The sequence below is a fragment of the Apteryx mantelli genome, chromosome 31 (assembly GCF_036417845.1).
Source record: "Apteryx mantelli isolate bAptMan1 chromosome 31, bAptMan1.hap1, whole genome shotgun sequence".
In the NCBI taxonomy this organism is placed as follows: domain Eukaryota; kingdom Metazoa; phylum Chordata; class Aves; order Apterygiformes; family Apterygidae; genus Apteryx; species Apteryx mantelli.
The window spans coordinates 2429743-2671779 of NC_090008.1; the positions used below are offsets into that span (position 1 = coordinate 2429743).

The following is a 242037-nucleotide window of genomic DNA, read 5'->3' on the forward strand; positions in this document are numbered from 1 at the left end:
AGCAGCTCGGTTCCATTTCTTCCCCTTCCTCCCCCGGTTACGGCGCAAATCGCAGCCGGGGCGGCGGCGGCGCCGAGCTCCGTCCCCGGGGGCAGCGCGACGGCTCCCGCTGCGGGGAGGCGCTTCCCACCGCCGGGGATATGTGGGGTGCGGGGGGTAACTGGGGACACTGGGGGTCCTCGGGGGTATTTGGGGCACGGGGGGACTGGGGGCCACTGGTGATATTTGGGGTGTTGGGGGTATTGGGGGGTATCAGGTTTTGAGGGCATTTGGGAGTATTTGGGGTATTTGGATTATTTGGAGGTATTGAGGACATTGATGGCGTTGGGGGTATTTGGGGGTTTGGGGGTATTTTGAGGTACGTGAGGGGTATTTGGGATATGGGGGGTATTGGGGGCGGCGGCGGGCAGAGGGGCAGCGCGCAGCGCCGGCTACTTTCTGCCGCTGGAAAAAGTTACTTTTTATTTCTTCCTTTTGGGGGAAGCGGCAGAAAAAGCCGCCGCCGGCGCCAGGCTGCGGGTTTGCAGCCCCGGGGGCGGCGGCGCTGCAAAAACTCCCCCCCACCCCCCCCCCCACCGCCACCACCGCCGCCGCCGCCGCCGCCGCCGCCGCCGGGGCTGCAAACCCGTAACGCGCCCCGGGGCGCCGGGACCGCGGCGCGGGAAAACGCCCGGCCGAAAACACCCGGCTGAAAACGACCCGTCCAAAAACACCCCGTCTGCAAATGCCCATCCGAAAACGCCCAGCTGAAAATGCCCGTCCGAAAACGCCCGTCCAGAAACGCCCCGTCCAAAAATGCCCCATCCGAAAACGCCCCGTTCAGAAAAGCCCCGTCCAAAACCGCCCGGTCCCCAATGCCCCCAGTCCCCGCAATGCCCCCAGTCCCCGCAATGCCCCCAGTCCCCCCGCTCCCCCCCAGCCCCCCCGATGCCCCCGCTCCCTCCGCCCCGCTCCTGCCGCGCAGCCTCCCGCCGGCAGGGGGCGCCGCCGCGCCGCGCCGCACGTGGCCGCGGACTACAGCTCCCGGCATGCACCGCGCGGCGGCGGGGGCGCGTGGCCCCGCTCGGCCGCCGTCCCCCCCCCTCCCCCCTCCCCCTCCCCCCCCCCCGCCGCCATGGGGGCCGCCGTGTTCTTCGGGTGCGCGGGCATCGCCTTCGGGCCGGCGTTGGCGCTCGTGCTGCTGACGGTGGCGGCGGAGCCGCTGCGCGTCATCATCCTCGTGGCGGGGTGAGCGGCGGGGGGGGGGGGTTAGGCAGCACCGGGGGGGCTGGGGGGGCAGTTGCGGGGCAGCTGAGGGGGGGTAGGCAGCACCGGGGGGGCCAAGGGGCCAGTTGGGGGCCTGAGGGGGCAGTTGTGGGGCAGCTTGAGGGGCCCGAGGGGAGCAGGCAGCACCAGAGGGGCTGGGGGGGCACTTGGGGGGCCTGAGGGGGCAGTTGTGGGGCAGCTGGGGGGGGCTTAGGCAGCACCAGGGGGGCCAAGGGGCCAATTGGAGGCCTGAGGGGGCAGTTCGGGGGCAGCTTGGGGGGCCCTAGGGGAGCAGGCAGCACCAGAGGGCCTGGGGGGGGCAGTTGTGGGCCTGATGGGGGCAGTTGTGGGGCAGCTGAGAGGGGCTTAGGCAGCACCAGGGGGGCTGGGGGGCCGGTTGGGGGCCTGAGGGGGTGGCTTTGGGGCAGCTTGGGGGGCCTGAGGGGTGGCAGGCAGCACCAGAGGGGCTGGGGGGCACTTGGGGGCCTGAGGGGGGCAGTTCAGGAGGGTTGGGACAGGGGGGCAGCCCTGGGAGGGTCTTGGGGGGGTGCTGAGTTGAGGGGAGCCCTGGGAGGCTGAGGGGGCCGTTCTGGGGCAGTTGAGGGGGTCTGGGGGGGAGGCGGCGCGGGGGATCCTGAAGAGGGTTTTGGGGCAGGTGCAGTGAGGCCCTGAACTTGTACGAGCTTGCAAAGCGTGACCGTATCCTTCCATCTCCTGGCTGCTTTCCTTCTGCTGCGTTTCTGGTTTAACTTCAAGCCCCCCCTGCTCCCCAGAGAAGGCGAACGCCCCACTTCTGGGTCTCCCAACCCGCGGGTCCGCAGAGTCAAACCCTGTGGCCCAGCAGATGTAAAATAACTCAGAGACCGTGGCTTTCTCTCTGCCTTAGCTCGGTAAATCCGCAAGGGATGCAGGAGCCAGCCCTGCCTGGTGCCGACGGGCAGCTCCTTAGCTGCTTAACGAACTTCAGGGGCTTAAACCCCCTTTGCGCGGTGCTGCGGTGTGGGCCTTGCTCAGAGCTGTGCCGGGGGCAGATCCCGCGGTGCAGCCCCTCACGCGTTTCCAAGGCGAGAGTCTGCGGGGATTTTGTGCCGCTCGCGAACTGTCCCGCTGCCCGTCCGGCTGGGTCAGCAAAAGCAGGATTGAGAGCGAGTCTCCCGTTCAAGCCGAAGGCCTCTGCCGTGCCGAGAGCGTTGTGTCGAGTGCCGTAGCCGACCCTTGCGGGGGCGGGAGCAGCAGGGGGCTGGCGAGGAGCGGGCGACGTGCCCTGCGCGATGCCCCATCTGCTGCGAGTCCTCTTGGTGCTTCCCTCCGCTCTCGGTTGGCCCTCAGGGTCCCGATTCCTGCCTGGCCTGTACTGCTGACACACAGGCGTTGCCAGACGTTAACGTGAGGCATTAGCTAATTAAAGAGGAGAGGCAGGAACAGCCCTGACCCGCGTCTTGTCTCACCACGCTTATCTTTTCAAGGGCAGGTCCGTGTTTAACCCTCTCTCTTTGAGGATGGTAGTACGGAGCGTCTTACCTTGCTTTGCAGGGAAGTAACTTTCCTCAGAGCACGTTGACGTGGCCCTGAGAAGACAAATGAGGATTTCTGCCTCCAAATCTGTTTGGTTTTCAGTTGCACACTTCCTCCACGTACCCTGCGGCGGATTAGTGTGTCTCACATGACAACAACCAAGCGATGAATGCTGCAATTGAAAACTTCCTTTGTTGAACGTGTGACCTGGAGCCAGGTCAAGCCAAACAAACAGCTGATTTAGCAGCACATGTTTGCTGTGTGATTCCAAGCTCCGGATCATGAGCAGAAACGCTGGGGGGAGTCCCTGTCTCAGCTTGTCCTTTCCTTTCCGCACAGGGCTTTTTTCTGGCTGGTGTCTCTGCTCCTGGCCTCTTTGATCTGGTTCATCTCAGTCCATCTCAGCGACCAGGAGGACTCCAAGCTTCAGTACGGCCTCCTCGTCTTCGGGGCCGCCGTCTCCGTCCTGCTGCAGGAGGTGTTCAGATTCGCCTACTTCAAGCTGCTGAAGTAAGGGCCCGTCTGAGGGCAGCCTGCGTGTGGTGGAGACGCTCCCCGTGGGGCTGTGTGGTGGCTTCATCCCAACGTTCCTTGCTGCCTCCTCCCTAGGGACCTCTCAGACAAGCAGGCTGCGGGCCAGGTGCCTTCTGCTGGTGGCCGCGGGTGGTGCCCGGCCACTGCTTTTCCCCAAGGTGTTGCAGGCTCTTTCTCATCACCAGATTGTAATGTTGGCCATCCTGCTTTGCGGCGAGCGCGCATCCGGTCTTGGGACCGGAAGGGCGGTAGGGTAGTCAGACTGTTGCTTACAGCCCTCGCTTGCCGCTAGATGCTGTATGACGAGCGCTGCAGGTGTAATTGTTACCCTGGCCTCGATCTGCCGGGAGCTTTTAGCTGGGAGAAGAGCTCAGCATGGCTGCTAGGCCCAGCGATATCCAGGGAACCCGGCAAAATATCTTCCTCGTTAGACCCTGGGAGACAGCTCAAACTCCTTAATAAGTAACCCACCTTCCCTGACCTGTTGGACAAACCTCCCTTTGCTGGGCAGAGTCCTGCGCAGACCCGGTTCCAAACTAATGACCTGTTTGCGCCTTTCTGTGCCCCCTCGTGCAGGAAAGCTGATGAAGGCTTGGCTATGATCAGCGAGGACGGCCGGTCCCCCATCTCCCTCAAGCAGATGGCCTACGGTGAGCGCGAAGCTGGCCAGGGGCTAGGCTGGTCGCTGACCCTCCACGCGCTCTTCTGCTGGCGCCTGGCCGCAGGGCGTTCAGGCGTCGGAGACTGGCGACAGCGCCGATGAGATGATCAAGCCTTCCCGTTTCTCTTTTTTTGTCCTGCTGTCTTTTCCCTGGGGTCTCTGTTAGTTTGGGGAGCGGGAAATCTCCGTAGACGCTGTTGGTGGCTTATGTACCCGTCTGATTGATGCTTCGTGGAAACGTCTCTGCCGTCCCTGCGGCAGAACCTGTTAGACTCAGCCCAGCTCTGATCCCCATGTGCCAGGCGACTCCAAACGGTTGTGGGAGGGCAAGAGGAACAGGCGGGGAGAGGCTGGGGGATCCGGGCCCGCGCTCGTTGGCCGAGCCTGGCGCTCGCTGCAGCGTGCAGCACGGCCGCTGTCCGCCTGGGGCGTCTTGGCTGATGTCCTCCTCCCTCCGCAGTGTCGGGCCTGTCCTTCGGGATCATCAGCGGCGTGTTTTCAGTCATTAACATCCTGGCGGACTCCATCGGACCGGGCATTGTCGGGATCCACGGGGATTCGCCGTACTACTTCATTACGTCAGGTGAGGCCGGGGGCCGGCACGTGTCCCGGGGGGGGGGGGACAGGCTGATGTGGTGGGGATGGGTGGGAAGAGCGCTCGTGCACGGCGTGCTGCACCGCGCGGGAAGCGATTTTTGGTGTAGCATCCCCTAGGAGCCGATGCTCCGGGGCGGTTAAGCCCTGGCGCCTAGCTACGCGCCGCGGTTGCGGGAAGCAGCAGCGCGGCGATGCCGCTTCGCCGTGGCGAGGTGTGAAGCGGGCGGTCTGCGTCGCCCTCTTCCCCCCCGCAGCGTTCCTCACCATGGCGCTCGTCTTCCTCCACACGTTCTGGGGAGTGATCTTCTTCGACGCCTGCGAGAAGCGCCGCTACTGGTGCCTGGGGCTGGTCGTGGCCAGTCACCTCGTCACGTCGGGGCTGGTGAGTCTGATGAGCCGGGACGGGCTGGCGCCGCGGGATCTGCGCTGAAAGCCGTCGCCAAAGCAAGCCGGGCTTTGTCGTCGGGCGCCCTTCTGGGGACGGGAGGGGAGGCACGCGGGCACGGCGCGTTTCAGACTCTGTTTCAGAGATGTGGGGTAAGTCGTGTCCCTCTTCCGCACCTCCTGCCCGGAGCAGCTTGCCCCGGTGTGCTCGGGGGGAGCGGGATTTAAGTGGGGTTAGCGGAGGCCTGGGGGTCAGCCAGAGGATTAGCTGCTAAGCTCCTGGTGGGAAAGCGCTGGGCCGAAATTGTAGCCGGGCTTATTGGTGCTCTGCTCTGCTTGGAGGATGCAAAAGGAGGGCCCTGGTTCCTCTTCCCTCTACGCTGCCGTACCTGGTGGCGGTCTCGGAAGGCCTGTGGGGGTGCCGGGGGGGGCTTCTGGCAGATGGTGACATTTCTAATACGGTTCTCTGTCCCCCCCAGACGTTCCTGAACCCCTGGTACGAGGCCAGCCTGGTCCCTATTTACATCATCACGGTCTGCATGGGCGTCTGGGCCTTCTTCACAGCCGGGGGCTCCTTCCGCAACGTCCTCAAGTGCCTCTCCTGTAAGGGTCTGGCTGGGGGCAGGGAGGGGTGCGTGCCACGGGGCGTCCCCGTCGGCAGCGTGGCGTCTCTTTGGGCGTCTCTCGGTCTCCCGTGGGTGTTTGGGTGGGACGGATGCAGCCGCTGGGGGTCCCAGCGGTCCCGGGATGGGGGGGATGACGGGTCTGGCCCATAATTGTCTCCTTTTGGTTGAATGGTGGCTGCGTCTCCTGGCTTTTGGGGGCTTCTCTGAACCCACGAGCCCGTTTCCCACCCCAAAGCAGCCCCGCTGGCCCTTCGCTCCCTTCCTGCCCGTGCGCCTCTCTCCCCCCAGGTAAGCAGGAGGAAGACAACAGAGTGATGATGTACTCAGCGCTGCAGGTGCCTTTCGAGGACTGAGCGTCTCTGCGGCAGGCCGCAGCCCGGGCCGCCCGCGGCGCTTCCGTACCCAAGTGCCCTGTTCTCGGCAGCTGGAACGTCTCACGCCGCCGCCTGCGCCAGGCCGAGGGCTCCGGGCGCCTCCAGGCCTCTCTCGAGCGCCCTTCCCAACCAGAGGGGTGCTGGGGCAGCCTCTGCACCAGGAATTTGGAGAGATCTGGGCCCTCCGGTGTTCCTGGTTGACTCTGCTGGGAGAGCTGAGCCGTGACCCAGCCTCCCTCCGCTTAACGAACCTCTCGTTTGTCCTGGGCCTTGCAGCGCAGACCCTGCTCTGTGCCCGGCCCCTTCCCTGCACCCCGCTCCGGAGGGGTTTTCTCGGGTCGTGTCTGTCCGACCGGTGCTGCTTTCCAGCCTCATGGAGCTTCCCGCCCTCAGCGCTCCCGTTAGCTTCCTTAGCAGCTCTTTTTGGTTATATTTTTCTTACAGGGTATCCCTGCGGGTGGGGGACGGGAGCGGCTCGGAGCGCCGGGTGGGGAGCTGCAGACCCCGGCGCGTCCGTTCCTCGGAGCGGGTTTGCGGGGGATCCGGGGCTGTTCCCGGCTGGCACCCCCGGCCCCCGGCTCTAGGATGCGAATGACGGACCATCCCAGGCAAAGGCGCTGCCGGGGCCCGGCCTGAGCGCTGCGTGGTGTCGTTTCCCCCATGGCCCGTACGGAAACGGTTCGAATCGCTGCTGTTTCGGGGGAGCGGCGGGCTGCTCGCTGCCCCTCTCCCGAGCTTTCTCATCTCCACCTTTGGATCTTTTCTAAGTCTGTGGGAGCAGACGGGCCGGGGGGTTAAATTATTTTTTTGATTCAGAGTAAAATCCTTTTAATAGACTGGTACTACGGCAGTGAGGAGACTCGTGGGATGGGGAAGGGGGGCGAGATGGCTTGGGGCAGGAGGGACGGAAGGTCTCTCCGGGGCGTCCGGCTGAGCACAGGACGAGGATGCGGGTCCGTCTCCGTGACCTGGCGCGGAGGGGTCCGGCGGGTCCCGGCTCCGTCCCCCAAATGGGGCCGAGACCCACCAAACTCGCCTCGCGCGGGCTCCCGGGCGCCGGAGGAGGCAGGTCAGAGGCGGCGGCCGTCGTCCGGGGTCGCGCGCCTGGCGGAGGGCTTGGACGCCGCGTCCTGCGCCTGCGTCCTCCTCGCTCTGCCGCGCCGGGAGAGGAGGGAGGGCTGAGGCGAGGGACCCTCCGAGGGGGGGGAGACCCGGCCCCCCGGGATGCCCCGGCCGCGGGGCAATGGCTTCCCGGTGAGAAGCGGGTCTCTCCGCAGGTGGGAAGCTGGGAACCGCCGGGATGCGCCGCCACCGCTCTCACCGCATCCTCTTCGCCGTGAGGTAGATGGCGAGGAAGAGGCTGAGGCAGCCGAAGACGATCCCGACGGCGATGGCGACGACCTTGCCTGCGGGAGCCCGGAGCGCGGTCGGGGGGGGCCCCGGTTCGGCCGCGGGGACGCCCCCGGCCGCTGCGCCGCGCTTCCCCCGGCTCCGGCACTGCCCTACCTGCCGTGTATCCGCGGGACCCTGCGAGGGAAGAGCCGGCGCTGAGCTCTGCTCCGGGGGTCGGGGGGGGATTTGGGGGGTGGCAGAGCCCCTCTCCTCCCCCCCGGCGCCCCCGGGCCTCACCCCCGGGCACGGACGACAGCACCAGCCGCTGGTTCAGGCTCTGCGGGGCCCGAAAATTGTCCACCAGGAGCTCGGGCGAGGGCTGCTCGGCCGCCGTGGCGTAAAGGGCTCCCTGCAGCTGCTCCAGCTGCAAGGCGGCGAGGCTGCGGGTCCCCTATAGGGGCACCTATAGGGGCACCTATAGGGGGCACGGGGCGGCCTGCCAGCCCCTCCCTCCCGCGCGGAGGTCCCCCCCGGCGCTACCTGGGCGCCGCTGATGCGCACGCGCTGGCGGAAGACGGTCCAGAGGACGCTCTGGAAGCAGGGTGGGGTGGTGAGCGAGCCGTTGTAGCGGTAGTAGTGGTCCAGGCGCTCGGGCAGCAGGTCCCGCACGCTGAAGGAGGGGATGGAGGTTTTCTGCCCTGGGGAGGGCGGCGGGGTGAGCGCTGGACGACCCGCCGCTCACGCAGTGTCCCCTGCTGCCTAACGGGCTGGGGCTACTTGCTGCTGTCTCCCGGGCACTACCCACTCGCTCGCGCGGCTGCTGTCTCCCAGGCACTACCCACTCGCTCGTGCGGCTGCTGTCTCACTGGCACTACCCACTCACTTGCACAGCTGCTCTCCCCCAGGTGCTACACACTTGCTTGTGCAGCTGCTGTCTCCCAGGCACTACCTGCTCACTCATGCAGCTGCTGTCTCCCTGGCACTACCCGCATGCTTGCATGGCTGCTGTCTCCCAGGCACTACCCACTCGCTCGTGCACCTGCTCTCTCCCTGGCGCTACCCGCTTGCTCGCACGGCTGCTGCCTCCTGGGCACTACCTGCTCGCATGGCTGCTGTCTCCCTGGCACTACCCACTCGCTCGTGCAGCTGCTGCCTCCTGGGCACTACCCACTCGCATGGCTGCTGTCTCCCTGGCACTACCCACTCACTCGTGCAGCTGCTGTCTCTTGGGCACTACCTGCTCGCTCGCGCGGCGCCTCACCTGCGTAGCGGACACTGCCGAGGTGCCGCAGGATGTTGTCGTAGGCAGCGTTGGGCTCAGCGCCAACCTGCCGGGGTGGGGGGGGGGGCGACGCACCGGGTGTCAGGGCTGCGCCCCCCCCGGTGGGACACCGCCGCCCCCGAGCCGCGCTCACCTCCAGCAGGACGGCGAGCACGGCCAGGCCTCCCGCGTGCCGCTGGGCCTCGCCGGCGTCGGCGAAGCGCTCGGCGTCGTAGTGCACCACGTGCATCTGCGGGGACACAGCCGCCGCCTTGGTGCCCCCCGCGGCCCCCCGACGGCACCGGGGAGGGGACACCCCGCGGCGGCACTCACCTCGGCGGCGGCACGCCGCCCGTCCACGAGGTGCTCGGAGCCGCCGCCGCCGCCGCTTCCGTGGCCCCAGTGGAAGTGCAGCTGGACGGCGGCGAAGGCGCGGGGCAGCCCGCGCAGCGTCAGCGCCGGCGGCAGCGCCAGCACCACTGCGGGCGCAGGCCGGTGGGCCGGGGGGGGCCGGGTGCCGCTGCCCCCCCCCCCGAACCCGAACCCGAACCCGAACGCGGCCCCGCTCACCTGTGTGGCCGTCGTTGGCCAGGCCCCAGGCGCCGGCGGCGGAGCCCTGCGGCAGCAGCGGCGGCAGCGAGGGGTCGGCCTGCGCCCGCCGCGTCTCGATGTCGATGGGCGACTGGGCTCGGCCCCCGCACGCCGGGTAGCCCTCGGCCCAGCGCTCCTGCCCGTGCGGGCCTGGGGGGGGGGGGGGGGCGCGGGAGGTGAACATCCCCCCCCATCAACCCCCCCCCCCCGAATCTGGCAGCCCGGTGCCGGCGTTTGCACCCTGTTCAGCCCCGGGAACCGTCCCGCCGTCCCGCTGCTGCGCCCTCGGCTTCCCCGGCGTTGCGTTTCCGCAGAATTGCATTGCCCCAGCACTGCATCCCCCCCCACCGCATTTACCCCCCCACCATTGCATCCCCCCACTGCATTTACCCCCCACTGCATCCCCCCCATTGCATTGCCCCAGCACTGCATCCCCCCACCACTGAATTTACCCCACCATTGCATCCCCCCCACCACTGCATTTACCCCCCCACTGCACCCCCCCACTGCATTTACCCCACCATTGCATCCCCCCCCACCACTGCATTTACCCCCCCACCGTTGCATTTCCCCCAGAATTGCATTTCCCCACCACCACTGTATTTTTTCGGGATGCTCCCATGGGCTCCCCCATTTCCCCCCCCCCCGGCAGCCCCCGATGCCCCGGGCTCTCTGCTTGCGGGGGGGGGCGGCGGGGCGCAGCGGGGCCGGGGGCCGCCCTGGCTTACGTAAGGGCAGCACAAAGGGCCCATTGGCGCCTGCCAGGAGCCGGCCAGGGGGCCCAGGCGTCCGGGAGCCCCCCCCCCCACCTGTCGGGCAGGCGGCGGGTGTGGGGGGGTCATAGCCGGACGCCTGGGCCCCCTCCTCCCGCGGGGGGGGGGGGGGGGTCGGGCCCCGCTCACCGTCGTACGTCCAGTGCCACCCTGCGGAGGGGCAGAGCCGTCGGGGACGGGAGCCCCGTGTCGCCCCGCGGCTTTGGGGCTAATTCAGCGGGTTTGGGGCAAGCGCGGCGGCGGCGGCGGCGGCACTTACCGGCGGCGGCGGCCAGCGCCGGGACCAGGCCCCGCAGCAGCACCGCGGCCAGCAGCATCCTCCCGTCCCGTCCCGTCCCGTCCCGTCCCGTCCCGTCCCGTCCCGTCCCCGCCGCCGCCGCCGCCCGCCCTTATAAGCCGCCGCCGATCGCCCGGCCCGGGGCGCCCCGCGCTCCCCCCCCCCGCGCCGGGGCCTCGCGGGGGAGCTGGGGCTCGGGCGGCGGCGCCGTGGGGCCCGGGGGCGGCTGCAATGGGGTCGTGGGTGCTGCGGGGTCTTGGGTGCACGGGGCTGTGGGTGCAATGGGGTCGTGGGTGCTGCAGGGTTGTAGGTGCTGCAGGGTCTTGGGTGCACGGGGCTGCAGGTGCTGCAGGGCTGTGGGTGCAGTAGGGCTGTGGGTGCTGCAAGGCCATGGGCGCTGTGGGGTTGTGGGTGCTGTGGGTTGTGGCTGCTGCAGGTTCGTAGGTGCTGCAGGGTTGTGAGCGCAGCAGGGCTGTGGGTGTAGTGGGGCCGTGGGTGTAGTGGGGACTGTGGGTGCAATGGGGCTGTGGGTGCAATAGGGCTGTGGGTGCAATGGGGATTTTGGGTGCAGCAGGGAATGTGGGTGCAATGGGGCTGTAGATGCAGCGGGGACTGTGGGTGCAATGGGGGTGTGGGTGTAGCAGGGACTGTGGGTGCAATGGGGCTGTGGGTGCAATAGGGCTGTGGGTGCAATGGGGCTGTGGGTGCAATGGGGATTTTGGGTGCAGCAGGGAATGTGGGTGCAATGGGGCTGTAGATGCAGCGGGGACTGTGGGTGCAATGGGGGTGTGGGTGTAGCAGGGACTGTGGGTGCAATGGGGCTGTGGGTGCAGTGGGGATTTTGGGTGCAGCAGGGACTGTGGGTGCAATGGGGCTGTGGGTGCAGCGGGGATTGTGGGTGCAGCAGGGACTGTGGGTGCAATGGGGCTGTGGGTGCAATGGGGCTGTGGGTGCAGCAGGGATTGTGGGTGCAGCGGGGACTGTGGGTGCAATGGGGCTGTAGATGCAGCGGGGACTGTGGGTGCAATGGGGGTGTGGGTGTAGCAGGGACTGTGGGTGCAATGGGGCTGTGGGTGCAGCGGGGATTGTGGGTGCAGCAGGGACTGTGGGTGCAATGGGGCTGTGGGTGCAATGGGGCTGTGGGTGCAGCAGGGATTGTGGGTGCAGCGGGGACTGTGGGTGCAATGGGGCTGTGGGTGCAATGGGGCTGTGGGTGCAGCAGGGATTGTGGGTGCAGCGGGGACTGTGGGTGCAATGGGGCTGTGGGTGCAATGGGGCTGTGGGTGCAGCGGGGATTTTGGGTGCAGCAGGGATTTTGGGTGCAGCGGGGACTGTGAGTGCAATGGGGCTGTGGGTGCAGTGGGGATTGTAGGTGCAGTGGGGATTGCGGATGCAATGGGGCCGTGGGCGCAATGGGGCTGTGGGTGCAGCGGGGACTGTGGGTGCAATGGGGCTGTGGGTGCAGTGGGGATTGTAGGTGCGGTGGGGATTGTGGGTGCAATGGGGCTGTGGGCGCAATGGGGCTGTGGGTGCAGCGGGGACTGTGGGTGCAGCGGGAACTGTGGGTGCAGCAGGGCCGTGGGTTCAGTGGGGCCACGGGTGCAATGGGGCCGTGGGCGCGGGGCCGTGGGTGCCCCGTGGTCCCCTTCGCCCCCTTTGCCGCAGCTGCAGCCCGGGGCGGGGGAGGGCCGGGCTGTGCACGGGCCTGCACACGCACACGGGCCGGGCGCCCGCCGGCGGGAGTGCACACGCACACGCGCGCACATGCACGGACATGTGCGCACACGCACAAGCGCGTGCACGCGCGCGCCCCCGCGCCTGCACGCGCACACACGCGGGGGGGGAAGCGCTGAGCGCTGCGCATGCGCACACGCGCCTGCACGTACACACGTGCGCTCACACGCGCGCGCTCCCCGGCCCCATTATGTAACTGTCCCGGCCGGGAGAAGGGAGCGAGCCCGGGGCGCCCCATTGGTCCCTCCGGAGGTGACGCAGCACCGCGGCCGCGCGCCATTGGGCCCCGGCGGCGGGGGCGGGCCCGCAGCCCCATTCATGCCCGCGTGTGGGCCCGGAGGCGGCGCCGGCTCCTGCCCCCGCCCGCCGCGGTGTCACGAGAGCGCCAGGTCTCAGCCGGGCCCGGCGGCGGCGCGGGGCTGCCTGGGCACGCGGCACCGCCGAGGTACTCGCTGTCCTTGGCACACGCTGTCCCTGGCACAGGCCAGCTCCAGCACGCACGAATCCCGGCACATGCCAGCCCCGGCACGCTCCGTCCCCGGCACACGGCGTCCTCTGGCGCCCGCCGTGCACCGGCTCACGCTGCCGCCGGGCGCCGCGGGGCTGCTCGCCCCGGCCGGTCCCGGGGTTCCCCAGGTGCTGCAAAAACCGCCTGCGCTCAGCGAAGCGGCCGGGCTGGAGCCGGTGCCGCAGTGGGGCCCTGGTGCCGCACGGCTGCTGCGCGCCCTGGCGGGTGCCAGCCAGCCCCGGGGCACTGCTGCCCTGTGTCCCCGCGTCCCCGTGTCCCTGCACCTCTGTGTCCCTGAGTCCCTGTGTCACCGTGTCCCCACATCCCTGCATCTCTGTGCTCCTGCATCTCTGTGTCCCTGAGTCCTTGTGTCCCCGTGTCCCCACATCCCTGCATCCCCGTGTCCCCGTGTCCCCGTGTCCCCATGTCTCTGCATCTCTGCGCCCCTGCATCTCTGTGTCCCTGAGTCCTTGTGTCCCCGTGTCCCCACATCCCTGCATCTCTGTGCTCCTGCATCTCTGTGTCCCTGAGTCCTTGTGTCCCCGTGTCCCCACATCCCTGCATCTCTGTGCTCCTGCATCTCTGTGTCCCTGAGTCCTTGTGTCCCCGTGTCCCCACAACCCTGCATCCCCGTGTCCCCGTGTCCCCATGTCTCTGCATCTCTGTGCCCCTGCATCTCTGTGTCCCTGAGTCCCCGTGTCCCCGCGTCCCCATGTCCCTGCATCCCCGTGTCCCCATGTCCCTGCATCTCCGTGCCCCTGTGTCCCTGCATCCCCATGTCCCTGCGTCCCCATGTCCCCACATCCCTGTGTCCCTGCGTTCCCACGTCCCCACGTCCCCTCGCGCTGGAACCCTGCTGCCCTCCCCCAGCTCCGTGGGCTCCAGACACCTCCGCCCCGCTGCTCCCCCCCCCAACGGGGCTCGTCCCCCCTCCCCGCCCGGTCCCGCCCCCCCGCGGGGGCGTGTCCCCAGCGCGGCGAGGCGCGCGCGCGCGCGCGCGCGCTCCCGCGGAGCCACATGTAGGGGCGCGGCCTCGGGCCCCACCCTCCCGGCCAATCCGCGCGGCGCCGCCTCGCCATTGGGCGCCGGGGTAGGGTCGGCGGGCCAATGGGGGGGAGGGGGCGTGGCCGGGGCGCCGCGGCCCGTTCCATCGGAGCGAGCGGCGCAGCCAATGGGAGCGCGGCGGGCGGGGCGCGCGCGGAGGCACGTGCCGCGCCGCACGTGGCCGCGTGGAGCCGGGGCCGGGGCGGGGGGCGGGATCGGGACCGGGGCCGCGACCGCGACCGCGACCGCGGCGCGCTGGGGCTGGAGCGGCGCCGGGCAGAGCCGGAGCCAGCGCAGAGCCGCATCGGCAGCAGGTGAGGCCGGCGGGGCCGGGCGGGCGCCGCGTCCCGGTTTGCCGGGACGGACCGGGCGGGGGGGGGGGAGGTTTCCCGAGGGATCCGCAGCGGCGCCGCGTGTCCCCGCGTCCCGGGGCCGAACCGAGCCGAGCCGGGCCGAGCCGAGCCGAGCCGAGCCGGCCGCCGCGTCTCCTGCGCGCTCCGCATCTGAGTCAGCGGTTGCTGCCGTGCCCCGCCGCCCTCCCGGGCCGGGGGCCTGCAAGGGGGGGGGGTGGGGGGCACCGGGGCACCCCCGGCCCTACCGGAGGGTGGGGGGCACCGGGACCCCCCCCCCCCAGCCCCGTGGGGGATGCTGCCCCCAGCCCTGTTGCGGGGGGGGGGTGGTGACCCCCAGCCCTGCCATTGAGGGGGGGAATGGCCCCCCCCGGTTCTGCCGTCGGCCCGGGCGCCCGCTCGCTTTGGGGGAGAAACCCGGGCGGGGCGGGACCCCCCCCCGGGGTACGCGGGACCCCCCCCCCCCCCCCCCGCGGCCCTCGCTCGGCACCGGGGGCCCGGCAGCACCCTGCTCCCCATCCTCGGGGAGCTGCCGCGCGGCGCCGAGCCCGGCTGGTGGGGGCCCGGCCCCCCTCACCGCCCCCCAGAAAAGCGGGACAGCAGAGGCAAGCTGGGAAACTTTGCATTTTTTTTATTTTATTTTTTTTAAATAAATAAATGAATCCTATATTTTGTCGGCCACCTTGTCCCGGGGCGGGGAGCCCGTCCCCAGGGAGTGGCGGAGCGCGTGGGAGGCCCGGAGCCGAGCCGAGCCCCGGAGCTGAGCCCTCGCCCTGGCGGTGCCGGTGCAGCCGGAGCGTGGACTTGCAGGGGGAAAAAAAAAGTGGATTTGTTTTTTTTTTTCTTTTTTCCCTCTTTCTTTAGTTCCCTTTCCAGCTGTTTTTTTTTTTTTTCCCTAGCCAAGCCAAATGGCACATGGGAATGTGAGCGGAGAGGCCCAACCGCCTTTCCCGCGGGTGGGAAAAAGGCCGTGTCTGCAGCGAAAACGGGGACAGATCTGCCCCCAAATCCTGGGATCGGGGAAGGGGGGGGTGGCGGGCGAGCGCGGCGCCCTCACCGTGTCCCCTCCGCTCCCGCCAGCGTCCCATGGATCCCCCGGCCGGCGGCTCAGCCGGCGGCTCGCCCTGCTCGGCGGCCAGCGACGACGACCTCGGCGTCTTCCTCTCCGACGGCGAGAGCGAGGCGGCCGCCGGCACCCCGGCGCCCCGGTGTCCCCGCTGGGCCTCCCCCCCGCGCCGCCGCCGCCACCGCTGGAGGCCACCGAGGACGGAGAAGAGCCGGAAGCGCGCGGCGGCCGAGGGCGGCTGCCCTGAATGCGCCGCCCGGCCGGTCCCCAACGGAGCCAAGAGGCAGCGGAGCGGCGACGCCGAGCCCGCCGACGGCTTGCCGTCCCCTCTGACCGACGGCGACCGGCTTTTTGCCCAAAAAGTGAGTTCTGTAAAGCAAAAAGATTAAAAAAAAAAAAACCCCAAAACCCGGGGGCGTCGAAGGGAGCCGAGGCGCGGGGTTGTCGCCGCCGGCGCCCGCTCAGCGCCGCCCTCCTCTTCCTCGCAGTGCCGCGAGCTGCAGGGTTTCATCCGGCCCCTGGCGGAGCTGCTCAACGGGCTCCGGACGGGACGCTACGAGAAAGGTGGGTCCCGGCCGCATCCCGCTCGGCAAGGACGGGGCCGGCAGGCGCTCGCTGCCCGGCCAGAGCTCGGCGTCCGGCTCTTTCGTCAGCCCGGCTCCCGCTGTTAAATATTAATGGAAAATGGCAGACCGGAGCGGCCGTGCTGAGCTCGCCGGGGTCCGTTCTCCCGTGCCGGACCTTCTCCCCGGAGTTTCTCCGCTCCATCGGTGGAGGAGGGATGGGTTGCTCTGTGTTTTCCGCTTTTTTTTTTTTAATCCCGCGGGATCCGGGTGCAGCGTCTTGTCGGGCCGCCTCGCCGCCGGCGGGTTGTTCGAGCCGCTCCGGTTCGGTCCCGCCTGACGGCCGGGCTCGGCCCGCGCAGGGCTGAGCACTTTCCAGCAGAGCGTCGCCATGGACAGGATCCAGAGGATCATCGGGGTCTTGCAGAAGCCTGAAATGGGGTGAGTCGTCGTCCCCCCCCCCCCCCCCCAAAAAAAGGGGCTCCATCCTCCCCAAACCCCGGGGGCGGCTGGAGCTGAGGGGCTTTTCCAGCTGTCCATGTCCCGCTCCGGTTGTTCGGCACCTGGGAAAGGGGGGGGAAAAAACCCTCGTGTCCCGCGGGATGGTGCCAGTGCCGCGGTTCCCGCGCGGCGCCGGCGTGACCGGCTTCTCCCCGCTCCCCCCGCAGCGAGCGCTACCTGGGCACCCTGCTGCAGGTGGAGATGATGCTGAAGCTCTGGTTCCCCCACGTCGCCCCCAAAACCGCCGGCACCGTGGCCGAGCGGCGGCACCGGCGCGGTGACGCCCGGGAAGCGACTGCCGACGCCGCCGGCATCGCGTCGGAGCCTGTCTGCGCCCCGCCGCCGCCGCGAGCTGCTGCCAGCACAGACCCCCCTGCCGCCACCACCACCGCCGCCACCATCCTCTTCCTCCCGGCCCGCGCCGCCTCCGCCGGCCCCTGCCGCTCGCCCGGCTCCGCCGCGCCGCCCCGCTGCCGCAGCTTCCCCGGGGATGACACCGGCCGGCCGGAGACGCCACGCTACGGACGCGCCACCCCCCCGCCCGCCGGGGACAGCCGGACTGGGGACCCGCCGCCGGATGCCTGACCGCGTGGATTTGCCCATCCGCGCCTTCTTTCCGTTTAATTATTCCTGCCTCCTTTTGGTTTCTTTTTTTTTTTTTCCTTGTTTTATTTTATTCTTTTTTTTTTAAAAAAAAAGAAGGAATGTTTCGGCCGCCGTGGTTTTTGGGGGGGACGGACGGACGTGGCGCTCGCCGTTTCGAGCGGGGTCGGACCCTGTGGCGCTCGACTCCCCCCTTTGGAGCGGAGCCTCGCCGGGGCGGACGCCGGCCCCCGCGCTCCCGTGCCTTCCTCCCCGCGCGGGGGGTTGAAGCAGCTGCCGGGCGCCAGCGTCGCCGCCGGGAATAAAAGCGCCCGCGGGGCCGTTCAGGGCCGGTTTTCCTCTTTCCTCCTGCAGTGACTTCCCGGGGTTTTGCCCTTGCCTGGCGTCCCGGGAGGGGACGCGGTGGGGACGCAGCTGCCCCCCAAGGCTGGCGCCTCTGCCTTGCGCCTGGGGCAGGGCACCCGGGTATGGGGCACCCGTCCCCCTGGCCATGGCCTGGCACGGTGGCATCTGGCTCCATTGGCCGTGTCCCAGCATGGTGTCACCCATCCCCTGGCCATGTCCTGGCATGGTGGCACCTGGCTGCATTGGCCATGTCCTGGCATGGTGTCACCCATCCCCTGGCTGCGTCCCGGCACGGTGGCACCTGGCTCCATTGCCCGTGTCCTGGTGTGGTGTCACCCATCCCCTGACCATGTCCCGGCATGGTGGCACCTGGCTGCACTGCCCGTGTCCTGGCACGGTGGCACCGGGCCCCGCTGCCCTCCTGTCCGTGCCTGGGCCCGGTGGCACCGCCTGTGTCCCGGCGGGGCAGCAGCCCTGCACGGGCGCCCGGAGCCGCCCGCCGCTGCCGCCCCCCCCCCCCCTTCCCGCAGCGCGTCCCTGCGCCTCGGCCCTGCCCGGCCCCGCCCACACCGCCGAGGCCCCGCCCACACCGCCGAGGCCCCGCCCCTGTCCTTCACCGCCAGCCCCGCCCCGCGCTCCGCACAGCCCCGCCCCCTGACCCCGTTGCCATGGCTCCTGGGGGGGGCAGCGCGGCCCCGCTTCCGGTTCCGGGGCGCGCGGCGGTGGTGAGTTGCGCGGGACGCGGTGTGTTCCCCCCTCCACCCCCCCCCCCCGGGCTGTTCCGTCCCGTCCCGGCTCGGGGCGCGGGTCCGGGCGGCCCTGACGGAGCCTCGGGCCGGGGGGGGGGGAGGGGAGTGGGGACGGCCCGCCCGGGATCTCCGAGGAGGGAGGGAGGAAGGTGGGACAGTGACGGGTCTTACCGGGGCCTCTGGGCCCGACCGGGACCCCGGGGGGAGGAGTGACCCCCCCCATCGGAGTCTCTGTGGCAGAGAGAGATTGACCGGCTCTACCGGGGCTCTTTGGGGCGGTGACCGGCCCTACCGGGGCCTTTGAGGGGGGAGGGAGAGGGCGGTGACGGGCCCTACCGGGGTCTGCGGGAGGCGGGGGGGTGACCGGCCCCGGTAGGGGTTGTCCCGGCGGGCCGCGGCTGCCCTGAATGCCCGCTCCCCCCCGCAGAAGCCGGCGTGCGACATGGCGAATCACCTGCGCTTCATCGGCCGCACCGTCATGGTGCAGAACGGCAACGTGGAGGCGGCCTACGGGGCGCTGAACAGGCGAGTGGGAGCGGGGCCCCGGGGCGCGCGGCGCCGGAGCGGCCCGGTGGGTCGCGGTTTGTGGCACGTGCGCCGGCAGCCGCCACCTCCCATCTGGAAATCGTTGCTGCTTTTAGCGGAGGTTTCGCTGGAAAACGCGCTTTTTCCTGCGCGTTGCAGAAATCCTTGTGCTCAGGCTGTATTGCGGAAGAGCCCAAGCCTGTTTTGGAACCGCTTTGGATTCAGCCGAGCTCAACTGAGGAAATAACTCGCGCAAATTCGAGCACGTGTGTCACAGCCTGTTGTTTGACGGAGGACTCTTCCTGTCCCTAAAATCACCCTCATGAAAGCAAGGGGAGGCTTTTAGCAAGCAAGGTCCGCGCGGGGGGTCGGTGCGCTCTGGTGCGGTGGGACGCCGTGGTCCCCGCTGCGTCTTAATCCTCGTTCCCCCGGCGTGGACCAAGGCGGCTGGCGACACTGCTGGAAGGTCGCCGGGCGAGTTGCGAAGTCTGGTTGTGGCGCCAGGACGCGTTTCCTGGGGCGGGCAGCGATTCCCAGCGGGGCTGGACCTGTCTCGGCTTGGCAGCGTGCTCGCGTTCGTCTGCAGGGTCAGAGCCCTCTGCGGATGGGGGGAGGTGGTAATTTTGTCTCTGCTTCGCGGTGAAGCATTGCTCCTTACGGCTCGGCGTCGTTTCCTTTCTCTCACCTGTTTTCTGTACAATTCTTTCCAGTCGAAGCGAGTTCACGAGCAGCTTGTCCTCGCCCTCGTGCTGCTCTGCCCTCCGTAACCCAACGGTGCTGGGACTCCGGCTGCAGGGACTGGCAGGGCGGGACAAGAGCCGGGTCCTCGCTAGCCTGCGTCCTGCGTACGCAGCTCCTCTCCCAAATAAACCGCGTTCCCGGCGTGTATCGCCTCGGGCGCTAAGGAAACCTCCTTGTTCAGGCCCTCGGCAACCTGTGGCAAGAGGCAGCTCTGCTCCGAGACCTGCGCTGAGCCCGGAGAGGTTCTGCGCCGCGGTTATACCGACCTCTGCTGGCACCGGCGCCGGAAAAGCCGGCACGGCTCCGGCTCTCCATCTGGCTGGGACCGAGCAGACGCTGGCAGCAAACCTCCACTCGTGCTAAGCAGCTTTTGAGGGCAGTGACGACCCTGGGAGCGCGATCCTTGCGTGCCGCCTGCTCTCCTGCGCCTTCCCCCGAGCCTGGGCGGGCGAGTTTGGCTGACGCGCGGAGCTGTGCTGCCCCACGGGTTGTGTCTGGTCGCGGGGACGTGTGTGGCCTTTGGATCCTGGTACTTCGTTAGGTTTGACAGCAAGTCATTAGTGCTTGTGGAGCGCGAGACCCCGCCAGGTTTGTCGCAGTCCTTGGGCTCCCGCGTCATTTTAAATTGGGACAAAAAGTGGCCTGAATTCCAATAAGGAAGAAGCGGAGGCTCAGCCGCCAGGTTTTCCTGGAACGGCTTAAACCGTTTCAGGGCACTTGCGAAGGTTCGTTGCTGGCGGCGGCTCGTTGCCATCCGCCACCGATAGGCAGTTGCGCTCCCGAGCGCTGGGTTCAAGGACCTCTGCGAATCTTGGGGGAGCTCGGCTTGATTTAACCATGGAAACGGGGTCGCTGTCCTCGAACCGAGCGATAAGAGAGTCTCAGGTAGGCGAGGAGTGCCCGATATGGGGGGTGCGAACGCCGTTTTTATCTTCGGCAGCGAAATTGCCCGGTGTTGCGTGAGGAGCTTTGATCTTGAAATGTAATAAAGCGGCAAGAGATGATTCAGCAGGTGAAGGATGCAGTGTAAAAGCAAAGATTAAGGCTGCCTGCGCTTCGAAAGTAGCCAAGGTTAAGCGCGGCTGTGGGCAGACCGGGTTCAAACGCTCACCCTCGCGGCTGCAAATGGGAACGTGTCACGAGGACGCTGGAAAACGCCCTGTGCGGCCTCCCAAGCGCTGGCTGCGCTTGGGAGTTTGCCTCTCCCACCGCGGCGGAGAAGCGGCCGGCCGCGGGGCTTCGATGCCGAGAGAGGCGATGCCGCCATTGGGGCTCCCGGCCGGCGCGAGGAAGAGCAGCAGCAAGCAGGTGGGATGCTGGAGCCGCCTTGGGAGCGGGGCGGGAAAGAGCCCAGCGCTTGGGCTTATTTATAGCTCTGAGCTTAGCGGCGCCAACGTGCCTATTTCCGCTAATAACGTCGCGGAGGAGCGTGGCTGCGGCCCCAGCGACAGCGTGCGCGGGGCGGACTCGATTTATTTTATCTTATTTTTTTTGCATTAACGGCCTGTAAGCAAAACGAGTCGGGACGGCTGGCGATCCTTGCATGCACCGAGTTGGGTCAGGTGTCGGGGGGGACGGTTACCCCTCTCCTGTTCTCATCCAGCACTGTCTGCATCCCTTCCCTGGAAAATCATTGCAAACGCTTCGGCGTCGGAGGCGCTGTAATTCCTACCGGCAGCAATCGAGGCGGGAGAGTTAAAAACACGCGATGCTCGACGCGGCCGGGGCGTCGCGCGGCAGCGCCGCGTCTGACTCCGCTCTCGCTCCCCCCGCAGGATCCTCTCGCACGACGGCATCATCGACGACGTCAAGCGGAGGCGCTACTACGAGAAGCCGTGCCGCCGGAGGCAGCGGCTGGCCTACGAGGCGTGCCGGCGCGTCTACAACGCCGAGATGGCCCGGAAGCTCGCCTTCGTGTCGCGGAAGAACCGGCAGGACCCCTGGCTCGGCTGCTAGCCCCCGGCGCGCAACGCAAGCTCCTCTCTGCGCGCGCGCGGCACGGACCCCGGGTCCCTGCTGTCGCCTTTGTGTCCCTTAATAAAAGATGCATCTTGGCAGCGTCGCCTGCTGTGCTTGGGGGACGCTCGGGGCGAGCAAACCGCGCGCGGTTCTGCTGCTCCGACTGGGCGCTTCTCCGCGTCCCGTTTAAATAGCTCCCGGGTTTGCTGCGCCCGTCCTGCCTCGCGCAGGCGAACAGGGCGCAGGAAAATCTCTGGTTTGGTTTGTATAAATAGGAAGGTGCTGGCATGTATTTTTAATCATTTTGAGTCTGCATTACGCAATGAGGTGCTACTTGGTTTATTTTACTTGCTTTTGAGGTTCCTTTACCCTCTTGAATCGGCCGGTAGATGAATACAAATGACTCTCGGCTTCCTGGGGAGGGAAGCCGCTTGTTCTGCTTTGGTATGAAAATCCTAAATAACCTTCTCATTTTCTTTTATTTTTTTTTTTTAAGACTGCTCTGGTCAGTTCAAAGTCCACGTTGCACAATTTTATCAGCCTCCTCCCCCCTGCTCTTGGAAGGGTTTTATTTTTCCCAGCCCAACTGTATCCCCTTCCCGGACGGTTTGCGCCCCCAGCACCGCGTTGCAGGGTCGCTTGCTTTGCATGCCGTGGAAGCTGCAGCCCTTATCTCCGTGCCCGAGTGTCGGCAGGGCAGGGGGGATCCTTGCTGCAAACCCCGAGCGGTTGCTCCTGGGACCCGAGGTAGCTGCTGCTGCAGCTCTTCGGGGCGAGGGGGGTTTCCTCGCTGGTGTCCCAGTGCTGGGGGGGTGGCGGGGCGCAGGAAGCTCTGTGCGTGCTGCAGGTGTGCTTGGGGGCCTTTTGCAGAGCCGGCTGTGTGAGCGTGCGGGCCCAGGGGAAGGGGAGGGTGGCCCTCGCGTTGCACGCAGCCCCTTGCACCCTGCATGCCCTCCTTGCACACTGCCCTTGCACAGTGCATGCTGCCCTTGCACGTGCATGCTGCCCCTTGCACACTCATGCCCCCCCCTTGCACACTGCACACGGCCCCTTGCACGCGGCCCCTTGCACGCTCCCGCCCGCGCAGCGCGCGTGCCCCGGGGCGCGCGGCAGGAGGAGCTCTACGTCACCAGCTGACGTAACGCGGGGGGGGGTAAAGGAAGGGACCCACGTGACCGCGGCGGGCGGGCGGGGCCGCGTCACGTGCCGAGGGAGCGCTCGCCCCACCCCACCCGCCTCTTTCCCGGCACCCCCCGCGCGGGCGCGCGCAGGCGCCGTGCGGCCGTTTCCGCTTCCGCCCCGACGTGCCGTCGCCGTCCGGGCCCGCCGCCGCCGCCCGGGCCGGGCCCCGCCGCCACCGCCGCCGCCGCGGGAGTGCCGGGGCCGCGCCCCGCCGCGGAGAGGAGCCGGGCGGTGAGGAGCCGCCCGCCCGGGGCCGCGCCGGAGGGGAGGGGGGGAAGGGCGGCCCGCCAGGCCCCGCCGCCGCGTCGCGGGGGGCTCCCGAGGCCCGGGGAAGGGGGTGCTCGGCCCGCTGGCTCTGCCGCCGCCGCCGCCGCCGGCTGCTCCGCCGCTTCACCGGCCGCGCCGCGGGGCTGCTTGGCGCCGCCGCCGCTCCCGCCCGGGGCCGGTGTTTTCCGCGGGGGAGGACGGGCCCGCGGGGGCGGCCCGCTGCCCGGCCCCGCCGCTTCGCGCGGTCGGTGGCGCGGAGCGCGGCCGCAGCAACGCGCCTCGTGTCCCCCGGTTCCGCGAGCTCCGCCGGCCGGGGGTGCCGGGGGGCTTCTTCAGGCGGGCTGCTGCGGCGGGGCTGCGCGGAACAACGTTTCTACCTCCCGAAGTTAATTGTAATCGGAGTTTTTACTTAGTTCTGGGCGCGCGAGTTTTGCAAGGTGAAGTTAATGCTTTTTATTTATTTATTTATTTATTTATTTATTTTTCCTGGAGGAATCAGTTGTTTCGCCAGCAGCACTGTGGGGGCATCGCTTTCAGGCTATTTCTGGGAAATAGTAAAGTGAAGGCGGCTAGGGGGTATATATTTAAATTAAGGTGCGTGTCACACGCTTCAGCACCGGATTCCGTGTCGCAGTTTAGTAAGTCTGGCCGCTCGCGCGAGCCGGCCGTGCCCGCAAGCTGACAGTATGCGCACGGTGTTCGGCGCGCTAGTGCTGCTGAAAGAGGTACCTATGGATACCAAGCAGTGTATTCGCTCTCCGGGTATTCACCCAGTGAAATGCCATTAAACCTGTTGCAGTTCTTTGTTGTACCTTATTGAATGACATAAGTTAAAAGTTAATACAGGGTTTAAAACAAGAATGAATTTTGTAAGTTTTGGATTTATTTATTTTTGTATATATTTATATATGTAACATGCACATTTTATATATATGTATATATGCAACTGTGACTATATCGATATTGCTGATATAGTGTAGTAATCAGTTAATTTAACTTACCTTGAATCTCAGGTAACTTTATTTTGAAGTGTTATATGCTACAAGTCAGGAGTTACAGCTGAAATGTAGCCGTAATGTACTTTTAGTCTGTGTCTGATGCTGCTTTTTAACATACTTCTGTGAAACTCGCTGGAGAAAATACAGGGATGTAAAGATCTTCAGCCTTTTGCTTTGCAGACTGTTAAGAAGTCTCTAGTGAAAGCGCAGCTATTTTGAACCTGTGGGTTTGCATCTCTTGGTTGCTTCCTGCAGACCCTAAATTAAAAACCATTTTATTAGAACTAATGCCCAAGAGCTTAATTTTGTGGCCCTCTCTTTATGAGTGTAACCTTATTTTAGGTGTTGTCTACTGTCTGTTTGAATAGACCAATATTAACATCCAGGCTATGCAGGCCTTTTCTTCTGGGGAAGAAACGTCTAGGTCAAACATACTTCCTTAAGAAGATTTTCTCCTGTTTCCAGATAAAGGAGACTTGATTTCCAAATCAGATTAGGGACGGGGTGCATAATTAAACATTATTGCAATTGCAGACTCTAACTGACATTAAAAGTATGAACCACTAATGACTAATGGTGAGAGTTTTCTGTCTCGGAAGTCTGTAATTTGCCGTTAGGTTCAAAATGATCGGGCTGGGAAATACGTTGCTCTTGGCTTGCCCGAGACTGATGCTGGTTTAAGTAGCAAACACAGAGGTAGCCAGGCACGTGCTGAACTTTAAGCATTAGGAAATCTGGCGACTAAATGAGATTTTCAAACTTAGCCTTAAGCGTAGCCACAAATTTCCGGGACCTGGACCACATGCCACAGAATAAATTGTGCGTACAGGCTCGTGTAGCGAGGCAGGATGAGACGGTCGGGAGATGGTCTTTTACTGCAGACTGCGGCTTTAGTCTCTTCCTGGAGTAGGAAAAGGGCTGCGACGCTTCACATTGTGAAGCACAGTGTGTTCAGAGTAGCCTGGGCGCCTCGTGCGAAAGGCAATAGGAAAGGGCTAGTTCTATATATAGGAGCCTTGGAGCTCTGCCGTACGTGTGTACACACGTATTAGGTTTTTCAGTATCTGCTTGGAGTGTTATTTAGCCCACGTTGTTCAAGACAAGCTTGTCGTAGCCGCTGTTTTAAAACCGGTGCGTAGCAAGCTGGTGGTTTTCACGGAAGGTGAGCGGGTTTTTGTGCCTTAGTAATTAGCCATATAAATAATGAAAGCCGCTGCTGCGGCTGGCACTGGTTGGCTTTCCTGCCGTCGTAAGAAAAGCCAAGGACTGAAGGGGGCACCTCGAAACCAAACTTTCCCATCCTGTTTGTGAGCGATCCACGTGTGGAAGCGCAGCCTGCTCTGCAAGGACCGAGGCGCTACTTGCTGTATTTCTCGCATCTTCCCCAAGGGAAGCTGGGCTTTGTGTCGGTAGGATTTAGGAGATGGGGGGACTAGTCCTGCTTTTCATGCAGAGCTCCAGAGTAATCCGTGAGCGTGAAATTTCCCTTAGGAAGGTCTGATACTTTGTCTTGTCTGGTCAGATTGCAGGCTCCTTGCTGCTGAGACCCTTCCTCTCCGTGCTTCTGCAGGGCTCTTAGCTAATTGTAGCTTGCATTTTAAAAATAAGCAAGCAAAAGTAATCTCTAAGAGCTTTCACCAGTTGTAAACTTTCCTTTTCCTTTTTTTCTTTTTTTCTTTTTTTTTTAAACACTAATCTGTTTTTTTGTTTTTTTTTCTTGTCTATCTGCTTCTCAGGTACAAGCAAGATAATTAAGATCAGCTACTAGCAAAGATGTCGCTCTCCAAAAGGGAATTGGATGAGCTGAAGCCATGGATCGAGAAGACAGTGAAGCGAGTCCTGGGGTTCTCGGAGCCCACCGTGGTTACGGCAGCGCTGAACTGCGTTGGGAAGGGAATGGACAAAAAGAAAGCGGCCGGTATGTCCCGAGTGCTCCGACTCCAAACCTGCATTTGTTTGTAGAAGCACGCAGACCCCTTGGCAGAGCAAGCAGCATGTAAAATAGGCACACGATAAGCAGCTCCTGGGCAGATGTTTAAAATCTGCCCGTTAGTTAGTTTGTTTATGTGGCATATGGCATGGAATCTGTGTCGTTTTAGGGTTGAACAGCACAAAACAGCATCAGTCTTGTATGCGAAGCAAGCAATACAGATGCTTTTCTTAATACATTGAGCAAGTAAATGAACTGCACGTTTTCTCTGAAATAGGAGGAGTACGTTGGAGTTGCCCATTAGTAGACATTGTGTTGCGCTTGAAATAGCTTTAAATCAGATTTAAACTCCGTTCCCGTATTCCTGGGAGACTGACCTCATGCTGGCTGTGCTGAACTGCGTCGTGGGTTGTTCTTTCATTAGTAGTTGAGGCTGTCAGTGTCCAGCAGATAAAGGTGAGATCTGATTCATGTTGAGCTAGTTTTATATTAAAAAAAAACCAAACAAACCTTGGAGCTCTATCGTACGCATGTACACACAGTGAGAGGGGTGATTTCTGACTCACCCGAGACATGGCAAAGGTGAGTACATACAGATCCACCCAAACAGGTGAGACCTGTTCAAAAGCCTTGGAATTTGTTACAGTAACTTATTAAGTAAAATTGAACTGAAGGCCTCTTTTTCTAAAGGAATTTACGCGTTATGCTTTTATCTGGTGGCTTTTTTGACCATTAGTTCCCTAGTTTTTTCTAGTGGAGGTTTGGACTCCCATGTAGTGAATTTAAATTTCCCGACAGTAGGATTTCTTTTTGTTCATCCTTTTCCTGACCCTTGAGAAATCTGCAGATCCCAGAGGCCTGCGGAGCACAGGTCACAGGCCTCACTGCATTAGTTAGATTGAAGCCACCTTTAACTGAGTGTTTTGCGGCTTTGCAGAGTTTTCTGTTCTTCCATTCATTCCAAACAGTGAATTTTGCCATTTACGCAAGCTCCTCTTCTTCTCCAGACCATCTCAAGCCCTTTCTCGATGATTCCACTCTGAGATTTGTGGACAAGCTCTTTGAAGCGGTGGAAGAAGGCCGAAGCTCCAGGCACTCAAAATCTAACAGTGACCGGAATCGAAAGCGAGAGCTGAAGGTGAGCCAAGGACTGATTATTGATTGGTTTTGTTCTGTTGTTTGGTGGCTGTGGAGGCAGCACTGGTACTCTGCCACGTTTTCCTCTTCCAGAGAGGTACAACTTGTAATGCTTAAAGTTCAAGAGAAAAGACCCTTCTCCATGATGAAGTGTGTGAGCCTTTACCTTTCAGTTCTCTTTACCTTCTAATGAGGTAGTGAAATGCCTTCCTTGGTGGCGTCCAAGTTTGGAAGCCTGGGCTTTTGGTTTCTTTAACAATCTCTGTTAGGCTTGTGTAACAGAGTAACTTAAAAAACAGGGCTCAGTCTCTCAGTTTCCTTTCTTACTCCTTTATCCGCTGCTGCGTTTTGTGGTATTGAGTCTTCACTGCCTTGCAAGCTGGGAGTCTGGGTTAGGGTGTCCCAGCTGATGGGAACTTCCTGTTGCTCTTCCTTGCTCGGACCATGTTTCGATCTACCAGGTGACTTTCCCCGTCAGCGAGCAAATGGGTCTTTCTGCGATGGGTTATCTGGTGGGTTTTCATTCTCTCTCCGTTTGCTGAAGCTCGTCTGGAATCCACAGAGGGCAATTTTTGGCAACTTCTTTTTCCCCCACCGTAGCACGAGGTTAATTACAGTGAGGATGTGATAGTTCTCTGATGTTTCTCCCATCTAACACTTGTCTGGGATGGTGGAAGTCTCGTGCATCCAAACCTGTTTTCACCTCCTTTGTTCTCCTGAAGACTTTACTCGCCACCTTCTGGAATTGCATTTTTTTCATCACTTGCATACCGAGTTTAAAAGTGGCTACTCTACATGCTGTTCCCTGCTTACAAAGTAAGTTCTCTTTCGCTTTTTCTGAGGTTCTTGTTTTATGGCAATCTGTGTTTCTTGATAACATTTGCTTAGTCAGCGTTTAACCTCAGTTACCTAGAATAATCCCTTTCAGAATTTGGATCTGTGCCTTTTCAGGTGTATTGGGAGACAGCTGCCTTCACTCCTTATTGTCCATTTGAAACTTTTTTTTTTCCTACTGTCTGGCTGAGATTTTAACACATGCCAGAGAAGGGTCTCCTCCAGGCTCCAGATGCGTTAATTGGTTACCTAACAGTGCATTAAAACAGTTTCTGTCCTGCAGATTTGGTACCACCTGAGGAGCAGCAGTGCAGCCTTCTCTTGTTTTACATTGATACTTTGCCTTAGCCTGATCTGGAGTGATCTGGGTTAGGGTGTCCTAACTCCACATGAATGATGGTAGCTTAAAGGCCTCCAGTCTTCTGCAGCTTTCAGTCATGGCAGAGGTGCCCATAAGCATCCTTCAAGTATTTCTGTGCTGTGGACCCATTTTAATTTGGGTGTTAGACTGGTACCTCTGCTGACTTCACGTACTATGCTGAACTGCCATGGGACTGTTAGAAAATGAGGTTTGGGGCAATGCTATTTTATCTTAGTGGCATTCCTCACTGCTCTTGCTTTTGACATCTTGGGGAGATGGCGGAGAGACAGGAACATCGTGAATCACATAGCTGCTTGACACCTCACGGTAGCGGAGCAGAACTGCAGACTGCAGCTTTGTGTAGTGACTGTTATGGTCCTGGAGCACTGCTAATGCACATGGGTCCTGCGTTTCTTCAAAAATTGAATTCAAAATCACCGACGAGAACTATTTTGCCCACTTTCAAACTGTCTCGTCCTCTGATCTTCCTCGTGACATCGACCAGCGTACTGCAGGACATTGCAGTGGAGGGAGGGAAGGGAGCAGCATCCTGCTGAAGAGTGACAGGGGATCTAACACTGGCAGGCAGAAGCAGGAATTGGTCTGGGTGTGGGGGGTAGGCAGTTCTTCTCCAGTGAAAAGTCCTCTCAGGTGTCTTGCATGACCACAGATGGTTGGTGTTCTCGGCTTCCAAGCTAATCCGAAAGCAGGCCTTGGAAGTAGCAGAGCAGACCCATCCACGTCTCTTGGATGATACTGGCATGGGGAGAGGAGTCCCATCTGCCAAATCATCAACCTCTCTCTCTGGATTTACCTTTCTTGGGGATCCTTCGTCAAGATCTAGATCTGTCCTGACTGTGCTTTAATGTGGAAAGATCTAGTGAAACTGTCACATCATGGTCATAGTAGAATGATATTTATTTTCCCTCACTGCAGGTTTTAGAGTTGAATTTACACTTGCACACTTAGGTCTGTAGCAATGAGCAGTGGATTAATTCAAAATAGTACTTACTGGTCACATGAGCTTCTTCAGCGCTCTGTCTGGCCTTCCTTCTGTCTCCTTGGTTAACTTTCGTGGGGTAGGTCATTGCTTGGGAAGTTTCAGGAACTAAAACGTAATGGTCTACACACTTTATACTATGGGCAAGTCCTTTCTCTTGAACTTGTAGGTTTTCCAAGAAGTACCTGTGTCTGGATGAGGATGTGTCCTTGTAGAATATGAACCATTATAGTGAAGAAGGGATTTCAACTAACGCTTACAACCGGTGTGTATATTTTCTTTTCAAATAACACCTTCGCACACAATACAGTAACACAGTCACGTGGACAAATCCAATTTACCATACATAAAACTGTCACTAACGGAATGAAATACGTGGCCACAGTCACACAAGCCCTCTTCCCCAAACATAAAACTCTGTGTAAAGTGCACTTGCCCTTTTGTTTTGTAATCTTTACACTTGATGCTAGTCCATCGTTGCTCTTCCTGCTCTTGGAGCTGCACTTCTTGTAGGAAGTGCTAGGAGCAGCTCAGTTTGAGCACAGTGTCTTTGGCTCGGAGCTGGGTCCGCTGGGTTGGAGCGCGAGCAAATCGTTGCAGCTGCTCCATACCCAGGTCTGGGGCTGCGTTCTCCTTTGGGTGAGAACGTGGAAGGACAGTGCCGCTTCCTTCACCAAATCCTCTGCAGTTGGCTGAAGACTTGGAAGCCATTTTGGCCCAGTCAGGTCAGTTTGTGTGCAGACTTTCTCTGCCTCTCTGCACAGATGTGTGAGACCTTAGATCTCCTCAGTGCCTCAGAAACAACTGCCTTTGAGCACCTGAAAGAATGATGGTAGCTTCTACGCAAGCGTGTCCTTGCGATGTCTCCAGTCCCTCGAGTTGTTGGATGGATCATTGTTGATACTTCCCTGGTGGGGGACCAGGGCACAGACTTCGCTGATGTAGGATTAACAGTAGGCCAGTTTGCAGGCCTGGAAATCCTTTCAACCACGAGGCAGTGTTGATCTTATGTTGGCTGGATCTGACTCGCATGGTGGCTTCTTATTTTAAAGGAGTGACAATGAGGAGAATTCTTTGCCTTTAACCACAATTTTCCCGTTCTCTCCTTTTACGTTAGGATGTGTTTGGTGATGACTCTGAGGTCTCCAAGGAATCTTCTGGTGTCAAGAAGCGGCGCATACCGCGATTCGAGGAGGTTGAGGATGAGCCTGAGGTTATTCCAGGTCCGCCTTCAGAGAGCCCTGGGATGCTCACCAAGCTACAGGTTAGCCCAGCTAGGCTGTGTTACATCAGCTCTGCCGCTCAGGACAGAGCTGCCTGTGTCTGAGATCTTGAATCCTGACATGGTTTGATGTTTGCTTTTTCTTATCCTGAAAGATAAGAAAGTGGGTGAAGTCATCGTGCGGGGAAAGCTTGGATGTTCTCTTTGCAAATGAAATGTGCAAATAAAGTTTTTGTCTAGGCTGGACTAAATGGGAGAGGAAGGGGTCTTGGTAGACGGTGACTGTGCTGTTGTTAGATTGTTCCTCTAGAGCTGGAGGTCCTCGATTAAAGCAGTTTGAGGCAATTCTGTTTTCACTAAACTGGCTTGTGTACATTTGTAAATTAAATAACGGGTGGAGGTGGGGTCTCTGTTGCTGAGGGCCCCTTCTGTCCTTGGTAGAGTGAAGAAGAAATAACTGTCCAATTCTCTTTCCGCAGATCAAACAGATGATGGAGGCAGCCACCCGTCAGATTGAGGAAAGGAAAAAGCAGCTGAGTTTCATCAGTCCTCCAACACCACAGGTACCTACTGGAAGTAACAGGCAAATCCCATGGTCTGTGTTTCAGCTAGACGTGTTGACCTAGACGTGCTGGAACAGGCATGTGACAATGCTTGTTTCTCTGTCAACAGCCAAAAATTTCTTCTTCATCCCAATCCGAACGTCTCCCCATCGGCAACACTATCCAGCCCTCCCAGGCAGCAACGTTCATGAACGATGCCATTGAGAAGGCCAGGAAAGCTGCCGAGCTGCAAGCCCGAATTCAGGCTCAGCTGGCCTTGAAACCAGGGCTTATAGGCAACGCCAACATGGTGGGGCTGGCCAACCTGCACGCCATGGGGATTGCACCTCCGTGAGTACCTGCAGTTGCTGAATTACCATGTAATTCTGATGATATAATGCCAAAATGCTGATAGAGGGTTTCTCCAACACGGTTTCTCCAACAATTTCTCCGAAATTCCTCAGTAGTGGCCTTAAAGGCTGCTGAAGGAATGAGCATATTAAAGGGGTGAAATGGAGGTTGCTTCTTCCCTGGGGTAAGACTCTCCCGGCTTCTGTATGCGAGATTTGAGTTCTTTCTGGCTGTAGAGATGAGACTTAATGTTCCAAAGAGGCCTTTGGCGTAGCTGGCGGTTTGTACTAGAAGCCTGGCCACATCTGAAACTTGTGTCCGTGCCCTGGTGTGCCACCCCCAAGGAATTGTGCAGGCTGGCGCTTTGGAATGATCGAACTATTTAAACTGTTGTGCTTCCTTGACATAAGACTGTGGCTGATGTGTAACTGCCCTGAAGTGGCTTGATATCTCCTTTCTCTTGATTAGAAAGGCATTACCTGGACAGATGAGAGCTTTCACAAATCATAGGTTAGTCCAGTGGTTACCATGGAAATGCATCTCATATTTCCTTTGAATTAATGCTGTAATTGCATTTTAACGCGATGTATCTGTCTCGCCACCAGGAAGGTGGAACTGAAGGATCAGACAAAGCCTACGCCACTGATCTTGGATGAGCAAGGCCGAACTGTTGATGCGACTGGTAAAGAGATTGAATTGACTCACCGCATGCCAACCCTAAAAGCAAACATCCGAGCTGTGAAGAGAGAGCAGTTCAAACAGCAGCTTAAAGAAAAGCCCTCTGAAGATATGGAGTCGAACACTTACTTTGACCCTCGGGTCTCCATAACCCCAGCCCAGCGTCAGAAACGCACCTTTAAGTTCCATGAAAAAGGCAAATTTGAGAAAATTGCACAGAGGTTGCGAACGAAGGTATTTGAGGTCTTGCCATGCTAACTGACCGCACAGAAATGAGGGTTCGGTTCAGGATGGGAGATGACTCTCCTCTCCTGGGATGTGAAGGGAGCTGTGTTCACTTGGAGTAAGAATTTTTTCAGTGAAGTCACCTGAAGCTTTTCTGTCAGCATTGTTCTTGTTGGAAAGGCAGGCATCCAAATAAGAACATATTTGTGGAAAGTGTTTTCTTGCAGCTATCTTAACTTGATGGAAGACAAAATCTTTTTTTTTTTTTGACAAAAAATTGGAAATTTCCAAAAGGAATTGACCAGTTTCCTGGCCAACTCTTCTTTCCACAGAAATGATCACTCTAGAGGTAGAGATTTAAATGAATCTTAGTAAAATGCCCAAATTCTTGGGGAGAAGGGGAGAGAAAAACTTTATTAGAAAAAAAGTCCATGGATGTGGTGCCTAGGGAGACATTATTTTGGGATTGCTCAGCGATCCTAGAAGGCTCAGTAGTAGACCAGATTTTGGCAAGCGTGTGAGCTTCTGCAAAAGCACTCCATCATCACGTGCTCTGTGGTTTCTTTTGTGGTCTGCTTCAGCTTGAAAAAAAAAAAATACATAGCAGGTGCATATTGAGCTTATTTTGGAGGTTGTGCTATTTTGGAATGACCTTTATATGTCACTTTCTTCTCCTTGTTCTCAGGCTCAACTAGAAAAACTACAGGCAGAGATCTCTCAGGCTGCCAGAAAGACCGGGATACACACTTCTACCAAGTTGGCCCTTATTACCCCCAAAAAGGAGCTGAAAGAGGGGGAGATCCCAGAGATAGAGTGGTGGGACTCGTACATCATCCCTAACGGCCTTGACCTGTGAGTATTTTACTTGTGAGGTTTTTGTTCGTTTTGCTGTAGGAGGAAACTCTGGGAGTTTCTTGGGAGTAATGTAGTGGTCTACTGAAGGAATCTGCAGATGCCCAGCACTTCTGCAGCTCAAGCCATAAGTATCTGCTTGAGCTGTTGGATTCAGATGGGTGCTAGGTTTGTTCCAAGACTTCCAAGTCTGTTTTGTGGTGCCAAGCCGTTGCCGTTCTGTGCTGTGAAGGCAGTGTTCCCCCCGTGAGTGCGAACGGACTGCCGTGGAGTTAGAGTAATTGTGGCCAAAAAGTGGTGGTGCTCTTTCCGAGCATGAGTGACTCTTAATGTACAAGTCTCATTCATGGCTGATTTGTGGGAAATCTGCCTCCGATTCATGAAACGTAGGTGGATATGTCATGATTTTAGAGCACTGGGGAAGACACCTACACATTAATATTATGCCACCTTATGTCTCCTTCAGCATATCAAGCCCTGATTAGTGCTTTGGGTCAGGATCTTGTGCATGTCAAATACTTACCCTTCAGAGTTGGTCCAGGGGAAGTGTTATTCTTTCATGGCTTGTGTTGAAGGGAATGCAGGAATCCAGCCTGGAAGGTTTGCAATGATGCCCAACTCTCTCCTTTCTAGAACAAGTGGAACATCATCTAAGAGAGAAGAATACTTTGGGATCACAAACCTTGTGGAGCACCCAGCACAACTAAATCCTCCAGGTACCGTTCCGTAGCAATCCGACATCGGGCTTTTATCAGTTTTGGTTGACTGGGGGGTTTAAGCTAGGCCCAAACCACTGGCTGGCAATTGGAGGGGCAAGCCAGCATGGGAGCCCTCGCTTGTAATATTGCTGACTGCTGTCCCTTACCACTGTGAGGAAAGAAATCATGCCAAGATAAATCTTAAAGCTTTGCTAGAATAGCTGAAATCTGGAAGGAGAGTCTTCGCCTGCATATCGGAGACTTCATATAAAAACTACGGCGGTTAACTGTAGTCCGCTTATCTGTTGGTAGCTTTCCACGTGCTAACCTGGGGTAGCAGTGCAGACATGAGATATCTGTTCATCTCCAGCAGGTCGATTTTGACATTCTTGCTTCAGGAAAAGCTATAAAATAACCACAAACCGTTTTACTTTTTCATATAAGTCTATAAATAGCAATACTCTGTTTTCCTGTAGTTGATGCAAACAATCTGCAGCATTGCAGAGATCAGATTGTCAATAAAGTGTGAATATAATGGAGTGTGGCTAAGACTCTGTTCCCCAGTAATGACTGCAAGACAGTATTTTTGTCTTGCCTCTTCAAAAGCAGATTTACGTTTATCTTACCGACGTTTCTCTTCCCAGTGGACAGTGACACGCCAGTGACCCTGGGTGTTTATTTAACTAAAAAAGAGCAGAAGAAGTTACGGCGACAGACTCGGAGAGAAGCTCAGAAGGAGCTGCAAGAGAAAGTCAGGCTGGGCTTGATGCCACCACCAGAGCCCAAAGGTAAGCGACCGCTACAGCGGACAGGCTGCACACAGAGTGCCAGGCCGACACAGGTCGTTAGCTGCCAAACCAGCAACATGGGCCAAACGGGGATGATGTTGGGAGCTGCAGCAAGCAGCACAGCCCGTAAGGGAGCACACGTGTTGGGTATACCAATATGTTTGTATTGGTGTGTTTTGATACTTACTCATACAGTTTACTTCAAAGCCTGCAAATGCCCCTTGTATTTCTGTGAAATATGTGCTTTACCGTACCTTATGGCAAGTTGGTATCTGGTAGGAGCCTCTAACAGTTTTTCTCTCTTATTTTCCTTGCAGTGAGAATTTCCAACTTGATGCGAGTGCTGGGGACAGAAGCTGTTCAGGACCCGACAAAAGTCGAAGCTCATGTTAGAGCACAGATGGCAAAGAGACAGAAGTAGGTGGCATGTTGCACCATTTTTGTTCCTCGTTTTTGGACGGATTTCGTATTAGTGCTGCATTTATGTTCCTAGAGAATGAAATCCCCGAACTGATGTAGCAAAGCAGAAGCGGTGTAGTTTTCTCATGTGTTGCCTTTGTAGCGTATTTCAGAAGGGAGCTGGGTCTTAATGACCTCATCAGTTCTCGCCCCCTCTTATGCAGCCACTGGAGCGGCCTCCTGACCTGTGTTAAATGAGTTACTTGTGACGAAGATTGCTTGGCAAATTGCCATCGCAGTGGCTACTAATGAACGTTTTCAGGGAAGAGCCTGAGCATGAAACGAACCAGGGAGACTGAATTTCCTCTCTGAGAACATTTAGTGCAAACTAATGGAGGTCTGATCACAAACAGCGTGCAACGCAGCTCTCCGTGCCTCGCAGTTGGCACGGTCTCCGTGTGTTTTCCCATTAGTTTGTTGAGTGACTGCATTAAAAAAAGACCTAGTGCTTTTAATTCAGGCAGGTGAAGGCAGAATCTGGGAAAGAGATGAAGCTGCTTTGGGGTCTGTGGAACATGTTCTGTGTGTGAGCCTAGAAGGATCGGTTTGGATGCCGTAACAGACATGCAGTAGGCTGCATTTCTGCTTATTGCTGTGTCTCTTCCCATCCAGAGCTCATGAAGAAGCAAATGCTGCAAGAAAACTAACAGCAGAACAACGAAAAGCAAAGAAAGTCAAAAAGCTCAAAGAAGATATTTCACAGGGAGTTCACATAGCTGTGTATAGGTGAGTGCTGAGCTCTGTGCTCTTGACAGATTTTTTTTTTTCTTCCATATGCTTATTTCTTTTAGACCTGACAAATGACAAATTCTATCCTGTCTTTAGGGTCAGAAACTTGAGCAATCCAGCAAAAAAATTCAAAATTGAAGCGAACGCTGGCCAGCTGTACTTAACAGGCGTGGTGGTTTTACACAAAGATGTCAACGTGGTCGTGGTAGAAGGAGGTGAGGACTTTGGCGACAGGCTTTTGGTCACAACATGACGTTCAAAAGCTTGCCTTTAGCAAAGATACCTGTGTGTGCAATGAGGAGAGTAGGAGGCAGTTTGAAACTCCCTTAATTATAGTTTTAATGGGATTAGCACTGCCTACAGAAAGCATTATAATCCAGTTAGAAAACCCAGAGCACTAAATGTTGGAGGAAAGCATCTTTTAAGTGTACTTGATTTGAAACCTTGATACTCTCAGGGGATGCTTAGAGCAAGCAGGGTCTCAGCTCTGAGTCTGCTGCAGCACTCACTGTTTGCGTGGTTCTAAGTATTTTTGTAAGGCTTTGCAAGAATCTGTTTAGCAGCAGGAAGTACCGAGGTGATCTAGAGCTAAGCGTTGTACCAAAGGCCGCAGGAAGGCTTGGGCATGCTACTAGGGATTACTAGTGCTGGAGTTGGCCTGGCCTGTGCTTGTCTTGCCTGGTCAGCTGAGTGCGCTTTGAAAGGCTTAGTTGTATTTGCAGGTGTCCTGCTGCTGCTTCTTAAAACCTTCTAAAAGCTCAAAGTTGAAGAACTGTGCGAATGTGACTTTCCATTCTCTCCAGGCCCCAAAGCACAGAAGAAATTCAAACGTCTTATGCTCCATCGAATAAAATGGGATGAGCAGACATCGAACACAAAGGGAGAGGGTAAGCATAAAACTACGCAGGGAGGGGAATGGCAATAGATTAACTCGTAATAACTTGAGAGAGAAGTTTTTTTTTTCCTAGAGTTTTGCAAAGTGGACCTAATTATAATTTAAATGCAGCACTCTGTCATGCACCAAGAGCCACTGTAGTGCTGGTCCTCTGCTTTAAATGGCAAAAAGCATCAGGGTGTGTGTGTGTGGGGGGAACGTTTTGCAACCTTCAGGTGTTTTGGGTGTAATATAAGAAAAGGGGGGTCCTAGGTGGTCGCCTGGGGTAGGGGATCCAAGCCCAGAGCACCAGGTAACCGAAATGTCAGTCGGGGTTTGCACGGAGATGGCAGCTCTAACTGCTGTCCCTCAGCAGAGGTGGTCTGAGGGGTAGGTGACTTAGCAGTGGGAGCTGCTGCTGTATCATGGCCTGGGGGATGAGAACTTGCTTTATTTTTCAGATGATGACGAGTCTGATGAGGAATCTGTTAAGAAAACAAACAAATGCTCTCTGGTTTGGGAGGTGAGTGGCAGCTTTAGTTAAACGTGAGTTCTGGGTGCTGAGACTGGGCTGAAGCTAACCCTGTAACAGAACGGCTGAGGCAGAAAGCACTTAACTGTTCTGAAGCTTTGGATCAGATGAAATCCTACTGGCTTGACTCTTTCTGCACACATTTATTTAAGTATAGCAGAATTACAAGCACCTCCCCCTGCACAATGTAACCCATACCTAGTGCGGAAGTCTGGCCAATCATTTGTTAAACTATTAAAAAGGTTTTTTTTTTTCCTGGGGTTGCTGTGTACTTCCAGATATTTTATCCTAGAGATGCATCAAAAAAAAGTGTCCCTTTTCTCTGTTTCAGGGCACAGCAAAGGATCGCAGCTTTGGCGAAATGAAATTTAAGCAGTGCCCCACTGAAAACATGGCACGGGAGCACTTTAAAAAGCACGGAGCAGAGCACTACTGGGACCTGGCTCTGAGCGAGTCCGTGCTGGAATCCACAGACTGAGGGTGCTGCCGCCCCCAGCATTCCTGTTCATTTGAGAACAATACCTCGCGGGAACTTGGACGAGCCCCTTCCTCCCCTCCGGTCTCCACAGTACAAGGCATATGATTAAAGAAATATTTTTTAAAACAAACCACAGTTACACTTGTTTTCTGGATGAATTTCAGCTCTTGGAGCTTGCGGTGCGAAAGCACCGGATGGTGGCATCCAGCCGCAAGGCTGCCGTCAGCTGTGCTTGTAGGTGTCTCTTGCTTTCTCTGGAAAGGATTCAGTTTGGGGGTAGTGAGAGAGAAACTGTTTTCAAAGCTATCTTTAGTCCTTCAGGAAAAACGAGCAGTCTCAGACTGAGGTACTAGTGCCTCGCCACTGTGTCAGGTGTTTGGTAGGTGAGGTGTGACACTGGCCAGGGTAATTGGTGCACATAAAGGTCGTTTCCTCACTGGGGAAGTTGTTTGGGTGAGCCCCAATGGTCTAAAGGTTTCAGGTAAGGCGCATTGGAATTTGTAAAGCAGAGTAGGAGACGGGGACTTAGCCCACATCCTATATTTACATAATAAACTTTTTTTAAAAGGAAGTCCAAGCTGTGTTTCTTTACATCGCTCTTCCGGCAGCGTGGGGTTCCCGCAGGCGGTGGGCTGTGCTGGACTCTGGCCGCGGTGTTTTACTTGAAAGGTTGGACAGAGTTGGGAAAGATCCCAGTGCAGTCGCGCTTCTGAAAGGGGAGATGGAATCGTTGCTAGGACCTGAGCAAAGCAACGAAGCTTGGGGAGAGCTTTTCGTGTGTGTGTGTGCTTCCTTTTAATGGTATTTTAATGATTTATTCCTCCCTGGAAGCTAAATTGCTTTGGAGAAACTTGCAGCTCCCTGTTGCACACAGCATGTTGCTTCCAGCTGCACTAGCTGTGCCCTGTGTTTCTTCCCTGTGTGCTGAGGCTTGTTCACAAATTTGGAGGAGAAGAAATGGCAAAAAAAAAACCAAACTGGGAAAAAGTTCGAGTTTTTAGCTGAGAGGCCCTAGCAGCAGCTCGGTTGCGGGTGGGGGGAAGCTGGGGGGGGGGGGAAGCTTGGGTGCGTTAGAAAAGACCGAGGTCGAGTTCTGGGGCATAAGGGAGCGGTTTCCTCAGCAGGGCACCACTGTCGCCGGGCAGCGCCATGCTGGCGCGCAAGGCACGCTGGGAGCGCGGCCAGCGCCGCCGCCGCCGCCGCGCAAGGGCTGCCGGGACCCCCGCGGCGCCCCCCGCCCTGGCTCGGCGCCCGCCCGGATACGCGCATGCGGACTACGCCGTGCGGGAGGGGGTGGGAAGGGCGCATGCGCAGAAGGCCTTATGGCGGGGGCGCCGCGCTTGCGCGCTGGCGGGCAGGCGGGTCAGCGCATGCTCCGGAGGGGGGGGCGCGCGTGCGCGGCGCGGCGCGGGGAGAGGGGGAGGCGCCGGCGGCGCGTGCGCGGTGCCGCCCCTGTGGCTGTTGTGAGGGAGCCTCGTACAAAATGGCGGCGGGGGGGCGGGCTCTGCGCGCCGGGAGGGCCGGCGGGTAACCGGCCGTTGGCGCAGCCCGGGCAGGCGGGACGAGGCTGCCCGCGGCCGATTAAAACCCTCCCGGCGGGGGAGGCGGGAGAGGAGAAGAAGAGGGGGGGGCGGGCGCGCTCCCGCTGCCTCATCCCGTCAGCTGTGCGCGCGCGCGCGCACCGGGAGGGGGGGGAGCCGCGGGCGCGCGCGCAGCGGCGGGGCGGGGGAGGGGGAGGGGAGCCGCGCGTTCGCCCCGCGCGCCCCCGCCGCCGCGTGCCCGCGCCCCCCCGCCGCGCCGCGGGCGGAGGGGGGCGGCGGGCGGAGGGCGCCGTCCGCGCTCCCGCGGCCCCGCCTGGGCGAGCAGGGCAGGAAGATGGCGGCCGGCGGCGGCGGCGGCAGCGGCAAGGCCTCCTCGTCGGCGGCGTCGTCGTCCTCGGCGGGCGCCCTGGAGGCCTCGCTCGACAGGAAGTTCCAGGCGGTCACCAACACCATGGAGTCCATCCAGGGCCTGTCGTCGTGGTGCCTGGAGAACAAGCGGCACCACAGCACTATCGTCTACCACTGGATGAAGTGGCTGCGGCGCTGTGAGTGCGGGCCCGGCCCCGGGGGGGGGGAGGGGGGGGGTCCGGGATCCCCTCACGCTCCTTCCCCTCTTCCCCCTCACGGGCCGGGGGGCGGGAGGGGGGGGGTCCGGCCTCCTGCACCCCCGGGAGGCTGCAGGCAGCAGCCGGGAGGCTCTTCCTGCGCGTACCCCAAATCTGAATCCCTCGGGGTGCCCCCTTTGTGCTCACGGCTGCTTTGCAAAACCCCCTTTAAATCAAAAAAAAACAAAAAAAAGAAAAAAACAGCGTGTTTGGCCCTGTGGGTGGTGGTGGTCGACGCCGGCTGTCCAAGCGGTGCGGTGCCAGGGCTGCGCGCACCCCTCCGCGCCGCGCTCGCCTCTCGCCTGCATCGCCTCTTAGGCAGCCCCCGGGCCCGCTGCGGGGTGGTTGGGGTCGTTTTTGCTTTCTTTCCCCCGTTATGTGCACCAGCAAAAGGTGCTTGGGTCTAGTTTGCGTGGAGAAGTTTGGCGAAGTAATTTCCAGTCTTGGCTTTAAAAAAAAAAAAAAAATACGCTGTTTCCTTCCGTCTGGTTCCTTTTCCTTGATTCACGTTGGTGATACGAGTGAGTGTGCTGTAATTAAAAAATATAGAAACACATCCTATTTAACCTCTCGCATCCTGCCTACATCCTGAAGAAGGTGTATTTTCCGATTGGAAGAGCTTGTTTTCTATTTTTAGAATATTCTTGGAAACGTGAAGTTAGAGCGAATTTCCTGCTTCCTTGTGTTTTGACGGGTGCCATGCTGTCTTGTCCTGTTTCTGCTTTTTAGCGCTTGCTGTTTTGTTTGGGTGATTTGTGCGTTTGGTCGTCAGAAAGAAGGGTACGGTTTGAAATGGGTGGAAATACGTAATATTTATGGTCATGAGCGTTCTCTTGCTGTTTGCCAAAGTCCAGGGCTGGTTGTGAAACTCAGCAGAGGATTTGGGGAGTGCTGTGGGAAGAAGGGGGTATAGTTATCTGCTTATGCCAGGGGTTTCAAGCTTAACCTTTAGGAAGTGAACCGAAATCCGAGGTTCTCTGGGGCATGATTACTCGGAAGACCTTTGGCATCACACAGCTTCTGGGCAGGTTTTCTGCTTAGCATCGCCTTTTAATGCTTTAAAAGAAAAAAAAAAAAGTCTGGCGTTGTTGCACCTGAATGGTAGTACCCTCAGCCTCCCAAATGCTTGCCTGAGTTATTTCAGTACTTTGCTTTGAGAGGTGGAGGAAAAAATGTCTTAAGCATGATATCAGCTCTGATTTGGGATCAGAGAGCATCACTGTTCTGTTCCACAGGAAAAACAGTCTCTTTTAGGCACAAATAAGAAGAAGAGTATTGGATGCTAAAACTCAGATTTGGTGAACTCTAGCAGCAGACGCGGTGGTGACCTGAAAGTGGGAAAGTTAATGTTTTCACAGCTCTAAACAAGGCTGAATTATCTTTACTGTCATGCCGATGTATGAAGGCTTTGCGTGTTATTGTTTGAGCTAAAGTAAGCTTTGTAGTAAGACAAAGATAATATTCTAAAGTGTCATTCTGGTTTGTACTAAATCTTTTGTAAAGTTTGGGATAGTTTGTTTTATGTATAGAGGCAGCCCTGCAAAATGCTGAGAGCCCCCTTTCCCTGTTGACTTGCAATAGATGAGGCCCTCGGTGGGAATAAAGCAGATCTGAAGCTTCAGGTAGGGGCTGTCCTGCGTTAGCCTGATACCTTGTTATCCAGGAAGGTTAAGAGAAGTGACAGGTTACCTATTGCCTCATTTGTAAGAGTTATGACTGTAGATCCTCATCAGTTGCAGTCATGGATTTGGATTCCTGGAGTTTATCTGGAGATAAAGACAGTGTGAGTAGCTGTTGCTGCTTCAGTTCAGTGACCTGTTTACATTTTAACAAAATGTAACTTATTTTGGAGGAGATGGCATTAGAAGCTGAGGTTTTGGCACTGAACGTGGAAAAAGACCCATATTGTGAGAAAGATTTGCTATGGGCAGCCCAAATGGAGTGGGGCAACTCTAAAGCTAAGCCTTTTCCATGCTCCGAACTCTTCTGTTTTGATTACGCTTGGTAACCGACATTAAACAGCCTGTTTCAAATGTCAGCCTTAAAGGGTGTAATTAAACTTTATTCCGAGATACCGTTGAACTCAGATGTCTATTACAAGTCACTAGAGCGTTAGTTTTCTTCTGTTGTTCCGATTAGAGGAAAAATCACATAAAACTCACTAAAATTTTGATTTATATTTTTTCTACCATGTCAGTGCACCAAGTGATTATATCTAAGAGAATAATGTAAGAACCAGTGTATTTGTTTCTAAGAAATAGCTCTTTCCAATCTGTGGTGACCTGCTCGTAATCGGTCTGTCCTTTGCCACTGTCCTCACGCTCTTCTCCTTGAAATCCCGTTCCCTTTCATGGTTTGTGGTAGCTTGTCCTTTTTGTCCAAATGAGCTTCCTCCAAGCTGCGCCGTTCCTTGGGGACTCCACAGGACTCTGTCCTTGGTCCTCTTCTCCCTTGCAGTCTTTGAGTAATCTCTCTCCAAATAAAATTCGGCTCTCACCTCTGTGCTAAGGACTTGCAGATCCGCTTTGACTCTAGACTTGGTGTCTCTTGCCATAACTGAAACGTTAGCCCTTCTTTGGAGTATCTTTGTGAATGTCCTGCTCCAGGGCAGGCTCGACGTGACTAAGTGCCTGTAACTTAAGGCATGTTCCTCGTCTTTGGCTTGAACCTCACTCTTAACTCTGTGCATTCATGCAGGGCATGAATCTTGCGCATTTATTTTCTACAGAGCTTCTGTCCTCCTCATTGGTAGAGCTAAAATTCTTCCCCAGACTCTTGCTGTTTCTTGATGATTGTGACATTTGTCTTTCTGACAAATGTCTTTCTCCTGACATATATGTTTCTGCTCTGTTTGTGTCCATTCAGGATAGCTTCCAAAACTCATTTTTCTAGCACATTGTTTTGACATTGCCCCTTCCTTCTCTTTTGTATTCCTCCATTAGTTCTTCCCTCGCTCTCAAGTTCATCGAACATAATATAACTGTTTTCACGTTCAGGGCCCTTGATGCTCTATTTCCATGCTGTCAGCTCTTGTTCACTGTTGAAATGTTGACTCCTGCCTTTGATCGGTTTGCACCAGCCTGTACCTTTTATTTCTTACATTTTTGTATAAGCACTTCCAAGGATTTCTTTGTGCTGCCCTCACGTTCTGGAGGGTTTCTCGTCAGCACCTACCAACCCCCCCCTCATTTTCTTTCAAGTTCCTCCTCAAACTTTTTATCTGGGGTGTCTGTGGAAAAAACCTTGACAGTAGCTGTGATGCTAGTATGCCATGACCCCTGTTTATTTTGTTATTTCCTGTTTATTGATTTTTTTTCCCCACCTTTTCCTCTTGCGGTACACTTTATTCTCTGCCCCAAAGACCTTACAGTCTCTTTGTGTTTTCATTAGCAGTTAGTCCAGGGAAAAGTCTAAGCCTATAACAAGAGCTCGTGCCCAGTTCAGTAGTAGTAATAATAATAATGGAAAGTACAGCTTGCTTTTGTTTTTTTCAGCTTTTAAATGTTTTTAACTCTAGAGATTCTAAGAATATGTAACAGCTGCCATTTCCAGAGAGCTTCTTGCAAAAGACAGATTTAGTAAGATAAGAAGGACTGTATCACCGAGTTTTTCACCGAGTTTGTATAAGATGAAGATGAAAGTGTGTGTGTCTAATTGCCGGGAGAAATGTGTTTATATCCGTTAGATATGCATCTCCATTAAATGAAGAAGTGTGAGAAAGTTAAGTAGGGCAACTTCCATGTGTACTGAAATTACGTACTGAAATTATGCTGGCATTATACTGAGGGGGGGTTATTGCAGGAGGTTTTGCATTAAAAAAAAAAAAAGAAAAGTGCGTGGAGGAGAAAAAAATTGACCTTTTTATTCTTCGATAAATTAGAATAGCCTTTGTGCTGGCCTTGGAGACAGGAGATAATTGATTTTCCTGCCTCAGGTCACACACTGGGCTGGGACAGGAATTTGGTCAAAACGCTTGCAGTCTCGCAGACTCTCTCGCCCGTGTGGATTGGTCAGTTCCGTCTTCCTCTGCGTGCTCTTGAGATGAAACTTTTTCTATTTTGCTGTGGGTATTTTCCCTTCTCGTGGTATAGCCAGTGCATTTTGCCGTATCTCGATGGATTTTTCTTTGCTTCGCTCCTATGCATTTGTTTTAGCTGATGTAAAGTTGTCCAGTTTTGTGTTAGAGGTATGCAGCTATTTGAACAAAAAATTTGGTGCTTTCAAAAAAAATTACCACCAGCACGTATGCACTTTGCCTTTGGCATGGGCGTTCTCTCTTTCGCAGTTCAAGGTTTGTTCAAAATGTGTTAACTTTTAATGACTCTGGTCATTTATCTATGTGAAGGCCAAGAGTTTTATGAAATAAATGTTTTCTTAGAGGTCAGGCATAATGTTGTAATAACTCTACCTCTGAAAAGTTACTCTTATGAATCAATATTACAAAGTGCTTTCTTGGAGGAGGATCATCTATTCACTATGTTCGCTCAAATAACTTCTAAATACGGGTTAAATTTAAGCACGTAGCCAACTACATTTGTCTCCTTGAGATGTGTTGGTCCAAGTAGATAACGTAATTGTTCTGAAGTTGTGGAGGTGCAGCTAAACAAAATAAAATGGAAGAAAAAAAAATCCCACCCATCTGACAAAAGGTGGGGTGTGATCAGTAATATAACTTCCTGTTTCTTGTATATATTTCCTCTCCAGTTAAGTTGAGGTGGTCTGATAGGGTAATTAAGGAGCTGTTGATCCGTTGATTTATACAGCATGTGTGCTGCCTTCAGATATGGCCAATTGTGTAATGCAATTGAAACTCAATTGTATAATGTGCGTCTTGGATGCCAAAGGCATTTCATTTTCCTTTTTAATGCAGCGTTTTTGTAACTAGCGGTTCTAACCGTTATACAGCATGTTGCTCTACGTCCGTTTTAGCCTGGATTTTTCCTGTTATGTAATTTGCCATTAAAAACATAAGCTCTAGGTTGCGGCGGGCATTAATTCCACCTCGGTTTGGGTCAGAGTTCAGCGTTGTAGCAACTGTTTGGGAGTTAAGATGCTAGGTGTTAGCGTCGCTCAATATGTTCAACATGTCTGGCAGGCTTGCGGATTTCTTAAAGTTGGTTCTGAGATTCTTTCTGCTTCATTTGAAGGCTGTGTATATAAACTTTCGATTTAAGCAATTCAACTTGTAATATCTTCAAAATCTATTTTGCATTAGGTAATAAGATCTGAAATTAGATCTGAGAGTGAATAATGCAACTGAAATAAAAAGTGTACTCAGTGACCAATTAGCAATGGAGTACAGGGTTTTAATTAAATCGTAGAAAACCTTTTTTTGATGGAATGACCGATTATATTATTAAAGCTGAATTTTTTTTGTGCGGCTTGCTCTGAATCACTTCCATTGCTTTATTACGGTTTCTGTTTAGAAATCAGCTGAGCGCAGATACAGCAGCATGGCTAGATTTCCAGATCCCCAGAAGAAGGGACGAACCTGAAGGGTGTGGGAGAAGGCAGTGTGGGGTAGTGGACAGAGCACTCTGGCTCCGTTTCTGTCTTAGTTAAGCCCCATCTGAGTGTTTTTGAACAACAAAACGAGATCTGCTTTGTAAGCGCTTTTAAGACGAGGTAATAAATAATTGCTTCCGTTAGCAAACTTTAGATTTGTCGTGTTTGTTACTATTAAAGTTTATAATAAAACATTTGAGTTTAAACTTCTTGAGCATCTCAGCTGCAGTAGTAATATTGAAGCAAATACACAGCCTAATGAAAACGATGGAAAATACCTGCAGCAGTAATAGCTAGAAAATACTTGAGGACGAAAAGTCTGTTATGAATGAAGAGGCTTCTCTGGTACTTGGGGATGCAGCAGCTATACAACAGTCTTGACTCGGGCCTTGTACCTCTTGCTGTGTTACTCCGTGACCTTTACGGGCAGGGATAGCGGAGGAGATGGGGCCGCGTTTTGTTGCTGCCAGCTTGCTTTTGGGAAAGCAGCAACCTAAATGTCACTGGCCTTGCTATCCTGCGGGTCTGCAGTTTCTGCTCTCGCACGTTGCTGGCTCTGCTGTGGACACTGCAGCCTTTAAGGCTGGAACATGCTACTCCCCATCTGCAGTGATGTTTGATGGGTGCTGAGGATAAGCAAAAGGAGACGGTGCTTCCTGTAAGGGCTTTCAGAAGCTTTTCGCAGAGGCCGTTTGCTTCGTGGCTTGTACGAGGTGCGGATTTGAAAGGTGAACAACCTAGCTAAGCCCTTAAGTTTATCCTCAGCTTTGCTTTCCTGAAACAACAGCAGGAAGACGTTGCCTTCATTAGAAGGCAGGTATGAAAGATGTTTTTTCTGAACAAATGTCTTGCTAAAAGCTTGCTTGCTATTGGTATGTCAATATAGCGCAGTATATAGTTCGTATAGTCAGTGTATGTGGCATGAACTTTGAACATAAGCTCAGTGTGTGCAATTTTCCGACATAATGCCGGGCCTCCTATGCTAGATAGATGTCTTGGTGTCTCATATGCAAGAACATAAGGGTTGATGGACCTAGGCTAGCTTGCTTAGTGCTGTTTTCTCATTTATGGTCAGGGCCCTTTTACAGAAAAAGCATGTTTTGTAATCTTTGGTGGAAGTTGTATACGGAGAGGGATCCCGGAAAGCAGCGGCAGTTCATGCCGGTTCGACATGGGCAAGTTTCTCCATGCGGTGAGCCTACCGTGTCATTCATGAGTGGAGCTTGTCTGCATTATAATAAGGCTTTTGAGGTGATAGCATTCAATACGACTACAAATGCACTAATCCCGTATTTCTGTGGCTGTGATCATCCTTTCCTGCTAATGTGAACGCCAGAAACAAAAACACTCCTTGAAAGAAAAACAGTGGGTGGCCACTGACCCTCTACTGTTTCTCAGAAAGAAACATTGAAAAACAAAGGCATGTTAAATAATTAGTTTCTAATGAAAGTGTGAGAGTTTATTTTTGTTGGCTGCAGAATAATCGTGTAGTCTTTGCATGAGACTTTTTCTTAGGTATAATCTATGGTGTGAGTGAGTTTTGTGAAAATTGTGGCTTTATTTCTGGTTGGCTTTGGGCAGAAAGAAAGTGCAGAGCTCCTGGAAATTGCCAGCAGGTATATGCAGAGATTAAATTGTTACTGTTGGGTGTTTTTATTTTGCTTTACGTTGTGGGTTTGGTTTTTTTTGTGATAGATTGTAAATGCAGAAGTAGTCTTAATAAGGTTAAATGTGTGTACCAGTCTCCTCAGTACTAAAAGACTTTCAAAATGGAAACCTGAAGATTTGAAGAATCAAGAGGAAGAGATTACACTGATTACAAAGTGCCTCGGGCAAAATTGGAACAGCTGAAAAATAAAGACGGATAGAAATCAAGAAAAACAAAGGAAAATGGTGTTCAGGAGTGCGGTGCTAAAGGTGACAGGAAAGTTGTTCCCAGGAGATGGTATGTGCATTTCAGGGAGGCATGACCACGGACCTAAGGAGTCTCTCGTTGGAGTTACATGCGAAAGGCCACTGTAATTAGCTGACGAAGTTACACGCAGAATCGAGCGGTGTCCGGGTGACGGGCTTCGGAGAGGGATGAAGGATAGGAGCAGAGCTGGCCGCAGGTTTGGGGCTGACGACGGGAAAGCTGCCCTGGCTGTAGGGAACTGTGCATCCGAGACAGGTGAGCTGTTGAAGGTTCGTGTTATCCCAGTCCCCAAACGAGTGCTGCTGGGCGTTGTGAGCAATGTACAGCAACCCGCCTGCCTTGCAGATCCATACGTCCTCCGAGTTGTTTGCGACTGAAAACAAGGAAAGATTGATAAGGAGCTTGGTGAAGAACATTGTGATTTGTAAGCGGAAAGGGCATAACAAGCGCCATCGTGAGCCTGAGGCTTATGCTAGAAATATCTGCTGCGATGGGAAAAGCAGTATATTAGTGATTCAGTGACTTCAGCAAAGCGTCGGACCGACTCGATCACAAATTCTTCAGGATTGTAAAGAGCCATAGGAATTTGTAGACAAAAACTCTGATTAATAATGCAGCTACAATGCAGCCAGAAGGGGGTATAATACATGAAGAAAGTGGAAGTCTGATAGAGCTCATGGGAACATGAAGCAAAATGGTAAATTGTCATCCTTCCTATATTCTAATCCTCATGTTGTGTAGTTAATTTAAGTGAAGAAGTTAATTAGCATGAGGGTCAGCTTACTATGCTACAAACACTGTTACTGGGTGATTTAAGAAAAGGTTTGATGAAAGATTTAAATTTGGAACTGAATGTAAGCAAGACAAAAATGAATTTGGTTTCTGGATGTTTGGAATGAGACAGCTGTACAGAAGTGTTACTGCCTGGGTATCTAAAGGCAAGAAATCTAGATGCTAAGATTAATGCCAGAATAGCAAGAATAGGGGAGGCATTTTGCAGAGATAAATATCTGAGGTGAACGGCCACGGATCTGAGGTCCTTTGTGTGCTCCACAAAAGCTTATATCTCGCTTGTGTTGAACTAATTCGGAAACGGCCATTCGAGCAGCCTTGCTGAAGAAAGCGCGGCGTGTTGAGTGACGACGCTGTTGAAGAACTTCGGTTCTCTTTGGACGTTCGGCTAACAAGCAGGAGTATTAAAATTCCTGGAACAGGGCTGACAGTAAAGGGGCTTTCTCAAAACCGCCCCCCACCCAAACTGAAGTTCGGCTCCTGCTCTTTGTGGCACGCTTGTACGGTGAAGAACGCAACGTTTTGGGTGGATGCGGTGGATATTGCATAGGATATCTAGCAGGAGCACTTTTCACGCGTTAATTGGTTCCTTTAGGAGGCGTTTAAGCTATAAATGAAAAATGTCATTCCCGTTCTGTAATACGCATCGGCTGGACAGTTACAGATGTCGTTACGTGGCTGGCAAAACTTCCCTGATGATAAAGCTGCAAACCTTAGAGACCATTTTAAACCATTGCACTTAAGAAATGGGTATTTATACATTATGATTATTAGAAAATACGAATAAACGTCCTCTAAACTATTAAACAGAGAAATTAGGCTGAGTTGATGGCCAAACAACGCAAGGTCAGCGTATGCACTCAGAAGCTTCAAAGCCTGTCTAGTGGGTATATACTCTGGAGCAAATGTTTAATTTTTTTTCTCTCTCTGCACAGAAGGTTGTGTCATATTGTGTTTGACCTCTTATCACTGACTGATGATACTGATCTTTCTGGTTTTACAGCTCCTTTTGTGGAGTAGATATCATAGAAATAACCCAGGGTCACTGACTTCTTGCTCTATGTTCTTTCTACGCCCAAGTCGGAGTGGAGGCTTGATGTTGCTAGGAACAACATTTACTTTTTGAGAAGATCTGGAAATGATTTATAAATTGAAGCTGCACAGTACAGGCAGAGATAACTGCAGTAGTATCACGTTTGTTGCTGCAAATATGAATGCAGAGAGACAAAGCGACTGCAGTGCTGCTCTGGGCAAACCTGTGGCAAACGAGCGCGTGGAATTTGGAGGTCTTCCTTTCTAGTTCCCAATTTTTACCCTTGGTCTTGTCATTGGATACGCAATTCTCAGAAGTGCTGGGAGGGGGGAGGGAATCAGACACTTAAAAATATGCTAGAAATGCTGCTGACATTACTTCTTTTACTTTATGATGAATCTGAATTTTCTTTTTGTCTCTAGCTGCCTTTCCTCATCGATTGAATCTTTTTTACTTGGCCAATGATGTCATACAGAACTGCAAGAGAAAAAATGCAATTGTATTTCGTGATACTTTTGCCGAAGTGCTTCCTGAAGCAGCTTCATTAGTGAAGTAAGTAATTGTGAAGGTTTAAAGCCTCAAAAAACGTGAATTTATTCTCTGTTGCTCTTACACCTCAAATTTTCTAGAAATATTAGGAAAATTTCAAGGTGTTTTTTCTACTGCATTCATTAATTCTCTTTTAAAAATATAGTCTAGTTTTAAATGTGTGAATTCATACATATATGTGTGCTCGTGTTTATAAAGAGCTGTCTTGCTTCATATTGCCATTTGATACATTAAAATGTCTACTGACTGTGCTGTTAAACGTTGATCTGGAGATGCTAACAGCTGTGTCAGTGTGAGGTTTCCTGCAAGGAGTGTTTTAGAGTTGGTATGTATTTGGCTTTCAATTTGGGGACGAGAGGTCTCATCTGAGTAAAATATACCGTCACATGAACTGAGGGGGCAGTCTTCCCCCCCACCCCCATAGCATGCGCTCCTTGTAGCTCTGCCGTCCCCTACCTCCCCAAGCGTACGCGCGTGCAATGGTGAGGTGACCGCTCCAATGCTGCCAGAGCCGGAGGCGTGTTTGCAGAGCAGAGGGGCACAGAAAGAAGGGGAGCGCAGGAGAGGATGAGGAGGGTGTCTTCATTGCAGTCTCTGCAGCTCGGCCTGTGGCTGACTATGTACCGTCAGAAAAACTGTCACAGGTTCCAGTCTAATTCCTGCATATTTCTTCCTGGATCCGATGCTGATATATGCATCTGCTAAAACATTATTTCTCTTCAAGGTAATATATTCTCCAGGGTTATTTTGTCCTCTACTGGAAATTTGAGACTTTCGTTTACTGATAATGTTGGACTAAAGGATTTTGCGCTGGCACTTATCCAGGTGGGGCAAGCCTCATCCTGCTGGGCTGAACGCAGTGGGGTACCTTGCTGGCCTGTGTTTTGGTTGCTGAGTCTTCCCCTAGCCCTAGGGCGACTCTCAAGGGGTAAGACATGACAGAAATCCAAAGTAATAATAGTAATGTCATATTGCTGTTTTGTATCTCTTTGGAACAGAGTTGAAATTGAAAGTGGCAGATGGTTAAACATAGCATGATGAGGGGAAAAGGTTGAAGTTTGACTGCTCATTATCTTACAGTTAAATGTAATTTGCCAGAAGGGAAAGTTGAAATGCCATTAATAGATACCAGCAAAAATGAGGAGGAGGGAGAAAAGTTTCCAGGAGTATTAGCTACCCAAGGAAAAGAGAGAAAGAAAAACTACCAGAAGAATTGCATGGTATCAGTTTCTGTGATATCCCAGGCAAGTTTTGATGCTTACAAAGTCCACTCCTCTTCCAAATTTTGGTATGGAAAGTAAGATTAAATGGGTAAATCCTTTATGAACTTGCTGCTTTGGTCTTCAGGTGTTTGTATATGAATGTGGTTTGTATGACAGAGCATCTGAACATCTCAGGGTAAGATACAACCCATTTACACTGGGCGTTGAGACATGCGATGGTGCTAACTGCCACAAAGTTTCCGTAGGGAACAACAGTAATAGCTCGTATTTCCAATTAGAGAGTTTTGAGTCCTCTAGGGTAGTTGCTTCTGATTCTTAGCAGGGCTCAGGCTTGTATGCTGCCCTTGGAGGTTTTATTGTTTTAATGCTAACATCTATATGTACAAGCTTTAGTTAAGGTTGCTTTTCGGAGAGTGCTCTTTCTTTCAGTGATGAGCAGAGCGTTGACTAGTTCTGGTTACTCACTTTTTCCTCTACTGTCTGAAGAGCTGTTTATTCAGCCTCCCACCCTTATGTTGACTCAGGTGTCTAGGGAAAGTATACATTGAGAGTGCTTATAGATGTTTTATTTGATTTTCTTTTTTTTCTTGAAAAAAATACCTAGGCAAGTTATTATGCTCTTTATTTTGAAAATCAAGCTATCTTTTTTTCTTTTTTTGCTCACTTCAAAGATTCTTACAGATGTTATTGCATAATTTCCAAAGCTGATTCTGATAGGCGCAGAAGACACATGTGATCCAAGAGCAATGGGAGAGCTTGTCTTCTTGAGGAAAGCTCCACACCATTGATAATCTATTGTACAGTCACTTGTGTCTGAAGTAATTAGTCTTCTCTGTGAACAGAATAACTTTTATTTTTTTCCCCTGGAATAATCACTTTTGTTCCAGGGCATCAATATAGACAGGTGCTTCGGAAGAGTAACAATTATTTTTCCCATAAAGAAAGGCTTCAAAGAAATCCTGTTGCTGTTGCTACTGCTCTAATACCTTCTGATTTTACCCCGAAGGACATGTCTGTGGCCCTGGTTTGTTACGACACTGGAGTGCACTTGTGTGTGTGCACGTGCGTAACTCCAGCCGAATGGGCGGCTGCCTTGATTTCCGCAGGAGTCCTTGCAGTAGAATTAAGTCTTCATCTGGACAGATAACTTCCCAGTCTTAAAGGTCTTTTAAGGTCTATTAACATTTTAAGCACAGAGTTATTTTTATTGTTATCCATTCTAGAATCATGAGAAATTACACGGTGTGTGGAGGAAAAAACAAAACAAAACACATGCTTTTTTTTTTTTTTTTTCCCCAGGGATCCATCGGTTTCTAAATCTATAGAAAGAATCTTTAAAATCTGGGAAGACAGAAATGTATACCCGGAGGAAACCATTTTGGCACTAAAAGAAGCTCTAAGTAAGTTACTTACCCTTTGCATATCTTAATATACAAACTAATGTGTTAGCTTATAACCTTACTAACCTTTAATCAGGATAAAGAAAACATTCGGAAATCACAGAGTAAAATGCGTATCTGTTCTTTCTGTATTTGCACAGAAATTTAAAGGTAGTAAGCTGCTGTAATTCAGTGATGCTCACTTACTTCTGTGTCATGTTCCTTGTACCTTTCTAAAGACAACTCTGAATCTTTTAACGTGAGCTGAAATTGTTCCAGCTGAGAATAAATTGAAAATTAAGTTATCTTGACCCTAGAAGTTCTGATGATTGTGCCTTCATAGAGGACTCGTGTCCTTGGCTCTTCCCTGTGAGTCTGAGTGCCCTAAAACTCCAGCTGAGTCTCAGTTATAATGGTGGTGTAAAGAATCGGCTGTGAAGAAAAGAGGAGGCTTTATTCCTTTCTGTTATGTGTTAGTAATAAATGGTATGTTTTAACTAATAATAATTGTCATACAAGAAATAGTCTGGAAGGAAAGCTAGAGGATGAAGTAACCTGTACATCCTCGAATACTCATTAAAAGAGCTCTGCTTAAAAACAGAAATCTAATATTAACTGGAAGCAGGCGCAGACAGTTAAAACCAGAAATCAACCGATACTCAAATACTTAATTTGAAGGAAATCAGTTCGAGTTTCTGTTTTTGCTGGTTACATCATTAACAGCTAAAGGAGCTTCAGGAAATCCTTACATGTGGTTTCGAGATGCATTTGTAGTCATCACAGGAGAAACACAGTATCGTGGACCCAGTTTTTGGCGTATGAAAAGGCTTTAGTTGAGCATTGCATGTTGATAAGTAAAGTGTGTATATATATATATGCTCTGAGAGGTCTAACTTCTGTAATTGAAAAAATATATATATTTCAGGTACTCGTAAATTAGATATTGTGGTGATTTTCATGACTTGCATTACTTGGCTGTTGAATGCTAATTTCATAAACGGAGAATATGGCTAAATAAAAAGCCTGCTTAAAGAACCAAGCAGCATAGTTTTATTTTTAGATGCACTGTGTTTTGCCTTTTTACTTTGGTCATAGATTGCTACTCATTTATCCAGAAGTTTATTGAGCAGGTTGTTTTTATTACTGTGATTTTTTTTTTGAACTGTCTTAGTGTAAAGGCGAACAGAAACTTGATTTAAAAATGGAAGACCATCCCACAGGTTGCTGTATTCCTGAGTAAACTTAGGTTCTCTTGGGCATTCAGCAGCTCATCTAAGGAAGTTGGTCTAGGTGTTTTAAAACAAATTTCTGTTAACTTTTTACCATGCAACCGTATGGCACCAAAACCAGATTCTTAAAGGAATCCCATAATGCCAGGCTGCAAAAAATGAAATGTTTTCCAGGTACCACTTTCAAATCTCAGAAGCAGCTGAAAGAAACTCTGAACAAACAACCGAATAAGCCGTGGAAGAAATCTCAAAGTAAGGAAACAATGTGAACTCTCTGAAACTAATATAAAAATTGCCTTCTTGAGGAACAGAAGAAAGGCTAGCCCAAAACTGGCAAAGTACCTGGACTAAAATATGAGCCAGCATGCATCTTCCAGGCTTGTAAAGCTCCTTACAGAATAATATGTAAAGCACCAAGGAGTTGTTGCTAGAGAACCACTTTTTAAAGGAATGAAGTATGGAGAAAAAAAAAAAAAAAAGCTTTTATGAGAGCAGAGGTTTTGAACAGTAGAGAAAAGATCTGGTGGAACCTCTTGGAAACTGGCATTAGAATATTCAAAGATGGAGAGAAGACAGACAGAACCATGTGCATTGGCATCAGTAAAGCATGGTGGACATTACCTTCATGTTCAGGAATACATCTTCAGCAGCAAACTAGATGATAGGATAAAAGAAAACTGGAAACTGGCAGTGCAGATAATGAACTTTTCAACCCAACATTACCAGAAATGCAGTCTAGCTGGAAATGCAGTTATACCAGTCTTTATTCTTGTGATAATTATTATACACTAAAGCCTTGAATGGTCACTAAAGCAAGATGATGGAACATTAGATATAAGATGTGGCACACACCCGTCTGTACACGTGCTGAGATCAGAAGGTTAACAAAAGAGGCCACGGGTTTGGAAGCTTTTATTGCTTGGCTAACATCGCAAGCTACTTTCCCAAGCAAAAATATGTTTTATTCAGCATGGATGAAGGATTTAGCATTTCGCTTCTTATCGCATGTTTCTCCTGTTTTGTCCAGAAACAAATGGATTTAGCGTATCATGATACTGTGATTCAGTTCTTCCCCCTCTGTTAATAAGGTGCCAGAATAGAGATATAAGAGAATTTTTAAGGTTAGTAGGGCGTTAGGCCTAGTAAGTAGCAAAGGGAGACCACATCACAAGGAGATACTGAGCTGTGTGTGTGTCGGCGCTATGGCTGGTGTTCAGGAAATAATGTTACCTTCCTTTTAGAGAGGGATGAGCTGTCATTTGATAAGGCTGTTAGATCAACCTTTGCAGGGACTTGTCTTCCCAACCGTAGAGCTGGAAAAGGTATGTGCAAGTAAATTTTCTTGGCACATAAAAAGAAAAAGCTGTAGTATAATTTGATCTCAATCACAGACAACCTAGCTGTATGTGAATGTGTCCTGTGTAGCTGATGGAAAGCCAGCACATTGAGTGATATCTGTGTGGAGGGAAAAATGTCACGAATAACAGCCTGTGAGTCTTTCACTGAGTTAGGTTAAAATCTTTTTAATTAGAGCTGCCTTTTGTGACTTTTGATTAATATTAAATTCCTCAGTTTTTAAAAAAAACTTTTTTTTTTTTTATTCCAACAGCATCTACGAACCCGAAAGCTGCTCTGAAGTCCAAGATTGTTGCTGAATTCAGAGTAAGTTTGCAAGTGGAAATATTCTGTTGCACTAACCTCTGTTCTTGGGCTGTAGCTTTTGTGTAGTTTATGTCCACCAGTAGCATAAGCTTGACTGGAAGCTCTAGTATTCAGTGTCTTTTTGTTCATTGGTGTATAATGGCTGCTAGACATTTAAGTTGCAAGTTTTGTTAGAGCTGCAACCCCTTCTGTGTACTGTTACGGACAATGCGACGGCTGAAAAGCATTCTGAGAGGCGTGGAGGTTCCCTTTGGAAGCACTAATTTTCATTTGGAATAACCTATTACAAGAGAGCAGTTTGCCTCCTCGAGAACAGAGTGAAATACTTTTTGGTACCCTGAAAAGGGTTTGCTGTTACAGTTGGTGCCAGCTGAGGTATATTGCCAGATCATGTTAGTGAAGATGCAGCTTGCAGTGGCTGAAGGATTGGTGGCAATAAAATTCTTCTAAATTAGGTCCCCTGAAGTAATAACCTGTGTTATTGAAATGCATGCTTACTAATAAAGGCAGCGATTAAAAAAAAAAAAGGGGGGGGGGGACCAGATCTGTCCCCACTCTCAACTATCATAGCTAAGCCAGGAGACCTTTAGAGTTATAGACCCTGTCTAAATTTGAATGAGCTAATCTGTTTCACTTTAGGTTAAAAACGCAGAGATTCACGTAGTTGATTTCTGCATTAGCTTCGATTCAGAGATGTTCTTGAAACAAAGTACGCTGTTTGTCACTGAAGTAGGTCTGTGCTGTTAGCTTTGCAAAGCAGGGGATTCTCTTCCATGGAATGTGATGAGGATGCTTTTCTTGTTTGATTTTTCAGCCACAGTCTCTCATTGATGAATTGCTATTATATAAGCGCTCAGAAGACCAGATAGAACTGAAAGAGAAGCAGCTTTCCACTATGAGAGTGGATGTATGCAGCACTGAAACACTTAAATGCTTAAAAGGTAAAGATAGTGTATACTGTATATAGACTGACATAATTGAAGGAGGCACAAATACATATTTCAACAGTTGTAGAAACTCCTCAGTTCTGTTGAACCCTAGACCAGAAATCAGACTTACTTGCCTGTAGCATGCCAAAATTTCAAAGTGCAGTTAAGAAAAAACAGACAGATGCCTAAAAGTCTTTGTTAATTTGGACCTGTATGTAGAAACTAGCTGGTACAAAGCTCAAACAAAGGATAAATGATCAAGATTTGTTAATTTTGTACCTTTTCAAACATGCCGTGGTATATCATTAAAACGTGCATACTTCTTAATGTGTTCAGTACCCTTTAAATAATTTCAGATTTAATATTTTAAGTTATTTAAGAAACCCATTAATTGTTATAGTTTGAGAATGATAACTATGAATCTGATAGCAAGTAATATGTATTAGGAGTAAATCGATTGAGTTTCATTGCCAGAAGAACAGGAAATTTCATTGTAAAATTGCAAATAGCTCTAACTATACTTGATAATCCATGACTGCAGTCCTCGAAAATTGTCATTTAAAGTCATGGTTACCCTTAAATGTTTTCTCCAGCCAATGTGATAATGAATAAGAAATAAAACATAGGGTTTTTTTTTTCCTCCTGCAAAATGAAAGTATGCTCTCTGGGTAATTGAAAGAGTAAAATTTTCCACTTCTGCCTCTTTAATGGTTACATTTACTTATCATTAATTGTTAATAACTAGTTGAAAACAGCATAGACTGCTAGCAACTTTGCCTCTTACAATGTCTTTTTTTTTTATTGATATTATACTGTTTCTCATGCAGTAGAACTTCTCACACACAAGAGAAAGATGACGTGTGTGAATTTGCAATTCTGAGATACTGAAATGGTTTCCCAGCCATAGTATCGGTATAATACCACACGTAGGATGCAGCCTGTTCAAAGTGGTGTGTGAATGCTGCTCACAGCTACGCTTTGCATGCACAGGGCAGGGGGTTGTTGCTACTAATCGATGAATGAATTAGTCTGGGGAGCGTACAATGCAGTGTACGGTGTCTGTTGTCTGAATTTTCCAGTTGTTGCTGTTTAGGACACACTTTTGAGGCCCGATTTTTCTGCTTGGTGATAGCTCATTTGCGTAATGTTAATCTCCTTTTAGACAAAACAGGAGGAAAGAAGTTCTCTAAGGAGTTTGAAGAAGCAAGTTCAAAGCTGGAAGAATTTGTAAATGGTTTAGACAAGCAAGTGAAGAATGGTCCCTCGCTAACTGAAGCTCTGGAGAATGCTGGTATATTTTATGAAGCACAGTATAAAGAAGTCAAGGTGGTAGCAAATGTAAGCATGCTTTTCCTTAACGAGCATCTGATAGGTACATCGTTACCGCTGTGGGGCAATGATATGCTCATGGATTATGGAAGTCTATTAAATTTGGGGGCTTGGATTTGTGTTATAAGCTTAGATGTTCTGAAATGCCTCCTCTCACATAGATTGACGTTTGGCTATGCTTTGTTAAGTGTATTGGAGTCTAGAAAATACATCATCTGTGTATTCCGAAATGAAGAAGAAGAAAAATTCCTATGTGTGATATGTGTGATTGTTGTACAAATAGTTTAAAAAGAGAACAGAGGTGAGATGTCAGGCAAGAAAACAAGACACTGTAAAAATTAATGGGTCAGAAACTTGGTTCTGATCTTTTATTTTCATGGAATTTTGTAGTCTCTGCATTTTTAAAGGGGAGAAAAATTACAGCCTATCAAATCCTAAACTGGAAACCACACAAGTTATGATAATACCAATAGGCAATCTAGATTAACAAACTGAGAAACAATCTGTAAAGCATTATTAAAAAAAAAAAAGCAAAACAAACCAGGAACAAAAACCAAACCAGTAGCCTATTTGTTGGACAAGGCTCTTTCCTGAAAATTGTGTTAAGTTGCTGGAAAAAGCTATCATCTTCGCCTGTGTTGATTTTCATGGGCCTTGCAAGTCAGACTGAAAAGCTTAGTTCTTGCTGCAAAGTTCTTACTGCAGGGTAGAGATAATTGGGAATTGAAATGGTTTTCCAAAGATGTGTGCTACTCTTGTTATGGAAATAATTGAGGCGTGTTATCTTCCTATAAAAGATACTCAGTTAAATGTCCTTTCTTTGCTAGGCTTATAAAACATTTGCTAATAGAGTGAGCAATCTAAAGAAAAAGCTGGATCAATTGAAAGCAACGCTTCCTGATCCAGAAGAGTCTCCTGTCCCTTCTCCAAGTATGGATGCGCCATCTCCAACGGGCTCCGAGTCCCCTTTCCAGGGAATGGGCGAGGAAGATGGCTCACGGTCTCCAGTTGTTGGAAGCCGCAAGACGGTATCTCCAGAGCCTGTGACAGATAATCGGGATGTGGAGGACATGGAACTCTCAGATGTGGAAGATGATACGTCCAAAATTATTGGTATGTTCTGTGGCAGCAGCAGGGAAACAGGGTAATTGTTGCGTAGATACTATATCTAAGCAAAACGGCCTTGATGAGCTTCGTTTGGGATGTAGAGCATGTGCAGAACCCGGGTCTGGGCTGTGGATGTTACACTCAGGTTTCCTTCTCCTACACCAGTCCTCCAACCCAAGCCGGGAAGTCATGATCTGGTTGTGATTATTCCCATCTCCCAAAGCGCTCATAAAAATGCTTTTTACATAGCCTAGTGGGAATCAGTCTTTACCTCCCTAATGAGGATCGTGTTGAAAATCCTGTACTGCTTAATCCTAAATAATCCTGTGGGGATAGATTGACAGTTCTGGTTTTGTTCTCTCCCTCTCTGATGTAGTGGAAGAGAGGAAGGAGAAACAGGCTGCTCCAGCCTCAGCACCTGTGAAGACTGAAAGTGTCCCCAAAGTGGTGCCGTCTACTGCTGCAATAGGCACAACTTCTGTGACTGTGACAACACCTGCCCAGACTCCTGTAACTCCTCCAACTCCTAAGGCAGTGAATACGGCGCCTGTTCCTCCGTCGCCAGCGCTTGCTTTGCCGAACCTCGCCAACGTTGACCTGGCAAAGATCAGCTCCATTCTTAGTAGTTTAACTTCTGTTATGAAAAATACAGGTGAGTGCTGAAAAGTTACTTGCGCAGGTGTTTGGCTTTGAAGAACTAATAGTGCGGTCGTGTTAGTTTTGTAATCTTCTAAAGCTAAATTGTCTCAGACTAAGTGTGAATGATTTATTAAAGAGCTGGCTAAGTCTTTCTGATGCGCTAGACTGTCTTGCTTCGTGAGCCTCTCCTTGTTCACACCTTACTGGAGCTCTGCTGCAGCTGTATCTGTTGAAAACTTAAGCCAAAACAGCTTACGTTAACAAAGCAACATGTGTACGCTTCCATCCTAGGTGTCAGTCCTGCATCAAGACCGTCTCCGGGAATACCGACAAGCCCAACAACTCTTACTGGCGGCTTGAAGACTCCTGTCATGGGGACTCCATCTGCTCCTTCAAATCCTTTGGCAAATATTCTCTCCAAGGTTGAAATAACTCCTGAAAGTATTTTGTCTGCTCTCTCCAAAACCCAGACACAGACTGCACCAGCATTGCAAGGTACTAGAGTGAATTTTGAGCAAACGGCCAGCTGTGTGTTTGATGGCAGTGTCAGTATCGAAACATCCTATTGGGCAAGTCCTAAGACAAAAATGAAGAGAGAAAAACTTATATGCTACATTTCTGGGGTATTGGCCAGTCAGTTTTTATCACTTTCCCATACATCTTGATGTTTTTGAAATAACCTAAGAGTTATTTCAAGGGAAATAACCTAAGGGACCCCTGGCTCACTGGGACACCATCTTGGAATATCCTATACTTGCTTTACTTTGACTCAAATTTTATCCCTTGATAAGCAAATAGTGTTAACATACCAGGCTGCTTTACTTCTTACTGTATATGTTGAAGTCTGACATTTCGTGGAAGGGTGCTGAACGTGACAGGAGACCAAGTGAAGCCTTCACGGTATCTTTATGCTTCTGAGAGAGTTTTTTCTAGAGGCTAGAGCAGAAGACTTTTCAAAGATGCTGTTCCTGTTGCTGTGAACATGCATGTATGACCCTGGCTAACAGTGCAATGTGTATGCCTGACAGTATACCTGGCTACAAAGCCAGGATGAGTATTACTTAATTAATGCAGGCGTATGTTGTGATTTATAATTGTAGGTTAATCTGAGGCTCTGGCAAAAGTTCGAACCTCTGTAGGTGTAAATTAGTATTTATATTAACGTGGCAAAATCTAGTCATTTTGCTGGCTAAAGCATCGAATAGTTTTAAGGAGTAACACTGTAATACTAATACAAAAACCTTTCTCTTGACAGTGGTTCTAATTGTTTTGCCTCTTATCGGGATATCTGAATGCAGCATTTTTTTTTCCAGGTTTGTCATCCTTACTTCAGAGTGTTGCTGGAAATACAGTTCAGTCGAGTGAAACTGCATCACAGAGCACTTCAGCGTCACCAGCCAACACAACTGTCCCTTGCATGAAGGGGAGGAATATTCCTTCCAATACTCAGCCCTTTATATCTAAAAATTTTGGTTATTCTCCAAACTCATCTACTGCTGAGGTTTCTTCGACTTCAGTTAATAAGGCTCCCATTGGACATACCCCAGGGCTTTCAAGTTCTAGTTTTAAGCCGCCAACAAATTCCCTGGGATTTTCCAGTTCCCATCCTACCAGTCCTTCTTCCCTTCTACCAACAGAGACTTCAATGAGTCAATCCTCTGAAATTTCAAAGGCAAAGCTGGAATCAGAACCTCCCTCTCCAAGCCTGGAAATGAAGATACACAATTTCTTGAAGGGAAATCCCGGCTTCAGTGGTCTAAACTTGAATATTCCAATTTTAAGCAGCTTAGGGTCCAACATTGCAACGGAAAGTCATTCGTCTGACTTTCAGCGTGGTCCTACTAGCACTTCTATGGACAATGTGGATGGAACGCCAGTTCGCGATGAGCGAAGCGGGACGCCCACCCAAGATGAGATGATGGATAAGCCAACGTCGAGTAATGTTGACACTATCTCTTTGCTGTCAAAAATCATGAGCCCTGGTTCTTCTACTCCCAGTAGCACAAGATCACCTCTTCAGAGTAGAGATGACGGCTATTCCCAAGAACTTTCTAATTCTGTACACACCTACCGGCCTTTCAGCCTAGGCAGAGATTCTCCAGCCAGCATGTATAAGCAATCTGCAGACAGCATGGAAATACCCTCATCTCTAATGGACTCCTCTCAGGAGAAGTTTTATCCAGACACGTCTTTTCAGGAGGACGAAGATTACCGTGACTTTGATTACTCTGGGCCGCCGCCATCTGCCATGTTAAACCTAGAGAAGAAGCCCGCAAAGTCCATTTTGAAATCGAGTAAACTATCCGAAGCTACAGAGTACCAGCCGGTTCTGTCTAGTTACAGTCAAAGATCGCAGGAGTTTAGTGTGAAGTCGTCTTTTCCTCAGTCTATGAGGTCTATTCTTGATCAGAGCGAGAGCTGTGACCCCCTGTCGTCATCTCCAGGGATGTATGGAAGCTACGGCCTCAGGGGAAATGACTCCACTTCGGATGGCTCCCCTTCGCCTAGTAAGAATGATGTTTTTTTCGCACCAGACTCCAATCATAATAATTTATCCAAATCTGTGGTGCACTCTGGCTTGTCACAGAAGCAATATCCAGACTCGCCCCATTCAATCTCCCACAGGTCGCTTTTCTCTTCTCAAAACACTCTCTCCAACCCTGCGGGCAGAGCGCCTACGTCAAGCGTGGAGAAGTCGCTAGGTTCTTCCATTTCTGCCACGTCAACAATCGAGTTCAAGAACATGCTCAAGAACGCGTCTCGTAAGACCTCCGAGGAAAAGCATTTTAGCCAGATTCCCAAAAGCAGCTCCAGCGAAGGGGTTAGCTTGTCTAGCCACAGCCAAACTGGAATTTCCAAGGGAGAACAGCAGCAGCAAGAGGAGCATTACCGTATAGAAACTAGGGTGTCATCGTCCTGCTTAGACTTGCCCGACAGCACTGAAGAAAAAGGAGCCCCCATAGAAACGCTGGGTTATCATAACGCGTCTAGCCGGGGAATGTCAGGAGAGCCGATTCAGACCGTAGAGTCCATAAGAGTTCTCGGGAAAGGAAATAGAGGACACGGGCGAGAGGCGAGCAGAGCGGGGTGGTTTGAGATAAGCAACACAGGTAGCGCTTTTGATAACGGGCCCTCGAGCGCCTCCGAGCTGCCCAGCATGGGCAGTGGCGGTGGGATCGCCGGCTTCCAAGCGCAGTACAAGGAGCACGTGCCGCCCTTTCAGGAGAGCGTAAACAATTTCCGAACCAATAATTTCAGCCCTGCTTTCGAACATCACATACCGCCTCCTATCGCGCCTCCTCCCATAGAGCACGGGACTCCTTTTCAGAGGGATCAAGTCGGTGCGCCCTCCGGGCCCCCGTCCGCTCCGCCCAAGGATCACGGAAGCCTTTTCCCTAGGGATCACTCGGTTCCTCCGCACATGCCATCCGTGGATCACACTAACCCTTTCTCGAAGGAAACATCCGCTCCGCTCTCCTTGCCGCACGGCGTGCCCCCTCCTCCCGCCGTGGAGCACGGCGGGGTCCCTTTCCCCGCTCCTCCTCCTCCTCCCGTGCCTGGGGAGCATCCCGGCGTCCCCTTCCCCACCCAGCCGCCGCCGGCCGGCGAGCACGGCGGCGTGCCCTTCCCCGCCCCGGCCCTCCCCGTGGAGCACGGCGGCGCCGGCGGCAGCGGCGGCGGCAGCGGCGGCGGCGCCTTTTCCAAGGAGCACGGTACTCTTCACCAAGGGACGCTAAAAGAGCATTTTACCGTGCACTCGGGTCCCCGGGAGCACGCGGCCCCGGCGCAGCGCGACCACGGCGGGCCGCCCCTCGGCCGCGTGCGCGACAGCGTGGGCCTCGGCTCCCTGCCGCGCGAGCAGCTGGGGCCCTCCCGCAGCGTCACCCCCGTCGGCCCCGCTCACAGAGACGGCGTCAACCGGAGCGGCATGATGATTAGGAACCCGCGACCAGACTTTAGGCCTAGGGAACCTTTTATGAACAGGGACCCGTTTCACAACTTAAAAAGGCCCCGGCCGCCTTTCGGAAGGGGCTCTCCGTTCTTTGCACCAAAACGCCCGTTCTTCCCTCCCAGGTACTGAAGCAGACACCCATCTCTTTAAGTGAAGGTATTGGGACGTTCTAGAGAGCAGTGGAGTAGCGCTTTCACTTGGTTTTTTTGGGGTTTCTTTTTGTTTTTTTTGGTGTTTTTTTTCCCTAAAGAGCCCCCCGTAACGTTTTTCTAAATTAAATGTTCCGTACTTTTTGGTCGTTCATCTTCTAAGCCACCCACTTGGCGTAAGAACTAGGAAAAAAAGGAGGAAAAAAAAAAAAAGTTTTAACAAAAATGAAATTTCCGAAGAGTATCGCTGTTGAAATAAAACTTCCAGTAGTAGTTTAAAGAAAAAGGAAAAAAAAAAAAAAAGAGATCAAATGCGCGATGTTGGGATGTCATTTTAGCTGATCACCAAATTGCTTTGCCTCGCGAGTCCTCTGAACCTGTGATAGATTTGAAAAAGAAAAAAAAAACAAAGGTGGGGGAAGGAACTCTGCTACTATTAAGGAAGAATTAAGGGTCCAAGCGTTTTCTATGGCGATAGAAATATTAACCCTTCCTGTGCCTTTGTTTGGATTAACCGGTCGCTCCCTTCCTGCGGCGCCGCGGGCACGACGGCCGCCTTGCTCGGCTCTTTCCAGCTCGCTGATAGAGGGGGAGGGCAGGCCGCCGCCATTCGCTCCTTCATCGCTTCTGTGTGTCCAAAAAAAAGCAAAAAAAGGCAACAAAAAAAAAAAAATCTCCGCTCTTCGTGGCTGACCGTGTACAGTTTTCGCCCCCAGGAACCTTGAACTTTTGCGTTTGGTTTCGGGAAAACGGTCTCTAGCGCCTGCGCGCTCCCTAGCTCCGGTTCAGTTCTCTGCCTTGGAAAGACGAGGGAATGATTAACCGGCTTCGGGCTATAACCGAACGGATGCAAGGCCGCGCGTTTCTCGTACGGACGCGCGTTCGAAGCGCCCGTCGCTCTCGCGGCGCGCGGCTCGCTGCAGTTTTCTCTTTCTTGTCTCTTCGCCGTAGAGCTTAACCACGTTTGGAAAGAAAAAACAAAAAAAGCCCCCCCGTTGTTTGTTTTTAACCTGGGAACACTGTTGACTTTATATATGTGTATATATATAATCGCTTTTTAATTACATCTTTTTGATCGTTCGAAACTCGCAGACTGTGTAAGATGAGAGAGAGAACCTGCATGCAGAGAAATGGAAACGATGCCTAGAGTCCTCCTCCTCCTCCTCCTCCTCCTCCTCCTCGCGTGCTCCCATAACGACGTCTCTGCAGCCGTGTGCACGGGGGACTTTTATATGAAGTTGGAATTTTACTTGATTTTTTTTTTTGTTTTGTTGGTTTTTTTTTTTTTAGTTAGTAGAATACATCATATATGTTTGATAAAGGTGTAGGGTAAATATCTATATAAAAATTACAAAATGAGAACATGGCAGATGACTTCTTTGTCGCGTGTGCTTGGGCTGTGTTTTATTTAATATATATGACGTGTTTGTACACATGAGGAAGCGGTTGAAAGGTTGTGAGGGTCAATTTTACTGATTTTTTTGTTTCGTTTCGTTTCGGTTTGGTTTCAATCCTTTTCCTGCCTCCCTCCCTCCGCCCGCAGCGCGTGTCCCCGCGGCGTCGCGGCCCCCAGCAGGTGTCAGTGCCGGCTCCGTGGCCGCGGGCCGTTTCGGGCCGGGGGGGACTTTCCTGCGATATCGCGCAGCGTGCATGTAAAACTCATGCAAACGGCACGGAAATGATTTCCCAGCGCGTATAACCCTGTCCGTCTTCCCCCCCCTCGTTTCCGTTCCGTACGGATACAGCAGCTCCTTCGGGCGAGCCGGCGCCGCGGTTCCCGCGACGGCAGCGCTCGCGCACCCGGCGCCGTCGAGGGCGGCTCGGCGAACGGAGCGAGACGCTCGGGGGATCGGCGCGGAGCGCGGAAGGAGAAGCCGGCGGAGGCTGCGCGCGGGGGGAAGCCCGTTCCCTTTCTCCGCGTCCCCCCCGACGTGGAAACGCTCCGCTCGTGCTGTGGCGGATGGTGGTTTTTTTTCCTGGTGCCCGATGTTAGAGGTTAGGAAACGCTAAAGGTTTCGTCGGCTTGTGTGTGCGTCGGGAGCCGTAACGCGGCTTCGCCCGGCTCCTTTTGCTCTTACCGCAGCGGTGGAACGAGGCTCTCGCCGGCCTTGAGCGTCGAGCTCCGGCATTCCCGTTCCTGTTAATCCTTCGGCCTCGGAGGGACTGTTGCGGAGAACCGCTGATTCGAGGACGATGCGCCGGAGGGGGCGAAGGGCCCCGGAGGTTCCCGCGCGAGGAGAGGGAGCCGCTTCTCGCCTAAAAACCCCGCGTTTCCCTCTAGCTAAAAGAATGTGAACGATATTTTGCTGCTGCTCTTGCCGAACGCCGTGATTTCCGAGGAAAGGAAGATTGGAATAGGATGGCATGTCGCAGGCTAAGAACTGCTGCTCTCCGGACGGCATCCGGCGCGCGGGGAGCCGCTCCCGTGCTCTCGGAGGTGGCTTTTTGAGGTAACTCGAAAAGTAAAAGGACTTGGCAAATAAAGGAAACCCTACTGTTAAAAAAGAAAAAAAAAAGGACAAAAAAAAAATACATATTTTAATGGTGGAAGCTCCATGTTTTTCTGTTTAGAGGTTTTTCATTTTATTCTGTGCTGTTACTTTAACCGAAAATGTCTACAGTAACTGAAGACGCAACTGTACATATGTAAAAACGACACGACCGATTTCTGGACATGAAGGCGTTTCTGCGTTGTTTTTTCCCCCTCTCCCTTCCCCTTCCCGCCGTGTCTGTGATCGAAATTCCCTAACCATGCTTTAACTTTTGTATTTCACCTTATAAGGCGGAAAACAAACAAACAAAAAAAACCCAACCACCACCACCGAGAAATAAAACGTGTATTTTTAAATAAAGCCTGAAACGGTGTGTCTCGTGAAGGACGTAGCTTCGCAAGGAGGAAAAGCAGCCGGTTGCAGGCGGCCTTCCCGCTTCCCCTTCCGGCCTCCCCGGATCCCGGAGGGAGCGGGAACGGCGGCGCCTCGTAGCGAGTCGGGTGGCGACGGCGATAGTTTCTCATTTCTTTCTTTTTTTTCGGGGCTCGCCGGTGCCTCCCCGGAATCGCGGCGCCGACGGGGCTCCGCGCTCTTAAACCCATTTAGCGGCGCTGAGGATTCGTTCAGGTTTGCGAAGCCTGGTTCGAGAATGTGAATAATGTTAATTTTATTATTATTATTATTATTATTTTTTAATCCTGCAGAATAAATGATCGTATTCTGAAGCCGATGATTCGAGAGTAAGCTGCAGTGCTGTTGTTGCAAAACTGCTGTAAATATCGCCTGCTTCCTTCTTTTTCTTTTCTTCTTTTTCCCCCTCTTTTTCTCTCTTCCTTTCCTGTGCCTGTTTAAGATAAATCGGATGTGTTGGATTCGCTATTCTCAAGCGGTCGGTGGGGAGGAGGCGAACGCGCGAGAGGGGAAGCGACGCTGAAGCCGCAGCTCCTTCCCGAAATGTGTATTAATCCATTTAATAAAACGACTAGTCCTGCTGTTTTCACACTCGTTTTTACCTGCCGCTTCCACTTGAGCGCACGGAGCGCACGCGCTCGCCCGGCAGCCGGGAAGACCCAGCGGCCGGGCCGACGACGGAAGACGGAGCGGTTTGTCCCAATCCCTTGGGGTTTTTCCTCCCTCCTGCGCTGGGAAGCGGCCGCAGGCGCTTCGGGGGCCTTGGACGCTTTCATACCTTTGCGGCTTTTTTTTTTTTTTTTTTGGCTCTTTATGCTGTTTTGGCTCTTTATTATTATTATTTTCCCCCCCCTTCTCCTCGTTTTTCCCTCGGTCGGATCATGAAAACAGGCTGCGCCAGGGGGGTTTTGCTCCCCGGCGCCGGGAAGACGCGGAAGCTCTCGGGCGCCCAGGTGGTGCCGGCGGGAAGGATCCCGCGCGCGTCCCGTCTTTGCCTCTCCGCCGGGCACGAAACGGCCCCGGAACGGGAGCTCGGCGTCCCGATTCCCCTTAACGAAGCCGCCTCCGTTCGCCCCTCGCGTCTCGGAGCGGCGTCGCGCTGCAAAAAGGCTCCGGGCGAAGGGGCCGAGCGCCCGCGGGACCCGCTGGGGCCAAAGCCCGGTAGAAACGGGTGCGATTTGCTCAAATTGGGGAAAAAGAGAAAAAAACGCGCACGGCGGAAACGGGTCGCTGGGCCGGAGCCGTCCCTGTGGCCCAGGGGAAGCTGCCGGCAGGGCTTTTTTGGGGCCAAACTTTGCCATTTTTCCTTTTTTTTTTCCCCCTCCTCCTCCCTGCAATTGCGATTTTTGCTCCTGGGAGCAAAAGCGCCGCAGGACTCGCGGCAGCCGGCCTCAAAACCGGCGTTTTTGGCAAAATACCGTATTGCCGGGCTTGGAGCGGGGTTGGAGCCTGCTTTTCCGTATTTTCTCCCGACTAACCCGCGCTTAACCGAGCCGCCGAGGGAAACTTCCGCCGGCTTCGGCTGCTCGGAGGCAAATGCCTGCAGCCCTGGGGCTGCAAATTTGGGGAATATCCCAGCTCCCGCGTTCCCAGGGCTGCAAATTTTGGGAATATCCCAATATCCTGAAACGCTGGGGTGCTTTTGTCCCCTCTGCTCGTCTAAGCTGTCCCCTCGCTTGTGTTTTCCCAGGCCAGAGCCGCTCACCCCGGACTCGACCAGCGTCGCGGCGACGATGGGACTCTCCGGCCGGGCTCGGCTTCGCGGGAGGCGCTGGAGCCGGGAGGTGAGCGGGCCAGCTCGGAGCAGGGGGGGAGGCGTTGGGAAACGTCCTATGGATAATTTGCTGTTTTCCCCCCCTTAAAGGGCTGGGTGGCGAAGGGCACCAGGTTCAGCTTCCCGCGCCGGGCGGCCGTTCCCGCTTGGATATCCAGTCGGATGCGTTAAACGGGAAAGAGCCGAGCCGGTCCCGCTGGGACCATGGCACGTCCCGGCGTCGCCGCAGGCCCTGCAACTCTGCGACCCCCCGCTAAAAAAAAAACACCAAAAAAAAAATAAAACCCCCCGTTGCACCGAGTGACTCGCAGTGATTCAAAGGCGGCAGGAGGAAGCGCGAAGTTCTGGGGAAAAAGGCTGCGCTTGGGGGCGGTTTCCGGGCCGCCTTCCCGGCCCGCTGGGCGCCCAGCGCCGGGGTGGTTTTCCTTAGGGCGGGCGGCTGCTTCCCGAGCGGGAAAAAAGCGGGGAGGGAGCCCCGGCCGCTCTTCCTCCCCCCCCCCTCTTCCTCCTCCTCCTCCTCCTCCTCCTCCTCCTCCTCCCCGCAGGGGGACGCGGCGCCGCCGGGGTCCCCTCGCCCCGCGGGTCGCTCGTCCCCCAAAGCTGGCGCGTCCCACGTCGCCCCCGTCTGGCACGTCCGCCCCGCCGGGGGAGGGGCCCAGGCGTCCGGGGGAGGGGCCCAGGCGTCCGGCCCGGCGTGCCCGGCGCCCGGAAGGGGCGGCCCGCTCCTCGCCATGCCGCTGGCCCGCGCCGGGGGGCGGCTGCTCGCCGTGGGGCCCCCGCGGCGCTACCGGGTGCGGGGGGGGGGGGTGCGGAGGAAGGGGGGGGCCCCGGCGTCCTGCCCCTCCCCCTTCCTCTTCCTCCCCCCCCCCCCCTCCGGGTCCCATTTGCGACGTGCGGAAGGGACCCAGGCGTCCTGCCCCCCTCCCCTCCCCCCCCCTCCCCGCGCTCCGCTGCCCACGAGGCCTCCCGCCCCCCCCCCCCCCCACGGGGAAGGGGCCCAGGCGTCCCGGCCCTTGCAATGACCCCCCTTGACCCTGCTGCCACCATGCTGATGGGGAGGGGGCCCAGGCGTCCTGGTCCCCCTGCTGCCACCGTGCCAACAGGGAGGGGGCCCAGGCGTCCTGGCCCTCCTTGACCCTGCTGCCACCATGCCGATGGGGAGGGGGCCCAGGCGTCCTGGCCCCCGCGCTGACCCCGATCTCCCCCCCGCAGGCCGGCGGCCCCGCGCCCCACGTCGCCGAGCGCCTCCGCGTCTTCGAGCGGCTGAAGGCGGCGGCGGAGCAGGAGCAGCGGCAGCAGCACCCGGAGCCTCCCGACCGGCCCATCCTCATCTCCCTGCCCGACGGCTCCCGCCTGCCCGGCCAGGCCCTGCGGACCACGCCGCGCCACGTGGCCGCGCAGCTCGGGTAGGCGACGGGGACGGGGACAGGGACACCGCCGCGCCGGGGCCCCGCGCCGCCACCGCCGCCGACCCTCGTCGTGTCCCCGCAGCGCCCGGGCGGCCCTGGTGGCCCGCGTGGACGGGACCCTGCACGACCTCGACCGGCCCCTGCGCGGCGACGCCGCCCTCGAGCTCCTCGACTTCGACGCCCCGGAGGGCCGGGCGGTGAGGGCCGGACGGGGACGCGGACGCCACCGGGGACGCGGGGGGACGGCGCGGTGACACCGTCCCCCCGACGTCCCCCCCCCGCAGGCTTTCTGGCGCTCGGGCGCCCGCGTCCTGGCCGCCGCGGCTGAGCAGTTTTACGGGGCCCCGCTGTGCGGCGCCGGCGCCACCGAGAGCGGCTTCTTCTGCGACCTGCACCTGGAGGGCAGGTAGGACCGGGGCCGTCCGTCCGTCCATCCGTCCGTCTATCCGCACGGGCACGGGGTCCCTCTCCGGGGGCTCTTTCCCCCCCGAAACGTCACCGCGCGCCCCCGGGGCAGGACGGTGCAGCGCGACGAGCTGCCGGCGCTGGAGGAAGCCTGCAGAGCCTTCGCCCGAGCCCGGCATCCCTTCGAGCGGCTGGAGGTGACGCGGGAGCAGCTGCTGGAGCTGTTTAAGGTGAGAAAGGCGCTCGGGAGCCGGGGGGAATCGGGGGCCGAACGCCCTCGGTTTGCATCCGGGGGGATTCGGGACCCTTCGCGTCCTCGGCCCCCGGGTTCGGAGCGGGACGTCGCCGACCGGCCGCTTCGCTGCCGCCCCAGCACAACAGGTTCTTGCTGAGCCGGATCGAGGAGGAGGCGACGGCGGAGACGGCGACGGTGTACAGGTGAGCGCAGCGTGCCGGCGGCGCCTGCCCTCGGCCGCCTCCGTCCCGGCGTCCGTCCGGGCTGTCCGTCCCGCGCCGACTCCGCGCCGCTCTGCCCGCAGGTGCGGGACGCTGGTCGACCTCTGCCGCGGCCCCCACATCCCGCACACGGGGCTCATCCGAGCCCTGCGCCTCCTCACGGTAGGTGCGGCCAGGCCAGGATTCGTGCCGCCGGCCTTCGCCCCGGGAGTCGCTCCCGGCCGGAGCCCGGGCTCCCGCTCACCCTCCCTCTGCCGCCCGCCCCGGCCAGAGCTCGGCTGCTTTCTGGAGGGGGGACCCGGCGCGGGAGTCGCTGCAGCGGATCGCCGGCGTTGCCTTCCCCAGCGCCGAGCTCCTGGCCGAGTGGGAGCGAGCCCAGGAAGCGGCGGCGAGCCGGGATCACCGCCGCATCGGCCGGGTGAGTCCCGATCCATCCCGGCGCTGGAGCTGGCCATGCTGGATTTAGGCATCCCAAATGTGGAGGGACCGTTACCCCGGGGGAAAAACCCTACCTAGGTGGGACACGGTGTCCGGAGACCCCCACGGTCATGGATTTTGCCTTTTTCCCCCCAGGATCAGGAGCTGTTTTTCTTCCATAAGTTGAGTCCCGGCAGCTGCTTCTTCCTGCCCCGCGGCGCCCACATCTACAACACCCTCGTGGACTTCATCAAGGTACCGGGAGCGGGGGGGGGGGAAATCCCAATGCCCGGGGCTCGCTCGGCCTCCCTGCCCTCGCTCGGCTCCTCCCGGGGAGGAGAAAACCGGGATCGAGTGGGTCTCCGTGCCCTCGAGTCCCCTCGCAGCCGGGGGTCCGGACGCCGAGGCGGTGCCGGGATGGGGGTGGCGGCGGCGGCGGCGCTCCCTCGCCGGCGCCCTGCGGGTGTTTACCCGGTTCCCGCGCGGTTTCGGCCCCCGCCTTGGCTCCGGCCCAGGCGGAACCGATGTTTTTCCCCATATCTCAGCGGCTTGCTCACTCCAGGAAAAAAAAAAAAAAAAAAAAAAAGGGAAAGAAAAAGCTCGATAAGCGACAGGTCGCGGTGCTGTTCCCCTCCCCGGGGCCGCGGCGAGCGAAGGCGGCTCGATCCCGGGTCTCGCTCCTTTCCCGGTGCTTCCCGCTGACGCGCCGGCTTGGCGCTCCCGGCGGGTGACGCTCGTGTCCCCCCACCCCGTCCCCAACGCCGGCGCAGGCCGAGTACCGCAAGAGGGGCTTCGCCGAGGTGGTGACGCCCAACGTCTACAACGCGGAGCTGTGGGAGCAGTCGGGCCACTGGCGCCACTACGGCGAGCACATGTTCTCCTTCCGCGCCGACGGCCAGACCTTCTCGCTCAAGCCCATGAACTGCCCGGCCCACTGGTGAGCCGCCGCGATCCGGCCGCTTCCCCGCCGAGATTCCCCCCCCCTTCCCTGCTCCCCGCTGCCGCCGCCGCCGTCGCGTGCCCGGCGTCTCGGCGTGAGTCAGAGCCGTTGCGAAACGGCTTCTGGCTGCTGGGGCGGGGGGGGACTGCGCCGGCTCCGATGCAAAACCCTCCGAAATGCAAAACCCCCCGAAATGCAAAACCCCCAAATGCAAAAACCTGCAAATGCAAACCCCAAAAAACCAGAACCCCCCGAAATGCAGAACCCCCCGAAATGCAGAACCCCCCGAAATGCAAAACCCCAAAAAGCAGAACCCCCCGAAATGCAAAACCCCCCGAAATGCAAAACCCCCAAATGCAAACCCCAAAAAAGCAGAACCCCCCAAATGCAAAACCCCCAAATGCAAAACCCCCAAATGCAAACCCCAAAAAAGCAGAACCCTCCAAATGCAAAACCCCCAAATGCAAACCCCAAAAAAGCAGAACCCTCCAAATGCAAAACCCCTAAATGCAAACCCCAAAGAAGCAGAACCCTCCAAATGCAAACCCTCCAAATGCAAAAACCTCCCAAATGCAGGTCCCCGAAATGCAGAACCCCCCGAAATGCAGAACCCCCTGAAATGCAGAACCCCGAAATGCAACCCCCCCAAAATGCAGAACCCCAAAATGCACCCCCCCCAAAATGCAGAACCCCCAAAAATGCAGAACCCCCGAATGCAGAACCCCGCCGCCCGCTTCCAGCCCCGGGCGGGGGGCCGCCGCTGCCCGTTTGCCGACCTTCTCCCCCTTTTTCCCCCCCCCCCCCTTGCTTCCCGCCGGGAGCAGCCTGATGTTCGCCCACCGGCCGCGCTCGTGGCGCGAGCTGCCGCTGCGGCTGGCCGACTTCGGCGCGCTGCACCGCAACGAGCCCTCGGGCGCCCTGGCGGGGCTGACGCGGCTGCGGCGCTTCCAGCAGGACGATGCCCACATCTTCTGCACCCTGGCGCAGGTGAGCGCCGCGGCTCCCGCTCCCGTCCCCGCGTCCGTCCCTGCTCCCCTTCCCGCGCTCCCGCTCACGCCCCCGCTCCCCTTCCCGCAGCTGGAAAGCGAGATCGGCGGCTGCCTGGACTTCGTGCGCGCCGTCTACGCCGTGCTGGGCTTCTCCTTCCACTTCGCCCTCTCCACCCGCCCGTCCCGCTTTTTGGGCGACGCCGGCACGTGGGACCGAGCCGAGCAGGTTGGGGCAGCTCCCGGATCGCCCGCTCGATCCCGCCGTCCGGTGGCGTCACGTCCGTCCCCTGCCACCACCACCTTTTTGCCCCCCCCATGTAGCAGCTGGAAAAGAGCCTCCGGGATTTCGGGCAGCCCTGGGAGCTGAACGCGGGCGACGGAGCCTTCTACGGCCCCAAGGTGAGCGGGCGGCACCGGCTCCCGGCCTCGGTTTCCCCTCCACGTGCTGCCGGGCTGCGCAAGCAAGGAAAACGGGAACTCGCTCCCGACTCAGGCTCCTCGCCGCGGCTCTCTTGCAGATCGACATCCAGATCCGGGACGCGCTGGGCCGCTACCACCAGTGTGCCACCATCCAGCTGGATTTCCAGATGCCGGAGCGCTTCGGGCTGGCATACGCCAGGTGGGGCAGGAGCAGCGGGGGGGGGGGATCACGGCGGGCGAACCGCGGCGCCCGGCTCCTCTCCCACCGCATCCTTTTTTTTTCCTCCCCCCCGTCCCCTGCAGCCGGGACGGCGGCGCGGCGGAGCGGCCGGTGCTGATCCACCGGGCGGTGCTGGGCTCCGTGGAGCGGATGCTGGCCGTGCTGGCCGAGAGCTGCGGCGGCAAGTGGTGAGCGGGGAGCCGGCGGCTCGGCACGGTTCGGCACGGCGCCGGGATCCCCCCCCGCTTCCGCTGATCCGCCGCGCCGCCCCGCAGGCCGTTCTGGCTCTCGCCCATGCAGGCCATGGTGATCCCGCTGGGACCCGACGTGGAGGGCTACGCGCTCCGGGTGGGTGTCCGTGTCCCGCTGTGTCCTTCCCTTCTCTCCAGCACCGCGGCTCCGTGCTCCTCACCGGCCGTTTTCCCACCCTCCCGGCAGGTCCGGGATGCGCTGCGCCGGGACGGCTTCGCCGCCGACGTGGACACGGATGCCGGCGCCACGCTGAGCCGCAAGATCCGCCAGGCGCAGCTGGCTCAGTACAACTTCCAGCTGGGTGAGAGCCAGGGGGGGGTTTGGGATGCTGCGTCCCCCCCCCTTGCTGCCACCTCCCATCCCGGGCTCTGCTCGGAGCGAGGATGCGGGAGGTGCCGCCGGCTCACCGGCCCCGCGGCGCCGCTTGAGTCAGTTGCTCCTGGCCTCCCGCCTGCGGCCGGCTCCTGGCCTGGGAACGGGGCTGACGGGCAGGGAAAATCCCCGGGAGCGAGGGAGGGCGAGCCGCCCCCGGCTTCCCGGGAACGGGGCTCTGAGCTCGGCTGGTTACGGAAACGTGTGGGGTCCACGCGATCTGACGGCACCTGGCCGGAAGGGATTAGGCCCTGGGCGCATTCCTGCGGGTTCCTTCATCAGCATGTGGGAATGAGCCGGTTCCCGGCAAGGAAGGTGCCCTGGCTGCACGCAGGTGCACGTGCATGCGCCACGGGGGTGCAAGCATGCATGCAACGCCGTGGGTGCAAGTATGCTTGCACGGCGTGGGTGCATGCATGCACAACGCGGGTGCAAGCGTGCGTGCACGCTGTGGGTGCGTGCATGCCTGCACGCACGACGTGGGTGGGTGCATGCACGCTGCGGGTGCAAGGGTGCATGCATGACGGCGCGTGCATGCACGACGTGGGTGGGTGCATGCATGCATGCTGTGGGTGCATGCATCTGTGCACGGCGCGGGTGCACGCATGCGTGCACGGCGCGTGTCCCCCCCCGCCCCCCCGCAGCGCCTCTCTCCCCGCAGTGGTGGGCCCCAAGGAGCAGGCGGGCGGCACCGTCAGCGTCCGCACCCGGGACAACCGGCAGCTGGGCGAGCGGCAGCTGCCGGAGCTGCTGCGGCGCCTGCGGGAGCTGCGCGACGCCCGGCTCCCCGACGCCGAGGAGCGCTTCTGAGCCGCCGGGGGGGGGGGCCGGGAGGCGCCAGGCAGCGGCCCCCCCCGACCCCCCCCCCCCCCCCAGTGCATTAAAACGCTGGCAAACACCCCCCCGTGCCGTGCCGTGTTTGGGAAGCGCGAGCTGAGACCTGAGCAACTCGGTGCATGCACCGCCGGGGTCCTGGCTGTGCAAACCCCCCCCCCCCCCCATACGCAGCGGGGGGGCCGGGAGCAGTGTTGCCCCCCCCCGCCGGGGACGGAGCCGGCGCCGCAGCGCGACGCCCGCGTTGCCCCCGTCCCCTCCGCGGGGCCTCGCGGCGCCGCTCCCGGCCTCGGTTTCCCCTTTCTCCCTCGCGGGCCCTGCGGTTTCGGGAGGGATTGTGAAACCCCGCGTGACGCCGGCCCCCCCCCGTCCCCGTGTCCCCCCCCCCCCCGTGTCCCCCCCCCGCGGCGCGTTGGGCAATCGCCCGCCTTCGCCCCGTGCCAAGCGCCGCCGCTTCGCTCGGCCCGTGCGCCGAGTTGCGGCCGGGTCTCAGCCTCCCCCCTCCCCGCTGCGCTCGGGGGTCCTGTGTGTGTCCCCGTCCCCCCCCCCCGCACGCACATGGGGGTTAAGGGAGGTGCCCAAGGCCACCGGCCTCGTGCCACCGTGTCCCCCCCCCCCCAGGCCCGCGACCAATGCGGGGGCCACCGGGTTGCCCGTGCCGGGAAGGGGGGACGTGACGCACCCCCGGGGGGGGGTGGCGGAGGTTTGGGGGGGGGGGGGGACGGTTGTGAATCAGCCCCGCACGCAGGGATCCATCCGGGCCTCCGGGGTGGAGCCGAGCGGCAGGAAAACCGGGAAAGGGGAGACCGAAAGACAAACGAAACGGGGGCAAAAAAGGGGAAAAACCGGCTTTCTGCGGCCGGGGCTGACGCAGGAGCCGGGGGAGGGGGGGGGGTGTCCCCGTGTCCCCGTGTCCCCCCCCCTCCCCGTGCGCACCCCCCCCCCCCCAGGGAAACTGAGGCAGGGCGGGCAGGGCGCCGGCGGCGACGTCAGCCGTGACTCAGCCGCGGGCCCCCGCGCCCGGCCCCGGCCCTTCATAAGGCGGCGAGGCCGGCGGGATCCCGGCACCGACGCCATGGCCGCCTTCCTCCTCCTCCTCCTCGCCGTCGCCGTGCCGCCGCTCCGCCTGGCCGCCGGTGAGACCCCCCCCTCTCCTCTGCGCGCCCCGCGGCCCGGACGCCTGGGCCCCCAATGGGGCCCCGACTGGGGGGGGGGGGGGGTTAAGGGCGGCTCCGGGTTGTGGCGCCGGCCGGGACGGGTGGAACGAGTTGGTCGGGTCTCAGCGGGGGAAACTGAGGCCCGGCTGCGGGGAGTGACTCAGGGCTCCCTGCTTCGTCGTCCTCCTCCTCCTCCTCCTCGGGGGGTGGCGGTCGCCCCCCCGGGCCGCTCACCCCCTGTCCCCCCGTCCCCGTGCGCAGGCGACGGCGTGGGGGCGGCCGCGGGGCCCCGTGAGCCCCCGGCGCAGACGAGGCTGCTGCTGGGGCGGCTGGAGCTGGAGCAAGGTGAGCGCTGGCGGGGGGGGGGGGGGCGCGGGGACGGGGACACCGGGGACACCTGGGACGGAGACACCAGGAGCAGGGACACTGGGGACGGAGACACCACAAACACCAGGAGCAGGGACACGGGGGACACAAGAGACGGGGACACCGGGGATGGGGACACCAGGGACACCACAGATTAGGATACCGGGGACGGGGATGCCAGGGGCACCAGGGATGGGGACACGGGGGATGGGGACACTGGGACGCCAGGGACACCGGGGAGAGGGACATCGGGGACAGGGACACCGGGGACACCAGGGGCAGGGACACCAAGGATGGGGACACCGGGGACAGGGACACCAGGGACAGGGACACTAGGAATACTGGGGACACCAGGGGCAGGGACACCAGAGATGGGGACACTGGGGATGGGGACACTGGGGACAGGGACATCAGGGATGGGGACATCAGGAACACCACAGATTAGGACACCAGGGATGGGGACACCAGGGACAGGGACACCAGGGATGGGAACACCAGGTACACCAGGGACAGGGACACCGGGGACACCAGGGACATCAGGGATGGGAACGCCAGGTACACCAAGGATGGGGACACTGGGGACACCAGGGACAGGGACACCAGGGATGGGAACACCAGGTACACCAGGGACAGGGACACCGGGGACACCGGGGACAGCAGGGATGGGAACGCCAGGTACACCAAGGATGGGGACACTGGGGACACCAGGAACACCAGGGGCAGGGACATTGGGGACACCAGGACCGGGGCTTGCAGGTCCGGGACCCCCCAGGACGGGATGCAGGGCCACATCCCCGGTGACAGCCTGCAGGGACGTGTCCCCCCCCAGCCAGGACAGGGGGCCACGTCCCCCCCCGTGTGATCCCCGCCGTGACACCCCCCTTCCCCCCCCCCCGCAGCCCCGGTGCCCCCGGTGCTGCTGCAGAGGGAGTGGAAGCCGTCGCTGCCACTGTCGCGGTCACCGCCGCGGGGCTACTGGGACAGCAACCTGGAAGGCTTCCCGCCCGTCCGGCCCGGCACCAGCACCAACACCGGCACCGGCAGCGCGGCGGCACTGTGCCGCCCGGCCCGGCCCGCCGACGCCTTCGCCGACCTGCCGGACACCGGCTTCTCCCACCTGCAGCGGCAGGCGGACGCGCTGCTGCGCCTCGACGGGCGCCTCGCCGCCTGCTGCCGCCAGCCCCGGCCCCTGCCCTGCGCCCGGCAGGCGGTGAGTCCCCCGCTCCCGTCCCCGTCCCCGTCGCCGTCCCGCCGCCATCCCGCTCCATCGTTCCTCCTTTCCCGCAGTGGGCGGAGGAGCTGGACGCCTTCTGCGAAGACGAGTTCAGGGTGAAAACCCGGCACTATCCCTGCTGCAAGTGGGACGGCGCCGAGCGGCAGCGCTGCTTCGAGGAGGACGCCGCGTACGCCGCTGCATCCGCTGCATCCGCTGCATCCGCTGCATCCACCGCATCCGCCGCTGCATCCGCCGCTCCGACCGCCGCGCTCCGCCCGGAGCCCTCGGCCGCGCCGGTGCCGCAGCTCGCCTTCCCGCCCGGCGAGCCCACGGACGCCAACATGGGCAACGTGTGCCGCCTGCGCCGCTTCCGGCCCGTCTACGGCGCCGACGCCTTCCCGCCGTCGGGTTTCGGCGGCGCCAGGAGGGAAGCGCGCGCCCTGGCCCGCCTGGAGGGCGACTACAAGGCGTGCTGCCGCGCCGGCGGCCTCGACTGCGCCCGCGCCGCCGTGAGTACGGGGGGGCTGCGGTGCGCGGGGACGGGGGGGGCCCAGGCGTCCGGGCCGCCGCGCCGCTCACCCCCTCTTCCCCTCCTGCCTTCCCGCAGTGGCGCAAGGCGCTGGGGCGCTTCTGCGCGGAGGAAGGCGCCGTGAAGACGCGGCAGCACCGGTGCTGCCGCCGGGGTCCCGGCGAGGCGCGCTGGCGCTGCTTCGCCGCCGAAGCCCCCCACCCCGCCTACGACCGCGAGCTGCGCAACGTCAGCCTGGCTCGCCTGGGCCCCCCCCTGCTCGACGCCCTCTGCGGCCCCGCGCACCTCCTCACCAAGCAGTGAGTCGTCCTTGTCGTCCCCCCCCCACACACGCACCTCGGGGCCCAGGCGTCCGGGTCCCATCTCCCCCCCCAGGATGTTCCTCCAGACCCTGCACCCTGGCAGAACCCGGCAGGGACCCAGGTGTCCGGGCCCGTTCCCTCCTCACCCCCCCCCCCCCCCAGATATTCCTCCAGATCTCATTCCCTGGTAGTGCCAAGGAGGGGCCCAGGTGTCCGGGCCCCATTTTCCCCTGGGATATTCCTCCAGACCCTAGCAGACCCCAGGATGGACCCAGGTGTCCAGGCCCGTTCCCTCCTCACCCCCCCCCCCCAGATATTCCTCCAGATCTCATTCCCTGGTAGTGCCAAGGAGGGGCCCAGGTGTCCGGGCCCCATTTTCCCCTGGGATATTCCTCCAGACCCTAGCAGACCCCAGGATGGACCCAGGTGTCCGGGCCCGTTCCCTCCTCACCCCCCCCCCCCAGATATTCCTCCAGATCTCATTCCCTGGTAGTGCCAAGGAGGGGCCCAGGCGTCCGGGCCCCATTTTCTCCTGGGATATTTCTCCAGACCCTGGCAGACCCCGGGATGGACCCAGGTGTCCAGGCCCGTTGCCTCCCCACCCCCCAAAGAAATTCCTCCAGATCCCATTCCCTGGCAGAGCCCCAAGGGACCCAGGTGTCCGGGTCCCATTCCCCCCTCCCCCCGGAATGTTCCCCAAACCTGGCAGACCCTGGGATGGACCCAGGTGTCCAGGCCCGTTTCCCCCCCCCACCCCCAAGGATATTCCTCCAGATCCCATTCCCTGGCAGAGCCCCGAGGGACCCAGGTGTCCGGGCCCGTTCCCCCCACCCCAAAAAAATGTTCCCCAAACCTGGCAGACCCCGGGAGGGTCCCAGGCGTCCGGGCCCCATTCCCCCCACTCCGGGATATTCCTCCAGACCCTGGCAAACCCGAGAGGGGCCCAGGCATCCGGGCCCCCCCCCCCCCAACCCCGGTGCCACCCGCTTCCCCGACGGGGCGGGATATGCGGGGCTGGGCCGCCCCCCTGCGGCGCTGGGCGGTACTGCAGGCTGGAGGTGGGGGTGGGGGGGGGGGCGGGAGGGGGCCCAGGCGTCCCGGGCCCCGCAGGGTGGCGGCGGGACACACACACACACGGCTCCAGCTCTCGGCTGGATCTCGCCGCAGGAAGCCGGTGCCGGTGCTGGTGCAGAGCATCACGGCGACGTGCTGCGCCCGCGACGCGGCCGAGCGAGCCGCCTGCGCCGACGAGGAGGTGAGCGCAGGCCTCGACCCCCCCCCCTCAAAACACCCGGGGGGACCCAGGCGTCCGGGCCACCCCCCCGCGACCTCCCATCTCGCCCGCAGAAATCCCGCGCCATCGCCGCCCTCTGCTCCGCGCAACGCGACTCCTGGAAGGATCCCAAGCGGTGCTGCGCCAACGCCGACGCCGACGAGCGACGCCGCTGCTTCGACGCCGGCTACTTGGCCAACGTCTCGCTGGCCTCGGCGACCCCCGAGCTGCTGCCCGCCGAGCAGGATTAGGCCCCCGCCGCCCCCCTCTCCCGGCCGTGCTGAGCCCCGGCAGGGCTGCGGGCTCCGTGTCCGGCTCGCCGGGGGCATGACGGGGCCGGGAAGGGGGGGCCCTGGGGCTGCGCCGCGGCCCCTCGCCCGCCCCACGACGGCCGCGGCCTCCCGGGGCTCAATAAAGCCTTTGTCCGACAGCCCGGCTCTGCCTGTGCCTCAGTTTCCCCCATTGCATTGGTTCCCCTTGTGCCTCAGTTTCCCCCCCCGTGCCTCAGTTTCCCCCATTGCATTGGTTCCCACTGTGCCTCGGTCCCCCCCCTCGTGCCTCAGTTTCCCCCATTGCATTGGTTCCCCTTGTGCCTCAGTTTCCCCCCCCGTGCCTCAGTTTCCCCCATTGCATTGGTTCCCACTGTGCCTCGGTCCCCCCCCTCGTGCCTCAGTTTCCCCCCCCGTTGCATTGGTTCCCCTTGTGCCTCAGTTCCCCCCCCCCCGTGCCTCAGTTTCCCCCATTGCATTGGTTCCCCTTGTGCCTCAGTTCCCCCCCCTCGTGCCTCAGTTTCCCCCATTGCATTGGTTCCCCTTGTGCCTCAGTTCCCCCCCCCGTGCCTCAGTTTCCCCCATTGCATTGGTTCCCACTGTGCCTCAGTTCCCCCCCCTCGTGCCTCAGTTTCCCCCATTGCATTGGTTCCCCTTGTGCCTCAGTTCCCCCCCCGTGCCTCAGTTTCCCCCATTGCATTGGTTCCCACTGTGCCTCAGTTCCCCCCCCCGTGCCTCAGTTTCCCCTGCTGCCCCGGTTCCCCTCGTGCCCCGGCTCCCCCCCCCCCCGATGCCTCGGTCCCCGTGCTGCGGTGCAGGTGTGCAGCACACATCGCACGGGGCCGTGCGGGTGCACACGCATGTGCGCACACATGTCCCCCCCCCCCCCCGGCCCCCCCTTAGGCCTGTGTCTCCCCCTTCCTGTGCCCCCCCCATGTCCCTGTGGCCCCATGTCCCCCACATCTCCGTGGCCCCCTATGGTGGCTCCGTGGCCCCCTTGGCCCTGTGGCCCCCGTGATGTCTCCATGTCCTCCATGGTGTCCCCATGCCCCCCACATCCCCATGTCCCTCATGGTGTTCCCCATGGTGACCCATGTCCCCCACATCCCAGTGTCACCCATGGTGTCCCCATGTCTCCCATTGTGTCCCCATGTCCGCCCCATGCTCCCACATCCCCATGTCGCCCATAGTGTCTCCATATCCCCCATGGTGTCCCCATGTCCTCCACATCCCCATGACCCTCATGATGTCCCCGATGGTGTCCCCATGCCCCCCCCACATCCCCCATGATGTCCCTCACATCCCCATGTCCCCCATGCATGGTGTCCCCATGTCCCCCACATCTCCATGTCCCCTGTGGTGTCCCCATGTCCTCCACACCCCCATGGTGTCCCTGTGTCCCTCATGGTGTCCCCGTGGTGCCCCCACGTCCCCAGCCGCCGGGTCCCTGGCACCTGGTGGGGTCCCATTGGGGCCGGCGGCTATTTTTGGGCCCCGGCACTAATCCAGGAGCGTGCCGGGGCGGCGGCCGGATCCGGGGCCCTGTTTACGGGAGCCGCCCGGGAAAAGGCAGCGGGTCACGCCGGGGTCCTGGCCGGCCCTTCCCGCAGCAGCGAGTTTGCACGGTCTCAGCCCGGGGTCGACGTTCCCGCGGCGGCGCCGGGTCCCAGACAGGCCATCACCCCAGCCGGGGACGGGACTTGTGTCAACATTCCCCCCCCCGCCCCCCGTCCCAGACCTCCCAGTAACCCCAGTGAGCCCAGGGCCTCCACGGACCTCCCGGCCGCCGCCACGCGAGGCCTCGTCAAGCCCACGCACCCGGGGGGAAACTGAGGCACGCGGGTTTGCCGGGGGGGGGGGGGGGGGACGTGGCCGTCGCCCCAGTCCTGGCTGAGGTTTGCTCGTTCGTGTCCACTGCGCAGCTGCGGCACCCGCCTCTCTTGCACCCATATTTTTACATCCCCCCCCCCCTTTTTGCACTGCCCTTTTTGCACCCCCCCTTTGCAGCCCCCCCCTTTTTACATCCCCTCTTTTTGCACCCCTGTTTTTGCATCCCCTTTTTGCACCCAACTTTTTGCACCTCCCCTTTTTGCACCCCCATTTTTGCACTCCCGTTTTTGCACCCCCCCCTTTTTGCATCCCCCTTTTTTGCTTCTCCCTTTTTGCACCCCCCGTTTTTGCATCCCCTTTTTGCACCCCCGTTTTTGCCCCCCTCTTTTTGCATCCCCCCGGGCCGGGGCTCCATGCTCCGGTGACCCGCCCGGGGCAGACCCGTCCCTCACCTTGCGGCGGGCGGATCGGACGTGTCCCCTCGCGGCTGCCTGCCTCAGTTTCCCCTCGCCGTGCATCAGGGCTCCTTGCTGCCGGCGACAGGGGTCGATCGATCGGAGGTGACGGGGGGGCCGGGACGAGCCCCCCCCCCCCCCCCCCGCCTGCGTGTCACCGTGGCGTGTCCCCAGGCCCCGCGGCTGGCGTTGGTGGGGACGGTCACGGTCACCCGTCCCGCTGGCACTCGGGCCTCGTCCCCAGCGCGTGGGGACAGCGTGTGGCTCGGCGGTGGCACCGCGGCCCGGATGGGGGGGGCCAGGCCCGGCGTGTCCCGGGGGGTCGCGGATGTCCCCCGTGTCCCGGGGACGGTGCACGGGCCGGGTCGCGGCAGGAGGCTCGGGGAGCACATGGGGGGCCGGGGGGGGGGGCGGAGGTGTGGGGCAGAGCCCGGGGGCCGGGGGGGGAGCAGAAACACCCCCGTCCGGTCCCCCCCGTCCGGTCCGGTCCGGCCCGGTGCCCCCGGTCCGGTCCCCCTGGGCGGAGCGGGATCGGGAGCGAGAGCGGGATCCGGGCCGGGATCGGGATCGGGAGCAGGATCGGGATCGGGGCGGGGAGTTGGGAGCGGGGAGCCGGAGCGGGGCCGGGCCAGGGGCGGGGAACCGGGACCGGGGGAAGAAGCACCGGGATCGGCGACGCGGCGGAGAAGCAGCGGGACCGCGGCCGCGCCGGTAACCGCGACCGGTAACCGCGACCGGGGACCGCGACCGGGGACCGGCACCGGGCCGGGGAGGGGAGGGGAGGGGGCGATGCAGGGCGGCGGCGGAGCCACCCGGTCCCGGTCCCGGGAGCGACTCGATTCGGGCTGAAACTGGCCGTTTTCGGGATTTCGGGAATGACGCCGTCGGCGGGTGAAATTGACCATTTCGACCTGAAACTGACCCTGTCCGGGATGAAACTGACCAGCCCGCGCTGCCTCCTGCCCCGGGCTGGACGGGACCGGGCCGGAGCCCCGGGGGGGGCAGAGCAGTGTGGGGAGGGGGCCCAGCCTGCAGCCCCCTTCCCCATCCTGCCATTCCCCTTCCCCAGCCTGCAAACCCCTTCCCAGACCTCCAGCCCCTTCCCCAGCCCCTTTCCCACCCCCAAACCCCTTCCCCAGCCCCCAACCCCCTTCCCCAACCTCTTCCTCAGCCCTCAAACCCCTTTCCCAGCCCTTTCCCCAGCCTTCAGCCCCCTTCCCCATCCTGCCATCCCCTTTCCCAGCCTGCAAACTCCTTCTCCAGCCCTTTTCCCAGCCTTCAGCCCCCTTCCCCATCCTGCCATCCCCCTTTCCAGCCTTCAAACACCTTCCCCAGCCCTCAAACCCCTTCCCTCCCCCTTCCCCAGCCCTCAAACCCCTTCCCCAGCCCTCAAACCCCTTCCCAGCCCACAAACCTCTTCCCCAGCCCCTTCCCCAAACCACAACCCCCTTTCCCAGCCTGCAAACACCTTCCCCAACCCCTTCCCCATCCTGCAGCCCCCTTCCCGAGCCCTCAGCCCCCTTCCCCATCCTGCAGCCCCCCCCCTTCCCCAGCCCAGCCCTTCGTCAGCTCCATGTGCAGCATCCCTGGACAAGGGGGAACAACCGGCGTCCGGCGGGGGGGGGGGGTGGCGGGTCCCCACGTTTCTGGCCGCCAGGACTCTTGTCTGCATCCTCCCCCGGCTGCTCCATCCCTTTGCCGCCCCGTTCCCCATCGCTCCACGCCCGGTCGCTCCCTCTCCTCGGCTCCCCCCTCCACTTTTTGCCACCCGGGGACCAGCTTTGCCTCCCCCCCCCGTTTCCCTCGCAGCAGCCCCGGGAACCCGCAGGCTTGGAGGACCCCCCCCAACCCGTGGCCATCACCGTCCCCTCGGGGCCGCGTCCGCTCAGCGAGCAGGTAAGGGGCGATCGGGGATGATTCGGGGCTGCCGAAACGCCCCGGGAAGGGCGTCTGTCCTGCCCGCGATTCCCCCCTCGAGTCCATCCCTGCCGGAGAGGGCAGAGCCGCGGAAACAATGAGCCGGGCGGCTGCTAACGCACCGGCCGCTGTGTGCTCTATTTTTATATCTTTATTTATACAGATAAAATCTTTGGGGCTTTTTTGAGGGCCGGGCGCGGCGGGCAGGCCGCGCACTGGGCAGTGCCCGCCGCATGCCATCGGAGGCACGGAAAAGTCCCCGGGTATTTTTATGCTTGTGTTTGTTGTGTGTTTGGTTTTTTTTTTTTCCCTCCTCCACCGGGGTGGGAGATATTCCAGCCGGGCACGTTTTCAAATATAGACAGTCCGGGCAACAAGTGGTTTCTCAGCCGTCTTCGCGCGAGCCGCTTTCGCGCTCCTGCCGCTGCCGGGCCTGATCCCGACCTCTCCGTGACGCCTGCGGACGCCCCTTCCCCTCCGGCTCCGCTCTGCGCCGGTGGAAACGGCGAGCGGATCCCTTCTCCCTCTTCCGCCGTGGCATCCAAAAATACTTCAAATTCCTTCATTTCAAAGGGCTTTGGAAGAGGGGGGAGGCGGACGGACGGACGCGAGGCAGGACAAGGTGACCCGGTCGCTAGCAGGAGCCGGCTGGAGCCGAAGGATCCCGGCAGCAGCCCAGTTCCCTGCTTCGCCTCCGGGCTGCCTTTTTTTTTTTTTTTTTCCACTCTTCCCTCCGCTTTCCCAGTGCTGTTTTTGGAGACCCGGCTGTTTCTTTTCTCCGGCGGGAGAAGGTGCGTGTTTGCGCAGGGAGAGGATCCAACGGGGAGAGGGGAGAAGCCGAGCGGGCTCCCGCCGGCGGAGGAGAGGAGGCGGTTTGCCGGCCCCCGGGCACCGTTTGGGGCCAGAGCCAAGGATTTCGGCCGCCGCCGCATCCCGGACTGGGGAGCTACAACCGCCGCAGCGGCGGCCTCGCCGCCTACCCGGGTGGTCCGGGAGGAAACCGCGGCCGGCGGCTTCTCCCGACTCCGGCAGCCGGCGCTTGCAGCCAGGCACGATCCCGCCAGGGGCTGATTTCCCCCCAAAAATCCCTCATTGGGGGTGTCCGTCGGCAGCTTCAGCCTCCTTGTGGGGCCCCGGAGCCGGTGGCTGCCCGAGGGGGAGTTTGGGGAGGTTCCTCCAGGGAAAACAGGATCCGGCCTCAGGGAGTGCCGGGAAAGGGTTTTTTTCCCCCCCCAAAAAACCATCCAGCAGAGCATCATCCCTGCGGAGAGGCTCCGGAGCGGAGCCGCACGTCGGTGGGCACTGCTGGGAGAACGCTTTTTTGGGAGGGGGATATTTGGGGCTGGGAATGTCCCCGCACGGCCCGGCTCGGGCACAAGGTGCCTCCAGCACCCGCTTCCCGGTGCGGGAATCCCACAGCCCAACTCCAAGGCCAAACCGGGGCCTCACCGGGGCCTCCGGCCGGCCCTTCCCTGCCTCTGGCTCTTGGCACTGGGTGGGACCCATCCGGTGGCCAAATCCAGCCTCCGAAGGGGATGCGATGGCTCGTGGGGGCCTCCGTCCCCACCGCCGGCTTGGGAAGGGCGCGTGCGAGAGCCGGGAGCCGGTGCCTGCGGGGCTGCAGAGCCCCGGCGCGCTCGGTGCACGGGTGGCAGCGCGACCGCAGGGCGCTCGCTCCTCGGGCTCGCGCTCCCGGCTTCGTCTCGGCCCGGGTCGGAGCGCGGGAGCTGGGGACGGACCCAGGAGTCCTGGCACGGCCTGAGCCCGTCTCCGCAGGGCGGGAAGAGCGGGATCCGCGCCAGGAGCCGGACGTCCCTTTGCACCCGCCGGTTTTAATTCCCGCCCTTGGTGCCGAGGCTGGAAGGCCGGGGGAGGAAAAAAAGTGTGATTTTTTTGGGCTGTTTCCGCGTCGCGGTCCCGGTTTGCCCGGGGCGAGGGGAAAAACCAGGCTCTTTTCCATCCCGCCGGCTTTTCCGCCAGGCCTCTGCCGGCTTGGCACCCGGCGGCGCTTTTATTCATTGTTTTTCGGCGCCGCGCGAGAAAGTCCCGCTCGCGCCCCGGCTGCAAATCCCCCCCGCTCCGTCCGTCCGCCCCCGGCTCCGCTCCCGCGCCGCCCGAAAACATCTGGCCCGGTGGCGGCGGCGGTGGTGGCGGTGCCGATGTCCCGGCCCCGGCCGCGGCTCCCGCTCGGCCCCGCCGCCGCTTCCCGACGTGCCGAGCAAACGTCCTGCTGGGGCCTGATGTTTTCCAGCTTTCCGGGAGTTTTTTTTTTTTTCCAAGCGCGGATGGCGCCGGGGGGGGGGGGAAGGGGGGGAGGATGCTTAATCCTCTTCCTCGCCAGGGTAAAACCCACCCCGAGCAGCCGCCGGGCTTATTTTGGGGCCGGGGGGGCGGGTTTTGGGGGGGTGGGGGTGGACGGGACCCCCCCCCCCTCCGGCTGGCGTCGCTCCCGGCGGGTGCCGGGGTTATTTATTCCTCGGCTTTGATTGCAGAGATCCCGCCGGAGCCGATGCTGAAGGCCGGCCGAGGCCCGCGGGAGTGAGCGCGTCCGCCCGGGAGGAGGGGAGTCTGCAAGCGATGGGAGCTTGGCACGCGGGCTGGCTCGGCAGGTACCACTATCCGTCTGTCCATCTAGCCATCCGCCCATCTGTCCTTCCCTAGAGCCACCCAGACACCCTGTGTACCTATCCATCCATCCTATCGTCCGACCATCTCCAGATTCAGCCATCCTTCCCTCTCCAGATCCATCCATCCATCCCCAGACACTCCATCTATCTGTCCATCCACCTGTAAGTCCATCTCCATATCCACCAGTCCCTCCCCAAATGCTCCATCTAGCCATCCATCCACCCTTCTGTCCATCTCCAGATGCATGCATCCATCCATTTTTACCTGGATCCATCCATCCCAATACTCCATCCATCTCCACATCCATCCATCTCCATTCCTAGCTCCACCCGTCCCTTCCCAGATACATCATCTATCCATCTGTTCTTCTATCATCTCTCCTTCCCTAGACCATCCACCCTCAGGTCCTCCACCCATCCCTCCATGTGTGCATCCCAGGCCTCCCTCTTTCCTCCCCGCTGTCTCCGCTCCGCGACGTGGCCGTGAGGGTCCAACACCAAGTCCCTTTCCCCTTGGCCTGTCCTCTCCCCGTGCCCTAGCCCTGCCCGCGTGCCCATCCCCGTGGCATCAGGCCCCTTGCACTGCCACGACGGGCGCCGGCCCCACCACCACGTGGGGCCGTCCTGCTCCCCGGCCCCTCACGGCTCGGGTGCCCCGTGCAGGCTGTGCGTGGCCGGCGTCTGCGCGGCGCTCCTGGGGACGCTGCTCCAGCTCGGCCCGGCCCGCGGGGAGGTGAGTCCGGGGCCGGGGGACCCCAGGGAGTCCCCAAGATCCCAGAGCATCCCGGGGTCCCCCACATTGTCAGGGCATCCCCATCGCTTGTGGGGTGCTGCTGGGGAAGGGAGCCCTGGGAAGGCAGCGGGGTCCCTGTGGTCCCCGTGACCTGGGGCATCTCAGGGTCCTCATGGCCCCGGAGCATCCCAGGGTCCCTGCAGCCCTGGAGCAGCCCCATGGACTGTGGGTGCTGCTAGGGAAGGGAACCCCGGGAAGGTGGTGGGACCCCGGGGTCCTCATGGCCCCATGGCATATTGGGGTCCCCACAACCCCAGGGTCCCTGGGATCCCCACAGCCCTGGAGCATCCCGAGGTCCATGGGGTCCCCGTGGCCTAGAGCATCCTGGGATCCCCACAGCCCTGGAGCATCCCGAGGTCCATGGGGTCCCCGTGGCCTAGAGCATCCTGGGATCCCCACAGCCCTGGAGCATCCCGAGGTCCATGGGGTCCCCGTGGCCTAGAGCATCCTGGGATCCCCATGGCCCCGGAGCATCCCGGGGTCCCCAACACCCAGAGCATCCCCATTGATTAGGGGGTGCTGCCGGGGCAGGGACACCCCGGGAAGGCTCCCCACGGCGCCCGGGGCAAGAGGGGGCTGGCGAGGCGCCGGGGGGCCACGGGGGTGATGCTGGGGGGCCCAGGTCCCCCCCCCCCCCCCCCCAGCCCCACACCGTCCCCGGGGTTTGCAGCCAGCGAGCGCCGCCGCGGCTTTGCGAGCAGGAGGGATGGGGCAGATGATTGCCGTGGGGCAGATGATTGCTGTGGGGTGGGTGTTTTTGGGTGGGTGGCTACAGGGTGGGTGTCTAAGGGGCAGGTGCCTGTGGGGAGGGTTCCTACTGGGTGGGTGCATATGGGGCGGGTGGGCTATGGGGTGGGTGACTACAGGGTGGGTGGCTTTGGGGTGTCTAGGGGGCGGGTGCCTATGGGGCGGGTGCCTATGGGGTGGGTGGCGATGGGGGTGGGTGGCTATGGAGCAAGTGGGTTTGGGGTGTCTATGGGGCAGGTGTCTATGGGGCTGGTGGGCTATGGGGTGGGTGACTACAGGGTGGGTGGCTATGGGGTGAGGGGGTTTGGGGTGTCTATGGGGCAGGTGTCTATGGGGCTGGTGGGCTATGGGGTGGGTGTCTATGGGGTGAGGGGCTTTGGGGTGTCTATGGGGCAGGTGCCTATGGAGCGGGTGTCTATGGGGTGGGTGTCTATGGGGTGAGGGGCTTTGGGGTGTCTATGGGGCAAGTGCCTATGGGGTGGGTGGGCTATGGGGTGTCTATGGGGCAGGTGCCTATGGGGCAGGTGTCTATGGGGTGGGTGTCTATGGGGTGAGGGGGTTTGGGGTGTCTATGGGGCAGGTGCCTATGGGGTGGGTGGGCTATGGGGTGTCTATGGGGTGGGTGGCGATGGAGTGGGTGACAATGGGGGCGAGTGGGTTTGGGGTGTCTATGGGGCAGGTGCCTATGGGGTGGGTGTCTATAGGGCGGGTGTCTATGGGGTGAGGGGGTTTGGGCTGTCTATGGGGCAGGTGCCTATGGGGTGGGTGGGCTATGGGATGTCTATGGGGTGGGTGGTGATGGGGCGAGTGGGTTTGGGGTGTCTATGGGGCAGGTGCCTATGGGGCAGGTGGCTATGGGATGTCCATGGGGCGAGCAGCTACGGGGTGGCTGTCTATGGGGCGGCCGGCCGTGGGGCAGCCGCCACCCGCCCGCTGTGCCCCCCAGGTGCCGCCGCGGCGGCGGTGGCAGCGGCAGCAGCAGCAGGCGGCCGAGGAGCCCGTGGGGCCGGGCCCGCCGTGGGGCGCGTGGGCGCCGTGGGGCGCGTGGGGCGCCTGCTCGCAGCCCTGCGGCCCGGGGCTGCAGCGACGCTCCCGCGCCTGCCTGCCCCCCACGCCGCCCCACGGCGCCGCCGCCCTGCCCCTCTTCCGGCCCGGCGCCCCCACGCCGCCGCCCCACGGCGCCCGGCCCCACGGCGTCCGGCCCCACGGCGTCCGGCCGGGCCGCTACGGCTACGGGAAGGCGCCCTTCGCCCTGCCGCTGCTCACCGACGAGGCCCCACGGCGCCGCCGGCACCCGCCCCACGGCGCCCGGCACCTTGGGGGGGACCCCCAACCTCTCCAGGGTGCCCAGGTCCCCCAGGGTGACCCCCAACGTCCCCGTGGCCATGGGGGTGAAGCCCAGCAGACCCATGGCCCCCGTGTCCCCAAGGGTGACCCCCAACGTCCCCACGGCCGCAGGGGTGACCCCCAGCAGCCCCATGGTTCTCAGGTACCCAGAGGTGACCCCCATCGTCCCCATGGCGCCCACGTCCCCAGGGGTGACCTCCAGCATCCTCAAGGCTCCCGTATCCCTGGTGGTGACCCCCAACATCCCCATGGCACCCATGTCCCCAAGGGTGACCCCCAACATCCCCATGTCCCCAAGAGTGACCTCCAACATCCCCATGGCACCCATGTCCCCAAGGGTGACCCCCAGCATCCTCATGGCTCCCATAGCCCTGGTGGTGACCCCCAACATCCCCATGTCCCCAAGAGTGACCTCCAACATCCCCATGGTGCCCATATCCCCAAGGGTGATCCCCAACATCCCCATGGCACTCGTGTCCCCATAGGTGACATCCAGCATGCCCACAGCACCCATGTCCCCAAGGGTGACCTCCAGCATCCTCGCAGCTCCCAAAGCCCTGGTGGTGACCCCCAACATCCCCACAGCACCCATGTCCCCAAGAGTGACCCCCAACATCCCCATAGCACCCATGTCCCCAAGGGTGACCCCCAACATCCCCATGTCCCAAAGAGTGACCCCCAGCATCCCCATGGTGCCCATGTCCCCAGGGGTGACCCCCAGCATCCTCACAGCTCCCAAAGCCCTGGTGGTGACTCCCAACATCCCCATGTCCCCAAGAGTGACCCCCAGCAACCCCACGGCACCCATGTCCCCAAGGGTGACCTCCAGCATCCTCAAGGCTCCCGTATCCCTCGTGGTGACCCCCAAGACCCCCATAGCACCCATGTCCCCAAGGATGACCCCCAGCATCCTCACAGCTCCCACAGCCCTGGTGGTGACCCCCAAGACCCCCATAGCACCCACGTCCCCAAGAGTGACCCCCAGCATCCCCACGGCACCCATGTCCCCGAGGGTGACCTCCAGCATCCTCACGGCTCCCGTATCCCTGGTGGTGACCCCCAGCATGCCCAGGCCACCAGTGTCCCCAGGGGTGACCCCCAGAAGTCCCACAGCACCCCCATCCCCGGGGGTGACCCCTGGCTGCCCCCCAGCACGGGCCGGGGCCGCCCGCGGGCCCCGCGCCAGCACCAGCCCCACGGCGCGGGGGCCGAGCCCCCCTGGGCGGGCTCCCCCCCAGGGCCGGGGGGCTGGAGCCTCTACGCCGTGGGGCCGGGGACCGTCACCTGCGCCGGGGAGAGCCAGCAGCTCCGCGCCTGCCACCTGCAGGTGGGGCTGCCCGGGGGGGGGGGGCAGTGGCGGGTGGTGGGGCCGTGGGGCACGTGGCTGTGGGGTGCGGGGCCCACGGTGTGCTGTGGGGCAGGACTGCCCTGGGGGGCTGGGGGGGCACGTGGCCATGGGGCTGTGGGGCGCGGGGCCTTGTGTCCATGGGGGTGGGTGGCCATGGGGCTGTGGGGTGGGTGTCCATGGGGGCAGGTGTCCGTGGGGCAGGTGTCCATGGGGCGGGTGTCTGTGGGGCAGGTGTTCATGGGGCAGGTGTCTGTGGGGCGGGTATCCATGGGGGCAGGTGTCCGTGGGGCAGGTGTCCGTGGGGTGGGCGTCCATGGGGGCAGGTGTCCGTGGGGCAGGTGTCCATGGGGGCAGGTGTCTGTGGGTTGGGTGTCTGTGGGGCGGGTGTCCATGGGGGCAGGTGTCCACGGGGGCAGGTGTCTGTGGGTTGGGTGTCTGTGGGGCGGGTGTCCATGGGGGCAGGTGTCCGTGGGGCAGGTGTCCATGGGGCGGGTGTCTGTGGGGCAGGTGTCCATGGGGGCAGGTGTCTGTGGGGTGGGCGTCCATGGGGGCAGGTGTCCATGGGGCAGGTGTCCATGGGGGCAGGTGTCCGTGGGGCGGGTGTCCGTGGGGCAGGTGTCTGTGGGTTGGGTATCTGTGGGGTGGGTGTCCATGGGGGCAGGTGTCCGCATGCTGGGTGTCCATGGGGCGGGTGTCCGTGGGGTGGGCGTCCACGGGGTCAGGTGTCCATGGGGCGGGTGTCCGTGGAGGCGGGTGTCCATGGGGCGGGTGTCCATGGGGCAGGTGTCCGTGGGGCAGGTGTCCGTGGGGCAGGTGTCCATGGGGGCAGGTGTCTGTGGGTTGGGTGTCTGTGGGTTGGGTGTCTGTGGGGCGGGTGTCCATGGGGCGGGTGTCCATGGGGCGGGTGTCCGTGGGGCAGGTATCCGTGGGGCGCGGGCCCCACGGCGCGCTGTGGCGCAGGCCTGCCCCCCGGGGCAGCCGGCCCTCCCGGAGCTGCAGTGCGCCGCCCTGGACCAGCGGGAATTCCTGGGGCGCCGCTACCGCTGGGAGCCCTTCCCCGAGGGTAGGGCCCCGATTGGCCGGCAGCCGGGGCGGCGGCGCGGGATTGGCCGGGAGGAGGGTGGCAGGGGACTGGCCGCGAGCCGGGAGCAGTGCGATGGGATTGGCTGGGAGGAGGGTGGCAGCGGATTGGCCGGGAGCCAGGAGTGGTAGGAGGGGATTGGCTGGGAGGAGGATGGCAGCAGATTGGCCAGGAGGAGGGTTGGCAGCAGATTGACTGGGAGCTGGGAGCAGTGGGATGGGATTGGCTGGGAGGAGGGTGGCACGGGATTGGCTGGGAGCTGGGAGCAGTGGGATGGGAGGAGGGTGGCAGGGGATTGGCCGGGAGGTAGGTGGGAAGGGATTGGCCAGGAGCTGGGAGTGGTAGCGGGGGATTGGCTGGGAGGTGGGTGGGATGAGAATGGCTGGGAGCCGGGACCAACAGCACGGGATTGCCTGGGAGGTGGGTGGGCAGGGAATGGCCAGGAATGGTGGCAGAGGATTGGCTAGGAGGCAGGTGGCAGGGGATTGGCCAGGGGCTGGGAGCAGTAGGATGGGATTGGCTGGGAGCCAGGAGCGATAGCATGGGATTGGCTGGGAGGCAGGTGGGATGGGATTGGCCGGGAGGTGGGTGGCAGGGGATTGGCCGGGAGGCAGGTGGGATGGGATTGGCTGGAAGCCAGGAGTGTAGCAGGGGATTGGCTGGGAGGTGGGTGGGATGGGATGGGATTGGCTGGGAGGTGGGTGGCAGGGGATTGGCTGGGAGGCGGGTGGGATGGGATTGGCCGGGAGGCGGGTGGCAGGGGATTGGCCGGGAGGCGGGATGTGCCCGGAGGGGCTCCGCGGGGGGCCCCTGCGCCCAGGGCCGCCGCGCCGTGGGGCACGGCCACCTCCGCGCCGTGGGGCACCGCTGCGGCCGGGGCGCTGACGGGCGGCGGGCGCAGCGCGGGGGGCGCAGGGCTGCGAGCTGCACTGCCGGCCCGTGGGCTACCGCTTCTACGTGCGGCACGCGGAGGCGGCGCGGGACGGGACGCCCTGCGGCGCCGGCGTCTGCGTGGGCGGCCGCTGCCTGGTGAGCGCCGGGGGCGGCGGGCTGCGCGGCGGGTGCGCCGAGCGCGCCGGGGCTCAGCCGTGCCCCCCGCCCCGCAGCGGCCCCGCTGCGACAGCGTCCTGGCCTCGGCCCCCGCGCCCGGCGCCTGCCGCCTGCTCGCCGGCAACTTCAGCGAGACCCGCGCCCCCCTCGGCTACCGCAAGATCCTGGAGATCCCCGCCGGAGCCACCCGCATCCTTGTGGCCCAGGCGGCCCCCAGCCCCAACTACCTGGGTAGCGGCGGTGCAGGGGGGCTGGGGGGGGGGCCGCGGGGCGGGGGGCACCCATGGCGCGGCCAGGGCACGGGGCAGTGCATGAGGGAGCAGGGTGTTGCACGAGGGGTTGGGGTGTTGCACAAGGGAGCAGGGCATTGCACAAGGAGTTGGGCTGTTGCACGAGGGAGCTGGGTGTTGCACGAGGGAGCAGGGCATTGCATGAGGGCTTGGGGTGTTGCACAAGGGCTTGGGGTGTTGCATGAGGGAGCTGGGTGTTGCACAAGGGGTTGGGGTGTTGCACGAGGGAGCTGGCGTTGCACAAGGGGTTGGGGTGTTGCACGAGGGAGCTGGGTGTTGCACGAGGGAGCAGGGCATTGCACGAGGGGTTGGGGTGTTGCACAAGGGGTTGGGGTGTTGCACGAGAGATCTGGGCATTGCACAAGGGTTTGGGGTGTTGCACGAGGGAGCAGGGCATTGCACGAGGGGTTGGGGTGTTGCACAAGGGATTGGGGTGTTGCACAAGGGAGTTGGGTGTTGCACGAGGGAACTGGGCGTTGCACGAGGGAGCTGGGCATTGCATAAGGGGTTGGGGCATTGCACAAGGGGTTGGAGTGTTGCACAAGGGGTTGGGGCATTGCACGAGGGAGCAGGGCATTGCGTGAGGGGATGTTTGCGTTGCACGAGGGGTTGGGGTGTTGCACGAGGAGGTGGGGCATTGCACAAGGGAGCTGGGTGTTGCACAAGGGAGCTGGGTGTTGCATGAGGAAGCAGGGCATTGCATGAGGGGTTAGGGTGTTGCACAAGGCGCTGGGGTGTTGCACAAGGGGTTGGGGTGTTGCACGAGGGAGCTGGGCATTGCACAAGGGAGCAGGGCATTGCACGAGGAGTTGGGGTGTTGCACGAGGGAGCAGGGCGCCGCACGAGGGGACGTTTGCGTCGCACGAGGGGACGTTTGAGTCGCACGAGGAGGTGGGGGTGTCACGCGATGGGAAGGGGCCTTGCACGAAGGGCTGGTGGGTTGCACGAGGGGCCGGTGCACGGCACGAGGACAAGGTGCATGGCACGAGGGGCCAGTGCATGGCACGAGGACAAGGTGCACGGCACGAGGACAAGGCGCGTCGCCCAAGGGGACTTTGCGTCGCCCGAGGGGGCCGGTGGCCCACGGCGCCTGTGCCGGCAGCGCTGCGGAGCCGCGCCGGGAAGCCGCTGCTCAACGGGAACTGGGCCGCGGAGCCGCCGGGGCGCTACGAGGCCGCCGGCACCGTCTTCGAGTACCGGCGCTCAGCGGGGGCCGCCGAGGCGCTCAGCGCCCCCGGCCCCACCACCGAGCCCCTCGACGTCTACGTGAGCTGGGGGAACGGGGGGGGGGGGACAGGGGACCGGTGTGTGTGGGGGGGGACAGGGACCCACATCCCGCTGTCGCAGATGCTCTTCCAGCAGGACACGGCCGGCGGCTCCTGGCAGTTCTTCCTGGGTGACGGCGCTGCCCCCCCGGACGCCCCCGCCGCCCCCCAGCACCTCGGTGAGGGCGCCGGGTCCCCAATCCCGGGCACCGTGTGTCCCCAACCCTGGCACCGTGTCCCCACCCCCAGGCACCACATGTCCCCAGTCCCGGGCACCGCATGTCCCCACCCCAGCCACTGCATCCCCCCCCCCGGGCACTGCATGTCCCCAACCCCAGCACAATGTCCCCAACCCCAGCATAGTGTCCCCAACCCTGGCCTCTGCATTCCCCCAGCCTCTGCGTGTCCCCACCCCGGGCACTGCATGTCCCCAGCACTGCGTGTCCCCATCCCGGTACCGTGTCCCCCCCCCCCCCAGGCACTGCGTGTCCCCACCCCTGGCCACCACATCCCACCACGGCACTGCGTGTCCCCAACCCTGGCCACTGGGTCCCCCCGGGCACTGCATGTCCCCACCCCGGCACCGCGTGTCCCCACCTCCGGGCATCGCGTCCCCCTGGGCACCGCGTGTCCCCAACCCTGGCACCGTGTCCTCAACCCCAGCACCATGTCCCAATCCCAGGCACCGCGTGTCCCCAACCCTGGGCACTGCGTCCCCCTGGGCACTGCTTGTCCCCTTCCCTGTCCCCGTGTCCCTGGCCGTGTCCCCGGCGGCTGACGCTGCCCGCAGGCGCCCTCACGGCAGTGGCCCCGGAGGTGGCGCTGATGTCCCCCGCCGCCCCCGGGGCCGCCCCACCGCCCGTCACCGGGGCCTCGGGGCAGGAGGACCAACCGCAGCGCCACCGCCACCACCGCCACCACGATGGTGACAGCGACAGTGATGGTGACGGCGACGGCAGCCACCGCCACGACCCCGGCGCCTACTGGAAGCGGGTCGGCACCACCCGCTGCTCGGCCACCTGCGGCAAAGGTGCGGCCCCCGGCCCGCTCCCAGTGCTCCCAGTGCTCCCAGTGCTCCCAGTGCCCCCCTCCCCGGGCTTGGAGTCCTCCCAGTGCTCCCAGTGCTCCCAGTGCCCCCCTCCCTGTGCTTGGAGTCCTCCCAGTGCTCCCAGTGCTCCCAGTGCTCCCAGTGCTCCCAGTGCCCCCCTCCCCGGGCTTGGAGTCCTCCCAGTGCTCCCAGTGCCCCCCTCCCTGTGCTTGGAGTCCTCCCAGTGCTCCCAGTGCTCCCAGTGCTCCCCTCCCCGGGCTTCACAACCTCCCAGTGCTCCCAGTGCTCCCAGTGCTCCCAGTGCCCCCCTCCCCGGGCTTCACAACCTCCCAGTGCTCCCAGTGCTCCCAGTGCCCCCCTTCCTGTGCTTCGAGTCCTCCCGGTGCTCCCAGTGCTCCCAGTGCTCCCAGTTCCCAGCTCTGCCTGGTGCACAGCACCCCCTGCTGGAGGAACCTGGGAACGGGATGGGCCGGCAGGAACCTCCCCTGTCCCCATCCCTGTCCCCATCCCTGTCCCCGTCCCTGTCCCTGTCCCTGTCCCCATCCCAGCACCCCTGTCCCCATCCCTGTCCCCATCCCTGTCCCCGTCGGCACCCTCGCCTGGGTGTCCCCAGCCTGTCCCCGTCCCCATCCGCGTGCCCGGGGGTGGCGGGGCCCGGTGACGCCGCCGTGTCCCCGCAGGCTCCTGGCAGCCGCTGTTCCGGTGCGTGTCGCGGCGGTCGCACGAGGAGGTGGCCGAGGAGCGCTGCGCCGGGGCCCCCCGGCCCCCCCCGGCCCCCGAGCCCTGCAACACCCAGCCCTGCCCGCCCTAGTGAGTGTGTCCCCCCCGCCACCGCCGCTGCCACCGCCGCCACCGCCACTGCCACCGCCCCGGCCGTGACCACGGTCACCTTGCCACCGCCCCGGCTGTGGTCACCCTGGCACAGCCGTGTCCCCCCCAGCACAGCCATGTCCCAAGCCCAGCTGTGTCTCCTGTCACAGCCACGTCCCCAGCACAGCCGTGTCCCCCCGCCAGCATGTCCATGTCCCCCCCAGCACAGCCATGTCCCCGGCAGAGCCATGTCCCCGTCACAGCCACATCCCCGGCACAGCTGTGCCCCCCAGCACATCTGTGTCACCAGCACAGCAACACCCATGTCCCCATCACAGCCATGTCCCAAGCCCAGCTGTGTCCCCCAGCCCAGCCATGTCCCTATCCCAGCCGTGTCCCCATCCCAGCCATATCCCAGCACATCCATTTCCCCAGCCCAGCTGTCCCCCAGCACATCTGTCCCCCCCAGCACATCTGTCCCCCCCAGCACATCTGTCCCCAGCACATCTGTCCCCCCTGGTGCAGCCATGTCCCCATCACAGCCATGTCCCCATCACAGCCATGTCCCCCATCCCAGCCATGTCCCCAGCACAGCCATGTCCCAGCACATCCACGTCCCCCAGCCCAGCTGTGTCCCCCAGCACATCTGTCCCCCCCAGTGCAGCCGTGTCCCCCATCCCAGCCATGTCCCCATCCCAGCCATGTCCCCATCCCAGCTGTGTCCCCAGCCATGTCCCAGCACATCCACATCCCCCAGCCCAGCTGTGTCCCCAGCCCAGCTGTGTCCCCAGCCCAGATGTCCCCCCAGCACATCTGTCCCCCCCAGCACATCTGTTCCCCCTGGTGCAGCCATGTCCCCACCACAGCCATGTCCCCATCCCAGCCGTGTCCCCAGCACAGCCATGTCCCAGCACATCCACATCCCCCAGCCCAGCTGTGTCCCCAGCCCAACTGTCCCCCGCAGCACATCTGTCCCCCGCAGCACATCTGTCCCCCAGCACATTTGTCCCCCCTGGTGCATCCATGTCCCCAGCCCAGCCATGTCCCCATCCCAGCTGTGTCCCCAGCCATGTCCCCATCCCAGCCATGTCCCAGCACATCCACGTCCCCCAGCCCAGCTGTCCCCCACAGCACATCTGTCCCCCGCAGCACATCTGTCCCCCCCCCCCCGGTGCAGCCGTGCCCCCCGCGCAGCCCGGCTCCTCTCTCGGCAGCTGGGACGCGGGCGAGTGGTCGCCCTGCAGCCGCTCGTGCGGGCCGGGCGCGCAGCACCGCCCGCTGCAGTGCCGCCAGGCCTTCGCCGACCGCAGCACCCTGGTGCACCCGCAGCGCTGCGCCCCGCTGCCCCGGCCCGCTGCCACCCGGCCCTGCCAGCTCCGCGCCTGCAGCCGCTGGGAGGTGCACAGCAACTGGAGCGCGGTACGCAGCCGCCCCGCCACCGCCGCGGCCACCGCCACCGCCACCGCCACCGCCACCGGCCTGGGCGCTGGGCACCAGTACTGGCGTTGGGCGCTGATACTGGCACTGGGCACCAGCCCGGGCACTGAGCACCAGTCTGGGCACTGGGCACCAGTACAGGCATTGGGCACTGATACTGGCACTGGGCACCAGCCCAGGCACTGAGCACCAGTCTGGGCACTGGGCACCAGTACTGGCGTTGGGCGCTGATACTGGCACTGGGCACCAGCTCGGGCACTGGGCACCAGTCTGGGCACTGGGCACCAGTACTGGCATTGGGCACTGATACTGGCACTGGGCACCAGCCCAGGCACTGGGCACCAGTCTGGGCACTGGGCACCAGCCAAGGCACTGGGCACTTTACTGGCCCTGGGCACCAGCCCAGGCACTGGGCACCAGTACTGGCACTGGGCAGTGGTACTGGCACAGGGCACTGGCCACCAGTACTGGAACTGGGCACAGGCCACCAGTACTAACATCAGCCACCAGTACTGGCACCGGGTACTGGCCACCAGTAGTGGCACTAGGCACCAGTAGTGGCACTGGGTACAGGGCACCAGTACTGGCACTGAGCACTGGACACCGGTGCTGGCACCAGGCTGCAGCCTGGGCACTGGAGCATTGGTACTGGCACCAGGCACTGGGCACCAGTACTGGTACTGGGTAGCAGCACTGGGCACCAGCTCCGGGCACTGAGCACCAGTACCAGCACTGCCACTGGGCACTGGTACCAGGCAGCAGTACTGGGACCAAGCACCGGCAGGGCTGAGCACCCCAGGGTGGTGCAGGACCCCCCAAGGGGGACCCCTGTGCCAGGGTGGGGGGCACCCTGAGCGGCACCGGTGACGGTGACGATGACGGTGACGGTGCGCCGTGCCGCAGTGCTCGGTGCTGTGCGGGCCGGGCCAGCGCACCCGCCACGTGCGCTGCGTCAGCACCCAGGGCGCCCCGCTGAGCGACACCGAGTGCCCCGGCGCCCAGCGGCCCAGCACCCGCCAGGCCTGCGACATGGGGCCCTGCGCCCGCTCCTGGTTCCACAGCGACTGGAGCGACACGGTACGGCGCCGGGCGCAGGGCGCAGCGCCGCAGGGCTGGGGCGCGGGGGGCTGCGGGCTGGGCTGGGTGCAGGGGGCTGAGCTGCGTGTGGGGCTGGGTGCAGGATCGGGTGCAAGGCAGGGTGCTGGGCTCCGCGCAAGGCTGGATGCAGCACTGAGTCCAGGGCCGGGTGCAGGGCTGGGCACTGAGCTGGGCGCAGGGCAAGGTGCAGGGCTGGGTGCTGGGCTCGGTGCAAGGTTGGGTGCAGGGCTGGGTGCAAGGTAGGGTGAAGGGCTGGGTGCCAAGCTGAGTGCAGGGCTGGGCGCAAGGCGGGATGCTGGGCCGGGCGCAGGACTGGGTGCAAGGCAGGATGCAGAACTCGGTGCAAGGCTGGGTGCAAGGCGGGATGCTGGACTGGGTGCAAGGCCAGGTGCTGGGCTTAGGGCAAGGCTGGGTGCAGGGCTGGGTGCAGGGCTGGGTGCAAGGCGGGATGCTGGGCCGGGCGCAGGACTGGGTGCAAGGCAGGATGCAGAACTGGGTGCAAGGCAGGGTGCAAGGCGGGATGCCGGGCCGGGCACAGGACTGGGTGCAGGGCTGGGCGCAAGGCGGGATGCTGGGCTGGGCGCAGGACTGGGTGCAAGGCAGGATGCAGGACTGGGTGCAAGGCAGGGTGCAGGGCTGGATGCTGGACTGGTGCAAGGCCAGGTGCTGGGCTTAGTGCAAGGCTGGGTGCAGGGCCAGGTGCAGGGCCAGGTGCAGGGCTGGGCGCAAGGCGGGATGCTGGGCTGGGCGCAGGGCTGGGTGCAAGGCAGGATGCAGAACTGGGTGCAAGGCAGGGCGCAGGGCTGGATGCAAGGTGGGATGCTGGATTGGGTGCAAGGCCGGGCGCAGGGCTGGGGACAAGGCAGGATGCTGGGCTGAGCGCAGGGCAGGCGCCCGGCTGACGCGGGGTGGTGGGGGGCGTGCCGCCGCAGTGCTCGTCCGAGTGCGGGCCGGGGATCCAGCGGCGCGCCGTGGTGTGCCTGGCGAGCGGCGCCGAGGGGCTGCCGGAGGAGAGCTGCGCGGGCACCAAGCCCCCCGACATGCGCGCCTGCAACAGCGGGCCCTGCCGCCCCACGCCCAGGTGGTACACGGGGCCCTGGAGCCCGGTGAGCGGGGCCAGGGGGGGCGCCGGGGGTGGCAGCAGGGGGGCACTGGGGGTGGCAGTGGGGTGGCATTAGGGATGGCATCAAGGTAGTGTCGGGGTGGTGTTGGGGGGACATTGGAGGTGGCATTAGGGATGGCATCAGGGCAGTGTCGGGGTGGCGTTTGGGGGGACGTTGGGGGTGGCATCAGGGCAATATCGGGGTGGCATTGGGGGTAGAACCAGGGCAGCATTGGAGTGGCACAGGGGGAGCATTGAGGGGGCAGCATCAGGGTGGAATTGGGGAGGGGGTGGCACCAGGGTCTCAGCAGAGGTGGCACTGGGGTGGCATCGGGGCAGCACTGGGGGGCAGCATTGGGTTAGCATTAAGGGTGGAATTGGAGTGGCATCAGGGTGGCACTGGGGTGACATCGTGAGGGCAACATGGGTGGAATTGGGGGTGGCATCAGGGGGAGGTCGCTCTGGAGGTGGCACCAGGGATGGCATCAGGGCAGCGTCAGGGATGGCATCAGGGCACCATCGGGGCGGCACTGGAGGTGGCATCAGGGATGCACCGGGCAGCGCCAGCGGTGGCATCACGGGTGGCACCAGGGTGGCATTAGGGCGCCGTCGGGGTTGCATTGGGGATGCATGGGGTTGCGTTGGGGATGTCACCAGGGTGGCATCAGGGTGGCATCAGGGTCGCATTGGGGTTGCGTCCCCGCAGTGCTCGGCCGAGTGCGGGCCGGGCACGCGGCGCCGCGACGTCATCTGCGTGAGCAAGCTGGGCGCCGAGGCCGCCGTGGCCGAGGGGGCCGCGTGTGCGGCGCTGCCGCGACCCCCGGCCCTGCAGCCCTGCGCCGGCGCCGCCTGCGGCCCCCGCTGGTTCGCCACCGCCTGGAGCGCCGTGAGTGCGGCCCCCCGCGCGCCCGGCCCCACGGCTCCCGGCCCCGGGGGGTGCCCTGGGCCCCCCAGCCCCATAGATCCTTGCCCATGGGGTGCCCTGTGTCACCCAGCCCCATGGATCCCTGCCCATGTGATGCCCTGGACCCCCCAGCCCCACAGATCCCTGTCTATGGGGTGCTCCCCAGCCCCATAGATTCCTGCTTATGAGGTTCCCTCTGCCCCCCAGGCCCACAGATCCCTGCCCACAGGGTGCCCTGGGCCCCCCAGCCCCATTGATCCTTGCCCATGGGGTTCCCTGTGCCCCCCAGCCCCATGGATCCCTGCCTATGGGGTTCCCTCTGCCCCCCAGGCCCACAGATCCCTGCCCACAGGGTGCCCTGTGCCCCCCAGCCCCATAGATCCTTGTCCATGGTGTCCCCTGCACCCCCCAGCCCCATAGATCCTTGCCCAAGGGGTGCCCTGTGCCCCCCAGCCCCACGGATCTCTGCCCACAGGGTGCCCTGGGCCCCCAGGCCTCATAGATCCTTGTCCATGGGGTCCCCTGTGCCCCCCAGCCCCCCAGCCCCCTGTCTATGGGGTGCCCCCCAGCCCCATGCATCCCTGCCAGTAGGGCCCCCTGTGCCCCCCAGCCCCATAGATCCTAACCCACGGGGTGCCCCCAGCCCCCCCGGACCCCCACCCGCGGGGGGGGAGGGGGCACCTCCCCAGACCCCCCCCCACCCCACCAACCCCCCCCCCACCCCGCAGTGCTCCCACTCGTGCCAGGGGGGGCTGCAGGCCCGCGAGGTGCATTGCCTGAGCCCCAACAAGACCCTCAGCACCCTCTGCCCGCCCCAGCGGCGCCCCGCCAGCCAGCGGCCCTGCAACACCCAGCCCTGCGCCCCGGAGCCCGGTAAGCGCCCCCCCCTCTCCAAAACCCCCCCCCCCCAAGGCCTGGACCCGGCCGTGCCTCAGTTTCCCCTCCGGCCGGCATCAGGCGCCGGCTGCCGGGACGAGTGGCCCAGCTGCGCGGCGGTGGTGCAAGCCCGGCTCTGCGTCTACCCCTACTACGAGAGCGTCTGCTGCGCCGCCTGCGCCCGGGCCCCCCCCCGGCAGGCCACCGCCGCCCCCCCCCGGTAGCCCCCCGCCGCCCCAACGACCCCCCCCGGGCACAGCGGGGGCGACCCGAACGGCCACGGCGGCGGGGGGGACCCCACCGAAAGCCAGCTCGGCCCCGACGGTGGCCGATGCCATGGGGGGGGGGTGTTATGGAAAATTGGGTGTTTTCTCCCTTTTTCCCCCCCCCCTTCCCGGGTATATAAATGTTTATGGCCCATGGGAGCGGGGGGGGGGGCTTCGCTTCGCCCCTCCGGGCAAATCTAATTTATTTTTTATTAAAGATGGTTTCGCGGGTCCGGCCGCCCTCGTCCGCTTTCCCGCCGCCCCCTTCGCAGGCTGGGTTGGGTGCTGGGTGCTGCCGGCCCCATACTGCCCCACGCCGGCCCCATACTGCCCCACGCCGCCCCACGCCGGGGGGCTGCAGCCCGGCCAGCCCCCTATACGCAGCCTGGACCTCCTGCACCCGACCCCTATCCCCCCACCCAGCCCCGTGGTAATAACTATATGCACGTGTATACGTGCATATATACATATATATATATAGCTCGTGTGTGTATATATATACGCACACACCCTGCACCGCACGCACACCCTGTGTCGCCGATATAAAACCACACGCACACACGCCCTGTAGCACGTATAGCGATTTATTTACACACGCTACACCGCACATACGTGCGCACCCCTTATAGCTCCCCCTGCACGCCTGCTGTACGGCATGCACGCAGCCTGCAGCCCTATAAAGAGGCCCCGCGCGCGCTCTATAGGGCCGTGGCACCCCCTACGCACACGCCTCCGGCCCGTACGTGTCCCTACCTCCTTGTGCACACCCTATGGCCCATACACACTCCCTATATGCTCTATAACCCCCCATATCCCATGCAAAACCCTGTACCCCTTGTAACACCCCCCAGTATCCCATACATACCCCCAGACCCCTATAAATACCCCCTGTATCCCATATACACACCCTATACCCCTATAATCCCTCATATCCCATATGCTCCAAAGCCCTCCATATCCTATACACAGCCTATAAACATCCCCTGTATCCCATACACACACCCTGTACCCCCATAAACACCCTCCATATTCCATACACACCCTATACTCCCATAGACACCCCCATACACACCTTATACCCCCTATAACCCCCTCATATCCCATACACACCCTTATACCTGCTTATAAACAGCCCATATACCCCATACACAGACCCTATACCACCTATAAACACTCCTTATATCTCATATACATACTCTTTACCTTCTATAACCCCCTCATGCATGCATACCTCTACACCCCCATAAACATCCCCTATATCCCCCACACCCTATAGACCCTATAAATCCCTTATATACCATTCACTTTCTATACTCCCCTGTAAACACCCTCCATATGCTCCCCTGTACCCCCCATAACCCCTATATCCCATATGCACCCCTATACCCCCACATCCCATATACACCCCTATATCCCATATGCACCCCTATATCCCATATGCACCTCTATACCCCATAACCCCTATATCCCATATGCACCCCTATACCCCCATATCCCATGCACAACCCTATACCCACTATACCCCCCCACCCCATACCCACCCCCTATAGGCCCCATAACCCCCTCCCCAGCCCTCCCCAGCCCCCACGCTCGTGGCCCCTGGGTGCCCCTGCCCCCCCCACGCACCCCCCCCCAGCCCCCGAGGTGGTCGGGGGGACGGGGGGGGACCCAGGTGCCTGCCCGGGCACCGCAGCCACCTCCGTGCGCAGGGCCACATGCGTGTGCGCTGACGTGTGCGCTGGCGTGTGCGCGTGGCGGGCAGCAGGGGATCGGGGACGGCCCGGCGACGGGGGCTGGGGGGACGCGGCGGTGGCAGCGGGGTGTCCCCGAGCACGTCACCCTCCGCGGGTCCCCCCCGGGAGGGGGGGGGGGGACTGGGCCCGGGCCAAGCCGGCCGCCTGCATTCCTGGAAGGGGCCACGTGATTTCCCCTGCTGCTATTAGCGGCGCCTGTTGCTGGGCAGAGCTCTCCTGGGGGGGGGGGGCGGGCGGGCGCACACGCGTGTGCAAACCCCCACGCGTGTGCAAACCCCCACACGTGTGCAAACCCCCACGCGCGAGCAAACCCCCACGCGTGGGGCGTGCGCGAGCCCCTCGCTCACCCGGAAAGTCCCCACGAACAGCAACGGGCTCCCAATCCGGCCCGGATTTGCCCTCGTAAATCCCCCCCCAACCTGGGGACACCGAGGACATGCCGGGGGGCTGCCGGCATCCCCGCGTGTCCCCCCCCCCCCCCCCGGAGGGTTTTCCAGCTTTCCCAGGAGGCGGAAAAGAGCCCAGGTGTCCGGGCCCTCCCCGACCTTCCTGCCTTGCCGAAAGGCGGATGCACATCCTTCCCGGAGCTGTTTGGAGCCGCAGGGCCCTGGGGACAGTCCCCCACGGCACGGGGAGAGCCGGAGGGGGGGGAACACCCAGGGACTGCCTTCCTCCCTCCTCCTCCTCTTCACACCCCCCCCCCCCTCCAGCAGCCCTCCCAGCCCCATGGTGCGCGGCAGCAGGGGGAGCTGAGGCCTGGCGGGCTCGTGACAGCAGTGCGTCAAACCGCTCGGCTGCTTCCTGCTTTTCTGCCCCCCCCCACCCCCCTTCCTGCCCCCACTGCTGCTGCTGACAACCAAATATTTGTGTCGGTGAAAAGTTCCGGGGCTGGATTACTCACGCGCCCCGCGCCGGGGCACCCACCGCCGGCAGCACCCACCGGCAGCACCCACCGGCCGCTCGAGGCACCCGGCAGGGGCGGCACCCTGGTTCCCCCCCCCACCCGGGTCGTTTCGGCCCAGCCCCACGCGCCGGCACACGTGGCCGGAGCGATAAGCGCGGGGGCTGGTTATCTCGCGGGGCGGGGGCCGCGCGCTTCCCGGAATGCCGCCCGCCCGCGGGCCGCTGCTCCCGGCTCACCTGCTCCTCGGGGACCCGCCGGCATCGCCTCGCGCCCGGGCTCCGCGCCAGGGACCTGCAAGACACGAGGAGGTCGGGGCTGCGAGTCAAGCCCCGGGATGGGGCATGGGGGGGGGGGGCCCAGGCGTCCGGGAGCCCCCTCGCTCCCCAGGCTCGAACCCCACGGGTTTTTTTTTCCAAGGGGAAACCACTGTGCTTTGCTACGTCCGTTTTTGGGATGGGGCTGAGCACCTCCGAGACCTTCCGGCCACCTTCATCCCTTTCCCCCAAGGGAGGAAAGGAATTAACCGGGGGGGGGGGGGAAGCAGCCCGGAACAACCCAGCGCCATAATTACACGTCGGAGAAAGGCGGCGAGGTGGGAGGCAGCTTGCCCGGGGCCCGGTCGGAGCCGTGGCGCAGGAATCCTCCTTGGCCAGGGCCAGTGCGAAAACACCCAGCACAGGCAGCGATCGGGGGGAATCGGCACCATTCAGGGGACTCGATTTGCACCATTTCGGGGGAAGCTCCGAGCTCCGCGAGCTGGAATAAGGGGATTTGCGGGAAGGCGGGCGGAAAAAAGAGCCCTCTGGGCCCTGGAAAGCGGCGGCGCGCGGAGGCTCCCGTTACAGGAAGCGCCGAGCCATGATCTCAGCCGAAAGCTATGGCGCGAGCAGATGGGGCCGCTTTCAAGCGCTCGCCGCCCGGCTGGCGGGTTCAAAGGGCGGCAGCCACAGCCAGAGCCGGAGCCCCGGCGCGGGGCAGCGAGCGTTGCGGGATCCCACCCGAGGGGCGCGGAGGAGCCGGGCAGGGAACCCTTGCGACTCGGCTGGAAGCAGGGCTGGGATGGGGAAGCTGCTGGCTTCCATGAAAGAAAAGGTCATTTCCATCTCATTTCTGCGGCCGTTTCCAAGCGACCGCGTTATCGCAGCCCTCGCTCGTGTTTGCAGAGCTGCCTTGCGGCCCCCGGAGCGGGGCTGCCGCGACAGAGCCAAAAATGGCAGGAATTAGGGTTTTTTTTTCCAGCCTTCTGCTTGCATAATAGCTCAGAAGAAAAATTCCCCTCCTCCTCCCTCCCAGGGTTGGGCCCGCGACGCACTGGGAAAGGCCCCGAGCTCCCTGTTCAAAGCCACCCGAGTGCCACAGCCCCAGGAGCAAAGGTTTAACCCGCCTCCAGGCAGCGGGAGGCCAAGACGAGCGGGGTTGCACACCGAAGCTTTGCAAAACCCGCCAGGGGATTTTGGGCATTTGCATGCAGCCCCCTCGCAGCCCCGAGAATGTGAACTTTAAACATCCTCTCCGCCACCGCATCGGTTTTCCCCCCCGCTGCGAAACCTCGCGTGGAGGCAGCGAGGCGCGACGGCCCCGGCGGAGGGAACGAGGCCGCAGGCTCTCGCGAGCAGGCTCGAGGCCCCGCTCGCAGCTTTTTGCAGAAGAGGAAGCAGCAGAGCTTCGTTTCTGCAGCCCACGCAGCCGCCTGAAGCTCACCGCAGCGGTTCCCCATAAATGCACTGTGAATCTAAGCCCAAACACTGGCGAGAAGGATCCCAAGGGAGAAACGGGGACAGGGGAGAGGATAAAAACAAAGAGGGGGTGCTTGGCTGGAGGCTGCTGTGGGGAAAGCGGACAGTGCTGCTTTTGCAACCTTTTTGCCTCCCCTCCGTGGGGAAAACCCTTGTCAAGGGGCTGCTGTGCAGCACATTCAGCTCCCAAAGGTCCTGGGGACAAGACAGATGAAGCCAAGGGCAGCCAGGAGAAGCGATTCTCCCCCCCCCAAAAAAGAGCAGCAGCTCCAGGATCACAACCAGCCAACACCAGGAGTCTATAAAGGGTGCTTTAACTTCCCCCTTTATTTACACCAGCACTTCCAAGAATTCGAAGCCTTGCAATGTTTTTTTTTAAACTCCAAAAAGCCCTTATTCAAGAGGAACAGGAAGCTCCTCCTATCAGCTCGGAGACAATCTTTATCAGACCGACTTTGCAGCAGATACGGTTACCAGGAAGCAAAAACAACTGACACCCTTTACACCCAGCACCTAGAAACAGAGCAGCCCCACAGTGGAGGGGGAAATCGCTCTGCGAAGCTGTTTGCATATTTCCATGGCAAAGGCCCAGCTTTGCATGAGGGCCTCACCGGGCTCCGAGATATTGAATAGCGAGAGCAGGCCGAAAATAGCCTGAAAAGGAAGACGCAGCAAGAAAAAAATGCCGAGGCAATTGCTCCATGGCGTGCTGGAGCTGTCAGCTTGTTTTCCGCAGCGCCTTAAGAGGCGAGCTGCAGGAAGCGGTCACTTCATCCCTATCTCGCCCAATCTTCAGCAAGACTCCGCATCCCGCAGGGTGAGGCCGCCTGACTGCTTTCAGCCACCGCTGCAGTTTAGGACTGATGAGTTTCGTGTTAAGTGAAGCATTCTGTCTCCGCTGTGCTTAGAGAGGAACTTGGAGAGTTTTTCTTCCAAAAACAGGCAACTGCTGCTCTCAAGCTTATGCCCGAGCCAGCTGGGGCGTTCCCGGCCGGCTGTCAAGCCCAGCCGCCTGCACAGAGCAGCGCCTTCCTTCCCAGAAAAATGACGGAAGTTTCCAAGAGGCTGAATCAGACACCACCCAAACTTAGTCTTTGCATAGCTGCGCCCAGAGCTAACCTTGCCCTTCGGCCCACAGCGCAGGGCTGATTCACTGCTCGCTTCCTGCGGGAATCGAAACTCAGGCATTGCAGGGCTGACGGAGCAGCTGGAGCCCAGCTGTTTTGGGGGAGCAGGGTGCCAAGCACACCGTACCTCACCCGAGACACTAGCTGCCTGCTCCAGAATAAGGGATTTGCACTCTCCTTGCTGGAAGGAGGCTGCTTTTTGGCAATGACAAGGTGGTATTCCAGTGAGCCACACAACTGCTCACCTAGCTGGTGAGCAAGCTCCTGCTAAGCCAGGCTGGGCTGTTTAAATATAGCTGCTTAATGAGCCTGCATGGTTTGTTTTGGTGGGGAGCTGTACACAGAGCCAGTTACAGCATACGCCCTTGCAACAGGCGGGCTCAGCGGCGAGACGGCAGCCCCCAGAACAAACAAGGCGAGCAAGACTAAACCCAGCCAGGCTAGAGATTAAAGCCACCCAGGCTGCACAGTTGCGACACCAACAAGGTCCTCTGCCTTTGAAGGGGCTGGGTGCAGCCTCCGAGGCGGCTCTCAGCAGGCGCGAGGAGCGTGGTTTGCCACGGAGCTGTCAGCACAACCCGGGGAAGCCGCTCCTCTCCGCTTCAGGCTGAGGTCCGCCAGGCTCGCCGACTCCGAAGCGCCGGGGGGTGACAAGCTGTGGCAGAGCACAGCGGGTATCTAGAAACCCGCAGCGCCTCGCAGGGCGGCTCGGGAGAGTTTGCATATGCTGCACTGATCAGCAGAAGTTGTCTCAGACCTCCCCACCCACGCAAGGGCACAGCTTAAAGCAGAACAGCTTCTCAGCATGGAGCAGCATCAGAGCACGCTGAGGGGCGAGAGAAGACACCTCGAGCAGTTGTCCACAGCCCACAAGCTTTTGAATAACCAACAGGCTACAGAGCACCCCAGGACAGTTCATGCTAACCGTGCAGGCCTACACCAGAGGAAGTACGAGCAAGGCAGAGCAGGACCATTTAGTGCATCAGCATCTAGTTACAGGAAATAGTGAGTTTTGTACTGGAGGATTGAGAACAAAGACATTTATTGACAAAACTAAGTGCTTGTTTGGAAAACAAGCAGGCCTGACAATAGCACCATCTTTAAGCTCTCCACTTGAGTTTACATTAGGCATCATTCAGTCTGGAGATCAAGTACAGTGAGGATGTATGTTTCTAGTCATGCTGGGACCTGATTTCACAGGAGAAGGCTTCCACAAAAAAAAATAAAATAAAAACCAACTGATTCCCTCAGTTTGAGTGCACAAAATAGCAGAACACTGCAAGTCCACCTAGAAGTAACACTTCCAACTAGGCACTGGAGGATTGAACTCAGCATATGGCATTGACGGACTCGTACTAACTGCAGATCCAATCCAAGCAGTTTTATTCTGCTCCAGAATGTTTACATTCAAATATTAGCTTCATTTGATTCATGTCTTAAAGGATCAAAATAAAGCGAAGAAAAGGAAGTAACTGATACCAACTTCCACAATCCCCACCCACTAGAAGAGCTAGAATAACCAAAAAGATTAAAAACAAACAGAAAACAAGAACTGTTGCCAGCAAGCCACGGGCACAATAAAATTCCACCAGGCCACTGATCCTTGCTACACTTCCTTGGCAATTTTGCTAGAGTACATTAGAGAAAGGCTTGCTTGAAGTCAAGGCAGGAAGAAGGCTTTGCCACAAAAATGCTACTGCTTCGCATCGGGAATGAAGTATGGCACACCCGCAGGTGATTTCCGCCACATTCAAAAGCCCCCTTTTTGCATCTTTATCTCTGTAAAAAATGTACATATTCTACAGATTTATAGATATTTACAAGGTTCTCTTTACAGCCTCCCCACCCCATGTAAAGTTTTACATACTTACAAATGTACTCCCTATTTTTAAACTGCATGTGTTGGCGAGTCACATCAGTGTAGCCAAGATCAGTCAGACAAACTAACCTGGATCAGCTGCAGCTGGCTGTGGTTACCACCCCCAACCCACCCCTCCCTGCTTCCCCCTTCGCCCCTCCCCAGAGGTTTGCACCCCTGAGTGCTGGTGGCTGTCGCAATTGTTTGTCTGACTGCTCTAACCCGGGTCTGTTCAGTGACCTGGTTAAAAAAGCCCTGCTGGAAGAGAGGGGACAATTTACACAGGCTACTGAGACAGCCGACAGCAGGGCCGAGCCTTTCCGCAGGCTCCGGGTCCCGCCGTCCTGGCAGTGGGTCACATCTCAACCTTCAGCTCAGCTCTACCCCCGACTGAGGATGGAATGTATGCAGAGTCAGCAACGGTTTAACATCTGCTCACTAGCGCACCTGGGAATAGCCACAGGTCTGCAGAACACCTGGCATTTAATGCTTCTATTCCAGTAAAAAGAAAAAGCCACAAGTTTAGGCAGGACAATGGCAGCAGAAGACGCTATTTCCAGAAACCTACAATCACAACTCTGAAACATCCACTCCACACGCAGCCACCATGCCAAACCTAGGAGGCTTCAGTCCAGGACAAAAGCTGCTGGTGCTCACTGGCTTGCTAAGCAGATCTGTTCCCTCAGGGATAAAACTTTGAAGCAGTCCACTTTAGCTTTCTTTCGTGATGCTCTTGAAGGAAGCAGAACATGGATTCTTCATTTCTGTTCCCAAAGCAATAAATCCTCGTTGGTACCCACAATCTGACTGGATCACACCTTCTTTCTTAGGAAAGAATTGCTCAGGGGATGCCTAGATGTTCTCCTTGGGTCACTCAAGCACAGCTTCATAAGTACTCACAGGAGGAAGTGATCAGCTTACTAGCTCCAAACAGAGCCAGCCTGCTTAGAGTTTTGTCATTCTACAGCACGCCATGGCTCACCGTATCATGTAGGCCAAGCTTGCTCCCAGTCCAGCAACTCCTGCAAAAGCCATCAGTACATTCCGGATGCTTCCTTCTAGGTCCTCTACTCGGAAGAAGTCAACAAAGCCCTCCTAGGAAAAAGAAGGAGAGTCATTCTTCCTGCCAGCCACATTTCTTCAGCAGGAGCACATGAAAGCCTTTTCGCTTTCCTGAAGCGAGGAACTCCCCCCTCCAAGCGGACTCGGATACAGTCTGCCTAGCAGCAACGCTAATCGTGCTCCGACAGGCTCGTGACAGGAGCCAGTCCACTCTGAGCCCACCCAGCAGAGGCAGAAATGGGGAGCCAGTACCAAAGTGGCTGTGGTCAGCTTCACCCAGCTCAGTACACCCACGATCCGGCTCTCCCATCTTTACTTTGGGAATATTGCTACCTCCTCACTTTGCCAGGGAGCAGGCAAGTCTCTAGGTCAAGCCTGCTCAAAGCAGTTTAACACAGGGAGCTACTGAAATGCCACAGCTCTGGCTAGGCACTTCAGACAGTGGTTTTAACTGGAGCCGTGACTCATCCTCTGTGCTCCACTGACACATGGTTGTCTCCAGTTTGGTCACGGAAATAGGAAAATATTGAATTGTTATAAAAGGAATGTACTGTTCAGGACAGGCAGTGACTCACCCAGCCTCCTTGGCTCATCAGCCACTCTCGTTTAGATGAGACAAGAGCATCTGTGATGATCCTTGCTAATGAACTGATGCACTTCTCCTGGTTTATGCTTTTCAGGTGTTTTGCAACAAAGGCACCAAATGAGATGAGTGTCACAACTCTGCCCCAGTTTGTTACTCCATCACTGAAAACATGGGCTGCCACCTCACACACTGACTGCAGGTCTTCCTCCTTCTTGATTTCCAGCTTCCGCAGCATTCCTGTAAGAGATACTCATTTTAGAAACAAGCACACACTGGAGCGAGTTCCCCTTTTGAGTCCCACCATACTGGAAAACCCACAGGCACTTCCTACCTTCTACTATATCCTCTGAAATACCTGCTCCAGAACCAGTTAGGAAGTACACATTGTCCCCCATGAGAAGGTACAGCTTCCACACGAAGCCCCAAAGCCTTAACAAAGTCACTGCAAACTATTAGAGAAAGAGCAAGTGGCTGCACACTTTTTTGAAGGGCTCTGCTGCATACACTCACCCCTGCAAGGCAAAACAGCCACTAACCCACTTCTAGTTCCTTCCTCCCCATCTCGGTTACAGCTGCCATCTTTGCACACACCACACCTCCATGTCTCACCCAGGCTTTAAAGCCCCACCAGGTCACAAGGACAACACAAGAGTCAGCTCATAGCATGGCACAAGCCTGCGCTCACCCTGAGCCAAGATAAAAGACAATTACCCACCGCAAAGCAGATGTCCCACTATTTTATTAATCTGCTTTTAGTGACTGGAACAACAAGGCTCCCCAGTTTGACCTACAGTGGCCCCTCATGAATAAGCAAACAAGACAAGCCTTTATGAAACCGAAAGGCATTGCTCAAACCAACAGGAAGCTTTCCTAAAGCCAGTTCCTTTTCTGCATACACAAAGTTAACTAACTTTAAAGCAGCCTCACATATTAGCATTGACCTGAATGCTCTTCTCAAGCAGGGCTTTTTCCACATTGCACACGCAGCTTTGTGTAATTAAGCCCACAATTTTTCACAGCAGCATAATTAGGCATGTGAGAAAGAATTTAAGAACTGGAATATCCTCCTCTGAAGAGGAAGGCATTTCGCCATATGCTGGCTAAGGAGGAAATACAGCCACTACCCTTTTGTGCTGGGCAGCTTCTCAATTCAAGACCACACGTACTTGCGGCTGCTAAACTTGCAAAATGCATTCCCAGCAAGAGGTCTGAAGCTGGGAGTTCATCCCCTGAAGGCTCCCACCACTCAAGCTAGTCCCAAAACTGTTCATTTGGGTGTTACACAAAACCAGGTCAAAACAGTCCATTCTCACTTCCAGTCTGAGTTTCCAGGACACTCAAATCTGCAGTTTCTAGTCATCAGCAGAGAGACACCTGCTCATCCAAGGCCAGGCTCTGGTGTTCAAGTTTCTGTGGCTATTTTAAGACTAATCAGAAGTGGGTGTAATACACTAAAATAGCTATAACCCAACCATGTTATTCAGCAGAACTTCTCCCCAACAAACTACAGCCTTTCCTAGGCAGGGGGACCAGGAGCCAAAACTCCTGGGCTAACTAATCTTTGGACACTTGGGGTTATTTGCATATGGTCATACTGATCAAAGCAGGACACGAGGAGGAACTGCGGCTAATCTGTAACCAGATTATCTGCTCTGCACACGTTACCACTGGTTCTTCCCCCTCCCAAGCGAGCAAAGTTCAGTTTCATTTTTTAATCGCTCTTCAGCTGCTTTAACTCCCTCCAGACCCAAACCACAGCCCATCCCAGCACCAATCCAGGCAGGGGCTCAGCCACCCCACGGTGCAGGGGGCTCAGCAGCCTCACTCCAGCTGCAAGAGCTGGCTCAGGCCCAGGCCTCCCCCAGTCCCCACCACGCAGCTGCCTGCAGCCCATGGGGCCGAGCCAATGCCCACCCACCTCGAGGGCCCCACACAGGCCAGGCCCACACGCGCACCAGGCCCAGACAAAGGCGTGGGGTCCGCAACCCCCCTGTCCCCCTTCCACAGGGGTGGGGACCAGGCCCCAAACACCCCCCAGAGCCCTCCACAGGGAGGGGGAACAGACCAGACCAAGACCCAGGGCCCACAACCCCCCTGCCCCCCCCACCCAGAGGGGTGGGGACCAGCCCCCGAAAACCCAGGGACCAGGAGAGGGTCCAGACCAAGGCCTGGGGCCCACAACCCCCCCTGCAAAAGGGGTGAGGGCCTGGCCTCAGCAGGAGGGCCGGGCCTGGACCAAGGCCCGGGGCCCACAACCCCCCTGCCCACCCCCTCCGCAGCCTGGGGGGGGTCCCCAAACACTCAGGGCACCTTCCTTAAGGAGGGGAGCCAAGCTCAGGCCAAAGCCCGGGGCCCACAACCCCCCTGCCCACCCCTCCACGAGGCCCCGACCCCCCCAGGACCCTCCGGAGGGAGGCAGACGGGGCCAGAAGCCCCACAACCCCCCCCCCCCCCCCCGAGGGGGCGGCCAGGCCCCAGCCCCCCCCCCCACCGTGGAGGGGGGGTGTCCGGAGGGAAGGCCGGGCCCGGCCCCCGGCCTCGCCCAGCCCCGGCGGCGGCGCCCACCTTGGAAGGCGAGCTCGTGCTTCTGCATGACGCCGTTGCCGACCCGCCGCAGCGTCTCCAGCGCCTTCTCCATGACGCCGTCGCCCGCCCCGCCGGGCCTACCCGGGCCGCCCAGCAGCCCCGGGAAAAGCTTCTTAGCGCCGGGCTCGGCTTCGCCCGCCGCCTCCCGCAGGTAGCGGCCGATGAGCTCCAGCGAGTCCTGGCGCAGCTCGTCGATGCCGGTCTCCGAGGCGGACGGGGTGCCGGGCAGCGAGCCGCCCCCCGCCGCCGCCGCCGCCGCCGGGCCGCCCCACTCGGCCTCGGGCTCGCAGCCGTCCAGCTCCTGCTCGGGGCTCCACAGCGAGGCCGGCCGCGGCGCGGGGCCAATCAGCGCGCGGGGGGCCCCCGCCGGGCCAATCAGCGCGCGGGGTACCTCAGCGCGGCCGTTGGCGGCCCAGGCCCCCTCGGCGGCCGGGGAAGACGACGACGACGACGATGATGATGGCGGCGCCGGCGCGGGGCCGCCGCCCCCCGGCGAAGCGGGAGCCAGCCCCGGGCCCCCGCCGCAGTACAGGTTGAAGCCGATCACGGCGTTGCGTTTCACGGCGAACATGGCGCCCAGCTGCGCACCGGCGACGAACGTCCGGGGAAGATCGGCGCCGCGGCCGCCGCTTATATGGCCGACGGGACGTGAGGGGCGGGGCGGGGCGGGGCGGGGGGCGGGGCGGCGCCGCCGGTTCCGGCCCGGCCCCGTTATGTAACGGCCCGGCCTGAGGGGGGAGTGGGATTCTCACATCCGAGGCCTTTTTTGGGGTGAAAAACAGCCCGAAAAGGGCCGGCCCCGCGGAGATGCACACGGCCCGTCGCCTGGTGGGTGGAGGCGGAACCGGGAAGGGCCGGGGTTGCGTCCTGCTGGGCCCCCGGCGCTGCTGGGCCTCACCCTGCCCCCTCCCCACCCCCCCCAGCAGCCATGGCCCCCCCCCCAGCAAGGCCTGGGCCCCCCCAGCAGCGATGGGTCTCCTTAGCACTGCTATGCCCCCCCCAGCAAGGCCTGGGCCCCCCCAGCAGCGATGGGTCCCTTTAGCACTGCTATGCCCCCCCCAGCAAGGCCTGGGCCCCCCCAGAAGTGGTGGATCCCCTTAGGACTGCTATGCCCCCCCCCAGCAAGGCCTGGGCCCCCCCAGCAGCGATGGGTCCCCTTAGCACTGCCATGGCCCCCCAGCAAGGCCTGGGCCCCCCCAGCAGCGATGGGTCCCCTCAGCACCGCCATGGCCCCCCCCCCCCCAGCAAGGCCTGGGCCCCCCCAGCAGTGATGGGTCCCCTCAGCACCGCCATGGCCCCCCCCCCCCCCCAGCAAGGCCTGGGCCCCCCCAGAAGTGATGGATCCCCTTAGCACTGCCATGGCCCCCCAGCAAGGCCTGGGCCCCCCCAGCAGCGATGGATCCCCTTAGCACTGCCATGGCCCCCCAGCAAGGCCTGGGCCCCCCCCCCCCCCAGCAGTGATGGGTCCCCTTAGCACCGCCATGGCCCCCCCAGCAAGGCCTGGCCTCCCCCCCCTGCAGTGATGGGTACCCTGAGCAACACCATGGCCCCCCCAGCAAGGCCTGGGCCCCCCAGAAGCGATGGGTCCCCTTAGCACTGCTATGCCCCCCCCCAGCAAGGCCTGGGCCCCCCCCCCAAGCAGCGATGGGTCCCCTTAGCACTGCTATGCCCCCCCCCAGCAAGGCCTGGGCCCCCCCAGAAGTGATGGGTCCCCTCAGCACCGCCATGGCCCCCCCCCCCCAGCAAGGCCTGGGCCCCCCCAGCAGTGATGGGTCCCCTTAGCACTGCTATGCCCCCCCCAGCAAGGCCTGGGCCCCCCCAGAAGTGATGGGTCCCCTTAGCACTGCTATGCCCCCCCCAGCAAGGCCTGGGCCCCCCCAGCAGCGATGGGTCCCCTTAGCACTGCCATGGCCCCCCAGCAAGGCCTGGGCCCCCCCAGAAGTGATGGGTCCCCTTAGCACTGCTATGCCCCCCCCCAGCAAGGCCTGGGCCCCCCCAGCAGTGATGGGTCCCCTTAGCACTGCCATGGCCCCCCCAGCAATGCCAGGACCCCCCAGCAGTGATGGGTCCCCTTAGCACTGCCATGGCCCCCCCAGCAATGCCAGGACCCCCCAGCAGTGATGGGTCCCCTTAGCACTGCTATGTCCCCCCCCAGCAAGGCCTGGGCCCCCCCAGAAGCGATGGGTCCCCGTAGCACTGCCATGGCCCCCTCAGCAATGCCAGGACCCCCCTCCTTCCCAGCACGGCTGGGCCCCGTTGTGGCCCCCCAGGACTGCCAGGCCCCACCATGATCCCCCCAGCCTGGGCCACGTAGCGCTCGTGGCCCGCGTGAGCGTCAGAGCGACGGGGGGTGGGGGGGGCACATTCCTCTTCCCCTCAACCCCCTTTTTCCTTCTGTTTTTTCACAGCTGGCGGCGGCTCCAGGCGAGGCTGTGACTTTCCACTCGGCTGAGTCACCGGCGCGCGGGGAAACCAGAACCCTCTTGCAGCCGCGGGGGCTCGCGAGCGCTGCGGTTTCTCGACAGCCAGGGGCCGGTGCCCTGCTGGTTTGCTTGGAAACGGAGCGCGCCGTGTCACCTTAACACCCGCTCGGTACGTCACCCGCGTCGTCGTCGTCTCGGTTAACCCCCCCTGTGGTTTTGGCTTGTTTGTCCGGATGTTTATGGGGAACTGCCCCATCTCTTCCAGTTAGCGCCGGGTTGCCTCGCAGTTCCCCTGTTACTCGCATCCGCTGGCATCCGCGGGCGCCGCAAGCTGCGGCTTCACGTCTCAAAGTGGGTCAGCGCCGCCTGGCCCTTGGCCGCGCTCCAGGTCATGAAAGAGCCGGCCCCGGTGCACCCGGAATGAGCCGATCGGCTCCGGAGCGAGCGGCCTGGCGAGCGGCATCACGTAGACGTGGGGAAACACCATTCCGGGGAAAAGCGGGAGGCACCGACCCGCTGGGATATGGTTTGGCTCGTTTTGGGGGATTCGCAGCGCCGTCTCATTCTGGTCTGCCCCTGCTGTGCTTCGCGCCCTGCTCCCTAACCTCGACGCATCCCAAATCCGGCTGCCTTCGAGCCGAGCATCCTGCTAGTGAGCAGAGCCGCACGCCGGCTGCAGCGGGGGGGGTTTCTCTTTGGGATCCCCCTGCCAACGGCCCTTGCGGTTTCCCATCTCTGCGGACTTTCCAGGGATCCACACGGCGATCCCCAGCGGAGGCCAGGCCTCCTGCACTTCGCCCTGCCGCCCTTCGCTCCCTCCCCACACGTGGCTGGCGCAAAATCGCGCCCGCTCTCCCCGACGCGGGGAAGAGGCCGCTCCGTCACCCACCGGGGCTGGCTGAACCCTAAAACCCCCCAAAGGACGTGGGAGCACGTGGGAAAAGCCACGGGGAGATGGGAAGATAGAGGCGCTCCGAGAGGAGACGTTTTTAGGGACGCGGAGGGCTGCTTGCAACCGTGAAAAGAGCCGCTCTGCCCTTCCCCTCCCTGCCGGGAACGGATCAAACACCAAACGGCAGGAAAACGTGGCAAAACCGTCACGTCTCCGCTCCGCTCCGACACCCGCAGAGCAACCGCCTCCGGCATGGAGGGGCCGGGAGCACCGGGGGAAGGAAGTTTCCACAATGCCTCTTTGTCCGCCGAAGCGAAACCCCTCGGCGCAGTTTCTCGCCGTGGCCCTGGCAGCCTGGACTTGGAGGATGCTCTCTGCTCCGCACCGGCCGCTGGGAAAGGCCGGGATCACCAGAAAAGTCCTGGTGGTGCGGGGGAGAGGGGCCGCGGCCCAGCCAGTGACGCCAGGAATGCGGCTCCGTCCAAAGGCCACTGAAGTAATCGCAGTGGCCGAGCCCCGGCTCCCACCTGGGGACGTGACGTCAGCTCCGGCTGAGGCATCGCGACGTCACCGCGACGTGACGACAGCGATACGTCGGACGTTCACACCCGCAGGGATTCCCACGCCACCCTTGCCATGAGGTTAAAAGCTCCGTTTTTTTAACTCCGGTGCCAAACGCGAGCCCGGAGAGGCACGAAGTGACTGCTGGGCACTCGCGGGAACCTGCTCGCTCGATGGCCGAGCTTCTGGGACAGGCAAACCCGGTGTGTTGGGATAAGATTTGGGGGAGAAAACATCGACTGTGGGGAAGAAAACACCAGATATGTGGAAAAAACACCAGCCTTGCCCTGCAAAGCCCCTCGCGTGGGCCCATTTCCGCCCCAGGGAAGCTGCGAAAAGGCGCAAGCACCCGGAGAGGTGCCAACGCGACAGACCCATCGGCACCCGGCACTTTCGGAGGCTCCTGCTCCCGTGAACCCCCTTGGGAAAGGACTTTTCTCCCCAAAGCGGGGCGACAACGTGAGCCGGCACCTCCGGGCTTATTCTGGGGCCCGGCGGGAAGAAACGCCAGCGCCGAGGTGCGTCTCCCAGGCCTCGTCGGGAAGCGGATTCTTGGCAGCGGGGTCAGCGCTCGGCACAGCTTGCTCCGGCAGTGCCAAGCGGTGAAGCACGCGCACAAACACCAGCCCGGCACATACTTGGCACGAGGCTGGAACACCGTGTCCCGGCCCGGCCCTCGTGACGGCACCCGACCTGCGGGGCCCCGGAAGGAAAGAGGCCTCTGCAGCGGATCCAGCGTGGGGGGGGGAGGGGGCAGGAGGCTCCGGGGGGGAGATTGGGGATTTCGGATCGGTCCCGGCACAGGGTATGAGGGCCCGGAGGAGGGCTGGTGGCAGCCCCCCCCCGCCGCCTTCGCGGAGGGATTTTGGAGCAGAAAAGGAAAAAAAAATAAAAGAAACAAGCTCCCCCTCCGGCCCCCCCAAATTCCTCAGCGCTGAGTCCAGGCGGCTGCTGGCCAGGCTCAGCCCTGGCGGCTGGGGGGGGGGGAACACGGCCCCCGTGCTGCCCCCGCACACCCCACGTGCTGCCCCCACACACCCCACGTACACCCCATACACCCCCCATACACCCCCCACACCCCCTAAACCCCACTGCCCCAGTCCCGCACACCCTCTATACACCCCACATACCCCCCCCCGCTGCACTCCCACGGCCCCCCCCCCACAGCCAACACACACCCGCCAGCCCCATACGCACACCCAACACGCACACCCCGGCCCCACGCACACCCCACAGCCCCATCACGGGGTGAGAGTGGGGGGGTGCCGAGGAGGAGGAGGAAGAGGAAGAAAGGGCCGGGTCACCTCGACCCGTAACCAGCGCAAAAACCACGTATTGCAGCCGGAGCAAACGGGGACGGGACGGGCGGCCGCCGCGTGCCCTCGGCCAGCTTGTCCCCCCCGCGCCGGCTCGGGGACACGGCGTCCCTCTCGGGCGAGTTCACACTCGTTTTTACGTCATTGTGTTTTTTTTTTTTTAAACGTAATCGCTCGCGCTGGTTCTCACGCGCTGTTGTAAGGAGCGTTTCCTTCTGCCAGGCAAACGCACTCGGCATTTCCTGAATCCTGGGGGAAAAAAACACAGTTCAGGAGCCGTCCGCTCCCCTCCGTCCCCGCTCAGCTCAGAGGCCTGGGGCTGTAACACGTCTGCATATATATATTTTTTCCTTTTAAAAAAAGCGTAGCACACTAGAAGAGAGGCGAGATGAAGAAGATGTAAAAAATTATATATATTTTTATATATATGATTCATATCTATTTACAATGCGGCTGGGACGGACAGCAGAACATCTCGAGGGGGTTTATACAGACACCGTCCGCACCCGACCGGGTCGCGCAGGAAGGGCAGGGACCGCCGCGGTTGGGAAGCATCCTGCTAACCCCCAGCTCCTCTTCCACTCCACAGCGAGAAAAAATGCCGGCCGGAGCCGGCGCCTCGCTCCGGGCTTTGAAGCGAATCCCCTGCCCGTAACAGGGGTGCAGCGACTGCGCCAGGGCTCAGCTCGGCCGCCCCGAACCACCCGAAGGCAACCGCAACGTTCGAATGCGCCCACAGCAAATACCCTGCCGGGAAGTGGCACCGCCTTTCCTGGTTGGAAATAGCAGCAGGGAAGTGCCAACGGGTCCTCGCCTGAGAACGCGCGTAACGAAAGCTGCATCCTCGCGGCATCGCTCTGCCTCCCCTCCTCGGTTTTTCTAACGGCATCTCCCTAAAAATATATCCCCCTCCTTCCCCATACGCACTTTAAAAGCTGTACCTAAAGCGTCCAGGTTTAGCGTCGCTGGCAGCGCGGCGCCCCGCGTGCCGAGACCTTCCCCGGCCGTTAAACGCCTCGGGCTAACGCCGTATCGCGTCCCTGCAACCCTCCCGTTTCGCCCGCCGCCCGCGCACCAGGGGGAAGCCGCTTCGCCCGCGCCGCGGGGAGGGCGGGTGGTACGTGCACGCGGCGCCGGTCCGCCAGCCGCAGCGCCGCCCGTTTTGTTTTTTTTCACGCCTGAAACAAAGCAAAGGCAAGAGAAAAAAGGAGAGGGGGAAAAAAAAGAAAGAAAGAAAGAAAGAAAGAAATCCAAGCCCTGGATGCATTACGCTATTAATACAGGTTTGCTTTAATGCTCCTCTTCGCTTCCCTTCCCCGCGTTCGCCAGCTCTGGTGCTTTTCTCCTCTCCGCGACGGGCCGGGGGGAGAGCGAAGCCGCCCCGAAGCCCCGCGCGGCTGCGACGGAGCCGAGCGAGCGGCCAGCGCCGCAGCGCGGGACCACGAGGACGGGTTCGAACTCCGAGCGGCTCCCGCAGCTCGCGGCGACCCCGGCGTGCATCCCCGGCGCCTCGAGCCAGCGACGCAGCCAAGTTACACTTCACACGTCAGCGAATTTCTCCGCTCCAAAGCGCTCTACCCCACGCATCTATCTAGACTTCCAGACCACGTTATCACACCTTCCGCCCCAGCACATCCCTCCTCTGCAGACACCCAGCACCTGAAGAGTGTTACACGACACAGCTCCGCGCTCCCACGCCGGTGCCAAGCAAAGAGCAAGCAACACCCCCGAGCGTTTCCCTACTTCTCCCGCGGCCGCTCGGCTTTCCCCGCGAGGAGGCAGCGCTTCCAGCGGGCGGATGGTTTCCAACAGCACGCAAGTTAAGGCGGCAAACGCGCTTGCTAAAGGAAAGGCCCCGTCGAATTCGCCAAGAGCCTGCCCGCGTGTTCCTGGGCTAGGGACCCGAGCCGCCCGCTTTCTGTTCGGTTTTGGTGCGCGTTTGCTGTAAATATTTCAAATAACTATGTGGATTCTGGTGATCCCAGCCCTATGGTACAGTGAAGTTCAATCCATTTAACCAAAAGAAGAAAGAAAATAGGGAGGGGGGGGGAAAAAAAAAAAAGACAACGCCTCTGAGAGCAGGTTACCCTGCCAGCTTGCTGGTTACAAGCGAGGATTTTCGCTGGGGGAGATCCTGAGGAGTTGGGATGTGGTCTCCTGTCACCAGGTTCTTGTCTGGCCCCGCGCTTGGCAGCTGCTTGTTCTTCATCTTCGCCTTGGCCATGTTGTAGTCCCCAGAATCGAAGTATTTTTGCTGAAAGAGGGAGAGGAGTTCGGGTTACTTTGGCGCGACTCGCGGAGAACCCGCGGCCGAGAGGATGGCGGTGGGACGGAGCAGACGAGCGCCCGCCCGGCCACGAAGCGCCATCCTCTAAGGAGCCACCGGCATCGAGACGCAAAAGCGGGTCACCAAAACGATGGGCAAGGGGAAAATCCACGCAAGGGACACTGGCCTGATTTAAGCGGCCTTTAGCACCCGTGCGCAAGTCCTGAAGCGACTCAGACCTCCCCAGCTGAAGCAGGTTCGCCCGCGGCAGCCGCAGGGTCGAGCTGAGATGCCAGGATGTGCTTTGCTCCCTCTTCACCTCTCGTTTGCTCTCGCTCCGGGTCTTTGCAGCCTGCGAAATTGTGCTGCTCGACACAGCGCTCGCTGGGTGAAGGCCGGGTTTGTTTTGCTCTGCCCTCTGCTCAGCGTAACAGGGATTTAATCCCGGTCTAGAGCCCCCCGGACCAGGAGCACAAAGCGGACACTGCCACGTCAGCAGAAGCCTCCAGACGGAGGCTCAGCTACAGTAGCAAAACCCGGGGCCGTTTGCTGATACAGTTTATTCCGCTTTGGTGAACAGATGAGCCCCTGCGACAAAAGCAGGATTTTTCTCCCCGGGAAGCACAGCCCTGCCCGTGCCGAAGCCTCTACCGGCACCCTTCGGATCCCGGACCAACTCCTACCAGCTGAAACTCCGCAGGGAAATGCTTGCGGAGACCTGCTCACGGGCACCTCCCCGCTCCCAAGCACCATCCACCTGCGGTTCGAAGGGCATTTCACTCACGTATCGCTCCAGGATGTGGCTCACCTTTATGGTACAGCTTCTTCACCCCTCCCCGACAGCGTAAAGAAGGCTGAACGCAAGCGGAGTTTGTGCCTGCGCCGGAGACGGGGCTTTGCCGCGCACAAGAAACACCGAAGGCGCCAATTCTGCTCTTACGCACGGCGCGGGGAGAGCAAAGCCCCCCAACAACCCCGGTTCAGAGCAAAAGCCCTTCCTTGATCCGGCGCCAAGAAACTAAGCAACCCTCCCTTTTGTGCTTGCTTTGGGAGCTGGTACCTAAAACAACATTCCCAGCGTTTGTGTCAACAGCGAGAGGGAACGCACACGGAGGCCGCTCTGGCGGAGGGGCCGGTATAAATAAAAGCTGTCAAAGGAAGCCAGCAGCGTCGAACCAAAGCCAGCGCAGTTGAGGAGAGACACCGTGTGTTCAGAGCAGGGGAACACACACAAGTGGTTTCCAGCACTTCTCGGAAGGGATTTCTGTTTTCTGTACCAACCCACCTGGCAGGGGCCTTCGAAAGGAGAGCAGCCAACAGCGAGAACCGAAGCAGGCTCTTGGCAGAGAGAGGTTTAATCACTTTTCCAGGGAGTATGGTCAAGAGGGCTGGCTTGGCAGTGCTTTGAACCCCGGGGTTGTCTTTTATACCGGAGCCAAAGCGATGGAGATGCAATTGTCCGACTCGCTGGCGTTTTCCATGCTCTTTGCACCAGCCCAGGGACCGGGCAATATTCAGAGCAATGGAAAAAGCTGAGGCCCATGGCATCCGAGCGGTCCATTGAGCCACAGGGGATGCAGGGAAGGGGATGTCTCCATGTCACCTGCACTAGTTTCACCTCTAGGCATCAGAGTTTGAGCCTGACAGGTCAGAGCATGGAGAACAGGGAGCCACTGGGGCAGATTTACAGAGCAAAATCACCCAAGAGGCAGCGGCTTTCGTTTCCGAGCAGGTCCAAACCCTCCCCGGCTTGACCGGAGCAGCACTTGCGGCTTTGGGCTGGGGCCGGCTGGGTACCACTTTGCAAGACGGAGAGGCGCTAACACAAACCTGGTCCCTGGCTGGCTCAGAGGAAGCGCCTGTGGGTTTCTAACCCACGGCTCCGACAGGCTTTTTGGCCTGGGTAATTTTGGAGCGATTCCTCTGGGCCGGCTGGAGCTCGGCATCTCCGTGCCATCAAGGGAGGAGAGGACGCGGCCGAGCCGCCAAGAAAAAGGCGGAGAAATAAATACCCCTTTCTGCAGTCTCTTCATGAGGAAGTCCGACCCGCCGGGCTTCTGGCCCAGGTTGGGGTATTTGGCCTTCAGCTTCGCTTCTTCTGCTCTCTCGGGGATGACGGTTTCTTTCTCTTGCGTGTCCTGAAAAAACAAGAGGTGCTTGAAAGCCCTTCAGTCCCATGGGAAAAGACAAAACACACCTGCGATCCCGTAACACGATATTTAGCGTCGAGTCCAAACCCCAGCGCCTCGCTCGCCAAGCGAGGTGTGGTCCCCTGGGAAGCCCAGCCGCACTTGGCGGATATCATAAACGCTTCCGCGGCCAGAAACGGCTTTTCCCCCCCCCGGCACACGTGGGAATACGCAGAGACCCTCTCCCTCCATCCTCCCCAGCGAGCCGGGCCCAGCGCTGAGCCCAGCGCGCTGACATTCGGCTTTGCAAACCGGGTTTAAAATGGCCACGGCAAATCTCCGCCGGAAGAGTTTCTTCCCTTGACAGGCAACGCGTTAGAGCAGCAGCAGCGCCGAAAAAAAAATCAATCCAGAGCAGCCGCAGATGGTGACGGATTACGGCAGCGCGACACGGTTTTGAGCCACACTGCACCCGATTTCAGTCTGGCTGGCGTTGGGGGTGGTTGGAGAGAAGGAGAGACGGAAAAAACCCTCCTGTTCCAAAGCGGTTTATTGGGAGCGGTTATTGGCACAGGCGGCAAAGCAGTGTTTTACCGCCTGTTTCTCAGCCAGAGGAATTTCGGGATGTTAAAGGAACCCAGCTCAAACCCGAGGAGCCTCAGGAGACGAGCGAGAAGGGTCCTACACCTCGCAACCCGACTGCCGGAGCGGCGGCAGGAGAGATGCCAACCCCTCATCATCCTCTGCGCTGGTTTTTGAGGCTCTCCGGGTCATTCCACGCGGCGGAGGCGGGGAGGACGGGCGCCTCGGGCTGCCCCCGAAAACCAGCCACCGAAGCACGTTAAGGGAAGGCGCTTGCACCCGTCTGCCTGCCAGGACTTTGCCTTCCAGGCGGCCAAGAGCCGAGCAGGAGCCAGCGAGCCCCAAGGGCAGAGCCCGCTGGTCTGCAGGTCTCCCCTGGATCATCTCCAGGGTCTAGGAGCGATTTACAACTCGAACCCATGGGATTTTAAGGAGAAGTCAACCTAGAGGTGCAGCCCTTTTGGACGCAGCCGCAGCGACCTGTTCATCCGGGAGGCTGCGAGAGCCCATTCAAAGGCTGCCAGGAAAAAGCTCCTTGGTTTTGCATCCCAAAAAGCCGGAGCCTGGATTTAAAGCAGAAGCCAAACTAACGGCAGGCTCCCGACTGCCACGAGCCCGTCCCCATCCTGCCCTACAGCCCTGGGCGAAGCACAAGGCCTCTCCCGGCCGCTGCGGGCACGGAGCCCACGTCCGGGCGCTTCGCCCTGGCACGCGCAGACCTCCGAGCCGCGGGGCAGCCACAGCTCCGGCATCTCAGCAGAATCCCTCTAGAAAAAAAATCCCAGCAATGCCGTTTCCCGAACGCGGTCTGTTTGCGTTCCTTGGGGCTCTGTTTGCTCGCTGGGCTCCGGGGTCAAGAGTTTCTAGCCAGAAATAGAACGGCACAAGTTGTGCCGAGCAAGCTGGGTGCTCCTTAGCCCTGGGATATCAGCTGCTACAGGACCCCTGCTCCAACTGATCCAGGCTCTAACACCCTCTGAGCCTTTCCAGAGGCTTAGGGATCGGAGCGAGACCGCTCTTCTCTGCCCGAGAGATCCGCTCCGTCGCGGGAGGCGAACGAAGGCGGGGGAAGCTGCCGAAAGACTCGTCACGATCTTTGGGAGCTCCCACGCGCCGCAGGCCTTAGCCCACGCGCCGTATGAATTAGCGCCGCTCTTTTTTACCGATCTCCATGACAGCTCCCGTCTCCAGAAATAAAAGCTGAGGCAGGGTGCACGTCACTCAGCCCGAGCCCCCGTTCGGAGCCGGCCGCCCCGGGAAATCTGGTACAGGCGCTCCGTATCTGAGACGATCCGAGAGGAGCCTTTGCCCTACCAGCCTCCGAACCCTTCCTCCTGCTCCCCTCGATTATTTATCTCCGAGTCTTTCCTTCCTGCCTGGCTATAAATGCCACTGTCCTGCTATTACCCCGGCTTCTTCTTCTCATTTCAGGTGCTTCACTCTGCACCGCTGCTTGGGCACATCTTTGCTCCGGTGTCCGGCAACGGCAGTAAAGTCGGCAGCCCGCACTGAGCGGGGGATTAGTAACACCGCTCTGCAGCTCTCTGCAGGCTGCCCACGGCGGCAGCCCGCGCCGCGCGGGAGACGATCGCGCCTTCCTCCGAAGCGTGATGCAAGCTGCTGTTCCGAAAAAAATAATAATAATAAAAAAAATAATAATCCTTCCATCAGGCGCCCCCTGACAGCGCGGAGCGTGGGAGGAGAGGGCCTCGCGCGCGCGCACCGGTAGCGCTGCTGCCTTCCTCGCCTGCGGCTGCTTCCCCAGGGGGTCGCTTCTCCCTCTTTCCCACCCCCTTCCCGCTTCTCGCACGGCTCCATCGCTGGCCAGTAAATCCTGATGCGACTCCTGCTGGGTTCGAACCATACCCGTGCGGTGTCCGTTGGCAAAAGCTTTTCACGGCACGGGCCGTGGAGGGAGGCGACCCATGGGGGTGTGAGGCCACGTCGGCTCCGGGTCAAGTGTTTCTCTCGCGCATGACATGCCTGAGGGGGGGGAAAAGCTTTTCCCGCTCCGACTTTTGAGCAAGGAGCCTGCTCTCGCCGCCGTTTAGGTCCCCAGTGCCACAGGAAGGCAACAGGTTGCCACAGAGAGCAGCGCCCGGCTGCTCCCACCGGGGCATCACAGAGAAGAGATTTGATTTCCGAGGCAGCATCGCCAGCCTCGGAGATTTTACCGACATACTCGGCCCCTGGCGGGCTGCATTGGGCGACCAGGAGTGCTTTGGATTCGCGTCTCGGGACACGCAAAAGCCAACAGCCGCCGGAGCAGCCACCTCCCAACTCCGCTAGCTAACGCTGCTCCTGGACCCTGGGAGCTTCGCTAGGACTTGACTGCTCGAGCTGCAGCACGCAAGGACGAGCCTCCTCCCGACCTCAGGGCTGCAGACGAGGCATTTCTGAGCCGTCCCAGGTCGCGTTTCTCCTCCCCAAAGCCTCTTCCCTTGGGCTGCCATCCGGTTTGCGAGCCGAGGGAAAAGAGGAGCGGGAAAGATAAGGCGCCTTGGCTAAGGGAGGCTTTAAATAAAACCAGCCGAGCGGCTGCTCCGCTCACGACACCGTGGGCACTGCGCTGACAAGTCGGCGGCTCCGGGGAGTTGCGCGCCGCGTTGCCAAGACGCCCTAAACAAAAGGCAGACCGAGAATATCCGTGCGGAGAGAGGAGGTGGGACGAGCTGGAGTCACGGCTCATCGCCTCCCCCTCCGCTCAGCCCCCCACGCCAAGCCAACAGCGACCGGCTCACGCGGGTTACGCTGCGACCCCTTCGCTCACGCAAGCCGCAGCCACGGCCCAGGTGAGCCGGACAGGTCCTGTCTGTCCCATCTAGCCAGGCTGGGATTTTGAGGGGGAAGCAAGCCCTTTCCCCATCATCCTGAAAGCCTCTTGCAATGCGAATCCCGTGTTTTACCTCTGCCCACACAAGGCTGAGCTCATCCCTCGCGGAGGGAAGTTGACAGCAGGGTCAAGCCACGCAGCCGAGATCAGGGGACGTTATTTATAGTTTAAAAGCAGGCCCGTTGCTTTTACCACCGGGACAGGCAACCCAAGCTCTGAACCGCTGCTCGAGTCTTTAAATCCGAGCGAGGCTCATTACGAGTCGTTCTGCGTCTAGGCAATCAGCCTTTGCTGATGTGACAACCCGTAAAATCAGCAAGAAAGAGTTTTGGTCCTTCCTGAGGGCACCAGTATCGCCATCTGCCTCCGGCCCTAGTGTCCGGAGAGTTGTGGAGCACGGAGCCTCGACTTTTAACCCCCAGACTCTCAGACTCTCCGCTAGCTGAAGTTTGCCCGACCTGCTTACTAAAGACAACCTGTAGGTGAAAATATTCCTCAGCCTGTAACATACTCACCCAATTCACGGCTCCCCCTTTGGTTTAATTTTTATTAACTCATACGAGCCGGTGGGAAACATGTTGGATGCTACCCTAATTAACTAGCCGTGGTGACGCAATAACTAAGCAGGCATTAGGAGATGCCGGTGTATTTGGCCCCAGAGAAAAAGGTGGAGCGCCCAAATGGATCGATCGCGGGCGCGGCGATGTTCCCTGCATATGGAGAAGGCTCCAACGGTTGCGCAAAGTCCCACGGCTCTCCAAGACAAGTCGCGGCAGGGGCAGCCTCCCACACGCGCACCAAGCGCTCTGCCCCGGAGCGATCCGCTTTTCGCGGAAAGGTGCTCTCGAGTCCTGGTGCGCGGCGGGAATCAGCTGGGGGTGGTGGAGGCTCCCCCGGGTCGACCCTCACCCGCTCAGCCACCAGGGAAGAGCTACGGCCGAGGGCAGCGGCTTTGCCGAAACGGCACCTCGGCCCCCGCGCGAGGGGCTGAGATCGACGCCCGTTTTAGGCGGCGCCGCCCGGCAGCCGCGGAGCTCGTGCTTCGCTTGGCCGGAGCCAGGCTCGCGACGGGCACCGAGCGCGGACGCCCCTCGTCGCGGCGAGCCCGGAGCCGACCGCCTGCCTGGAGGCGGCAGCCCCCGCTCGCACGCCCCAGCCCGACTCGCTGCGGGGCGGGAAGCGGCGCCCGGTGTGGAGGCAACCGGAGCTGCCCGGTGGGACCTGCCGGGTGTCTCCCCACCCCAAATCCTTCCTAGCCCCCAGCCTCGGACGCTTCCCATCCCGCGGCAGCCGCGTTAACCCCAAAGCAGCTCCCGCATCCCTCCGCCCCGGTCTGCACCTCCCGGACACCTGGCACACGCTGCCCGTGACCCCCGGGAGTCCTCGACCCCCTTCCCACACCCCCATGATCCCACACATCTCCAGGAGCCCTCGATCCCCTTCCCACACCCCCACGATCCCACACATCTCCAGGAGCCCTTGACCCGCTTCCCACACCCCCACGATCCCACACATCTCCAGGAGCCCTCGATCCCCTTCCCACACCCCCACGATCGCACACATCTCCAGGAGCCCTCGACCCGCTTCCCACAGCCCCACGATCCCACGACCCCCCTCTCATCCCAACGCCCCCACTATCCCACAAGCCCCCACAGCCTGGCGCTCCCCCCACACCCCCACTATCCCACAAGCCCCCACACCCCGGCGCTCCCCCTACACCCCCACTATCCCACAAGTCCCCACAGCCTGGCGCTCCCCCTACACCCCCACTATCCCACAAGCCCTCCCGCCCCCCATACCCCCCACTATCTCCCCCACCCCAGGACCCCCCCCCACTATCTCAGAAGCCCCCAGCATCCCACAAGCCCCCACAACCCGGCGCTCCCCCTACACCCCCACTATCCCACAAGCCCCCCACGCAAACCCCCCCACTCACGCTGCAATCGAGCCCTATCTACCCTACCAACAAGCCCTCCCGGAAATCCAGCCCACACCAGGCCCAAAGCCAATGAGAGAGCAGTATTCATCGGAACGACGATCCCACTGACCAATCAGCGCACGCTTCGGTCCGGAGTGACGAGGTGCGGGGCCAATGAGAGCGCGGGCAGGTCCCGCCCAGGCGCGGTGCCTCACCTGTTTCTCCTCGCCGGTCTCCTCGGCGCGGGCGCCGGTACCGAGCTGGTCCGCCATGGCGGCGGGGGCGGCTGTCACGGCGGCGAGCGGGCCCTGCACGCCGCTCCTCGCTCTCTCCGCACCGCCTGTCACTTTCACTGTGGAGCCAAAATGGCCGCCGCCGCCCCCCTAACGTGTCTGCTCGCTGACGAACAGACGCGCTGCCCAATGGGAGCAGGGAGGAGGCTGGGATGACATCATATCCGGCCAACCAGCGCCCGCGGGACGCGGGGAGAGGGGCGGGGCGAAGGGGCGCCCCGGCTGGCGCGGCAACGGGCCAATGGGAAGTGAGATGGGAACGCGGGGGGCAGAGAGGGTGAGTCCCGGGTTTGATTGACAGCAAGGACCGCCAATAGAGAGCAGGAGTGGGCCCGGAGACCCAATGGGCGCGGGGTAGCGTGAGGGGGGCGGTGCCGCGGCTGCGGCTGGGGGAGCCGGGGGCGGGGGCGGGGGCGCCCCCTGCCGGGCAGGGGAGGGGCCGCGGCCCCAGCACCCCCCAGGTCCCCCCAGTGCTCCCAGTGCCCCCCAGTGCCCCCCTCAGTGCTCCCACTTCCCCCCCAGTGCCCCCCATGCCCCAAGTGCTCCCCCATGCCCCCAGTGCATCTCCTGCCTGCGTCACCCCATTGGCACCCTGAGCCCATTCACCCTGGAGCCTACTGATGGCCCTTCGCGCAGCCTGGGCTGAACGGCTGCCCCGAGCTGCCTGCAGGCTCAGGCGGCCCCGCAGAGCCCTTGACGTCGGCCCTGCTGTTCCTACGTGCATCACCCCACTGGCACCCTGAGCCTGTTCACCCTGGAGCCTACTGATGGCCCTTTGCACAGACCAGGCTGAGAGGCTACCTGCAGCGCCCTCGCTGCCGGCGCCGATGCTCCACGGGGGCAGAGCAGCAACCTAAAACCCCCCCCCCGCTCCCGGGGCCGACCTGGCCCCCCGCCTTGCTCCCCGCTCCTTCCCAGTGGCCACGTTGCCGGGCAAATGCCAGAGGCCGCAGAGGGAGGGGGTTCAATAAAGAACATTTATTTTGGCGTGACGTCACCACGAACAGGCACGGCATGAGGTATCTGAGAGCCTTTGGTATCAAACGCGGCCGTTTACAGGCAAGAAAGACTTTGGTTAATTAGCACAGCTAACGAAGAGGACACAGTCACGCGAACACACAGCGATGCGCGGCCTCCCCAGCCGGGCGCCCCGCCGCACCCAGCCTCGCGTTTCGGCACCGCCGGGGGGGGGGGGCATCGGGGGTCCCCCGGGGCCGGGTAAAACCCCTCTAAGGCCGGGGAGGAAATTCCCCCCCCCCCCCGCTGCGTCCTGGCCCCCGTGGACGAGGTGGATGGGGCTGCATCCCTCTGCCTGGCACTTGGTGCCCGTTCACTCTGGAGCCTACTGATGGCCACGCGGCGGGATGAAGGCGATGCTGGGGGAGGGGGGGGGTAGGGAGGGAGGGAGGGGAACCCCCGAACTCTTTGGTATCGTCGGTGCAAGAGCCAAAGTGAGGTAGACGTTTTCCGCTGTCGGCAGACGAACCCCCCCCCCAAAAACAACCAACCCCCAAAGCGGAGAGGAAGGGGCTCAGGCCCGGGTGCAGGCGGCGGCGGGCGGCGGCGGGCGGCCGTCGTCGTGCCACTTGTCGAGGCTGCGGCGGCGGGCGTTCATGAAGAAGTTGCCGACGGTGGCGAGGCGCAGGCCGAGCTGGCGGGCGATGGCGAGCTGCAGCTCCTTGGAGGGGCGCCGGTTCGCGCGGAAGACGGCGCGCAGCGTGCGCCGCTGCAGCTCCGTGAAGACCAGCCGCTGCCGCCTGGGCCCCGCGCTGCCGCCGCTGCCGCTGCCGGTGCCGCTGCCGGTGCCGCTGCCGGTGCTGCCGGTGCTGCCGGTGCCGCCGCGCTCGCCCCTGCCCTGCTCCTGCTCTTTGCGCTTGCAGGCTGCAGGGCGAGAGGGGCGCGGGTAGCGGCGGCCAGGCCTTCCTCCCCCTCTTCCTCCTCCTCTTCCTCCCTCTCCTCCTCCTCCTCCTCTTCCTCCCCCTCTTCCTCCCCCTCTTCCTCCCCCTCTTCCTCCTCCTCTTCCTCCCCCTCTTCCTCCTCCTCTTCCTCCCCCTCTTCCTCCTCCTCTTCCTCCTCCTCTTCTTCCTCCCCCTCTTCCTCCTCCTCTTCCTCCTCCTCTTCTTCCTCCCCCTCCTCCTCCTCCTCCAGCGCTGGCGCGGCTGCGGGGGCTCGGGGTGAAGCGGGGCCGGGGGCGGCTCCACAAGCTGTGCCGGGGGAGGCGGGGAGGAGAGGAAGGGATGCGAGGAACAGAAGGGATTCAGGGAAGGGATGCGAGGAAGAGAAGAAGGGATGCGGAGAAGGGAAGAAGGATGCGAGGAAGGGATGCAAAGAAGGGATGCGAGGAAGCGATGAGAGGAAGGGATGCAAGGAAGGGAAGAAGGGATGCAAGGAAAGGAAGAGGGATGTGAGAAAGGGAAGAAGGGATGCAAGAAGGGAAGAAGGGATGCAAGGAAGGGGAGATGCAAGGAAGGGATGTGAGGAACGGAAGAAGGGATTCAGGGAAGGGATGCAAGGAAGGGAAGAAGGATGCAAGGAAGGGAAGAAGAGATGCAAAGAAGGGAAGAGGGATGCAAGGAAGGGATGTAGGGAAGGGAAGAAGAGATGCAAAGAAGGGAAGAGGGATGCAAAGAAGGGGTGCGAGGAAGTGATGAGAGGAAGGGATGCAAGGAAAGGAAGAGGGATGCAAGGAAGGGAAGAGATGTGAGGAAAGGATATGAGAAAGGGAAGAAGGAATGCAAGGAAGGGAAGAAGGGATGCAAGAAGGGAAGAGGGATACAAGAAGGGAAGAAGGGATGCAAGGAAGGGCAGCTGCAAGGAAGGGATGTGCGGAACAGAAGAAGGGATTCAGGGAAGGGATGCAAGGAAGGGAAGAAGGGATGTGAAGAAGGGAAGAGGGATGCAAAGAAGGGGTGCGAGGAAGTGATGAGAGGAAGGGATGCAAGGAAAGGAAGAGGGATGCAAGGAAGGGAAGAGATGTGAGGAAAGGATATGAGAAAGGGAAGAAGGGATGCAAGGAAGGGAGGAAGGGATGCAAGGAAGAGATGTGAGGAACAAGAAGGGATTCAGGGAAGGGATGCAAGGAAAGGAAGAGGGTTGCAAGGAAGGGAAGAAGGGATGAGATGGCAGGAGGCGAGGAGGAGAGGCAGGGTGCGAGCCGGGACGCAGCCGGGACAGGCTTTGGAGGCACCGGCAGGTGAGGGGAGGCCACCCACGGCCCCGTATCCCACCCCGCTGCTGCCGCCGGGGGTGCAGGCTGCCCCGGTGCGACCACCCGGAGCAGGGACCAGAGGGCGGCCGGGATGTTGCCGGTTCCCACGGGGCGACGCCAAGAGCGATTTTCCCATGCTATGCAAATCCACCGCTTTGCAAAAGGAGACTGCAGGTGCCCATCCCGTCCAGGGGAAAAAACCCCGAATAAAATAAAATAAAATAAAATAAAATAAAATAAAATAAAAGGAAATAAAATAATTTACCTTCCAACCTCAGAGCCGCCATGCGCTGAAATTCGGGCTCCTGCAGCCAGCGCCACATGCGCTTGAAGGTCTCGCGGCCGGACTTGAGCTTGCTCCAGGGCTTGGGGTTCCTGAGCAGGTCGGAGAGGGTCCCCTGCGAGCGGCACAGCACGCGCTCGGCGAAGATGGCCTGCGGGATGCTGTAGCGCTTGAGCTCGCCGACGACGCGCCGCGCCACCTCCTTGGTGTCGATCTCCTCCAGCGGCCCGGCGGGCGCCGGCGCTTCGGCACCGCGGTGGCTCCCGTAAGGTTGCGGCAGGGCTCCGGGCGAGCCGGCGCGGGCGAAACGCTGCTCCGGGCACCCGAAGGCGGGAGGCTCGAAGGAGCCGCCGGGTTTGTCACCGTAAGCGGGGTGCGCGGCGGGCAAGCCGGGGCTGGCCAGTGGTGCCAGGCTCTGCCCCATGCCCAAATCCTTGCCGTAGGGGCTGTAAAACGCCGCCGGCGCCCGCTCTTCCCGCAGCAGGGCGAAGCCGCCCAGCACGTTGCCCATGGGCACGCACTGGTGGTGAGGAGGAGGATGAGGATGAGGATGAGGATGGTGGTGCAACTGGCCCGGATACTTATCCGGCAGCGGCTGCAGCGGCGTCAGCGTGGTGTAGCTGCCTCCGGCGCCCGGCGGCGAATCGCCCCCGAAAGGCAGCGCCGGCGCTAAGGGCGCCTCGGCCCCGGGGTATTCGGGGGCGTCCAGCACCGAGGCCACGAGCGAGGGTCGCGGCAGGGCTGCGGCGGGGCCGGGCAGCAGCTCGGGGTCGTGGCCGGCCATGTCGCCCGCGGGCTCCGACGGCAGCCGGACGTTCACGGCTCGGGGCTTAAGAGCATCTTCTCTTTATCTGCTTCGCAAACTCATTAATCTCGGCGGCTTCCCGAGCGGGGCCGGGCCACCGGCCGCCGCCGCCGCCGCATCGGGGAGGGACCCCGGGGCGCTGAGCACCCCCCGGTGCCGCTGTCGGTATCGGGGGGGTCCCCGCCGCCCCCCCCCCCTCGGGGCTCCGCTCGCCTCTGCTCCGTCCCCGCTCCGAGACCCGCCGGAGGGACCGTCGGCGCCCGGGCGGCCTTAACCCCCTCGGCACCGGCACCGGCACCGGCACCGGCACCGGGGGACGCTCCGGGGCACCGGGAGCGCCGGGCACGGGGCTGCGGCAAAAGGGCCGGAGCTCGGGGCACGGGGACCGGGGCGAGGTGCCTGGAGCCCCGTGCCCGGTGCGAAGGTGTCCGGTGCTCGGTGCAAGGGGACTCGCACCCCCGTGCCCGGTGCCCGGTGCTCGGTGCAAGGTGCCCGGTGCCCGGAGCCTTTCCGCAGGTCCCGGCTGCGGCTGCCCCGGGAGCCCCGTCCCTGCCCCGGCTCCGGGGGGGGCAGCCAGAACCGGGGGAGGGGGGGGGCGGTACCGGGGCTCCGGGCGGTACCGGGGCTCGGGTCGGAGCTCGCCGAGGGTCGCGACGCGCCACCGCGTCCCCGCGTTAAAGCGGCCGCAGGCGAAACGCGCCCCCCCCCCGGAGCCCCCCCCCTGCCCGTGCCGGCCTCTCCCTGCGCCTTTGGGGGCGATCGGCCCGGATTTGGTTAAAAAAAAAGAAAAAAAAAGAGAGGAAAAAAAAAAAGAGGAAAAAACCTGCGAATCGCAAAGGCTGCCGAAAGGCTTCCGGGTCCCGAGGGCCCCCCCGAAGTGCTCAGGGCCCCCCCGAGGTACCCAGGGACCCCCCCGAGGTGCTCGGGGACCCCCAAAGTGCTCAGGGACCCTCCGAGGTCTCCAGGACCCCCCCAAAGTGCCCAGGACCCCCCACCCCAGGCGCCACCACGTCACCTCACATCATCCCAGAAAAGGGGGGGGGAAGGACCCCCCGGCACAGACACAGTCGGTCAAAGATACACAGACGTGATTTCACAGGTACAGTCGGACACATACAGGCAGAACGGCACACAGCCAGACACACAGACACAGTTGGTCCTAGATACACGTAGAGACACAGTGGGACACAGTCATGCAGATACAGCCAGACACATACAGACAGACAGACAATTGGCCCTAGATGCATGCAGGGACACAGTCGCACGGATACAACCAGATACACAGGCACAGTCGGACACAAACAGGCACAACTGGACACAGTCAGACACACAGACACAATCAGTTTGAAATATGGGCGCAGTCAGACACAGCCACACAGATACAGATGGACACAGCCAGACCCAGTCAGGCAGACCCAGTCAGTCCTAGATACACCCAGGAGCACAGTCAGAGTCACACAGATACAGCCAGACACAGTCGGTCCTAGATACACCCAGGGGCACAGTCAGACACAGTCGCACAGATACAGCTGGAAACAGCCAGACACAGTCGGTCCAAGATACACCCAAAGCACAACCAGACAGTCACCCAGCTACAAGCGGACACAGAAACGCTGGGGCCCCGGTGCAGCCCAGCCGCGACTGCCCCCCACCCCCCGGGCACAACCGGCAGCCGGAACAGCCGCACTTCCACTTCCCGCACCGGCGCCTAATGCTAACGGCTCGGCGCTGCCGGCCGACCGGAGACGCCGATCCGATGAGCCCCGAAAGGGAGCCAAGCGCTGCCAGGGCGCTCGCCAACGGGTTTGCTCGGCTGCCCTTCGCCGGGGAGTTCGCGGTGTCTCCGGGCCTTGCACAGCCTCGCACGGACACGCACGGCCTCGCACGGATGTGCACGGCATTGCACGGATGTGCACGGCATTGCAGAGCCCCAAACGGAGCCGAAACCCCCCCCTCCCCCCCCCCCCCCGGGGCCGGTGCCCGCGGCCGGTCCAGCCTCGAGCCTTCGGCCTCGCTGCCGCCGTCTCCAAGCAACTGCCTCTGCCCCGGCGTCTCCAGCGCCGGCGATCGATGGAGCAGGGAATAAATGGGCCGCGGCCACGTGCCCTTCCCGATCCGTTTTTTTCCCCCCTCGCTCTTGCAGGTCCTTGATGGATTCCCGGTGGCAAGTCCGGCCGGAGGAGAGCTGTGTTAACCCTTCGGGCGCCGGGCAGTGGGGACGGGAGCCCCCAACCCCCTTCGTGCCCTGGCCGTGCCGGATGCGCACGCGCACGGATGGACACGCACCCGGATGCAGCCGAACGCGGATGCACACGCATGCAGGGATGCGCCCAAGCACGGCGGGACGGGCGGGCGCGCATGCCTGCGCGTGGACGGACGGACAGACGCATGCCCGCGCACACGGGTGGAGGGACGGACGCGTGCGCGCCCACGCATAGACACGCGGGTGCACCCACGCACGGGGACGGACAAACGGACAGACGCACACGGACACACGGCTGCGCACACACACACACACAGGTGGATGCACACGGATGGGCAGATGCTCATACACACGCACGGATGCACACGCACGCGGATGGACAGACGGACACACACAGAGCCGTGGCCTTAAAACCCTGGGAACCAGGAGAAAGCAAAGACGCGGAGGACGATGCAAACGGCGCCGGGAGCCGCCGCATCCGTCCGAGGCCGCCGTGTGTCCGTGTGTCCGTGCGTCCGCGGTGACACGCGGCTACCCGGCTCGATGGGGGCTATCGATCGGCCTCGGGGGTCCGACGGAGGCGGCGTGGGAAAACGCGGCTGCGATGGGGTTTTGGGGGGGGGGGGGTCGGGGCCCCCCCACCCCGTCGCGGCGCCCGTGCTCACCTGCGCGCTCGCGGCGCATCGCCGGCCGCGGGGTCCCGCGCGGGTGCCCGGCCGGCGAGCGGGTGCTCGTGGGCGCGCGCCGGCGACTCCCCGAGACCCGGGCGACACATTGCACCGCGGCATCGATCCCCCCCCCCCCCCCCCCCCGATCCCTCCTGATCCCTCCCCGCGTGGCGGATCGATGCGGCCCCGATCGATGCGCGGGGTGGGAGAGGCGCCTGCGTGCGCCGGCGCGGCCCCGGGAGGGGGGAGACCGAGCGCCCTGCGCCCCCCGCGCCGTTTCGGGGTCTTCCCGCGGCACCGGCGTTGAAGACGGAGGAGACCCCCCCCCCCCACCCCCGGTGCCGCCTCGAAGGGGAACCCCTTTCCCTCCCTTTTCCACCCCAAACACCCGCAGGCAGCGGGCAATGGATGCCCAGGACGGCTTCCATTTGCTGCACCCTCCGATTCCCCCGGTTTTCCCTTCCTTTTGCTTTTCTTCCCTCTTACCGAAATGAGGGAAGCTCAGGCCGGGGGAGCGGGGACACCCACGAACCCCACAGCGGAGAAGAAGAGAAGGGTTTTTGGAAAGGATCCGCTTTAAACTGGGGAAGGACCGGAGCTTTCTAGAGCATCTTCGGAGGCGCCGGAAGATGCTTTGCCGACGCTGCTCGGCCGGGGCCAAGGAGGGGGCGAGGGCTGAGACCCGGCAAGCTCGGCGCACGGGTGCCAGCGAGCCGCTTGCGTCTCGGAGGACCCCGCCGCGCTGGAGAGCTGCGGACACGCGTTCAGCTGTAAAACCCTTTTATTAGAAAGAGCAGTTGGACCCACAGCGGCTACGGACTACGGATTTAAATACCCAGGACTCCCGCGGGGGCGCGGCGAAACACATTAACGCTCGCTAAAGGTTAAAGTCGGAGAGGAGAAGGGGGGGGGGGAAAGAAATAAATCACAGTTTAACTTTTCCTAAAGTGACTTCATCTCTTCCTAAAAAGAGTCGACGTGCTACGGGCAGGCGCAGCGCGGAGCACCACTCGGCCGGGCGGCGATCCGACCCCGGAGAGCATCTCGGGGCGCCTGGTCCGTCCCCTCCTGCCCTCCCTGCTCCGGGGCAGCACCCGGGAAGTATTTCTCCCTCGATGCCGACGAGCTCTGAAAGGTTTCGGCTTTCCCCGGCCAAACGTTGGGTACCAGGGAAACGCCTGCGGGCATCTGCACAGCCGGGAAATTCCCAGGAAATTCTGGCCCCGGGCTGGCATTACGGACACCCTCGGTGGTCCGAGCCCGGTGCCAGAGCTACCTAATAAACACGTGCGAGGGTTTAGCTATATCCGAGCTTAAAAGGTGAAAGGCAAAAAAATAAAGGCAACAGCCGCTTTTCGCGGATTCGTGGCAAGGTCTCGGCTTCTCTAGCCAGCGAGGAGGTCCCCGCGGACACGGCGCATCGCGGCACACGCTTCCTCCGCGCCTGCCCCGCCAACCTCCCGACGGAGTCGAGAAGGGAAAAAAAAAAAACCCCGCGTCTCCCAAGCGGCTCCGCAAACGGGACGTTCTCCCCGCGCTCGGAAACCTCCGCCGCTGCCAGCCTAAAGGCGGCGAGAGCGAGGGAAACCCGGGCGCCCGCGTGCGCGAGGCGGCCACGGAACCAAGCCGAGCGCCGGGAGCGCGGCCCGGGAGCGGAGGCTCCTCCATGGGCCCATTTCCCGTGCGACTCGGCCTGTTTTCTCCGCGGTTCGGGCCCCTCGACCAAGCTCGGTTCCCGCGCGCAAAGCCCGGCGCCCGAGCGGCGCGGGAACTCGCGGCCCTCCCGGCTCTGGAAAGAGGGAAGCGCGTCGGGGAGAAGTACCGCAAGGGGATTTAGGAGTTGTAACCTCGTCCCACCGGGGGTGCAGACCTTCATTTAGGTGTGTAACACCCACACGCACACACACGCACACACACACACGCACACTCGTCCTTCCAACCCCTGCCAAGGCAAGGCGAGGGGAAAGAGCTAAACCCACCAGCGCCCACGGAGCAGAGCCCACCCGGTGCTACGTGAAGTCCCGTGCCCAAATATTCCTGCCCTCGTGCCGAGAGGGTGAAGCTCCGCTCTCCGGTTCGTGGGGTTGTTGTTTGTTTTTTGAGGGGCTTTAAGACTTATTGAAGGCCGCCAGGACGGCCCAGATCATCTCCGCGCCTTTGGCTTTGGGAGCTTCCACCTCAGGGTCCAAATCCAGCAGGTCCTTGGACCTGTTCATAGCCACGTCGTACTTGTCGTCTGCCAGGCTGGCAAAAACGTTCTCCAGCACGTCCGAGGCGTGGGCCAGCACCAGGAGAGCCAAAGTCCTGCGGTCCATGCGGCAGGGGTCGTTCACCCAGCGCTCCAGCATGCTCTCCTGGAGCTTCTTGACCAAGCGCTGCTTCTCGGTGGCGTTGCTGACGGGGTGCGTGGTCATGTCGAAGAGCAGAAAGTTCTGCTTCTCCGTGGTGAGGATGCCTTTCTCCACCAGGTTCTTGGCTATGCGCTCGCGCACGTTCCTCAGCTGGTACTGCAGTTTGAAAGGGTTCCAGGTTTCCCCTGCGGGAGAATTGACCCAATTGGACCCTGGGGCAGGTAGAGCCTTGTTCTCTATCCCACCCGCGAGCCGTTCTGCAGCTCCAACTCCCTGTTTCCAGCCCAGGATGATCCGTGTCTGCAAAGCCACAAGTCCCTCCTGCAGAAACCCTTTTCCAGCCTTTTCCTCCTCCTCTCAACCGCACTCTGACCTGCTCTTCTCCGCTATCACTGCCCTGCCTCCCCATAACTCCAGCCCCATCATTCCCCATTGGCAAAGCTCCCAGCAACTGCAAGGTGCAGCAGCCTGAAGCGGATCCCTTTGGAAAACCCCTTCTGCCCCAGAACCTCTGGGCCTGAGACTCATTAAAGACTCAGTGTTAAAAAGCAGATGATGAAGAGCAAGGTCCAGATTTCCTCTGAGTTCCCAGCAAGTAAGATCTGGAAAACCTTTCCCTGCCCCTATGTTCATCCTTCCCCTGTTCTGCCCTCAGCCCTCGGGTGTTTTGCCCGTCTCTGGTCAAGTGGGAGCATGGCCAAGCCACAGAGAGGAGACAAGCCTCAGGGACAGGCCCAGAGACACCTGGAGAGCCCACGTCCCTAACTGGGCCTACCAGTGAGCAGCTCTATCCAGGTCTGCACTGTTTCTGCAGACTCTGTAGCCTTGATGTGTCGGAGGGTCTCGTCCAGCAAGACATCACCAGTTGGAGCATCTGACTTCAAGAGCACCTAGAAGGACACATTGAAAACATGGGGTCAGACCAGGACACAGACCTGCTGCTTCCTTCCCAAAAGACCATCAGGAGCCCCAGGGTTCAACACCGCTTCCGCAAAGCACCTTAAAACCAGACCCAACGGGGGTGGATGGAGATCGGGCTGCAGTCAGTGGAATTGCAGTTACACAGCTGCCACCCAAAGGCCTGTAAGGCATCGCCGTGCCCCAGGGAAAGCGCTGGTACTCGGAGCTGTTTGACCAGAGCCTGCCTGAACACAAAGCAGGGCTCAAAAGAAGCCGACCCAAGCGAGTCTGGATCAGAAAGGCGGCTGAGCGGCCAAGAAACCTGCCCAGGGGGCTTCAGATCCCAGCCCGATCACACGGAGGGTCTGGGGCAGGGTAAGGCACTCTGCTGTTACTTTTTCCTCCCATCTCCAGCCCGGATTATCTACGGCGAAGGACAGACCAGCTCCTGCGGCACCTTTACCTTCCTGTCCAGCAACCTCTTCTTTCTCATGGTGAGTGGCTCCAGCTGGATCCGGCCCCGCAGCGCTAGTTCAATGAGGATGCCGCCTCGCAGGCCTGAAGAGATGCAGTCATTCCAGAAAGACGTGTAGCCCTGGGGGAAAGGGATGATAAGGGGAGAAAACACGGATGAGCGGATGCGCCAGCGCTGGCGCTGCTGGGCTCGTTTCCCCATCCCTCCGAATCCGGTCCATCCGTTGAATGGATTCATGCCCTTCCTCCTAAGCCTAGATGGTGACATCGAAGAGAGGTAAAAGGCTTTCTCCAAGAGGTGAGAAGGACTTGACAGCCTGCAGGGCAAGGCAGCACCCTGCAACTAACCCCCCTCCCCACCCCGAGGCTCAAACCCTCCTCGTAAACATCGAAGGGATGCGTGTTTTGCTCTATCCTCTTCCTCACGACCTGCGCGTCTCCCTGCGTGTAAGTGGACGTGCACGTGGGAGGCGGAAGGTGAAACCTGCTCTTTTTCTTGGCCTCCGCTCGCTAAAGAGTCAATTCTGCCCCCGCGACAAATCACACCGGCTTGGGAAGCTGCCAGGAACATGCCTCCTCCCCTGCCTCCCCGCAACCAGCTAGAGGTGGCTCAGCAGCTGGCGCAAGCAGCATCCAAGGAGCAATAACTGTTTTCCATAAGGTCAGCTTTCCCAGATAACGAGGCAGCTTAAGAAAACACGAAAGCCCCCGCCAATTCCAGGCGCGCCGTGAGAACGATCAGCGGTACTCGGATATCGCTCGTCGGCCCCGTAAGAAGAGCTTGCCCAGCTGCCTGCAGCTGCCTGCAGCTTCGTCTTAAGCCCAAGGTGCACAGACCGGAGCAAAAGCGCACAGCTCCCATCAAGGGGCGGATGAGAGCTTCCCCAGCGCCCTCGCCAGATCCCACTTTGGCTAATTACATCCCACTCGCTTAAATCCACCCTGCAGATTTCTGCAAGTGAAAACAGGGTTTCTGGCTGAGGATGAACGGTCTGTGCTCAGCAGTGCTGGGGACTGGAAAATACGCGCCAGCTCTTCTCCCAGAAACGGGTAGATTTGGCTTGAGGGCGCAGTGGTCAGTGGGCAAGATCCTACGTGGCAAGGAAGCGGCGCGGTTTGGCAATTTTGATTAGATTCACTCAAACTTAAGCCAGCACATTCCACATCCGGCCCTGAGCGCCGTTTTCTCAGCCCAGCATGGGAAGAAGGGTGGCTGTATAAATCTCCCCAGCTCTAAAAAGAGCCGTCCTCCAGCGTGAACGGCTATCACCTTGGCTCCGGCATCACAAGCTCTCCGGCGGCCGGTCCCGAGCGTGCACGTGACGCGAATGCCTGAGGACGGCAACAATTTTCACCCGCGGCCCTCGGCTTCCCACGCCCCCCCGGCTCGACCGCTCGAGTCCTGACCCTGAGAAGCGCAAGCACCGTGACGCTTGCTGGCATTTGGCAGAGCGACAAGAACGCGCAAAAGTCTGGAAAACACGACCTACGAGGAATGGTTGATTGGATCGGGGTTCTCAGTCGGGGGAAGAGAAGACTAAGGGAGAATATGATTAAAAGGTTCAAATATATAAAAAGGCAGCTGCAAAAAGGAAGGGAATATTCAGCTCTCCGCTTCCACCGTGGATTAGGCAGAGTCCTGGACCAACGCTGTAGCCCAGGAGGTTCAGGCTAGCACTAAGAAAAACTAACCGTAGGGACAACAAAGCCTGGGGACAGTTTGTCTGTGGTGGGGCAGGGATCACTTGGCATTTAAGAACAAACTCAACCCGTGTTTCTCGGGAGAGAGCTGGTCGTGGGTTTGAAGCAACGGGACCGCCTGGGAAAGCTCTCGGGTTCCCTCCTCCCACCTTTAGCTTCTTGCTAGCACAACGCCTGGTTGTTGCAGCCCGATGACTGTTTTATTGTGGCAGGCCCTGCGCAAACTTTATAAGGGGACGGTCTTCGGATTTCAAGCAAAACGGACAAAAGGGAGGGCTGGACGGAGAGACCCGTCTAGGCAAGCGGCGGAGCTGGGAACCGAACGGGCGCTTGCGTTCAAGGCGAGCCCGACCAAGGGGTGAACGAAGCGGGACGCGGAGTCGCCACGTTCTTATTTACGACGGGACGCCGACACGCCAGGAACGCGGTGGCTTGGTTCACGGTTGTAACTCCCTTTTTGCTGGTCTTTTTCCTTGTAGGAACAGGGGAAAGGAGAGAAAGGGCGGATTTAAAAGTTACGGGGAGACTAAAGACAAAGCAATCCGGCAAGTCTGCTTTGCTAAGGAAACAAAGTTAAGAACATGCAGTCCTCTTAAACAGAAGTTTTTACAGCCCACAAGGGTAAACCCTTGTCCCCAAAGCGGCTGTTTGTACAGTGCGTTTTGACACCGGATTGCTCAGCTTGCTTAACACGGACCATCATAAAAGAAATTAAAATCTTTATTTGCTTTCTTCACTTCCTTGTGAAGAAAGACAAAGAAACCCTTCATCCTCGCCCTGTTAAGACCTGCTAAGTTCTGTCCACAGGAGACGCGCTGTTTTTTTAACACACGACCTCTAGAAAGAAAGTTCTCCAGAGAAGGACTTGGAGATTACGGAAGGTTTCCATTTGCTGGACTGGAGGCAACATCCCACCGGAAAATTTTAAGGGGCTCTGAAATCAAAAAAGTTGAAAGCTCCTGGGTTAGTTGCAGCTTCTGAAATCAGGCTGCTTACAAACACCCGGCTGGTGCTCAGCCACTTTCTCCCAGATGGAGAGATCAGCACTCAAAATAATGAAATCACACCGTGAGCTCACTGGATTTGGCTAAAATTTCCTAGTTTTTCCAATCATTGAGTCACGTGTCAACGACAGAGCTGAGAAAACCTGATGCCTGGGATCCCAGCTCCCTGCCAGCTTGGCAGGCTATTGCCACTTCTGGCTTTACAGTCTTTGAGGTGGAGGAATGCGGAAGGACGGGCCAAAAAAAAAAAAAGTGAAAAGTTTTTTTTCCGATCCATTGTGTTCTCCTATCTTCCACGTGATTAGAGAACCGTTCCTAGATGTTTTTAAGGAATGCTTTCTTGGTGGGACAAGCATGCAGAAGAGGTAGCAAAGAGCCACCACCTCGGAGTGCAAAAATTGCAAAGCAGAATGGGGCTGCTTCTCCAGTAATGCCCATCCTGAGGAACCAGGCGCTCCGCACGCTCAGCGCCTGGCTGAGCCGCGTGTTCAGCAGTGGCATATCAAACATTAACTCAGCGGACAATGCCACCTCCCCGCAGGAGAACCAAGCCAGAAGAAAAAAATGGCTCCAGAACCAGCCCGAACGCCCCATTTTTGAGAGGGGACAGTGACATTTGTCAATTCTGACATGGACACAATCGTAAAGAGAGGATTTTGGAAAGAACATGACCCTACCTTCTCCAATAGGCGAATTTTATTTTTGATTTACAGATCCCTGGCTGAAGTTCTGGCTTGCTGGGTTATAGTCTAGTTAAACTAAGCAAACAGGGAGCCAGGCACTTGACTTTACTCCAGAGACCCCAGTCTCCTCCCAGAGGAGCGATTAATACGGAGGAGGATGGACTGAGCGCCTGCACGCCTGGCTTCTCACCTCTCTTCTGAGAAGGCAACGAGGAACCACGCAGAAACACACATTAACCGAACCAGGAATGCTCAGCGCTGTCCAGGAAGAAAGCAGACCACGCCACGCTCCCAAGTTGCTCTCTAATATTTGCTCCAAAGTTATTTGCATGATGTTCTCGTTACAGCCTTGCTCTCCTGTTACTTCCTATTCCGCTCGGTGAGTCCTAGATCTTATCTAGGCTCGTTAAACAGGGCAGCTACAAACCTCTGTCACTTATGCAACCGCACCGCAGCTTTAACAGCTACAACGTCTCCTTTCCTCAGGGCGGAAAGATGGGCTCATCCAAAGCGCTCAAAGGGGAGCTGAAAAACCTGTGTTTAAGCTTCTCCTCTCCCATCATCATCCCAAGAAATACCCTGGGCAACCGGTTGGCTTCTTTGTCTCAGTTTCCCCATCGGTTTGACAGGAATAACAGCATTACTGTCGCCCAAAAAGATCAAGAAGACGCGCGCACTAAAGAAGACGAAGCACGCAGACCCAACGGCAGATAAGCGCTCCGCAGCTCGGAGCCAAGCGATGGCAGAGCTCAGCCCAAATACCGCCTTTTCCTTTCCCAACGGTTTGTTCCGGGCAGACCGGAGCAACGAGTTGCTACCAGCCGATAGGCGCAAAACAGATCAGTTTGCTCACAGGCCCGTTGCAGCAGAGAACATCCCATCTCTGAGCATAACCAGCTGGGAAGTTCATGCACTGCTGTCCAGGAAAGCTGTCAAACTGGCACACGCCGGGTGAGGCGAGCGTCCCTTTCCCCCAAAGCCTGGAGCTGCAAGATGCCGTTGCTCCTGGGCTAAGGGCAGGGCCGCTCTGAAAGCGGAGACACCGCTCCCACCTCCCTTATCGTTTCCGTATTCAAACGTATCCTGCACCTGCTTTAAACTCCTGGTCCAGCTGCATTCTCTCGTCTTATCTTTTCGCTCAAAACCTGCCCCAGCTGTTTCTCGCGTCAATTTTTAGAAAAGCGTAAACAGCGCTCAGGAGGCCTTTGGGTTTCACCTGCTGGTTTCAGATAGGAAAGCTTACGTGGGTTTGGGAAGAGCACATCTACCATCTGACACATAAGGTGTAGCTTCTTTTACCCCAGGTCTTTGACCCTGGCAAAGAGCAAACGCACCTTTGCAAATGGCGCTAAAGGAATATTGCATTGCACCTCTCTTCCCCAGCTGTCACTGTGGCAGAGCTGATGGGACAACGCTTGCAAGGGCCTCATCGACGGCTGGGTTTCAACTGCAGACGATGGTGGTTTGAGCTTAGTAGGCTGAACTCACGCTGTCCCTTCCGCTGCATACCGAGAACCTCATCTCCAGATATGCTAGGACAGCGCTTCCGCCTCTACGTGTGCGATGGCGCCAGCGAGAAACGCCTTACCTCCTTGTCCTTCAGTCCCAGGAGCAGCACCTCTTCCATGAGGGTGAGGCGGATATCTTTGGAGTCGTTGGCGTCTTCGTCGTTCAGGTCTCTGTCCGCGGCCGCGTCTTCCTCGCCGTCGGGCTTCTTGTCCGAGTTCTTCCCTCGTCCTCGACGCGTTAGCGTCGTCATCCTCGCCTCCAGCTGGGAGCACAGGGAAGCAAAGTTGGCACAAGGTCTAAACGCGATGGGCTACGACGGTGCGAAGCCCCAAGAGCTGAAACCTGGACGCCGGGGAGGGACGCACGAGCTTGAGGGAACCCTGCCCTTTTTACCCGGGAATTTTCAGCTCACTCCTCCCAGGATGGCTGTACAAGAGTCACTGCTAGGGAGTGGTTGCCTGTAACTTAGCGACATGTTTAAAGAGACGACTGCACCTTCACGGAGGTAAGGAGGAACTTGAGTCACGGCGAAAGCATTCGACCGAGGGGACCTCCTGGACGGAGAAGAGGTTAAGGCTCAGGCTCTCCCGCTCTGGTCCCGGATGCCGGATACTCAGCAGAGCCCCAGGGCAATGACGAAAGAACACCTCTATCTAGGCTGATCTCTTTCTGATTCTCCCTCCCGCACAACTTAGCTGCTTGCAGTCGATACTTATCTGTTTAAGGAGGTTTACGAGTCGCCCCTTTTCGTTTCGGATTCCCAGGCTGCTGACCCGAAACCTTCCACGAGCACCCTGCAACCCCAGCTCTCTCCTCCGCCCTATCCTCCACCCGACCCCCCCGGTCCCCAACCACCCTATGCCGCAGGGGAGGCTCAGAGTCCCGTTAAAAAGACACCAAAAACCACCATAAAAAGGACCTGAGGGGCTGGATTTAAGCACTACGAGGGCAGCAGGGTGGTGGTGGTGGTTTGGGGGGGGGGGGGGATATATCCCGCAGCCTCTTTCCATACTCCAGGAATAGATGAAGAGCCCGGAAAGACACATCCACCTCCTCCCACCCTCCAGCGCAAGCCCCCGCGCAGCGATAATTAGATTTGACAACTTTTTCCACCCCCCCCCGCTGCCGAAACGCGCAAACGGCAAGGCCGAGGCGGACCAGCAGCCTCCCTCCGCCTTCTCCCCGGCGGAGTTTCAGCTCCGGAGAAACGCAACCCGGAATAACAAAATCGCCCGGTTCGGCCAGCCTTACCCGTGCTCAGCGGGTTCCCTCCCCACCCCCTGCTCTTTCCCTGAGGTTCCCGCGAGCAAACTTCGGAGCCGGGGAAGGGAAAAAGCTTCCTGGGTGATCCGGGGCAGGGGAGGGAACAGCCCGGCGGTTTCCTGGCCTTGCCGGTAAGCCAGCCCGGTGCGCCGCGCCGGCAAATGGGAGCATCCAAGGCCGGGGAGCCTCCAATGAGCGCGGCCAGCGGGCCGAGGCAGCGCGGGAGGCAGAGGGTGGGATTTCTCCTCCTCCTCCTCCTCCTCCTTTGCGGGAGGAAGGCACAGGGGTGCGGAGCGGCGCTGCGGGGGCTCTTGGGCCCGCTCGGGTGGCCCGTCTGCCTTTTGGGGGAATTAGGGGCTGGTCCCGCTGCCCCCCCCGTGCCACCGCGCTGGGCGGAGGGTGCCGGAGCACCGGGGCGCTTTGTGCAAATCGTGCGACGTGGGGTTTTTTTCACACGCACCTGGGTGCGGGCAAGGCTGCGGCGTGGGTCAGGCAGGGCTCGGTGGGAGACTTCGGCTGGAGGCAGGAAAAGGGGAGTCCTTGGCTGTAAGAGGGAATAAAGGCGCTCATAAATAGTTGCAAAGGAAATCTCGTTAAATCAGACTGCAAAACTGGCAAAGCCTGAGGCTATGCAATGACAGCGTTTGATAATTAAATCCCAGCCATCTGGTTCAGCGCAACGAACCGGAGAGGAACGAGCTGCTGCAAAGCTACAAATCCCTCTCCAAACTGCCACTAAAGCCTGTGCCCGAGGACACACAGGGTTTGGGCTTTAAGGCAACTTTCTTGCCAATACAGCTAGTTTTCCCCCCCAAAAATGTTTTTTTCAGCTATTTTCCTCCTCTGCCCTCTGGGATGACTCGAGGAAGAGAGCCTTGCTTGAGAGCGTTGCCACCAGTTTTGAGACAAAAGGATTAAAATATTGCATGGCTGCTTGAGGAGACTGCACTTCCAAGGTAGTTGGATGGGTCTCCAGAAGGCTCTTTTGGACGGCTTTGAGGGAAAAGAGATAAAACTGAACATTTCACCAGCTTAATTCCTTTTACATCCAATCCCTTTCCCATAAAACACACAAAAATGCAGTGTTGGATGGAGCGGAGAGCCCACAGCTGGGACACAGCGTAACAGAGAACCGGCTGGAAAACCCACCAGGCAGAAGGAAGATCTGCAGCTATGGGACGGACGCAGACCAGAAGACATTCGTCACCCCCACGTTTTTCGCTGAATTTGTTCCCTGCTCTGCCCCGCTGCCCCCATCCCTCCACTCCCATCAAAGCCATTCGGGATCAGCCCCCATCCAGCCTGCTTTGAACAAAACAAAGCGGCTGTACCTTATTAAACCCCAAAACATACTCCAAGCAAAGCGGTCAAGGAATACGCCAACCGTTGAACAACATGCTTTTAATTGAGGAATATGATAAAAAGATGTTCTTAATCAAAAAGAAATCAAGAAACGTTCAGCTATTTGCATCCAATTTAAACGCAGCAGTAGCTCGTAGCCATGCATAAATAGCTTCACTCCAATTTATTCACAGTACACAAAATATTAACAATTAATCGTTCAGGAAAAATAAAAAGGGCACCATTTGACTCCTGCAATTAATCTTTTCACATACATACAGGTTTCCTTGTTTTTCAAGTTTTTCATCTTGCACCATTTTAACAGATGCCTGCCACAGATTAGCACTTTGCTTGTAATTACACACATATGTCGCATCACAGCTGTACGCACATCCTGCATTTCGGCGTGAAATATGAAATTGAAGATATGAATAATGCTTTTTTCTCTCAAGTCTGGTGCCTTGAGTCTGGAAGAAATGCATGGAATCAGGCCACCTAAACCTCCCTGGTTCTGCTTACTATGTAGTAAAACGGAAAATTGTAATATTGCTGTAACTGACAACACGGTTCTCCCGAACCTGCTCGATAAAGCTCCAGAAATTAACCTGAGACTTCAGTTTTTAATGCCCTGTCGGAAAGGTTCTGAACAAGGAGTTCCTAAGCTTTTAAATACAGCCCAGAAAAAGCGATCAGTGAAATAACCTCATGTTTCAGTTAATGGGCATACGCAATCGCCATCAGGATTTAAATTCAGTGTTAGCAGAGAATCAAATCCCCCCAAATCATCTTGGTTATGGATGTTTTTTTCAGAGACTGCATCAGTGGTTAAGCATCTTCTATCTTTCCAGATGGCAATACAAGCACCTATAAAAAGTAACTTACAGTTTCTTCAACTGGGCTTGACAGATTTTTTTTTTTCCTTAGATATAAAATACACTACATTTTGACTAAAAATTAAACAGAAAAGATTCCTAAATAATATTTAAATATTAACATTCATATTAAACAACAAATGGAAGCGATATTGAGATGAATTCTGTAAACAGCAGGGAGATGGATATCTAAAACTGCTCCTTCGGTTCACTAATTTTCCTCCTTTTTGGCAGCACGTCTTGACTAGAGAAGAGTTCAAATTGATGAACCTGCCGAGGAAAAATAAATATTGCATTACCGGTTGCTGCTCCGCACAAATCCTGGCCTGCTCCATTGTGTTCACAAGCGTAACATGGAAAACACTGAACAAGACTCAGTGGCGTGATGTGTCAAAAGCTGTGCGTTGAGCATCCAGCCCACGCTATTATCTGATACGTGTCCAAAGGGGTTAAGCCTGGAATAACATTTGGATACTATTTTCTCAAAGAATTTCTCACCAAAAATCACTATAGAACAGCTTAGATGTATTTATGCTGTAAGGGCAGGAACTCCCACGCGCAACGCTTCAGGAGAACGTACCAAGTTTACCTCTCAGGACTGTTCCCCACACCAGATCTGCCCTCCGTACAGGCAACAAACCTGAAAGTCCAACTCCAGGAACCGCTGTGAGCAACTCAGCGGCTCAAGATGATGCTAGTGCAGCCCCAGGTGACACAGGGAAAGCTCTGCGTGACACCAGGGAGCCCCATATTGACAGGAAGAAAGGGAGATCTGCACCACCCAGGCCTGCTGGTTTTATCAAATCATTTCTGACTTGGACATGTATGAAAAGACCAGAATTTAGCCTTCAGTCCTGTTGTGCTTTTGCTTATTTAGAACACCTCATTTTTAAAAATTCTGTTACGTTCATATTGACAAAAGCTTCTTTTTTCTCCCAAAGAAAGATATGGCAGTAGTGAGCATACACAAAATAATGCTCTTGCTTTAGAGTAGTGAATGACAAACCTCAAAAATACTGCATATGAACCTGACGTTGGAAGTAAAAAACGGTCATTAAATACTATAACGGTGATAAGCAGTATTTTCAGAAATGACTGAAATCTTCTGAATTTTATGTCTCTGTTTTGTGACTTTGGGGCAAACTCTGATAGCTCTTTTCGCATGCTGCTTTCACACCTAGAGATTTTTACGACCCAGACCAATTTCTCTCCTGGATTTCTTTAGAACATTTTGCCAAGGAACAGATTTTGCAATGTTCCCAAGCTTGATTTTCATCAGCCTTTCCGGAAATAAAGCAACTATTAGTTTAGAAGAAGACTACTGGCAACTATTGAGCAGCACATTATGAATCCTTATGCAACTACTGTTCCCTAACCTGCATTAAAAATTAATGAAGAGCTTTCCTGAGTGGCGACAGGAAGGGTATGATTTTCCGTGGCCATGACATATAATTTCCTCTCCTGACTGTAAATGATTAAGAGCATTTATTTATTTACTAGAATGGCAGTATTCGCCTCACAGTTTTTTCTGAGGAAAAGGTACCAGCAACTCGCAACGTTCACAAATAAGAGGTACACAGAGGTGAAGTGAAGCGGCCGTACAGGTACTGTGGCAAGCTCCTCACAGAGCAGAGGCTACAATTCCAGGTTTATCCAGACTAAAGGCTCCCCTTAGCCTTAAAACGCTAAAGCCACCAAGGTCAGTTGGTAACGGCAGCAGCCACAGACAAACGGGTGCCCAACGCCATCTCCTAAGGCCAAGCTCTATCCTGAAGACAACTCCTATTCCACTTGTGCAAGACTCAAGGAATCTGGCTCCCCACACCAGCACAGACTAAGCAAGTCTGCTGCGATGTGAATAAGCGAAGAAATAATGGATTTTTCTTGGTATGAGTGAGTCACGCATCTGAGGTTAGAATTATGGCTCCGTGTTTTCCAAGTAAAATCACTAGTCATCACATGGTACGCTGGGCTTGGATCTCTCTTGGCACACACTCATATCAACAATGGATTAAACCAGCAGGGAATTTGGCTAAATACATTCTCAAGAAAATAAGTCAATTCTAATGAATCTTTCTCAACCCATTTAACTACCGTAATGCCAAGCTTTTAATTTTTTGGAACAGACTTCCCTTTTTTTTTTGGCACTAGGAAGTCAAATGTTTTGAAGCTAACGGGAATTTTGTAAGCGATGAGAATCTCTTTCTTTCAACATGTATCCTATTAAGGGTTTTAGTCTCTATTTGGAACAGAAAAAGGCTTAGAAAGAGCAGAAAGAACAGAAATATAACACTGATACTAACAGCGCTGGTTTGAAATATCTTTCCACTTCTTGTCCTGCTCTCCGACATGTGAAGTTCAGACGTCTTATGCGCTAAATGATCGACCTAAAATCAGAAAATAAACGTTTGCCTTATGACAGCAGTAAAACAAAACAAAACATGTATTTTAGAGGCAACTCCAGGGTTCAGCCCTGTACTGCACCAAGAGCTCTGGCTCCACTCACCACAGCACTTGAACTGAAATTTAACTACAGGAGTATTGAAGTCAACAGAACTGTTTACAGCTAGATGTGTTCAGCTGCCCTGACAGATCAAAGCACCAGTGATATTTATACAATAAGTCACTTGCAGATACCTGCGGTTATTTTGCGTAAGACATTTTTGCACAAGACATCTTAAGGACCTGTGTTTGAAGTAGTCCTTCATGCTTAAATTACACAATTTGGCTATATTCACAGAATATAGTCTGTTTTGATTATTACTTAATAACTACATTTATCTTAGGCTTTAATCAACTTTTAATCAACTATTTTGGTCTGTCAGAATTTGAACAGAGAAATTTCTATTTGAAAAGGTTAACTAGAACAATTTTACAAACATGGAAATTATTTTCCCAGTTCTTTTACTATTACTCAGATCATCTATTTGTTTTGAAAACAACAATTTCTGAACAAGAAAATAACAGCCTTTTGTTATTGCTTTTGGTTAACCCTTTAGTGTGTCAAATTTTTTTTTGTGAAAGACTGAGAAGTAAAATATAAATGCATTTTATTGTTGAAAAGTCTGATTATGGTAAATAAACTTTTGGCAGATTACCCATTAATTGCTTGAGGTAACCCACAATATAAAATACAAGCAGCAAAGAAGCTTTGCAAAAGCTCTGGGAAAAATTTTTAAGGGGGCAGAAAGAGTACTATCTTCATACCTGAGGATTGGAAACATACGGATTTCGATTCTCTTCAGCCTTTGTAATTTCGTCTTCCTCACAAGTTAAATTTGGTTCTAAAAGAAACATTGAATAATAGAGTACACAGCTGAAAATGCACTAACAGCATCTCAACACTGATGTTTTGACAAGAAGAAAATACGCGCTTTAAAAATGCAATGAATAGGTGCTCTGGAGAGGCTCTCCTCCGTGCTTCCAAGCAGCTAACTTTACCAAGCTCTCTCTAATCTTTAGTTCAGCGGTTCCAATTTTTATTTACAAGATTTCCTATCACAGACAAGTAGAAGATATGCCAAGTGGTATGGATTTACACAAAATAACCTTGGAAGAGTGGGCTTGATCCCGACTCTTCTTTATACACAGTATTGCTAAAGGCTTGTCTACACGAGTGTTTATTTCAAAGTAAAAAGCCTCGCCGGCTGTTTTGCCCGGCAGAACAGGCATGCGGCACTGCGCGGCCACTCTGGCACAGCTCCTGCGATTTCTGAAGCCCGTTGCCAGCAGATGGCTCCCATTTTGTAACCCAGCCGCACACAAAGGAGCAGCTTTGGCTGCCGTTCCTGTAACTACAGTTCCCCTTGTCACTGCACGCAGCTGCACAAACAGGCCACAAAGAACGAGGAGGAGGAAGGAAGAATGAATAGTTAGTTCTGGAAAGCCTGGGCTTTTTTAACCCATGCAGTTTGTTTCTAGGACAAAGATATAAGCGTGAATTGGTCAAAGGTGACTACGCTTCAGCCATGGAATGGGCTTTATCAAAGAACTTCTAGGTGACAAATGCATTTTTCTGACAATCTCTACAAAAAGGTGCTGTTACCACCAGTCTTCATGAGATCATAGATCCTTAGCTGCACTGATGTCAATGGGAGAAACCTATGTTCATAACGGTTACTCCTTTCCCCCCTTCCTTGATCTCCCAGAAATCACATCCACACGACAGACTACTTTGTGCAGCTTTTTTCTTTTTTGCATGTTTTTGGAACTTTTATGAATTTCTAGAAGTATTAGTTGTTGCTATCGCACTAGTTTGGTCAGTAGAAAAAACACTTGTCTACCAGCGGTGTTTCCTACATGTACTTTATAGGTTTCCCCGAGCTTTTTTTTTTTTTCTTTTTCAAGCAGTATGGAAGTAAGTTTGCTTCCTTCATACAGCAGCACACTAGTTCTGGAAAAAAACCTGTTAAGTGCCACCATTTAAGTACGGCTTGCACACTGCAGCCTACGCAAACAGCAGTGGGCTTGAACTAAAGGACACTGCAATCCACTTACAAAAATCCAGGCTTAAGTTGCTCTGTCCAACTGCCTTTGCAACCACTCAGAAACCATGGTAACTCCTAGGGGCTGACAGCCCTGTTTGGGTTGGGAGGACCAAAAGCCTTGACATCGACAGATTTGCTGTTTTCGTTATACAGAAAGTGACGTTTCTGGAAGTTTTTATGAAAGTTTCCGTTTCAGAAGGCTGCAGAACCTGAATTATGCCTTAAAGGCAATACAACTTTAGGGAACTGCTGAAGGAAAGTGAGTAGAGAGCAAGTAGCAGCACTAATGGGCTTTTCTTCTAGGTACCATATATTCATATATCCACAGTTGCCTCTACCTCTGCTACAGAAACAAACAAACATTTTCTGTAGGATACTCATCCAAATACAAGCTTTTCCCCCAGATTTTGGGATTGATCATAAAATCCCTTTTTTATTTCACAGCTTGAAAATCCTTTTATTTTAGCTCTCTTACCTATTTTATGTGAGCATATCGAAAGCATTTCTGAGAACACGTCTACATTATTTCTACTTTACCTTCTTCCAGAAAGTCGCATAGTATTTCCCCTTTTTGATTTTTCTTCCTAAGTTCAAAATGCTTTAGGTATGGGCAAATTGATGCTGTCCAGACGCTTTGTACGTAGCTTCTCCAAACTGAGCAAGACAACAAGTAGTAACTCACTCTTCAGTTCCTTCGGTGCAAAGCTCAATCTTTGGGCGACCCCCCTAAACGTGAGGTGCTGTTCCTAGAGCCTCCCCACAGTTTTAGGGGACTCGAAGATGTGTCATTTTCTACTTTTCCTAAATTAAGATCTTACTAAAGGGAAACTTCTGCCCAGCGATCACTAGGAACAGGCAGCCGGTGTACTGCTCTCTAGGGTTTGCAGTCCCGTGTTTCAGGTTCGAGACAGCCTGGGTCCGAATCCTGGGACACTGATCGAGAGACACCAAGGCACTGCCAGGGAGCGTTTCTGGAGGTGGATGCGGTCAGGCTGCTGTAGCCAGGTCAGTCATTTTATTTGCACTTCTGCTTCCAGAGCTCACAGTGGAGGACATCTGTATGATTTATGTAAGCAAGCAGCACGAACTATCTACTTATAAAGGCTAAGAAAAATCTAACAAGACAGGTGCTGCTGTTTTTCATCAGAAATGATCAGCAGGTACTTCCTAATGTCCTGCATTGTGAGAAAGGCATAATCATTTATTTGATAACGAGGGAGAAGGCAACTTTGTCTTGCAGTGTTAAACCTTCAGAATGCTTCCTAAACAAAATTTCATTTATAATCTACAGATTTCTCAAATTTGATTGCCTATTAAAGCAGTTATATCAGAATCTTTTTATACAGAGTTAATATCATTGGTACCTTCTTGACAAGTGCTTTGCAATAGATTTCAGCTCAGAATTTGCTTTTTGCTGCTACTCAAAAATTGGTTTTGTAGTTTCAAACTGACAAACCAGTGCTAAGGTTTTACTTGAAGAAACTCATCTTGCTGAGATCTGCACTAATAAGCGTGCCTCACTAGAATTTGTACCTATCAAAAATAGGTAAGAAAATGCACTTTTGACTATCAAACTGCTCAATGTGCCTTGTAAGAGAAGAGGGCGCACAAGTCAACTGTGAGAGAAGGCAGCTGGAAAAGTCACTCAAATAGCCAGCAGCACAGACATAACCACACAATCATTCATGTAATGAAACATATTGAGATGAAATTACTGATTGTATCAGGAAGAGAAAACCACAGTAATTAACCACTTACTCCGTACAAAGAAAATATATCCATGTAAAAATATCTATCCGTATGAAATAATTCAGTCTACCATAAAGTAAACCCTGTGTACATGAGCCCTAACTGTCTCACTTGATTCACAGCTGTATGGACTGAAGCAAGAATGGACTGAAGCATCAGGCCATGGTCCTACTGTAGTCCAAGTTTAAGGAAAAACATGGCTAAAAGTAATATTGCTGCTGAATTTTAATGACCGAAGCTGTCAGAATACAGACCTGTGACTTTAATGGACCCTTTTTTTTCCTGCAGAATTCTGCTTCACAGGTCTGCACTAACAGACTGGAGAGCACCTGAATTACTTCTGCAATCTTTATGCAGAAGTTAAGTATATTAGTTAAAAAAACAAGGTTTTTCTAAATATGTAACCTATTAAATTTAGCTTTAATTCTGATAAAAATGGAACACAACATTAGAATTTTAGAACAGAAAAATGAAAACATACATATGATAACAAAGTGCTTCACAGAACAAAGCTGTGATAGAAGATAAAGGAATAGTGATGTACAAGAGGAAAATAAAGCGTTAATTTGAAAATAGTCCTGTATGTCAGCAAATTGAATCCTCATGTCAGTAACATCAGAAAGAGGCACAAACTGAAAAAATACATACAAGTTACCTTCAACTTCCGAAATATTTACTTTTTTCCTATCTTCCACTTTATTATCCAAGACAGGATCTTCCTAGATTAAAGAAGAGGTCTATCACTTACTGCAGACAAATAAGAGGGTTCCTACTCACAGATGCTTAGAGCCAGATCTTATTAGATGGATTCTCAGTGGAATAAACTGCATTAAAATAATTGAATCTAATATGGAATGTACAGACCAGCTCAATGTTACTTAATTAGCAATACAACCATACATTTAATTCACTTATCAAGAAACACATCCGTTCAAAATATTAAAATCCTAACGATAGATATTAAAACAAAGCTATCGGTGCATCAATTACCACCTTTATATTGCCTGTGAAACAGCAATTCAGAGGCATATGCAGATCGAGGGAGGGCTGAGCTATTTCCATCATGCAGCCTGCAGGCCCCCCTGGGCACTGCTAATCGAGGGGGAGGGGCCACAGGCCCTGAAGCTCCGCCTCCTTCTCACCTATGGCAAACATATATCAGCACATTCCCCATTCCTCCTAAAGGCATCCACTGCTCGCCTCAGCTGATACCAAGAATATACGCGTCCAATTATTGAAGCCTGCAGTAACACAACCCCAAGAGTTGTCTCGGAGGCTCTAGTATCAACAGCTGGATGCACAATCTGTTGCGTATTTTATGCATTTGGCAGGTTTGTTTTTGCGTTTTTCTGGGCAGATTTCCCGGGTGAGGGGGGAAGAACAAGCAAAGAATCCAAGAAGAATCACATCTGATGTAACTTCAGCTGTGCCATCACCAGCTCTATTTACTGCTGTACAAAAGCACCCCGGAAACCAAGCTTCAGAGCAAATTCATTGCCCCTCAGTACCGCTTGACTCCTGCCATTTGTGTGGGACCGGTATGGGCCAGCCCTGCGGACAGACCCAAGGAGAAAGGCTTCCCGCGTACCCTGCGCTCCAAGCAGCACCACGCACCTGCGGCACGAAGCTGCCGCTCTGCCTGTCGCCCTGCCGCTGCTACCTAGCCTCGCAGTGACATGACACCACCGACAACGCTGCTGCTAACAAGTATTACGCCCTTGTTCAACACTGGCATACACTTTAACAATGACAGACTGCTAAGGGGAACAGTAAAATTAAAACAAATATGCAGCAAAATATGTTATCTTGTCCCAACGTATCTGAAAACACCAAATGCTCTCCTAAAAGTCTATCAAGAGATGCAGCAAAAGGATTAATTTTGCTGGAATATGAATCACAGAACATTACAATATGTTACATGAAACATTTGAGCTCTTACGTTCATGTGCCGGTTCTGTTCTTCTGTATCATCTTTGTCCAGTTTGAGCACCTGTAGAGGCACATTAGTGTCTCCTTGCTTTAGTATGCTTTTATCAGCATTTTCCATTCGTTGCTTTTCAGTTGTAACTTTGACTTTCAGCATGTGAAAAGGCGTCGGCACTTCACCCACATTTAGATACATTGGCTCCCCCTCAAATATCATGCCCTCGCATTCACCTTCCTTAAAGCCAGGAGGCTGGTAATCAGGTGGTGTAACTGCAGAAAAGAATTTATGAAATGTTATAACGAAGTATTTTCTTGTAGAAGTCACTTTTGTGCAGATGAAATAGATACTTCTCCTCTTTAAACATAAAGAAGTAGTCAAAAAAACCTGATCTTGGGGGAGGAGGGATATTATTAATATTCAATTTGTACTAAATGAAGTTCTTTTCCCCTACAAAGTAGGCAAAAAAATAATTAAAGCAACCTGAAACAGTTCACGTATGCAAAAACATGAGCTAGAAGCTCTTATTTTTTTATTATAAAGCCACACCATGTTCTGAAAGAAGTAGCTAGCGTTAGCCATTTAACTAGTTAGCCAAACTAGAACTAGTCCAGCAAACAGATGTTGGGGCAGTTTGGTCTCAGCATATTCAGAAAAATCCAATTCGCTTAAACATGCCAAAATCCTTGCTCCAATGAAGTCTACGGTAAGACTGCGTTCCTACAGTGAGATCAAGTCTGCCCTCCTTGAATTTTGAAAAGTGGTGAGAAGTCGCTGAACACATGCAAAATAGTATCACATAACAAGTCCTAGCAACCCTAAAGATTACATATGAAAACGTTTCTTTAAATTGTTTTCAAATGCCTACGAACACACTTGATAAATCAAGATAATACAGAAAATACTACCTTCATCATAATAAAACAGCTTCATAGTCAAGCAAACATCATTTGGCAGCGGACCCAGGTTTTGCATCAGAACATAGATCTTGCGAATGAGGAGGATGCTTGCTTTCTTTGTGTCCGCACATGTGATGGTGGAATTATTTCGTTTATTCTTACTAGAAATGGACAAAGTATTCAGATTCTTTATATAGGGTGAACTGTATTAGTATTAAAATATACAACTGTTTAATAGAATCTATGCATGTTAGGAAAGACATTAATCACACAAGCTCTGTTTCTGAGATTACAAGCTCTGCAATTCCTAATACAGCCTAAGTGAGCTGTGTGTTCTTTACTCTTTTAAAGATCAAGTTCTGAGCCAGGGAAACCAGGACAATTTTATGGTTCTGTAGTGATGACCATTATCCATAACGCTTGAAAAGCACCCAAGGCTAAAAGAAAGAAGTAGGTGCATTCGAAAGCCCCAATCCTGCTAAGTCTCACAGATCTGCTCCCTTAAATGCTACAAATACCACTACCGACAGGAACGGTTACTGATTAGGAAGTGCACATCTACGGACTCTTGACATTCAGCTCTGAAGTCTTCAGTCTTCCATTCTACAAGCGGCTGACCCAAACTTTACCTTACTGCCACCAAAACAGAGGTTTTGTTTTTTTTTTTTCCCCTAAATCAGTCTGGTTTGGGCCTGTGCTAATACACTAGCCTGGAGCAGCCAAGATACACATTCACCTCTCCTTCCACCAGTGCTGTTTACAAGACTTGCGACCTCTTTCAGACAGAAGTAGCCAAATTTGGTGCCTGCAGCACCGCAGCCCGAACTTAACTGAAAAAGCATTTTATGCAAGAAGAAAGCTGGGAGAAGTTTCTGCTAGGTAAGAACTTGCTACATTTCAATTATTTGTCTTAAAATAAGCAGCTTCCTTGCAAATGTCCATAATCTGATACAATGATTTACCACATTTTCAGAGCAAGTCTAACTTAATGGCATGTTTTCTTAAAATTAGTCATTAAGATCCAGAATCAAGAAAAGACTGAACAGATAAAAACTGAACCAAGTTTTTGGTTAAGGCTGGTTTATCAAAGGGACTGTAAAACCATAGAGCAGAAAAAAGTCAAGATGAAAATACCTGCTGAAGTCCAGGAGTGGCCCATGGTGGGTGTATTTGAATTTGAAGTGGTAACATTCCGTAATTGTCTACAAACAAATGCAGTAATTATTGAACTATCAGTTGTCAAGTGAATATGCTATTGCTGCTGTTTCTTTTTGTCCAGTAATCTATTAACCTTGTATTAAAAAAAAAAAAAACCCAATGTAATAATAGCTCCTAGCTCCTTTTTGATGAACAGCTTTCTAATGCTGTAACAATTAACAATTTTAATATATACATTATAAAACTGTCAAACGAAAATCTTTAATTTTTTCCAGGAATCACCATCGTAATGTATTTTGAGAGAAACTAAGTTTGAGTTCAGTTTCTAAAAGGAAATGTTCAATTCAAATTTTAATCACTGTAAAAATATTTCGCACACATCATACAGAGATATGGTGACACCCAGTGGCTAGTTAAAACATACTTTATTTCCCCCAAAGAAATTCCATAAATCTGTTACACAGGGTTAGGAAGATGCATTCTTTATGGGCATTTAACTCCACAAACACACTTGGAGTTTCTTGAACTTTCTTGAGAACAGGCTGATAGTAGATACTCAAAGGCAACACACTACATTGCAGTTCTAATTAGCTCTAGGATTCCTACACTGGATATTTTAAAATAAGTCTTTTTCTACATGTGTAAGTGCTATTGCTTGTATACACATATTTCATTATAAGGATGGATTATAAGGGCTATAATTAGTCATCCAACAAAATATTCTGCCAGGTTTACCTGAGGATCTTCTGGATGGGTGTAGACCTGTATTTTTAAAATAAAGGAACAGATTAAGAACTGTACACATATCTAAGTATTTACTTTAAAATGCGGGCCATACTTTTCAAAGATACTTACTGCTAGGACAATCATCCTTAGCTGTTGGGAGCATAATTAAAGAATAAAAAAGAAACACATTAAACATATTTCATAGACCACTTCTTGCTTATTTCTTTAGCTCTGCAAATCAATACAGGCCACTGTATTTGCTGTTTTAAGACAGCAAGCTTTTCATATGCTTAATTCCTGACCTGTTTAAGAAAGAACTTGCTCAACTGGCTGAAGAAAATTCCTAGTTCCCCTGATTTTAAAGTGTTTTTGTTTACAAAGAATATTTTCCTGAAATCTGTGCATCCCACATTGTAACATTTTAAAACATAGTTATTCCATACCCAGAAAGTCCTACAACTACAGTGGCAGCTAGTGGAATTATATAAACGAATGCTTCAATGCATTTAAATTATAGTGGAAGACTTACATATTTCTTCTGCAAGGCATCATAGCATCCTAACATCCTGCAAAAATCAAATAATATTGTCCATCTACTACTAATTTCCATTTGCTTTGCTTCTGATTAAATAAAATATTCCCACAAAATGAAATTCTTGTGTTTAGTCTTCTTAATATTAAATTACTGGAGTAATAAATAATGCTTATTCCATTATTCTGTCTTTTTATTAGTAGTAATAGATATAAGTAATTACTATCTTTGTAACACCCCAAATCATCCTAATCTCTTTGCAGAATAAGTAAAAATATAATCTGTAAGTAAATAATTTATAAGTAAAAATGTAATGTAATTGTATATCCATCATTTTCAAACACTTTCTAATATATGTATTCATTAATCAGTTAGTAAAATCAGTTAGTAAGTTTAACTACTTCAACTGAATATGGACATCTCCGAAGCACAAAGGAGTCCTGTTATTGCCTTTATTCAGATGTTACAATTTTTTGTACAACAGTAATGTGCAAGACATAGCTAACGAACTAAAAAACTTACCCCTACTTTTTGCTAACATTTCTTTGGAATATAGGAAACAAGCAAGAATCTTTTTTCATGCGTACATGATGCTGAGTGAAGAAACGCTACTTACCTGTGAGCTCCAAACAGGCAGCACGCACCCTTCACCCAGAAACCAGAGCGCGTTTTCTTTTCAGCGTGCACAGGCATGTCATGCCACTGTCCTTGCTAGTGTTTGGTGCGTGAGTGTAAGGTGACATTCACTCGGTGCCACTTCAATTCTCTACCACAGAAGATCAATTAAGACATTCCAGGTTACAGCGAGGAAGCCTTCCCTCCCCTCCCCCAGTTGGACCTCTTAACATCACAGCTCAGACCTACGTCTGCAGCGGCTGCAAGCCCCCTCTGCTGAAAGCAGCATCATTTCTGATGCTCGACCTTGTATTATGACTGGTACAAGTGTGAAAAGAACAAAAACGGCCTTTATGGAGACAATAAAAAAAAAAGGAAACACGTCTTTGTAGCGTACAGATGTGGCTTGAGCTTTCCTACAATGCATTCTCTGTGTGGAAGGTGATTCCACCTTCCTGGTTTCCTGAAAAAATTCGATGCAACCTGTAGGACAGCTGAAGCCTGTGCATGAAATGGCTGCACCCTTCAGCCACAGCTTCAGAACTGCAGAGCTTTGAGGAGCACAGGAGTCGCCTGAAATTTCCTGACGGAGAGTGAAGTCACACTTGGAGGTACCCCGTAGCGAATTAACTGTAGGCAACAAACATCTCAGCAATCAGAGAGCATCACAGCAGGAAGAAAATAAGATAAGCAAGTCTGTTTTCAAACATATGATGAAAGAAAACAAATATTTATCAGGTGCTCTTCGCCTTATAGATGTTTCCAAATAGCAGGGAGAAGACGAACAGATCTCTACCATTACTGCGGGGAAACAAGAAAACGAACAAAACTCCCCCAAATAAGTATCTCTGGTCTCAAGTGACATGTTTACACTCAACTTTGTGAACGTACAAGTGGACTATCATTTGCAGACAGAATTCTGTTTTTTGGTATAACGGCTAACAGTCCCGCTTTTTCTTATACAAGTCTGACAGCAAGACCTTCAAATATAAGATGCAAGAAAGGTAACAGGTTTAACTCATGAAAATACTGCATCGCATATTCAACTATAAAGGAATTACTGGCTAGCTTTTTGCAGTTATCTGCACCTTGAGTAGTCACATATACCAATGAAAACTGAGTGTAAAGCATCATCATTCCATAAACCAAGATTTGTGCTCTATTAAGCAGTGAGTTGTAAGCTTTTCCAGAAATGCTGTACAAGCCCATTACAGCTTTACTGAGAAGAACACATTTTGATTTTCACATAGAAATCTGTACATAGCAACTATCATGCACAGAAACACAAGGGCAGTTGTTCCCTTGCAGCAAGTAAACTTTTTTTTATAGCTGGAAACAACTAAGAAGGTAGTTTTCAGAATCTGCACACTTTAAAACTATTACATATGCACTGTAATTAACCTACCATTTCACCAACTGAGTTGATCCAGGACAGTTTTTGTCTTCCCTCAGAATTCTGACACAGAGATCTCAAAAAAACAGAAACATGTTCGGTTTTTTTACTTATAAATACTTAGTTTATGCAACTACAGCACTAAGAAAGTGCAGTTCATTCTCTAAAAGCCTATGTCAAAGAACAGACTAAAATTTACATTACTGACAGGTTTAGGCATAATTTTAATTGCTAAGTCAGCTTCATCACTATCTTTAATAAAACACAGCAATGACTGTATTAGCCGTTTTCAATTGCTAAAATAAAACTTTACAATTATCTTTAATTTGAAAGAGCAAGGGACTTTAAAAGCACTCGTTTAAGCTTCACAACATCTCTATGACAATAGACTGTGCAGAGAATCTTGAAAACAGCTCGTTACCATCTAAGTATCTTGTTCCATAGGCACTTTCAGGGAAGATTCCTCTTAGATAGGTAATGCAGGATACAGCTACTGCTAGGAGCCTCTTCACTAGTATCAAAGACTGCTGTTCGGTAGATATTTTATTAGGAAATACAACTGCATTCTAAAAGTTAGAGAAAGGAAAGTGTTAGTCTCTTAGTCTCTGTTACAGAGGACTTGTTTCTGTTCACATTTGAAAACAAATGAAAAATGCTTTTTTGCTCATTAGCTCGCTATGCATTCTTCCCTTTTTTTTTTTTTTAATAGCAAGGAAACTTATGCAGAACATATGGATAGGTAATTCTTGCTCTTGTTCAGCAATCTCCAACTCGTGTCATATCCACCAGTCCAAACCTGTGCAGACCACAACACGGTCCACTGCCTATTTAGCTTTTTAAGTTAATCGACAAGTACAACTTTCAACATTTATAAAGCTAAGCATATTCTTAACACTCTGTATTACTACAGTCTTAGGACATAGCTGATTTCTACCAAACGTAAAGCTGATTTCTACCAGATGCGTGACCACAATTTCTTTTGCTACTAAACATCTCTCTTCTCAGAGAAAAATTAAATTACCCTTACTTTTCAAGCACAGAAAGCTTACAAAGCACCTGGGTGCACTAATTCAGCTAAAATCCACTTTTTTTTCCTGATCAAAATAATCTACTGTGCTGAAATACATAATAAAATCATACCATCGAACTCCTCTGCTTCTGAGCAGTCGCCATTTTGCTGATACTGTTCTGTCTGCTAATAAAACATTTGTATTAGTACACGTACTACCACTGTTCACAAGTGCACATGAGACCAGGTTGTAGCCTGTTTTAACAATTCAGCACCTGAACCTATGAATGTTCTGGCACAGTGAAACCACGCAAGATTCTTCATTTAAGAACTGGGAGTATTAGATTCTGGATTTTCACTTAAAACTGTTAATTAAAGAAGAAACACTAGCTGAAACTTAAGAGATGGCTGCACATGTGCAGAAATCAATGAGCATAGGCCAGCTGTAGCCCAGCCACCATCTCCCTCTAGTGTACATCTGCGCAAATCTCCCGCAACTTCACAGTGCTTGGTAATTAAAATATTGTGTATTTATATGAAGCACGAGCCTTTGAAAGAGCTGCTCCAAAGTATGAGCTGGCACCAAGCCTGACAGATCTTCAAAGGGCCCTAGAAGATGCTCTCCACATTGAAGCCATCTCCAGCCAAAGTCAAGTGATCCCTTCTGAAAGCCACCTCTAAGCTTGGGCTGTTTTCTTTCACAATTTAAACAAAAATACATTAAACAGCCCCCCCCCCTTGGTGCTTCATCCATCTGCATTTTAATTAAGCCTGTAACCCTCGGTGGCATACAGACACTCAGGATAAAGCCTTCCCCATTCCCTGCTGCCTGAAAAAAAGGAGATGCATCCATGCTTAAGGATGGCAAAAACACCTTTCTTAGTGCAGTGCACCCCTCCGCCTAAGCAAGGAGATCCCCTTTAGTTGAACCTCCACCAGCCCAGCTATCTCAAGACAGGGTTGGGCTCAGCCCTGCAGAAAGGGCTAATATAAGGACCCTTTCCCAGTGCTAACATCCCCAGAGAAGGTAGCCTGCCACGTTGGGAAGGAAAATGGCCACCCATGACCCGCAACAGCTAAAGAGGCAGGAGCAGAGGGCAAGAACTGCGCAGGGAAGGGCTGGGCACTGCCTCAGCACCAAGCCACAGAACCTCCACTGGGCAAAGGGCCACAGGGGGAGAAGGAGCCCCCCACACCTGCGGGTGCCCGGCCCCTCTTGCAGCACCACCACCTCCCCTCAGCGGCGCCACCACGCACTTTCCGCCACCCCCCGCGGCCTCCGCTTTTATAGGGCGAGGGGTGGGTGGGGCCGTGCGCAAAAAGGGGCGGGGCTCCCGCGCGCCCGGCACGCGCGCCGCAGCGGGCCGTGCGCAGCGCCGCCGCTTCCCGCCAACGGCCCTCGCGAGGGCCGTGCGCAGAGCATCCCCTCCCCCCTCCCCCCCCCCCGCCCCCTGCGCGCGCTCCGCCATTAAAGGCCATTTCTCGCCTTTCGCGCGGAGTTTTTGCCCCCTTCTCACCTCCCGGTCCTGCCTTTTTCCTCTCAGCGTTCCAGAATGGGAAAAAAACCTGCCCCATCATGTCCACTCCTTCGCACTGCTCTCTGGGACCCTGCAGTGGGCCCCCTTGGTGCACCTCATGCTTTGCCCCGTCTCCACACCCAGAGCGAAGACTCCTCAGCACCAGGACTTTTCTTCCCCTTCCTCTCCATGGATGAAAATTTCCATGCTTTGCCCCCCTCTTTTTGTACCCGAAGGAAGCATTTTGTCACCCTATAGCAATTTAATGAGCAAAATGTTAATATATATTACTCTTGCCATCAATATATATGGTTTTACTGCAGGGTGCAGCTCTGTGGGGGCTATCAAATGGATGGGTCTACCAGAGCGTTTTTGCTCTGTTTTATTTTTCCAAGGAGTGAATCCATCCAGAGACATTTGCAAGGGAAACACCCTATGAGGCTATGCCACAAAAGTTGCCTCTTTTTTGCCTCATGTAACCTTTTTTCACAAAGCTGCAAAAGGCCAACAGTAAGAAATCAGTAATTAGTTTGCCTGCTAATAAATGGATGCGATAACAGAGTTTTGTGGCCTTTTTGTGTTTGTACAAAGACTTGGTGTTTTGACTCTGTTGCATGAGAGTCGTGGCCCGTTAGAGCTTTGCTGGTTGGTGTTTTCGCTGAAGATAACGATGTTTTCGGTCCCCTTTCAAGGCCACAACAGGAGCTGCAGGTGCTCGGCAGAGATCCAGCGTACTCGGAAAGGAGAAGTCTTTGGCTGATAAGGTGTTAAAGACTAAGCAAAGCCTTGGCAAAAGGGGGAAAATACAGCCTAGCGCTGCTGCTTTCCCCCACAGAAATGTGTCTCCCATGTACCAAAAAACTACCATCACCCTCTGGAAAACAGAAGGTTGGATAAACCCACAGAGCTTCATATTTATTACTTCACACTTGGGATTGTTCCCAAATGCACGTGAGAGGCAAATTCATCATGTAAATTGGCTTTTTTTTTAAAACCTACACGCACAAATTAAAGTATTTCCTCTCTCCCAACTCTCTGGCCCATGATTGCACAACAGAAGTTGTTCACTACAACAAACATGGTGTAAGCGTTTTTTAAAGCTGAAACGTAGGCCTGTAGGGAGTTGTACCAACATCATTTATGCATATTCTTAAAGAAAAGGTTTTATGAAATTGCAATCTCAGCCCAAAGTGTCAATATGGAGACCATTTTCCTTCAGAGTTGGTTATACCTCCCCATTGGAAACGCTCCGTGTTTGCTCACGTGTCATGTTGGTGCAACGGCCGCCGATGCGTCAGTGACGGTGTTTTTATTTCACACGTCATTATCACGAAAACTTACATTGACGTGAAGCCACCGAAAGCAGCTACTTTTTCTCCCACAGCAATGGGATGACCCGCATCCTCCCTTCCCAAGTTGCAAACGGTGGTTGGAGGGAAGCATCATTTGTGCAGAGATTTCTCTCCTGGAGAAGCCCTTGGAAACATCTTTAATTTCCCGAGGAAATGTTTCCGTCCTGCTTTCTTAACAAAAAGAGTCGTGGATTCGGCATGTCAAGGACAAGCCGACCGTGGCGTAGCCGCCACGGGCAGCGACAGGCCACCAGGCATGGTTAATGCAAGGTGGGAACAGGGAGCTGTGGCATTTTGCAAGAGCTATTTGCATGGGGGAGCAATGCCAGGTGATGAAGAACCCAGCTAGAGCTGGGCCGGCTAGCTTTGGCACATATTTGCATCTCCAGAGACCAAATACAGGGTTTTTAGACAATGATGCTGATCTTTAATTTTTCAAAGAAAGTCTGCAATTTCAGCTACAGTCATTGCACAGGGACAGAGTGAAATCTGTGTCACGGTGGCAATACTGTGTTGAACTGGAGAGAGGAAAACATGATGTCCATTATAATCTGCAGCGATTGCAGTTTTACTTGGGAAAAGCTTTTTTTCCCAAAGAGCAGGCAGTAAATGCCTGTAAATCATACTCCAGGATCCTCCCATCAGATCCACACAAAGCTTCCCTTGCTGCCTGTAACACAGACTGATCTAACAGGAGGACTTTGCCTGAGGAGACAGAAAATGATTCTTGAAATCAGTAGATGCGTGCAAGCAAAACGTCAGTAGTTTAACTGAAGTCTCAAAAGTCCACTTTGAAGCAAGAACTCCTTCTATATCAGTGGATAAGAGCCGTAGCTGGCGATCCCACAATGATTTGCATGGTTTCTTGACATGCGGATATAGCCCTCGTCGCCGAAGCGCACGCCCCAGCTTTGCAAAGAGGAAACAAACAGCTAGACATTAGAAAAATTAAATTCCTTTTTTCTGTAAGCGAGATGCAGCCTTATCAACATCACAGTGTTTTTGAGGCCTTTGTCAGAGAGCTTTCTATAGGAAAACGATGACACAAAAACATTCAGACTTCCTTGCTTCTGTGATGAAGTGTTTTGATTAACAGCTACATGTAATTTGAAATTCCATAGTGAGTTACTACAACACCCTATCAAGTTCCCTATCAATAAAGGAAACTTAAAGTCAGTATAAGTGTATTTTAAATGCATTTAAAGTTCCTTAATACTGGTAGGATGACATAAAAGCGCCTTGACATGGGGAAGTATGAATCCCTAGAGAATATTTTAAGGACTGATATGAACTTCCAGCTATATGACAACTCCCATTACACAAGCATCCAACTGATGTCCCTCTAATCAGTCTGTATAAATATCAGTTGTTATAAGAAATTCTTCATCTGAGGATGTCAATTTGAGCAGTGGGAATCACCCACGAGAAGCATATCACTATATAGATAAAAAGAGTTCTGTGACTTACTGTGGTGCTTTTACCTGTTTTTCACGAGCCAGTAATCCTTCCCATCGAGAGTGCCATACCCGATCACAACTACTCCGTGATTCACCTCCTGGGTGCACCGTGGGTCATCATACACACCTGCAAAAAAAATGGATTTTGGGGAAAGCATGACATCAGACCATCAGGCCACGTCTTTGCATCGTCAACCTGGTAGGACTGAATTCAACCCCCCAACATAGTCATTGCTGATAGCAGCTAATGCTACTAACATATTGACGTATTAATGCTTTCACCTAGGAACTAAGCCAAGACTTGCCAAATTCAAACCAAATTTAAGTTTCATTAGCTTTACGTTCAGAGAAACCTAGAAGAGAAAAAATGGCCATGGGTGTGTGTGGCCTCCGGAGTAAAAGGACATACCTGACCTGTACAAGAAGAACGTGGGCTGGGTTGCATCTATGGCGACAGATACTGGTCCAATATTGGCTACAGCATCCTTCAGGGCTGCTTCGTCGGCATAGGGGAGCTCAACGTACTTGGAACAAGTGGCAGCTCGTGTGGAAACATTATACTGGCATGTCCCGTTCTGGTAGGAGCGAGAGTGAAGTGAAAAGAAGAACCTATGGGGTCCACCAAGCATTCACATAAGTGCTTTCTATCAGCCCTCTTTTCCTCTGCGCTACCCTGTTCTTCACTCTTCTTTCACATTCTTTTTTTTTTTTTTCCCCACATAATTTTTCAATATGCAGAATTACAAAAAAGAGGGCTGGAAGGACCTTGAAGAGATCGTCTTGCCCGTCTCCCTTCCCCACAGCCGGAATAAACTAAATCATTTCAACACAAGTCTCTGCCTTGTTTCTAGAAACCTTCAGTAATAGTACTTCTACCACTTCCCTAGAGAAAGTCATTGCTTCCTCATGCTGCCCATCAGAAGATCCTCCTTGTGTTTAACCTAAATCTCCTCTATTTTAATTTAAGTCCATGGCTTCTCCTGGACAGAGACCAGCTCCTTTCATCTCTGTAGCTGCATTATGCATGTTTGAACACTTACATTTCACTTTTCTTCCGTAGGCTTAGCTGTTGTTCCTTTGACCTTTTCCCACAGGCCATGTTTTCAAGACACCAGATCACTTCAGGGCATATCTTTTGCCTCTGGACATCAAGACTCTCGGTGTCAAGATCACTATTTTCTTATTGCTCAGCAACGTGAAGCTGCCACCAGCGGCAGGCACGGCACCTTGCAGTCCTAATAAAGCATCTGTTACCTGTGACTTTTCAAAATATTGCGTGACCACAGTTCACTGGAATCCTCTGCCCACTGAAATGGTGAAAATATCAATGTCCCATTTTTAAACTACAGAGGATGGAATAATCCATGGAGGAGAACAGCACCCAGGTGTCCTGCCTCGTCTTTACCTTGCTTTGCCCCATACTTATCTAGGACAGAAGTAAACGTGTAGAAATTCTGGCTCCCAGTCCAGTTACTTACCCCGTAGAAAAAAACATGTAAAGACCTCTTTCTTGGGTCTGAAAGAATCACTTGGGGTCCCTGTGCAGGAGGGCAGAACGACCGCACTGCTTCCCTGCTCGCTTTAAAGCCCTTGCATTTCCCTGCGGATTTCACATGCTATCCCGGACTGATGCCCACCTGCGCCGTGTACGGGTAGGAATCGTCCGAGTCGATTCCTTGGTTGTCTATGATGTACTGGAAAGCTCCGGTCATGAAACCTCCGCTGCAGCCTTTGTTCCCGTACATCATGGAGCAGTCGACGAGGTTTTGGGCGCTCAGGGACACCAGCTTGCCCGTCTTCAGCTTCACCTGGGCTTCCAGGGCTCCCACGGCACTGAAGGCCCAGCACGCCCCGCAGGCGCCCTGCAAAAGCCCCCGAGACGCGCTCAGACGCTGCCCTGCGGCGCCCGGAGCTGGGCGGGCGCAGGGAGACGTCGCACCTGGCTCTTCACGGCCGTGACGCAGCCCTTCTCCCGCCAGTCCACAGTGTCCGGGACTTTGCTGCCGGCCATCGGCCGGTACGTAGAGGTCCGGTTTCGTTGTTGGGGAACTTTCAGCCCCGTTAGCAAAGCTGCCACTTCCTCGCTGGTCTGGCAGGAAAACAAAACAAACAGTCTGAGCCGCTGGAGTTAGCAGATTTGGGAAGATCCTTGGCGTTTCATTTTTCACATTTAATTTCTAGCCCTTCATTGAGAAGAGGCCAAAATAAAATAGGAAGCTTGACTCCAGCACCAAAAAGCCCTAGTGGCTGACATGTTTCCTCAAACAATACTACAATCTTGGGGTACAGAACGATTCCCAAATATATAGTATGACCAGGAGCAAGTCCATACGCCCCAAATGCTGCATTAAGAAGGAGCGATTTCGTCATGCCAGATTGCCTCATGCCAGCAGGCTGAGCAAAGGTGGCACTTGGTGCCATGCCTCCTGGAGACCAGTAGAAGAGGATGGACAAAGAAGGGTTGCGGGAGTTTTTTCTGCTCCAGACCCACTTATCGTCCTTGTTAATTGTCCTCTCAGGTAATTATGAACAGAGACAACCCCCTTCTGAGCCCGGTGGCCGGGGGGGGCTTCACCTACCATGTCTGCCAGGTGGTTCATGCCCAGCTCGTAGGAGTGCAGCCCCAGGGAATGCTCCAGATTATGCAGCGTCACCAGGCGCAGGTTCCTCTCCCATGTCACGCGCCTCTTCCCTTCCTCTTTCTGAAATCAAACCCAGCCCCATAGCGCTGTGGTGGGCAAAACCAGGCAGGGGTCTACAGGCCTTCGGCAGCCGTTGCAACCCCCCGGTCTGCGCTGTCGTGCCGTGCAGGACTGCCGGGACCTCTCCTGGCCAAATCCCCCCGGGAACCGGCAGCGCTTCGAAGCACCGTTGGCCGGAGCGCCGCTCCCCGCTGCAAAGTGCGGCCGCTCCTGGTGTGCGACGCCAGAGCAGCACCCGCCGCGTTGGGGCCCCAAGTCACCCCATGAGCCAACCCTACCTGGTGGCGATACTCTTTGCCGTGGGTTTTCTTCCAGAGCTGCCAGTGCCAGTCCAGCGCGGGGTCGGGGTGCCCCAGCGCCGCAGCGAGTGCGGCCAGGAAGGCGCCGCAGGCCAGCAGCTTCATCCCACTCGGCTCGGACCGGAGAGTTGGAGTGACACTGCGCACAGGCTGGGAGCGAAGGACTCAGCGCCGGAGCCGGGCCGTGCTTGACCCCTTGGTGACAAATCCGGTTTGGTAAGGTCGGGGATGTCATCACCAGGCTCCCTCGCATGCCCTTTGCGGGATTCCCACACCAGGTGATGCCGACGGCGCCTGTCCTGCCCACCCGGACAAGCACCCCGCAGCCGCACTGCCCACCCCGCTGTCCTGCCACGTATGCTCAGCGCCTGTAAGGCAGGAGAAGGGCAGGGAAATCCCATCCAGGACCCAGAAAACTCCCTTGGGGAATAGCCTGCCGGGCCCGAACCCTGCCTGTTCGGACACAAACACGCAGGGACACATCCAGACGTGTGCGTCGTCTCGCAGTTCCACCCTGCCTGGGAAACCCTCCTGGGGGGGAGGCTTACGCATCCCCTGGCCAGGCGGCTGTTTTGACATACCTACATTTTCCACCACCTTAAAAAGCAAAAAATCCTATTTTCATCCGGCCCTTCCCTACCAGCTCCTGGGGAGGGGGCTCCCACCTAGAATTCAATTGGCCACGGAAGTCTTGGAGGAGATTAGAGATAAAATGGAGTCAAACTCCACTACGCAAACATCATTTCTTTGATTTTTTACTTCCTCAAAGCTCGCTTGTCCCGGAGTAGGTTTAAAATACGATAGCACCCAACGTACCTGAACAGCCTGCGGCCAGCGCGGGGCTCTGGGCGCAGCTCTTCAGCTCCCTGGCGGTGGCGGGGTGCCAGGGACAAATCCTGTGTGCACCCAGTGCCTGCCTGCTGCTGGGGTCTCCGAGAGCTCTGGCACCGGGCGCGCTGCAGCTACGACTTGTCCGACAAATCACATGAGTCAGGAAATGAGGAAATGCTCTGATTTCGTTTTCACTTAGCTGGGACGCGACCTGTCACACCACTCGCGGGTTTATTTGAAGCGGCCGGTCCAGCATCTGAGAAAGTGAAGCGCTTTGCTGTTCCTGGCACCCCCAAAATTAACGTAGAGGTGTTGCAAAGCTCCCAAAGTGCTTTACTGGCTTGTAGGGCCGGCGGGCAGGAGCGGGGCTTGCAGTTGTGTTGTGGGTGACTAACATGGTTTTGCATTTCTGGGGCTCAGCGCGGAGCTGAGAGACGGGACGAGGCTGAGCATGGACCCCCCCTGCAGCTGGTTTGAGCCAGGCAGCGCCCTCGGACCAGAACCGAACTCCCATCTCACCGCCGTCGCGCATCAACCAGACCAAAGCCAGCTCTCAGAAAATCGGATTTATTCGCTTTTCCGTGGGGAAGCGCAGAGGGGAACACACGGTTTGAATATAACGATTGCACGGAGCCGAGCCTGCTGTATCGGCGGCCAGCCTCGGCGCCGCACGGGCAGCGGGAGATGCATTTAATGCACATTATATTGCAGACGTTGCAGTCGGTCTGAACACGCCGTCAGCAAAGTCTCCGGCAGCAGCTGGAAAAATCACACGCCAGCCTCCGCGCCGGGGCTTCCTCTGGGATCCCGCGAAGGCGAGCCAGGCAGCAAGGCGCGTTTCTCAGCATTGCGAAGCACCTCGGACATAAAATGGCTGCAAGAAACCATCTTCTAGGAGAGGAGGAGGAGGCAAAGCAGTGTCACAGGAGCTGCTGAGATGGAGCTGAGTCATTTTCTAAAAGGCAGCTGTGGCTGCCGGAGATTGCAAGAGTTAGCGATGACACCAGAGAGCCCGTCACCCAGATAACTGAAATAATTTCCGACAGATGACCCCCTTTTAGTGGATCTTCTTGGGGAGGGTGAATTAAGAGGTCATACTTGACAAGACATTCGAAGAGACCGACTGCGATCATTCAGAGTTTCTGCTGCACATCTGTAAAAATGCAACGGGATTCTTAAACAAGGCCGGAGTAGATCCAGATCAGCGGGGCGAGAGGTGGCATCCCAAGAGCTTATCTCGAGGCAGAGAGCCCCCCCTTAGATCTGAGGGTAAGAGGCGTAGCTGGCGATCCCACACTGGTTTCCGCGGTTCCTCGACATTCGGATGTAGCCCTGCTCGCCGAAATGCACTCCCCAGCTTTGGGAAGAAGGAAAAAGCAGCATTAGACAAGAGGAAGACGGCCCCTTCCTTCCATACCATCCCCCCATTTTTTAAACCAGGCCCCATCTCATCTCCGTGCTGCAGACCCGCTCGCTCTTCCTCCCCTGCAGCCACAGGAATAGCCAAATTCACATCTTTTGCCCCGAAAGGCCAAACCTCCTGAGTGCCTCCCTGCCCCTGCCAGATTTTGCTGCCATTAACTCTTCCTGGGGGGCGGAAGGAAAGAAATCATTTCTATGCGTTGGAGTGAGTTGAAGCCACGAGGGAAATCCCAGGCAAAGGTGTGCAAATTGTTTTTGTATATTAAAAACATGTTTCGCTTTGAAAAAAATCCGACCAAGGCTGGAGATGAGAGAGACAGGAGAAAACTGGTGCTTTTTTAAGCTAACTCCGACATGAAGATAAGGAAGCTTCGTTTATAGAGCTGCCCGTATATATATATAATTTTTTAGAGAGATAATGCCTTTCGGTTGCTAAATGGAGCCTTGCTGACATCACAGCATTTTCCAGAGATGCGCAGGTTTGAGCGGGGCTGTTCCCTTTCGACGCTTTGCCTCTTCTGGTTTGGAACTTTAAACGGTGCAGAAACGCTCGCGCTCGCACACGCTGCAAGGCGAGCGGCGGCCTGGCTGCCACGCTCCTTGACGCTGCGCCTCCGGACTGTTTAAACGAGGGGATTCTCCGGAGGCAACGCCGGCGCCTCTCTGAAGCAAACCTGCTCGGTGTCTCTCCTCCACGGTAAGCTGAGAAACGCCAGCTCTTGGCTCCGGCTCAGCATCCAGGAGCGTTTGAAACGCTGGAATTTCCCGCGGCACAGAAAGGCCGGTTTGGAGCCAACTCCAATGAGCCGTGCAGAAGCGATTCGGGTGACTGTCATCGATTCAGGTTTGTATGGCTTAATCGAGGGCCCTTAAACGTACGTAAAGAAAGCTGACGCCCATTTAAAAGCCATTTTATGTTACCGGGACGGTACAAGGAGAGCTGCCCTAGGAATCAAGCCCTAAGACATGCGTCGCTGGCACGTTTGTGAAATCTTTGGGGCGCCCCTTTGGCTCAAAGCTGAGCCGAGGAGAAGCAGCCCAGCGGCTGCGTTCCCTGTACCTGTTTTTCACGAGCCAGTAGTCCTTCCTGTCCGACGTGCCGTAGCCGACGATGAGCACCGCGTGGTTCCCGATCTGAGAGCAACGGGGTTCGTCGTAGATACCTGGAAGGCGTTTGGAAACACCTTTAAGACAACCGGCCCCAAATCAGAGTGAAGTTCGCTCTCCGGTGGGTGTTAATCAATGCCACAGCCGCCTGTCGCCAAAAAAGAGGGCAACGCCAGCAAGACGCACGTCAAACCCGCAAAGCTTTAAATTGGAACGCGTCGGGCTGCGGGAAGCAGAGCGCAGCCCTCGGTCGCTATTCCCGGCGCTCCGCCGGGAGACGCACCCGCCTTGTACAGGAAGAACGTGGGCTGGCTGCTGTCGATGCCGACGGAGACGGGCCCCGCGTTGGCGACGGCATCCTTCAGCGCGCTTTCGTCGCCGTACAGGAGCTCGACGTAGCTGGAGCAGTTGGCTGCCCGCGCCGCTGGGTTGTAGTGGCACGTGCCGTCCTGGCAAAGGGGCAAGGGGAAAACCCGTCGGCTCCTGCTCCGTGTTACCTGCGCGGCGCAGAACTGACGCCCGCAGCTTTAAACGCGGATGCGCCTACGGTTTTGCCGAGGTGGATTTTCTTTGGAAGCCACAGGACTGTGATTCTTCCATTTTAATGGTTCGGCAGCCCGGGCTGAGCCGAGCGTCGCCCAGGTCTGATGCCCACCTGCGCCGTGTACGGGTAGGAATCGTCCGAGTCGATTCCTTGGTTGTCTATGATGTACTGGAAAGCCTTGGTTCTCCATCCGCCTCCGCAGCCTTCGTTCCCATAGCTCCGGGAGCAGTCGACGAGGTTTTGGGCGCTCAGGGACACCAGCTTGCCCGTCTTCAGCTTCACCTGGGCTTCCAGGGCTCCCACGGCGCTGAAGGCCCAGCACGCCCCGCAGGCGCCCTGCAAAAGCCCCCGAGACGCGCTCAGACGCTGCTCTGCGGCGCTCGGAGCTGGGCGGGCGCAGGGAGACGTCGCACCTGGTTCTTCACGGCCGTGACGCAGCCCTTCTCCCGCCGGTCCACGGTGTCCGGGACTTTGCTGCCGGCCATCGGCCGGTACGTAGAGGTCCGGTTTCGCTGTTGGGGAACTTTCAGCCCCGTTAGCAAAGCTGCCACTTCCTTGCTGGTCTGGTGGGAAGAAGCACACATGTGTTCGCCACGCGCCACCCAGGCTGCCATCGGACACGGGGAGAAACTGCGTGACGGGAGAGCGGATCCGTCCGTGCCTGGACGGCCGTGCCGTCCTCGCCAGACGCACGTGGCCCGGTTTGTCCTTGCAGCCTACGGGAACTAGCACACGCGGGCAAGGCATCCGTGGCGCGACGCCTTTCATCCCCGGCCCTGCTCGACCGAAAGCCCGGCATCGCGGTGCGCCCGAGCCCCGCGGCCGGCGGGGGCTTCACCTACCATGTCTGCCAGGTGGTTCATGCCCAGCTCGTAGGAGTGCAGCCCCAGGGAATGCTCCAGATTATGCAGCGTCACCAGGTGCAGGTTCCTCTCCCATGTCACGCGCCGCTTTCCTTCCTCTTTCTGAAATCAAACCCAGCCCCGTAGCGCTGTGGTAGGCAAAATGGCCCGGCAGCCATTTCAACCCTTCATTTTACCCCCGTGCAAGGCTGCCGGGACCCTTCCCGGCCAAAATCCCCCTGGGAACCAGCAGTACTTCCAACCCGGGGGCTCCTCTCCCCGCTGCAAAGTGCGGCCGCTCCTGGTGTGCGACACTGCCGCGTCTCGAGCAAGGAGGGAGCAGCCAGAGCAGCACCCGCCGCGTTGGGGCCCCAAGTCACCCCCTGAGCCAACCCTACCTGGTGGCAATACTCTTTGCCGTGGGTTTTCTTCCAGAGCTGCCAGTGCCGGTCCAGCGCGGGATCGGGGTGCCCCAGCGCCGCAGCGAGCGCGGCCAGGAAGGCGCCGCAGGCCAGCAGCTTCATCCCGCTCGGCTCGGACCGGAGAGCAATGCAGTGAGGCAGCGGCAGATCCCCAACCTGGCTACAGCAGGGGGTTATACTTCCCCCCGCTGCTGTTCCCAATCCCACACGTTCCCTTTGCACCTTTTTCCTCGTCTGGGAGCTGTCTCTAGTTGCACAGGGAGGCTCTGCAGCCCCCAGTGCAGCCGCGGGGCAGGATGGGACCCTCCCTCTGCATGCGCAGCCCTGCATGCGCACACACATGCCCCCACGTGTGCGACACCACCCCCAGGAAGTTCCCTGTCTGGAAACTCTGAGCATCCCCAGATATTTCCTCTTGCAAACAGCCGGTTTCCACCTCCGTCAGTTCAGCAGCTCTCGAGGAAAAGGAGCCGCCGGGGGAGAAGCGCCGAGGATGAACTCCATCCCCGCCAGGTGAGCGCAAACCCTTTCTGCATCTTCGTCCTCCGCCCCGGCGAGCACCTCCCGGCAGGGGCCAAACCACCCGAGGGGAACGTCTGACGTACCTGCCTGGCCGTGGGGCGCCTTCCCGCGAAGCCCGGCTCGGCCTGGGGACGAGGGACCGGGACGAGCTAGGGGGACGCGAGAAGGTCCCTCCGCTCCCCGCCGCGGGCTGCAGCCTGGCGTCTGGCTCGGGGAGCCGGTGAATGAGGAAATGCTCTGATTTCACTTTCTTTTCTCCCCGCTCTTGTTTTGAACAACCTTGACGTCCCAGCAGGCCCCGACGGCAGAGCCGGCGTCCCTCGTCCCCTGCGTCACGTGCCGGGAACCAGCCCAGACCGTTCGGGCACCTGCGTCTTGGCGCGCGGGCGAGCGCGAGCGGGAAAATAACTTACCGGTGAGTTTGTAAAGCAAATATCACCTTCCCTCCCTGTTAGCGCCTGCCCCGAGCTCGGCTGCGCTCGGTTCCAATTTGTTGCATTAAAAGGACCACTCGGATTTGGGATTTAGGGGTTTCGGTTTCAAAACGCCCCTCTCGAGGCGCAGGGATTTGCAGAGCCGATGCTGAACGACTCCAGCACCGTCCCCTTTGGCTCCGGCAGCACCTTCTTCTCCTGCTCCACCCCAGGCTCCTGCCTTCTTGGGAAAGGGAGGGATTTTTCCAGCACGACAGCCCCTTCCCACCACCCGGCCGGGGCAGCACAGAGCAAAGCAGCCCGAGCTTTTATTCCCAACAGTGTTTATTTTAAAAATAAAATCGTATCATTCTCAGCAGCCCACTGGGACTCCGAGCGGGGTGGGGGGAGACAGATGGGACCCACGGTGAGGCCGGATCCGCACCCTGCGCAGGCGGAAGGCGGCAGAGCCAGTGCGGCGCTGCCCACCTACGCTCTTCCCGGAGGCAGAGGCCGGCGTGGGGCCCGTTTGCACGAGCGTCTCTGGCCGGATCAGACTCTCCGGAGCCGACCAGGCCTGGCCCCGAGAGCATCCAGGGCCGCGGGAAGGAGGAACCCAGCGCGTGCAGCGGAGGGGAAGGGGGACGGCGCCAAGCCCCGGGAAAACAGAGCGAGGTGGGGGCTAATCACGCCGTCCATCTGCACCGGAGAAGCAGGGGGCAGCCGGCAGCGGAGGCGGCGCGGCGCGGGAGCGGGCCGGGAGCGCTCACATCTTGGGGAAGCTGGCGAGGTTGGCGACGCCGCAGGCGTTGTTCATGTTGCGCGCCAGCAGCACGTAGCCCTTGTTGCCCCACTCTTCGCCCCAGCTGCGGCGAGAAAGGGCAGGTCCTGAGCCGCCGCCTTCGCCGCTGGCAAAGCCCGGCCTTGGCCGATGCCCGTCCCATCCCGTCCCATTCCCATGCCGGCCCCCGCTACCTGTTCTTGATGATCCAGTGCTTGGTGCCCTTCTGCGCGCCGTAGCCCACTGCCAGCACCGCGTGGTTGATGTTCTGGGCGTTGCAGCTCTCGTCGTAGTAGACACCTGAGCGAGAGGGCGGCCGGTCACAGGGATGACGGGGCGCCCCGCCGTGCCTCGGTTTCCCCGGGCCGCCGCCGGAGACACGAACTCACCCCGGCTGTAGAACTGGAAGGAGGGCAGGCTGGCGTCGATGCCCACGGAGACGGGGCCGATCCTGGCCACGGCCCTCTTCAAAGCCTTCTCGTTCCCTTCGGGGATCTCCCGGTAGCCTCGGCACTTGGCCGCCTTCCCGGTGGGGCTGTACATGCAGCTCTCATCCTGCGAGGGACGGGGACCGGGTGAAGGCGACGCAGGGGATGGCGAGGGCACCGCCGGGGCGTCCCCGGGCCACCCTCCCGTGTCCCCCCCCCCCGACCTGGCCGATGTAGGGGTAGGCGTCCTCGGAGTCGATGCCGCGGTTCTGCCGGACGTACTCGAAGGCGTTGGTCATGTAGCCGCCGCCGCAGCCGTCGTTGTTGGTCACGCAGTCCACCAGGTTTTGGGGGCTCAGCGAGAGCAGCTTGCCCGTCTTCCTCTTCAGCTGCCCCTCCAGGGCGCCCACCGAGCTGAAGGCCCAGCACGACCCGCACTGGCCCTGCCGGGGACGAGCCGAGGTGACGCCGGGGTGACGCCGGGCACCGGGCGCCCCGGGGCCGCCCCGCTTACCTGGTTCTTCACGGGCGTCACGTAACCCTTCTTCCTCCAGTCCACGGCGGCCGGCGCCCGCTCGGCCTCGTCGGCGACGTAGAGGGTCTCGTTGCGGCGCGGGTGGCCCCGGGGCGCCTTGAGACCCGTCATGGTCCTCACCACCTCCTCGCTGGTCTGGGGAAGGAGCCGAGGCGGTTGAGCATGGCTGAGGGCGGGCAGCCCCGGCGGGCTTTCGCTCCCCGTCCCTCCCGGCGCGGTGTCCCCCCGCCCTGTCCCCGGGCCACTCACCATGTCGCCCAGGTGGTTCATGGCCAGCTCGAAGGTGTGGGTGCCCAGCGAGTGCTCCAGGTTGTGCGTGTTGATGTACCGGAGGTTCTTCTCCCAGATCAGCCGCCGCAACAGCTCGTCCGTCTGCGCCGGAGGGCGAGACGGCGCTGGGGGCCGGCGCGGGATGCCGGGGCCCTGCCCGCGCCCCCCACCGCCGCTCCAACTCATCACACCCCAGGTATGGGGGGCGAATAGATCAGCCCCACGGGGACACCTCCAGTCCCACCAAACCCTGGGAGCCCCCACATTTCCAGGGGGCTCCCCAGTCCCCAAATAGCCCGGAACCCCCCCCAGGGGACCCCGAAGGGGCCACGGCGGAGGGGCGCCCGGCCCCGCCGTACCTCGCCGTTGTACTGCTTCCGGTAGCTTTTCTTCCACAGCTCCCACTGGGCGTCCAGCGCCTGCTCGGGGCGTAGCTGGGCCACCGCCGCGGGGACCAGCAGGGCCAGCAGACTGGGCCACCACAGCCTGGGGGACGGTGAAATGCTGGGGGAACGGCCGCGGCGGCCGCCCGAGCCCGGGAGGGCTGCAAGGGGGCTGGGACCCCGTGCCCACCCCGGGTTTGCGCCGTGGGTGGCCAGGGCTCCGTGCCCACCCCGTTTTGGGGCTGTTCACCCCGCTGTTGCGCTGCAGGGGACCCGGAGCCCATGTCCACCCCGACGCTGGGCCGTGGGTGACCTGGACCCTGCGCCCACCCCGGTTTTGGGCCACGGGAGCCAGTACCCACCCCGATGCCAGGCAGTGGTGGCCGCGACCCCGTGCCCACCACATTTTTGGGCAACAGTGGACTGAAATCCCAAGCCCACCCCATTGATGGGGCTCAGGACCCTATGCCCACCCCGTTATCGGGCTATGGGGGATCGGGACCCCGTGCCCACCATATTTTAGGGCCACGGAGGGGCTGGGACTCCGTGTCCATCCCTGTTTTTGGGCCGGAACCCGCTGTGGGGCGGTGCTGGCCGGCCGCAGGCATCACATGAGCCGGGGCAGCTGGTTCCCATTACGGCGCCGCCGGTGCGTTTCCAGCAGCACCCGGCGCCCGCGGCTCCGCCGGGACCCCCCAGCTGCGAGGACACCGAGGTTGGGGGCGCAGGGAGCGGGAGATGAGCCGAATCCCGGAGTCCTGCCTCCCACACTGCCAGCTTTCCCTCCCAGTCCCCAGGGGCAGAGCAGGGGAGGGGACGGCGGCCTGGCACCACGCTGCCCTCACAGCCCCCCTGTGCCTCAGTTTCCCCCTTGCAGCCCCGAACTCCATGGAGGTCCGATACCGCCCAGTCGAGCCCTTTTGCCCCGCCACGTTCCCACCAGGCTCCTCCCCTGGGACGAAAGCCACCCGAACGCCCCGGCGATGCCCTTGCGGGCCCCTCTCCCTCCCCGGCCTGCTTACCCGGGCATCGTGCTGTCGTCGAGAGCGCGGCGCAGGCTGGGCCGGGGATGAGGGTGCTGCGGCCGCGGCTCTTTTATGCTGCTGGATTGAGGAAGTCGGAGGCAGCTGGAAAATTTGGGCAGTCGCCTGGGTTCTCTCAGGGCTGGGGGAGGGAACCGCGGCCTTGGCTCCCTCCCGGCTTCACATGATGCTCCGGGACAGAGCTGAGTCAGCTGGGGGCCTCGGGGGCAGCCGCCCGGGTCCTGCCCCGGGGACGTCCTCCTGCCCCGAGGATGTCCTCTTGCCCTGGGGTCCTGCTTCAGGGACGTCCTCCTGCCCTGGGGATGTCCTCGTGCCCTGGGGTCCTGCAGAGGGTCCTGCTCTGGGGACGTTTTCCTGCCCCTGAGTCCTGCCCTGGGGCCATCCTCTTGCCGCAGTGTCCTGCTCCAGGGATGTCCTCATGCCCCAAGGTCCTGCCCCAGTGACATCTTCTGCTCCAGGAGTGCTCTCCTGCCCCAGGCTCCTGCCCCAGTGCCACCTCCTGCCCTGCAGACATCCTTCTGCCCTGGGGACATCCTCTTGCTCCAGGGTCTTGCTCTAGGGACATCCTCCTGCCCCAGGGTCCTGCCTCAGTGCCATCTTCTGCCCTGGGGACACTCTCCTGGGGCTGGGGTGGGATGGGGTGATCTATTCCCTCTATTCCCAGGAGACCCTGCCCCAGCACCCCAGAGCGGGCTGAGCTCCCGCTGGCTTCAGGGAAGGTGCTGTGTGGCAGGATTAGACCTCCCTGGACATTGGGGGTCGTTGCATGACACCCGGGGCAGGTGGTGCCCCCTGTTCCCTGTGCTGACATGTGCCCACACGTGTGTCCATGAACACAGGACAGGACCCCGAGTGCCCAGCCTGGGCCCCATCTCCCCAGCAGGGTCACACCACGGCGAGCACCCACGTCTCACACCTGGCTCAGGCAAGGAGCGCTGAGGCTGGGGCATCGGCAAACACCGCCGGGGACGGGGACAGCTGGGGCCCCAGGGCCCAGCCTGCCCCCCCTGCCCCGGGCAGCCAAACCAGGCGGAAGCGGGGCCAGCCGGTGCTTTCTGCGGTGACTGGTGCCCCGTCACGCGGCTCCCCGGCAGGACAACTCAGAAAAGCCACCTTATTCACTGCCCGGAGGGCCCCAGCCAGAGCCAGGTGGCAGATGTCCCCTGCCTGGGCATCCCGCAATGGGGACGTCACCATCCAGCCATGAGTACGGGCATGAAGCAACCCCCGGGGTCGGCCCAGGAGCAAGGGGCAGAGTTAAGGGGATGCTGAGGGGCAGAGTTAAGGGGCAGCCTAGGCAGGGCAGATCCAGGCTGGAGCCAGCTCAGACACCTCTAAACTGCCCCCGTGTCTCTGCCCAACCTCGGGGTGCCCCGGGAGTGAGACACCCCCACCCCACGCCGGCTCCCTTGGGCCCTGGCTGCCTGGAAAGGGGTGGCTGAGTCAGCACAGGGTTCACCGCGGACTCATCACTGCCGGCAGCCAGCCCATCCCCAAGCACGGGGCCCTGAGTCGGCCGCGCGTGACCGAGGCGCCGTGCCGGGCTGTCCCAGCCCCGTGGCACGGTGACCCCCTCGGCGCTGGCCTCGGGAGACGCGGGGAAGCGTCGGTACAGCCGAGCGCTCCTGCCCCGACTTGCTCGCAGCCGCCGGACGCCTGGGTCCACGGAGGGAAGGAGGACGAGGGGGCAGAGGCAGGGGGGACGGGGCCCTTCCTGGGGGCTTTGGGCTGCGCCGCGTTTCGGGGAGAACGTGACTTCTTGCAAAGGCCCCAAGCGAGCTCCGGGAATAACGCGGAGATCACAAGCGCCCACTAATGTGCTCCAGACGGCGGCTGCAAGTCATTAAGAGGGGGAGGGCGAGGAAGGGAGGGAGCTCAGGGGAAAGCAGCATCCGCAGGGTCCGGCCTGGCCCAGCATGATCATCTCCAGAGCTGCGACCCCCCTGCTCTCGCCCAAGGCAGGGGATATGGGGGAGCTGTATCTGCCCCCCGGGGCAGAGGTGAGCAAGGAGGCAAAAAAGAGGAGACAGTTTTGAAAAAGAGGGAAAATATCTTGTTGTAAAATCTCTGCTACATATAGTTATTTGCAACCTCTGTCACAACACGGAGCCCTGGCCCACAGCAGGCCCGAGGAGGAGGGCTGGCTCCGGCCCCCTGCGACTGTACGATAAAATACCCCCCCCGGCATTGAAAAAAATACAATTATCAAAACAGGCTGCAAAGGAAACGAGCCTCTGCCCCGGGCCGCGGTCCCACCCCGTCCCCCAAGTCTCTGCGCCGGCCCCTGCGATGGCGCAGGTCCTGGGGGCCTCGCTGCCGGAGGGTGGTGGACACGGGGCCAGTCCTGATCCTCTGGGATAAGCCAGGTCGGCATTTCCTAATAGGTTCAGCACCATCTGCTGCCCTGGCTGTTTTCCCCATCTGCAGCAGGACCTGAAATCGGAGGGGGGTCTACAGCATCGCCCACCGTGGCTCGGGTGGGAGCAAAGGGCAAGACGCGCTCTGGGCCGGGGATGTGCAGACTGCAAAGCAGCAGGGGCAAGTCCAGCTCCCACCACCGCCCTGGGGCGGAGCGCAACAGCCGAGGGATGTCGCTTCCTCCGCGCCGATCGCCGGAGCTGTAGTTTCCTGAGCTCCCCTCGGGCACGTGGTACAACAGGACTCGATTTCTGTAGAAACGGGAATTTTCCTCCTCCTTCGCGGCTGCGGCGTTTCGGAGCATTTGGCAGGCGGGCACAGCTCCGCCGCTGGGGGACGGTGCGGCTCAGCGCTGGTCCTTGGCACGCTCCCGTCACCCTGCGAGCGGGTGCTGCGACGCCACGTCCGAATACCCAGGATAGTTAACACCTTACCACTTCACAAAATAGATCTCCTCTAAGCCTGAGGAACCTCCACAGCCCGACAGCCAGGGAGCTGGTGACAGTGACAACATGGGACGCGAAAGATCGCCACGGTCCAAGACGTGCTTATTGCTGGTGGCTTGATTTCCCCAGGTTAAAAAAAGGAAGGGGATGGATGCAGGGATATTTCCAGACTACCTAATAGGAGGTTCCCAACTTCCCATATGTGAATTTGGAAGCAGCGTTTGAAGTTTCAAATCTTCATTTTCCAACAAAAGCAGGAGAAAACAGGGAAAAGAGAAAAAGTTTTCTGCTCCGCTGTCAAGACGAACCACTCCGGGTCAGTGAAAACACCGAAGCTCGTTTCGCTTTACGCCGTTTTGCTCAAAGCTTCCCACGCGGCCGTTACCTGCTCAGCGTATCGCTGAAGTCTGCTCTCACAAGGGTCTCTCCTCACAGTAGCACCACGGAGACCCCGCAAGTCCCAAAGCCACGTCCGTTCCTTGCACCGCGCCGGGGAGAGGATGCCCGGGGTGTCTCAAGCGGTCTCACTCACACGCAGCAGCAGCCGTTCTAGGGGGGAAGGAGAGATTCCCAGCAGGTTTCATCCAGGATAAAACCAGGTTTCCAAGAAAGATTCCTGTTCTTTCTCCCCCCCCCTCCTTGCAGTTAAGCCAAACTTCTTTCCAAGTCAAACACGGCAGCGAACGAGTTTTCCTGCTGAAACTCAAGCAAGTCTTGCCGTCACAGGGGGATCAAAATGTTCTTCCAGCCCCTCCACACCCTGAGGAAAGCGAGATTTGCCACAAGTTTTTCCACGGAGGAAGCCAGCAGATTCAGAGTCGAGGTTTAAAGAAGAAATCATTCCATTCCCTGTCTTTCCTTGCTCTCCTCCATTTTGTGATTTGGCAACGGGGTCGTCATATGGCAGGAGGAATTTCTTCAGGGAGACCGTGAATTTAAGAGTGAACACTGCCGTTCTGAGCATGTAGTGAAAAATGCAGCTCCCCAGCAGGCCCCTGAGTGAATCCAGGGCCTCCCTTGTCCAGGGAACCAGATGTCCAGCTCCAAAGTGAAGGCGAGGAAGTCGACCTAGAAGTGGTAAAAATCGCATGGAAAGTGCAGGGCAGGTTTTCTTCCCCCTGCCCCAAGCTGACACAAAGCCCGTTGAAACATCGGTCTGTGGCAGCACGGAAACCATCAGCTGTAAAACTGATGCATGGAGAACAAAGCTACATACGTAATATTTTTATGGCTCGTAACTATCCTGTCATTCACAGGAATGACAGGGCCCCGAGGGAGTTTATAGGTCACACTGACTACAGAGGCCCATATTCATTGCACAGTTCACAAAGAGAGACGGGATCCAAACAAACCATAATGCGCCGGTGAACGTGGGAATCTAAATAAAAAAACACCCCAAAACAGAGACGCAGTAACAATCCTCCAGAGATGTCAAAGCTTCCTTTAGGGGGCGATTCCCAACCGGGAAGCCTGATCACGACAAGGATTCTTACCCCAGCATCCTCCAGAATCGCGTCACGCAGGGTTAACGCTTGGAAGAGTTTCTTCCAACATTTAAAAAGTTACAATACTTTGTGTTTGATAGAAAAGAGTCACGGTATAGAAGACTGAAATAAAAACAGTAAAAGCCACTTTATGGATTTGGGGAGCTGCCTGTAATCCAGGCAGGAATCCCTCCTACCAACCCAGTGTGCAGAGCAAAAGCCGCTCATGAGTGGCCCTGCGAACACGGGGACTTCGGGCAATGAGCGCAACTGCTCTGGTGGCACTCGAGTCCTGAAGCCTCCAGGCAAATAGTCGCCGCTGCCAGCGCTGCATGGAGGAGGTGCCCAAAACCACAGCATCCTCTTCCCGCGCGGGCCGTCCGCCCTCCGGGCTCTTGGGCAGAGTTTCGCCTCCAGAAGGTAGGAAGTGTTTAGAAAGTTCAACAGTCTTTGAAAAAAAGACTTAGGTGTTTTCCTTTACACATAGGTATTATATATAGTTATATTTTACTTTCCCTGGGGCTTATTTTATTCTGAAAAAGAAGGGAATATATTTAACTCTGGGAACTCTTCGTTGTTGTAGTTGGGTCCCTGGTCTCCCAGCATTGTCAGCATGTCCTGCGAAGACAACAAGGATACGGTTATTATCTGGGCTAGGTGGGTGCACTGGCAATTTAGTTGCGGACGAGTCTGTCATACTAGGTGCTAAGAGGACGCAGGGTTTGTATCCAAGGCTGTGGAGACTGAGGAATTTAAGCCATGAGCAGTGACTACACAGATCCCTCTGAAAACGGGGGACAACCCCTGCAAGCTGATATCTTTGCTCTGAGCGTTTCAGCTCTCCTCAGCTCAAGCACTGCTGGGGCAAGTCTGCCGCGTCTTCTAAACGGGCTTGCGTCTCCAAGCCGAGGAGCAGCAGAGGGGAAGAGCAGTCTGCACGCTCGACGTGTTTTGGGATTTTTGTTTAAATCGGAGCCAGAAGGGTTAGTTCAACCACAGAGCTGTTTGGCAACGACACAGGGCCACCGCTTCACCCGAGCTCAGAGCAGGAGCTTCACGCTCATCCTACACCAGACCAAGACGCAAAGCAAGGCCAGCCAAGGCCTCTCTGCCCTCTCCTCCCCACCCCCAGCTCCATCAGGTTATTCACAAGTTTGAGACCTCACCGGATATTACAAACTACAAGGACAAGCTCCCGGCGTTTCAGCCTACTGTCCGCACTTGGGAACTGAAGCCCATTCATTCCCACAAGATGGGCCCACACAAGGGTCCTCACTCGGGAGGTTAAGAAAAGCACCGTCTTACTGAGAAGACCTCAGGCTGGCTTGGCTGCGGCTGCTGCACGTGCTGCTCCCCGGAGGCCGGGCCGTGGTGCTGTCCTTGCCACTGCGGCCACATCCCCACGCCTTCGGCTGCACGCGTCTGGAAGGGGGCAGAGGTCTGCGCTGCCTCTGTGGCTGTTCAACAGGGAACAAGTCAGCAAACGTTTCCTAGCTCAGGCTGCGGTGTCTACGATCCTTTAACGGGACGGGATCTACCCCCCCGGGAAAAGCCGCTAAACTATCACGCGCAATAAGACATTTGCGAATGCCCATCTACGGGGTAGAACAACAAATGCAGGGGAATCCCACAGGTGTTTTGCTCCCCCCGCTCCAACCAGCCTGCAAATTGTTTGAAACATCTGCTCTAGAACCCCACACTGAGACTATGAAGCTGAAAAGGGCAGCGCTAGCCGGGACAAGCAGGGATTTAGCTGTGCACGCAACGCTTGGCCATTCACAACACACATAGCAAGCATTCCGCCTCGGAGCAAGGAACGTCTGACTGAGGCTCCCAGCTTTCCTCTACGGGGATTTTGTCATCACCCCATCAACTTTCCTAGCACCCCAAGCCATACTCACTGAAGCCTGTGCCACGGCCAGCAAGGTTTGGATAAGCAGGCCCGCTGGGGGAAGCTGTAGAGCCAGGGGCTGTCATAGGGCTGAAGGAGGACGGCGTGCCTTGGAAAGTCCCCATACCGAATGAAGGGGGCCGAGTCTTCACTGTCTGGGATGCCACCTGCTGCAAGACAGAAGGAAAGATGAGAGGAAGAAGAGAGAGATGCATTTATTCTGACCTTCATCTTCACCAGGGCGGTAATTGCTGGACTGGGTCAACTTTGCAGCTAGGTAACTTGTCTCCAAACAAGACAGCATAAGGACAGGGTGATCTCCCATCCTTGCTGATCCACCTTAAACCTTCTGCAGAAGGGCTCCTCAATGCAAGGTGCTCATCCTCGCCCGTGTTTGCGCAGCACCTAGCACAACAGCAGCTCACATGAAGTGGGAGGAAGGAGAGAAAGGGTCCTAGAGCACTTCAAACACTTGGAGCAGTAAATGTGTTCTGTCTCTGACCTCTTCCTCCTCTAATCTCTCCACTGAGCCTATTAAAACCAAAAGCTACAGCAGACTGTGTCACAGAGGGGAGATGTCTTCCCTCAAGAGCGCAGAGCAGCCCTGTCACCTGCTGGGGTTTCACCTCTTTGAGCCGTTCACTTCCCAACATGAACAGTCAGAGGCGCTCAACACACAGCACTCCACCATCACCAGCAAGTGAGAGCAGGTCGATTCATGCCAGCAGAAGGGCTCTGTAAAGCACTGGGGGCTCAGGGCCTGCACCGAGGGTTCGGATGTTGCTACCTGAGGCGTGAATGTTGGCCGTGTCCCCGGAGCCCAGTTGGTTCCGCTGACCTGAGCGGGGTTGGAGTGGCGCGAAATCTGTGCTAAGATCCGGCCTGCTGACGTGGGCTGCTGCTGGATAATGTTCACAGAAGGTACCATGCTGCTGCTCCTGGAAGAGGGGAGAGGCATTCTCAGAAGGACGCTAGGTATCACATCACAGGACAAGGAGGCACAGACACCATCCGTGCAGGTTACTGGGGGAGGAAAAGTGCGGGGCAACTTTGTTCCCGTGCCAGAGCCCATCCTGCTGCCCTGCTAGGGGCGCAGCCAGCAGGAGCTGCTAGGTTTGTGGGCAAGGCTGCCCACCCAGCTCAGCTGCTGGGCTAGGATCCAAGCGATGTCACACAGGCACAGACTATGTGGGAGCACTTTTATGGACAATCACTGCCAGGCAGAGAGGGGCTGGGAGCCCTCAGCCCTTGCAGGGGGAGGCATTAAGAGAACAACCACAACTACAGGACAAGGTACAACTCACAAGCATCCCATTCGAAGCACGTAAAGTCTCACCTGAAGTTCTCTGCAGGCCGCGTGGGGGTGAAAGCATTTCCCTGCTGAAAAAGGGTTTGGTTGGCAGGCACTGTGCTGGCAGGAATGGCTTTGCTCTGGTCTGCGGAGAGAGGCACGTTCAGGTTAGGGCTGAGACGGTCTCAGCAACGGGAACAGGGACAGAGAACTAGTTAGCGAGAGACGTGCTCGCGTGAAGGGAGACCGTTTTGAGCCAAAGCATCAAGCACGGCTGTTGCTTATCCAGACATGGACTCCAGATGGTTTCGTAAAAGCCTGTTTAATTTGATTTCCTCTCCATTTTCTAATAAATTTCGCATTAAGGTCCTCTGGGGTTAGAGCATCCACTGCAGTCTGTGCTCAAACTAGGAACACAGAGAACTGCTCTCCAGGGACAAACGGGAAGGATGAGACTAAGGCAGGCAGGCAGATACACAACAAGAGACACCTTATCACCCACTGCCTCGCCGCACCTCTCCTGCGCGGTGTTGGCTGTGGGGAGATTTGCTGCCACTACAACGTATCAGTGTATAGTCAGTGATTTTGACACCATCTGGTGGATTCCTACTGCAAGACCTAGGCTGCCACAACACGGACACCAGCCTCTACACCCAGAGCTGCTCCAAGTGACTTAGGAAAGAGCAGAAGAGCACTTGGACCAAGACACAAGTCAGACGAACGTGAAACACTCCCTGGCCGTGGCTCACAGCCCAGCGCTCCCTACCTGTATTGATACTGCTGTAGATTTCGCTGAACCTCGGGTCTCTCTCCTGATTAAACAGGCTCTCTGCCTTCTCCAACGTCTTGCTGTGCTCTGGGCCGGCAGCAGTCACAGGCTGAACAGGAACCTGGGAGCAGGTATAAATACGAGCAGTCAGTACCTCAAGCGCAAGGAAGTCAGCCGTCTCCCAGCCAGCGCAGAGAACCGCTGAGGGCATTTGCAGGCCAGGGCTCCACACACACGAGAAGAGGCTGCTCTCAGGACTCCTGGGAGTTTTATCCGCACAGCACGGCCATTCCAGGCTGGCAGCCTCAACAGCAGCATGGTGAAGAGGATGCCGCAGAGGCAGGTCAGAATCAAGCACAGATGCAGCAAAACCCAAGCCAGAACCCTTCCCTATCCAAATTCTCAGCACCCTCAAGCCAATCTTGCAGGGCCACCTTTAAATCCCCAAAGAATGTAGGACAACAAAGGCAACAAGTAGCCAAAACCCCTGTTGATCTACCTGTGAGTGGTCGTAACCAGACAGGCTCTCTCTTCCTGGGACCACTTCCAGCTCCGTCTGTTGTGGCGGCTGCTGCTGCCTGAAATAGAAAGTGGCTGTAATAGGAGAACAGCGCCTGCTAAAAAGATTGCCAAGGGAACAGATACTCTATGGTTACACCGATGATTTATTAGCCCGGGGGAGTTCAACGCCGCAGAGGGGAAAGCTCGGGTGGGAAGGCGATTTGACAGGAGCGCAGAGCCAGCAAGAGAGGCATGGTAAAAGGAGCTGAGCACCTCCTGACCTTGAGGGCAGCTGTGCCGTGCCCATCTCCAGGGGAAGGCTGACGCTCTGCCCCAGCTGGGGCCTCTGCATTGAGTTTGACAGGGCAGGCCGAGATTCCTGGCTTGAATTCCTGTAAAAAAAAAATAGAGGGAGAGGGGGGGAGAGAGAGAGAGAAGGAAAAAGAGAAAGATATATTTAAAAAATGACAAAGGAAAGCAAACAGTTGGCTACTGAACGTAAGAGAATGCACCTGTCTCAAACAAGATTGGAAGCTTTGGTTTTGCAAAACCTGTTCAAGTGAAGGATCTTTCCACTCAGTTTCCATGGTCTCTGAAAGGGGAGCATGGCCAGTTCTGCAGCAGCCTTAAAGCACAAGTGCAGGTTGAGGGGCCTAAAAACCCCTAAAGTTTCCATTCAGCTCTATGCCAGACACTCCAGAGTTGGTGCCTGCAGAGACCACCAGCAATTTTAAGTTTTTAAAAACCCAAGATGTTGGTGGAGTTCTTTATGCTCTTCTGTCTACAGTCAAAAGTCGATTAAAAAACATCCTCCCCCACCCCACAAGAAAGGGATGGAAATACAGCATTTTCCTCAACGGTTGTTTTGCACGCTGCTGCTTTTGAAGTAGGACCTGATCTCACAGATGAAACAGCTTAATACAGATAACTCAGCAAAGATGCACATAGATAAACGGCATCTCAAGCACAATCAGACACAGATTGCTGCTTATCTGGTCTGAATTTGCGCAGTGCATTTAGAAGGTGTAGTATGGATGTGGGAATGGATGTATGTGGAATGAATGAGTTCAAAGAGATAGCTCTAACACCAGGACAGGAATTTCAGCCTGTATCAGATCTGCGTCAGATCTCAGCCCTGCACTCAGACCACAGCTCTTCAGAGCCAAAGGTTTGGGGTTGCCACTGCTCAATTTTTAATGCTTTCCATCAGAAAGCACCTTGCCTGTTAGGGGAAGGCAAGAAGCGCTACCTGCCCTCTAGGACCTCTCTTCCTTGCAAAAAAACCCCCCGACTTTTCGCCTGCCCATAAAACACAAGCAATCGAGCCTTCCGTTTGTCTGGCTGGAGAGACTCCATTTGCTGCTCTCACCAGCCCTGCAGTTTTGAAACACATATAGGAACATTTCTTCTTTATTTCAATTTCTGCTCTTCTGTGAGGAGCCTGGAGCTCACTCATGGAAAGAGACAGCAGCTACGATCGCTCCCAAAGGAAATGCAGCTGTAGAGCAATGTGCACTACTGACCCACTAAAACAGTCAAGAGAGGGAAAAGAAGAAAGCAGCAGTGAGAGCTGTCTCCCTAAAGCATCACTCAGGAGCTGGTTTCTGAGGACAAACTACAGCAGCAGAGAAAAACAAGGGTTTACTTTCTGCCATGAACTTGCAGACAGTCCTGCTCACATGAAAAGCCACACTCTGGACCAGCTGCCCTCCTGGACTGTCACAGAAGTCCAAGAGCTACATTCAGATGTGGACTTTACTAATATTAGCTCTGAATGCAAATTCAGAGACAGGAAACTTGCTCCAGTAACCAGAGTTAAACAAAGCATTGCTGGAGCTGAACTTTGGCAGCTTGCTAAGCTATACAACCAAGACGGCCAAAGGAATTAAATTTCTTGAACTTTATAGTCCTGTAGTGCCTGCCACAGCCCAGAAAAAGAACGCTCAGGGGACTTAGTAATTTCTCTAGGGTCTATGCAAATTGATGGGAAGCTTGGCGAGGGGGAGAGGCCAAAGCTCCCGCAGTTCAGTTCTGTGTTCCTGGTTATTCTGGGACAAGATCCCATCTGGTTCATGTGCTATCACTGGTGGTTGGCAAGTCATTTCCATGTACATACTTGACATTGGTGTTGGTACAGATGATGTACTCAATTTCATCCGAGTAGGGGTTCTGGAAGGTAAAGGAGCTGGTTCTCATCCAGAGCCATTCCCGGTTTTTGGATCGGAATCGGAACATGACTGACAGAACCTGGCCTTTTAACTTCACCACCTAAAAAAATGTAATGCCATCAGTAGTACCTGATAAAAGAAGGCATCGAAGAGCAACTTGCTTCTGAGCACAAGCCACCCCCCCACTAGAAGCCCGTGATGGCCCTTTGCCTCAAAGCCTACAAGACCATATCTTGATTTTCCTCAACTAAATGGCACTGCCACTACTCCCTTACAGGATCTCGCTTCCAGAATGATATGGTAGGAGAATCTAATAGCCCCTTTTCGGCTTCCACTTTTCTTATCTCTTTGCACTGGTGAGATGTATGAAAAACCTCCAGCGAATGATGCACACGCTGTTGCTTCTGGTGCCAACTATTTGGACAAATGGATATGAGCAGCTACTTTTTGGAGTCATGAAAGCACATGGGCAGTCTTACCTGCCCTGCCACAAGTCCAACGCCCTCAGAAATAAGAGTAACCACAACAGGGCAAGCAAACCACATCCATTTCGAGTTCTGCGGCACTGGGCTGGGCCCTAGAGATGAACCAGTGTTTCAGCTACAGAAGCATGGCATTCAAGTAAGCACTTTGTAGCCATGTCTCTGGCCCTAAAAGCAGACTGGACTAGCAGCCAGAAGATGAATTCAAGAGTTAGACATCAGATACTTCTGGTTTGTTTTGCATGTTTACAATTACTAGATCTGTAACTGTTTGCCTTTTGGCAAAGAAGAATTATCTAAGGTTTATTCTTCTCTTGGTTTTCCAGTTAGTTTCATTGTTTTGCAAGCACCAAGACACATTGCAGTTTGTATATCATACTGCATGCCAAGAGGTAGTTAAAATGCTTTACCTGCTGAAAGCTGTCCCGCAAAAGCTGTTGGTCTTCTGGGTGGCAGAAATCCACAATGTCCTTCCCCAGAAGCTCCTAATTTTAAAGGAATTGGGAGGGAGATCAAGTCAGTTTTCATCTGGCCAGCAGACTCCCCGTTTCAGGTCTGCCCCATTGATTCCACTTTGGACAGGTGGTTACTGCTCTCCCACAACACTCCCCCCGCTCCAGATCACTGCGGCACAAAGCGAGTACAGGAATTGGTGTGCTGTATTTTAAGAGAAGCACAACAGCAGTTGACTGATGTTTGATTTCTAACTCAAGCGAAGGCAAAAACTACCTTAATTGACGTTAGACATAACCCAGAGCCACCCACCTTTCCCATGATGAAAGCACTTAGAAAAGCAAATGAAAGAGCAACTGGTGGAAGACAAACACACATCTGGTCTAGTCCCTCGGCACTGTTTTATCAGATCTGTTAGACAAGCAGAACCATGATGTGCAAAGGAGGGAGGAGGGAAAAAGCCTGTTCAAACTAATTCTTTCTTAGAAAGCTCCTACTGTTTTCTCACCTGAGGCTGGTAGCCAACAGTAGCCACACAGCGGTGATCTATGAAGGTGAAAATACCTTCGGTGTTGTGCCGGGAGATGAACTCTGTTGGCTGACAAACATTGTTCATGTCTGTACAGTTGGGCGAGCTAGTGACCTGCAAGACCAGACAGATGTGGTATTAGCAGATCTTGCAGGAGCTGCTTTCTGCTGGCCAGCAGTTCCAGGCAGCCCTGCAGCCGGATTAGTGGCAATCAGGAAACACCTTCAGGCAGAAGGGTTCAACTCCGTGGACTTTTAGGACAAGGCAATGTTGAACCACCAAAAAGTGCTACACACCTGGAGTCTGCCAATAGCCACAAGACAAAACTTGCTGCCCTGGCCAGCGTCCGGGTCATCATCAGGCAGGGAAACACCTGAGAGAGGAGCGCCAAAGAATTCCAGTAAGGTCAAAGCACAAAAAACTGATTTCAGAGAAAAAAAAGCACGCAGCTCTGACTTCAACACATCTCTCCACTCTGTTTTGTAATCCAATATCCTTTTCCATGCAAGGACTTGGTAAATTAAATTGCCTCCCCCTCCCTTTTTTCCCCCAGAAGGGAAAGAGAGATCTGTAGCTTTCAGCACAAGCTGGCAAATTAGACAACGCAGTATTTTCATCCTCCATGGTGGACACTGCTCAAGGACAGGCACCATGCCTCTGAACCACTGAAATATCCCATCTCTTAATAAACATTCCGAAACGCAGATCTCTGATACAGCACCTGAAAAAATTAGTTCAATCCTAAAATGAGAAAGGACGCTAGACATATTTGGAAAGCATTTGCTAGCGCATTCAGTGCGGAGAATGGACAACTTCAGACCATATTTTCTTAGAAAGCTGCCACGACTGAACATGTCAGCTAGCCAGCGTAAGTCGTTACCTGCAGGAGGCCAGGCTTTTATGTAACCTGTGCAGTGCACCACGACGTAGTGAGGTTCACCATCTTTTGCTGCACCTAAGCCATTCCTTGGGAGAGAGAAAGAGTTCCAATTGTTCTTTCTTTATCCTGAAGACATTCTGTGGAAGCTTTTAAAAATACAAATAGGAAACCCCCTACCTGAATCTGCCTGACTTTACCCCAATTTAGTATAAAGTACAAAGACTTGGCATAAAATCAAGAGGTCCAGGGATACAATAGGTTGGAATCTCTCTCATTGTCAAATGAAAAAAGAGACAATGTACACCAGGGCCCAAGAGCAACAATTTGAAGAACATTTGGTTTTAATTGACTTAAAATCCAAGTCTGGAATAAAGAAAGGATTTAAAATAAATATCATCTTCCCCAATATAGTGGTACTATGGTTCCTCTACCAGCAGCTCCATCTAAACTCTTCTATGTACTACGCTAGCTCACCCTGCACACACTCTCCACAGTGTGTCCCCACCACTCTGACGACAGACCTGTAGCTCCTTTTGCTCCTAGCAAGGCAGAAGGCTTGTGCATAACCAGGGTATGATTTACCTGCAGCGATTCCGCATAAAGCTGAGACGATTTACAGAGACTGGATCCACCGAGCCGTTGCCACACCTGTACCAGAATTAGAAGTGAAAGAAGGGAAAGGCTTTTCTCCTTGTTTATCAAGGTCAAAACAAGGTGGAAGTCTTGAATAAGAGAGGAAGCACTCTATAAACTGGGATGAAGCTTTGAACCTCCATCACACAAGTGAAAAGCGCTCATTCCACAGACTTCAATAAGGGAGGTGACACATGGGGTCAAAGCAAATTGTTAGTCCTACTTGAAACTCGGTCTTGAGAGCTACCTTAGCATAGGGCAAAGAAAGTCTCAAGAACTTGGTTGTTCGCTCTGTGTGGCAAGCTCCACTATGTTATATCATATCTAGGTCAGAATGAGCAGAACCAGAGCATGAAGGGGCCAGCAAGCAAGTTCAGCTCAGGCTCAAATGAGATTTCCCCGAGGACTCTCTCCATTACCTCATTCGGCAGATGAAAGATCTTCGTGAACCCATACACATCCTCATGGACTGCTGGCCTTCCTTCTTGACAGTGCCCGTCTTTAAATCTAAGATGCGACCTAAAGAAAGAAGAAAAAGCAAGGTGCTGCTGCAGTTTTTCAAATCCTTTCACCAACAGAGGCACCAGGTAACATACTAGGAAACTAGCAAGATATAAGTGTCACCAGTGGTACCTTTAGATGCATTCTCAGGGGGGGTTGCAGGATCCTTGTTAGAAAGGCACCAGGGTTTAGTTCCTTCTACAAATGGAAGGTTTTAATCCAACCAGGTCCTTTGCAGGCTTTTGCACTGCCCACCCCCTACTCCTTTCCCAGGCTGCTTTACCTGTCAGCGCGTTCTCCGATGTGGAAAGCTGCTCCCTCAGTTTGCCCACGTCATCTGGATGCACCTGGTCGTACAGGGTGCTGCCGAACCATTCGGACTGGGGCTGGTTCAAGACAGGAGTCACGGAATCGGAGACATATACCACCCTCCCAGTCTCACAGGACACTATGAACAGAAAGCCGTCGGCTGCCTCTAGGATCAAGTGTTTGAGTTCCTGCATACAGGACAGACGGATGCACTCTTACTCCAGTGCTAAGCAGGTGACATCCTCTAAACCCACCCTGAGGGCCTCTCTCCCCTACCCACAATTTAATTCCTCCCCTGTGACTGCAGTATTTCCCCTAAAGCAGCATCAAGCCAAGACCTGGTCAGTGAGAAAGGAGGGTTTGTAGGTGCCATCAGTGGAGGTATTGCCTGTGCCACGCAGCGACTTCATGTGAGACACAGCCATGCGCAAGATGGTGAGCTTGTCTGGTTTGCGGGCCAGGGCACTGCAGGTGGGCACCATATCTGACAGCTCTGTGATGTAGGCAGTCATCTTGTTCCTTCGCCTACGCTCGATCTCGCTGTGATTTTCCCTGCAAAAGGCCGGGGAGGAGAGGAAGAAGATGAAGTTACCGACAAGCCAGAAGGCTCAGCATTTTTCCCAGGTCAACGCTTCCACAAGGCCAGAGTGCAAAACACAGAGATGCATCAGAGTCATCAGGAGTTAGAAGGGCCACAAAAGCCTCGCATGCTGGGCGTGCACAAAGGAACGCAGGAACAAGTGCAAGGAGGAGAGGCTACAGCTGGACCTTCTTTGCCGCGGACAAGAGAGCCTTGCTTTAAGTTACATTGGTTCCCTGGTATCTCGTGAAGGCAATGAGCTAGGCTAAGCTACTTTAACAGAGAAAGAAGCTTCCCCATCAGTTCCACAACACTGTGACAAGGCAAAGGGTTTCTTCTCTCACCGTGGGCTCCACTCTCAAGGTTGGATTCACCTCACTTTACTGCTGAAATTTATTTTTCAACAGCCAGGCACCACTGGCACTCGCTGGAGGTGCAGACAGACTATGAGGTCTCATCCCACCCACTGCTTACCTGAGGATGAAACAAATCCCCCCCACTGCATGCACCTATGGGTCTCTATACAATTATGCTAGGAGACCAGGATTACAGTTACGATTTAGATGCCTAAATTACAAACAGGCAAGCCTCACCTTGCAGAGACTTTATGAAGATATTTCTCTGTTACACTGAAAGCCTTTCACTGCATCACAGCAGGAGGGAAAAGCTTTAGAGCAGATATACACCTGATTTCTGCACAGGTCAAGGTCAATGTGGACAGTACCGTCTGTCAAGCAAATGCCCGGGCGGTGTGCAGAGATCTCCAGAGAGGTATTACGATGAGTGCTGCTGATTTCACCGTCCTTAAAGACTCTTCACAAGCCTTATGTAAGTCTGCTCACAAGACACATTTCCCATCAACCTCTCGGGAGATCAGAACATAACCTGTTTATACTTGGTTCTTTTTATCCGGCATGTATAGTTTAATTGGGTTACTAAGATAGATTTTTTCAAAACAGGACTTAAAAGCCAGGTTTCCTATACAAAAGGATGTATCAGATGCAAAGAAGCACACAGTAGGAAATGAAACGAGAGATGGAAGTGTGGGAAGGAACACAGGCAAGTGAACTAAACAGGATAAATAGAAGAAATGGAACATTTATCACTACCAGGTGTGTGCGGACATTAAATGACCTTGCTCCTCACTGCAAGAAACTGATATTCAGACAAAGTAGCGCTTCAATACCACACTCGCCTTTAATTCAGTTCTTCCAAACTCACATGCCCCAGCGCGAGAATTAAGCTACCCTCACTAGAAAGGCTAATGGGAAACCACCAGACACTATACTTGCCTCATTGCCAAACAGTCTTTACAACAGGCTTTTGCATGATAGCAACAACAGTCTACCGGGGACAGATGGAAAGGGTCACTACTTCATTGGAGGATAAACTCTCGAAAAGCACTGCTGTTTACTGTATTCACAGGCCCCACCTCTAGGGTTTCCTTATCTGCTCAAATATTTAAGCTATGCAATACTGCAGTTCGGAAAGGCTATGCTTTGGGGTTTTTTTTTTGTTTGTTTTTATACCAGCCAGCAGGCAATAAACTGGCCAGAATTGGGGCAGTCTCAGCACCCAAGACAGTCTTTTTAGTCCTGCCGGTTGCTTAAGAAAGAATCTAGGGCAGAACAGAAAGCTGTATTGTCCAAAGAAGTCACAGGGTAAGTTTGCAAGACGGCAAGCCACAAAACAAGCCATTCTTCACAAATTACTAACCCAGTAATGAGCTGTGGGTCGCAAGCAGCAGAAACCTTGATGGCTATTTAAGCCCTTTTTATTTTGCAGTTTGAAAATGGGAAAGGGCACACTTAGCGCTGGTGTTTTTCTGCTAGAGAGCTGCAGTCCTGACAACACACTATCTCAACCACCTGCCGCTGTGTGTGCGCGTTCGCGGGGTACATTTCACTGTTCGAACGAGCCTTTGGCCTGTATTAATGGTATAGTATTCAAGATGACTGCTCTGATCATCTCCGTGCGAGCCACAGGTCCCTAAGGAACCGCAAACAGGAAATTAAGAAAAGAACCTGTTTTCACTAAGCCTAAATTGCTATATTGGGTAAGACATCTTCCTCCCTAGAAAGTTTTTAAGCGATCATGGAATTAAGAGGTAGAAAAATCTGAACTAATACAGGCTTTACGTCCATTTTTTATAGTATGACAGGATTCTCGTGACAAAACCTTACCAAGGCAAGAACAGGGCATTCGGGATGTTGACCAAGACGAGAGAATGTACTTAGCACAGGTTAGCAAAGCTTCAGTACTCGGTGAAAGCAATGGCCAAACCATGTTCTACCCTGCAGTCTTCAACAAATCCCTTTGCGAGAATGTCTTTGGGGAAAATCACAAGGGGACTAAACGCCTTTCCCCTCCCAGTTCCAATTACACAGCAATTTCCAGAAGTCTGTTCAGTTTTAAGTTCTCTACTGCAGCAGATGAGGGGAGGAAGGGGGGGAAAAAAAAAAAAAAAAAAAGAGAAGGGATGCCTAGAGAAACATTAAGGAAAGGAAATACTCTGCTTGTCCATGCTTGAAATCTCCAGTCTCCTACCTGGCAAGTCTCTCCTTATCCGCTGAACTCTGTTCATCATCAGACCTAAAAATAAAATCAGCGATCTAAGCTAAAATGGAAAAAGTTTAAAGAAATGAAAAATGGGAAGATGTACTAGGAAACCCAGCCTACAGACATGTCTGTTTTGCAGAGAAGCAATTCCATAAAACAAAGCAGTCATTAGTTTCCAACATTACCCATTAAACTGGTACCGATCTACATAGTTTCAAAGTATTAAGGTGCTTATCAAGGCTGTAAAGTAGGCAAGGGGTGGCTTTGTTTTACATATAGGATAACCGAGGTGCAGATTATTCTGTGCAAGAATAGAAGGTTAATGGCAGAACTAGGAATAGAGCCTCAGTCACATTAAGCTACTCTTTCTTTAAAGAAAAAACAGCCTGTTTGATAGTGTTAACAGATCAAAAAAAGTATATTAAAAACCCCCAAATCCTCAAATAGTGTAAGATTCACAGCTAGCAGCACACATTTTTGTAACACTACTACATAAACACCGCTTAGGACAACACAGTCGAGATGGCTACATGACAAATAGCACGCAGAGAGGTTATGTACATATTCTACAAAAAGGCACACAGACACCCCTATGAACCTGTACGTGCTTTCAGTTTTCAGGGAAGAGGGGTTTGCAAACCTTGCTTTACAAAGGCTAATACGTTCTCCTCCTTGAAGCTTGGCTGCCTTGGATAACGGATAATCCTCCAAGAGCTACAGCCAGTGAAGGTGACGGTACCCCACGTCCTCATTGAGGCAGGCATGCAATCTCCCACCATCACTCTCAAAGGCTGGGCACCTAAAACACATACTGCGGATTTACAGAGTACAGTACATGTTTCCAGCATTAGTCAGCTGTGATACCCTTCCACTTCAAACAGGTTTTAATACCATACTAAAAACCTGATGCTCACTTTCATGGTCTGTTTTACTTCACGTCATCCAAGGAGGGAGGAATGGACTGGAAAATAAGGGCTGCTAGAAAGCTGCCAGGAGCATGAGTGATATGAGCAGCCCTAGAAAACACAGATCTGCGAGCTACGGGCAGGTCGAGCGGCACGGATGCAAAGGGAGCTGTGCCAGCATCACACACGTGTGCGCACTTATTCCTACAGCTGCATTCAGGGTGTCACCACACTAACACTGATTACTTATTACTGTTCCCCACCTCCTGCGACTGCCCTTGGAGACAGCCACCCAAGTAATCGCAAAACCTAATCTCAGTGCTAAAGTTCACGGGTACTGCTGATGCCCCAAATACTGGGGACAGAGGCAACTTGGGGAGTTTGTGATTCAGCTGGTTTCTTTTTTTTTTTTTTCCCCCCAGCCTACCTTGTGTGCATTAACAAGGGTGATCAAAAGCATATCGCTAAAATACGCGCGCCGCAATAAGGAAGGCCTGAGGGAATCAGCTGGTGCCACAAAGGGTCAGAGGGAGCCCAGATCCCACCCCAGCCATGGCATTGCAAAGGTAGCTGGTGAGATCAAACTTTAAGGGCCATGGAGCTGTACACCCACTGGAGTGCTGAACCAGCACTGCAGCGCTCACCTACCGCACGTGCTTTCTCGGTATCTTGTGTTCTCCCAGCACTTAACTATATTATCAGGATCTGATATGCCTTAAGTTCCCAGAGCTCATGTCTTGCACTAGGGAACAAAGTTATTTGATATGAGCTGGCAAACACGTTGCTAATTTGCTTGATCAAGTCAAAACGCTTAACTGGAGAACAGCGGCAGAGAAGTCCCTACTAGCCCTCCGGCAGATGAACGGCCTGATGGTGATCTAAAGATTTTGGCTTTGCAGTTTTTCCCCTCTCTGCATTGAAGACTGACACAGGTGTATATAGCTCTGGCTGAAACGTTACAGAACGAGCATTTTGCTAAGCTCTCATTTCTAGACCGCTTGTTTCAGTCCAGGACGTCCAAGAAATCGCAAGAAAAGGCCCCTCCACACATCATCATTCCTGGCTCACCCTGTGACTTAATCTGTCCTACTGACCCTCAAACTCCTTGATGCAACACACTGGGCAGTCCTTACCCCAGTGTCCTCAATCACTTGTATTTTAACTCCAGTTTCAGGAAGTTCTGGAATCAGACCCCTTCCGTAAGACAAGCCACTAAGTGCGGCGTCTTTGCCACTCTTCTATATTTGCTCACTTTTCCTCTTAGCAAGACATAACGTGATGGGCTTTTGCACTGAGGGGACAGACTGGAATTTACAGCATTCAGAACATGTACAAAAACAACTCAGTATGGCAAGAACATTACACAGCAACACAAAATAAACCCATGAAATGCTTAAATCAACTTCCATGGGTTTCAGAAAGCTGAAGAAACACCATGAGCTCAGTCCTGGTTCTAGATGGTACAGAGCTACTCTGACAACCAGAAGCAGATGATCAGAGTCAAAAAATTACCTATAATGCTACCGTACGCTCTGGTCTCTAGGAAATCCCCCATTTAGAGAAAGCTTCTGCTCAGTTTCCCCACAAAGCACACAAGCCACACACAGGTAAGCACATTTGCCAGGAAACCCTGTTCAAGTACCACTTGAACTAAGCATGAAACTTGTTTTTCTGCAAGTTTCTTGAGTGGAAGAAGAGAATGAGAGTCCAAGGCAACAGCTGAAAGAGAAGCATTGAAAAAGAGGAAGATAATTTCTTAATACACATATGAACCTGTCCAAACAAATCAAGGGAAGTGTCTGGATCCTTTGGTGCAAGTTGCACCTTCCTTCAAAAGAGAGAAAACCTGACTGCTAGTTAGAAGAGTGACAACTCTTTTCCTGCACGCTGCAGGATCTCTCTTACATAAATGGGGTTTGGCACCACAGGCTTCAAAAACTACAGTACAGCAGATTCTTACCTGGCAAATCTCTCTTTATCATTTGGCATCTGGTCATCATCACACCTAGGGAGAGAGGAAGAAAAGCTCTTAAACTGTTTACACTTGCTCCTTTTCCAAAGATCCTGGGAGAACAGTAAGGTTAATAAGTCACAAAAAGCCTGGTGCTAAAGAGAAACTCTGCTGTGCATAGGCAGTCCAGGACCATACTCTTCATTTGTCTAGGTAAAAGGCTACAATTTAATTAGTTTAGTATCTTGATGACATTTTTCCATGTGACAGTCGTATCAAGGAAAGCCCCATCTCTCTTGGCAATTTAAGAACAGTCACACACAAAGCAATAGGTTAAATTGTGCTTTGAAAATACAGTTAGCCCAAATCAACAGCCTCATCCAAAGGCTCTCAGTAGGTAAATCCCACGTTCAGCAGGATCATGCTCATCTCAAAGTCATTCGACAATCTTCTTTAAAAGACCGTGACATATGGATCTCCACTATCATTAGAATGGTCTAATCCTAACTCATGTAGTGAGACTACAGATTAATTATGAGAGATCTTCCAACTCTTCTGCATTCCATATGGGTTATGAGAGAAGATGTTCACAGCCTCAGGGATAAGGAGTTCTCCGTAAAACAGCTTGGACCAGCCTCCGAACAAGTGTGAGTTAAGGGCATATTTAATCTTTTGCGATGCCGGTATCGCACACAGTAGCCTCACCACCGAGTTCTGCAACACCACTTCAACCCTTCGGTCCGGGGCTCGCAGGCTCACTTCCTCCGCTGACCTCATCTTGCTCTGGGGCTGGCGCTGGGAGACTTGAGGTAGGGACTGCAACCAAAGCGGTAACAGAATCCCCCCCACCTCGGCCCCAACACCTTCTCGGGACCCAGGGAGCCCACACGCACAGCAGCTTTGCTCTGGCATCAGCTGCAAAGATGGAGAAATACTGCTGACTAGGACAAAGGGAAGAGTTTAAGGAAGCAGAGCATTGCCTCCCCCTTTGCTCCGCGCTGCTGGAGAGGAAAGGCTATATCAGTAGCAAACTCCTGCTCGCGGGGATTGCACAGCTGGACCACACAACAGGACCTTCTGGATACAAAGTTCTCCCTCACCTGAGGAATTTACTGTTCCCTTCTCCATCATCATCAAAATCAAGCCTGAAAAATATAAGCAAAAAGATAATAATTAACCAGGCAGTTTCTCTTTTACAGGCTGCTTTTCCATCTGTCTTGCAGGGACGCAGAGAATTCTTGAAAGGAAGATTTAAGTTATCCCAAGCGGTAACGTGAAACAACCCAGGAAGTTTAGTAGTGGCTTCCTTTAGATGTTTATCGGAAAGGGAGCAAGGAGACTGTTCAAAATAGAGATGGCCCACTTTGAGCACCCATCGCATTGTAACCTCCTGTTCCAAATGCTCTGGGTCTCATAGCAGTGATCTAAAGTCGAACTGGCTGCCATGACTGCTCCTCACTGCTCAAAGGACAGATCAACAGCCTCCAGATGGAGCATGTGTAATTCAAAAATTTGGATAAGTTGCATAAAAAAAAAAGGGCAAAACACTTTAAAAGTTAAAGTTCAGTCCGGTGACCTGCACAGCTAGCGCCCTTAGTTCAACAGCAGACAACGTCACTGTGTTTGCAGTAACAGGGACAGAAAACATTCTCTAACTTGAGCGTATGTGGGAGGACAGAGGAAAGGTTTTCCACAACACTTCCTTTCAGCATGGAAAACTGGCGTGTAGAAGCAGCACAGCAGCATGCGCGTTTGTAAATGAAGTGCGAGGAACAAGTAGCAGACAGCGTGGGAGGAGCTGCAGGGCAGTGGGAGCATCAGCAAATGGGGGCAAGGAAGGCAAACCTGAGCAATCCGGGAGGGAGGGAGGGAGATTTTAGTTAGCTTGAAAATAAGAGGAAATTGCTTGTGGCAGGAATTTAAGAGAAGCCAGTAAATATCCTTTTAATTTACAAAAGCATTTTTAGCAAACAAAAAAAATCCTACCACAAGCACATTGTTGCTTCCCCCACCCTCTCCCAGAGAAAGGGCAGTTGCAAAAGTTTAAGGCCCCAACATCCACATTCTCTGTTCCTCTGCATCTCTTGCAGCAACTGGTTTGTCTCTCTGCTTTATCGACTCCCGTTTCATTCCCAGTCCTTGGTGAACACCCCCTTTCTCCTCTGTGTTGCAACTCAACTTTTTATCCCTTCTCTTTATATGTAATACAGAACTCTGGCTCTACGGGATGTGATTGGCATAAAAGATACCACTGCAAAGTAGAAGGACTGAATACGGTGTTCCTGTAGGAACCAGGCAACTGTTTTTCGCTTGGAAGTAGCCGGCTTTCCTCATCAGAAGGCTGACCACTCTTCCAAACAAGCAATGCTTCGTCAAAAAACACACTTCTCTCACACTCACGCACAAAACGAACAAACAAAAACCCCACAAAACACACACTCACCCAGGGCGCCTCTTGCTGGTTCTCTGAACGATGGCTCCTCCAGCTTGCGTACCCGCTCCAGGATTCCCAGAGCCGACGGCTGCACCCAGGGAGGAAACATCTGATGCCATTTCTAAACAGGAGGGGGAAGAAATAATAAACAAACCAGTATTACGTCAAATCCCCCTCGAGCTCAGATGGTATAGCGTTCTCAACATATAGCTCCCATTAAAAGCGATGGCATTTCAGCGTCTGCAGCGGATAGATTTTGTGCACGGAGTGTTTCCAGTCCTTTCATCTAGTGTCTCTCCAGAGCCTGCACCAGGGGTCCATTTCAAGCTTTGAGCGCATGCTGTTTTCATAAGCTCAAGAGCTTAGATCGTTAAACTAAAAGACGTGGTCTCCTTTTTAAGCAGAGGAGGAGCTTGAGGTGATCACGGATAGGGGCTGAACCAACCCTCATATGCTAGCGGAATGAGTATGCAGAAGGGGAGGGGAACAGTTGCGAGTTTGCCTAACATTAACACCGCTTTTAGAAGAGGGTGCATTTTCCAACCTTTGAGGCACAAAGATTTAACCAAGATGCTTGCAAGGCCCCATGACCTTTCAGACAGTCATTCCTATCCTTTGGCAGTACTGATCTGTGGGCACCATGACTGGCAGTCTCCGCCTACGTACTTCCAGAACAGCCACACACCCAAAGCAGAAGAACGGCAGTTGTAGCCCTAAATGACACTATATCTGTTTTAAGCTCCACAGGTCTTTTTATCTCGAAAGATCCACTTTGAAGCCAGCGTTGAGGAGCTGATGCTCACCCAGTGGGCTTTGGGAGGTCTCCTTAAACCAGCTCTAGTCTCATCCCATGATCCGAATGCCTAGTAGTGTTTGGAGAACATCTTCCAGTTCAGTTTCAGCCAAAAAGATCCAGCCCACAAGCTGCAAGACCACTCCACAACGTGAGCACTGGAGGTGGGGATGACCGGGAGACTCTCGCCAAAAGCGTGCTGATCCAAACAACTACCACAGATACACCTAGAGTCCTTTACAGGGCTGCACCTGGTCTTATCGCTAGTAACCCTGACTTTTGGGAGCAGAACAAATCTGAGAAACACCATTTCCTTTTGTTCCCCAAAACCACAAGGGACAATTAAGTTCTTGAAAAAAGCAGCAGATTCTTGCTACCATTAATATCAGAAACGCCTTCCTGGTATAAAGATTAGGGGGGTGGGGACCTGGATGGGAGCAAGGAGAAGATGGGGAAAAAGATTCGAGAAGGCAACAGAAAAACAGTCATATCAAGCCCTCTACTACCTTTACGTTTCTTCTAAGAGGAGGAGGAGGCAGTTCACAAGAACAGGGCACAGAGGAAAGCATTTAATCACCGTGACAATCTCAAGGGACAAAGCCCACCTGGTGCCTACCTTCCCAGCGACAACATCAGGACCTCATACACTTGCGTGCCACAGGGTTTTTTGTTTTTCTACATCAAATGTTTCAAAGGGGCGGTTACGACTTGCATCTTTTTGCGATGTTTCACTCTGCTAACAAAGTTAGCGCTCACTTGCGGCTAAAAAGCTTTTGTTTCAAATGGAAAAAAAGTTGCATAAGCAGCAGGAAACTCAATCAATGTTTTTTTTTAAGAGGAGAAATAGGGGGGTATACTTGCAGGGAGCAAGGAACTGGTGAGCCTTTCGAGATCACACCACTTAATTTTGTGGCATAACTTCTATGAGAGGTTTCACTCAGACAGAAGATCTGAGCAGGGGGGGAAAAACATCTCCTTAAAGATGTGAACATGCCCCCCTCCTAGTGCATGGGAAAGCAAGGAGCGCCTAAGCGGAGAATTTCAAGGCACTGCCCTCACAAGCCAGATTACAGGCCCGAGCCTGTTACACATTATGGGTTTTTTCCACAACGAAAGCTAAGAGCCTCGGCCCTCTACGTAATCGCACACACTGAACCACTTCCTTGGCTGTGTGGGCAGGCTGGGCTCCGAAACCGTGCCCATATTCAAGCAGTACGAGAGCCCCCCTTCCTCTCCCATACACTTCACCAGCAACCCCCAGCTGTGACCAAAGCCAACGCGAGCAGAGATTGCTCAGTTCCTCACGAGCCAAAACGCTAGGTTTGAAAGCGGCGTTTGGTAGCAGGCACCAAGCTTTACTTCTCCGCTTCTCAAGTAGGGCTCTTTTCCACTCCCAGTTGTTTAGGAGCGCACATAACAGGCTCCGTAAAGTTGTTTATAGCTTGCTCAGCATGACTTAAACTGAAATCGTGTCGTAGCAGACTGCCACAAGAGCTGCGTTAAACATTCCTTTACGTAAACTTATTTTGATCAGCACCAGGCAGAGCTTTGAACGCAGGTTAAAAGGCGTTTTCCATGTTTCTGAAATAAGTCATCCCTAGACTCATTTTAATGGCTGTGGTTTTTTGAAGTTTACTGATAACCAGCTGCTAGACTGCAATCAAAAGAATTGCTCCAGCCAGAGCATCTCCACCACAGTCTCTGTAAACTGAGCTCTGCAGAGTGCCTTGAAGGTAGAAAAACCACTTCTGCTTTATCAAAGTTTGGGGGGGGGGGGGGGGGGGAAGAGAAAGAGAGAGAGAGAGAGGCAAAAGCCTATTGCTGAGGTTCCCAAACCGCAGCAAAGCGGTACACCAACACCGAGAGCTGCTTACATACGAACTGCTGCCAGAAATAGTAGGACGAAGCAAAGAATTTAAGTCAGGTCTAACAGATACGGCAACAAATAGGGGCACAGACTCCCGCGCAGTCAAATCTTAGTTGAGCCGAGATCACTGTGATATCGCTAGGCAAGTAAAGGAGAGCTATACTAGAACAAGCATCTACACCACAGTGCCCAATTTTACTTCTCACCTCATCAAACGAGGCCTTTGCATTCCTCACATGGGGAAAGGAAAAAAAAATAAATAAAGACCATTTTCAGCATCTTAGATCCAGCTTTAGCAAGTAACTGCAAAATGCAGTTACTGAAGTCAGATTTCAGTCCAAAAGCAGCTTAACTTAAGCAGTACTTACAGAGTTGGATGCTGGTTCGCTTGCACCTGAGCGCAGAGCCATGCAACAGTACAGCCGCCTCTGCGGTGCGGCTGGACCACAGCAGCTGGCTCGTGGTAACACTTCTAGTTTCCAGTAAAAGCGCTCCAAAACTTGTGCTATTTCTTCCAAAGCAACAACAACAAAAAAACAAAAAAAACACACTCAAAAACTTTTACCACAGTAATGTTGCCATACTGTATTACTGCCTGGTTTGCTTCTCTCCAAGCAGCTGGCTTTACTGAAAAAGCATCTTCCTTGCCAGGCCATAGTATTTCCCAGGGGTGACTAAAATATGCATTAAACATCCAGGTCGGTGCTTAGCAGTTCAAGGGGCCAAGAGACAGTCCCAAACAACAGCGCAAGCACACCAGGTTTCACCACTAACTACAGTAACAAGATACAAGGAGTTCTTCGAAAAGTTTCCAAAACATCGAGAACAAAGAACCAGGTATGGAAACAAAGACTTTTAAAAGCCACAAGGCCATTGAGATTAGTGGTTTTCAGCTCCTGGATATTTAAGGTCTCGGCAAGAAACTGATCCCTCTACGATGAACTCAAGTTAGCTGATGGGATGGATTCGAAATAACTGGAGCCTGGCCTTCCTTACACACCCCATTCCCCATGCTGGGACCGATGACATTCCCTGTGTCTCCCTGCTCCATTTCGGATAGCTTGGGCACCTCCGAGGCACAGACCAAGGCCGACTTCCGCCGTGCTACCTTTCACTTATTGCTAAGTGAAATCCCGAGGTGCAGAGAGGGCTGATATCAAAGGTCTTTGTTTAGCGGAAGGTGGCCCCGAGTGCCACGAAACCAGGTCAGAAGGGTTTTTTCTTTTGTCTAGGCAGCTTTCCAAGGAGCCTGTAGTTTTTCAACGTATGCATGTAAATACCACGGTTTCAACAGAAATAACATTTCTGGAACATTGCAGATAATCATTTTATTAAGGACAGAGGAATTTCCGGTTTAGGGCAGGGGAAAGAAGTGACACTGCGCTGTTCCTGTGCAAATGAACTTTTAAATAGGCTTGGGGGGGCATCTCTGTTTCTAAAAGGTCTCATCTGAGCCTTTGGTATTTCTAAGGAACCTACTGCAAGTCGCAGCATCTCGCAGCAGCATCACACGGTGAAACGACTTTACCTCATGCTTCAGCTTCCTACTCAGTAGGAACATTTGTCTCTCCGGGTACAACATGCCCTTTCACAAGCAGAAGAACATGGAATATTTTGAGATTTGGTAACATAAAGGATAATATTTCGTCCTGCAAGCTAAGGGAGAGTTACGTACTCCTTCCCACAACCCATTCTCCACTACATCCTCATCCCCAGAACAGGGAGGGCATGGGGAGGATGGGAGAGGGAAAGTTCTAGCTTTTTCATTCTCCAGAATTTCTAGAGCACTCACATGAATGCAAAACCTCCTTTCAAAGCATTAAGCAAACACTGAGCTCAAGTTTTCCCCCAGATTTCCCCCCCCATCCCCAAATGCAAACACAGGCTGAATAACAATTATATAATGAAATCAATGTGGAGTTAACGGAACCAACACCCTCAACCTATTAACGCAAGCTCTGAGAGCTCTGCACATGACAGCAGATTTTTCGGTCTTGTTTTTGTCTAAAGTACACACAGTCACAGTAAATTCAGTGGCCCAGACATCTATCATAAGAAAAGCTGCCACTGCACAGAAGTCCTTCCACAACTGCCCTTGAAAACCACTGGGTCCAAGCATAAAGGGAAGGATGCGAGTATATCCAAAATGGCAAGAGACACATCATTCAAATACTCTGGCGCAACCAGAGGCAATGAGTACATTCCTTTGTAGCAGCCAATCTTAAGAGTGAACAACAAGACAAACATTCCTTTTCTTTTTAAAAGCGGTTTCTACAAAAAAAAAAAAAATAATCAGAGATGCCACCAAGAGTCACAGTCAACCTTTCTCAGAGAGCAGGGTGTGTTTTACAGGGTCACCGCAGAAACAAGCAACGTTCCCGTTTGGGTGCTGTTCCAGGCCTTTCCCAAATCAATCCCCGCTTGCTTTTAACATGTGTTATAGCTAATTAAGGCCAGAAGAGATAAGCAGAAGCAGGCAGCGAAATTAGGGATCCTCGGTTGTAACTGAATAGAAATGTGCAAGCACAACCACAATTCAGCCAACAATTCGGCCCAGAATAGAATAGGCTGGAAGACAGCTAAGGGAATGTAATCTCCAAAGCCAGACTTCCACCCCAACTCTCCTGGGAAGGACTCTGTCGCAACTACTGGCATCTCGGCAGGGAACAACTTCAGAAATAAAGTCATAGAAGATATTCAGAGCTGTGATTTATGAGATTGGCCTGCCACAGCTCTTCAATGCATTGTCACTGTACCGCTTAGTCCACTGCGACCAGGCACTGTACAAAGCACAGAAAAACGGTAGCTCCTGCTGCGGAGGATTTGTAATCCAAATTGCATAGGGGTGTTTACCCAGCTCTGTATCAATTAGCGTATTTTCGCAAACAAGAATGTTTAAAGTCAATCATTAGTTAGCTCCCCAAAAAGGCAAAGAAGAAGTTTGTGAACAGATAACAGCTGCTAAAATAAAACTGCATGCCTCATTAATGAAAACTTGCTTTTCGCTCACAACTGTAAGGTTTCAGTCTTAACAACGCACATGGCTTCATATTTACAAACTGGCTCAGCTTCTGCATCTCAGGTATGTTAAACAGATTTATTTTTGAGTAGGTTTCTTACCCCCCTCTGTTTGAATTTCCCATGCAATGCCAGTTCAGTGCTTTCATCCCCATGGGAACCCTTCCTGAGAAGCATTACAGAAATTAACTCCAAAAACATAGAAAAGAATACAGCTTTCATTCTGAAAAAAAAATCATAAGATGCTTTAGGTAAAGCTGATAAATCATGCATTTATCCTGCCCAATCCAAAGTGTTCTAACAATCCAAGTTAATATTAAAACCCGTAAACTAATTAGAGCAAGCCTATTTTAATTCCTCCTCATATTACCCCTTACTTATAGGATGCTGTTCTCTTTTCACTCCTAACCAGGAGATTTTAACAACATAAGGCTTGCTTAGACACAACTGAAAGCTCTAAACCTAGCATTCTCCACAATTTAAGTCTTTTCTGGTTAATGAATCGTGAACTGCAAAGTGGCTCACCTCGCCCTGGGGAAGATGAGGGAACAGAAAGTTTTTGCAGATTTATTTTTTCAACAAAGTTGTTTTATCTGAAAAATGGAGAAGTGCTTTATCCACCTCTCTCGCAGGCTTCTGAGGTGAACTGCTTTTCCTGGGTAGCATTTAGAGGAAGGAGAGAAGCCCCAGGATGGCGCGACACCGAACACAAGCTGCGGTTTGAGCACTTAAAAGAAGTTCCAACTTATCTTTGTGGCTGGTTTCACCATCTTTCCCCACGGCTTGCTCAAGCTGCGAGGATATTCGTAGCGTATTTTGGGGCCTTACTCAGTGTTCTCTTGAGCTCTGCGCTCCATTTTTCAATAGTAAGGAAAAGAGGACTCAGCTTTTAGAGAGCATTTTCCACAAATAATTTATTTTACTAATAATCTCTGTGTATATAGTGCTTACTCAGACTGTACTTTTTTTCCTCTGTTTAAAAGGACTAAGCTAACAGTGGTCAGTAAGTCTGCCTGTAGTTATAAATATTAAACACAGATGTCAAGTTCTTTCTCTTTTCCTTGTGAATTTGTTTAAAACTTTACTATTATGTAAAATATCATGCAGCTCAGAAGACTTCAGTTACATAAACATTTTATAATACAGTAACAGTTTAAAGCAATGAGTATCTTCCTTTCTTCATTCACTGAATTCTTACAGAGCTGGTTCATAATACACATTTTTCCATTTTTACCACAAGCAACGGCAATTTTTTGCTTTACATTTTGCTGCGCATCCTTTGTCCGCCAAACTGCAAAACCTTGAACTAACAGTACTCTGGCAGGAGGAGAAATGAACTTCCTGATTAAGTCTACGGCACCAGAAACACATATGACTAAGTTTTTACTACTTGGAATAATATCACTCTTTCAATGGGATATTATTCTTAGCCAGAAGTGTATTTTTCTGCAGGACTAGAGCACGAGTTTGACAGTTTCCATTTCGGATATGTTTTCGCTAAGCTGAATCAAGAACGCTTGTTTTTTCTAATATCCGATCTCTAACTTCTGATCGCTGAAGAATTTCAGATCGTCATGTGAAACCACAGCCACGCATTTCCAGACTCCAGTTCTGCACCCTTGCCTCAAGATCACCACAGACAAACGACCTGACGTGTTTTCTCAATATTTAAAGCCACAAAAGCTTCCTACACCAAGTTAGAATGAAAAATTCATCCTTTAGAAGTTACACCGAACAGTTTTAGATAAACCTGAACAAGTTACATGAACCAAGACCTTGTCAGCCTCAAGCCACAAGCAAGAATAGACAGAAACCACAAGCCAAAAAAAGACACAGAAGCTCAAATTCTGATCTCTGTCACCACACTGTAAATCCATAACAACTTCACAGACACTGGGTTATTCCAGATACATACTGATTTCAGCGCGGTTTAGCCAGAAATCTGATAAAACCTGAAAGATCCAATTTTATTCAGCAAGCATCAGACATCACCGATTTCCAGCTTCCTCCAGACAATCACACCCCTTAGAGTTACTGACTTGAGAGAGCAGGAGTTGAAAGGATATTCTGCTTTCCGCTGACAGGCGCTCACACCCTTGACAGGCACCAGTTATTCTGCTCAGCAGTTTAAAAAAGAGGCGGAGGCAAGATTCATAAAAATTCCTTTCAAAACAGCAAGCCAGTTCAAATAAACCTCAAGGTAACATATAGCAGAAAAGGCCCCAAAAAATAACATAAGCCATTAGGGATAATAAATGCAAGCAAGTCCCACCAGGGATCCCTTCCCACCAGAGAGGCTATGATAGAAACCAGACCCCAGCACCACGCACACGAACGAGGCATGCGCACGGCCCCCGCCAGCCGTTCAAGCTAAGGGAGCAAAACCAGGCACAAACATCTTCCTCCCCAACGCACGAGCTCACGCACCACCTCCTTCTCTCCCCCCAGCACCTCCGGCTCACCTCCCCCTTCCTAAACAACCTGCCATTCAGCATAGTGCCCCCTTTCCAAGTTTCCTGCATCCGATAATCTCTCCACCACCGCACTTCTCCAAGCCCTCCCGGAGCACCCCAAGCCTCCCCCTGAGCCGAGCCCCTCAGCATCCTTTCCCCACACCAACTCCCTCATCTCCTCTCCCAAGGCCACCCCACCAGGTCCTCCCGAAATCCCTCCCCCACACAACAGCCCAAATGACACCTCTTGGCTCACCCCAGCACCCCCACAAGGCCCCCCTGACCCAGCACCCTCACAAGGCCCCCCGACCCACCACCCAAGCCCCTCAGCTCAGCCCAGACCTCTAACATTTCCAATCCCTCAGAATAACCCCCTTCACCCCCTAAAGGCCCCCCTGACCCACCACCCAAGCCCCTCAGCTCAGCCCAGACCTCTAATATTTCCAACCCCTCAAAATAACCCCCTTCACCCCCTAAAAGCCCCCCTGACTCACCACCCAAGCCTCTCAGCTCAGCCCAGACTTCTAACATTTCCAACCCCTCAAAATAACCCCCTTTACCCCCCAAAGGCCCCCCGACCCACCACCCCAGCCCCTCAGTTCAGCCCAGACCTCTAACATTTCCAGCCCCTCAAAATAACCCCCCTTTACCCCCTAAAGGCCTCCCTGACCCACCACCCAAGCCCCTCAGCTCAGTCCAGACTTCTAAACCACCCAGTCCCCAGAGAACAGCCCTTCCTCCCCTCAAAGGCCCCCGACCAAGCCTCCAGCCCCCTCAGCCCCACTCCCCCAACTCTCCATGCCCAGGTGTCACCCCTGCCCCACCCCGGGACCTGGTCCCCCCTAGTCCCCCCCACAACGACCCCTGTGGCCCAGCCCAGCCCCTCTTAACAGCCCCATTAGTCCAGGCCCCGCCAAGGGCCCCCGGGCCCAACCCCCTCGGGCCCAGCCGGCCCCTCTCAGCGGCCCGGCAACCCCTCAGCAGCGCCCTGCGCGGCCCCCCTCGGCCTGGCCTGGACCGCGCCCCCCCCCCAGGCCCCCCACACCCCCGCTCGTTGCCCCCGCGCCCCGCAGGCCCCCCCGGCGCAGCCGCCCCAGCTCACCCGGGTTGGCGGCGGTGGCTGCCATGGCCGGCGCGGGCGGGCGGGCTCCCCCCGCCTCCCTCCTCCCTTCTCACGGCCGCCACTGCCAAGATGGCGGTGCAGGAAAACCCTGGGCGCTGCGGCGCAGCCTTAGAATGCCCGCCCGGAGGGGCGGGGCGGAGGCGAGGCGCGGGGCTCCCATTGGTCCAGACGGGGGTGGGGGTGGGACCAAAGAGGCGCGCAGGACGGCCCCAGCCAGCAGGTCCCGCGGAGGGGGCGTGGCCGAGGAGGGGGCGTGGCCACGGCGGGGGTGTGTGAAGTGGGGAAGGGCGAGTTGGAGATTTAAAGGGCGGTTTGGTGACGTCATGTGTTGCCTTTTTTTTATTTTTGTCGGAGGGTTGGAATTCTGCTGGGATTTGGATTAAAAATGGGGTTGGGATTTTGACTGGGGTTGGGACTGGGATTGAGGCTGGGGTCGAGCTGGGCGAGGGGAAGCAGTAAATCATTAATTACAGCCAATTTTCACCCCGTTGGCGGGCACCGAGGGTGCTGAGCGCCCGGCCGAGCCCTCGCCCATGGCGCGAAGGAGGTGCTGGAAAAACTTTCAACCCGTGCGGGCGATAATTTAATCCGTGGGATCATTTCTCCTGGTCGCTGGGAGCGCGTGAAAGGCGACGCCACTGCGCTCTTGCAGTATTCATGAACCCCTCCTGGGGACGGTGCCACGGCCCCGAAGTGGCCCCGATCGGGGCAGAGAGGCCAGCCTGTCCGTCCGTCTGTCTGTCCATCCGCCGGGAGGTAAGGCATAGCTCCGGCCAGCACGCGCGGGGCTGCCGGGGATGGGATCCGTGGGTGCTGTGGGATTTGGCGAGTCCCGTTTCAGCGTGTGCCATCGCCAGGGCTCAACTCATTCGATCCTGGGGCGTGTGGCACTTTTATACGTATATATAGGCATATATAGGCATATATATAGATATATGTATACACATACATGCAGTTTGGTGTCACCAAGCCTCTACCACTGCCCCCACTTCGTGCAAATCCATCCATCCACCAGCATCTCTCTCGAGCAATCCAGAGACGCTCCGCCATCGCCGCTTCCGCCATCCCACAGCCTGCGCAGGCGCCCGTCGCCTTCCCCATCCCAGCCGCCACTCTGCAGAGGCGCAGCCGAGCCCCGGCGCGCTCGGCGCACCTAACGCCGCAGGGGGGTAAAGCGGCTGCGGAGGGGGGAAAAAAAAATAAATAACGGGGAGGTTTTAAGATCGGGGATGCTGGGGCCAGGGGGCCGGGGGCCGCGTGCCTGAGGGTCGCCCGCATGGAGCCCGGCGCGCCGCCACCGCTGCCGGCCCTCGACGTGGACAAGGGCATCGCCGTGGCCTTCGTGGTGCTCTTGTGCCTCTTCCTGCTGGCCATGGCGGTGCGGTGCGCCCGCCTCGTGGTGGACCCCTACAGCGCCATCCCCACCGCCACCTGGGAGGAGGAGCAGGTCAACTGAGCCGCGCGGGGCCCCCCCGGGACCACTGGAACCCCAGTACCTGGGGTCTCCAGCACCCTCCATCGCCCCAGGGCCCCCGTTACCCCCAGGGCCCCCCAATACCTTCCATTGCCCCACAGACCCCATTACTCCCAGGACCCCCCATTACTCCCTATTGCCCCCAGGCCCCCCCCCCATGCCGGACCCTGCAGCCCCTTCCCCGCCCCCAGGGGGCAGCACTGGGCCCCTTTCCTGGGCGCTGCCCCTTTAAAAGCCCTCCCGTCTCTCGCGCATGCGCCTTGTCCCCCCCCCGCAAGGCCCAAGCTGGCTGGGGAGGCCCCGCCTTATGCGCATGCGCGCTGCGGAGTCTCTTCGCCGTGCCGGCCAGAGGGGGAGAATTGGGCTCCTCGGGCCGCCGTTACCGGAAGTGACGCCGAGTGACGTCCGGCTTGGCGCCCCCCTTTTCTCCGCCTGCTCCTAGTAACCGGGGTCGCGGCCGGCCCTGGGCCTCAGGGGCGAGGTGAGCGCGATCGGCCCGGGGGGAGGTTGGGGGCGAAGCTGTGGGGCGGGGGGCATCGGGGAGAGGGGGTCTGGGGACGAGGAGGGGGCTGTGGGGCGGGGGGCATCGGGGAGAGGGGGTCTGGGGACGAGGAGGGGGCTGTGGGGCGGGGGGCATCGGGGAGAGGGGGTCTGGGGACGAGGAGGGGGCTGTGGGGCAGGGGCATCGGGGAGAGGGAGTCTGGGGGCGAGGAAGGGGCTGTGGGGCAGGGGCATCGGGGAGAGGGGATCTGGGGGTGAGGAAGGGGCTGTGGGCAGGGGGCATCGGGGAGAGGCGTATTGTGGGGCTGTGCAGGGCTGTTGGGGGCAAGGAAAGGGCTGTGGGGCAGGGGGTGCTGGGGTGGGGGTTGTGGGGTAATTTTGAGAGTAAGGGGGGGCCTGTGGGTCAGGGGGAGTCTGGGTGTGGGGGGGGTCCTGGGAGTGGTGGTGGGCTTATAGGGGGCTGTGGGGCAGAGAATATTGATGTGGGTTGGGGGGATACTGGGGGGCAAGAAGGGGGCTGTGGAGCAGGGGCATGTTGGTGTGAGGGGTGTTGTGGGGCTGTGGGGAGATGTCTGGGGTGAGGAGAGGGTGTGAGAGGCTGGGGGGCAGGAGGTGGGGAGTACTGGGTTGGGGGAGTTAGGGTGGGGGGCTGTGGGGCCAAGAGTGTCAATGGCTGGGGGGGCTGATAGGTGTTTGCGGATGGAGGGGAGCTGTGGGGTGAGAGGGTGTTAGGGTGGGGGGGCTGGGGGTGTTGGTGGCTGAGGGATCGATGGGGGCTTGGGGCAGAGGGGGGGCTATGGAGGTACTGCGATGGGGGGCTGTAGGGGGGACGAGCGGGGCACTGTGCTGCGGGTGCAGCTGGGGGCTGTCGGACAGGGGGCTAGGTGCGACGAAAGCCCTGGCATGAAGATGGTGCAGGTGGGGAGTGGGAAAAGGGGGGGCTGTGGGGAAGTCGGAGGCTTTTTTTGGGTGGTGGGAGTGCAGCTGGGAGGTGTAGGGGGAGAGAGGAATGCAGGATGGGAGGCGGTGTGGGGGAGCAGGAGGGTGAGGGAGGCTGGAGGTCTCTCGAATTGGGAGAGGTGTCTGCTTGGCTCTCCCAGGCCAGGCAGAGGGTGTCTGAGGATTGGGAACGTTCTGTGGGTGTTGCGGAGAAGAGGGATAGCATAAGGCTCCGGCATTCAGCAGGATCCGTGCAGAGATTGGAGAAAATATTTCAGGAATTTCTGCTTGTCCTAGGAGCCTTTGGCTCCATGGGTCATTTGCATTTCAGTTATTTTTGGCTCCCTGTAATGCCATCTTAACAGAATGTATAACGTAATTTTCCTGATTAGCTCTTAAAAGGGAGGTTTGCGCTGTTGTGAAGGCTGTGCCTTGGGGAGGGTGTGATAGAGCCACACGGTCTTGCTGGGCTTTTCTCACCTCCTCTTGGCTTCAGGTGCAGCGGAAATGGATTCCCAGGAGATCAAAGAGCTGCAGCAAGAAGTTATGGAGGAGCTGGGCATCTCCATGGAGGAGCTCCAGGACATCATCGATGAAGAGCTGGAGAAGTTTGAGTGCGTGAAGCAGAGGAAGCAGCAGCTGGAGGAGCTGGAGAAGTGCGTGAAACAGAAAGAAGAGGAGGTGGCTCACGTCGACCGGCTCTTTGACGATGCTTCGAGGTGGGTGCGCTTGGAATCGCGGCCGCGTGTCCGAGTCAGCTCTCGGAGAGCAGAGGAGGAGGAGATCAGATGGCAGGGTCCGATGTTTTGAGTGCTGCCCGTTTCCCATCCATGTGGACTGACGTTGCGGCTTTGCGTCAGTTCACTTGTACGTGGTTCTTGAGGGATTAATTAAAATTACTGTCTTGGGGCTTTGAATCCTTTGTGCGAGTACTCTTCCCTCACCTCCTGATGGTTGTATTTAATTAGCAGCTTCCCAGCGGTGCCTGTTTGTTTCTGTGGTACTGTGGGATGTACAGCCAGACTCGCCTTGTCTTTTCCTTTCTCTGTTCCTCTTTTATTCCCCCAGAGCCATTGATAAATGTGAGATATTGGTAAAAGATCTATACTCCAAGCTGGGCCTCCAGTATCGTGAGAGCAGTTCTGAGGACGAGGACTTGGCCGCCAAGGCCACGGAAGTGATCGAGATCCCAGATGAGGACGATGATGACGTCATGAGCATCGATTCAGGCTGGAAGCACAGTTCAGTATCCCGTTACGCCGCGGGGTGCTGAGGGGAGGGATGGAGATATGAGTGTGTCCTGGAGGAGGAAGGGAGTGAGCGGGGATCGAGGTAAAGATATGTCACCCATAAGCGCCATTGGTCCTTAAGCGCGAGAGGATCAGATAGGCAAAGCCCTTGTGGGTTTGTGTGAGGAGGATCACCTCTTGTGTGATCTGCCTGGGCTTGTAACTATTCCACGGCTCCTGGAGTTAAGCTTTGTTCCGGTGCCAAGCTGGGACCTTTCCCTTTTTCCACCTGCCTGATCGTTGTCCCCTCCAATGCCTTTGCTCTGGGGAAGGTGCCTGTGCAGCAGGTCATGCATTTGGAAAGCATGGCCTTACTTGAGTGGATTTTCTGACAAGGACAGAGAAGGCTCTTGCATGGATGCTTTTCTCTGTTCTCTCTTGCTTCATTTCCTCCCCAAGAGGTTTTAAACCACTTTTTCTCCCTCTTGTTAAACATAGGTGATACTAGTTCCAGAATCGTGAAGGATCAGACTCTGGTGAGTTGGAAAAGACCTGACTGTAGTGTACTTCTGCAGTGGGGTTTTACTGGAACTCTTGGGATATTGTGTTTTGTGCAAAAAAGGTTCTTCATATTTTTTCCTATCTTTCCTTCCCTTCAGCTGCGGGAAGCCATGGCTGCAATGAGAAAGTCCGCCCAAGATGTTCAGAAATTTATGGACGCTGTGAACAAGAAAACAAATGCCCAGGATACACAAAAAGGTCGGTGTGTGAGAGCTTCCCGGGGCTGACATGAGTGGGCTGACACTCCTGTGTGTCCTAACCCTGGTCCTCTCTGAACCTCAGGCTTGTCGGTTTTCTTTCTGAAAAAGAAAATAATGTGAGGATTTCAGCTTCTCTGAGGAAAATTTAAAAACAAAAAAACAAAAAAACCCAAACTCTAGTTTTCTGCTTCCCTGCTGGGGAGACCCATTAGGCTGCAGTAATTCCAAATTCCTATTTTATTTCTTTAAACTCTTTCCAAAAACAAATACAAATGACAGCTTCCATAACATGAAAGCTTTTTAGCGCTGTTAAACCTTACCCCCAATTACTCTGTCCAGTAAAACTGAGATGCTTAGACTGACTAAGGCAAAGCAAAGCAAGAACACTCCTCCTGTCTCAAGTCTGACAGACATTCTTTGTATCGCGTACATAAGAAAGTGAATTTTTGAGCAGTTTCTAACTCATTTTCTGGTTCTTGTTTTCTGGGTAGACGGACAGACCCCTCAGCAAACTCCTGGCACTCTCCAGCCTGTGAGCTCTGCTGCCACTGGGAGCGACCTCAGCAACGATGGTGACCTGAAGGTTGGCATGAGGATCCTGGGCAAGAAGAGAACGAAGACGTGGCACAAAGGGACGCTGATTGCGATCCAGACAGTTGGTACGTCCCGCGCTTGCTGTTGTGTCGTGGTGCTTGTGGCTTTCACGAGATTTTGGGTGACTAATGTTGATGAGACTTTCAGCATATCCCCCACAGTGTCAGAGCACCTCGTGCCACCTGAAAAGAGGATCCAGTGAAAAGCACTGGGTACTTGCATGATGTTGTGAAAGCAACACATCTCCTTCATTTTACCTTCCAAACTAACTTCTGAAAAGCTTTCAAATCTGTTCTGAACTTGAATCATAAAGTGGTGTACATGGTATTGGATTTTTTTGTGTGAAATCGCTTGCGTTTTATTGATCTTGCCCTGTTGAAATGTCTTTCAGGTGCTGGTAAGAAGTACAAAGTGAAATTTGACAATAAAGGGAAGAGTTTGCTCTCTGGCAATCACATTGCTTATGACTATCACCCCTCACCTGAGAAACACTACGTTGGGAGCAGGGTTGTGGCAAAATACAAAGATGGGAATCAGGTTTGGCTGTATGCTGGCATTGTGGCTGAAACCCCAAACGTAAAGAATAAAGACAGGTATTTAATTCTCCTCCATAATGATGTTCCCCTACCCTTTTTTTTAAAAAAAAAAAAAGTATATTTGCTATTGTGAGGGCTAAATTGTTGTTCTCTCATTCCTGGGGACCTAGTTCTCGATGCTGTTTCTTAAGCTTTTCTTATCTAAGAAAGCTCTGGGTGGAGCTTCCATTCTATTACTCATATCACTGAGTTAGAAATTATATCTGGTAATTCATTCAAATTATCACGCAAATGTAAGTCTGCACTGCTCAAGGCATAAAACATGGCATTAGGAAACATGAGCCCTAGAAGTATTCAGTGCCAGCAACATTGCCAAAGCACTTAAGGAAAAGAAACAGCAGGTCTGAGGCAGTCTCTTTGCTTGCATGTAAATAAAGAGGCAGGGCTGCTTTGATGTTGTGGTTTAGGCTTGTGGTCTTTCTGAGAAGATTCATAGAGGATATAGTCACCCTTCTTGGTTCAAATGTGGCTCTGCAATAAACGCCTAATTGTGTAAAGCTCTATCTGATAAGTGGTTAATAACTGAATACAAACTGTGTTTGTTAGTCATGTTGCAAATGAACTCCTCCTGGCTAGACTCCCTGTAGTGCTGACTGTAATGCAACCTTGATGAGGCTCCGTATCCTAAAGCCATTATTCGGAAGCGCGTAGCGCTAAGTGGGTGCCGTATCCAGCCTTGTGGGTACGCCCGTGGGGGCTCCTTGTCCCCTGCGGGCGCTGGGGCCTCTTTCATGCTCGCTGCCTGTCTGCAGGTGGAGCACTGGAGGTGTCCTCCAGCTCTCTGCCCAGGGGGCTGTTCGGATCACGGTGTGCCGTCTCTGCTGCGGCTCTGTCCCAAAAGTTCCAAGAACAGCTTTGCTTGCAGAGATTAGGAGCAGATAAACTGTCTTTCCCCTTCCCCTAGCCCCTATGGTGTGGGGCATAGGGGGAATCTGGAGCTGGGGGGAGAGGTCCTGCCTGGCCTGTGCTGCTGGGGAGCCTCTTGTGGCCTTCAGGAGCACAGGAATAGCTCAGGGCTGGGTGAGAGCTGTTCCGAAATGACCTGGGGAAATGGCAGTACTGGAAAGCTCCTGAAGTCCTGGCAGAGATGACTGCTTCTTTCTGTCCTTGTTCATCGTATCTCATTTGAGGAGGGCCTTTGGGACTGGCAGAACGAGGAAGGAGGTTCTCACTGTTATTGTATGACCGAAGCATTGAGGCATTTCTAATTACGACTTCCAACACCTTGTTCCCTGCTGTGCTGCAGGTTCCTGATCTTCTTTGACGATGGCTATGCTTCATACGTCAAGGAGTGGGAGCTGTACCCAATCTGCAGGCCACGTGAGTGATCTCTGTCCCTTCTGTGTCCTAACACTGAATTATATGGAGAGGCTTTGCGTATAAGAGAGAGTTTGACTCCAGTGGGTGTTATGAATGTCCCCTTCTAGTGCTGTGCCTGGCTTTGTTTATGAAGCTGGAGGAAATAGTGGCTTATTGCTTGCAGAGTGAGTGTGCTGTGGCTCCTTGTACTCTGGATGCGTTAAGGTGGCTGTACCAAAGTCCTGCTGCTCAAGCAGGGCAGGCTTTAGGAGGTCAAACTAAGCAGTGGTGCCCTTTCCTTCTGACCCTAGTTTAGGATTGTAGAAAGGCCAGGGTTTCCGAGCGTTAGATCCCCAGTGCAGGCACAGATGGCCCTAGGAGCACTGGATGCGAATGTGTCACGTGGCAGGCAGGGGTGATCAAAGATGAGAATGAGTCTAAGCGGGATTGGTACTGCACTAACGGGATTTGCTTCTGTAAAACTTCCTGGACATGCGATATGTTTGAGGCTGTTGCACCTACTTGCTTGACTGATCTTGGGAAAAAATCCATGTGGGATCTCTTTTAAAAAAGAATCAGTGGTGCTCTTTGTAAAAAAAAAAAATCTTTCCTCTTCCTCCCTTTCTCCCCTCTACCCCTTTCTGAGCAGTTAAAAAGACTTGGGAAGATATAGAGGACGTGTCCTGTCGCGATTTCATCGAGGAATACATCACAGCCTACCCCAACCGTCCCATGGTGCTGCTGAAGAATGGCCAGCTGATCAAAACAGAGTGGGAAGGGACCTGGTGGAAATCCAGAGTGGAAGAAGTGGATGGCAGCCTGGTCAAAATCCTCTTCCTGGTATGGCAGCTTTCCCTCTCCTGTTAGAGGGAGAGGGAAAATTCAATTTGGGGGGCTGAGGTCATGTTGTTTCCTTTGTTGTCTGGCCTGGCCAAATCCAGTTTCCTTGCTAATGTCAGACAGAACCTTGGAGCAAGCAGGTGTTTTGCTTACTATGCCTCGATGTGAAGGTGAGACTTTTCCATTTGCATGATAAAAGTTTCAAAAGACCTTTAGAGCATTGTGCCTGTAAAACTTGAAAGTGTAGGAGCAAAATTTCTAAGTAACAGATGAAGAAGAAACAAAATCCATCTTCTGCAGGAGAGTCCGTCCTGGTTCCTTTCTTGCTGTAAACTCCTCTTAGCAGTGTCTTCTGTCCAAGTAGAAGTACTGGTGTGAGAAGCAGCAGAGCAACTGAGCAGAAGTTGCTGATATTCTGCTTGCTCAAATTCTATAGATTGCAGAAAGGGAACAAGCTCGCTCACTATCTGTCCCCGCTTGGCTCCTTTCCTGTCTAGATAACGCTGCAGCTGCTAGGGTTGAGGAAGATGTGCATTTGCAAACTTCACCTCAGTGTCCTCGAGGAGATACTGTTTGTGCAGAGGAGTTAGTTTGTGTCCCAAAGGAGTCTGGTTTCTCCAACGGTGCCTTGTTAGTCAGTTGTGCTGAGAATAGAAGCAGGTTTGAAGTTTGGGGTCTTGGTATGGTGCCTCTCTCTAGCCTGGAGGTGGAGCTGGGTTTGTATTTAGTGTTTTCCTGGATATATTGAATTACTTGCTGCCTCTGTCCTCCCTTGGCTGCATGGTCTTACGTGAGCCTTCAGGCGAATGCTTTGCCCCCTCTCCGTTTAGTTCTGCCTCCTGTAAAAGCATCATTGCTGCCTCCCAGTCCGTGCTGTGCCTCCAGCAAGCTCTTGCTGTAGGTGCTGTGAGCGTTGCGTTCTTCTCTCTGCTGCAGGATGACAAACGCTGTGAGTGGATTTACCGGGGTTCCACACGCCTTGAGCCCATGTTCAGCATGAAAACCTCCACAGCCTCCACCCAAGAAAAGAAGCAAAGTGGACAAGCGAGGACTCGTCCTAATGTCGGTATGTGGCGTCTTTCTTTTCAATGTGTGTCCTGGAACTCAAATACTCCCCCCCACCAGCAAAACTTCTGGAGATCTAAGATTTACGGTGATCTTTATCAACTGGCGTAAATAGGATGCAGCAAAACTAGACTGCAGTTGTGTGAAGTGGCCAGAATCTGTTTGGGGTGACTAGCTGTGATTCGGAGCTCAGCGGATAGCCTAGTTTTAATTGCAAGTGCTTTGGTTTTGGTTACCTTCAGGGACTGAACCAATATTTTTGTGGTTGGCACAACAAACTTTGGTCGATGCAGAGACTTTGACGTTCTGTTTCTCTTTCCCATTCCCCACTAGGTGCTGTCAGGAGCAAAGGGCCCGTGGTACAATATACGCAAGATTTAACGGGAGCTGGTACCCAGTACAAACCTCTAGAGCAAATGCAGGCAGCCTCGCTGGCTGCAGCACGGTCCGTTTCTCCACAGCCTGCTGAGATGGAGTAAGTACAGCCAGTTCAGTTTTCTGCTCGCACCATTAACTCCTTTGCGTTTCGTCTCCAGCGCTCAGCTCTTTCAGGCTCCACCCTTTCCATGTAGAGGAATCCTCAGGTGCAGGTTTCCTCCATGACTAGGCTTGTTTCCTGGTTACACAAATAGTTTTTAGTCAGGCTTCTGGGGGAAACTGTAGATAGAGGCTGCTGGATGAGTAACTGGGGGTGGGAGAGCTGACAGCCCCACACCCCTCGAGCCAGAGGCGCTGTCCTTACCCAGGGCTAAAGCTTCACACTTGATGTATTTCCAAGTTAGACAGTTTGCTGCTTCTCTTCCGAAAATCTGAATTGCTCCCTCGTGTCACGATCCAGGCACTGGCCCCCGGCTGCCTTGCATTCCTCCGCTTGGACTGACCTGCTCACGGACCTCAATGACTTACAAGGCCCTGAGAACTCAGGATCAGTGGTTGGTCTTGGTGGTCACGGACCAAACCTGATAAAGCTAAGCTACAGCCAAGTCACACACGTGCCTCCTGCCGCCGGGGGCCTGAGCGGGATGTTCTCAGAGGTGCGGGCTAGTGCCGAAGGAGGCCTGGATGAGAGAGGAACTCAGCCTTGGGACGAAGAGAGCGTGTTCGAGAACACCGGGGTACCTGAGCATGTGCTCTGGGACTTTAATAACTTCCTAGGGGAGAGAGATGCTGTCCCCGTTCATTTTTGTCACCAGTGTGGATTTCCCATCCGAATTTATGGACGTCTGGTCCCCTGCCAGCATGTCTTCTGCTGTGACTGTGCCTTGCTGCATGGGCAAAAGGGAGAAAGGAGGTGTCCCAGCTGTAATGAACCTGTGCAGCAAGTGAAGCTTTATTCACCACATTCCCTCTAGGTGCAGCAGCGTGTGAGAAAGCCCCTCTGCCCCCAGCCTCCGTTCTCAGGACTGGTTTCTCCAAGCAGCAGTGCAATATGACCCCTTCTGCCCCAGGAGGTGGGAGCCAAGTAGGAAATGTTCCTCCTGGGCCCTTCTGACCAAGACCGGAGAATCCAAGCTGTAGCCTTGTTCCTTGTTTCCTCTGTAGCCAAGAAGAGAGGCCCGATGCCGAAGGAGGTCTGTTCCAGTGTGAGAAATGCAATGCTGGCTCCTCCGCCGTCAGTCTAGGGCCCTGTTTGTGAACATAGGAAGAGCTTGACTCCCTCTCTCTAACACCGGGGCACCCCGAGCTGTCGAGGGCGTAGGAAGGATGTGCAATAGCACAGCACGTGGACAATAAAGCCGGACTGCTGTGGTCTGTCAGTCTGCAGTCTCACGACTGCCTTATCTCTCCTTTTCCATTTAACAGTCTTTGTAGTGGTTATAAGAAACACTTCCCCCACCCCCCTCGCCCTCCACTGTGGCTTTAACTTTAGGATCCTGTTGTCAGATCAAATATAAGCAGACACAGAACTTGCACTACAGCTGTTTCCCTGCCTTGCCGTTAAGTAGCAAACTGCTTAAAGACAACTGGTTTTAACATTGACTGAAGGCAGCATACTACATTCGTGTTGCTGCTGTCCCAAGAGATACTGTTGGGTTAAAAATACATTGTTTGTAGATTATTAAAACTTGAGAGAATGGTTTCTTCACTCCGGTGTTTTGTTTACTCTGAGGAAGGCCTGGTTCTCTTCCCTCTCTAGTCTTTCACCTCCAGGATCTTGTATGGTGCCAGGGACTGCTCGCAGCCATTTCTGACTGTTTAAAGCCTGTTGACAGAAGCATTTTTCTCCTGCTCTTGAGTCTGTGAAATGTGTTCTTAATGCCTTCCTTTGAAGGCAGACGTGTGCAGAAAGTTTTACCCCCTCTCCTGCTCTCCCTGCCTCTTCCCTTTCTGCCCTGAAAAAACACAGTGTCACTCCACTTGTTTGAAAGCCAGCGGCTGGGGTGAGATGTTTTCTGTTTAATCCGTATTAATGGACTGAAAATCTCCACCACTGTTTTCTTGGAGTGTGAGGGCTACTGTCCTCCAAGTGCCTCCTGCCTTCCCGATGTTGTGTATTGGGCTGCAGAGGTGTTTGGAGCCCCCTCGGAGCCCTTTTGGCAGTGATATTATTACATTCCCTCGTATAATCTTATCTTGTTACTTGGTACGGACAAAAGAGTCCTCTGTATTCCTTATTCCTCCCACTGCTCTATACCGTAGCACTGACTGAGCCGGTAAGCTCTCGTTTCTGCTACCCCAGGGGACTCTTCATGTCCTGCTTCGTCCAGCTTCCTGAAGTGAAGGCCTCGGATGTCCTCACTGCTCCCTCTCTCACCTGGCCGTGCCTCACCTCTAAATAAATAGCGCTATGTCAGAAGTCATTTTTAAACGTAGCCGTGTTCTGGCATTTGTTTGGGACTGTTGCAGGGTTGCTATAGCGCGAGCAGTCGGAGACGAGCTGATTTTCGCCGTTCTCGGGGAAAGATCTGCTTGGTTTCTCTTGATGCCTTGGACGGAGGACTGTTGCTAACTCTCATGGGGGAGGGTTGTTTTGGCTGCCTCCGTGTCTCAATCCTACCAGTTGTGCGAGCGTGTACGTCTTGCGAATCACCTCCCTTGCTTCTTCCCTTGCGCAGGGGCTCCGACAGCCAGCTGGCCCAGTCTAGAAAGCAAGTGGCCAAGAAGAGCACTTCCTTCCGTCCCGGCTCCGTGGGATCTGGGCAGTCCTCACCCGCTTCACCTGTCTTAAGCGATACGCCGCCTGCGGGAAGGACCGGCACGGCCCAGCAGCATCGGTAAGCGAAGTCTTGGCTAGTTCGCTCTTCATGCGAATGCAGCGAAGTCCCTGGGTCCTTGTGAGAGCCTGGGGTGCTAATACAAATTTGGGGCTGGGTTGTCTTGGTGCAGGTCTGCTTCGTTATGAACACCTTTTTTTGGCAGCTTGTTTGCTCCAGAGCGTTTGTCCTTTTCTTACCTCGTTCTCCCTCCCAAACAACGGTTACGTTTTGCTGTTGGCTTGAGCTTGAAGGGTCTCTTATCGGTTCTGAACAGTGCTTAGCCCAGAGCCTCTGAACCTGCTTGTTTCTAGAGGGTCCCTGTTTCTATAAGCTCTCTGGGGCTGTGGGGAAGCTGGTAATAATGTAAATCTGCAGGTGGCTTTTCCACAGCAGCAATCCCCAGCACAAGAAGCCGTTGATCCCTCTCCTGAGACCACAATCAATTTGTTTCTGCTTCCCTAGTTCTGGTTTCGGGGTTTTACTTTTATTTGTCCTCTGCTGCTGGTAAACGCCCCCTTTGGGACTGCTTTGTCCTGCTTCCAGGGGGATGTTGGGACTTGGGTCAAATTGGACTAAGCGGCAAACCCAGCAGGGTGTCTCAGTGTGTATCTAGCAGCAGCTTTAACAGGAATTAGATGCCTAAATCCCTTTGAAGGTCTAGGCGAAAGCGCTGCCCTTCCCTAAACTAAGAGGGTTCGTGTATCTCTTTTCCCGTAACAGGTTCTCCAGTGGCCAGGCGGGCACTGGCGCAGCACAGGCCTTCCACGGCATGATGGACCGTGTCCCCAACGAGCCCTCGTACCGAGCCCCGCTGGAGAAACTCTTCTACCTGCCGCACGTCTGCAGCTACACCTGCCTGTCCCGCGTCCGCCCCATCCGCAGCGATCAGTACCGCAGCAAGAACCCCCTGCTCATCCCGCTGCTCTATGACTTCCGACGGATGACGGCCCGCCGACGGGTTAACCGCAAGATGGGCTTCCACGTCATCTACAAGACGCCGTGCGGGCTGTGCCTGCGAACCATGCAGGAGATCGAACGGTACCTTTTTGAGACAGACTGCGACTTCCTTTTCCTGGAAATGTTCTGCCTGGACCCCTACGTGCTGGTGGATCGCAAGTTCCAGCCCTACAAGCCCTACTACTACATCGCGGACATTACCAAGGGCAGGGAGGACGTGCCCCTGTCCTGCGTCAACGAGATCGATAACACCCCGCCTCCGCAGGTGGCCTACAGCAAGGAGCGCATCCCGGGCAAAGGGGTTTACATCAACACCAGCTGGGAGTTCCTCGTGGGCTGCGACTGTAAAGACGGCTGCAGAGACAAGTAGGTGACTCCTTGCGCGCTGCAGTGTCTGTACTGCCTGCCCTGATAACAACCTGTGTCTGGCTCAGCTGAACAAACTCTGGTATTTGGTGAGGAGATGAGGTAAATCCTTGCTTGATGCCTTCAGCCTCCCAGTAAGCCGTAGCACTGCATGGTGAATATCAGTACTGTTCCTCCTGCCATCATGGCAAAACTGAGCTCTTACTATGCTGTATTTGTCTAGTCTCTTTAATTTTTCTCCGCTCTCCGTGCTTTTGGTCTTCACCGTGCCCTACAGCAGCTGGTTCTGCTGTTTTAAAGCTGTGTTGTGCAAAAGCTCTTCCTCAGGGATGGTCCAAGACTTGCTCTGGACTTTGTGCCCACCCAGTCCTGGTGGGTCGCAGGTTTGGCTCCGGGTTGAGTCCTGTGTGCTTGTCTTTCCTCCTACACGCACGCAGAAAGATGCGACTTCTTTTCCTTCCCGCAATGCGGGTGTGTAAAACTAACCTTTGGGCATGGGTGGGTTTTTCTGTGTGTGCCTCTAGATCGAAATGTGCTTGTCACCAGCTGACAGTCCAGGCGACTGGCTGCACCCCAGGCGGGCAGATCAACCCCAATTCAGGATACCAGCACAAAAGGCTGGAAGAATGCCTCCCGACAGGGTGAGTAGAGCTGTGCTGCCTCCTTCTCTTGCGAATATCGGCCCCAGAAAGTTGGCCTTCGATGCTTTCAGGCAGTATTTCCTAGAGCTAAATGCAGATCCTAGAAAACGTGCCTCTGTTCCTGATTCATCGGCTAACTCATGGCCCAGCATCTCTCTCCATTACTGTACTACCTGGCACTACGCTGACTCTCTCCCTGCTCTGCCAAGCTTTAAGCTGATGCTGCTGCCGAGCTCTCAGCCTGCTGCAGGTCCCTCTGCAACATTACTGGCACAACACCGAATCTTGGGAAGCGGCTTTTTTTTTTTTTTTAAGGGAAGATAATTCAGGTCCTAGAGGTGTCACTGTTCTCCCTCCTTTCAGAGTCTACGAGTGTAACAAGAGGTGCAAGTGCAACGTTAACATGTGCACCAATCGCTTGGTCCAACATGGGCTCCAAGTCCGGCTGCAGTTATTCAAGACGCAGAACAAAGGCTGGGGCATTCGCTGCCTTGATGATATTGCCAAAGGCTCTTTTGTCTGCATCTACGCAGGTAGGATTTCACCCTGCTGAACAAGTAGGTGGAAACCTCTTAATCTTAAAATGGGTGCTGCGCATGAAAAGTCTTTGCTGAGCCACTGCCCTTCTTGGCAGTCATGTGTATTCATTTATGAAACTGGTTTCTTCTGCTGAAGTGGGGCTACGGGGGAATAAGGATTGGAAAGATCTGGTTGCGTCAAGCCTGAGTGAGGCCGGAGACTCGGCTTTGTTTATCACAAAACGCAAACCCAGCAGAATGGGTGTGAAGCTCTTCCTGTGCATGTTAAAGGGACAGGAAAGTGAAAACCTCGCTGCTGAACTTGCAGCACTGTGATTTCCTGACTGATGCTCCTTGCCCAACTCTTAAATAAGATGCTGCAGAACCGGCGTGGCTGCAGTGCCAGTGTCGAGAGAAGTGCTCAGATCCCCAGAGCTGGTTTCGCACAGCGAGGGTGAATCAACAGATACCTGCTTCCTGTTTATACCAAACCAGTCCCTGGGACATCCTCGCAGGCCAATAAAATGCAGAAGTTGCATCGCTTGGTTGTGTTAACTCTGAAAAGAAACTAACCACGGGCATTGCCCGAGTTCTTGCGCTTTGGTTTCTTACCCTTAACATTGCCTCCATGCTACACCCTCGCCTCCATCCAAAAGTCTTCAGAGGAAAAGGCAATTGCTCTGTTCAAATTCCTGTTCAGAGATTTCCTCCTTGGAAACCTGGATGTTAACAGGGACCCGCTTTAGGTCTGCCACGTGCTTGAGATTGTCATTACCTTGAGTGGGAGGGTAACATGTTGTCCTCTCCCAGCCCAGCCTTAGGGTAAGATGGTGTCAGCCCTGTTTGCTCCTCCCTGAGCCTTTGGGGAGGATAAAATTTGTGCGGCGGGAATGTCATTGCAGGAAAACTCGCAGCTTGTTCTCTCTTCCCCACCCCCCAGGGAAAATCCTCACCGATGACTTTGCTGACAAAGAGGGGTTAGAGATGGGCGACGAATACTTTGCGAACCTGGACCACATCGAGAGCGTGGAGAACTTCAAGGAGGGCTACGAGAGCGACGCGAAGTGCTCTTCTGACAGCAGCGGGGTGGACCTCAAGGACGAAGAGGAGGAGAACACGGGCACTGAGGAGCAGGAGGAGTCCAACGAGGATAGCTCCGATGACAATTTCTGCAAGGACGAGGACTTCAGCACCAGCTCGGTGTGGCGCAGCTACGCCACGCGACGGCAGACCCGGGGCCAGAAGGAGAACGGGCTGTCGGAGACGGCCTCCAAGGACTCTGGGCTCACCCGGCAGATCAGCCACGACGAGACAACGGTGGCTGCCTCCTGTAAGCTGCCGGTGTCTGAGGAAACCTCCAAGAACAAAGTGGCCTCGTGGCTGAGCTCCAACAGCATGGCCGACAGCTTCCAGGACAACGACAGTGCCTCCTCCTTCAAGATGAGCGAAGGTGGCGAAGCCAAGGCCTGCAAAACGGAACTGCCTGGTGAGAGAGAGAAAGCCTCCACTTCTGGCCTGGGCGACGTGGATGGAGAGTCAAAGGCGTTGAAGAAAGATGTAAGGGAGGGCTGTGGGGCTGGGATACGAGTATTGCCCCCTGCCTTTAGGGATGGGGAAACTGAGGCACAGAGACGTGCCTTAGCTGTGCTCTCGCTCGAATCCCCTCTCTACCTGTACAGCTTGACTAGGTCGGACTGTGGTGCTGTTCGGTGTCTGTCCCCCTGCCCTGCTTACGTGGCCTTTGCCACTGTGGTGCCTGTGGGGTAGGGAGAGGCCTTTCCTCTTCCTGGGGGAAGTGGTGGCACGAATCACTCGCCCACACGCCCCGGGGCACTGTGTGCCCACGTGGAGGGTGTGCAGCCCCGAGGGATCGAGCCGTCCGCAGCCTGGCCGGGTACCCGAGGTGGCGTGGGGAGCAAGAGATGACGTCCAGACAGGGTTGGGGACAGCAGATGCTTCAAAAGGGAAAGATTTTAATCTGCCATTTTCCTCTCCGCAGGAACCTGAAGATCCAAACAAACTTCCTGGGTAAGGTTTCTTAAATTGTACTTTCCTGCCTTTTTATGTACACATCTCCCTCGTTATTGTCCATTTGTCCGTGGACAGGCCCGCTAGGAGACGCAAGCGTGACCCGCTCTTGTCCTCGCCCCGCAGGCTAAGCGACTTGGGAAGGATGTACGGCTACAACCCGAGTCCTCCCAAGCTGGAAGGGATCCGGAGGCCGACGAGCAAAACCGCCCTGCTCCAGAGCAGACGGCACTCTGTCCCCACGCAGCCCTCCACGGACGTAAGAACTGATCCTTTGGGCTTCGGGCTGGGGCAGGAGGGGGTGGGCCGGGCTCTGCCTTACGGCCCAAAACTGGTTTGATGAAGGCCTCGAACCTTCCTCCACGTGCTTTATATGCAGCTTTCATGCCCAGCTGAGCACCTCAGCAGGGCTAGTGGGTTTGTAATTGTTATTTCTTGGGGGGTTCTGAATTTTTTTGGACAGTGGGGATCCTACTTGGTTCTGAAAGCCCAAGAAATGGGGCAGTTTGGTTTCCATTGGGAAAAGGGGAGCCCTGAGTGTTGCTTGGAGAGCAATAGAAGGAGGCTCCTGCTGCGCTCAGGAGCCGTTAATGCCTTTCCGCAGGACGTGCTGACCCTGTCGAGCAGCACGGACAGCGAGGGGGAGAACGGGCAGGCGGCGGCAGGGCAGGCCCCGGGCACCACCAACGACAGCGACGACATCCAGACCATTTCCTCCGGCTCCGAGGAGGAGGAAGCGGATGACAAGAAAAACCCCTCATCTGGCTCAGGTGAGGACAGCTGCACTTTGCGGGGGGGGAGGAAGCGGGGCTGAGAACAGAAAGCGCAAAGCCACGGCAAGCGAAACTGGTCAGAAACCACAGGCAAGGGCTGACAAGGTGCTGACCGCCTTTGCAGGGCACAGCTGTGGGTGTTGCAAGTCCTGCTCCGAATGCCTCTGAGCTGAAGTCTAACAGCCGAGGCCTGAAGCTTTCCCGGGTCCTGTTTGAGACTTTGCAAAGTCAAGCCTTAATGAGGGAAAGAGCAACTGTTTGAGGCTGGTTTTGTTGGGTTTCCAGGCACTGCTGGGTAGAGCGGAGAGCTGGGAGGATTCCCAGGCACCATCCCACGGTGGTATTTTACATCTGAGCTGGGAGCGGCGTCCCTAAGGGTTTTGCTTTGCGGCAAAGGGGCCGGCGTCTTGGGCAAGCAGCGCTAGCGTGGGGCTCCTTTGGGAGACGGAGAGGGATCGCAGCAGCGTGTGCTCCTCTGTCGCCGCAGGTCCCGTTAAGAGGCAGGTGGCGGTGAAGTCCACCCGAGGCTTTGCCCTGAAATCAACTCACGGCATCGCCATCAAGTCGACCAACATGGCAGCGGCCGACAAGGGCGAGAGCGCGCCCGTCCGCAGGACCACCCGCCAGTTCTACGACGGAGAGGAGTCCTGTTACATCATTGACGCCAAACTGGAGGGCAACCTGGGCCGCTACCTTAACGTGAGTCGCTGCCCTCGGCAGCTGGCGCTCCACGCTTGTCGGTTAGGAGCCAATCTCGCTGCCGCCTTGGAGACCTCCTTGGAAGAGCACAAGTAGCTGTTCGCTGCTGATCTGGGCAGGATTTTGGATGTAATATGGGGATGAAGCTAACCCTGCTGCCTGCTCTCGTGTCTGCAGTTCACCTCTTCCCTCAGAGGAGTTGTGAATCGCTGGCAAACGTGGCTGTTTGTTTGCCCCTTGCTTTGAGGCAGGGAACAGAAGCCCTGGAAATAGGGGAGGAAAGGGGAATCTCTTAGTATCCTTGGCGGCTGGGGAGGGAAAGGGACACCTTTGGGGTGATTCTGCTGCCTCGGGCTGGGGTGACCTGCCCTCTGAGAAGGCCTGTTCCTCCCCGAGTCTAGATAAACAGTGGAAAGAGCTGGATTAGGCGGGATGATTCCCCCACAAAAAGAGAAAAGGGGGGGGGGGGCTGTTCCAGCCGTGTGGCTTGCGGTAAGCAGTGTGGACAAGTCAGTCCTTCCAGCAACCGTTACCTTTGCTAGCATGGATCTCGTGACTCATCCCTGGTCACGCAGGGCGCGGGCAGGGGAGGGAGGGAGCGGCTCCTGTTTCAGCAGGCTTATGCTGGATGCAGCGCTCGAATCAGGAATGCTGTTGTTTAAAAAGGCTCGCGTTCGCTGCCAGCTGGTTCGCGTCCCTCCCAACGCAGGAACTCGCTCACTGCGTTTCCCTCTGGTCTCTTTGCAGCATAGCTGCAGCCCTAACCTCTTCGTGCAGAACGTTTTCGTGGACACGCATGACCTCCGCTTCCCTTGGGTCGCCTTCTTCGCTAGCAAGTGAGTCGCGGAGCGCTTGGGCCAGGGCGGGTGGGCTGCGCCTGCTGCCGGTTCACGGCTCCTTGGCTGTGTGACCACATGGCTGAGTGTTTCCCACTTCTGGTGACTGCTGCCCAGTTTCATATTGACCCAAGTGGAGAAGAAGAGGTTTGGAGGCAAATTTGGGCCAAGACATCTCTACCCGTGATGGAGATGTCTAGTGCTATTTGCACCAGTTTCAGGCCTTTCCAAAGCCGGGGGAGAAATAAGCACTGAGCAGGTGGCTGCCTGCATTCCTTGAATTGCAAACAAACAGAAGTGTGAGCATCCACCTCGCCGGCAGCTCCCGGTGGTGATGGATCCCTGCCATGTACCTCTCGGGGGCTGAGAGTGCGGCGTCGCCTCTTTGAAGCCCCACGGCAGTGAGTCATTGGGGAACTTTGTCCCTTGCTCAGTGCGGAGCCAAACACGCACCCATTCTGGTGGCTTCGCCCTTGCCCTGGGGGAAGCTGGACTGCGCTGTCCCGTCCAGACCTGCCTGCGTGGCTGTACATAAGCGTTGCCCTTTGCTAGCAGGGGCTTAACCTTCTTTTTCGGGAACAGTCTCTTCTCCCAGTCTGTGTGGGATCAGCTTTGCAAGACACTTGCCTGCTTGTTCTTTCTTCCCAGGAGGATACGAGCTGGCACGGAGCTGACGTGGGATTACAACTACGAAGTGGGCAGCGTGGAAGGCAAAGAGCTGCTGTGCTGCTGCGGGGCCATCGAGTGCCGAGGGCGGCTGCTGTGAGCCCGGCAGCTCTTCCCAAATGCCCGGGGTGGGGGGGGGAACGCTGGATCCCTCCTAGCTTACCCTCTGCTTTGAGGGTAAAGTACTGTATTGCTTCTAAGGAGAGGGTGGTGTTGTTTAATAGTAACTGTTACAAAGCTGATCACGATGGCTTTGAGTTCTCCTGTTCACTTGAAAAATGACGGCAGCAGATGGACAAGGACTGGAGACAACCCTGGCACGACGCACGTGTGTGTGACAGCCGCGGTGGGCAGGTGACTGCCAAACCGGCTCTCTGCAAGCTGCGAGCTTTGCTTTTACTGTGCCCTGGGGCCACGGTAGCTCTGCCACAGGATGCTCTGTCCCTCATCAGCGCAGGAAAGGACATAAGTCAGGCTGTTACTGGAGGTCCTGAGCTGGCCAACATACAGCTGTTCCTGCTCTCCTCAAGTTCTCTACTAAATTTAAGACACAAACCCCTGAGCAGCTACTGCTGGTGCTCGTTTGCTGCCTGTAAAGGTAATTCCAGGGGGAAACAGTTCACAGAGCCTCCAGGGACATGTTTCACTAGTGGGACAGGGCCGTTGCTGACCCCACGGCCCTGGGAACAGCGTGGGAGGGGGCGAGGATGGTGGAAGTAAGCCCAGCATGGACCAATCTGGCTTTATAGCAATGACCTGTGACTCTAGGTGGGGAAAAAAAAGCATCTCTCTCCGGCTCTGAGATGGTGTAAAGAATCTTTTCATTGTTAAAAAGCAATAAAGTATGTTTTTCTAAAATAAATAAAGAAAAAACTGCCCTGAAACCCAGGTTTTTCTGCCACATTCGGCTGCTTACCCTCGGAGCTGAAAGCAAGACCCTCTACCAGCAAAGTGACCTGAGCCACAGCAAGGGCCTGGCCCGGCCGATGAAGGCAGCCACTGCTGCGAGCTCCAACCTCGCTGGCCTGACTCACACATCTTAGATAGATAGATAGTTTCACAGCGAAACACCCTGAAAGAGCTGCTTTTAACCACTTCCTTCACCCTTGCTTCCAGTGGGCTTGTAGGAAAACTGTCCTTGGGAGGCAGATCAGCCCAGCCATGTGCACAGTCGTGGGCAGGGGGAGGGCAGAAAGCTCCCACGGTCATTTTGGGCAAAACAAATATTCATTAAATCCTCAACTCGTTGAAAGTAAAGCAGAGAAGTTGAACTTCTCTCGTTAAGGCAACGAACATCAACACTGCCCCAGCTCCCACCATTCTAGGATACAATCCTAAAGCAAGGACCCCCCCGCCCCCCCCCCCCAAACCCCGCTCAAAGCGTGCCACAGGGAAGGTGCAGTTAGGCACGGCCTCCAACGGGAATCGGTCAAGTCAAACTCTAATGCGGGAAGCAGCGGGGATGAAAGGGCAGAAGCTGGCGCGGGGCCTGCAGCGCTGGCAGCCGGGGAGGATGGCGCAGCCTCCTTCCAGCCTGGCCCGGCTGCTGGACGTGGCACAAACCGAACAGCAGCTCCACAAGTAAAACTCGCTTTTTTTTTTTTTTTCCTAGCAGGTGGGTTGTTTTTTTTTTTCTTTTTTTGCAAGGCTTGTTCCTGCCTGTCCAAAGGCTTAAGTGAGTCAGAGCGAACGCTGGCTAAAAGAGGCAGATTTTTAACAAAGCGGCCTCGATTCCTGCATCGACCCCCTGGTTGAACGCAAAACCCTGGCCTGGAAGAGGTAGGAAGTAGCGAAACAGAGCTTAACAGAGGGGCTCCAGCTGCCTTCCCCATCCCTCGGGCACCGACGCTGCTCCGGGCAGCACCCAGCTGGTGCCACCGCAGGCTTACGCAGGTGCCCTCCCAACAAGGGAGGCTTTTTTCAGGGCTAAACAACCTTTCTTTTTTTTTTTTTTTTTTTTCTTTTCTCCTTTTTTTACCTTTCTGGGGCCTCCGCGAGCTCCGATTCCCATCCTTACAGTCCGCTTGAATAGCAGCTTTGTAATTCTAGCAGGCCGAGGAGGGCGGTCTGCTCCTCTCGCTGCCCGGCCAGCCTAGCCCCGCGGCGCTGCTTTAGGGACCCAGCGGCACGACGCTTTCAAAAGAAGAACAAAAAGAGGTTTAAAAAAAAAAAAAAGAGCCTGGCCCAGGTCTCCCCGGCCCCAGCAGAGCCAGGTACCCACGAGCAGCGCCAGCCCAAGCCCTTTCCAGCTCTGGGTTGCTCCAAATCCGAGAGAAGATGCCCGAGCCCGTTTTTACCGAAGTTTATTAGTGTTTTTTTTTTTTTTTTTTTTAAACTTTTAATATATTTAACTTTCTTTCTTTTTTTAAAAAACAAAAACAACAAAACACATTTTGGTCTGATGTTGGTTAATGGTCCTTTTCCCCCACCCCCCCACCCCTCCGCGCTGGGAGGTCTCGCTACGTCCCGGCTTCGCCCTGCGGACGGGCGCGCGCGGGACTCGTAGCCAGGCCCGGCTCCTTCCATCTTCCAAATAAATAGAAACGAAAAATCAGTCGCAAAGTTGTCCTGTTACAGCTGGGGAGGGGACCGGGAGAGGCCACGGAGAGGGACAGACTCGAGGCAATCGAAACCCATTTACAGAAGAGGAAACGAGGGGATTAAACTCCTCCGCGAGACGCTAGTAGTGACTAAACGCTACAGCTTCCTTCCCCCGAGTACTCCGTAGTGTTGTCTAATATTCCGGCCACTAAAACACCCGGGACTACTTCATCTGCTCGCCCTGCCGCGGATCGCCGAGGGCGGCGGGGCCCAGACCGCGCCAGCCCATACGTCCCCCCCGCCGGCAGCCGTCCCCCCCCGCCGGCAAACCTCGCTCCTCCCTCGCTCAGTGCCGGCAGCGAAGCCGGACGGGGAAAGGGGCTTTTCCGAACCCTTCTCGCGTGCGGTTGGCACCGGGAAGAGGCACGAAGACCCGCCGCGGGACGGGCTCCCCTCCAGCGAGGGGAAGGGGAGATAACCCAAGGCTCGAGCCCGCCGCGGGGAGGGGAAGGAGCCATTCCGGAGGGGTTGCCGGAGGGGAACGGTCCCCGCTCCGCCTCCCCCGGGGCGCGCTGGCACCGCGGCGGATTAAGGCAGTGGGTGAAAGGCAGAAAAGGGCACGAACGGCGAGCGTGACACGGAGAAGCGGCGACCGCTGCCGTCCCTAGAGCCGCGGCCCCCTCGGAGGGGAGCGGGCGGGTGAGACGGGCTCTCCGGGGGTCCCAGCTTGCTCCGCTGGACCAGGGAGGGGAGACGAGGGAGGGCGCGGGGAGGGGACGGGGACCTTGGCACTACGTTGACGGTGGCAGGGTGGGATTTGACGTCTCACGGGTTCGGCCTCCGTGCGGGCCCCCGGCCGCCCCCGCCAGCCGGGGCCGGCCGCGCAGCCGCGGGGCGAGGGCGCTCAGTCGGTTTTGCGGTGGTTGTTGTTGAGGACGGGGTGGCCGTTGGAGAGGGGCCCGTTCTTCGCCGCCTCGTCCTCCTCCTCCGTGTCGTCCGTCTCCTCGCGGTCGCTCCTCTCGTCCTCCACCACCTGGGAGGGGACGGGAAAAGGGGTCTCGGTCAGTTGAGGCACGCCAGCTCCCTGCCGGGCCTCAGTTTCCCCAATCCTCTGCCCCACAGTCGCTCTCCCCCAAGGATGCTCTGGGACTCGGGAAGCCAAACCAAGCTCTCCCGTCCCCTTGCTGTCCACGAGCCACCACGCAGCCCCCAGTCTCCCCCTTGCACCCTCCCCGAGTGAGCACGCTGTGGCAGGCAGCGGCCCTCCGAAAGGTCCGGATACAGCCCGTCCACCCCGCGCCGGCTGCTCCCAGGGGAGCCGTGAGCCATGCCCAGGTCCCCGACTTGCCTTTCCAGTTATGAACTTCTGGGCCATGCGGATGATGAGGTAGGCCCAGAAGATGTGCAGCGACTGCAGCACCACCATCATGAAGTTGAAGAAGTAGTAGCCGAAGAAAGCAGGGTAGAGATCCAACGGATAAACCACCGTGCAGTGCATGATCCTGCCCGGGACGCAGGGAGAAAAAGCTCTTTTAATGCCAGGGACCAGCTTCCCACCCCGGCAGGTTCCCCTGCCACCCCGTGCCTCAGTTTCCCCACCCGTTAACCAGAGCCGGTGCTCACCAGAAGGGCAGGATGACCAGGCGGGTGATGATGAAGACGGCAGCAAAGACGATGAAGATGTTGTTACAGGTGTTCCTCCAGCCGGCGTAGTTGAACATCTTGGCGGACTGCGGGAGCACAGGGGCGTGAGCCGGGGAAGGGACGCGGGCCGTGGCCACGGCCGTGCCCGGCGGGGAGGGGGACATACCTCCAGCAGGTAGTCGGCGGAGTCGTGCAGGGCCATGATGAGCGTCCCCGCGCGGATGTAGTTGGCGAACCAGGAGAAGCTGATGAGGATGATGGTGGCGACGTGGTGGATGATTTGCTCTTTGAAGTCCTGCGCGCGGGAAAGCGGGGAGATGGGGTTAAGTCAGCCCTGCTCCATCCCCCAGCACCCTGCCTTGCCTCTTGTCCCCAAGATCCCCACTTTGTCCTCAAATTCTCCTGGCCAGCCAGTCCCCAACGCCCACGGAGCCTGGGAAAAGCCTCCTAAGATGACCCTGTGTCCGCTGCCTCTCAAAGCGGCCCATCCCGTCCCCGGAGCCCCGCGACCGCAGCCCACCTTGCGCTTGACGTCGGAGGCGATGCTGAAGAGCAGGGACCAGTAGAAGGAGAGCTCGATCATGTAGTACCAGTACTGGGAGGGCAGCATGCTCTGAAAGCCAAGGGACAGGCTGGGGGCAACCTCCAGGCATCCCAGGGGGTTTGACCCTCTGCTCCTGGGTCCCAGGGACCCTCCTGCATCCCAGGGGGGTTCAATCCCCCTCTGCAAGCATCGGCCAGACCCATGTGGGTGCCAGAGACCCCCTGAGTACCCTAGGGGGGTTCAATCCCCCTCCCCGGGCATCACTCAGAGCTGGCAGGTCCCAGGAACCCTCCTGCACCCTTGAGGGCTCTGATCCCCTTCTCCAAGCATCAGCCAGAGCCGGGCAGCCCCCGGAGGTGGGAAGGGCCGTGGGAAGCCAGCAGGGACAAGGTGCAGCGCTCACCTGGATGGGGTATCCCTTCCACACCTCCCGGAGGTCGTAGAACCAGGGCTTCTGCGGGACAGAGGGAGATGGAGGGTCGTGAGCGGGGGCTGTGGAGGCCGGCAGGGACGGGTGGCCGGGGGGGGCTGGTACTTACATCTACTATGACAGCCATGCCAGCAATGAAAGCAATAAGGTAAAACGTGAATCGCCAACTGGAAAAAGGAAGCAGACGGTTCTCAGACGGGCACCGGGGCGAGGGAGGGAGAAGGACGGAGCCCCCAGCCTCACACTGCCCCCACCTGGGGTGGCTCCCGGCCAAGCCAGAGCCCCCACGGCCCCATCCATCGCCCCACGGCGCAGGGATCGACTCGCCGCAGGGACACGGTGCGTCCCCAGCGACCGGCCCAGGGGACGGACAGACGGACGCAGGGTCTCACCTGGCCTCTCTGAACTTCTTGAGCAGGCTTGGTCTGTCCTGGTTGCGCCGGCGGCGAAACCAGCGCTCCACCTGCCGCACCGTGCAGCCGCTCTTCTTTGAGAGCATCTCCACGTCGGTCTGGGGGGGGGGGGCGGCAGGGACGTCACCGCCACGCCGTGGCGCCCGTGTCCCACCGCTCGCCCTGCCCCGTCCACCCCGAACCCGTTTCGGGGACGTCCCTCACCTGCTTGGGGTGCTTGGTGGTGGCCGCGTAAAACTTCTCCAGCACGGCGTTGGGGGTGGCTTTTAACCTGATCTTCTCCTTGACGTTCAGCAGCCTGGCCAAGGGGGTGGCCACGTACCTGGGGAAAGGGAGGGGACAAGTGAGATGTTGCCACTTCTGCATCAACTGGCCCCGTCAAACAGGCACCAGGAACAGTCTGGAGAAGCCACCCCGGGACCTGCAGCCGCTCTGCGCCTCCGTTTCCCCATCCCGCTGCTGCCGACCTCGTTGCAAGCGGCTTCTCCAGGGTGGGATTTGCCACGGGGGTGTCCCCTGGGTCCCTCTGCCACTCCAGGCCATGGGGACCACCTTTGGCATGGGGGTCAGGTCCTCTCCCGTGAAGAGGCAGGGCCGTATCCACCCCGGCAAAGGTGCCGCCCCCCCTTCTCCCGCCATCCCAACAAAGCCCCGTCTGTTCCCAGCTTCGGCTCGCCATTGTTTGCCTAACAAATCGCTCCTTAACCGCTGGGCCCCGCGGGCAGCGATAAGGACAGCGAGGGCGACGGAGGATGCACAAAGCCACGTTTGTGCGGGGCCGCCGGGGGCAGATGCCCCGGCCGAAATCTGTGCCGAGGGCAAATCCCAGCTCGGCGTCAGCCCAGTCCTCGGGGTGCCACAGTCAGAGGCTCGCAGGACTCCTGGGCTCATTTCGCAGCGGGGAGGGGAGGAAAGGGCGGCGTTCGCAGGGGCTCAATCCTGCTCCCCAGGGCCTGGGTGTTGCAGCGTGTCCCCAGCACCGTGCCCGGCTCCAGGGATGCAGGAACAGCTGAACCAGAGCCCCGAGGGATGCAGGGGCGGCACGACCTCGTCTCTAGGGGACGGAGGGGAGGAATCACTCACGTCTCGAAGAGGTGCCGGACGACGAGGAAGAGGAAGGCCAAGGGGAGGGTGATGTAGAGGTCGGAGGCTTTGGCGTAGACTCGCCCATCGCGGTCCTCTAGGTCGGCCCAGGTGAGGTTTGCCGGCAGCCAGAGTCGCTCCCACCAGAAGTAGCTGTACAAGGTCTGAAACATGCTGGGGGCAAAACGAGCGAGCCGGTGAGGCGAGCATCAGTCCCGGGGTCGCCTGGTCCCAAACCGCTCCCGTCCCCTCCCACCGTTTACCGTGCTAATTACCCCACGGCTAACGAGTACCCTGGAAGCGCGGGACCCGCTCCAATCCGTGGGTCCGAGTAACCGGATTGAACCTCGCACCCAGCGCTCATCCCCACGACGGACTGAGTTTCGAGGCCGAAGGAGGGGAACCGGCCCCAGCTGGGGGAACCTCTGCTCGCCACGAGGTCCCCGGCGTCCCCACGGCGCAGGCGCCGCTCACGCAGCGAAACTCCCCGCCGGTCGGCACCAGGGGAAGGGCCCCGGCCCCGAAAGGAGAAGCGGCTCCTGGCGGGGCCACGAATAGGAACCCAGGTGTCCGGGGGCCGGCTCGTGGCCCCCGTTGCCTTCCCTACGGTCCCGCACGGCGCGGCTGCGAGCGGAGGACGCGGTCCCCTCGCCCCATCCCCGAAAAGCAGGGAGACGCGCCGTGGACGCCTCCTCTCCTTGCGCCACGGTCCGAGTCCACCCACGAGCGCTGCGTCCGCCCTCCTTCAGAGCCGGCCCTGATCCCGCCAGCTCGGCGCCGGCATCCCGAGCCCCACGGCCGGAGCAGGACTCGGCCCCGGTGGAGGCGAGCAGCCCGACGAGCCGCCGGCGCAGCCACCTGACGGGAACACTCCGCGGGGCGGCGAAATTCCCCCGGGGCCACGCGGCGGCGGGTGCTCAGCGCCGGCGAAGGAACTTTGCTCCCTGCGGCGGAGAGGTCAGCGGGTGATGATTAACTGAGGCCGGTTCCCTCTTCCGACTGGCAAGGATGGATCCTGGCCACGGGAAGCAACCAGCCTCCCGGCCTCCAAGATATTCCCCTGAGCCCGAATCCAGGCCCCGTCCCGCTTCCCCAGCGGCATCACGTCCCGCAGCATCGTGCCTGCGGCCGGGCCAGGGCCCCGGGGATGGAGGGACAGCGGGATGGACTCAGGCCCAGAGGAAAGTGCGGAAGGAGGAAGAGGAAGGGTGAATCCCCCGGCACCTGTTTTGCCGGGCCAGCCCTGGTGATTCGATCGGCACAAGTGCCCGGTGCTCCGAGCCAAGGTTTCCTGGGCGGAAAGCGCCTCGCTGGCTCAGCCCGGCCGCCTCCTTCCCAGCCGGCTCCCACCCCCAGCACATTTCTCTCCTGACCGTCTCACGCGTGCCGCGTTCGCGTCCCAGATTCGTTCCCAAGCCGGAGCTCCCCCGGGCTGAGGCCGTGACAACTCGTGTCCCTTGTAGATCCGCCAACCTGCACTGAAACATCCCTCCCCGCCTCCATCCCCCAGGGAGACGCGTCCGGCCCTGACCCCTCAGTGCCGGAGCAAGATGCCGCAGCGCTGCAGGGGCCCTGGGGAAACTGAGGCACAAATGCCACCTCCAGCCCTGCCCCGAATACGCAGGCGCCGGCCGGGAGCAGAGCGCGGCTGCGGCGAGGAGGGAGCCGGCGGCCTTGAGAGGCGCGGGATTAGGGATTTACTGGTGGCACAAAGGGCACCTTTGTGCCTTAAAAAGAAAAGCCCCGGCGCCCTGTGCCGCGGCCCGGGCAGGACGGCAGGCACGGGGAGGGGAAGGACACGCGGACCACCGCCGCGATCCCACCAGGATGCCCCGGCAGCAAACGCTCCCGCCGGCCGGAAACCCCTGGAGCGGCTCCCGCGCGGGCGGGATTGCGGCGGAGCGAGGTGCAGGGCGTCGCGGCCCCGAAGCGAGAGCGGAGAAACGGCCGCCCGGGGAGGAGGAAGCGTTTCGCAAGGCGAAGGCGGGAGCGTGCCAGCCCCGGAGCGATCCCGATTTACACAGACGAGACCGCAGATAAGGGCCGCGCCGCAAGTGGGAAGCAATTACGACGCCAGCACTGGGATCCGGGAAGCGGGGACGGCACCTGACGGGCCAGGTGCCCTGCGCCCGCGAGGACCAGGTGACACGCGAGGTCAGGGCTTGTGGCGCCTTTTCCCCGTCACGCTCCGGCTCCCGAGAAAAGCCCGGGGATGCTGCAGGGCCCACGGCGACGGGGAGCACCCCGAGGCAGCCGCGAGCGGAGCTACGAACAGTCAGCGGGGAACGCGGCGGCCCCGAAGCCGCCAAGAGCGAGGCGAAGGCGGCTTTAGGTGCAAAAGCACCCGCGATCCAAGCCTGTTTTGACGGTTAACCCTGCTAAAAAGCAAGAAACCCCCCCAAATTTCGAGGTCGAAGCCACAAAGCGACAGCAGGAGCCTCCGCACGAGGCTGGTTAAAATCCGCTCGGAGCATCTCCCGCAGCCGGGACGGGGATAGCCCCATCCCGGGTTGCCCAAGCCCGAAACGTGCAGCCGGACTCCTGGGTTCGCCGGAGCGGGTCCCAACCCGGCTGCCCCAAAACGGGCGGCGGGAAGAGCCCCGAAATCCCCGCCAAGAGCCAGCGAGCATCATCGCCGGGCTGCGAAAAGAGACAACGGCGTTTAAGGCTCCCGGGAGAGGTGAATAATTAACCGCCAGGGGCCACGCACACGCTCGAGCCGGGCTGAAGGTCCCGGGCTCCGAAAGGCTCGTTAATATTTGGCGCTTCCCCCCCCGCCCCGGTTCGGACCCTGCGCGGTGCCCGCAGCCAGGCCGCGGGGACGGGGAGCCACCGGCGGGGCGGAAAAAGGGGTTTATTCGCCCCAAAACGTCCCGCGGGGGGTGGGTGGGGGGGAAGCGCCCAGGGAAACTGAGGCCGGGGGGGGCAGCGGGGCGCCGCGGTCTGACCCCCCCCCCCCGCCCCGCCGGTGCACGGTCCCGGGGGGGTTTTTTTTGCCCCCCCCCCCCCCAATACACCGGTGCGCGGTCCCGGTGGAGCACTGACCCCCTCCCCCGGCCGTGGGCAGGGCCGCCGGCTCCCTCCCCGCTTCCCCGGGCACTGCCCGGCCCCGGCCCCGCCCCGGGACTGCAAAAATGGCGAGAAACGGGACGGAAAGGAGAAATGCAGTAACTGACCGACCGACCGCCCCCTCCCGGGCACGGCGGGTTTTGCCCCCCCCTCCCTCCCCGGGCTCCGCTTCGCCCCTTCCCCCCGGAGCCCGGTTCCCTCCTCCCCCCCCCCCCCCCCGCCCGCGCCCGGCCCGGCCCGGCCCGGCCCCGCCGCCCGCTCAGGCCGGTCCCGCCGCCGGCCCGGCCCGGTTGCCCCGCTCCGGCCCCCGCCCGGGCCCCCGCGGCTGCGGCCCCGGCCAGCCCTCCCGCCGGTGGGGCCGGGCCGCCGCGCCCGCCGCTCCCTGCCGCTCGCTCACTCACGCGCCGCCGCCGCCGCCGCCGCCCGGAGCCGCTGCCGCCGCCCGGAGCCGCCGCCGCCGCCGCCTGGCGCTGCCGCTGGCGCCGCCCCCCGCGCGCCCCGCGCCAGGCCGCGGGCGGGGTGACGTCACCGCCTACGCCGACGGCCCGCGGGGGAGCGCGGCCCGCGGAGGGCGGGGCGGGGAGGGGCGGGGAGGGGCGGGGCCCAGGCCCGAGCAATCCCCCGCGGAGACGCCGATCGGCCCGGGCGCGCCGGAGGGGGCGGGGCGAGCGAGGGGGCGGGGCGATGGCGGGGCGGGGGGGGTAGACAGAGGGGCAGACGGAGGGATAGGAGGGATGGAGGGAGGGATGGAAGGAGGATGGAAAGAGGGGTGGATAGAGAAAGGGACAGAGGGATGGAGAGATGGAGGGATGCATGGAGGGGTGCAGGGAGGGATGGATGGAAGGATAGAGGGAGGGACGGAGGGGTGGATGGAGGGATGGATGGATGAAGAGAGGGATGGATGGTAGGACAGAGGGAGGGATACTGGGTGGATGGAGGGATGGATAGAGGGAAGGAGGTATGGATGGATAGAGGGAGGGATGGACGGACAGAGAGAAGGGTGGATGGACGGACAGATGGAGGGAGGGATGGATAGAGGGGTGGATGGATGGAGGGATGGAAGGACAGAGGGATGGAGGGACGGGTGAGGAGCTGAAGAGACGAGCGGGTGGACGA

At 56.5% G+C, this 242037-nt stretch overlaps 20 protein-coding genes and 2 long non-coding RNA genes across 40 annotated transcripts; 11 read left to right on the plus strand and 11 right to left on the minus strand.

The window, feature by feature from the left end:
* Positions 1-1108: 1108 nt before the first annotated feature.
* APH1A (aph-1 homolog A, gamma-secretase subunit) lies at positions 1109-6778 on the plus strand. The gene is made up of 7 exons (XM_067313492.1): positions 1109-1227; positions 3100-3270; positions 3871-3944; positions 4416-4538; positions 4807-4934; positions 5416-5539; positions 5851-6778. The coding sequence occupies exons 1-7, from the start codon at positions 1115-1117 to the stop codon at positions 5913-5915; spliced, it is 798 nt and encodes a 265-aa protein (XP_067169593.1). The 5' UTR covers positions 1109-1114; the 3' UTR covers positions 5916-6778.
* Positions 6779-7006: 228 nt separating this feature from the next.
* On the minus strand, positions 7007-10210 carry CA14 (carbonic anhydrase 14). Its single transcript, XM_067313148.1, has 11 exons — positions 10153-10210; positions 10023-10043; positions 9100-9270; positions 8863-9008; positions 8684-8779; positions 8530-8596; positions 7809-7966; positions 7566-7692; positions 7443-7463; positions 7258-7342; positions 7007-7088 (listed from the first exon to the last, which is right to left on the minus strand). Exons 1-11 carry the CDS (start codon positions 10208-10210, stop codon positions 7007-7009), a joined length of 1032 nt encoding a protein of 343 aa, XP_067169249.1.
* A 3485-nt stretch (positions 10211-13695) lies between these two features.
* On the plus strand, positions 13696-16626 carry CIART (circadian associated repressor of transcription). Its single transcript, XM_067313490.1, has 5 exons — positions 13696-13770; positions 14887-15234; positions 15361-15436; positions 15798-15876; positions 16104-16626. Exons 2-5 carry the CDS (start codon positions 14893-14895, stop codon positions 16519-16521), a joined length of 915 nt encoding a protein of 304 aa, XP_067169591.1. The 5' UTR covers positions 13696-13770; positions 14887-14892; the 3' UTR covers positions 16522-16626.
* An 894-nt stretch (positions 16627-17520) lies between these two features.
* On the plus strand, positions 17521-20956 carry MRPS21 (mitochondrial ribosomal protein S21). Of its 3 annotated transcripts, none has more exons than XM_067313500.1 (3): positions 17521-17609; positions 18061-18158; positions 20675-20956. In XM_067313500.1, exons 1-3 carry the CDS (start codon positions 17553-17555, stop codon positions 20853-20855), a joined length of 336 nt encoding a protein of 111 aa, XP_067169601.1. In that variant the 5' UTR covers positions 17521-17552; the 3' UTR covers positions 20856-20956. The 3 variants fall into 3 exon arrangements, with proteins under 3 accessions (XP_067169601.1, XP_067169602.1, XP_067169603.1); XM_067313501.1 differs by having other exon boundaries at positions 17589-17628; XM_067313502.1 differs by lacking the exon at positions 17521-17609 and adding an exon at positions 17760-17782.
* Positions 20957-22197: 1241 nt separating this feature from the next.
* Positions 22198-37566, plus strand: PRPF3 (pre-mRNA processing factor 3). 4 transcript variants are annotated; one of them, XM_067313475.1, is made up of 17 exons: positions 22198-22271; positions 25042-25223; positions 26243-26373; positions 29685-29831; positions 30269-30352; positions 30462-30682; positions 31151-31192; positions 31288-31594; positions 32271-32437; positions 33071-33153; positions 33780-33923; positions 34241-34340; positions 34995-35108; positions 35208-35326; positions 35915-35998; positions 36447-36508; positions 36849-37566. In XM_067313475.1, exons 2-17 carry the CDS (start codon positions 25079-25081, stop codon positions 36993-36995), a joined length of 2097 nt encoding a protein of 698 aa, XP_067169576.1. In that variant the 5' UTR covers positions 22198-22271; positions 25042-25078; the 3' UTR covers positions 36996-37566. The 4 variants fall into 4 exon arrangements, with proteins under 4 accessions (XP_067169576.1, XP_067169577.1, XP_067169578.1 ...); XM_067313476.1 differs by lacking the exon at positions 31151-31192; XM_067313477.1 differs by lacking the exon at positions 36447-36508 and having other exon boundaries at positions 36849-36967.
* Positions 37567-38859: 1293 nt separating this feature from the next.
* On the plus strand, positions 38860-65434 carry RPRD2 (regulation of nuclear pre-mRNA domain containing 2). Of its 2 annotated transcripts, XM_067313468.1 has the most exons (11): positions 38860-39081; positions 48809-48938; positions 51458-51558; positions 52941-53018; positions 54376-54428; positions 55243-55369; positions 56520-56695; positions 57514-57799; positions 58170-58445; positions 58724-58927; positions 59746-65434. In XM_067313468.1, exons 1-11 carry the CDS (start codon positions 38871-38873, stop codon positions 62511-62513), a joined length of 4410 nt encoding a protein of 1469 aa, XP_067169569.1. In that variant the 5' UTR covers positions 38860-38870; the 3' UTR covers positions 62514-65434. The 2 variants fall into 2 exon arrangements, with proteins under 2 accessions (XP_067169569.1, XP_067169570.1); XM_067313469.1 differs by lacking the exon at positions 52941-53018.
* Positions 65435-67928: 2494 nt separating this feature from the next.
* On the plus strand, positions 67929-73951 carry TARS2 (threonyl-tRNA synthetase 2, mitochondrial). The gene is made up of 18 exons (XM_067313479.1): positions 67929-68001; positions 68423-68616; positions 68702-68816; positions 68904-69025; positions 69137-69254; positions 69398-69462; positions 69564-69642; positions 69752-69898; positions 70054-70152; positions 70668-70834; positions 71662-71824; positions 71915-72052; positions 72148-72225; positions 72345-72445; positions 72550-72654; positions 72742-72814; positions 72905-73019; positions 73752-73951. Exons 1-18 carry the CDS (start codon positions 67942-67944, stop codon positions 73898-73900), a joined length of 2088 nt encoding a protein of 695 aa, XP_067169580.1. The 5' UTR covers positions 67929-67941; the 3' UTR covers positions 73901-73951.
* Positions 73952-74999: 1048 nt separating this feature from the next.
* Positions 75000-79197, plus strand: ECM1 (extracellular matrix protein 1). Its single transcript, XM_067313149.1, has 6 exons — positions 75000-75426; positions 76347-76657; positions 76735-77172; positions 77271-77491; positions 78662-78749; positions 78842-79197. The coding sequence occupies exons 1-6, from the start codon at positions 75000-75002 to the stop codon at positions 79016-79018; spliced, it is 1662 nt and encodes a 553-aa protein (XP_067169250.1). The 3' UTR covers positions 79019-79197.
* A 2760-nt stretch (positions 79198-81957) lies between these two features.
* Positions 81958-85746, plus strand: LOC136994655 (uncharacterized). Of its 3 annotated transcripts, XR_010886641.1 has the most exons (4): positions 81958-82032; positions 83131-83217; positions 83812-84029; positions 85731-85746. It is a non-coding gene; the product is annotated as an uncharacterized lncRNA (long non-coding RNA). The 3 variants fall into 3 exon arrangements; XR_010886642.1 differs by lacking the exon at positions 83812-84029; XR_010886640.1 differs by lacking the exon at positions 85731-85746 and having other exon boundaries at positions 83812-84145.
* LOC136994656 (uncharacterized) lies at positions 85745-88413 on the plus strand. The gene is made up of 3 exons (XR_010886643.1): positions 85745-85847; positions 86529-86598; positions 88352-88413. It is a non-coding gene; the product is annotated as an uncharacterized lncRNA (long non-coding RNA).
* Positions 88414-88441: 28 nt separating this feature from the next.
* Positions 88442-101558, plus strand: ADAMTSL4 (ADAMTS like 4; the record flags this gene model as incomplete). Its single annotated transcript, XM_067313470.1, has 14 exons — positions 88442-90079; positions 91061-91163; positions 92083-92210; positions 92288-92462; positions 93624-93787; positions 93869-93965; positions 94577-94816; positions 95515-95644; positions 96859-97063; positions 97985-98158; positions 99112-99285; positions 99988-100167; positions 100914-101058; positions 101143-101558. Coding segments are annotated over 14 exons (3696 nt in total), but the record flags the coding sequence as incomplete, so codon positions are not given.
* A 6315-nt stretch (positions 101559-107873) lies between these two features.
* Positions 107874-113557, minus strand: MCL1 (MCL1 apoptosis regulator, BCL2 family member). The gene is made up of 3 exons (XM_067313489.1): positions 112920-113557; positions 110344-110591; positions 107874-109801 (listed from the first exon to the last, which is right to left on the minus strand). The coding sequence occupies exons 1-3, from the start codon at positions 113509-113511 to the stop codon at positions 109685-109687; spliced, it is 957 nt and encodes a 318-aa protein (XP_067169590.1). The 5' UTR covers positions 113512-113557; the 3' UTR covers positions 107874-109684.
* A 4975-nt stretch (positions 113558-118532) lies between these two features.
* On the minus strand, positions 118533-128229 carry ENSA (endosulfine alpha). The gene is made up of 3 exons (XM_067313499.1): positions 128076-128229; positions 122411-122536; positions 118533-120386 (listed from the first exon to the last, which is right to left on the minus strand). The coding sequence occupies exons 1-3, from the start codon at positions 128130-128132 to the stop codon at positions 120216-120218; spliced, it is 354 nt and encodes a 117-aa protein (XP_067169600.1). The 5' UTR covers positions 128133-128229; the 3' UTR covers positions 118533-120215.
* Positions 128230-129147: 918 nt separating this feature from the next.
* On the minus strand, positions 129148-132428 carry LOC136994593 (hepatocyte nuclear factor 6-like). The gene is made up of 2 exons (XM_067313150.1): positions 131627-132428; positions 129148-130034 (listed from the first exon to the last, which is right to left on the minus strand). Exons 1-2 carry the CDS (start codon positions 132426-132428, stop codon positions 129685-129687), a joined length of 1152 nt encoding a protein of 383 aa, XP_067169251.1. The 3' UTR covers positions 129148-129684.
* Positions 132429-136089: 3661 nt separating this feature from the next.
* Positions 136090-145712, minus strand: GOLPH3L (golgi phosphoprotein 3 like). 4 transcript variants are annotated; one of them, XM_013955557.2, is made up of 5 exons: positions 145666-145712; positions 144022-144204; positions 139035-139166; positions 138447-138561; positions 136090-137856 (listed from the first exon to the last, which is right to left on the minus strand). In XM_013955557.2, the coding sequence occupies exons 2-5, from the start codon at positions 144190-144192 to the stop codon at positions 137429-137431; spliced, it is 846 nt and encodes a 281-aa protein (XP_013811011.1). In that variant the 5' UTR covers positions 144193-144204; positions 145666-145712; the 3' UTR covers positions 136090-137428. The 4 variants fall into 4 exon arrangements, with proteins under 4 accessions (XP_013811011.1, XP_067169329.1, XP_013811010.1 ...); XM_067313228.1 differs by lacking the exon at positions 145666-145712 and adding an exon at positions 145194-145350; XM_013955556.2 differs by lacking the exon at positions 145666-145712 and adding an exon at positions 144438-144736.
* Positions 145713-146609: 897 nt separating this feature from the next.
* HORMAD1 (HORMA domain containing 1) lies at positions 146610-162074 on the minus strand. Its single transcript, XM_067313152.1, has 13 exons — positions 162042-162074; positions 161323-161467; positions 160914-160977; positions 158891-158927; positions 158491-158511; positions 158371-158397; positions 157612-157679; positions 156487-156638; positions 155594-155850; positions 154310-154373; positions 150626-150702; positions 149722-149805; positions 146610-147688 (listed from the first exon to the last, which is right to left on the minus strand). Exons 1-13 carry the CDS (start codon positions 162072-162074, stop codon positions 147608-147610), a joined length of 1110 nt encoding a protein of 369 aa, XP_067169253.1. The 3' UTR covers positions 146610-147607.
* A 3102-nt stretch (positions 162075-165176) lies between these two features.
* Positions 165177-169422, minus strand: LOC106495149 (cathepsin S). The gene is made up of 7 exons (XM_013955552.2): positions 169217-169422; positions 168816-168938; positions 168176-168325; positions 167874-168098; positions 166646-166811; positions 166261-166363; positions 165177-165688 (listed from the first exon to the last, which is right to left on the minus strand). The coding sequence occupies exons 1-7, from the start codon at positions 169340-169342 to the stop codon at positions 165589-165591; spliced, it is 993 nt and encodes a 330-aa protein (XP_013811006.2). The 5' UTR covers positions 169343-169422; the 3' UTR covers positions 165177-165588.
* A 1240-nt stretch (positions 169423-170662) lies between these two features.
* Positions 170663-173725, minus strand: LOC106496842 (cathepsin S-like). The gene is made up of 5 exons (XM_067313153.1): positions 173555-173725; positions 173253-173477; positions 172881-173094; positions 172551-172653; positions 170663-171425 (listed from the first exon to the last, which is right to left on the minus strand). The coding sequence occupies exons 1-5, from the start codon at positions 173723-173725 to the stop codon at positions 171326-171328; spliced, it is 813 nt and encodes a 270-aa protein (XP_067169254.1). The 3' UTR covers positions 170663-171325.
* Positions 173726-175679: 1954 nt separating this feature from the next.
* On the minus strand, positions 175680-178873 carry CTSK (cathepsin K). The gene is made up of 8 exons (XM_067313190.1): positions 178760-178873; positions 177714-177840; positions 177334-177456; positions 177064-177219; positions 176774-176992; positions 176511-176676; positions 176316-176421; positions 175680-176206 (listed from the first exon to the last, which is right to left on the minus strand). Exons 1-8 carry the CDS (start codon positions 178765-178767, stop codon positions 176107-176109), a joined length of 1005 nt encoding a protein of 334 aa, XP_067169291.1. The 5' UTR covers positions 178768-178873; the 3' UTR covers positions 175680-176106.
* Positions 178874-180810: 1937 nt separating this feature from the next.
* On the minus strand, positions 180811-211280 carry ARNT (aryl hydrocarbon receptor nuclear translocator). 7 transcript variants are annotated; one of them, XM_067313536.1, is made up of 23 exons: positions 211198-211280; positions 201974-202085; positions 200631-200675; positions 199540-199584; positions 196663-196707; positions 193874-194087; positions 193510-193723; positions 193359-193424; positions 193145-193244; positions 192675-192740; positions 192093-192178; positions 191509-191585; positions 191192-191326; positions 190641-190715; positions 189697-189848; positions 187862-187972; positions 187579-187657; positions 187077-187200; positions 186356-186455; positions 185807-185957; positions 185030-185186; positions 184434-184585; positions 180811-183746 (listed from the first exon to the last, which is right to left on the minus strand). In XM_067313536.1, the coding sequence occupies exons 1-23, from the start codon at positions 211220-211222 to the stop codon at positions 183657-183659; spliced, it is 2421 nt and encodes an 806-aa protein (XP_067169637.1). In that variant the 5' UTR covers positions 211223-211280; the 3' UTR covers positions 180811-183656. The 7 variants fall into 7 exon arrangements, with proteins under 7 accessions (XP_067169637.1, XP_067169635.1, XP_067169638.1 ...); XM_067313534.1 differs by having other exon boundaries at positions 185030-185189; XM_067313539.1 differs by having other exon boundaries at positions 183669-183746; positions 184426-184585; positions 185030-185189.
* Positions 211281-213067: 1787 nt separating this feature from the next.
* Positions 213068-232081, plus strand: SETDB1 (SET domain bifurcated histone lysine methyltransferase 1). Of its 2 annotated transcripts, XM_067313582.1 has the most exons (22): positions 213068-213173; positions 214629-214851; positions 215201-215373; positions 215860-215897; positions 216021-216120; positions 216614-216781; positions 217108-217309; positions 218559-218632; positions 219261-219451; positions 220388-220517; positions 220850-220991; positions 223573-223731; positions 224434-225036; positions 225561-225677; positions 226041-226210; positions 227136-227752; positions 228195-228223; positions 228350-228482; positions 228828-228993; positions 229484-229695; positions 230443-230531; positions 231180-232081. In XM_067313582.1, the coding sequence occupies exons 2-22, from the start codon at positions 214640-214642 to the stop codon at positions 231295-231297; spliced, it is 3843 nt and encodes a 1280-aa protein (XP_067169683.1). In that variant the 5' UTR covers positions 213068-213173; positions 214629-214639; the 3' UTR covers positions 231298-232081. The 2 variants fall into 2 exon arrangements, with proteins under 2 accessions (XP_067169683.1, XP_013811337.1); XM_013955883.2 differs by lacking the exon at positions 213068-213173 and having other exon boundaries at positions 214572-214851.
* A 1443-nt stretch (positions 232082-233524) lies between these two features.
* On the minus strand, positions 233525-241345 carry CERS2 (ceramide synthase 2). The gene is made up of 11 exons (XM_067313347.1): positions 241323-241345; positions 237853-238026; positions 236974-237091; positions 236749-236867; positions 236466-236523; positions 236330-236380; positions 235903-235995; positions 235549-235677; positions 235362-235468; positions 235087-235240; positions 233525-234771 (listed from the first exon to the last, which is right to left on the minus strand). Exons 2-11 carry the CDS (start codon positions 238023-238025, stop codon positions 234643-234645), a joined length of 1131 nt encoding a protein of 376 aa, XP_067169448.1. The 5' UTR covers position 238026; positions 241323-241345; the 3' UTR covers positions 233525-234642.
* Between the last annotated feature and the right edge of the window lie 692 nt (positions 241346-242037).

Coding starts and splice junctions, on each gene's coding strand:
- ENSA (XM_067313499.1), bottom strand. CDS start 128,132: ATGGCGGACCAGCTCGGTACCGGCGCCCGCGCCGAGGAGACCGGCGAG. Junction 122,537..128,075: donor AGACCGGCGAGGAGAAACAG/GTGAGGCACCGC, acceptor TTGTTTTTTCAG/GACACGCAAGAGAAAGAAAC. Junction 120,387..122,410: donor TGAAGAGACTGCAGAAAGGG/GTATTTATTTCT, acceptor TCCCTCTTTCAG/CAAAAATACTTCGATTCTGG.
- ECM1 (XM_067313149.1), top strand. CDS start 75,000: ATGGCCGCCTTCCTCCTCCTCCTCCTCGCCGTCGCCGTGCCGCCGCTC. Junction 76,658..76,734: donor TGCCCTGCGCCCGGCAGGCG/GTGAGTCCCCCG, acceptor CCTTTCCCGCAG/TGGGCGGAGGAGCTGGACGC. Junction 77,173..77,270: donor TCGACTGCGCCCGCGCCGCC/GTGAGTACGGGG, acceptor GCCTTCCCGCAG/TGGCGCAAGGCGCTGGGGCG.
- CERS2 (XM_067313347.1), bottom strand. CDS start 238,025: ATGTTTCAGACCTTGTACAGCTACTTCTGGTGGGAGCGACTCTGGCTG. Junction 237,092..237,852: donor GTCCGGCACCTCTTCGAGAC/GTGAGTGATTCC, acceptor CCCTTTCCCCAG/GTACGTGGCCACCCCCTTGG. Junction 236,381..236,465: donor GCATGGCTGTCATAGTAGAT/GTAAGTACCAGC, acceptor TCTGTCCCGCAG/AAGCCCTGGTTCTACGACCT.
- APH1A (XM_067313492.1), top strand. CDS start 1,115: ATGGGGGCCGCCGTGTTCTTCGGGTGCGCGGGCATCGCCTTCGGGCCG. Junction 1,228..3,099: donor GTCATCATCCTCGTGGCGGG/GTGAGCGGCGGG, acceptor CTTTCCGCACAG/GGCTTTTTTCTGGCTGGTGT. Junction 4,935..5,415: donor ACCTCGTCACGTCGGGGCTG/GTGAGTCTGATG, acceptor TGTCCCCCCCAG/ACGTTCCTGAACCCCTGGTA.
- RPRD2 (XM_067313468.1), top strand. CDS start 38,871: ATGGCGGCCGGCGGCGGCGGCGGCAGCGGCAAGGCCTCCTCGTCGGCG. Junction 39,082..48,808: donor GATGAAGTGGCTGCGGCGCT/GTGAGTGCGGGC, acceptor TTTTGTCTCTAG/CTGCCTTTCCTCATCGATTG. Junction 54,429..55,242: donor AGATTGTTGCTGAATTCAGA/GTAAGTTTGCAA, acceptor TTGATTTTTCAG/CCACAGTCTCTCATTGATGA.
- MRPS21 (XM_067313500.1), top strand. CDS start 17,553: ATGGCTCCTGGGGGGGGCAGCGCGGCCCCGCTTCCGGTTCCGGGGCGC. Junction 17,610..18,060: donor TTCCGGGGCGCGCGGCGGTG/GTGAGTTGCGCG, acceptor TCCCCCCCGCAG/AAGCCGGCGTGCGACATGGC. Junction 18,159..20,674: donor GCCTACGGGGCGCTGAACAG/GCGAGTGGGAGC, acceptor CTCCCCCCGCAG/GATCCTCTCGCACGACGGCA.
- LOC106496842 (XM_067313153.1), bottom strand. CDS start 173,725: ATGTGTGCTTCTTCCCACCAGACCAGCAAGGAAGTGGCAGCTTTGCTA. Junction 173,478..173,554: donor TCACGGCCGTGAAGAACCAG/GTGCGACGTCTC, acceptor GGGCTTTTGCAG/GGCGCCTGCGGGGCGTGCTG. Junction 171,426..172,550: donor TACTGGCTCGTGAAAAACAG/GTACAGGGAACG, acceptor TTCTTCCCAAAG/CTGGGGAGTGCATTTCGGCG.
- MCL1 (XM_067313489.1), bottom strand. CDS start 113,511: ATGTTCGCCGTGAAACGCAACGCCGTGATCGGCTTCAACCTGTACTGC. Junction 110,592..112,919: donor GCACGAGCTCGCCTTCCAAG/GTGGGCGCCGCC, acceptor TATCTCTTACAG/GAATGCTGCGGAAGCTGGAA. Junction 109,802..110,343: donor TGATGAGCCAAGGAGGCTGG/GTGAGTCACTGC, acceptor TCTTTTTCCTAG/GAGGGCTTTGTTGACTTCTT.
- ARNT (XM_067313534.1), bottom strand. CDS start 211,222: ATGGCAGCCACCGCCGCCAACCCGG. Junction 200,676..201,973: donor ACCAGCAAGAGGCGCCCTGG/GTGAGTGTGTGT, acceptor TATATTTTTCAG/GCTTGATTTTGATGATGATG. Junction 191,327..191,508: donor TGGCTATTGGCAGACTCCAG/GTGTGTAGCACT, acceptor CTGGTCTTGCAG/GTCACTAGCTCGCCCAACTG.
- GOLPH3L (XM_013955557.2), bottom strand. CDS start 144,192: ATGACGACGCTAACGCGTCGAGGACGAGGGAAGAACTCGGACAAGAAG. Junction 138,562..139,034: donor AGAGGTTGCTGGACAGGAAG/GTAAAGGTGCCG, acceptor GTGTCCTTCTAG/GTGCTCTTGAAGTCAGATGC. Junction 137,857..138,446: donor CTGGATAGAGCTGCTCACTG/GTAGGCCCAGTT, acceptor ATTCTCCCGCAG/GGGAAACCTGGAACCCTTTC.
- LOC136994593 (XM_067313150.1), bottom strand. CDS start 132,428: ATGGCCGGCCACGACCCCGAGCTGCTGCCCGGCCCCGCCGCAGCCCTG. Junction 130,035..131,626: donor GGCGGCTCTGAGGTTGGAAG/GTAAATTATTTT, acceptor CTCGCCCTGCAG/CCTGCAAGCGCAAAGAGCAG.
- SETDB1 (XM_067313582.1), top strand. CDS start 214,640: ATGGATTCCCAGGAGATCAAAGAGCTGCAGCAAGAAGTTATGGAGGAG. Junction 215,374..215,859: donor CGATTCAGGCTGGAAGCACA/GTTCAGTATCCC, acceptor TGTTAAACATAG/GTGATACTAGTTCCAGAATC. Junction 215,898..216,020: donor TCGTGAAGGATCAGACTCTG/GTGAGTTGGAAA, acceptor CCTTCCCTTCAG/CTGCGGGAAGCCATGGCTGC.
- TARS2 (XM_067313479.1), top strand. CDS start 67,942: ATGCCGCTGGCCCGCGCCGGGGGGCGGCTGCTCGCCGTGGGGCCCCCG. Junction 69,255..69,397: donor AGCTGCTGGAGCTGTTTAAG/GTGAGAAAGGCG, acceptor CTGCCGCCCCAG/CACAACAGGTTCTTGCTGAG. Junction 71,825..71,914: donor TCTTCTGCACCCTGGCGCAG/GTGAGCGCCGCG, acceptor CCCTTCCCGCAG/CTGGAAAGCGAGATCGGCGG.
- CA14 (XM_067313148.1), bottom strand. CDS start 10,210: ATGCTGCTGGCCGCGGTGCTGCTGCGGGGCCTGGTCCCGGCGCTGGCC. Junction 8,780..8,862: donor GGCGGCGTGCCGCCGCCGAG/GTGAGTGCCGCC, acceptor GTGTCCCCGCAG/ATGCACGTGGTGCACTACGA. Junction 7,089..7,257: donor CTCACGGCGAAGAGGATGCG/GTGAGAGCGGTG, acceptor CCGGCGCGGCAG/AGCGAGGAGGACGCAGGCGC.
- CTSK (XM_067313190.1), bottom strand. Junction 177,220..177,333: donor TGAACCACCTGGGCGACATG/GTGAGTGGCCCG, acceptor CTCCTTCCCCAG/ACCAGCGAGGAGGTGGTGAG. Junction 176,677..176,773: donor CCTACCCCTACATCGGCCAG/GTCGGGGGGGGG, acceptor CGTCCCTCGCAG/GATGAGAGCTGCATGTACAG.
- CIART (XM_067313490.1), top strand. CDS start 14,893: ATGGATCCCCCGGCCGGCGGCTCAGCCGGCGGCTCGCCCTGCTCGGCG. Junction 15,235..15,360: donor ACCGGCTTTTTGCCCAAAAA/GTGAGTTCTGTA, acceptor TCTTCCTCGCAG/TGCCGCGAGCTGCAGGGTTT. Junction 15,877..16,103: donor TTGCAGAAGCCTGAAATGGG/GTGAGTCGTCGT, acceptor CTCCCCCCGCAG/CGAGCGCTACCTGGGCACCC.
- HORMAD1 (XM_067313152.1), bottom strand. CDS start 162,074: ATGGCGACTGCTCAGAAGCAGAGGAGTTCGATG. Junction 155,851..156,486: donor GCTGTTTTATTATGATGAAG/GTAGTATTTTCT, acceptor TCTTTTCTGCAG/TTACACCACCTGATTACCAG. Junction 147,689..149,721: donor AGATATTTCAAACCAGCGCT/GTTAGTATCAGT, acceptor TTTCCTCGGCAG/GTTCATCAATTTGAACTCTT.
- PRPF3 (XM_067313475.1), top strand. CDS start 25,079: ATGTCGCTCTCCAAAAGGGAATTGGATGAGCTGAAGCCATGGATCGAG. Junction 33,154..33,779: donor AGCACAACTAAATCCTCCAG/GTACCGTTCCGT, acceptor TTCTCTTCCCAG/TGGACAGTGACACGCCAGTG. Junction 33,924..34,240: donor GCCACCACCAGAGCCCAAAG/GTAAGCGACCGC, acceptor TTTTCCTTGCAG/TGAGAATTTCCAACTTGATG.
- LOC106495149 (XM_013955552.2), bottom strand. CDS start 169,342: ATGAAGCTGCTGGCCTGCGGCGCCTTCCTGGCCGCACTCGCTGCGGCG. Junction 168,939..169,216: donor GCAAAGAGTATCGCCACCAG/GTAGGGTTGGCT, acceptor GTTTGATTTCAG/AAAGAGGAAGGGAAGAGGCG. Junction 165,689..166,260: donor TACTGGCTCGTGAAAAACAG/GTAAAAGCACCA, acceptor CTCTTTGCAAAG/CTGGGGCGTGCGCTTCGGCG.